The sequence below is a fragment of the Chionomys nivalis genome, chromosome 13 (assembly GCF_950005125.1).
Source record: "Chionomys nivalis chromosome 13, mChiNiv1.1, whole genome shotgun sequence".
Taxonomy (NCBI): Eukaryota; Metazoa; Chordata; class Mammalia; order Rodentia; family Cricetidae; genus Chionomys; species Chionomys nivalis.
In genome coordinates this window covers 13,111,918-13,341,926 of record NC_080098.1, presented here as the reverse complement: position 1 = coordinate 13,341,926, position 230,009 = coordinate 13,111,918, and the positions used below count along the sequence as shown (strand labels likewise).

General features: G+C 38.3%; 1 protein-coding gene and 1 pseudogene across 1 annotated transcript; one reads left to right on the top strand and one right to left on the bottom strand.

Moving 5' to 3' along the window:
* Window positions 1-17,439: 17,439 nt before the first annotated feature.
* Window positions 17,440-195,110, bottom strand: Dnajc1 (DnaJ heat shock protein family (Hsp40) member C1). The gene is made up of 12 exons (XM_057787983.1): window positions 194,593-195,110; window positions 118,192-118,293; window positions 117,676-117,722; window positions 111,072-111,237; window positions 110,143-110,240; window positions 109,068-109,161; window positions 96,988-97,078; window positions 89,861-90,024; window positions 44,650-44,769; window positions 22,918-22,966; window positions 19,975-20,423; window positions 17,440-17,659 (listed from the first exon to the last, which is right to left on the bottom strand). Exons 1-12 carry the CDS (start codon window positions 194,797-194,799, stop codon window positions 17,591-17,593), a joined length of 1,656 nt encoding a protein of 551 aa, XP_057643966.1. The 5' UTR covers window positions 194,800-195,110; the 3' UTR covers window positions 17,440-17,590.
* LOC130886081 (60S ribosomal protein L17-like) lies at window positions 145,202-145,805 on the top strand (annotated as a pseudogene).
* Window positions 195,111-230,009: the final 34,899 nt, after the last annotated feature.

Sequence of the window (230,009 nt, the reverse complement as noted above, 5' to 3'; positions counted from 1 at the left end):
CGGGTCAGTGCTTAGTCCTTGCAGACACAGGAGGCTTTGGATGTAGTCAATGCCTGTTTGCAGTCTCCCATTTGGTGTATGTGAGTCCACTGTGGGGGTTCTCCTTGGGACTAATGAGCTGGGCCGTGGAGGACAGATCACTCTGGCCTCATGGTGTGCTGTGAGAGCTTCCCCCAGTCTGCAGTGGGCAGCTCTGACATTGCAGTGGTGCACACGCCCTTGGCCTTGGGTTTTACTGTGTCCTGTCAAAGCTGCCCAGCTTGTCTTGTGAAGAGACACAAGTCATGTCCTGACCAGGCATGATCTCACAGCTCATGTGTGCAGTAGCTTATTTCATTCTCAAGTAGGTTGTATAAAATGTAATCAAAACCCAGAACCAGGGAAAAGTCAGGACAGGCTCGGGCCGCCTGAAGAAAACAGGTGCTCCCCGAGTGCCCTGCTGTCCTAGAAGAGCCTGCAGTGGCCTTGCGGAGTGGCAGCCTTGCAGGGAGAAGGAGCGGAGTGTGTCCAGAAGGCCTGGAGCGGGAGCAGGAGAGGGCTGGCCCTAGCACAATTGTGCTTTCATCACCATTCTGGGTCAAGCTGAACTCTCCAGGCCCTCAGCTCTGTGCCCACATTCCCAAAAGCCAGAGTGATGGTCCACAGCATCAGGGGCCACAGGTATGGGGTGCAGCCCTGTCCCCAACAGAACTTTGTTTCTAGAGAAGGCAGTGCACCCCAGGCTTCAGCTCTTCAGCACCACCAGAGGGTGCCCTGGCTGTATGAGGTGGGTGGCGGAGCAGGTGGGGTTGTTGGAATGGCCAGGTTCTGTTCAGAAGTGGGCAGGATTCAGTATGATGTCTGCACCCGGCTGCTGCACTCATCTGGAGACCAGGATAGTGACAGGACAGTAACTCACTGGGAGATAGTTCTCTGTCTGTCTGACATACGTCTATGGTGAAGTGCCAGCCATGGAGTCCCAGACCTCCTGCATGTTATGTCACTGAGCCAAGTCCCAGCCCAAGTCCCACTTCTAACACAATGAGACCATAGGCAAAAGTCGAATTTCCAAGAGGAATTTTGTAAGCCAAGCTCTTAAAATCAAAACAGGGTGGGGAGGGCTGAAGATGTGCTGTGGCCTTAACTGCAGTAATAGCTACGTTGTAAAACAGAAATAGAATTTGGTTTAAATAATGAGCTATGTCATCTTAAACACAATATTTCTGAGCAATGACAGAAAACGGCAAGTTTTGGTTATATTCCAGATATAGCTGTGAGATGGACAGCTAGCAGAGATTTTTCTCCCCTTTCTAGGCTGTCTCCGCACATGATTAACTGTTTTTTGCTGTGTAGACTTTGGCTTATCATGGGCCCATTTGACATTATTTCCTGAGTGACCCTTGCCTACAACTATATCTTGAGTGATATATTGATGATGTTAGCACCTTCGTGATTTACCACCCAGGGGCCAAGCCTTCAACAATGAGCCTTTTGAGGGGACATCTCATTTTAAAAACTGTAAGAATATCAGACAATGTAGATTCAAGTATTTCTCACATTGGAGGCAATTCCATTGAATGCTGGAGTAGAAGGGAGATGAAATGACCACCAAGTTTACCCACCGTTAAAGCCACGACATTTGAAACAGACTATAATTCCACAATATGGCAAGAATAGGTGATTTAGGCTAGAATCTTGGAAGCATTTGGATTACTTAGTGAATTACATAAACACCTGAAGGATATATGATGTGACATTCCCCTCTGAATGCTATTAATATGTCTTATTACCATTGGTTAATGAAGAATCTGCTTTGGCCTATGGCAGGGGAGAATATAGCTAGGCATAAAAATGAAACTGAATGCAGGGTGGCCGGGAAATGAAAGTGCAGTCTCATGTTCAGCAATGTACATCCACGTAAAGTCTAAGAAAGCTTAGACCTCTGGACGCACAAAAAACTGCTAATTGGAGCTTCTTGGTAGCCACATTTTTCAGATAGGCTGTTTGCTGGTCACAAGCAGAGGTGTGGCTTCTTTAAGACACATCTTTCTGGTTCATAAGAGCAGCAAGAAAGGCTCTGGCTCTTTCGGGAGGTCCTGCTACAGAGTACTTAAGTGGTGTGTGTGAGCTGCGTGTTACAATTTTTTAATATTTATTGAGTTCTACATTTTTCTCTCCTCCCCTCCCCCATCAACCCTCCTCTAAGGTTCCCATGCCCCCAATTTACTCAGGAGCTCTTGTCTTTTTCAACTTTCTACTTCCCATGTAGATTAGATCTATGTAAGTCTCTCTTAGTGTCTGTACTGTTGTCTAAGTTCTCTGGGATTGTGATTTGTGGGCTGGTTTTCTTTGCTTTATGTTTAAAAACCACCTATGAGTGAGTACATGTGATAATTGTCTTTCTGTGTCTGGGTTACCACACTCAAAATAATGTTTTCTAGCTCCATCCATTTTCCTGCAAAATTCAAGATGTCATTTTTTTCTGCTGTGTAGTACTCCATTGTGTAAATGTAGCACATTTTCCTTATCCATTCTTCGGTGGAGGGGCATTTAGGTTGTTTCCAGGTTCTGGCTATGACAAACAAAACTGCTATGAACATAGTTGAGCACATGTCTTTGTGGCACGATTGAGCATCCTTTGGATATATACCCAAAAGTGGTATTACTGGGTCTTGAGGAAGGTTGTTTTCTAATTTTCTGAGTAATCACCATACTGCCATCCAAAGGGGTTGAACCAGCTTGCATTCCCACCAGCAATGCAGGAGTGTTCCTTTTTCTCCACAACCTCTCCAGCATAAGTTGTCATCAGTGTTTTTGATCTTGGCCCTTCTTACAGGTGTTAGATGGAATCTCAGAGTTGTTTTGATTTGCATTTCTCTGATGACTAAGGATGTTGAACATTTCCTTATGTGTCTTTCAGCCATTTTAGATTCCTCTGTTGAGAGTTCTCTATTTAGGTCTGTACTCCTTTTTTTTTTTTTTTTAATTGGATTATGTGTTCTTTCGGTGTCCATTTTCTTGAGTTCTTTGTATATTTTGGAGATCAGACCTCTGTCTGATGTGGGTTAGTGAAGATCTTTCCCATTCTGTAGGCTGTTGTTTTGTCTTGTAGACCATGTCCTTTGCTTTACAGAAGCTTTTCAGTTTCAGGAAGTCCCATTTATTATTTGTTTCTCTTTTTTTGTTTGTTTGTTTTGTTTTGTTTTTCGAGACAGGGTTTCTCTGTGGTTTTGGAGCCTGTCCTGGAACTAGCTCTGTAGACCAGGCTGGCCTCGAACTCACAGAGATCCGCCTGCCTCTGCCTCCCGAGTGCTGGGATTAAAGGCGTGCACCACCACCACCCGGCTATTAATTGTTTCTCTCAGTGTCTGTGCTGCTGGGGTTATTTTAGGAAGTGGTTCCCTGTGCCAATGCGATCAAGTGTACTTCCCACTTTCTCTTCTATGAAGTTCAGTGTGGCTGGCTTTATGTTGAGGTCTTGATCCATTTGGACTTGAGTTTTGTGCATGGTGATAGATATGGGTCTATTTTCATTCTTTTACATGTTGATATCCAGTTATGCCAGCACCACTTGTTAAATATGCTTTCTTTTTTCCATTGGATATTTTTTGCTTCCTTGTCAAAAATCAGGTGTTCAAAGATGTGTAGATTGGTATCCGGGTCTTTTATTCGGTTCCATTGGTCCTGCTGTCTGTTCTTATGCCAGTACCAGGCTGTTTTCAGAACTGTAACTTTGTAGTAGAGTTTGAAGTCAGGGATTGTGATGCCTCCAGAAGTTCTCTTATTCTACAGGAATGTTTTGGCTATCCTGGGTTTTTTGCTTTTCCATATGAAGTTAAGTACCATTCTTTCGAGATCTTTGAAGAATTTTGCTGGGATTTGATAGACATTGTGTTTAATCTGTAGATTTCTTTTGGTAAGATTGCCATTTTTGCTATGTTAATTCTGCCTATCCAAGAGTGTGGGAGATCTTTCCACTTTCTGGTGTCTTCTTCAATTTCTTTCTTCAAAGATTTAAAGTTCTTGTCATACAAGTCTTCCACTTGTTTGGTTAGAGTTACTCTGAGATATTTTATGCTATTTGTGGCTATTGTAAAGGGTAATGTTTCTCTGATTTCTTCCCCAGCCCTTTTATCGTTTGTGTACAGGAGGGCTACTGATTTTTTTTTTGTTGTTGTTGTTGTTAATCTTGTATCCTGCTACATTACTAAAAGTGTTTATGAGTTGTAGAAGTTCCTCGGTAGAATTTTTGGGATCACTTATATAAACTATCATATCATCAGCAAACAGTGAGAGTTTGACTTCTTCTTTTCCAATTTGTATCCCCTTGATCTCCTTTTGGTGACTTATTGCTCTAACTAGAACCTCAAGAACTCTATTGAATAGATATGGAGAGAGTGGACAACCTTGTCTTGTTCCTGATTTCAGTGGGATTGCTGGGAGTTTCTCTCCATTTAGTTTGATGTTGGCTATTGGTTTGCTGTATATTGCCTTTATTATGTTTATGTATGTTCCTTGTATCCCTGCTCTCTCCAAGACCTTTATCATGAATGGATGTTGTATTTTATCAAAAGCGTTTTTGGCATCTAATGAGATGATCATGTGGTTTTTATTTTTCAGCTTGTTTATATGGTGGATTATGTTGACAGATTTTCATATGTTGAACCATCCCTGCATCTGTGGAATGAAGCCAACTTGGTCATGGTGGATGATGGTTTTGATGTGTTCTTGGATTCAATTTGCCAGTATTTTATTTAGTATTTTTGCATCAGTGTTCATGAGTGAGATTGTCCGTAATTCTCTTTCTTAGTAATGTCTTTCTGTGGCTTGGGTATCAGGGTGATTGTAGCCTCATAAAAAGAGTTTGGCAATGTTCCTTCTGTTTCTATTGTGAGGAATAATTTGAGGAGTATTGGTATTAGTTCTTTGGAAGTCTTGGAGAATTCTGAGCTGAAACCATCTGGTCCTGGGCTTTTTTTGGTTGGGAGACTTTTGATGACTGTTTCTACTTCTTTAGCAGTTATAGGTCTGTTTAATTTGCTTATCTGGTCTTGATTTAATTTTGGTAAGTGATATTTATCCAGAAAGCTGTCCATTTCCTTTAAGTTTTCCAATTTTGTGGAGTACAGGTTTTCAGAATATGACCTGATGGTTCTATTTCCTCCATGTCTGTTGTTATGTCTCCCTTTTCATTTCTGATTTTGTTAATTTGGATATTCTCTCTCTGCCTTTTGGTTAGTTTAGATAAAGGTTTGTCTATTTTGTTGATTTTCTCGAAGAACCATCTCTTTTTCTCATTGATTCTTGGTATTTTTTTTTCTACTTTGTTGATTTCAGCTCTCAGTTTGATTGTTTCCTGCTGTCTAGTTCTCTTAGGTGAATTTGCTCCTTTTTGTTCTAAAGTTTTCAAATGTTCTGTTAATTCACTAGTGTGGGATTTTTCCAGCTTCCTTATGTAGGCATTTAGTGCTATGAACTTTCCTCTTAACACCGCTTTCATTGTGTCCCATAAACTTGGGTATGTTGTGTGGTCATTGTCATTGAATTTTAAGAAGTCTTTAATTTCTTCCTTTATTTCTTCCTTGACCCATTGATGATTTGGGTGAGCATTGTTTAATTTCCATATATTTGTGGGTCTTCTGGAATTCATATTGCTGTTGACTTCTAGTTTTAAACCATGGTGATCTGATAAGGTACATTGGGGTTATTCCAATTTTTTTTTTGTATTTGCTGAGGTTTATTTTGTTACCAAGTATGTGGTAAATTTTTGAGAAGGTTCCATGAGGTGCTGAGAAGGTATATTCTTTTCTGTTTGGATGGAATAATCTGTAGATGTCTGTTAAGTCTATTTGAGTCATAGTATCTGTTAGTTCTCTTATTTATTTCTCTGTTCATTTTTTGTCTGACTGAACTGTCCAGTGGTGAGAGTGGAGTGTTGAAGTCTCCCACTATTAGTGTGTGGGGTTTAATGTGTGATTTAAGCTTTAGAAGTGTTTCTTTGACATATGAGGGCACCCTTGTATTTGGGGCATAAATGTTCAGTATTGAAATTTCCTCTTGATGCATTTTTCCTGTGACTAATATGAAATGTCCTTCTTTGTTTCTTTTGACTGATTTTAGCTTGAAGTCTATTTTGTTAGATATTAGGATAGCTACACTCGCTTGTTTCTTAGGTCCATTCGATTGGTATATTTCTTCCCATCCCTTTACTCTGAGACAATGTCTGTCTTTGAGGTTAAGATGTATTTCTTTCTTTTTTTTATATTTATTTATTTATTTATTATGTATACAATGTTCTGTCTGTGTGTATGCCTACAGGCCAGAAGAGGGCACCAGACCTCATTACAGATGGTTGTGAGCCACCATGTGGTTGCTGGGAATTGAACTCAGGACCTTTGGAAGAGCAGGCAATGCTCTTAACCGCTGAGCCATCTCTCCAGCTCCTTGAGATGTATTTCTTATATACAGAAGGATGGATACTGTTTTAGTATCCAATCTCTTAGCCTGTGCCTTTTTATAGTTTATTTACATTAAGGGATATTAGTGACCAGTGATTGTTATCTCCTGTTAATTTAGTTTTCATTGTTGGTGATGTTAATTTGTGCATTTTTTTTTCGTTTTTGGGATTTGCTGTTACAAGATCATCAATGGTTTGTGTTTTTGTTGATGTAGCCATCTTCTTTGGGTTTGAGTTTTCCTTCTAGTATTTGTGTAGGGCTGGGCTTGTGGCTAGGTATTGGTGAAATCTAGATTTGTCATGGAATATCTTGTTTTGTCCTTTTATGGTGATTGACAGTTTGGCTGGGTATAGTAGTCTGGGCTGGCATCCATGGTCTCATAATGTCTGCATAATGCTTGACCATGACCTTCTGGCTTTCATCGTCTCCAATGAGAAGTTAAGTGTAATTCTGATAGGTATACCTCTATATGTTACTTGGTCTTTTTCATTTGCAGCTCTTAATATTTTTTCTTTACTGTGTATATTTAGTGTTTTATTATGTTGTGAGAGGACTTTTTTGGGGGGATCCAGTCTATTTGGTGTTCTGTAAGCTTCTTGTATCTTCATAGGCATATCTTTATTTAGGTAGGGAAAGTTTTCTTCTATGATTTTGTTAAATTTTCTGTGCCTTTGAGTTGAACTTCTCCTTCTATACCTATTATTCTATGATTTGGCCTCTTAATGGTGTCCCATATTTCCTGGATATTTTGGGTTAAGCTTTTGTTAGATTTAATGTTTTCTTTAACTGATGAGCCTATTTCCTCTGTTGTATCATCAGCACTTGAGATTCTCTCTTCTGTCTCTTTTATTCTGCTGTTCATGCTTACGTTTGTGGTTCCTGATCGTTTTCTCATGGTTTCTGTTTCTATAATTCCTTGACTTGTGTTTTCTTTATTGTTTCTATTTCAGTTTTAAGTCCTGAATACTTTCTTTTATATGTTTGATTTCTTTTTCTTGGTTTTCTTTAAGTTATTTGCTGATATCTTCCAATTTTTGTTTGTCTTTTCCTTAATTTCTTTAAGGGAATTTCTCATTTTATCTTTACGAATTTCAAACATTCTCTTGAAGTTATTTTTTAGCTCATTTTCTTCTGGTTCATCCATATTCGGTTGTTCAGGTCTTACTGTTGTAGGGTCTTTAGGTTTTACTGGTGTTGTGTTGCTCTTTGTGGTGTAGCATGTGATCTTACCTTTTCTTTTCATCTTTTCCTCTATTAGGTGTGGTTGGGGCTGAGATTCTGTTGAATAATCTTCTCGGTGTCAGTGACTCCAAAGCTCAGATGTTTGTTCCTCATGGTACACAGTTAGTGTCACAGTTATACTTACCCCGTTGGATACTCTGTGTTCCTGGAGAGAGCTCAGTGCTCCCGTGCCTTGCTCTGCTCATTTGCAGTTTGCTGTCTCAGGCCTACTTTGGCCTGTTTCTGTAAATCCTGGTCTGGATCCCCTCCTGCTTGGAGTTGAACATGTTCTGGTGGAGATTGCTGATTTTGGATCTGGTTGCTGGCTCAATCCTGATTTGCCAGTGTCCCAGGACTGGTCGGCTCCCAGGACTGGATTTGCTCCTGGCTTCTGCTCCCAGTGGAGCTTGTTCTCTCTCTGTCCTAGGTAGCTGGTTCTGTCCCACTCCAGTTCTGGTGGAGACTGCTGACTCGCTGACTCTCAGTTATTAGGTAGCTGGCTCAATCCTGGTCAGCCAGTGTCCCGGGACTGGGTTGGCTTCTGGGACTGGATGTGCTCCTGGCTTCTGCTCCTGGTAGAGCTTCGTACTTCAATTTTTTAATGATGTCATAGACCCACTGTATCACTTGGAGCTGAGGTGGTGAGTATGGCTGGCAGAGGCAGCAAACATACCTCTGCCATGTTGGATGGGGCAGAGCCAACAGGCAAAGCCACAGTATTAGTCCTAGCCATGCCTACTTAGCATTAAAAAAAAAAAAAACTAGAAGTTTCCTCGTCAGAAAATGCAGATACACAGTAAGACAATTTTAGATAAGAAAAAGACCTCTGAATCAGTCACAGTGTTGGATAAATGTACATGGGTTTAGGAGAGAGGGAAGAAGGAGTACAGTCATAGATTAAAGGAGTAAAGATAATATTAAAAAGTAATAGAGTAAAAAAGATAAACCACATGAAGATGGAATATACACAAATGTTAATGACTTAACTGCTGAAAAACATTTGATTCTGGAGGATGCTAAGCTAAACCCACATGCATATTTTAAAGGTATTTTGACTTCAAAATTTGAGTCCAAGAGTATGTTACTTTGGAAGAGAGGTTCTGCTTTTGTTTCCACAGAAGATGAGACCTGTGGATTCCTTCTAATCTATTGTGGTTTGATGGAACAAGGTCCCCCAGAAATGCTTCCATGAACCCTAAAATACTTCACCTAATAAACAGCAGGAAGAAGTTTGGAGAAAATAATGTCCAAATTTCCGAAATGATTGTTTAAATGTTTGTTTTCATTTATAAGGGGTTGATTATAAATGGTTAATGGCCATAGGCAATCTCTTTCTTAAAAAGGGGGGGGTCTATGTCATAGAAATCAATACATTACATTGGAATGGATTTTGGTATATTGATAAAAATTTAAGGTCAATTTTGTTATATGTATATTTCTACTCCTTTTTAAGGAATTATGTTCATATAGATCATTAAATATAATGTATGATTAAAATTACAAATTCATAGTCATTTATAGTCAAACTTATAGAGATATATTTCATTTAGATAGATAATCTTTAACACTTCAAAGACCTACAGAATGTGGAATTTAAAATGTTTTAAGATTTAGACTTTTCTCAACAGTGAGACTTGTCTGTTTCTGACTGTACCAGTTACTTCAGAGAAGCTGATTGGCATTGAAGAAACTCATTATGAAATTTGCCTTCAATGTGACAAGACTAGCCATTTGGGCAAGATACCACCCTTGCCTGGACTTCTTGATGGTATGCTGTATAAACTGGACATGCAGGATCCACAGAAAAATGACGTCTGAACTTGTCAAAAGAATGGTGAGACTGTCCTTCACGGTTCCTGCTTCATGAAAGAGTCTGCCAGACATTCTGCAGGACACAGAAGGAAGTGACTGACAAACTTCCAATATAGGTTAAACAGTCTTTCAAATTTCCTGCTTCACAGAAAAGTCTGCCAGATACTATGGGCCTGTAGGCTGAAGATGGATGCCCCGATGTTACAGAACTTTGGGTGACTGTCCAGGCAGTGAGATGTCTCTGTCAATTCCAGAGTGTTGGAAATTGCTTACAATACACTTCCTGTTTACTTAGGTAATATTATATTCTTCTGGGGTCTTTGATGGAGTTGAAGACAGTTATATAGTTTTCTTTATGATAAAAGATAAATTAGATATGAAACTTTAGACTCACAAAGATAAAATAGATGATATAAGTTAAAACCTTCCTTTTTATTTAGAAAAAAAAGGGGGGGATAAGATATGGAATTCCCGTGGCTGGAGAGATGGCTCAGAGGTTAAGAGCACTGACTGCTCTTCCAGAGGTCCTGAGTTCAATTCCCAGCAACCACATGGTGGCTTACAGACATCTATAATGAGACCTGTCGCCCCCTTCTGGCTTGCAGGCACACGTGGAAGGAATGCTGTACACATAATATAATAAATATATAAATATTTAAAAGATATGGGATTCCCCTCTGCTGTGGGAACTCTTTCAGCCCATAACCTTTAAGATACCAATCCACTTTGGTCGAGGTCTCAAGTACTATAAATGCAGACAAAAAGCATACATGTGGGGCGGAGGGAGGGTTTCTTGGCTACTGGATTTGGTTCCAGTTCCCAGTGCATGCAGAGGACTGCGAATTGCTACTCTTTCTGTGAGTTTATCCCCAGATAAATAAACCTTTTCTATACTCCATTTTGGGCTATTGTGGAACTCTTTTGTATGCCAATACCCCTCTGTATGTAATGAATATGTTTTATTACTATTGGTTAATAAAGAAGCTGCTTTAGCTTTTTAAAGGGCAGACTAGAGCTAGGTGGGAAAATTAAACTGAAAGCGTGGAGAAAGAAGGTAAAGTCAGGCAGATGCCCAAGAAGCAAGATGTGGAGTAACAAACCACAAGTCCTGTGGTAAAATATAAAATAATAGAAATGGGTTAATTTAAGATGTAAGAGCAGGCTGGAGAGATGGCTCAGTGGTTAAGAGCACTGCCTGCTTGTCTAAAGGCCCTGAGTTCAATTCCCAGCAACCACATGGTGGCTCACAACCATCTGTAATGAGATCTGGTGCCCTCTTCTGGCCTGCAGGTATGCATGTAAGCAGAATACTATAAACACAATAAATAAATAAATCTTAAAAAAAAAAAAGATGTAAGAGCTAGCTAGGGCTGTGGTGTGGTGTGGTGGAACATACCTTTAATTCCAACAGAGGCAGAGGCAGGTGGATCTCTGTGAGTTCAAGGCCAGCTTGGTCTACAGAGTGAGTTCCAGAAGTTTCAAAGCTATGCAGAGAAGAAACCCTATCTTGAAAAACAAAGCAACAAACTAAAAGCTAGCTAGGAATACTACGCCTGAGCCATTGGCCAAATAGTGTTGTAATTAATACAGTTTTTGTGTGATTATTTGGGTCTGGATGGCCGGGAAATGAAAGCACAGTCTCTGTTTACAGATATGAATGAATTGAGTTTTGTTGTTAGGTTTTTGGCCTGTGCTGCTGAATAGAGAAGAGAAAGTTAAGGAAAGGAGTCTTGAGTCTGTCTTACTTACTGTTCTATGATAAGACATTATGACCAAGGCAACTTAGAGAAGAAAGAATTTATTGGGAGTTTACAGCTTCAGAGGGCTAGAGTCCAAGACCATCACAACGGGGAGCATGGCAACAGGCAGACAGGCATGGTGCTGGAGCTTACATCTCGACCCACATGTATGAGGTAGAGAGAAAGACATTGGAAATAGCCCGGGCTTTTGAAAATTCTAAGCCTGCTCCAAGGCTATTCTTCCTCTCCGCATCCTTTCCAAACAGTTCCACCAATGGGGGATCAAGCATTCAAATATATCAGCTTACGAGGACACTCTTATTTCAACCACATTGACACCTCACCCAGGTACACAGGCCAGGTTGAAGATGCCCATGCCAGTTCTGGTCCATCAGGAGTGTAACTGTAAATGCTGGCTCCAGCCCTCAGTGCTCCTTGCTGATGTGTGGTTTACCCCCTGTAGACTGTCTGCAGCCTATTTCCACCTCACTGTAGGGGAGGCTCTGATATAATTTCTTTCCTGCAGTCTAGAAGTCTCTGCTGGCCAGGTTTCAGTGTGGTTAGGCCCATGACACCTTCCCTAAGTTTTTCAAGGGAGGCTAGATAGTCTAGGCTACAAACCAGTGACTTAGCTGTTTTTTCAGAAAATGGTGCTCTTTAATGTTCTGCCCTTTTGTGAGCATGTCCCCTGCTGCTGAGGTTAAGGGCCGGACATTTCCCCAGCACCTTCCGGCCCCCCTGCTACTGCCGTCTGCAACATCGTCTCTTTGTCTCTCTCTCTCTCTCCTTCCGTTTTTCTTTCCTCCTTCCTTCCTATCTCTCTTCTTTCTTCTCTTCTCTCTCTCCCCCTCCCCGCCCCTTGCCAAGTATGACCTTGTGATGGAGGAAGGTCATTTGTCAATAAACAAACTGCCTTGGCCCATTTGATAGGCCATCCCTTAGGTGGGTGGAGTAGACAGAATAGAATGCTGGGAGGAAGAGGAAGTGAGCTCAGATGCAGGGCAGCTCCTCTGAGAGACAGACGCCATGCTCTCCTCTCCAGAGCAGATGTGATGAAGCTCTGACCCAGGATGGACGTAGGCTAGAATCTTCCAGGTAAGCGCACCTTGGGGTGCTACACAGATGATTAGAAATGGGCTAAATTAATATGTGAGAATTAGCCAAGAGGCTAGATATAATGGGCCAGGCAGTGCTTCAAAGAATACAGTTTCCGTGTAATTATTTCTGGTGTAAAGCTAGCCGTGCAGGAGCCGGGCAGGACGAAAAGCAGGCCCGCAGCTCCCTACTACAACCTTGAACTCTTAATCCATACGCCCCCATCTCCCAAGTTCTGGGATTACAGACCTGTGCTTTTCGTTGTGGCATTAAAGACAGGACTTCTTTGACATGATGGGCTTACTGCACTGAGTAGCCCACGTGGTAACCGATAAGCTGCTCAATGGGGACACTTTTTTCTGATTTTTTTTTTTGGATTTTTGAGACAAGGTTTCTCTGTAGTTTTCGGTGACACTCTTACCCTCCTACTTTGACTTGTTCATTTCAGGATCACTTCAGGTACTGGATCTTGACCACTAGGCAGTACACCATCTCAGGCAGGGCAGGAGGATGTAGGCTGCCTGCTCCCCCCTGGGCCAATACCTACAGAGTGTCCCTGGGGGAGCAGGCCAAGGCTCAGAAGCAGCTCTTCTGTGCATGGTATCTCAGAACATCGCTAGCATGCCCCCTCCTCCATCCTACATGAAGCTATTTTCTTTTCCAGTCTGTGGAAACCCTCCCTAGTGTTTTTTCATGGAACAACCCCACAGCTATCTGTGAACTAGGTCCAGGTGACCAGGTTACAGCTGACAGTAGGGTTAGCCTTAGCTATAGAAAACACTCATGGCTTTTTGTTATTTCTGAGAAGAACAGGTCCTCACAGAAACAGTCCAGGCCAGTGCTGGGACCCCTCAATTTCACAGCCCACAAAGAACTTCCAGGACCTTCAGTCTTTGGAAGCTGCCTGGGAGGGCTGTGAAGGATTCATGAAACCTGAGCGGGCTCCAGCAGATTTGGTCTATGGGGTTACCATTGAAGCTGACCCGATTTCTAATAGCACCTGCCTCATGGATGCCAACTCAGAGTGAGCTTATGATGGGAAATCAGTGCAGAAATACATATTTGGAAGTTGGCCAGTTTTAGGACCATTAATCAGGGCGAGGGGTTTTACAACTTAAGGATGAAGTAATTGAAACGTGTTCTAACTAGAAACCAGCCCCGATCGGGTGATGTTGCTGTAGAACACGAGACCGCACAGCAGCTTCCAAAGCCACCCTGCTGAGTGGAGATGCAGCCAGGCGGAGGAGCCTGACCCAGGTGGCGTCCCTCCCAGGGCGGACCTCAGCCAGGTGCAGAACTTATCAGGGCACATCCAGCCCAGGTGTCTTTGGTTCTCGGAGTTTCTGAAAGAAGCAGCTCCAAAGCTGTGGCTCAGGACATAACGCTGTCACCTCTGTCCTGGTGCTCGGAAACAGAATGAACTCTGAGATCTCTTGTGCCTGTCATACGCTGGGCGGTCAGATGGCGCACGGCTCTTGATGGGTGTAGGATGTAAGTGGGAACCCCCCGGCACCCTCTGGCCCTCACTCCTTTCCTCACTGGTCTAGATTTGGATTCAGACATGAGTCTTTGACTCAAAATCTATCCTTATTTTGACCGAGGAAGCAGTGTTGGAAACCTAAGAGGAGAGCTAGTGTGCTGGGCAAGGTCTGATGTGGTCTCATCGGATACTAGCACCCATATTTTGTAAACAGGAAACAGTCCCCCAACAGATGCTAAACCAACTTGTCCCGGTGGGAGTTAGCTGAAGCCAGCTCTGAGGTCCAGCCCCAGGCCCTCCTGCACACTGGCCTTAAAATGAATACAGCGCATGGGCTGGAAATGCTGGGGGCACCAGGAAGACTGGCCTCTCCAGACTGTGTTGATCCAAGAGGCCACCCACCCACAGATCAAGGACCACCAGACAGGGATGTCAGCGGGAGGGAGCCTATCCTGGCCTGGCAGCTTCACCAACACTGGTAAAACAGAGAGAGTCTGGGTGGCCACGCAAAGACGGTAGGTAGGTACATGGCTCTTAAGAAGCTAGGTGCCGAGTTGAAGCCATCTGCCATTCCCAGCTAACACAAGTACTACGCACAATTCTGTTTTCCAGCTGTGTTAGAACTAAAAGTGTCACAGCTCAGGAGATGTCTCTCACCTACTGCCAGGTATGGCCACACAGGGAACAGACCCAAGTGTGTGTCTGATGGTGTGGAGAGATCACAGGGAACAGACCCCAGCTGTATATGATGGTGTGTGTGGGGGTTTCACAGGGACAGACCCAGCGTGTGTATGACGGTGTGTATGGGGGTCTCACAGGGAACAGACCCCAGTGTGTGTATGACGGTGTGGAGAGATCACCAGCTGTATATGATGGTGTGTGTGTGGGGGGTCTCAGGGAACAGACCCCACCATGTATATGATGGTATGTGTGGGGGTCTCACAGGGACAGACCCCAGCGTGTGTCTGATGGTGTGGACAGGTCTCACAGGGTACAGACCCCAGCGTGTGTCTGATGGTGTGGATGGGTCTCACAGGGTACAGACCCCAGCGTGTGTCTGATGGTGTGGATGGGTCTCACAGGGTACAGACCCCAGCGTGTGTCTGATGGTGTGGACGGGTCTCACAGGGTACAGACCCCAGCGTGTGTCTGATGGTGTGGGGGTCTCACAGGGAAGAGACCCCAGCGTGTGTCTGATGGTGTGGGGGTCTCACAGGGACAGACCCCAGCGTGTGTCTGGTGGTGTGGGGGTCTCACAGAGTGTCAGGCAAAGCACAGCTGCAGCCTAGCGACTGCTCTCAGAGGGCCTGGGTGTTGTCGGGTGTGAGATTGATGCACTCGTTGTTGAAAACACAAGAACGTCTTAAAATCTAGAGGCAATGTCTAGAAATTCCACGTCCATGAAGGATGATGCTGGATCACCCTGGTGAGCATCTGTAAAAGGTTCAAGGATAGGGTCTGCAGATGAAGTTGGAAAGTTCCTCTCATGAGGACACTAGGCAGGTCTCTGTCATCTAACAAGGGCAAAAAGATTCCACACGGTAGTGGCCACAACCAACTTCTCCCTAGCCTAACAAACAAACAACACGAGGTAGGTGGAGAGGTGGGAGGAGACTTGCTGGCTCACATGCCCAGGTCAGGGAGTAGAAAGCTGAGGAGCGGTGAACGCGGAGACTGCACATCAAGAGGGCACTGGGAGGTGATAGGAACGCAAGAACTTCCAGTCCTGCTGAGCACAAGACGCTCCCAGCTGCAGATCCCAGGGTTTGCTAGGTAGGGCTAAAAAAGAGGCCACAGATGGTGTAACTGGCTGGACTGGTCCTCAGGTGTGTCCTTTGGGATGTCCCTCCTGCTCTGGACCACATCCCCATAGGGGTGCTCTCCCTGCCTCTGGGGGAGAGGAGTCTAGCACATTTTCTGCTTAGTCCTACAGCAACCCAATCCTCCAGCACTCCCCACTTCCTGTGGGGAACAGCTCTTTCTAGGAAGTCCTTGCTGGGGCCTCATGTTCTTAAGGAGTGTGAAGGAAGTAAATACCAACTGTATTTTACAAAGTGCTTCTGAGAAGGGTCTTACTATGTAGCCCCGGCTGGCCTAGAACTGACTGTATAGACCAGGCTAAGGCCAGACTCGCAGTTCCTGGGTGCTAGAGTCACAGGTGTGTATCACTATGTCCTGCTAGGACACAGATTTGGATACAGAAACCCAGGAATGTATACTAGTCATGACAGAGACACAGTTCAAAGTACTGTGACTGAGAAGGGTGCTCAGAGATGTCGCAAGCTGCACAGGAGGCAGGCCTGATGCCGGCCCTCAGCCAGGACAATCTACTGTGTTTCTCCCGCATGCTGTCTGCCTTGGATGGTGGGATGGAGCCAGCTTGGAATGTATAGTGGCCACTTCATAGGCCATCAGCTCCAGGGCAGAAGCCCTGGGGAAAAGCTACTGGCCCAAGACTGGCCGGCCCTCCTGGGTTCTCACTGTCTTATTTGCTCCACCTCTGTCAGGCAGAAGTGTCTTCTCCATGTCTCCATGGTCCCTTTTCCACAGAACGAGGGGGCGAAACTCCTGCTCCAGGACACAAGATGCTCAGTTGCTCTTTTGCAACTGAGTCTGAGATGCACTTTGCACAAGGTTAGAGCCTGGAGCTTCCCTTGTTGTCTGAGCTCAGGGAAGGGAAGGGTCTACCTAGCTCCACGTCCTCAGTGTGGACGCTTACAGGGCAGAGGTGACCTCTGCCACCACATCTCAATCCTTAGAGAAAAGGACATCTCTATAGACATCAAATCATTTCCCTCACGTGTGTCCTGGGGCCCTCCCTGCTTTCCAGGTTAGGCTGCTGCATGTCCCAGCATGCTCAGCAGATAGGACAGTTCCACGAGCAAGAAGGCTCAAGAGATAACCGGACAGCAGAGCGTAACCTATCCACTGAGAAACTGGATCCTCTTCTTGGCTCCCCGAAACCTTGTGCAAGCGCTCTAGTAATAACTCTCTGCAGACTGTCTTAGCACATGCTCTTGTTAACTCAGACATTTTTCTGAGCCAGTTAAGATGGCCTCTCACTGCTGTCTGTCAGCCAGCTTGAGGTCAGGCTGGTATAAATCTGTAAGTTACCTTGTCTCACTGCTCAGTCCTAGCAGTGAATTAATTTTGGTTTTTGAGACAGGGTCTCACTGTCTAGCTCTGGCTGTCCTGGAACTCACTATGTAGACAAAGGTGGCCTGAATTCACAGGGGTCCTCCTGCCTCTGCCTCCTGAGTGCTGGTGCACGGCACCTCAAGCAGCTGCTTCAGTTACATTATTAAGAGAACATATTAGTCTGGAATTCCTCCATGTTAGTTCATTCACAGGCTCCCTGTCTACCTGGCACTTAGAACACTTTTTTTTTTTAACATGGGAAGGAAGTTTGTTGGGGGAAGGGGAGAAAGATAGATAGATAGATAGATAGATAGATAGATAGATAGATAGACAGACAGATAGATAGATAGATAGATGATAGATAGATGATAGATAGATAGAGATAGAGATCTGCCCCCCAGAGAAACGGCAGAAGAGAGCTAGAACACTGAAATCTTCCAGAGAAGTAAACTCTGCAGTGAGAGCAAGTTAAACCTGCAGAATGACATACCCTTCCCCGAGACACAAGGCTGGAAACAGCACCACACAGCATCTAGGACTGATTGATTTTTTTTTAAACTAAGGCACATGACGTTTAGAAATACTGAGGTACAAAATGCAAATTTCTGCATGAGATTTCTGAAGTTCTCATTTGGAAAATGACGGCGAAAAATCCTCTTCCAGAAGCTTCAGCTTTTAGCTTGTTTTTTCTTTTGGACCAGTTCAACCAGCAGCTTGTATCTAGCAATACAGTCTTCCTGTAGGAAGAAAAAAAGAGGTGGTAACAGTTACTTCCATGGGTCAGAGCCTCCGGTGTGGTCAGTTCACTGTGACCTAATTGCTGGCTAGTGCCCAGTCCTAATGACGAAGTCTTGTATTCATTTCCTTTGGAACCTTCTGGGTCATCCTGGGAAAGCCTAGCTGGCCCCAGGCAGACCTGGGCTGAGAAGACCTGCTGTAAGGCTGACCAAGGTGACGGTGCTGAGCATGGGGTGACAGTTGGGCGCTGTTTCAGTGACAGCCTTCATCCCCACCTCAGCGTGGGACCTGCTCCCAGCACGGTAGCACCCACTACCTTAGCACATCCCGTTTCAGAGATAGCAAGAAACGTGGGAATTCCCTAGCACAGAAGATGACCAAGTCTTCCTCACACTCTCCCCCTTCCCACCTGTCACCCAAGCCAACAGGCTACAGATGGCAACCTCAGAACTCTCATGGCTGCCATCCCTTGCGTGGAACTAAGCACAGACAAGACGGTGGAAAGGGCCTCACTATCCTTAGGTGGGCACTGTGTGTATTTCAGAAGCCATTCTGCACGTTTCAATAATACTAATGTCATGCTATTGCAAGCATGTTAACTTGGGATCCAGGGCAAATGATGGCTGTTCTAAACAGGGTCCTTAATCTGGTGCCTGAGACAGGGGATGGGTGGCCATTCTTTTGGATTTCAGGGCAGCAGTGTTGGACTAGCCTCTTTTAGGGAGTGCTTCCCTACATCCCAACACTCCCCACCCATGCCGTCAGAGCATGAGCACAGCTGTGTCAGTCTCGGCATTCGCCCTCAACAGCACAGTGTTGGTGTCCTGAGCTCTGCATACGCAGGTGACAAAGCATCTCCTGACAGGACCTGAGCTCCCATCAAGGCAGCTGGCACAAAGTCACCTCAGTCAGGCTGGTAGCAGAGGGTCAGTGGGCAGCACCCGCACCTGCAGCATTAGACCATAAGCGACGCCTGTGGGACTCTGCGGCCCTGCTCCTCTCTCATGGAAAGAGGAAGGTTCCAATCCTCTCCTGGCGCTTTAACTTTGAGCAAAATTCAATTTATCACACATGTAAATGGCTGAGTTTGACAGAAGTTGGAGAAACTCAGCGAAATAATTATTTCTGGAAACTGACTAGAGAGACCGGAGAATTTGTGCTTCCTAAAGAGATCAACTGCTAATGGTTTATTCTCCTTCCCAGAGACCAGCTTCATCATCATAAAGTAGGTGACAGATAACTACACCTACGCACGCAGGGACATGCATGGCCATAAGCTAGGTTTTCCAACATAGAATTTCAATTAAAAAAAAATAAGTATGTAAATGAGCATCCATGTGCCCAGAGGCTACTTTTGATTTCTCTGTGCTCCCTGTGCCTCACACTTGAGCACAGCCTGCAGGGAAGCTATGCTGGGGAGAAAGGTCTAGGAGCTCCATGAATGACAAGGAAGCCAAGCGTGGACTCTTTCTGCTTGTTTTTGATAAGGGACACATTAGCAGCGCTTAGAGCGATAGCCAGTTATAGATGGTCTAAGTCCCAAGACTCAGCTGACTGTAAACGACAAGTACAGCAACCCCACTTCAACACCAGCCTTTGGGTGGTGAGGTGCCACCACAGACTCCAAATTCGTGATGCTGCAGGACTGAGAGTCACCACAACAGTGTAGGGGTTGGCCCTACTCGCCCTTTGGGTTAGACTAGTCACAGGGCCAGAGAACCCTATGCTGCCTTCTGTGCAGCGTCAATCCTTTGCCAGCTCTGTTCTACTCAGACTGTCCTTCCTGAGCAGAATCAATGTTTCAGTGGGCTAGCAGGCTACAATGGGGAGTTTATGTTTAAAAAATAAATAAGTAAAAAATCTATGTTTGTGTGTACACACATATACACACACACACATTCTATATTACATATATGTAATAGAATATACATCACACTTATTTTGTTTGTGTGTACATATATGCAGATTTGTGCACATGTGGCTAGAGCACGAATGTGGAAGTTGGGATAACTTGAGGGAGTTGGTTCTTTCCATGATGTGCATTCTAGGGACTGACCTGGTTATCAGGCTTGTAGGCAAGCGCCCTTGTCCACCGAGCCATCTGGGCAGCCTGTGATCTATTTTACAGGTGGCATTTCTTTGAGATGAAAGAATAGCACCCTGACCTCATTTCCGCCTCAGCAGTGTGCAAATTCCCAAGAACAGAGACTGAAGAACTGAAACACAAGTTCCTGCAGCCAGCGGGGCACGGAAAGGATGGGTGTAGAGCAAGCATGGGTACAGCCACTTCAGAGGGGAGTCCTTTGTTACCCACCTTACTCTTAGATGGCACACATTTGGCTATTTTGTCCCAGCGGTCAGAGGCTCCTTTTGGGTATTGCTGTAAGGCCAGTTCCAGAAGTTTCTGCTGACTCTGAGTCCATGTCTCCTCTGTAGCACGGGTTCTCTCTCTTCTCTGGTTCTCTTCATCACTGGATTCGTTTTGTTCTGATATATCAAAGTCTTTTTGCCTCTTTCCTCTCATCTTCTCCTCTGGCTCCACTCTGGTTATCACCTCAGCCATTTTGGCTGACTTCCGCCTCCGAGGCCGGACTTCTGTGGCCACTGTCTCCTGCTCACCCTCTGCAGTCTCTGGTCCCTCATCCTCCATGGCCCCTGCCGAGTCCTCCCGCTGGGTGATGATATCATCTGGCAAGGCTGTGGCTACCTTGATGGGCCTGGAATTCTGCACGTTCGACTTCAGTTCAGAGAGCCTGATCATTCCTAGGAAAGGGCCACACACAGAACACAGGAAAAACAGGCCACGGTGAACTCAGGAGACCAGCAGTGTCTACCACTTATACACCAATGTGCCCCACATTTTACACACATTGCTTTACCTTTTACACTATTCACCCCAATCTTACACATGAGGGAAGAAAGCGGCAGAGATGGGAGTTGGAACTAGTTTGATTCCTTGTCTTTGTCCTTGTCACGGCTCTGAGGAATTAAGGGTATATATATCCAGCTCTGATCAAAGAACAGGACTTTCTAGAGAAGGAAACCTGATACTCATCTCTACAGTCTAGGTTTCATTAGTTCTATTAGTGTAATTATTAGTGCTGTGCCTCCTCTGTAGGCAAGCACACAGACACAGCATTCTAGCAACTCTCACTATTTTTTATTTACTGTGTGTTGATGGAGGCCAGGAGCACACCTCGTGAGACTTGGTTCTTTCCTTCCACCTGGTGGCAAATGTCTATACCTGCTAAGCCATCACCCAGCCCAAGGTGAACTGACCTTATTTTATTTTTTGGTTTTTCGAGACAAGGTTTCTCTGTGGCTTTGGAGCCTGTCCTGGAACTAGCTCTGGTAGACCAGGCTGGTCTCGAACTCACAGAGATCCGCCTGCCTCTGCCTCCCAAGTGCTGGGATTAAAGGCGTGTGCCACCACAGCCCGGCTACCTTATTTTATTTTTGAGACATGTTTCTCTGGGTAGTCCTGACCATCCTGGAACCCAGAGGTCCACCTGCCTCTTTCTGAAGGCACGTGCTACCAGCTCTGGCTTCAAGGTGAATTTGTAAAAGCAGGGAAAGGATGTTACTAAAAGGCTAAACCTTTTACCTCACAAAGGAAGACAGCCAAATAGAAACACATAAATGGGAACAAGTTGTGAACCTCAGTGATTAAACTGGCAGGGATGAGAGGCAGAGCAACCCCACAGCAGTCTGCACTGGGACACTGGCACTGGCAACAGGGGCTCTCACATGATGTTCTGCAGTACTTGACCCACTTTGTACGTCTCTAAGAAACCATGTTTAAAATCTCATTGAATTCTACTTAATTTAAGCTTCGGTTATTTTATTTTTGTGTGTATGTGTGTGCATGTGTGTGTATGGATGCTTGCACATGTGCCTATGGATGTGGAGGCTACAGGTCATCACCAAGTGTCTTCCTCTAGAATCTCATTTTCTGAACCCGGAGCTCACCAGTTCAGCTAGAATGGCCTGTCAGCAAGCCCAGGGGTCCTCTTGTCTTCCCCTTCCTAGCAGTGGGACTACAGGCACACGATGCTGTACCCTGCTTTGTCACATGGTGCCAAGGATGGAACTCAGATCTTCATGGTTGTGAGGCAAGCACTTTACAGCTGAGCCGTCTTCCCAGCCCCAAGCTTTCATTACAAAAGTTAAATGTGGTACTGGTTACGACATTAGAGTGCGCTTAGCCTTTATGGAGGACAGTTTGTCAGATGTAGGTAAGCCTTAAAAATAAACTTAATTTAATTCATGGTCTATATCCATGTACCAATCAATAATGCCATTTAGTTATGAAACATACCAAAGGAAAAAATCAATATAAAGATAAAGGTAAAAATATTATCATATGTATGATATACATGTCTGTAGGCCAGACATATATGTGTGTGTGTGTGTGTATGTCAGTCTCCAAGCAGACAATGGCGATCAGCAGCATACTGTCTTATTGAGTGGACCAACTCTACCCAAGAACTATACAAAGGCTACTGGGATTGCAATTTTGTCCCATTTATTCACGCTCAAGGTGCTCACATGCACAAACACACACACACAAACACATTTTCTCAAACACAGGGTCTCATTTAACCCAGACAGGCTGTCAATTTGTAGTAACAGAGGCTTGTCTCCAAAGAACTGTGGTTAAAAGAACTACTTTGTATCCCTCACTCTGGAGAACAGTTTACCAATTCTTTTCAGAGGACAGCTGGGTACGGTCGTGCCTAGAGAACCATGCTCAGGAGGCAGACAGCAGCCCCAGGAAGATCACGGCAGTCTTTCTCTCCCACAGACTGCAGCAGCTCTCCCACACACAGTCTATGGAGGAAGTTGTGAAATACCACCGCCACTCTCTGTCCCTGTGCTCACACAAATCATGTGGTGAGAGAGGAAGCTGATTATAGTCTTTCCTAATGCTAGCACATCCTTTTTGAGGAGACGTGATCCCCAGGTATGCTAACACTCTAAATCTTTAAACTTATTAAATACAAATTCTCAGCATTAACTGTGTGTGCAGGACCAGACTGATTTGGTGTCTATGACTAACCACAGAAACAGGATCAGGAGAGGTCTCTGGGCAAACTATCATCATTGATATCTAAAGACATTATTATAAAAGGGATTAATTGCGAAGAAACTGTGTCAGATTAGTGATAAGGTAGATACTAACTCACTTGGGGAGAAAGTGACTTAATCTTTCAGTTGCTTGGATACATGAATGAAAATAGGTACGGTGGGGACTCACCTGGGGAGCAGGTGATTGAGTCCTTCAGTTCCTTGGCTTTGGTTGTCACCTGTTTAAAAATATAAGAAGCAAGACATCTTACTTTCCACATGTCTGGGAAACTGATTTATTTCCATGTAAGAGCCACGTGAAGGAACAAGTGTCATGGAAGTCATACACAAAAAAGACTGAGGAAGCCTTGTTGACTCCTGAGCACAAATATAGGCAGTGTGTGCAACCAGTGTACCCAAACTGTCAACCTTCTTCCTCCAGAATATTCGAAGCCAGGGAATGCTCATGTACAGAGACCTCCTATTGAGAACATCTAAATACTCATATTTAGATGGTATATATATAATAAATGTGCTGAGATCCTCCGTTGTTATGGTTGTTGGACTGTTGGGGTAGTTGGTGTGCTCTTTCGAAGCAAGCACAATGTACCTGATCCCAGCTTTTCTATGTGTGCATCTGTCTTTTAGCCATCCATCCCTTCGCAACTCCCAGGGAGGTCTAGTCCTTGCCTCACTAAATATGGCACTTTAGGCCAGTCTACTTATCAAGGAAAACAAGGCCTAAGAAATTAAATGTCTTGCTCTAAAATGTCCCTCTACAGCAGAATCAGAACCCAAATCATTTCCCTAATTTCGGTGGCAGTGTATTATACTAGGCTGCTTAAAACAGTTGTAAAATAGGTGTGCAAATGGACTAGTAGTTTCCATTTTCTGAGGCTCACACTTGTAAATCCCAGTACTTGGGAGGCCAGGACATGAGAATGACTGCACATTTCAGGCCATCCTGGGCTACAGAGTGAGGTCAAGGACAACCTGAGCTACAGTATAAGATCTTGTGTCAAAGCTATTTATATACCAAGTGAATTTAATAGGGGATCTGAAACTCTGAAATGTTAGAGGAAAGTGGGAAACCATTCAAGTACACATATTTAATAGAATTGTAATCACTCAGGAAATAATTCTGACAATTGGAAATGACATTTTGCCCAACAATGGAAACAATCAACCTAAAGGGAAAGCACACAGAATGGGAAGAAATCTTTATTAATTTCATAGCTATCAGAGGAGTAAAATCTAGGATATACAAATAACTAAACAAAAGTAACAAAAATCGGAGCTGGGGGGCTGGATTGATGGCTCAGTAATTAAAAGCACGTACTGTTTTCCAGAGGATCTGAGTTTGATTTCTAGCACCCTCATCTCAGGTGGCTCACAACATATAACTTTAGCTCCAGGATGATTTGACCCTTCTGGTTTGGGGGCACCTGCTTTTACAAGTGTGTGTGTACACACAGAGAGACATAATTAAAAATAATAAGACAAATAGAGCTGGAGAGAGCTTAGATGGGAAAAAGAACACAAATGCATTCCAAGAAAACACACACACACACAAACACACACACACACAAATGGCTGAGTGAAATAAGAAAGTCAGTTCAGGATACGAAAAGAAAAAAAACCTCAACAGAGATAGAAATATTGAGAAAAGCCCAACTGAAATGATGTTAGAAATGAAAATCTCAGTGGACAGTTTTACCAACAAAAAATACATCAGGACTTTAACACAGGGTTAGGAATTAGATCCCTCAGTCAACATCAATGATAAATTTAAAAAGAAGGATGGAACATGGGAGTGCTTTAGGACACCAGGAAAAGACCAAAACGAAGATGAATTCTATGACAAAATTACAGAAAATATTTTCAATAAAATAGAAGATAAATCCAAAATCCAGAAAAAAGACTACATGTCTTTAGATACAAGAAGCATACAAAACATCAAATAAACAGAATAAAAAAATACCCTCCCACACATCATATTACAGTTAAGGCACTAAAAATACAGAATAAAGAAACAGTATTGAAAGCTGAAAAAGAAAGGGGCCAAGTCACATATGTGGTTAATTTATACCAGAAACCTTTAAAGTAAGAAGGGCTGGGAAGGGTATATTCTGAGTTCTAAGAGACTGCAACACCAACTTGGACCCAACAAAACTACTTCTCATCATTTGAAAATAAAAATTCTCTGTGATAAAACAGACTAGTGGTGGGTAGACTCACACCCCAACCCATGAGTGCTCAGATGTACATCTTTGGCCATCTATTTAAACTCTGATCTCATTTCAAGATCCTGAAGATGGACATATTTGTCCCTCTTCCCAATGTTTCACATTAAGTAAATCTCTTTTTCTTCCCTTTATTTTTTCTTCCCACTTAACAAAGAACAGAAAAAACAGACTACAGGAACATGTAGCCACTAAGCCAGCTCTACAGAGGATACTGGTGGTTGCACACACTTTTAATCCCAGCACTCGGGAGGCAGAGGCAAGCAGATCTCTGTGAGTTCGAGGCCAGCCTGGTCTACAGAGCAAGTTCCAGGACAGGCTCCAGCAGCACACAAGAATCTTCTGCAATTTGTAGATTTTTTACACTGAAAACCTATGTGTATAATATTATGTTTAAAGTGTGAAAAGTCATTCTGTAAGCTGTTACAATACCGTGACCTGGTAAGTGCTTTTCACCTACTGCACTGGAACTGCCTTTTTGGTAAGTAGTGGTGGTTACTGGTTCTGTATTTTCTGGAGATTCTAGATGCCTTTCTTTTGTATGTGCACACACATATTTCAAATGAACACACACACACACACACACTATATATATATATATATATATATATATATATATATATATACACATTGCCAAAATTCTAAGCTATACTATCTGTTCTAAAAACACCCCTTTCCCGAGTACTAATCCTTGTCAGAAAATCCTCAATCTGCCAGGTGGTGGTGGCGCACGCCTTTAATCCCAGCACTCTGGAGGCAGAGACAGGTGGATCTCTGTGAGTTTGAGGCCAGCCTGGTCTACAAGAGCTAGTTCTAGGACAGGCTCCAAAGCCACAGAGAAACCCTGTCTTGAAAAACCAAAAAAAAAAAAAAAAAAAAAAAAAAAAAAAAAAGAAAATCCTCAATCTCTTGTTCCAACTTGCATATCCTGCTCTTGCCAGCTACACACTGCACAGTGTTGGGAGTGATGTGACCACTGTTACAGGACTTGATCTATTATTGCCTGGAGCTCATGTCCCGTTTCTGAAGGAGGATGGAAACCTCCCAGAGTTGGTCTAGTGACGTGCCGTCACTCTGACAGCCTACTGTGAAGGACTGTGCTCCATACCAAGGAGATCTTTGAGAATTCACATATTTTTTTGTGCCTGTAAATGTCCCATGACCTTCCCCACATATCCATTTAGTTTTGGAAACTCTTACAAAGTGGCCCCAGGTATTACTGCTTTGTTGTATCAAAGATCTTGCCTCTGGATTCTCTTTTACTGAGACTCAATCAGATCTGGATCAAGGGTTTAATTCTTATATTTCTTTTTCATATGTTAAAAGTTTGCCTTTTTATCAAATGGACCTAAGAAACAAGCGGGTGTCACTATCCTAATATCTAACAAAATAGACTTCAAGCTAAAATCAGTCAAAGGAGACAAAAAAGGTCATTTCATATTAGTCACAGGAAAAATCCTTCAAGAGGAAATTTCAATACTGAACATCTATGCCCCAAATACAAGGGCACCCTCAGAAGTCAAAGAAACACTTCTAGAGTTTAAATCGTACATTAAACCCCACACACTAATAGTGGGAGACTTCAACACTCCCCCTCGCCACTGGACAGGTCAATCAGACAAAAAATGAACAGAGAAATAAATAAGAAAACTAACAGATGTTATGACTCAAATGGACTTAACAGACATCTACAGAATACTCCATCCAAACAGAAAAGAATATACCTTCTCAGCACCTCATGGAACTTTCTCAAAAATTGACCACATACTAGATAACAAAATAAACCTCAGCAAATACAAAAAAATTGGAATAACCCAATGTACCTTATCAGATCATCATGGTTTAAAACTAGAAGTCAACAGCAATATGAATTCCAGAAAACCCACAAACACATGGAAATTAAACAATGCTCACCCAAATCATCAATGGGTCAAGGAAGAAATAAAAGGAGAAATTAAAAACTTCCCAAAATTCAATGACAATGACCACACAACATACCCAAATTTACGGGACACAATGAAAGCAGTGTTAAGAGGAAAGTTCATAGCACTAAATACCTACATAAGGAAGCTGGAAAAATCCTACACTAGTGAACTAACAGACCATTTGAAAACTTTAGAACAAAAAGAAGCAAACTCACCCAGGAGAACTAGACGGCAGGAAATAATCAAATTGAGAGTTGAAATCAACAAAATAGAAATAAAGAAAACAATACAAAGAATCAATGAGACAAAAGCTGGTTCTTCAAGAAAATCAACAAAATAGACAAACCTTTATCCAAACTAACCAAAAGGCAGAGAGAGAATATCCAAATTAACAAAATCAGAAATGAAAAGGGAGACATAACAACAGACATGGAGGAAATAGAGAGAACCATCAGGTCATATTCTGAAAACCTGTACTCCACAAAATTGGAAAGCTTAAAGGAAGTGGACAGCTTTCTGGATAAATATCACTTACCAAAATTAAATCAAGACCAGATAAGCAAATTAAACAGACCTATAACTGCTGAAGAAATAGAAACAGTCATCAAAAGTCTCCCAACCAAAAAAAAGCCCAGGACCAGATGGTTTCAGCTCAGAATTCTCCAAGACTTCCAAAGAACTAATACCAATACTCCTCAAATTATTCCTCACAATAGAAACAGAAGGAACATTGCCAAACTCTTTTTATGAGGCTACAATCACCCTGATACCCAAGCCACAGAAAGACATTACTAAGAAAGAGAATTACAGACAATCTCACTCATGAACATTGATCCAAAAATACTAAATAAAATACTGGCAAATTGAATCCAAGAACACATCAAAACCATCATCCACCATGACCAAGTTGGCTTCATTCCACAGATGCAGGGATGGTTCAACATATGAAAATCTGTCAACATAATCCACCATATAAACAAACTGAAAAATAAAAACCACATGATCATCTCATTAGATGCCAAAAAAGCTTTTGATAAAATACAACATCCATTCATGATAAAGGTCTTGGAGAGAGCAGGGATACAAGGAACATACCTAAACAAAATAAAGGCAATGTACAGCAAGCCAACAGCCAACATCAAACTAAATGGAGAGAAACTCCCAGCAATCCCACTGAAATCAGGAACAAGACAAGGCTGTTCACTCTCTCCATATCTATTCAACAGAGTTCTTGAGGTCCTAGCTAGAGCAATATGTCACCAAAAGGCTATCAAGGGGACACAAATTGGAAAAGAAGAAGTCAAACTCTCCCTGTTTGCTAGTGATATGATAGTTTATATAAGTGATCCCAAAAATTCTTCCAAGGAACTTCTACAACTCATAAACACTTTTAGTAATGTAGCAGGATACAAGATTAACTAAAAAAAAAATCAGTAGCCCTCCTGTACACAAATGATAAAAGGGCTAAGAAAAAAAAATCAGAGAATCAACACCCTTCACAATAGCCTCAAATAGCATAAAATATCTCAGAGTAACTCTAACCAAACAAATGAAAAACTTGTATGACAAGAACTTTAAATCTTTGAAGAAAGAAATTGAAGAAGACACCAGAAAGTGGAATGATCTCCCATACTCTCAGGTGGGTAGAATTAACATAGTAAAAATGGCAATCTTATCAAAAGCAATCTATAGATTCAATGCAATGCCCATCAAAATCCCATCCAAACTCTTCACAGACCTCGAAAGAACAGTACTCAACTTCATATGGAAAAGCAAAATGCCCAGAATAACCAAAACAATCCTATACAATAAAAGAATTTCTGGAGGCATCACAATCCCTGACTTCAAACTCTACTACAGAGCTACACTACTGAAAACAGCCTGGTATTGGGATAAGAACACATAGAAGGACCAATGGAACCAAATAGAAGACCCAGATATCAATCTACACATCTTCAAACACTTATTTTTGCCAAATGGATATCAACACGTAGAAGAATGAAAATAGACCCAATCTAGCACCATGCACAAAACTGAAGTCCAAATAAATCAAGACCTCAACATAAAGCCAGCCACACTGAACCTTATAGAAGAGAAAGTGGGAAATACACTTGAATACATTGGCACAGGGAACCACTTCCTAAATATAATCCCAGCAGCACAGACACTGAGAGAAACAATTAATAAATGGGACCTCCTAAAACTGAAAAGCTTCTGTAAAGCAAAGGACATGGTCTACAAGACAAAACGGCAGCCTACAGAATGGGAAAGATCTTCACTAATCCCACATCAGACAGAGGTATGATCTCCAAAATATACAAAGAACTCAAGAAAGTGGACAGCAAAAGAACTCATAATCCAATTTAAAATATTGGAGTATAGACCTAAACAGAGAAGTCTCAACAGAGGAATCTAAAATGGTTGAAAGATACTTAAAGAAATGTTCAACATCCTTAATCATCAGAGAAATGAAAATCAAAACAACTCTGAGATTCCATCTTACACCTGTAAGAATGGCCAAGATCAAAAACACTAATGACAACTTTTGCTGGAGAGGTTGTGGGGAAAAGGGAACACTTCTGCAATGCTGGTGGGAATGCAAGCTGGTTCAGCCCCTTTGGATGGCAGTGTGGTGATTACTCAGAAAATTAGGAAACAACCTTCCTCCAGACCAGCAATACCACTTTTGGGTATATATCCAAAGGATGCTCAATCATGCCACAAGGACATGTGCTCAACTATGTTCATAGCAGCTTTGTCATAGCCTGAACCTGGAAATAATCTAAATGCCCCTCCACCGAAGATTGGATAAGGAAAATGTGCTACATTTACACAATGGAGTACTAACACAGCAGAATAAAACAACGACATCTTGAATTTTGCAGGAAAGTGGATGAAGCTAGAAAACATTAATTTGAGTGAGGTAACGCAGATACAGAAAGACAATTATCACAACATGTACTCACTCATAGGTGGTTTTTAAACATAAAGCAAAGAAAGCCATCCTACAAACCACATTCCCAGAGAACTTAGACAACAATGTGGACACTAAGAGAGACTTACATAGATCTAATGTACATGGGAAGTAGAAAGTAGAAAAAGACAAGATCTTCTGAGTAAATTGGGAGCATGGGGACCGTGGGGGAGGGTTAAAGGGGGGAGGGAAGAGGCAGGGAAGGGAGCAGAGAAAAATGCAGAGTTAAATAAAAATCAATAGGCCGGGCAGTTGTAGGGATAAGTCCCGCCCCTTAGGGGGCGTGTTCGCCTCGGGCTAATGTTTACCTATAAATCTGGCGAGCCTGCGGGAACGGTGGTTCTGTAAGTCTATTTCCCCATTAAAGCTGTATATATTTTTACAATCTGTCTGCATTCGTTTACGCTCGGGCTATTTTGCCCCCGACTCAAGCGTGTAGGCCACTAGCTAACACAGTACGCTCTCGGGTGCCATTTTTTAGTTCATGACTCGAGCCCCAGTGCCGAGTCCGAGATACACTTGGCCACACAGGACCATTCTGCCCTGCCTGCTAGCCGGTTGTGGTGGCGCACGCCTTTAATCCTAGCACTCGGGAGACAGAGACAGGCGGATCTCTGTGAGTTCGAGACCAGCCTGGTCTACAAGAACTAGTTCCAGGACAGACTTCAAAACCACAGAGACCAACACTGGCAGGAACCGGTCATTGCAGGTAAAAAAATTTTGTAAATAAAATGTCTGAACACGTTACCATTCAAGAATTTAACAGTTTTTTTAATTGTACCATGTGGGAGATTTTATAAAAGGTGTCTATCACCCCACATCTATGGATCCTTCTGGGATTCGTAGCTTTCATTGGCACTAAATGGTTTGATAACAGAAATATGATAAAGTCTTTACAAGATGAATCCAGGATTCTTAAGGCAGAGGTTGAATGCTTAAAAACAATTGAGAATGACAACAATCTTCTCAAGAATCAGTTTGAAGTCCTCCAGGAAGAGAACAGATCTTTGTTTAACATGACTCGATCAACTGAGCAAAATTTAAAAAAGGTACAGGCTGATGTTAAGGAGAAATTCATTACTATGGAAGAGGAAACAGCTGACTTGGATCGTAAGCTTCAGTCCCTTTCTGTAGGAACTGAAACATTAGTGGCTGATATTGAGAAATTCATTACTATGGAAGACGGAACAGCTGATTTGGATTGTATGCTTCAGTCCCTTTCTGTAGGGACTGAAACATTAGTGGCTGATATTAAGGAGAAATTCATTACTATGGAAGAGGGAACAGCTGATTTGGATCGTAAGCTTCAGTCCCTTTCTGTAGGAACTGAAACATTAACAGAGAGAATCAAAATTGCTGAATGTGACAAGTGGATTTTGTCTAAAGCATATGACAGATTGGTGGAAAGATTGTCAATACAAGAAGGCACGGTTTATGCCATAAAAATTATGACCAAAGATGAGATGTTATCTCTAATGGACAAACTTCATACTTTAGAATCCTCAATGAAGGCTTTGGAACATAATTCTGGACAGGAGATTCAGACATTGCAGAAGGCAATGGTGAATAGAATTGAAAAGATTGAGGAATTTCTAAATTCTGATGAAGAAGAGCAAAGGGTAGAAAGGCAAATTTTAACTACATCTGTGGGTAAATCTCTCCGGGACAATTTCCACAAAGCTCTACCTACAGTTCTACCTGCCTTTCCAGTAATAACAACAGAGAAGGTGATTGGTTCCAGAAACCCTAGGGTCATCAAGGAAGATACATGGGAGCCTGTTCGTATGAATGATCTCAAAGAAATTAAACAGGTTGTCATGACTTTTGGGATGCACGCTTCTTTTGTTAAAGAGATGCTAAAATCTTGGGCCACGACAAGCAGAGCAACCCCCTCGGACTGGCTCCAGCTGAGCTCTGCGGTACTTGAGAGTGGACCGCAATTGAAATGGAAATGCTTATTCAGGCAAGAGGCTAGACTTTTAGAACAGCAGGAAAAAGCAAAGGGAATTGACATTCCCCTAGATAAGATTCTAGGTGAAGGGCTCTTTTCCGAACCTCAGAAACAAGCTAATTTGGATGAAAACACACTCTCCATGTGTACTACAGCAGCCTTAAGGGCTTGGGACAGGGTACAAGACCCAGGACAGAGAATAGAATCATTTGTCAGAGTTAAACAGGGTCAGAGAGAACCCTTTAGTGACTTTTTACAAAAACTAACTAAGGCTGTACAAATAGGGATATCTGACCCAGAAGCAACACGTATAATGATTGAGTCTTTGGCTTATGAAAATGCAAATGTGGAATGCAAAAGGATTTTGGGGCCTTTAAAGCTCAGATCAGCACCCTTGGAAGAATGGGTCTTGCATACACTGAATGTTGATACATTTGATTATGGCACTGAAGCATGGGTAGAAGAAGCAATTTCCAATGGTAAAAGGAGACACCAGAATACCAAATGTTTTAATTGTGGCAAAATGGGTCATATGAAAAGGAATTGTAGACAACGGATTTTCAGAAGTAATAATAATGCATCTTCTAGAAATAACAGAAATAGGAGGACTCAGCCTTCAGGTTTATGTAGAAGATGTGGAAAAGGCAGACATTGGACAAATGAATGCAGTTCTACAAGAGATAGACAAGGCAACCTGATACAGACAGGAAACGTGAGAGGCCCCCATGGCAAACATGGTTCAGTCATTTCCAGTTTCTGCAGAGAACGTGCCTCATCAGGACAATTAGGAAGCCCCATGCCTACTGTTACAAGCAATAATGATCAGAAAGATAAGTTACGTGTGTTTTGGCAAACTTCTATAAATGATCAAAGACCTAAACTGAGAGTGTGTGTAAATGGCATTTTTATTACTGGCCTGCTGGACACAGGTGCTGATGTAAGTATCATTACCCCAGAATCTTGGCATCCGTATTGGCCTCTTCAGAATGTAAATGTTCAGCTCCTGGGAATTGGAACCTTATCTTGAGTAAGGCAGAGCACGAGATGGGTTGAATGTATAGGGCCAGAGGGACAAATAGGAAAATTAAGGCCATATGTAGCCAATATTGCAATGAATTTATGGGGTCGTGACCTATTACAACAATGGAATACCCAAATTAACATTCCTGCTACTTCTAGAGCCTATATTTCTGAGAATAATATTAAAAGATATTACAAACGGAGAAAACCGGCCATTTGGGCTGTACAAGAACAAGCAATTGATGTCCCTTCAGAGATACCAACAGCCTTGCCTCTAAAATGGTTGACTGAGAAACCAATATTGACAAAGCAATGGTCTTTAGCTGAGGAAAAGTTACAGGCTTTAGAACAGCTGGTACAAAAACAATTAGATGCTGGACATATAGAAGAATCTACCAGCCCTTGGAATTCTCCTGTATTTGTGGTTAGGAAAAAAATCAGGTAAATGGAGAATGGTGACAGATCTCAGGGCCATCAACAAGGTTATTCAACCTATGGGCCCTCTGCAATCTGGAATTCTTTTGCCCTCTTTATTACCAAAAGGATGGCCTCTCATAGTTACTGATTTAAAGGATTGTTTTTTCACTATACCTTTACAAAAAGAAGATAGAGAAAAATTTGCTTCACAGTGCCTACTTATAACAATTCTCAACCTTCGAAGAGGTACCACTGGGCTGTCCTCCCACAGGGCATGTTAAATAGCCCCTCCCTGTGCCAATATTTTGTGAATCAACCATTGCAAATAATACACAAGAAATTTCCCAAATCTATAGTATACCATTACATGGATGACATTTTGTTATCCCATTCAAACATGGATACCTTGAACAGACTGTTTGAAGAAATAAAGATACTTTTACCTAAATGGGGATTGCAAATTGCTCCTGAAAAGATTCAGAAGGGATATTCTGTTAATTATTTAGGTTATAAAATAGGTTTGCAAAAAATTAAGACACAAAAGGCACAAATTAGGAGAGATTGTCTACGGACTCTCAATGGCTTTCAAAGACAGTTAGGAGACATTTCCAGTCTACGACCAGCTATTGGGATAACACCTGATCTAATAATTCATTTGAACAAAACCTTGGATGGTGATAAAGATTTAAACAGTCCCAGAGAATTAACAGCTGAAGCAGAAAAGGAACTGACAATGATTGAGGAAAAATTACAACAGGCATATGTAGACAGGGTGAATACAGAGCTCGATTGTATTCTCGTCATACTACCATCAAAAATTTCCCCTACAGGAATTTTAATGCAGAGAGATGATATTATCTTGGAATGAATCTTTTTACCACATAAACCAAGTAAGAAACTGAAAACTTGGGGGCTGGAGAGATGGCTCAGAGGTTAAGAGCATTGCCTGCTCTTCCAAAGGTCCTGAGTTCAATTCCCAGCAACCACATGGTGGCTCACAACCATCTGTAATGGTGTCTGGTGCCCTCTTCTGGCCTGCAGGCATACACACAGACAGAATATTGTATACATAATAAATAAATAAATATTTAAAAAAAAAAGAAAAAAAAAAGAAACTGAAAACTTATGTGGAAAAAGTCTCTGAGTTAATTATAAAAGGCAAGCTGAGACTTCGTCAACTAGCAGGCATAGACCCAGCAGAAATTATAGTGCCTTTCACTGCTGATGAACTAAAGAAATTATGGGAAGATAATGAACCATGGCAAAGAGCTTGTGCTAATTTTTTGGGAGACATTAATAACAACTATCCAAAAAGCAAGAGGCTTAACTTCATAAAGAGAACTTCTTGGATTCTTCCTTGAATCGTCCGTGATGCTCCAATAACTGGAGCCCGTACATTCTATACTGATGCCAATAAATCAGGGAAGGCAGGTTACAAATCAGAAGACTTGGGTAAGGTGGAACAAAGTCCTTATGATTCTGTCCAGAAGGCGGAATTATATGCCATTCTTATGGTGCTAAGGGATTTTAAAGAACCTATTAGTATAGTTACTGATTCACAATACGCAGAGTTATTTTACATATTGAAACTACTGAATTTATACCTGATGATACAGAACTAACCTCATTGTTTGTCCAGGTTCAAGATTTGATCAGGAACAGGCTTTGCCCTACGTACATAACACACATCTGATCCCATACGGGTCTGCCAGGTCCTCTAGCACAAGGGAATGCAGAAATTGATCAATTATTGATTGGTAGTGTGCTACAAGCCTCTGAATTTCATAAAAACCATCATGTTAATAGCAAAGGTTTGAAGAAAGAGTTTTCTATTACATGGCAACAAGCTAAGGAGATTGTAAAGAAATGTCCTACTTGCTCTTTCTATAACCAAATGCCACTGCCTGCAGGGGCTAATCCAAAGGGCACCCAAAGGAATGAAATCTGGCAGATGGATGTGTTCCACTTTGCAGAATTTGGCAAATTAAAATATGTTCATCACACCATTGACACTTATTCAGGCTTTCAGTGGGCAACTGCTTTAAGTTCAGAAAAAGCTGATTCAGTAATGACTCATTTATTAGAAGTCATGGCTATCATGGGTATACCTACACAAATAAAGACGGATAATGGTCCTGCTTATGTCTCTAGGAAAATGAAACTTTTTTTGATTATTACAATATCAAGCATGTTACAGGTATACCATACAATCCTACAGGTCAAGCAGTCATAGAAAGATCAAATCGAACTATAAAGGATATGTTGAACAAACAGAAAGGGGTGGAAAACACCCCCAGAAATAGGTTACATAATGCTTTGTTAACCTTGAATTTTCTCAACGCTAACAAGAAGGGAAAAACGGCTGCAGAAAGACATTGGATAATGGAAAAGTCTACTGAACTAAATCAACCAGTTTATTTCAAGGATGTGCTGACCTCACAATGGAAGCCAGGAGATGTGCTGCATTGGGGAAGGGGTTTTGCTCTTATCTCCACAGGTGAGGAAAAATTGTGGCTACCGTCAAAATTAATAAAGGTTCGGTTTGAAGAAGAGAAGCCACTTGGAAAAGATAAATAACAATTCATTCACAAGGATGGCGAGCAAACTGATGGTAAGAAATACAGAGAGGTTGGGGTCAGGGTTCTTTTCTTATCTCCACAGGAAAATACTCATCTTCAAAGAAATTACGGGACCCTGAATATTTAATTACTGATGGATGGACACATTTTGTAAGTATTAATTTTTTTATATATATACGTCTTATTAAACATTTCTTTATAAATATGTAGAGCTGGTTTTGAAGTTGGACTCAGTCCCTCTCCAATTCCAAGCCTGTTATTAAGAGAAAAACCCAGAGTTTCTGGAGTTTCTGTCTCATGTCAAGGGCCATGATATGGGACAGAAAGAAATATGAGTTTAGAAAACATCTTTGCTTTTCTTCATATCTATCATACTTTTCATTGAATATATCTATCATGCCTTTCATTGAATATATATATATGTCTATATATGTCTATATGATTAATGTTTAAGTTTTTCACAATGAACAATGAGTTTTTCCTGAAGTGACATTTGAAGTTTCCCAGAAGAAGATGGGGCCCCACAACAACAACTCTACCTGGTTGATATGACGTCATGATACTGATAGCGCTACTACAAGACCTGTTTTGGGTATCAGCTGCACAAGACGATCCCAACTTGGTTAGCCGAAATGGTGCACATCTTGTACAACATTCTGGCCAGACCTCCACAAAATACTCAAGAGACTATTGCAATTTTAAAAGACATTGATCTTGAAATTTAACCATCATTTTACTTTCACAGGATCCCCCAGAAAGAATGTCGCCCCCATGACAGCTGGAAGTAATTCTAGAGGACGACGTCCCCTCTCCCAGTAAAGTTTGCCCCTGGGTTTAGGGACATCATTTAGGGGTTGGGAGATTGGGGAGGAATTTTATAAGCTCAGGGATCATTTTGAAAAAAAAAAAAAAAAAGAAAAAAAGAAGAGGGAATGATGGGATGATAGATTTATAATTGTGAGTTACTGTTTTTAGATAAATATATTGGTATTGACTCTTGTATATTGATACAAAGTTAAATTATATTGACTATTGTATGTGTGCATGTTTCTACCTTTGTTTAAAACATTTATGTATTGACATATATTGTATTGATATATATATATATAGTATATATTTACCATATTGCAGTGTACATTTCTACCTCTGATTAAGATACTTATATAATGTTTGTATATTGATATATATTTACCATATTGCAATGTATATTTGTACAGTGTTTATATTTCGAGGTCATTATCCTCATTTGTTACACAGTTGTTTATTGTCTTAGTCTTTAAGTTAGATAGATATTGAGAATTATATAGATTAATAGTCATCTAAGTTTGTCATTTATAATTAGACTAATCAGATTCTTTAGATATATAGAGATTATACTCAGTATAGATAGATAATCTTCAACCTCTTCAAAGAGCTGTAGAAAATGGCCTTTAATCTAACTCAGAGTTTCGTGGTAGTGAGACACAATTGCTCCTGCAAACACTGCTCTATTCCCGAGAGAATGTTGAGCACCAAAGACACTCCACCCGGAGCCTTTCTTTTTGGCAGAACTGGCCTTTGGGCAAAGAGATGCCCATACCTCAACCACTGACAGAGATACAGAGCGTGCATCAATGGATAAAACAGGACTGTCATATCCTGCCAAGACAGGGTAAGATAGTTTTGAAAAGTTCCTTGCCTTTAATAATGGTATGTCAGTTATGTTAGGCCTTAGCCAAAGTTGGTTGACTCAACATTGCAAACGAGACTTTGGGTGATTGCCCAGGTAGTCTCTGTCAATTGTTGCACATTTTGGATATATCTCGTTTGTTAAGTAATATTTATTCCCTTCTCAGATCTTTGACGGAGTTGAAGATTATATAATTGTAGTTACTCTCTACGTTATTTAGATTCCTTGAGATAGAATGTTTAGCAAAACTTTTGTTCTCAATATTGCTTGTTATATTTATTATTTGTTATTATTGTATATAGTTGTATTTGATTTAGTTCTGTCTTATTTAGACAAAAGGGGGAGATGTAGGGATAAGTCCCGCCCCTTAGGGGGCGTGTTCGCCTTGGGCTAATGTTTACCTATAAATCTGGCGAGCATGCTCACAGCACTTGCTTCTGCTCTCCTGGTCTCCGCGGGAACGGTGGTTCTGTAAGTCTATTTCCCCATTAAAGCTGTATATATTTTTACAATCTGTCTGCATTCGTTTACGCCGCCGTTACAGGCAGTGGTGGCGCACGCCTTTAATCCCAGCACTCGGGAGGTAGAGGCAGGTGGATGTCTGTGAGTTCGAGACCAGCCTGGTCTACAAGAGCTAGTTCCAGGACAGGCTCCAAAACCACAGAGAAACCCTGTCTTGAAAAACCAAAAAAAAAAAAAAAATAATAATAAATAAATAAAATAAAAATAAAAAGTTTGCCTTTTTATTCTTCTTCCTAGGAGATTTCTCTAAAGATAATTTTCAACAATTCTGTTGTTTTATTTGATCCTTATTTTTGTTTTGATATTTTCTATGGTATCTTGTCCTTTAAAAATATTATTTATTTATGTAGTCATTTATTTATTGTGTATGTGTATATGTTGGCGTGCATTATCCACTTCTGTCCCTCCAACTTTTTAAAATAGTTCAGCATTTTCGATTATCTGGATACTAAAGAGCTGCTATAAGAGACTGCATCAATAGTCTTAAACAAACTCAATGAAGGCTGATATTACTGTATCAGTCTACAACGTTTTCTTTTATATATTTAACTGCAAAAGATTCATGTAAACAGTGAAGTCCAACTGTTTGAAAGGACTTTGACAATTATTTATTAAGTCATCACTGTTAAAATTTCATATCTGAAAAAAAGAATTTCACATTTGGGCTGGTAAAATGGCTCAGCTCTGTGTTTCCAAAGTCCTCAGTTTGATCTCAGACCCTCAACATGAAAGCAGAGAGAAAAACTCCTACTACACGTCCTCTGACCTCCGAACATGCCATGGCACGCATGTTCACACATATACAAAGAGTAAATAAATTCAATACAAACCTCAAAATCATTTAAAAAACTACATGATTTCTGGAAACAACTGTCTTTTTTTAAGATTGATTTATTTATTATGTGTATTCTTAGTATTCTGCCTGCATGTATGCCTGCAGGCGAGAAGAGGGCACCAGATCTCATTGCAGATGGTTGTGATCCACCATGTGGTTGCCGGGAACTGAACTCAGGAACTTTGGAAGAGCAGGCAGTGCTCTTAACCACTGAGTCATCTCTCCAACCCAAAACAATTGTCTTAAATTAGACCCAAAAAAATTAAAATGAAAAAAATTACCCCAGTATATCCCATATCAACGACTAACAGTAAATTAACAGCCAAAAGCCAGATTTACTTATTAAAAAAGAAATAAAAATCTTCTGCATTAATTACTATACAATACTCAGTGGAATTCTCATTATGCCAAAAAGAGTGATAAGTAACTGGCCTGCAATCTCATCATTCACTTGGAAGGCTGAAGCAGAATGGCTACCACAAGTTTGTGGCAAGCTTGGGATACATGATGAGTTCCAGCTCAGCCTAAGCTACACAGGAAGACCCTAGGTTAAAAAAACAAACACACATACAAAAAAACACAAATCCCAAGAAACAAAGAAAAAAGGAAAAACTTTTAACTTAAGTGTGAATGCTATCTAGTAACATTAATATTTACTTATTAATATATCATTACTGAAAGTTATTAGTCAAATGAGATAACAAAAGTGTGAATGATATCCAATAACATTACTATTTTACATATTAATATGCAATCACTGAAAGTTACAGATCAAATGAGCTAGTGACTCATCAAGCAAGGAGGATGCGACAAAGCGCTCAGGCATGCTAAGGTGAACTGGGTTTGAAGGTTGGGCGGTGGCAAAGGGCAGGACAGAGGAGCGAACAGGCTTGACACAGAGAACAGAGAAGGCAGGAGGCTAGCAGCACAGTGAAGAAATCAAAAGGTGAACCTTCATCATTTTTACAACTTCAGGTAGGACTATGCTGATGCTAAAAATAATACCAATATGTTGTTAAAATAATGTAAAACTATATTTTTAATTTACTGATAACCATAGGCTTCTTGACTTTGAAAAAGCCACCAGCATAACACTGTTTAAATTCCCCCACTAGGTATCTTCTGTGCCAGTTCTCTGTGTTAGTTTTAGTTGTGTGACAAGATGCTGGGGTCTTACTGTCTGAACTCTCTTCACTGGTGTGCCTTACACAGGTCTTACATTACTCTTTGCATTAATTACAAAAGCTAAATCTAGCCACCTGGCTTTTGTTTTGCTGCCTACCTGGACCTTTTCTAAACAAGCAGTAAATTCCACCTAGTCTATTATCATAACCAGAATGTGAGAGATTAGTGACTGGCAGAACAACAGGGTCGGCTTACAGCCTTTCAGGCAAGAGAATATTACTTCAGGAGCAAGAAATCTGAAGCTCCCTGACCTCAACTTAGAAGCCTGCAGTTAATAATCACATTAAAGGTGGTTTTACATGCCAGACAGTTTTTGTTTCCTTTGTTGTTTTTACAATTTGAGTGTCCTTTGTGGTTACTAAGATTATATGCCAAAAGCACGTAATTAACATTTAAAATATTTAAGCCCCAATAAATTGGCCTTACAGTTTACCTGAGTTAAAAAAATATGTAAAAAATTTTTAAACTAAAATACTGCTTGTACTTATCCACAGCATAATTTAATACTTTAATTATGACAAGTAATATACTGATTCTTTTTTAAACTGAGGGATAAAAATAGGACGTTTACTAGAATCTAACAATCTAAATCAAGAGCCATATAGACCCCAGCACAGCCACACTCTCACCTTTCCCTGTTAAAGGTCAATTGTTTCTGGAAGGAAAGCAGAAAGCCTGAAGCTACACTTAGAAGGGAGCCAGGTCAAACAGCAGCTGCACAGACCTGGGGCTGGCGGCCAGGTTAGGTCAGTGGATAGGGTAAGAGGAGATGGTTTATCTTCCACAATCAAATACTTAATGACAACAAATCTAATGAACATTGCAAGCCAAAAAGAAGTATAAGTGACCTTTTTAAAGTGTGATCAACTTTCACTTAACAGTCTACTAAAGGAATTGTACCAGCTGAAACCACTTCAGCTACTTTAGTCTGGCTCACAAGTCATTCTTGGGCATCACTGAAACAAGTTTGCTGGGGATCTGGAGAGACAGTTCAGCAGTTAAGAACACTGGCTGCTCTTCAGATGACTTGGGTTTAATTTCCAGCACCGACATGGCAACTCACATCTTTTTCCATCTCCAGTCCCAAGGGATCTGTTGTCCTCTTCTAGATTCCTTGGGCACCAGGCATCCATGAATCTGGTGCATAGACATATATGGGCAAAATACCCATACATATAAAATAATAAGTAAACTAAAAAAACCAATACTACAATATGACCAACACAAATTATTTGTGTATGAAATTGTCAAAGAATAAACACAAATTATTTTTTTAAAAAAGTTAGCTGTCTTCATGTTGCAGAATTGCTCACATTGCCACTCTGCTGTGCCAATAAAGTTTACCTTGAATCAGAGGGCAGAGCTAGCTTCTAGCTGACCAAATCATCTTTGGCTGCCTTGTACACACCCCTATTCCATACTTGTGTTAAAGCAGATATGTATGTTACCTTTAAAACTTGGTTATTTTTTCAGAACAAAAGAATCGGATGTTAATAAAGACAAAACAAATAGCCCAAGTAATCCAGCCTCTTAGATCTGTCGCAGTTTCCCCAAGACTCTACATCTAGAATTTCAAAGCTGCTGAGATGGCCCAGTCTCACTTCCAGCCAGGTCTTCAGATGAATCACACAGAGACTGACAACAAACGATGCAGTCAGCTCTCCCAGGACTTGTTTTCCCCAGTTTTCTCAGGGTACCTAAAGATGTCATTGCTTTCAGACAACAGGAAGCAGCTTAGAAAATATGACACCCACATTCCCAAGAGATGGGGTTCGTGGTTTTTGTCATCATTTAGTGTGGTTGGTTGCAAATTGTTGCTGGTCATGATGAGGGAGGAAACTAAGCAAGGGAGCTGGGATTCAAGGATCTCTTTCTGAAAGGGAAAAGGGGTATAGGGAAAGGATAGAATAAAGGATACACAAAAGAAGGTGACTGCCAAACTTTGCTAAGATAAGATAGGACAGTCCTTCAAAATTCCTGCTTCACAGAAGGCAGTCAGATATTCTAGGCCTGTAGGCCAAAGATGGATGCCCCAACATTGTAGAGGAACCTCAGTCCAGGTAGCCAGCTATCTCTATCATTTCTATAGTTTTGAAAGTTGTTTGCCCTGCACTTCTAGTTTACTCACATAAGAGATGTACAGTTTATAAGGTTGAGAAATGTAAAAGTATAAGTTGTTTATCTAAAAAGATATTTTTAGGATGAAAATATAAGTTATAACAAAAAGTATTTTTGGTATAAAAGTTTGGACTCACTAAGATATGATAATACAGTACTTTTTTCAAAGATGATAAATACAAATGAACTGAGAATTGTAAATGTAATTCTTACCTGATTATTGTTCTTATTGTATAGTTTTTCCTGTGTTACAGTTATACCCTTTCCTTTTTATTTAGACAAAAAGAGGAAAATGTTGTGGAATATTTGTTTACACTGTGTAGAAGAGGTGATGTTATGATTGACTTAATAAAGAGCTTCAGTGGCTATGCAAAAGAGATAGGTAGGATTTCTAGGGAGAGAGAGAGAAAGAGAAGAAATCTAGGCATGTGGATTATGTGAGGAATGCCTGGAGACTCGGAAGAAGTCATATACACAGTACAGAGCAAAGGTAACCGAGTCACGTGACAGAACATAGATTAACAAAAACAAGTTAATTTGAGTTAATCAAGCTGGCTGGGGACAAGCATATGCTAAAGAGCAGACTTTCATAATTCATAATTAATTTTTGTACCCACATTTTTTTAAAAAGAGAATGTCTCTGTCTCTCTTTGCTTACTGAAATGCACAGTGAAGCTGTGTAGTAACTTAAATAGTGTAGTAAATTAAATAGTGACACAGGAGAAAAGTTACAATGGCATGTGGGAGGCCATGGAAGTTTAGTTCTATTAACTATTTAAGGTACTTTTGATTTTGTGAAAACAGAATACATCATGCAGTGTGTACAAACACATACTCAAAAAGTCACAGTTAACCACTTCATACTAAAAAGTATTGCAGACATAAAATCAACCTCTCCAAGAAATCAGTAAAACACACAGTATAAATTTGCAAAAGTTAAAAAAAAAATGCTACTCCTATAAACTAAGAATAGAATTAATTCTGCGAGGCTCTGCTGGTGACACTCTGGAAAACTCCAGCATTTTTCAGTCTTCATTCTTTACTACATTTATTTGTTTGCTTGCTTGTTGTTGTTTTTTGAGACAGGGTTTCTCTATGTAACAGTTCTGGCTGTCCTGGAACTCACAGAGATCCACCTGCCTCTGTCTCCAGAGGACTGGATGCACAGTGCTGTCATTCTTTGCCTCTTAAGAAGATACTAATTAGCATACTGTTTTCCTTTATACAATCAAATTAAAAGTTTGGGGCTCTTTAAAATAGTATTTTTAGAATGTTTAAAAATTATTTTAGCAATTTAAAAAATGTAATGTTTAAAATATCAGTAACTTTGGAATGTTTTTAATGTGGTTAGTTATAACACTCCTTACAAAATACCTTAAAATGGGAAGATGAAATCCATATTCTAGCAGAGCTCTTAGAAGAAAAGGAATTCCTATGGTTCTCCAAGAGCTAATCACAGAAATGATATGTTACTAGATAATAGCTTTTGTCCCTTGATCACACTTATAAATATATACGTAATGGAAACTCAGTGCAAATGCTAACCAAAAGAAAAAGAGGAATACAAAAAAAATTGACAGTACTTTTAAATATATATGTTTGTTATGTTTGTTTCTAAATAAAAAAAAATAAAAAGTTTCCTCTGGATAGTAAGTTATAGCGATTATAACAAATCTCATTGCTTTGGTAGTTGTGTCTTACTACTGTGCTCATTAAAATGTGTGCTCATTGTAAAGACCTAAAGGCATGCTAAGAGAATTAAAGAGGAAATTTAAATCTTTGCTTTTAGCAACTCTAGAAGAACTTTTAATCATATAAGATGTATTTAAAAGAAATTTAGTAAAGGGTATTACCATGCTTTACACAAATATCAGTTTGATAACTGAGACAGGAGAGTTCCTTTCTCACTTCTAATTAGATGTTTGAAGACCTGGCACATGTTAGGTGCCCTATTGTAGATTCCCGAATGAAAACATCTAACTTGCTATGTCAAAAGGTCCCCGGTCAGTACTTTGTCTTCTGGGTGTTGGGTATGGTCATTCACACATATACGCCAGAATGAATGGTCAGAAACATTCCATCTGCATGAAGACTAGTGCTTAGTTCATTAACCCAAACCACCTGTCTAAATACACCAGCAATCTGTATATCACTGTTAAGACTGAAATATCACCTTTCTAATTCTGATCAGTTTGAAAACTGTTTTTGCCACAATTAAAGGGTCAATATAAACACAGAACCTAACACTGTTTCTTATGATTAGGTTTCAGTAGTTTAAGTCTCTGAATACTACAATTCTTCACACAGCTGTTATACTGCGGAGCAGGGGATGGACGCACATCTGCTTCTTGCTTATTTCATTAATGGTTTACTCCCAGGTCCTTTCTCCACAGATAACCCAGGACCCATCTAAGTCTGCCTCCTGCATAGTTGGCTTGTTCTGGTTTGTCACTCCCCATACAATGCAAATCTCAGTGAACTCACATCTGTCACAGATCGACCCAATTCATGGGCAATCTTTTCCCATCGACCTGGGGTCCCTCCTGGGAACTTAACCATACTTCTTGTCAGCTGGTTTAGGTCCTCTTCTGTCCATTCAGGTGCCTGTAAGACATTAAAGGAAAAAAATAATTGGAAAAACGCTTACTAAAACATTAACAAGCCTGTGAAACAATTATTGGCAGAACCCTTTCTACAATGACCAATAGTACTAAACATGTATTTAAGTTTAGTCTGAGGCAGCATCTTTATTGGCAGAATGGAGTCCCAGCAGTTTTTGCAAGATTTTTATATGCATATAAGAAAATGGAAGTACTACATAATGCAAAACCAAGTTTTGGAGATACTTTAAAAAAGACCAATTTTACATTAAAGTAAAAAACCATTATCAAAGCCTTTAAGAAACTCTTGCCACAAAATGGAGTACTGCTCATACAACTCACATAATATGGCTAGCAAAATTTTGAAGTAAAAAATACTATAAAAGAAAACAAAACAGCTCTTAGATGTATACATGAAAATCTGAATAGATTGAGCATTGAGAATCAGAACCGTGCAAGGATATATTTCTTGCTCATTCTATGTAACAATAGCAGCATTCATTTTAGAATTGTTGAATTTGCCAAATGCTAGCATTCTGTAAAACTTGAGAACAAGTAAAACCTTACACCAAGAAACTCTTACACCAAGATGTGAACCGTCCAGTCCATGTAAAGTTTTTAATAGTTGGAACAGTGAAAGATTATGAAACTGCACAAAAATTCTAGCAGCAACATATTCCTGAGTTTCACTACTAATGACAACCAATGGTCAAAACCTAAAACTGAGTAAAGAAACATAAATCACTATTGGATAAGAAAAAAACATAATATGACAACTATATTCTAGCCTAAGCAGAGGCAGTAGCCACTCTGGCATTAAACAATGGGAGATGAAGGAAGCCCACCTCATTTTCCTTTAATTGAAAAGAAAGAGAAGCGGGGCGGGGGTAGTGGGAGAAAAATCTTAGAAACAAATACCTTTTCTAATCACCATTTCCGATAATGAACAAGCATACATCAGGCGGTTTGCATTACAGAACCATCAGCACAGAACAACAGTTAGAGGTGAGTGACCCCAGGGACTATCTCCATAGCTCCAGCAAAGCCTCTCCCTGACACTAATCCTCCCTGTCATTCTCCCACTGTGCTCTAACCACACTGACATCCGCCTGCCTCACTGCAAGCCTAACGGGGGCCCTTCCTGACTTTTTACTGTCTTCCCCAATCAATGGTTCAAGCATGCTCTTTTCACCATGTCCAAATGGCAGCTTCACTCATAATCAAAGTGCACTGCCCCTGTTAAAGGGCTTTCCGAAAGCCTTTCCTATTTGCATTCATTTGCAAAGCAAACTACTTTTATTCACTTTGTTCTGCTATCAAGAATGTTCCCTGAAGCAGATAAATTGGCATAAATACAACCTGCCACTTAAGAGTCAGTAAATAATAGCCAATAGTGGGGAGGATTTTATCAATCATTCTATTTTGTATCCACTAAGGGCTGAGAGCCTCGAACATATTCATCAGTGCAGCCCCTACAATACATGCATAAACTCACTTAGATAAAAAGGTAGTCTACACTGGGTCTGGCTAGAATTTCTTTGATATTTAATGAAGATCAGAAATTTAACTCTCTGTATCACTTAAGCTAAAAATTACGTGGCAGGGTTTTACTTTCTTTTTGCCTTATTTAAGGAAAAATGAGTTATTTAGATATCATTTAGAGGAACAAATTAGATTTTCAAAGAAAATACTATGCTTATTATTAAAATCCAAAGCGCTAATAAGTATACAAAATGCAAAAGCTTGAGGAGAATTTAAATATAAACTGGAAGTGCAAAATCAAGTCATGAAGAACATTAAGATCCTCACTAAAACAGGACTCAGACCAAAATCAAACTAGTGAAGTGTTCTTCAGAGCACAGCAAATCACCTGATGTCTACATTAGTTTTAACAGAAATCTGTCAAAACTTCTATTTTTAATGGATTGGTTTTCTGAAAACTTACCTATATCAATGGTTGACATTAAAAACCAATTAGATTTTTTTTTTTTGCTTTTTCGAGACAGGGTTTCTCTGTGGTTTTGGAGCCCGTCCTGGAACTAGCTCTGAAGACCAGGCTGGTCTCGAACTCACAGAGATCCGCCTGCCTCTGTCTCCCAAGTGCTGGGATTAAAGGCGTGCGCCACCACCACCCGGCTCCAATCAGATTTTTCATTTCTTGTTAATGAGTCTAGCACTACTGTTTCCTTGGGAAGGTGACAGTTTATTTAAATCAAATACCTGTACTGAGAATCTGAAAAAAAAAAAAATCACTGACTGCCTCAGCAAGCTTCCTTTTAGTTTTAGTTATTTCATGGCCACGATTTTTACGATTATTGTTAAAAGATGGGTAATAATAATAACTCGTGGGCTGAAATCTGAGTGTGGCCTTTGAGCTACTCATTATCCCCCCTCCCACAGCTGCAAGGCACTTTGGCGAATGTGTAATTCCTCAGCAATAGTTAGCGGTGTTTTTAGAAGGGACAGAGCCCACTGTGATCCAGCTACTCCAGCAGTCATGAGGGTGGCCGTGGTGTGAATGTATTCTCCCTGTTCTAATACAGACCCAACTGTAGCTGTGAAAGTCAAATGAATGCATAAGCATACTGCTTTGCCACTTAAAACCATGTGTGTCCAATATTACCGAAACATCGGGCCAAAAATTCATGGCTGCAGTAAAGTAATGGAAGATACCACATGGTGAGGGACAGCTGTTGTGACTACACAAGCATTCCAATTTTGCATCAGAAAAGCCCCACTCTGGGAATAAATCTCCATATTGAATACAAAATAAAAAGTAAGTTTTCAAATTATTCAATATTTTATGTAATGACCCCCAAATATATATGCATAAGAATGAGTAGGGAAATTTAAATTGTATTATCAAAATAAGACTCCTTTGGGATGGATTTCTGTCATAAAACTGCTATGTTCAAAGACTTGTTGCCTCTGAAAATCTTTAATATTCCTGTTACAGGACTTGGAGGTGGCAAGGGAAAGCTTGTTGTTATTTTATAGAACCTACATGCAGTTTCCCCTTCCAGTTTTGGACCATAAAAACGAAATATAAAGTATTATGCAATTTATTTGGCTAAAAAATCACGACTACATTGAAAGAAAAATGTGCATTACTTGCTGCATTCCACATCTGAATAGTAAAAGGTCCTTTCCTACTTCATAGTTAAATGTTTGTATTGAACCATTTTTAGTTTGCTTAATTCAACTCAAAGTCTTACAAATTTTACTTAAGAAAATATTTTAATATTCTGTCACTTGATTAAAATATCAGTTACAGGGCTATAGTGTAGATAGTATTCCTCTAACTCTATATTTTGTACAGTTTTAGTATGCATTTGGTTTTCAGCTATATAATTTATTTTCCAATTTTAAAGTGACTTTGACAAACTTCTGTGTAAACTAATGGTATGTTAAGAGCAACAAAATGAAAACTAAAACATCTCAGATTTACTTTCACTCTTAGGAAGATAAATTCTTGAGGCCCTTCTTCCTGGCTTGTAGGTGGCTACCTCTGACCATCTACAAGGGCTCATAATGAAGCTGCTTATGGAGCCCACTGCAATCTCTGTTTCCATGAGCTGGACAAAGCAATATATGCTCCACTAAAGGCTGGGCACAGAAGAGGACTCCGCTCCTTTGTTGCTGCTTTCAGTGTTAAGCAAGTGCTCCACTACTGCGATAAATCCATCAACAAGACTAATTTCTGTGTGGCTCTTACCAAAATTTGACATAGTTACCTTGTAATGAAGGAGAATATTCTGCCTGGGACATTTCCCTGTTCACTTTTGGCAGATTTGATTTATTGTGGAGTTTAGATTTTCTCTTGGAGCCATGATGGTGTCCTGTGACTGTGAATCTTTCTCAAGTGACTACAGTTGTCATTCTCATCAGGTCAACTAAGCTGCACCACACTCCTGTAGCTCTTGAAAGTAATCTTGTCATGGTTTTAGCCTTTCAGATGGTTTGCAGTCAGCCAACAGTATACCTTTCAATGCTAAAACCACTGAACAATGAGCCAGGAGTCAAAAATATTGGATGCAATCTCCATGTTCCCTATTGTCTACAGACATCTGGGATTGCTGAACACTGAAAAGGCTTCCTCAAACATCAACTCCAAAAGTTGAATCTAGGCAATTGGAATTCTGTGTGTTTGAGGCCAACCTGATTTACATAGTAAGTTCCAGGACAACCAGAGCCACCAAAAAATAGAACAACGCTCTGTTGCATGATGAGGGTGGGTCCTTTCTCCCGGCCGCCTGGCTAGCTTACCTGAAATAATCACACACAGAAACTGCATTCATTTAAACACTGCCTGGCTCATTAGCTCTAACTACTACTACTACTAGTACTACTAGTACTACTAGTACTACTAGTACTACTACTACTACTACTACTACTACTTCTTCTTCTTCTTCTTCTTCTTCTTCTTCTTCTTCTTCTTCTTCTTCTTCTTCTTCTTCTTCTTCTTCTTCTTCTTCTTCTTCTTCCTCTTCCTCTTCCTCCTCTTCTTCTTCTTCTTGTTCTTCTCCTTCCTCTTTTTTTTTTTTTTTTTTTTTTTTTTTTTTTTTTTTTTGGTTTTTCGAGACAGGGTTTCTCTGTGGCTTTGGAGCCTGTCCTGGAACTAGCTCTTGTAGACCAGGCTGGCCTCGAACTCACAGAGATCCGCCTGCCTCTGCCTCCCGAGTGCTGGGATTAAAGGCGTGCGCCACCACCGCCTGGCTAGCTCTAACTTCTTATTGGCTAATTCTTACATCTTAATTTAATCCATTTCTGTTAATCTGTATATTACCACAAGGTTGTGGCTTACTGGGAAAGATTCAGCATGTCTGACCTGGTAGCTCCATGGCAGCTCTCTGACTCTGCTTTCTTCCTCCTAGAATTCTGTTCTGTCTTCTCCACCTACCTAAATTCTGCCCTATTAGGCCAAGCAGTTTCTTTATTGATTAACCCACAAAAGCAATACATAAACAGAAGAACCTTCTACATCAACACTCCCCCAAACAAACAAAAATTCTGAATCCCTCTCTTGTGTTTTCCTCATCTTTACCCAAGAAAGAAATCTTTTCCTTTAGTTACTTTCTACATAGCCAACGGAAGATGGTAATAGATATTTACTTAGAAAATTTAGGATTCATCCTTAATTGCCATGACCTTCATCTTTTCCTGATGGCAACCACAGGCCAGTCTGGTTAATATACTTTTTGGGTGAGATCATACCAAAGGGTGTAAGAGAATCAATCTAGTCCTGGTTCAATCACTTCAAATTTCTTGCAGGATTCACAAAGTCCTAGATCATGGCCATATGGATGAATATACTTCTTGCCAATACAGTTGTAAGTGGGGTCTGTAATTTGTATAAAACACTGTGTCTGTGCTTACTGCTGGGGCAAGGTCATCTGATATGGCCATGACGAATGAGACCAGGCCAGTTGGAGAAGTCGCAAAACTTAAGCTATGGCAATTTTATTGAGAGCAATCAGACCTTTTGTACCTTTATCAACAACAGAATATAATGGCAATTGTCAGGATCAATACAGTAGTAGTTGCCAGGACACAATGAAGTTTGAAAGCTATACAGGGTACATAAGATTAATGTCCAAGACCAATTGTTCTGTCAAACTTCATGTTTCCTTGACCACCAAGGGAACATATAGAGGAACACTAAGAGGCCTGAGACTTCACTGTCTGAGGGAGTGCCCCAATCTCTCAGGAACCGGAGGGTACAGTGCCCCAGAAGCCATGGGCTCTAACCTGAAAAACCTATGAGAAATGCCTCTCAAGGAAGCTAGGCCAGGCCAACTCCATGGTTTCCTGCAGAACAGCCTATCTTCTTGTACCTCTTGAAGAAAAGGAGGAGGCTAGATAAAAATTCAGGGATGGTTGAAAGGAAGTGTAAGTTTATAATTATGGGAATGAGAGATACTAATTTTCTTTATTAGAAAACAACAGGGGCTGGAGAGATGGCTCAGAGGTTAAGAGCACTGCCTGCTGTTCCAGAGGTCCTGAGTTCAATTCCCAGCAACCACATGGTGGCTCACAACCATACTGTAATGAGATCTGGTGCCCTCTTCTGGCCTGCAAGTATACATGCAAGCAGAACACTGTATATGTAATAAATAAATATATTAAAAAAAAGAAAACAACAGTTTCAGTTAATGTTGGAGGTCCTTCTGTCTATGTGTTGCTTTCATTGGTTAATGAATAAAGAACTGCTTTGAGCCTATGGCAAGGAAGAACAGAACTAGGCAGGGAACGCTAGGCTGTATGCTGGTAGAAAGAAGGGCAGAGTCAGAGAGAAGCCATGGAGCCACTGGAGATAGATGCTGGGAACTTTAGCTGGTAAGCCACTGCCACGTGGCAATACACAGATTAATAGATATGGGTTAAATTAATATGTAAGAGTTAGCCAATAAGAAGCTAGAGCTAATGGGCCAAGCAGTGATTTAATTAATACAGTTTCTATGTGATTGTTTTGGGTCTAAGCTAGCCGGGCATCTGGGAACCAACAAGTGGCATTTCCTCCAACATCAGTCCTGATAAGGGTCTGATATCCAGAGTGCATAAGAAATTCTCTTGAGCTGATGAGATGAACCAGCAGTAAAGGTATTTGCTGTACAAGTCTAGCCATCTGAGTTCCATCCCCAAGCCCCATGTAAAGCATAGAAGGAAAGAATGGACTCCACAAAGCTCCCCTTTGACCTCCACACATACATGCCCCAAATCCACACACGAAATTAAACCAAAACTTTAATTAGATTTATATATTTTATGTGAGAATATTTAGTCCGCACAGATCTATATATACCATGTGCATGATGTATGCCCATGAAGTTCAGAAGGGGCACTGGATACCCTGGAAATGAAGTTACAGATGGTTGCAAACCACCATGTGGGTATTGGGAATCGAACCCAGGTCCTCTGTAAGAATAAATGCTTTTAACCACTGAGCCGTCTCTCCAGCCCCTCCCTCCCCCCCAAAATTCTTACTACTAAAAAACTTTCAAAAGGGGCAAAGGCATATTTCCCTGCCGTGCCTAGAGGACACTATCTAGCAAGATGCATCCTGGGCAATTCCAATCCTTCTGGCCCCTCTTCTGCAATTTTCCCTGAGCCTTGGGTATAGGGTTGCACTGCAGATGTATCAGTTGGGATTGGGCACCATACAGTCTCTTCTTTGCATTTTGACCAGTTGTAGGTTTCTCTAATAGTCTCTACCAATTGATAAGGAGTGAGAGCTCTATTTGTCTGTTGTTATAATGATAAATATTAAGAATACAACGAGTTGATGGTGGAGTGTGTGCCTTAAATCTCAGTACTCAGGAGGCAGAGGCAGGTGGATCTCTGTGAGTCTGGTCTACAGAGCTAGATCCAGGTCAGTTACACAGAAAAATCCTGTTAAACAAACAAACAAAAAACACTCAAACCAAACCAAACCAAAAGAAACAAATACAACAATATTATTGCCCAAATAAGACCTGAACGATGACACTACTAGCTGACAAGCTAACATAGGCAGGAGAGATGCCACATGGCCCCATACTTAGATGAGAAGCTATACATTTCTGAGAGATGTAAATCAACCTCCTCCAGGAATGGGTTAGTACACAGGATGTTCAATATCTAGTTGTTAGCCAAGAATGTATGCATGTACAATGTATAAGCAACAGTAGACTCAGATTATATATACACATGTAGCACACACACACACACACACACACACATATATATATACATGTAAAAATATTAAAAGACATAAATTGGGGAGAAGGTAGGGTGGTAGAGATGTAGATACAATGTTTATGTATGAAGTTTTAAAAAAATGGGCAAAGAATCTTAACAAAAATTTCTCCAAAGATGGTATATAAATAGCCAACAGCTGGGCAGTGGTTGTGTATGCCTTTAATCCCAGCATTTGGGAGGCAAGAGGCAGGCAGACCTCTGTGAGTTGGAGGTCAGACTGGTCTACAAAGCGAGTTCTAGAATGACCAGGACTGTTAAACAGAGAAACCCTGTCTTGAAAACAAAACAAAAAAAAAAGCTGTAACTACAGAAAAATGTTTAACACTACTAAGAGATAAAAAAGCAAGAATATGCACATTATAATCACAGTAAATTTGAACTTGAGGTCTAGTGATGAGTAAGTGAGGCAGAGAAATAGGCTCTGGTGGGGTTGGATGAGAAGCCACACAGCTCTGCAGGTCTATTAGTTGATAGTCACTATGCAGAGTTCTACGCATTTCCTATGCATCCTGCTATTCAGTCCTCAAGAGAACTTTGGAAATGTGATTATCTACTGTGAAGAGGCACTGAGGTCATAGAACTTGCTCAAGATCTACAAATTTGATCACAAATTTTCCCACTACTAAAAATCCACCAATATTTCCCATTTCCTAAGGAAAAAAAATCCTAAGTTCCTCCATGGGGCATCTAAAGACTAGGTATCTGGATCTGGCCTACCTCTCTAGCTTTATCTCATCTTAACCTCTGCCTCAGATACCTTCAGCTAGCTAAAACTACTGGTGCTAAATACTCAAGCCATCTATCTCACAGTTCTGATCCTTTGGAATAGCTTCTTTCTATCTAGAATGCACAGTTCTAAGTTACCTACCCAGGAACTCCCTCCCCTCCAGAACTGCTTTCTCTGAGAAGCCTTCCTAACTCCCCAGGACACCTAAATTAATCCTGCTAAGTTACCTCCATAACATTTTAAGGTTTTATTGAAATTACTGCATTATATTTTGACAGCCCCTTCATAAACTATTTCTGAGTATAGACTGCAACCACCTTGGATTCTCATACATCCTCGATGGCAACACATTGTAAAGGCAGAACTTTGGGGGACAGAAAAGAATTCATACAAAAATAGACTGTTACTAGGTAGGAAAAAGTTGGAGACACACTAAATGCGGGCAACTCTTCTTAAGTGGGAATGGTGGGAATGACAACAACTACACCCACACCCAAGAGCAGTGATGGGGGTTCAGAGCTCTTGGTTGTGCAGTCAGAGGTCTACCAGAGAATATTTTCATGTCTCAGAGGACATTTTAATTTATAGATTTATAGCTCTTAAAATTAAATGTGATCTCAAGAGCACAACTATTCTATCTTCAGGCAGAAAATTTTCTGTATTATCCTACTGGGGAAAAAACTGAAACCAAAAGAAATTGAAGAGATTAAAAAAATCAGGACAAATGATTGATAAATGCTATAGGGAAAATTAAAAATCTGTTGTTTTTTTTCTCTTCTATTTTACAGGGGTGCATCTCAGTATTTTTCAAAGGTTACAATATTCAATAGAATGGCACTCGATTCTTAGGGCACTAGAATCTATTTAAAGCATGAAAGTTAACATTTTTAGTAATTATATTTGCTTAAAATAGACTCATTTCAATTAGAAATATTCTAGTTCTATGCCCTATTTTCCAGCAGGAAGAAATAGAAAGCTACAAAAGTCAAGAAAACCTTAAGGTCACGGGGGACCTCAGGCTCCCCAATTTTGGCTCAATAATTCATTGGCAGTTCCTGAGGTTACAAACCTAAATGTTGTGAATGTTGAAAAGAAAATCTGTGTCAAGACAAACTGTTGAAAGTGGCAATCTTTTGAATGTTTATATAAAATTAAGGTAGTGTTAGAATTTACATGATATTATTGTAAGGATAAGGTTTGCTTTTTTTTGTTTGTTTGTTTGTTTGCTTTTTTGAGACAGAGTTTCTCTGTGTAGTCCTGGCTGTTCTGGAACTTGCTTTGTGGACAAAGCTGACCTGGCCTCAAACTCTGAGATCCACCTGCCTCTTCCTCCGGAGTGCTGGAATTAAAAGCATGTGTCACCACTGCTTGGCTAAAGTTTGCAAATTCTATAAATCAAGATGAAGGATTTTTACCCTAGAAAATAATTTCCAGTTTTATTGCAGATAAAGCTCAGAGCTGCTTTGTGGTAGCATGTGGAAACAGCTAACACTGCTGCTGCTACCGAATAGAAACTACTATTCCCGTGGAGAACTAGTGAGTTCAACCTGCCATGGTTCACACAAGGGCTGTTTAGTAGCAACGTTCATCCTCTCAACTTTGTTTCTTCCACATTAGTCACTGATCATTCAACATTACTATAAGCCTGTTGTGTTTTGAGGACAATCAGAAGAAGTATTTTGGTTTGCTTTTATCTGTTGATATGCTTGTTATACTAAATTAAAACTCTCAAGTAGGGGGCTGGAGAGATGGTTCAGTGGTTAAGAGCATTGCCTGCTCTTCCAAAGGTCCTGAGTTCAATTCCCAGCAACCACATGGTAGCTCACAACCATCTGTAATGAGGTCTGGTGCCCTCTTCTGGCCTGCAGACATACAGACAGAATATTGTATACATAGTAAATAAATAAATATTTTTAAAAAAATCTCTCAAGTATTAAAACAAGTGAAAGGGCTAGAGATCGTTAATGGCACCGGCTGTTCTTCCATTCAAAACCAACAATTGGGTCCCTGGCGGGGCTACCCACCTCTCACCCAGACCCAGATTTAATTTCCAGAACCCACTTGGCAGCTCACAATCATCTGTAACTACAGTCCAGAGGATCCAACATTCTAGTCTGGCCTCTGCAAGACACTGCATGTATACTGTGCACATACATACAAGCACGCAGATCACCCATGGCCATAAAATTAAATAAATTAAAACATAAAAGAATAGTAAAGTAGGGGCTGGAGAGATGGCTCAGTGATTAAGAGCACTAGTTGTTCTTCCAGAGGACCTGCGTTCAATTCCTAGCACCCACATGGCAGCTCACAACTGTCTGTAACACCAGTTCCAGGAAGCCCAACACCCATGGCAAAACCACCAATGCATATAAAATAAAATAAATTAAAAAAGAAAAGCAAGCCGGGCGGTGGTGGCGCACGCCTTTAATCCCAGCACTCGGGAGGCAGAGGCAGGCGGATCTCTGTGAGTTCGAGGCCAGCCTGGTCTACAAAGGGAGTTCCAGGACAGGCTCCAAAACCACAGAGAAACCCTGTCTCGAAAAACCAAAAAAAAAAAAAGAAAAGCAAAGTACTTAATTTTTATTGATTAAACTAAAAAAACCACCCTATTGATTGGTGTCATTTAAATGTGAGTACAGAGCATATCGTAGGTCAGAAATTTTAATACAGGATGAATATGAAAATTTATCAGCTCTTTCTAGAGACTGGAAAACAGAAATGAATGAGAAATCACACCATGAAATTAGAGAAAACAACTGAAACTGAAATGTCTAAAAAAGGAGTTAAGTAAATGGTGGTATACAGCATGGCTGCAAAAATATGTGTTTTATCTGACCTTGTGGTACTGTTGTTATTCTTGGCATCTGTTGCCCTCGTCCTAGGACCATCTTACAGATGCAGAGGACTGGTCATGAAGTGATTGGAATAAAACAGGTAAATATCCACAGTGTAGGATGTATCACTCCTTTTCAGGGTTGAACAGTATTTTATTATATACAGATACACGCCATAGTCTGTCTATCCATTAATCTACTGACGGACATATAGGGTAGTTCCTCTTTTTTTTTTTTCTATTGTCACTGATGTTAGTATTCAGGCATCTGTACTAACCTAACCTTAGGGTCCTGACAGGATATGTCCTCAGCTGCAATCACTAAAAGCACCCCATCTGCATAGTCTCTGTGTTCCCTTATAAAAAGCAGGCCTTGCCTACCTCCTTTCTCTTTCTTTTTCTCTTTCTCTCTTATCACTCTTGTCCCCAGAGACCAATCTCTGCTCCCCTCTCTGTCCCATTTTCTGCCCCTTCTCTTTCCTCTTCCAATAAACCTCCCATGTGAGCCGTGTTGTATGGCATGACTCCTATTCAGCCGATTTTAAATAAACAACGTTGGTGCCATGAGACTTAGCAGGCCCTCTTGGAGCTGAGGCGCATCTGGATCCTAGAACCTGGTCCACATACAAAAGCCTCACTTCTCCAACTAACGAATCACTGGGTCCCCCCATCCAACACTATCATGATTGGTTGGCTGCCCTTCTTCACCTCTGGCCATTTTCCACAAGTGAGGACTTGTCTCTTGAGTATGGTTTCTCACCTTTTGGCCTCATCAAGTCCTTATACCAGGCAACCATGGCTCTCTTGGGCTCATAGCCTTCAGCCCCCATTATCTGCATCACAGGACAGGCTGTGCCTATGTAATCCGATTCCCTCTGATTTTCTGTGATCCTAAGAATTGCAGACTCTTGGATTTATTTCTCTACCTCAATGGAGGTAGAGTCATGGGAACTGTCGTCAGACCTAGTCTCAATACCCCTTAGATATCAATCCAAATGGCTGCTTCCCAGCATTTCCTGATTTTTTTTTAACGGGACCTTGGCAACATCCTGCCAGTTATCCAATAGGTGGAAGGAGGTAACACCCTTTCACTCTTCTGCTTTTCCCCTCCCCCAATACACCTCTTACACTAACTCTGTTGCTTGTGGCATGTTTACTTAGTGGCAGGACCCACTGAAAGTAACTACTTCATGCTGGGACCCTACCCATCTGCTCTACCCTCAACAGATTCGCTCTCTTCCACCTGCAACACATCACTTTCTCATTCACTGATGGCTTTGCCTTCCATTCAAAACCAACAATTGGGTTTCTGGCGGGGCTACCCACTTCTGACCATTCCCCTGGATGTGAGGCTTCCTTTCTTGAGCACAATCCTTTCCTTAGCTTCTGGCTTTTTCTGAAGTCCTGGTACCAGGAGACGGTGTCTTTCTTGGGCTCAGAGGACTTGGCCCCTGTTCTCGCATGATGTGTACTAAACAGCTTGTGCTCAATCTGATCCTCCTTGGATCTCTGGGATGCTAGCATATTCAAGCCTTTGATCTTTTTTCTCCCACTCTGCCCCATCCTTGGTGTCATACACCTCCTCACTCCCATTGGGATATCTTTTGGAGACCCAATGACCACTCCTTTCAAATCAAATCAGATCTGGCCTTAGTACCTTGTAGGAGATAGTTGGGAAACTGAGAAAGAATTCTCCATTTTCTTCCTTTTTCATTGCTCCAAAACCTGTCTGCTCTTCCTCTCTAAACGTCCTGTCTAGGTCTGCTGCAACATAGGAGTCAGAGATAGAGACAATCCTCAGGCCTGGGGCCCTGTTCCCTTAAGCTTCAGAAGACACTGAGATCAACTGCCTTGTCCCCAATTCCAGAAGAATGTGGCTTCACCTCAGAGTTCACTTCAGTGAACTCTACTGGATTGGGAACCCCATTTGGAAGTGGATGCTTTCCTTCCTGACCTGTCTCCTCCTCCTATCTTTAATAACCACACCCTACTTCATCCATTTCCCTATGAATGATACACTCAAAAATCTCTAACCATTCCTAATCAGCTATTGTTACAGAACTACCAACTGTTAGCCACAGAGCTGGAGGCACAAGACTACAGAACATGTCCAGGTGGTGAGAACCAACAGCACACTAGAGGTATTCATGACCCCCAGGTCCAGAAAAGAGTCTCACAGAACTCTTTACTATTCCTTTATTTAAAAGGTACTAACACTACAATGACTTCCCTCAGTAATCAACCTGTGTTTCTTGGTTAATTGGATAGAAAGAGGGGGTCCAGGAGATGCTGTGGTGATGAGAAATGATAAGGTGTTTTAAGGTTTGTTTATTTAAAGAAAGCTTAAGTGGTGACAAGGAAGGCTGACTTCAGATGTTTAAAAGAATGAAACATGTTCCACATTTCTCTCTCACTATGCTACGGTTATATTAAGACTCTAGAAGTTCATAGTTTTAACATTAATCAGTGGAATTCTGATAAGCTATTAATCTGGCAAGGTACTATTACTATGTGAGTATACTACTTTTTCTGTAATGTGGATTTTGGTACAGATTACAAACAGTGGGAATGCTAAATGTGTCTAAAACTTACCTTTTAATAAACTCTAGGAATTCTTGTGAGCTCCAGGGAGTCAACTTGGATCCACCTTGAACAGCATTTTGCCAAGTCCAAGTGGCGCTGGATGGTTTCATAGTGCCTGGACAGTGAAGTGAAACTGCCAGATACCCCAGGACAGTTTTCTCAGGGACCCCAAAGATGATCTACATTCCCCAGGTCAGCAGGAAGCAGTCACGAGAACACGGCGTCCTCATTCCCGCCTCATCTGCTACCCCTTTCTAACCCCTCACCTTTTTATAATAAATAAAAGGGAGAATGCTAGTATTCAGGCATCTGGACTGGCCTGCCTTTAGGGTCCTGATAGGATACATCCTTAGCTGCAGCCACTAAGAGCACCTCCTGTGCACATTTGCAACGTTCTCTTATAAAAGACAGGACTTGTCCATCTCCTGTGTCTCTTTCTCTCTTCTGCCACTCTTGTCCTCAGGAACTGGTCTCTGCCCTCCTCTTTGTCCCCTTTTCTCTCTTCTTCCAATAACCTTCCCATGTGTGCCCTGTTGTATGGTGTGACTCCTTCCAGACGACTTTCAAGATTATAACAACTGGTGCCGCTGTGAACTGGGTTTATGTGTACACGCCTGGGCCTGTTTTCAGCTCAAACTATATTCCTATGAGAGGGATGGCTGGGTTATATGGTCACAAGCTAACTTTCTGAGGAACTACCAGGTTGTTTTATATATCAGCTGAACCATTTCCCATCTTCACTACAACAAGGATTCCACTTTCTCCATATTTTCATGCTATTTTCAGTTACTACAATCATTTGAATGAGTTTATGCTGGTATCTTACTGGTTTTCATTTCCCCGATTCTGAGGAACTTAGGTAGTTTTAAAATGTGTTTATTGGATATCAGCTTATTTTCTTGGGAGAAATGTCAAATCAAGTCTATGGTCAATCTTGGTCTTAAAGTTTTTTTGTGTGGTTTTTTTTTTTTTTTTTTTTTTTGTATTTTAGTTTAGTTTTGTTCTGTTTCTCTGTGTAACAGTCCTGACTGTCCTGAAACTCTGTAGATAAGGTGGGCCTTGAACTCAGAGATCCACCTGCCTCTGCTTCCCAAGCTTTAGAATTAGAGGCATACGCCACCACTGCTTGGCGACACGTTAAGTTTTTAACTTTGTTCTTGATGCCATATTCAAGGAATCATGACCAATCTAGTGCCATAAAACTTCCCCTTTGTTTTCTTCCAGTATTTTCCTTGTTTAGCTCTTATGTTTGTCTTTGATATTTGTTTTGTGTTAATTTTTCTATATGGTATAAGGTCATCACTCCAACCTCTACTAATTTTTTTTTAATGCATGTAGGTATCTTGTTTTCTCAGCATTATTTATAGATTCCCCTAGCCCCTGCAAATGTTTCTGGGATCTTTGTAGAACATTATTTGATCATACTACAAAAGTCTGTATCTAGGATCTTTATTCAACTCATTGGTTCTTAAGTTTATGCCAATACCTCTTAGTCTGATCATATACCTTTGCAGTAAGGTTGAAGCCAGGAAGTCTGGGATCTTGCCTCTGTTCTTTTCAAGACTGCCTTGTCTGTTTGGACCCTTACGCTTCCACTTTGCTGGAGAGTCACTGAATGGAAAGGCATTTCATGTGCACTGGGTGGTGACTTTCAGTGCAGATCATTCACTTTTAAAACAAAGTTCAAAATCACTTTGTCCACTCAATTCTACTAGCTTATTAGCAGATAGTTTCCTTCTTTCCCTCTTGTTTCCCTTGGGGCTACATAAATTGCATCATGCCATAAAGTCTTTTCCGATTTGACAGCAATGTTTTTAAGATTTACTCAAATTGGTGCATATAGTTTTAATTTGTTAATTTTAACTTCTATGTAAAATTCTGTTATTCATCTGATTCCCAGTATGGCTGAAAAAATTTACCACAGAGTGCCTTGAAACCACAGAAACTTATTTTCTCACTATCAGGAGGGTAGAAGCCTCTTGATATTATTTTGGAAGTTTATGGGACAGTTCCATTCCCGCCCTCCCTCCCCGCCCCGTGCTGATTTCTAGCAATTCTTGGTGTTCCATGGACTGCAGACATCACTCCAATATCTGCTGTGTAACCCTAAGGACTCTTTTCTTGAGGTTGTTCTATATACCTATTCTTTCTTTCTAAATACTGCATATCACTGATTTTAGGGTCTGTCTTTTTAAGGTTTCTGTGCTGTGAAGAGTCATGACCGTAGCAACTCTTATAAAGGAAAACATTTAATTGGGGCTGATTTACAGTTTCAGAAGTTGTGGTAGTTTGAATAAAAATGGTCCTCATTAGTCCATAGGGAGTGGCATTATTAGAAGATGTGGCCTTGTTAAAGTTGGAGTGGCCTTGTTGGAGGAAGTGTGTTACTGGGGCGGGCTTTGAGGTTTCAGATGCTCAAACCATGCCTAGTATGGCATTCTCTTCCTGCTGCCTGCTGGTCCAGATATAGAACTCTCAGATCCTTCTCCAGCACCATGTCTACCTGCATGCTACCACCCTTCCTGCGATGATGATAATGGACTAAATCTCTGAACTGTGCACCAGCTCCAGTTAAAAGTTTTCCTTCGTAATAGTTGCTGTGGTCATGGTGTCTCATCACAGCAATAAAACCCTAACCAAGACAGAGGCTTAGTCCATTATCATCATGGCAGAAAGCACACTAGTGTACAGGCAGATATGATGCTGGGGAGATAGCTAAGTTCTACATCTGGATTGGTAGATAGCAGGATGAGAAAACCACACTGGGCCTTCCGGCTTGAGCATCTGAGACCTCAAAGCCCACCCACAGTAATATGCATTGTTTAATGAAGCCACACCACTCCAACACAGTCACACTTCCTAATATTGACACTCCCTGGTGACCAGGCACTCAAAAACATTAGTATATGGGGCCGTTTCTATTCAAACCACCACAGGGACTATTCTATTTCAATATGACATCATCATAAGTAAGACCTTACTTCCAAATATGATTAAATTCTGAGGGTCTCTATATGTTTGTGTGTGTAGTACTTAATCTATTATATACTATATAACTAATATAGACTGCTCATCCATTTATTTCCTTAACTGATAAATATCCTGGTTGTTTCATAATTTTACTTTTGTTGGGATGAATATTTTTTAAATAATTCTTATCTATGTATGTAGGTCTTCAGTCAATATATTTAAATGGGAATTTCTGATTAATATCATAAATAGTTTCAGCTTTACAATTAGATGTCAAATTACTTGCCAAAGAAGCTTTAACTGACTTTGCCATCAACAAGAATGGAAAGTTCTTGTCCCACCACCCCCAAATACCTGCCAACATCTAACTTAGATCTTGTCAGATGAATTTATCTCTTACTTTAAAAAAAACAAGCGCAACTATCAATGTATTAAACAAGCACAGACAGGGAGTACAGCTCAGTGGAAGATCACTGAGCTAGCATATGAGGCTCTGGGTTCTATTAGTTCTGCTTCGATTTTCTGTTTTAATAGTACAATAGTATAATTTCCATGTGTCCACCACCCAGCTGCAGTGATCATTCATTCATAACCAATACTGGTTCATGGCTACTACACTAAAACTCCTCCTCTCCTATGTTATATTAAAGCAAATCTAAGACACAGAAAATAACTTGAAAAAACTTATTTGCGTGTTTTTCTTGTGTGCATCCCATGGATCCATGTAGAGGTCAGAGGACAGCTTTGCTGAGATGGTTCTCTCTTTTCTCTTTTAAGTTGGTTCTGGTCATCAAACTCGGGTAATGCTTTTACTTGACGAACTGTCTCACCAGCCCCAACAGAGTCTCTTGGTCTTGGTGGGCCTTGAATTGCAGTCCTTCTGCCTCAGACTCATAAATGCTGAGATTGCAGGGCTGTGCCACCATAGTTGGTTTCAATCTTTTTGTTGAAGCATATTCATAATAAAGGTCCATTACTGGCATACTGGCATATAAATTTATTTAAATGCATGTATGTTTCATTCTTTTTCTGTAAAATGTTTGGTAGACATTCTGAAGGTATTTTCTACTTTCTAATACCTTCTATTGCACATAAGAAAGTTAATTGTTTACATATTTAGTGTTTGTTTTCTTCTTAGAGTTAGCTTTAAGGTTCTCTATTTGCTTCAATAGTTTTTCCTTGATTTGTTTCTATGTAGACAGTTTTTATTTATTCTGTTTAGGACACTGAGTACTTCTCAAAAATAAGGACTTACCTGTCATACCAATTCTAGAAAAGCCCAGCCATTATTTTAATGCCACATTTTCCAGTCTCCCCATCTGTTACTGTGACCAGGCATTCTATCTTCTCATTCTATATTTCTACTACTCTTGTAATTTTTTAATCCTCATCTTTTGTTTCTAAAGGATCAATTTCCGATCCAAAAATTATTATTTCAGGGGTCTAAAAATTTAGTGGTCTAAACAAGTCTTCAGTGAACACTTCAGTCCTACAAGTTGTATTTTTGTCTTATCCTGTTCCATTTATTCATGATGATTTGATTCTCTCTTTCCTGTAATCATTATAAAGCTAATGGTTTTATGGTCTCTTTCAGGTTTTCTTTCCCGCTGCTGACATGCCAGTTGTGCTCCTTGTTGTCTCTGCTGACCATTGGAGATTATGCTTCTTCTGATCACATCTTTACTTGAGAGGGTGTTTGTTTTTCTTCCAACAAAACTCCCCCAAATCCTGTTTGTGAAAAGCCTAGAAATTTTGGCTTTGGCTTCTTGTTACAGACCAGGAATTATAAAAATTTTCAGCTCTCCTTTCACAAAGGTGTTGGCCTTTGAGACCATGCTTTGTGCAGCAGGCTCAGTCCCAGCTACTCAGAGTACCAAAGCCGAGCCTTCTCCCAGCCCTTGATGACATATTATCTTTTTCTGGTAGCTCTGGCCTCTTGTTCTCCAGTTAGCTACTTGTTATATAGTAGCTGTAGTATAATTGGTTACTTATTATTTTTCTTGCACTCACTCTACTGCAATAACATTTGTTATTTTTTTAAAAGGTATGGTCACAATATATAGCCTGGCTGGCCTGGAACTACTGCAATAAACTTTGAACATTCCTTCTCCTCCCTTCAAACTTACATATCACTGCAGCTAAATATTTCTAAAGCACACAATAACACTACTCCACTCTTTCAAAATACCAAGTATAATGGCATACTGATATGAAGCTGCTACGATGAAACCTATTACTTTATATGCTAACTTTAAAATTTAATAAATTAAAATTATAATTTGGTTACAACCTAGTTTTATAAGTTTACTTTCTTTTTTATCATTAAAGTATTATTGATGGAGCTAAATTTTTCACTACTCTTGTTAATATACTCGGAACAATCAAGTCTCAAAAATTCAGCTCAGAAATATTTCCTACCCTTCTTCCAACTTCTTTATAAAGCCTATGTTTCTTTACTAGATGGAGGTTATCTTGCCATCTGCTGAACTTTAGATCTCTCGTGAAACTCCTAACGTATACCTTAAAATATACCAACTGAGGCTTCTGGTTCACTGTGTGAGCTAGAGAATACAGATACTAAAAAGACAAAGAACCAAGAGCATGCCTCTTGAAAACAGTAAGCTAGCTTTGAATCATGACTGTGCTGTTTAGTATTAGGTAATGGGAAAAGTTATTTTGCCTCTCTGTACCTCAGTTCTGACCTGCATGAAATACATAAAATAACAGTGCATGTCACAGAGAAATGCTTATAAAAATTAAATGGGTTATTATCTATTAGGTGCATACAACAGTGCGCCAAGTTCATAGAACCCACTTAATAACTGCTTGCTAAAATTATGAAGGATAAAGTTGGGACTATCTTATTTGTTACCATATTGCCCAATCACATCTTTTCTACACAATAGGTGGCAGTTCAATATTTTAGAAGATACAATCAAAATAGACTAGTTAATTCAAAACATTATACAACAATAAGATTAAGTGCTGGAAGAATTCATATATGAAAAGAACCTTCTTGAATGAGTTTGTAAGAAAATATTTTTATGAAAGAGGTATTCTTCAGTGAAAGACCCAATGACCTTTAGGGCAAGGTATGGACCTATAAATCCTAGCTACTAGGGAGAGGAGGAAGCAGCTCTTGAGCCCAGGAATTCGAGACCAGCAACATAGGAAAGTTCTGTTCTCAAGAAGCTAAAGACCAGATTCAGGAGTGGGGTACATGTCCATAACCACAGCACATGGATCCTAAGTGCAAAGCCCGCCTGGCTACATATACTTAAGCTGTTGTAGGCAAGCTGGGACCCAGGATGATTTCACATTTGTAAGCATAAGATATTAAACACCCACCTAGGATGACAGCAGTGAGGGATTTCAAAATGAGACAGGTGAGTAGAGCATTCCCAAATAAAAGGCATTTATAATAGGAAAAGATAAGGAATAAGCAAATACACAAACAAATAAATGAGTCTATCAAACTAGCACAGTAAGATGAATATACAGATACTTGAAAGTTGGAGAAGAGTAAATTTGGTTTTGGATATGTTGAATTTTAGTAGATCATGATAGGATTAAAAGTTATAAAAGGAAAGTAAAAGGTCTTTTTGTTTAGATTTATTCACTTTCATGTGTGTGTTTGTTTGACTGTATGCATGTATTTCACATGTGTGCAGAACCCGAAGAGGGAATTAGACCTCCCAGAACTTGAGTTAGAGATGACTATGACCCACCATATGGATACTAGGAACTGAACCTGGGTCCTCTGCAAGAACAGCAAGTGTTCTTAACCACTGAATCATCTCTCTAGTCCCAAGTTAGAAGTTTTGAAACTGGAAAGTCCTGGAAATGTAGGTGCTTTAGGGTTTCTATTGCTGAGAAGAGACACCATGACCATGGTAACTCTTATAAAGAAAAACATTTAATTGGGGTGGCTTACATTTGCAGAGGTTTAGTCTGCTGTCATCATGGTGTGACATGGTGGCAAGCAGACAGATATGGTGCTGAAGAGAAGCTGAGAGTTCTACATCTAGCAGGCAACAGAAAGCAAACTGTCTCACTGGGAGCAGCCTCTGCAGAGGATACCTCAAAGACCACTCCCACAGCGACATGCTTCCTCCAAGTCCACACCTTGTAAAGGTACCATTTCATTGGGGGTCATTTTCCATGAATCCACCTCAACAGGCATACATGAGAGTAAATATAATTTAGGATACTCTATATTAAGATTAACAGTCCAGTTACTAAATATTGCCAATGAGTATTTGGATTAAAGTTATATAAAATTTCGTAACTGGGAATACCAAGTAAAATAATTCGGCTCAGTGAAAATCTAAATTCTAGAGAGCAGAGCTGACTGAACTCTCAAATGTAAGACTATCAACATCAAATGCATGGCAGGGTGGTGTGCAATCCTGAGCAGCAATGGCCACTCAAAGTATAAAGTTCGTGCAAGTGTTATTTAATAGCAGGAACCATTGCATAAATTGAACATAATTTGGAATTAGAGGAAATAGGTATCATTATAGGAGTAAACTCAAATTTTATTTTCTGACACATGCGTGTATATTAATTAAGATCGTCTAACACATTTATTTAACTGATTTTGAAGCTCAATGGTCGTAACTCTGTGACCTTTGAGGTGAAGAGCTCAATTTCATAAATTCAAAGAAAAATTGTGCTATCTTTCAGTAACATATTACTGTACATTTTTAGGGAGAACTAGCAATGTAGTTGTGAAAGTATTGAACAGAATTCATGAACTGTTTATTGATTTTAAAAAGCTTTATATTTTCTCCATTCACATAAATTTTTCTCTGAATCACCCTTAATCATTTTTTTCCGGTCTCTTCAAAACTAATGTATTCTGTTCTCATGGTTTAGACATTATCTTTTATTGTTTCTTTTAAGGTCTTGGACCTTTAACGTGCCATTTCTGGAGATTCAATTGTTATTTCTTTGCTCTTTTGCCCTTAGGATTAGATTATGTTCATACATCCTATTCAGGAAGTGACATAAGTAGAAGCAGGAGCACAGACACAGGGAGCTTTCGTGTCTTTCTCCACAGAACTGAGAACCTAAGCATGGTTCTGAGCCATCCAAGGAAATGTTTTTGGTGGATGTGTATACACTTGTTTATCTGTGTTCTCACCAATATCATCCTTAGCCTATTTCTACCTTATTTTTGGTATTACGGTTCTCATTGACCCTGGAGTTCACCAACTGGCTGGTAGCCAACTCCAGAGATCCTCCTACACCCCCATGTCCCCAACTGCTGTGCTGGGGTTACAAATTCTATGCAGCTGGGCACCACACGTAGAGACCTTATGTAGGTGCTGTGGATCTGAACTCAGATCTTGTGTTTATGCAGCAAGCACATTTAGTGACTGGGCTATTTCCCCAGCCCCCATTTATTTAGGTGTATGTGTGTTTATTTTTATTTTTAGAATCAGAATTGATGTGGGATGTCCTTCTATATGCTGTGAATATGTTTTATTACCACTGGTTAATAAAGAAGCTGATTTGGCCAATAGCCAAGCAGAATAAAGCCAGGTGGGAAATCCAAGTAAAGATAAAGGGAAAATGAAGGCCGAGTCTGGGAGACGCCAGCAGGCACCAGAGGAGCAAGATGAGCAGTAACAAGCCGTGAGCCTCATGGTAAAATATAGAATAATAGACATGGGCTAATTTTAAGTTGTTAAAACTAGTCAATAATAAACCTGAACTAACAGACCAAACAGTTTGTAATTAATACTAACCTTCAAAGTGGTTATTCGGGAACTGGCTGGTGGGAGAGAAACCTCCAGTTACACAGGGTCTTGCAATATAGCCTAGATTGGCCTAAAACTTGTGTTCTCCAATGCTTTGATATCCTCAGTGCTGGGATTATAGGCATTAACCACCAGATCTAACTATAATTGTGTTTCTATATACTAACAAAGAACAATCTAAAAATGAAAAAAATCAAGAATACAATTTAAAATAATTATGAACAGAATAAAATACTTAGGAAAAACGTCAACAGACTTATACATAGTTATAAAATAGTGCTGAAAGAAAACAAAGGAGACTCAAATAAATACAAAAATATCCTATGACTGTGGATGAAAAACTTAATATTGCTATGGTTTGAACACTACAATATTCTTTTTTTGATTTTTATTTATTATGTATATAGATTTCTTCCTTCATGTATCCTGCAGTACAGAAGAGGACATCAGATCTTATTACAGATGGTTGTGAGCCACCACGTGGTTGCTGGGAATTGAACTCAGGACCTCTGGAAGAGCAGCCAGTGCTCTATTCCTCTGAGCCATCTCTCCAGCCACCCACTACAATATTCTTAAATTCAACTTAAGACCCATTCAAGAAGAGGGATACCATGCTGTACCAGAAATCTAGGTAGCTATTAAATGCTAGTGAAATCATGGTTAATGGAGGAGAATCTTCAACCACAAATTTACTAAACCAGCATAATCCTTAACAATAATCGATAAACATTTGTCCTTATATCCACAGAGAAGTGGAGTCTTCATCTTTCACTAAGGAAACTTCTCAACAGACAGAGACCATTAAGAAACCACAACCACCTAAAATGCAGAGTGTCAAGTCTAGTCTCAATGAATACATCTACCTACAAAACACTCTCACACATCAGTCTCAGGGAACACTGGAAGAGGAAATTTACTCTGAGATTATGTCTCCTAGCAACATCAGTAGCTAGACCTGTAAAACTTACTAAACAGGATTGCCCAAACATGAGCTAAACAAGGATACACCAACAAACATGCCAAATTGGATGGGGAAAGTCCACGAAGCCTCAACCCTACAAAAGACCTGTAGGAAATTAAATAAAGCTGGGAGTAGGAGAGATGGTGCTTTCCAGGAAAGAACACACCAGCTGCTTGTCAGTGCCAAACCGCTAGCACTGAAAACAAGTAACATTATATGGACTCAACAGGTTATATTTATGAATATATATATATATATATACACACAAATACATATATAGAGAGATGCAATAACAATTAATAAAAAAATTTTGAGGCCATAAATTTTAAAGAGAACAGGGAAGGAAATATGCAAAGGTTTGGAGGGAGGAAAGAGATGGGAGCAATGTTGTTATTGAATAACAATCTCAAAAACAAATAAATCCAATGGAATTCTAAGGAACCCCAAACAGTCAAAATAATCTTTATAAACAAGAAGAAAGCTGGAGGGCGCTGCAGAGAGGACTCAGCGGTTAAGAACACTGACTGTTCTTCCAGGGAATTGAACCCCGGCCAATTCCCAGCACCTGCTGTTTACACCTCTATAACTCCAAGAGCTTACACTCTCATACAAACACACATGCACAAACCAATGCACATAAAGTAAAAATAAATAATTTTCAAAAAGAAAGCTGGAGAACTTACACCTTTCAATTCAAAGCTCTCTACAGCGGGATCAAAATAGTGTGAGACTAGAATAAAAATAGACATTACAACCAACAGAAATATACCCCCATATGATCAAATAATTTCTGACAAAAAAGAAAAGACCGTTTATTGAGGGAAAGAGCAGTGTTTTTGGACAAATGGTGCTGACCACGCATTCAGTCAGTACTGACTATGCCTTGACCAAGTTTTATTGCAGGAGTATGCATATGGTTCAGCTCACCTAGATACTGGATATTTCCCCCAGAAACTGTAACTCCTGTTACAGTGAGCATTCCCACTGCTACACTTTGCCAGTGCTCAATATTGTGTGCAGCTTTTCCTTTTTATTCTTTTGTTAGATACCTCAATATGGTAGAGTTTTTTGTTCAGTTGGTTTGCTGGGCAAATGGATTTATTTTAGTGTTTTGAAAAAACACTAATTTTTTTTTTTTCTGATACAGGGTTTCTCTGTAGCTTTGGAGCTATCCTGGAATTAGTTCTTGTAGACCAGGCTAGCCTCAAACACAGAGATCTGCCTGCCTCTGCCCCCCAAGTGCTGTAATTAAAGGCGTGCGCCACCACGACCCAGCTAGACCTTTAATTCTTATCACACACAAACGTTAATGTAAAATAAATTAACAAGCTAGTAAAAAAAAGTCAAACTATAAGATTCATGGAGGAACTATAAAGGTTCTGTTCATGTCCTTGGTTTGGCAGTGGATTCTTGGATGTGCTGCCAGAGTATAAAAATTGAAAGGCATATAAATGAGACTTCATAAAAATTTAAACCGCATGAAAGGAAATTTGTAAGAAAATGGGTATAAAAGCTTTAGAGCTAGGAAAATATTTATATAATCATGCATCAAATAAGGGCTTATAAAATCATAACTAAAAGAAAAACTCAACCCCCAAAAACATTTCTTCCATGAAATACACCTAGCCAACATACCTATACAAAGATTCTTAACATTTTAGTCATTAGGACAATATAAATTAAAACTACAGTGAGACACCACCAATACTATAGGATGGCTGTAACAGCAAACACTGCAGAAACAATAAAACAACAAGTGTTCAGAAAGACACAAAGTAAATGGAATCTTCATATACTACGGGTGAAAATGTGAAACAGTACAGCTGCTGTGGAAAACAGACTGATGATTTTCTCCACACTAAACAGAGAATTAGCACATGGATCATCAATTCTACTTAGTTGTACACACTCAAAATAAGTAAGAACTGGAATCTACACACACACACACACACACCCATAAGAGTAGCATTCATATATTTATAACAATGTCTAAAGGCAGAAACATCCTAAATGTCCAAATAGTGCACCAATAGATAGTATTCACATATGGTAGACTATTTAATCAATAGAAACCACAATATGGATAAACAACAAAATACACTAAGTGAGAGAAGAAACATTCTCACACCCTCCCTTTTTGAAAACATTCAGAATAGGTGTATCTACAGACACAAAATACATATCGGTGGCTGCTAGGCATCAAGAAGGCAGAGAAACTGCTTGATAGGTACAGAGTTTCCCATTATGATGATTTTAAAATTTTAGAGCAACACAGAAGTGGTTATCGTCCAACATTATGATTACACTATACTACATAATACTCAACCATTCACTTTTGAAAGGTAATTTTATATTATATAAATTTCATCTCAATTTTAGAAAAATGTTAAAATAAATCCACTTACCCAACAACTAACCAAATTAAAGAAACCTATACTGAGATATCAAAAGGACAAATTGCATACACTATCAAGCGCTGGAAAAGTGGAGCAATGGGAATGCTCACAAGCTGGAAGAATAAATTGGTCACAACTATTTAAGAGAAACAGTCAGAATCTAGAAGGGCCAGCTCAGCATAGGTTGGTCAGTGTACAACAAGTACCAACAGAAAAAAGTGTCTACTGTTTGGCAGTGCACTATGCTAGTATGCATATTGCAGTGTAAAAATGAGAAGCTACAGTTCTTTAATACACAGACATAGGTGAGGAACTTTAACACAATGTAGTTCAATTCTGGGGTGGATGGGTGTTAGTTTTAGATTAACAGCTCATATGAGTCCTAGATTTAATCATTTACTAGTTAGTTACAATTTTAGGCAAATTTGAATTTTATTTCTTTATCAATTCTGAATAGTTTTTCCTTTCCACTCAAAGAATATATTTGTACTGTAGGAGGTAGATTAAAATACTGATTTTTGAGTCAGGCAACCATTTTGAGACTGAATTCCAACCATTTACCCATCATACTTTTAGGCAAATCTGAATTTTATTTCTGCATTAATTATGGAATTTCTTTCCTTTATTCTTAAGGCTACAGTTTTGATCTTTGCTTCTAATTATTTGGTCAACAACTCAATTCCATCTAAAAAATATGAAGATTCTATACTACATTAAAAAACAAAACAAAACGAAAACTAAGCTTCTTAAGCTTATGTATTTACCCACTGCCTTTCCAGCTTCAGCTCACACTGTGTCCACCATACTGCAGAAGTAGTTCTCGCCTATTACCTCATCTTAAACAGTTTGTGGCGGGTCTTGGCTCAATGTACCTTCTTTCATAGATTCACTCTTTTTTAGCATAAAAAGTGATTTTTCACAGCTTATTGACAAAAGGGTCTTACCTGTGTAATTATTTATATTCAATATACGGATTAATGATAGAGAATAAAGTTTATCTTGTTTACGAGAGTAGTTTGATGTATACAATGAATTAGTAAGTTAGCATCAAATGCATCCTTAGATTTGCTGAATATCTTATTTAAATATTTAGAAATTACAATTTCCAGGACTAGAGAGATGGCTCACTGGTTAAGAACACTGGCTGCTCTTCCGGAGGCCTTGTTTTTGATTCGAAGAATTCACACGGTAGCTTACTACTATCTGTAGTTCCAGTTTTAGGGATCCTAGTGCCTTCTTCTGTCCTCTCCTGACACCAGGCATATACATGATTCACAAACATGCAGGTAAACACTCATACACACTGCAGGCAGGCAGGCAGGCAGGCAGGCAGGAAATTGCATAAGGAAGTTACTATTTCCTCAATTCTAACCACATTGCTGTTTCAGAATATCTTAGATTTTTAAAAAAAAACTGTTCTTTTGTTTTAGTCACTTGAATCTAATTGAATGTCAAAATGTGTCACCTTTGACTAGCCTCACTAGTTGAGAATATGAAGAGATAGCCCAAGGAACTTAAAACCATGCCAAAAGATTGTCGTGTACAATTGTCTTGTACAATGGGTATTGAGTGACTGAGTGAACAAATCAGTGAGATCAACCTAATTCTATAATTTAATTCAGTTTATCCTATAGACCCCACAGTGGATATGGAGATTAAAAAAAAAAAGACATGACCTAAACCATCAGGTTATTTGTGGTGACAGAGGAGTATAAACAACTAGGATATAACAATCCAAGAATTATACCTCAGTCTCAAAAAATATATTCTCACTACTAAGAAGGCTAGATACAGCAGAAATATAAAATATAAAAACTAAACCTTATACTATAGAATGTAGGAAGGCATCTTATATCATGAAAGGGAATAAAAGATGCAAATGTGACATTGTTTTGGTCAGAAGAAAATTGGATTACAGATTAGTCTACAAGGAGCAGAGGGCTGTCCAATGACTGATAAATGCGGGCTTTGAAAGTCAAAAGAAAAGTCTCTGCTTCTCTATAGGTATATATCACTTATATTTTAAAATATGAAAATTACCCTTCTAGAAAATACTTAATACGGTATGATTTGTCTTCTATGAATTACTTCCCTTTTGCAAAAACAAAATATAATTTACTTAAGTACCTGTTTTGTTTAATATCATAATCTCACAAAAACAGAAGTGTTCATTTTAGAAATATAGAGGAAAACATAGAAAATAGCATTCACTTAATCAGTAACATCTCTGTCTAGAACAGTGGTTCTCAACCTGTAGATCGTAATTCCCTGGGGTCGCTTATCAGATATTTACAATACAATTCATAACAGTAACAAAATTACAGTTATGAAGTAGCAATGAAACAACTTTGTGGTTGGGGTCACTGCGACATGAGGAACTGTATTAAAGGATTTCAGCATTAGGGAGATTGAGAACCACTGCAGTAAAACAGGTAGCATTTACTTGTTATAAAATCGGCTGTGTTCTCAGATTTCAAAGCACACAGATGTAGTAAGATTCAAGGTAGCAGTAATTAATTATAAGCAAGCCAACATGTAGGCTTCACAAAAGACTCACTTTAAACACCTAATTATCAATATTATCCTGGCATTGTTAAAATTAATTGTAGAGTATTTCCATTATACAAAATTTCTAAGAGAAAAATAAGTTTATATTTAAAAAATTAAAGCCAATAATCACCACAAGAGAAATGGTAAAAAGAGCATCTTTGTGTTGTATGAAATAGTTTTTGTATGAGGTTATTAAATTGAATATGACATTAGGGAGGATTAAACAGTAGAATAAGATAGTGCTAAACCATTAATAATTCTATTAATCTTTGGAAATTAAATCAAAGTATCTGTCCCTTCCACCTTTATATACACATATCATTATTCTCATAGTATTTTATTAAAGTATACACAAATGTGTAAACTAGGGTGTAAGTTTTATATACATATAAATGTACACTCTGTTCTATGCTCTGAAGAAGGCATTTTCTTCTTACTCAAAGCTACTATAACAAGACGAGATAGTTAATACAGTAGAATATGAAATCCCACTGTATTCTGCATTCTTCTGTTTACAATGGAATGTCATAGTACAGAAAAATTCCTGCCTTAGTTGTAAAACATCCATTAGATTTCATTTCTATGTGAAGAAAAAAAATGTTTTCTTTTCTTTTCCTCCCTCCCTCCCTCCCTCCCTCCCTCCCTCCCTCCCTCCCTCCCTCCCTCCTTCTTCTTTTTCTTTTGGAGACAGGGTTTCTCTATGTAACAGTCCAGGCCATCCTGGAACTTGCTTTGTACACCATGCTCACCTTGAACTCAAAGAGATCTGCCTGCCTCTGCCTGGGATTAAAGGCATGTGTACTATCATGCCCAGCTGAAGAAATAAGTATTAGAAAAGAAATTGTGAATATAAATTTAGTAACAGAGAAAAATCAATGCAAAGCTTTAGAACTGGAAAGGGGTTAAGGTTTGTGCTTAGAAACCAGAACTTTAGATGGGAGTGAGTGCACATCTGGCTAGAGGGAGGTGGTGTGGGCAACGCAGAGGCCATCAACGAGGGCAATTGTCAATGGTTCTCTTGTCCTCTCAGAGACTGCAGGAGCATCCTAGATAACACAGTAATTTCTTTAGGGAAAGGGATGGTGCCCAAAGACTGGTAATGGACTTCTTACAGGTTCTGGGCAAACAAGAACTTGAAATGAAGAATTTGTTGGGAAAAACTGAGAAAACTGGCAAATTTTGTATTCTGTTATCATACTTGCTATATTCTGACAAGGTTGTGAAAATACAGGGACTTAATTTTCACAAGAAGTGATTTTAAAAGACGCACAATAGGATTTTAATGAAGCAAGATACAAAACATGTAATGAGTAAATATTCCAATTTCTTCTTAAACTCTCATAATGAATAATTTTTTCTATCCTGGTGATCCAAAGAACTACAGAGTGTATGGGTGAACTTTCTTATACCTATTCTGTAAAATGTTTCCCCCTTTTTCTAGTTCGTTACTTAAATAAAGTATCTTTGATTTAAAACACAAATACATAAAATACATGAGTTTTCTAATAAATAAAATTTAAACGTTTACTTTTTGGCAAACAACAGATATTCTGGAACTCACATTGGCACAAATTATTCTGAAGTGAAAAACTTTTTAGGAGATATATTTGATAAAAATGATTTTCTTGAAGGATTAACTAGTAAGATGTAGCATGAATTCTAATTGGTATTAATAATAAAATCCTGGAGTCAACTATTAGGGGGTGAAAGTTGAGAGATCACAGAAGCAGTGCAGCCAGCCACTAGAGAATTCTTACCTCTATAAATACTCAGACCAAAATGGGTGAGCCTGTCCTCAGACTGCTGCCTCAGTCTGCACTAAGCTCCTGTTACCTCCAGCCTTATGTCCTCTCTCCTCCAAACCACACATCTCCTCTCTTCACCTCCCTAGTGCTGGGATTAAAGGCATGTGATCCCAACTACTTGGATCACCTTTGTGTGAGCTCTGTTTCTTTTAGACTGGATCGATTTTGTATTGCCCAGGGTGGCCTTGAACTAACATAGATCCCTCTGTCTCTGTTTTCCAAATCCTGGGATTAAAGTTGTGTGCCACCATTGCTTGGCCTCTAGTGACTTAGCTTTGCACTCTGATCTTCAGCAAGCTTTATTTGTTAAAACACAAACAAAATATCACCACAACAAGTGTTAAGTAGCAAGCTGATATTTCCAAGGATGAATACAAAGAGTTGATTGTGCTGGTCCTGATGGCCCAAATCTTTAATCCTAGCACTCAGGAGGCAGAGGCATGCAGATCTCTGTGAGTTAGATGACAGCCTGGTCTACAAAGTGAGTTCCTGGACAACCAGGACTGTTACACAAAAAAATCCCATCTTGAACCCCCCCCCCAAAAAAAAGAGTTGACTGCTAAGGTAAATGCTTGAGACTGATCACTGGAGACTTCAGCTTTCATTGTCTAATTACAATGAAAATTACATTAAAAAACCTTAAGCAAAATAAAATAAAAATTTCTTAAGATCTTCAGACAAAAATGTCTCATTAATACTCCAGTGTTCTCAGGGCTTGTATCTTTTTTATTGTGTGTGTGTACATAGACATGTAAAAATGCATAAATGTGTGTGTTGTGTGCCATTCTCCAGTAGCCATTTACTGTTTTTCTATATGTGGGTATTGGAAATCAACCTCAGGCCCTCATACTTTCTTGACAAGCATTTACTAACTTGTTTCTTTTGGTTCTTTTTTAAGCATGGGAAAATGATACTCAATTTAACAAGCTTAAAAGCACTGTGCTAGTCAAATTGCACTAGTCAAATAACAGAAAGGTAAAAGAGTGGCAACTACAGAATAGCAGGTAGCAAAAAGAAGCAATAAACAGACTGGTATTTATGCCTTCTAAACAACAATAGGAAAATAATCTACATAACCACTTAATGTAGTTTTGCAGATGGCTACAGAGACTAGGGAATGACTGAATTAAACTTATCTCCCTAAAAATTACATACATCTGTTTTAACTGAGCTAAAATGTTTTTTTTTCCTCTCAAAGAGTGGTGGTGTGCTAGAGCCTAAATACATCAACTATTTTCAGAAACCTTTTGATTCTGTTAAGTATATCCAAAATTAAATGTTAAATTGCAACAACTTAAAATTAACTTATAGTAAAAGAAGTGAGTTTCAAATATCTCACCTGCAAAATGTTTGAGATCAAAATGCTTAGTTTAGAGGGTTGCACTTCGGTATATTCTCACAGAAAAGTCTCCCAGGGTTGAACAACCCCTCACCTGAGACTCTGAGCAGGATGCTCAAAACATGGCAGACTTTGGAGTTTCTCCAGTTGCAGATTAGCATGCATTCCTCTTTTACTACAGCTGACTACTGTGTATGTCTCTGAGGATGTCACATACTGTATCTGTAGGAGGGAAAGTGAGCAGTGACCATGCAGCTCTTCCCAACACTGCTTTACGCTGACAGTGGGAGAAAGCAGGCCACTGAAGCTGAACAGTGCTACAAATCAAGGTTCCTTCCCTCCAAAGAAACATTTGAAACCAATCTACCAGTACACAACTCTTACGGCATTCTAAAATGTTGATACAGAGAGTTTGTTTAAAATGTATGAGATATTTGAAAAGCTGCTTCCTGAAAACAAGTTAATGATGACATATAGTAAAATAATAATGCTAACAATATAGTAATATATGACACAGTAATAAGATACTAGTTTAAAAATTACATCTGTATTAGAATACTCCATAAAACAAACAAATAACCACTCTTATTTCATAAAGAAGACTATGCCATCCATCTTCAACCGACTGATACGATTCTTAAGAGTCTGTTATCCCGAGAAGTAAGAGGCACCACCAGTCACTGCTGAGTTCTCAGAATGGCGCTCTTATTTCTGGCACCTGGAACCAAAGCCTACACTTGAGATGAAAACTGAGGAAAACAGTCGTGTTTCCTAGAATTAGTTTTCAAGGTGTCACACTGTAGGAAGTAAGGAGGTTAGGACATTAGCATCTTATATTTTGGAATCAGTGAAGAAGTTTTGCTTTTGCAGGTAATAGGGAAAATGTCAGTTGGAAACAGTGGGAACAGTGGGAAGGAAGAAGGAAAGAGGGAGGGAAGGGGTTCAGTATGTTAGAGAACGTGTGTGTGTGTGTGTGTGTGTGTGTGTGTGTGTGTGTGTACATTATCAAAGGAGTATCCTTTGGGGGGACATACCCACATGGATGAACTTAAAATTGTTGAGATTTGAAGCTGTCTTAAATTAAACCATACAATCACAGAGTATGTACTAATATAATTTAAAAGGAAAGATAAGCTGATTATCATTTTGGATCTTTACAATTACATTATTTGTGTTCTGAAAATAATTTCACATCTTACAACATTTATAAAGTAAGGTAGAAACCATCAAACAGAAAAAACAGATATGAAGAGGTAAATCAGGAGTTTCAACAAGTACTTCTATGCAATAAAAAACACTGCGAGTTGGGATATTTTCTTCTCAAGAATACAACCAAGTATCTTTTCAACCAAAGAGGCTTATTTAAATTTGGAAAACGAAATAAAATAAGCATATTCATTCAAATGACTAAAAAACCCAATTACTTCTAAAGACCTTCCCCCCCCCCTATTCTTAGAGGAAGCGAATCAATCCAGTAGCACAGAGAAGGGTACAGTAATAATTATAAGACAGTTTCTCGGAAGATGAAATGCCAGCTGCACAGAAGATGTGATTCACTGACTCTGCTTTTTTTGAGGTCTTCCAACTCAATACTAACCAGACCCATCTAGATTAGCTTATGAAATCTGACAAGGGTGCAGCCGATGGCAATAAGGATGCAGAATAGTGATTTTATTCCTTATTTTATTCATTGCAGCCCCAGGGAAAGAGATAACGAGAACAGGAATGAAATTCAGGTCTCTAACATAAAACACTCAGAACATTACTACTAGGTCACCAGGGGGAGAAAAGACAATGCTTGATTTTAAAAGAGTTTGGTATAATAGTTATGGTAGAAAATATAGTTGTGGCTTTCCATGGACAGTAAAACCTTATTCTCATTAATCAGCAATCTGAATAATTATTCATAAATTGATTATCTTATTGGATTAAAATACTAGCTAAATCATTTTAGAAACTGAATTAAAAGATAATTACCAACTTTTTTTAAAGATTTATTTATTATGTATACAACATTCCTCCCATGTATGCTTGCATGCCAGAAGCACCAGATCTCATTATAGATGGCTGTGAGCCCCCATGTGGTTGCTGGGAATTGAACTCAGGACCTCTGGAAGACCAGTCAGTGCTCTTAACCTCTGAGGCATCTCTCCAGCTCCCGATAATTACCAACTTTTAAGATATCAGACAATTATAAAATAATCAAAAATGTTTTAAAATTTATTGAATTTATCTAACACTGCTATCATTTGGAGATTTGTCATCTTTTATTTATTGCTATAAAATGTTGTAGGTGCTGTCATTAATGAATAATCATGGTAAATTCTAGAGAAATTACCTAAGTTGAGCCTTTTAAGATCTTAAGAAGGTGGAGTAACTTATTTATTTATTTTAAGATTATTATTATTTTGGTTTATTTATTTATTTATTTATTTTTTTTTGAGACAGGGTTTCTCTGTGTAGTCCTGGCTGTCCTGAAACTTACTCTGTAGACCAGGTTGGCCTGCAACTCAAAGATCCACCTGCCTCTGCCTTTCAAGTGCTGGGATTAAAGGCGTATGCCACCACCACCCAAAGGTGAAGTTATTTGTATGGATTAGATGCAGCTTTACAATCTATTTTTGGGAAAACCTTGAAAGACAACAAAGAAAAGAAATCTTCACAATGGGCAGAACTCTGGGCAGTACACATGGTCATACATTATGTTTGGAAGGAGAAATGGACAGGTATATGATTGTTCGCTGATTCATGGGCTATAGTCAATGGATTGGCTACATGGTCAGAAACTTGGAAAGAGCATGATTGGAAAATTGGTGAGAAAGATAGCTAGGGAAGAAGTTTGTGGACAGTATCTCTGTAAGCGGGCAAAGGATGTGAAGATACTTGTGTGCCATGTAAATGCTCATCCAAATGTGGCTTCAGTAGAGGAGGAAATGAGTAATGACAGATAAGACGACCCATTCTGTGGATAGCTACCCTCTCTCCCCAGCCATCCCTGCCGTTGCCCCATGGACCCATGGACCCATGAACAAAGTGGCCATGGGGGCAGAGATAAAGGTTATACATGGGCTCAATAACATAGACCTCCACTTATCAAGGCTGACATGGCTATAGCTGCTGCTGAATGCCAGATTTGCCAACAGCAGAGACCAACTTTGAGTCGCAAATACAGCATCATTACCCAGGGTAATTAGTCAGCAAGGCTGACTACACTGAACCACTTACTTCATAGAAAGCACAACTCTTTATCCCTTACTGGAGTAGATACTTATTCTGATTATGGCTTTGCCTACCTGCACATAATGCTTCTGCCAAACTACCATCTGTAGACTTATTGAGTACTATATCCACTGTCATGGTATTCCATACACTTCATAGACACAGAAGTGGGACAGTGGACCCATTGGTCTTACCATGTTCCTCCATATCCTGAAGCAACTAGCCTGATAAAAAGATGGAATGGCCTTTTGAAGACACAGTTACACTGCCAAGTAGATGGCAGTAGTCTGGAGGACAGGGGCAGGTTTTCTAGAAGGCAATATAAGCTTTGAATCAGCTTCCAGTATATGGTAAGTCTCTCACATAGCCATGATTCATGACTACAGGATTCAAGGGGTGGAAAATGGAATAGTTCAACTCACTATCACCCTTAGTGACCCAATAGGAAATTTTTTGTTTTCTGTTCCCTTTATTTTGAATCTGCTGGCCTAGAAGTTTTGGTTTCACAGAGGAGAATGTTCCTACAAGGAGACACAACAAACATCACTTTGAACTGGAAGCTTAGGCTTCTCGTTGGCTCCTTTGGGCTTCTGACCCCCTCTTCTGGTCTCTTTGGGTATGTACACACATACAGGTAGGATAGAGATGAAGACATATAAATAAAAATAAATCTTAAAAATACTAAAATAAAATTATAGAAGAATATTAACACAAACACAAACTAAAACAAAAATTTACAAAAAATTCCATGTACATAAAATGATTATCAAGTGAAAATTTACTTTAGAATTTAAGACTGGTTTAACATTAAAAATATTAATCAATAGCATTTTCTATACTAATAGAAAAAAACTACATAATTGTATTAAATGCAGAGAAAAAAACTGACAAAAATCTAACATCTAATTCATGATTAAAACCACAAGCAAATTAGAAATAAAAGAGATTTTCCTCACTTTGATTAAGAGTATCTGATAAAAGCTTCACATTGATACCATAATTAGTGTTGTGAAGACTACCCTAACACACATGCAGGTAAAACACCCACACACATAAAATAAAGACAAATAACTTATTTTAAAAGAATGAACTGGGGCGTGGGGACATGGCTCTGTATGGAGGACCTGAGTTCAGGTTCCCCAGCACTGATATAAAATCTGGGCATGACAATGCATGCCTGTAACCCCAGTGGGGGTTGGGCTTTAAAGGGGAAAAGACATCAGATCCTGGGGGCTTGCTTCCCAGCCAGTTTAGCTGAAAGAAAACTCCAGGTTCAGGAATGATCGTGTATAAAGTAAGGTAGATGTAACATGAACGGGTCTGGCCTGCAGTACCCTACAACTGTTTAGCTCCAAAGAGAATCACACATAGGTCTCCATAAATTATAAGCTGATTGGCTCTAGCCTCTCACTGGCTAACTCTCACATCTTGATTAACCCATTTTTCTGATCTATGTTAGCCATGTGGCTCAGTACCTTTCTTCAGTGGGGCAGATCACATCCTGCTGCTTTGGTGGTCTCGGCAGGAGTGGGGGGGGAATCAACTTCCTCCTTCCCAGAATTCTCCTATTCTCATTACATCATTTCTACTTCCTGTCTGGTTTTCCTGCCTATATTTCCTGCCTGGCCAATCAGCATTTATTTATAACATGATTGACAGAATACAGACAATTCTCCCACACCAGGCAGAGAAGCAATAGAGGACAAAATCCTGATGTCAGCCTTTGGCCTCTACACATGCCTATGTAAGTGAGCACAGCACCCTCTACAACCCACCTTCCAAACCCCAAAGAATGAGCATGGTGGCTTATGTGCATTATCTGTCTCAGTTAGGGAATTCTATTGTCTAAAAGAGAAACAGAGCTCACACAAAGGTGATTCCAGCACTTGGGCTCTCACACCTTTAATTCCAGGGAGGTGGAGACAGGAGAGATACGGCTGGGTGGAGAGGGGAATATAAGGTGGAAGGAGGCAGGAGCTCAGTGCAGTCTGAGGTTTGGTGGAAACCGATGAAATCTGAAGATGCAGTCTGAGGACAGGATTGTTGTCCCTTTGGCCTGAGTATTGATAGAGAACTCTCTAGTGGATGGCCTCTCTGCTTCTCTGATCTTCAGCATTAACCTCTGTATTTGATTCTGGGTTTTATTATTAAGACCAACTAGAATTCATGCTACAAAGTGGTCTGAAATACTGGGCATGGTTTGAGCATTATGAATGTTGTGGGATAACCCTATTGTATGCTGTGAATATGTGCTGCTCTCATTGGTTGATAATAAAAGCTGAATTGGCCTATAGTCAGGCAGAATACAGCTAAGTCAGAAGGCCAAAGAGAGATACAGAGAGAAGGGTGGAGTCAGGGAGAGAGACTCAAGCCAGCTGCTGGAGAAGCAAGATGTCTAGGAAATAGGTAAAGTCACAAAGTCATGTGGCAAAATAAAGATTTATAGAAATGGGTTAATTTAAATGTAAGAGCTCAATAGGGCTAATCCTGAGTTATTGGCCAAATATTTATAATTACTATTAAGTCTCTGAGTGGTTATTTAGAAGTGGCTGTAAGATGGGGTGGGACAGAGAAATTTCCATTTATATATGGCGCTCCAGCATGTGGACGAAATGTCCACATACAATCTGACAGAGTTTAAAAAAGGTTTCTAGATACACAAGACCAGTGCCAAGCACGGCTTCCTTGTAGCTGCGTTTCCCAGGTGGGTTCTGTTTACTGGTGGCTCTTTTAAGAGGCCCTGATACCAAATACTTGTATGGTGTTTATGAGCAGTGGGTAGCATGACAGTCAGTGGCAGCATGGACCTAGAAACTCCCCATAGTTGTGGTAAACATGGCTCTCACCAGCACCTCCACAAAGAAACTAAGCTCTCAGAACCAATGAATGGCAGCGCCAGCCGCCAAAGCCACTGCTGCTTTGGTCCTAAACATGCAGCTTAGCAGTTTAAAATATCCATGTGGCCAGAAAAAGATAGAGATATGCAGTAAAAACAGATTCAGACCAAACAAACAACCCAAAATAAAACCTCTAAATGGGTTATAGTGTGTTTAAAAATACACATAGGCCTGGGAGAGGGAAGAAAAGGGGTAGAAACAGTCATTGTATAAAAAACATGATTTAAAGATAAAAAGAGTATTAAAAAGAAAATAGAATAATAAAAATATAATAAGCCACATAAAGATGGAAAATACACAGAGAGACTGGATTATGTACATTATTGTATTTTCTTTGAATCCCTCTGTTAATGAGTTAACTGAGAGACATTTAATTGTAAAAGCTACTAAATTAAACCAATCTATATATTTAAAAAATGTTATTTTGGGAAAGAGAGGTTATGCTTTTGTTTCCAACATAAAATGAGAGGCTCTGGATTCATTCTGGATTAAGAAAAATCAGGTTTGATTGAGGAAGACCTCCTGAAAAACCTGACTACAGACATGCAAAAATAAACCTGAAGTATCTACAAGACACATGATATATATTTTACCTGCCAAACATAAGACAAAAAATTATTTTGACTGGTACATGCACAGTTTATATTTGTATTAATACAGATATGCATGTTACCTTTAAAAGCTTATATAGATTCAGAGCAAGCAGACCTGACAGCAATAAAAATGTATGGCCCAAGTGATCCAGCATCTAGAACAGCTTCAAGGCTGCTGACTGAGATGATCCAGCCTCACAAAATACTACAGCCAAGACTTAAAACTTATGTTAAAATTTTTCTCAGGGTCCCTCAAAGATCACCAGCACCCACCAATCAACAGGAAGTAGTAGATAGAACTATGCTCAAATTCCCAATATATTGTTTATAAATGTTTGTTTTCATCTAACGAGGGGTGGTTATACATTGCTATTGGTCATAGTTGATCTCTTTCTAAAAGAAGAAAGGGAGTTTGTTATAGAAATAGGATAAAAAAGTTAGATTATTGAATCTACTTCAATCCAAAAAACAACTGTTATTCTTAAAATATTTTACATTGGTATAAATTTTAATTTATTAATATAAATTCAGGATTAATTTTGTTATACTATATGTATATTCCTACTCTTGTTTAATGCATTGAGTTTATACAGCTTAATTAAAAATGTAATGTATAATTAAGAAATACAGATTTGCAAAAATATAGTTACTATATAGTAAAACATATAGTCATGTTACTCAAACATATAGTCATATTAATTAGATTTTCTAGATATACAAAGATATATTTTAGATGGATATTCTTCAAACATTTCAAAGACCTACAGAATATGGCGTTTAAAAAGTTTTAATAACTTAAATTTTTCATGACAGTGAAACATGTCTGCTCCTGGAAACAACAATGTACTCCAGAAAAGATGATGGGCAAAGAAACTCTGTATGGAGTTTATTTTCTTTATGGCAAAAGCTAGCCATGTGGGCAAAGAAACTGTCCTTACCTCAATTACTGACAGTTAATGTCCAAACTGGACTGCTGAGCTTTGCCAAGGTAAGGTAGGACAGTCTTTCAGAATTCCACCCGTCACAGGATAGTCTGTCAGATATGCTAGGTCTATAGGCCAAAGATGGATGACCCAACACTGTAGAGGAACCTTGGATGACTTCCAGGCAGCCAGCTATTTCTTACATTTTTGGAAGTATCTTGCCTGTACTTCATGCTTACTCAAGTAATATTATTTCTTTCTCAGGTTTTGATGGAGTTGAAGACTAGATAGTTATAATTACAGTCTTTCTTAGTTATGATAAAAAGGTAAATTAGATATAAAACTTTATAGACTCACCAAAATAAGATAGATAATAGAGTATTTTTTTCAAATTTTGGCAAATACAAATAGGCTAGATATTGTAACTATAATTCTTACTTGATAACTGTTCTGTTGTACATAATTTTACTATGTTAAAGTTAAAAACTTTCCTTTTTGATTAGACAGAAAGGGGGAAATGCTGTGCGATAATCCATCTGTATGTTGCGAATATGCATTGTTTTCATTGGCTGGTAATAAAAATTGAATTGGTCTATAGCCAGGAAGAATACAGCTATGTGGGAAAGCCAAATGGAGATACAAGTAAGAGAAGGGTAGAGTCAGGGAGAGAGATGTGAACCAGCTGCTGGGAAAGCAAAACGTTACAGGAACAGCTAAAGCCTTGAAGTCATGTGGCAAAATGTGGACTAAAAGAAATGGGTTAATTTAAATGTAAGCGCTAGTTAGTGATAAGCCTGAGTTACCGACCAAACATTTATAATTAATATTAAGCCTCTGAGTGATTACTTAGAAGTGTCTGCAGGATGGAGTTGGACTGGGAAATCTCTGTTTACATATGAGTTCTCAAAGCCTGCCTCCACACTGACATACATCCTCCGACAAAGCCATACCTTGTGCCTCTTCCATTGGGAGCCAACACATAATCTAAGCACTTAGAAGGCTGAAGTAGGAGGAACACAATGAATTCAAAGTCAACCAACCTGAGGTATAGACTAAGGAAAAAAAAAAAAAAAGAAAGGCAGGTAGTTTTTTTTAGTCACTTCAAATAAACATTTGATTAAAGGCAACAAAAAACCATACAGGGTTTCCTGGAAAACTGGAAAATAACAGTAAAAATAAGAGCTCTATATGTAAATAATCTACAAGGGCTGTAATAGTAAAGAAAGCGGAAGGTACAATGGTCAATGAGAATCCACTACAGAAGAAGCAGTACCAGTCTTTGGTGGTTGGCTTTGACAGGAGCAAGGTTGATAACTGGAGAGGCTGAAGCTTCGGAAATTTCTTGGCTGTCACTCCTTAATTGATTGCCCCTTGTCCCAGACAGTTAATGTTTTCCAAATGTGATAGATATTCTTGGTTGTCAACTTGGCCACATCTGGAATGAGTTAAAACTAAAGTGGCTGGGTACACCTGTGAGAAATTTTCCTTAATTAAATCATTGCCAGTGGGAAGACCCACTCTAAATCTGAATCACACCTTCTATTGGCAGCCTACATAAAGGATATGGAAGAAGGAGGCCCTTGCTCTCACTGCCAAGTTTATTCCTTCACTGACTCAAGAGCCTACTTCAGGATTCCAGCATATACCGAATACCAGAGGAGAAATCCAGCCTCATGGACTGAACAACTACTGGATTCTCAGACTATCTATCTCAGTAGATACCCACTGTTGGGACTAGCTGGATCACAGCCTGTACACCACTCTAATAAATTCCCTTTATGTACATATATAGATTCATCCCATCAGTTTTGTTTCTCTAGCAAACTCTAATACACTAAGTAAGTAGAGTATTTCTAGGGTCCAATGGGACCACTTAGTCAATAAGAAGGTATTGCTGTAGTTCTGACAGGTCATGTAGACTGAAAACTTAAGGATGTGCTGTCCAAGGCTTTCCACAGTCTGTGAAAACTCCATTGGTAAGAAGGACTTGTCATAGCCCTGACAATCACATCCCTATAGGTACAAATATTAAATGCCACCAGGGATAACACAGCCTAACCATAGTCAATTGTCGCATGAATTCTAATTGGTCTTAATAAATAAAACCCAGAGTCAGTTAGGAGTGAAAGCTGAAGGATCAGAGAAGCAGTGTGACCAGCACTAGAGAGATCTTTTACCTCTACCAATGTTCAGACCAAAGGGAAGATCCTGTCCTCAGACTGCATCTCAGACTGCCTCAAACTCTACGAAACCTCAGACTACACTGATTTCCTGTCTCCTCCCACCTTATATTCCCCTCTCTACCCAGCAATATCACTCCTGTCTCCACTTCCCTAGTGCTGGGGTTAAAGGCATGGGAGCCCAAGTACTGGGAACACCTTTGTGTGAGTTCTATTTCTCTTTTAGACAGACTCAAATTTGTGTAGCCCAGTGTGGCCTTGAACTAACATCCTTAGTGTAACATCCTGTAGCTACATCTCCCACACACAGGAACTTCTCATCCCCATTATACCTTTCAATACTATGATGATATATCTCTCATTGTCTTTTATTGATTTTAAGTGTTATTATATTATTTGCCCTACACATGCAGACAAGTGCTCTCTCTACCACCAGTCTAGGCCCACCTCTAATTTTTAGATTTTTTTTTTTTTTTTTTTTGTCAAGACAGGGTCTCATTATGTAGCTCTGGCTGTGCTGGAACTCACCGATATTCTCATGCCTCTGCCTAAGTGCAGGGATTAGAGCTGTGTGCCATTATGCCCAGCTCAGCTGGAATTTTTTTTAAAAATTTCAACTGAAAAAAGTATTTTTCCTTTATAACCTTCCCCCACTTTATTTCCCTTTTTACTTCATTTTTTCTTCTTCCTCTTTCCCTTTATCTCCTTTCATCGTCCTTTTGAAATTTTATCTACTGACTGATTAAAGTGCCAGGGCCTTGTATAACCTAGACAAGCCATCTACCACTGACTATACTTTCAATTCTTCCCTTGTAAAAAGTTAGTCATACATTCATTATAACATCTAGGTTATTCTATTAATTTTGCACCCTTTTATAAGATGCTAATTTTTACTATGTTTCTTTATTTAATTTGCTTGTGTTTTCACTTATTTGTTTCTCAGTTTTTCTTTATTTCTGACTTTTGTTGTTCCTTATTTTCTTCTTCTGTAAGGTGATCAAACCTGGAATCTCAAGTACTCTGAGTGGGTGTTTTGTCACTAGCTTACACATCAATTCAGCTGAGAAATTGTGCCTTGTTCTAGCCATGGCCTTAGCTGTACTCAAACCTTGGGATACTACAACTTAGAGAACAGGGGAGGTAAAAGCCCCCAGCTGACTAACTGGATCCAACCAAGCAAAACTGATGATTGATATCCTGTTACTGTCTATTCACCCCTATAACAACTGCAAGGAGAAATAGCACCAGTGTTGTGGATCCCATACTTATGAGGAACCTTGATCTTTCAGACTCTCTCAGCACTTTAAAAGAGTGGCTTTTATGAGAATAAATGAATGCTAAAATATACAAATAAATAGCTGAATGAATTTAAAAATACAGATCAGTGAGACACTCAATAAAGAGACAGAGGCTTTGAATAAGATCAAACAGAAATCTTGGAAGCAAAAAACTCAACAGACGAGATTAACACACACACACACACACACACACACACACACTTACTTCAGAGCCTCCCTCATCAACAGACTAGATGAAACATATAAAAAAGCATCAGGCCAGGCTTAAAGACAAGGCTGATTAGTTATAATCTTCAGACAGTTAATACAAAAGTAGGAATGAATAGAACATAGCAGATCTCAGAGATTCATCAAAAGACCGATACAAGGAAGAATACAAACAATCATAAAATGTGTGAAAGAATAAATAAATGAGAAATAAGGGGGAACCAAATACTGTCAATACAGTAAGTCATAAACCATTCATTTCAACAATAATTATGTAAACAGTTTTAATTCTCCAAGTAAAAGATGCAGGGTGACTACATTTAAACAAAGATTCAACAAGGTGCTGCATTCAGGAAGCTTGCCTCACCAGTAAAAGCTGGAAGTGAAACAATGATAAATAATATTTTAGGCAAGTAGAACCCTTAAGCCAGAAGGTGTAGTTACACTCATATCTACTAGAACAGACTTTAAGCCAAAATTAAAAGAGAAAAAAGAAGGTACCACATATGTATAAAGGTAACACTCATCAGAGGATATAATGTTATAGACATACATACATTGAACTTGCAACACCCAATTTTATAAAACTCTGCTGGACATAAAGTGAGAAACAGACCAAATCAACAACAGTGGAAGTCTTTACTCTCATCAGTGACCATTCAGACAAAAACAGAACAAAGGGTTGGAGAAGTGGTTAAGATCACAGACTGCTCTTCCAGAGGACCCGAGTTCAAGTTCTACCACCCACATAGCAGCTCACAACTGTTTGTACCTCCAGTTCTAGGGGACCTGACACCCATGGCAAAACACCAATGCACATAAAATAAAATGAAATCTTAAAAATTTTAAAAACTGAATTTGTTGCATATTATCAGATTATAACGGAACTAGGTTATAAAAATCAATAGCAAGAGAACTACAAACAGGTATCATGCAAAACACATAGAGCCTGACCAATAATATACTTTGAATAAAACTAGGCCATTGAAAAAATGAAGGGGATTCCTATAATTAAATTAAAATTGAAACAATATATAAGAATGTGTGAGAAGTAGCAACTGTATAAAAACAGAATATTCTCAAACAACCTAGAGATGTGTCTCAAGTAGAATATATTAAAATCAGTCAAGGAAATTTTAAAAAAAGATCAGGGCTGAACTCAATGAAACAGACACTTAAATAATAGAAAGGATCAATGAAACAAAGTTGGCTTATGGAAAAAATGAAACTAGCAAACTTGGGCAAACTAACCAAAGGAAAAAGAGAAGACCCAAATCTGTAAAGTTAGGGAGAAACAGCAATTCTAACAGGTATCACTTAAATCCAGAGGATCATTAAGAAATATTCTACACAGTTATATTCCAATAAAATAGGAGGTTCAGAATAACTAAGACAATTTCCAGACACATCTGACCTTCTAACATTTAAAGCAAGATGTAGCCCACTTAAACAGAGAAGCAGCCAATGACACTGAGCAATGAGATCTCCTAACAGAATAAATCATCGCTGCTGAGTTTTCTAGACTTTTGAAGACAAACTAATGCTAATGCTCCCAAAATGACTCTATAGAATAGAAAACTGAAGGACAGGTTCTGAACTCACCCTACAAAGATAAAAGTTCCCTCATAGGACAAAAGACAGTTAGTGGGAATTGGTTCCTTCCTTCCACCATGTGGGTTCCAAAGATTGGACCTGGACCTCAGGCTTGGTAGCAAGTGCCTTTATCCTCTGAGTTCTCTTGCTGGCTATTATTCTAACCCTTTCTTTGCAATGGTTAACAAGTTCACTCTATAATAGTTCTCTGAACTGTGTAACGATAGTGAATGTACTTTAGGTTTCTTATTCGGTTAAAACAAATGTAAACATTTATTTACACACAGAGAAGTGGTGTTAGTCTGCAATCTCAGAATGTGGGAGGTAGAGGTAAAAGGGTAATAGATTTTGTGCTAGCCTTGGCTACACAGGCAGACCAACTTTTACAATAGCAGCAAACACACAAACCAACTATCAAACATCTGCAGGGTAGGGCTACAGCTCATGGTTGTGCTTCTTGGTTTCTGGATTTGATGTCCATCAGTTCTTCAAATCAACTTTAAAAAGTTTAATTACCTGCTTTTTCTGTGTTCTGCTCCTGTTTTCCAGCCAATCATCCATTTGCTCCTCTATTTCTTCAATAGAAGTCCCATGATCGTAAGACTGAATATATGCATTTTCTAAAGGCATATATACAGGAAATTCTGGTTTCAGTTTTTTAACTTTAACTTTCTTCTGTTCTAAAAAGAATATTTAAAAGAACCAGTTATTGAGATTTGTTCAGAATAAAAAGAAATTAAAAATATTCTAACACTGTATTCATAGAATAGATCTTTGAAGAACATGTTATTTTATCAAGACAGAATTGCTTGTTGTAAATAGCCACAAGCTCTATTGTGCATTGATCACTAAATTATTTAATAACAAACTCAGATGCTGTCAATGTGATTGCGACATGATCACACTATCTGTTTGCATCGACTTTTAGTCTTCAAAGTACCTTTCATTAAAACATTTTGTTTCGGACAATGGAAAGAGCTTTAATTTAGTGTCTTAATTTTTTTAATGATTAATTTTTATTTATGTGTATATGTATGTGTCTATGGGAATGTGTGCCACATATTTGCAGGTGCTCACAGAGGCCAGAAGAGGGTGTCAGATGCCCTGGATCTGGAGTGACAGGCAGCTGGTCAGCCAGTTGGTGACTCGTCCAACCTGGACGCTGGTAATGGAAGCTTGGGTCCTCTGGAAGAGCAGGAAACATTCTTTCGTTGTTTTTGTTGTTATTTTGTTTTATTCTTTCTTTGAGACAGGGTTTCTCTGTGTAGCTAGGGCTGTCCTAGAACTCACAATGTAGACCAGGCTGGCCTCAAGCTCAGAGATCCACCTGCCTCTATCTCTCGAGTGCTGGGATTAAAGGTGTGCGGCCCCACAGCACTCTTAGCCATTGAGCCATTTCTACTACCCTCAATTTCTTAATCATATGCTTATTTCTCATTAGTTACATATAACATTAATGATACACATTTTTTTTTTTTTTTGGTTTTTCGAGACAGGGTTTCTCTGTGGTTTTGGAGCCTGTCCTGGAACTAGCTCTTGTAGACCAGGCTGGTCTCGAACTCACAGAGATCCGCCTGCCTCTGCCTCCCGAGTGCTGGGATTAAAGGCGTGCGCCACCACTGCCCGGCACACATTTATATTTTCAATATTTTAGAAAGAAAATCTGATCTGGGAACATCAGCCAAATGTTGCATAAAAATATTTCCAAGGCTATTAATTCATGGTGACATATACCTTTAAAACCATTATTTAGGAGGCAGAGGTAGGCAGCTCTCTATACGTTCAAGCCCAGTCTGGTTTATAAGAGAGTTCAACCATAGCTACAAAGAAACCTGTTTTAAAAAGAAAAAAAAAAGTCGAGCAGTGGTGGTGCACGCCTTTAATCTCAGCACTCGGGAGACAGAGGCAGGTGGATCTCTAAGAGTTTGAGGCCAGCCTGGTCTACAGAGGTAGTTCCAGGACAGGTGCCAAAGCTACAGAGAAACCCTGTCTCAGAAAAAAAAAAAAAGTATTTCCAACAAGGCATATACTATGGCGGTTGCAGACATCAATAAGTAACAGCAACATTGTAGTGATCTCAGTTTCTCAGTTTGTGTCAGCACACCCTATGATGCTCCTATAATGATGAAACTGTCTCGTCTATCTTCAGACAACAGATGGTATTCTTCATTCCACCTTAGTGACAACACTGAAAAGCTGCTTCTCTTTCATCTGCAAACTCCCCTGGCCTTACAACCACAATTTTACCATCTGATATTTTTGTGTGCATGTGAGTATCACAATTCCACTGTGAAAAAACTCATCAAATCTCTAGAAAAAAAAATAGACAATCCATAAACCTTCCAGTTCAGAGGGAAAACGGCTTAACAATGGATGCCAACAAAACTAAATACTCATATGAAATAAAACCAGCACAATATTATAATGTTATATAAAAATAAATTCCATCTGAAAAAGAAAATAAGATTTTTAAAAATGGAATTCCAAAAATCTTACAAAGATTAACAGAAAATTAATAAAGAAATTAAAGAAGGTGATTACTTTTATAAATAAGAGGATGGGCAATCCAAGAGAAAAAGTAGTAAAAGTCATGACTAGGCAATCCAAATGAATAAATCCACAAGACCACAAAACAAGAAACCTATACTCAGGGACACCAGATCTCCCGGGGAAAGGGAAATAGCAGAGATTTCATGAGTGGACTGAGGGCAGGTGGGGATGGGAACATGAGTGATCAGGTTGGGGGAGCCGACAGAGGGGGAGATACTGAGACTACTGGGGAGAGGGGCAGCATTTCCGGGTAAGGTAAAAACCTGGCACAAGAGACTCTCCCAGGAATCTAAAAGGAAGACCTAGACTCCTGGCAATAGCAGATGCATAGCCTGAACTGACCATCTCCTGTGTCCAGATTGGTGCCTAGCCCAACTGTCATCTGAAAGGGAATTATCCAGTGAAAGACCCTAATTTCTAGGGTTCAGGGAGGGATCCCCCAGACTCAATAAGCCACGCCAATGGATGCAAACAGCAAGAGGATTCTTTAATGTCGAAGACGCCAACAGGGGACCCAATACTTCAGTGAGACTGAGCCCCCTTGGTATATTTCCAGCAAGCATTTATTTATAGGGTTTCAGGGTTACATAACAGGGAAACATAGCAACAGCAACATCATTGGTCAACTCTAACGTATGGGGGGAGATCAATATCAGGACAAATACAAGTCTAACAGGACAGAAACAAGTTTAAATTAAGCCAGCTTTAGCCAGTTTCTGCCTCCCTGGGTTTTGATACACAAAGGACTGGGTGTTTTTCTCAAGACTGCTTCTGCCGCCCACAGAGATGAAGGAGAGGGGTGCAGTGAGCACCAATACAGAGAAGCAACACCACAGTGAAAACAAGTCCATGCATGGGAAGTAGGTTCACATGTCTTATGGGAAAACTATAGACATAATGTGCAAAGCTGTACAACATACATCTATTTATAAATTCAGGCTCCTAAAACCAAAACAAAAGCTTAGTAAATATTTACTTAATTCTGCGGCTTTAAAAATAGTTCATGAGTTTGCACCATCCAACATTTTGCACTTGGCAAAATTTTATAAATTAAAAGGCAAGTATTTTCAAAACTAAATGTCCAGAAAACATGCATAAGTGGCCCAAAGATTTCTATTTGCCAAGTACTCTCAGTATCCCTCCAATAACTGTGATTCAATAAAACCTACATAGTTAGTACTGCTACAAGCACAAGAATTTTGGAGGTAATAACATCAATTATATTCTACTCAAGAGAAAAAATCTAAGATTTTTCTTTTTAGCAGCATTGTGAGGCATATTAAGAAAACTTATGAGTTAATATAAAAACACAGTATCTGGATGCTGCTTGTGTGAATATTACTCAAATTTTTATTAAAATTTGATTGTAAGGCTACAGAGATGCCTCAGCAGTTAAGAGCAACTAGTCTTCTAAAGGCCCTAGGTTTGAATCCTGTGGTGGTCACGATGCCTGTAACTGCTCCAGGGGCAATCCAGCACCTCTGGTCTCTATGCACCTGCATTCACATACACACACCTACACACTATTCAAAATAATAAAATATTTAAGAATTATCTCAAGATTTGTAGACTACTGCAAAAGAAACATAGACATCAACCCAGCCACAAAACTTTTGACCTACAATCTGTACTGCCTGCAAAATATGCTAAGACAATGGTGGTACAAAACTCGTGGGAATAGCCAACAATTGTCTGATTTGATTTAAGGCCACTAGAAGGAACACACACCAGACAGTGCTTGGGTAAGCAAGAACCAGAGACTAGACAGTCCCAAGATACAGGGTAAAACCAAACACAACTGATCATAAATCAATAACCACAACAAAAAACCCACAAACACACTCAAAAAAAAATTCCTAATGGTATCTGCTATTTTCAGAGAGGTTTCCTCTGGCAACAAATGAGAACAAATACAGAGACACACAGCCAGACACTGTGAGGAGAGAATCTAAATGAGAGCTCCCCATCAAATCCTTCCCCTCAGAGCTCATGGAATCTCAAGGAAGATGAAGCAAAAAGATTGAAGAGCCAGAGGGGATGGAGGACACCAGGAGAACAAGGTCCTCTGAATCATGTAAGCTCCCGGAGACTGGAGCAGCAAGCATAGGGCACACACGGGTCTGCACTAGGTTCTCTGTGTATATATTATAGCTATTAGCTTACTATTTTATGAGACTTCTAACAGTGAGAAAGAGTGGGCCTCTGACTCTTGCGCCTACTCTTGGGACTCTTTTCTCCTGTTGGGTTGCCATTATCCAACTTTGATACACAAGTTTTTGGTTTATTTTATTAAATTTTATTTTGTCATGATTGGTTGCTATTTCTTAGAAGTATGTTCTTTTCTAAACTGTACAATGCAGAAAACGATTAATGAAGTTGACAAAATTAAGGATTCCTTGCAGCTGGGTATGGTGGTACACATCTTTAATCCCAGCACTCGGAGGCAAAGGCAGGTTGATTTCTGTGAGTTTAAGGTCAGCCTGGTCTACAAAGCAAGTTGCGGGACTGTCAAGGCTCTGTTACACAGAGAAACCCTGTCTTGAGAAACCAAACCAACCAACTAACCAAACATAAAGATTCCTTTTATGTAACCATTAGACTATATCTTAAAATATGTGACAGTTTCTGACTCTGCTAACAGTGAGTGTAATAGCTCTTTACAGTTCTTAACACTGAAACTCCCACCTTTTCCAATAAATCACTGATATCAAAAACCAAGATGGTTTTATAACATAAACCTCATATGAACGCTAGGCTAGTTAGTGATGGACTGCTATGAGTTTTATAAGGTTGTTTATTACATCTCTTTACTAAAGAAGTAAGAAATTCCAGATGCTTGTCTATTTAAAATTTCGTATTTCTTTACATAATTTTTTCATTAAGTAGCAAAATAAGAAAACAGAATTTTTAAACCTGGAAATTTTAACTGAACAGAATCCAGTTAAACAAATTTTAAAAAATGTTTACAGACCTCCAATGTAGATTTTATATTGTGATAAACATTTCATGTTTACCTCTAATTTTCATAAGGGCAGTATATATTCTTAATCTGCTATTATTCAACAATTTCAATATATACTCTAAAATTTTACTGGTTGATTTGTTGTAAAAATTAAATGAAATTGACGAGCTAAGAAGAAAGCAATCAAATGTAGTGAACGTCTACTGCCTTAACAGGTAAATTTGGGATTACTTTTAAGACATTGTATTTTCTTACAGATTCATTTACCTTCTGACTCACTTAAAAGGTTTAAAAATGCTAACTTTATTTAAAAGTAACAATTTTATGAAAATTACATTTATAGTTTCATTTGTCTACTTTTACTGCCCAACACACACAGTTAGCAACCTTTATACACAATCCTCTATCATCTTGATTCTTCTTACAGGCATCTACTTTAAATAATTATACAGTTTTTGATGTGGGATTCCCCTCTGTATGTTGTGAATACTACTGGTTAATAAAGAAACTGCTTTGGGTCTATAGAAGAGCTATAGAGAAACAGAGTAGGTGGGGAAAACTAAGCTGAATGCTGAGAGAAAGGAGGCAGAGTAAAAGAGAAGCCATATAGCCCCGCTGGAGCCAGACGGAACTTTACCTGGTAAGCCACTGCCACATGGTGATACACAAATGAATGGAGATGGGTTAAATTAATCTGTAAGAGTTACCCAATAAGAAGCTAGAGCTAATGGGCCAAGCAGTGATTTAAATTATATAGTTTCTGTAAGATTATTTCAGGGCTGAGCAGCTGAAAACCAACAAACAGCCTCCTTTCAACAAGTTTTAAGTATCATTTTGCAGTTAGAAGTTTTTGAACTGAATTACATGCTTCTTGAGACAGGGTACTGTATAGAGATGCTCCACTGGCGTTCACTACTATTCACAGGGTTACAGACATTCATCTACTCCTCCACTCAACATTTACTGTGTGCCAGGACACTGCTCACTATTGTAGACACAAAGTGAAAAAGAAACCAGTCCTCTTCTAAAGCTGCCCAGACACAAGAACAATTGTGACAGAAAAACTTCCCCTAAAAATAACTATGTCTTGAAAACACAACAGTGAACAAAATAAAGTCCTAACATTTGTAGAGTTATATCTACTGGGAGAAACTAGATATAAACAGAATAAATTCTGCTGAGTGGAGATAACTTTTGTGAATAAAATAACCAGCATGTACAAACCATGGACATGTGGGAAAGATGGACAAAAAAAAAGTCAAGAAATGTTTTTGTGTTCCACGGAACATTCTTATATTTTCTGTTTTGTTTTTTAAAATTTGAAAACACATTTTTTTTTATTTTATGCATATAGGTACTTTCCTTGTGTGTATAGCTGTGCACCACTCGTGTGCATGGTACTCATGGATGCTAGACCAGGGTGTCAGATTCAGACTCCCTGGAATGGGTGTTACAGATGACTCTGAGCTGCCATGTGGTCCTCTGTCAGATAAGCCAGTGGTCATAACCTGAGCCATCTCTGCAGTCCTCTTTCTATTTCTTTGAGGTAGCATCTTGCTGTAGAGCTCTGGCTGGCCTGGTACTCAATATGTAGCTCATGGTCTTCAAGGAGTATGCCTTCTGTCTCAACTTTCTACTGGGGTTACAGGTAGGAGTCCCCATGCCAGCTTCTTTTCAATAGCCTTATAATTTATTTGAGGAGGTTTGTATTACACAACAATATTACAAAAGAAACAAAGGTTTTCAAAACAAAAACGATTTTTCCCAAGTTTATCCACTGCTATAGTACAATATTAACATATAGGTTATTAACATAACATAATAAAATTATTAATATATTGGTTATTCATAGCATTAAATATTAATTATAATTTTAGTACTGAAAGATAATTGGTTTTTGCAGATTTGAATGGTCTAAACTTGAGTTGTATGACCCCAGGTTAATTCACCTCTCCTGATACTGGATTTTGTGTGGCTCAATAGCAGTATTTTTCATGTGTAATATAGTAAATACAAGTGACTCCATTTGAAAATACAGAAAATTCAACGAATGTTAAATTTAAAGGAAAATTTGAATTTTGATTAGTTTTATATGAAATTGTTAATAAAGTAAACAATATTTAAAACTCACTTTGAAGTGTTTCATTGTGAATTCTAGCCAATGCATCTTCTTTTTCCTTTAATTTTGTCTCCTTGTATTTTGCATAAAACTGCCCAGCATCCTTAAAAAAGAAGTTACAAGTAAATTAATACAAAAATAATTTTGACAGTATGCTCTCTGTAACTTTCTTTTAGAACAATGCACTCATTCTCCATGAAAGCTTTCCTTCTGTTTTCTAATGACACGATGAACAGAAGAAACCAAACAAACACTTCTTTGTAATGTTTCTTGCCTGGAGAACTAAGTTCAAAAAGTGCATGGCTGTAATTTTAAGTAAACTTTTCATACATGAAAAGGAGGATTTCCCTTCCAATTCTCTTCCACTGTTTGCTGTCTCCCCAACACCATACTATTATACAGGCAGCAGAAAAGTGCACTGACTGAACCAAGCATCTGCTGTAGAATTACTCTGACCAACCAGCACTAGTACTTTGTTAGTCACAGTAAGTAATAACACGGTAATTTTTGTGTCACTACTTTAGCACCAGATCTTCAACACTACAGAGGATGAGGCAATTCAGCTCTGAATAAAAGCTGTCACTTTTTTTCTATGATTCTCAAAGAAGACTGTACCAGTTGCCATAAAAAATTGAAGATATAAACTACAGAGACACTCAGGTGTAAGCATCCAGTGGCTAAAGTCTCAATGAGTGGCACATAGCCAAGTGCTCGGCAAGGTTCTTATATAAAAGGCTAGGTGTCACATACTGACAGAGATGAACATAAACTTGTTGATTCTCTAGGCATATGACATTCCTAACAATGAAAATCAACAAAGTAGATCTTTCCACACTCCTTGATGTAAGTCTCATACATTTCAGAAATACCAGGCCACATTGTGTTTCCATGCTTCTGTATTTGCTTTACCCTCAGGTTGGACTATTTTGATCCTTGCCATTATTTTAACAAATGCCATTTTATACCAGGAAAATCATGTGCAAACACCATTGCCTTCACCTTCGCTAGCAGAGCAAGTCTCTGTACTTAACAACTCACATGCCTGTATCATGTTATATATAGTATCACCTACAAGATGGGACATTTGAGACAAAACAAAGATCTGGCACTCCGTGTTTACTGAACTGAATCAAATTGGAATACATGTGAAATCTTATAAAGAAGGAAATGAAAAGGCATGATTTGAGTGATGAAGAGTACAGAAAGATGTAGGTATCAAGGATAGGTTTAAGGTGATATTACTATATTGTAAGATTCCTAGAGAAGATAAATCACAGATCTATCTGTGACTATGCCTATATGAAATGAAGGAACATTACTACTTAGATCAAATATAGATACACAAATAACCCACCTTATTTCATTCATGATTGTAAGCAAATCAAAGGTATTTCATGGGGTCTGTTTTTTGGGATTATAATGATCTCTTCCACCAGATAATGAATTAGGGAAATTATACAGAGACTTCCTAAAACATTTGAATACATTGTGAAAATATTTCTTTTTAGCCTCTCAGTTCAACTTTTGTGTTCTTAATTTCTAGTACAAGCATTCTTATAATGCAGATACACAAATGTGTAATCAAAATAGTATAGATGGTAATTCATCCAGCTTACTCATCCTCCCATACCAATATATACATAAATTATACCTACATCTCCTCAAGGTCTGGGTTAAGGTTTTATGGCCCCTTAACATTTTCCACCCCGCTCCCCTAAAAGACTCAACCCTAAAGGAGTATTACTTTGTAACAAGTCATTTATACCTTGGTGTGAATGAATGAATGAGTTTATTAGCTTCTTTCCACAGAGTAGGTTTTAAGAGTAGGGAAGAAGAAAAGCCCAGGAAGGCATTGGCTCCTTGAGGGGAGTAGGAAATGTGGCACCATGCAAAAAAAAGAAGGGCACAGATTAGTTATTTATGAGGTGAAAGAGTATAGATTGAAATATATCATCATAGTATATTGTACAATGAGATATAGTGTTTAAGAGGACAGATTTGATTTTTGAGACAAGATCTCACTAGATAACCCAGCAGGCCTTGAACTCATGGTTTTCCTTCCTACTTTAGCTTCTCAAAGTGCTGGGTTACAGGCATAAATCAACACGGGAGAGAAGATTTTGGAGTCTGCCTATCATTTTTGAAAAAGTCAGCTCTTCTATTTTACCAGCAAGGAGACATTCAGCAAACTGTTTCTCTACAGGTCAGTTTTCTCATTCATAAACAAGAATAATAAGAGTTTCTAATTCAAAGGACTGTATAAAGATATAACATTTTACTATTTAAAAGACACTTAGGATGCCACCTGCACAGTTGGGTCTTCCATATATTAGCTTTTTTTTTTTTTAATGTTTTCTTAATCATTTGGCATCACTGTACTTTCTACTACAAAGTAAGGATGAGTTTTTATGCTTCACACCTCACCAAATGAGTCCTGTCAAACCCAGCATCTTCCTGCTTCTCTTCCTTCTCTTTTCTCACTCTCCTTGACTCAATGGAAAGACCTGTTCCTAGGCAGGAACCAATCTGTTCTGAAATAGCCACCAGCCTAAACCATACCAAGAGTTGTAAAGTATTAAACACCTAAACCTACTTTAGCTAACTTGAGGTTATTTTGCATTCTCTATCTTACTACCTGCTTGTTCAAGGCAAAGAATCTCACCTTCCATTTGCTCAAGCTTTAAGCATTTATTTAAATGTTCCCGGTGTTTTTTCTTTAGCTTACTTATACTTTTAAAATTTGCTGTTTGTTTTAGACTCACATTTTTGTTTTATTCACTAAATAATTCTATTATCTTGAATTAGCACTTACAGAGAAAAAGGAGGTTGGGGTAGTGTTAAATGTATCTTTTCAAACCCTTTGAATGCTTACATCCCTTTAGAATATATGAGTCTAAGATAAACAACAGTTTGCTAACACATGAGGTTACAGATTTTCTGTAGATATAAACACCAAATCTATTCACCTACCCTTTGTACACTGCCATGACAATGTAGATTAATAAATTAATAGAAGAACAAATAATTCTTTACTGTCTCAAACTGACTAGTTAGGGCTTCTTAGTACTGAATCATCCTCCAAACAGAGTTTGCCTTCTTAAGGAGCTTGTATTTCTCAGGGCTAGAACTCTGAACAAAAGCTTTTCCTCTAGAAACAACTTTCTTCATATTTAAATGTTCTCCAAGAGTTCAAAATCTACCTGTACAGATAACAAACAAAGGTTTGGTTTTACATTTAAGAGTGTAGTAAATCTAAAGGATTTATGTTACCAGTATTTATACATAATTATGAATCACAGGCTCCAGAACAAGAAGTCAATGGGCTGGTGTATGTATTTAAATTTACCTGATAAGTCACTGCAAAATGTGTTATGTATTTTAAAGATATGTGAGGATTGCTTATGACAAAATAACAGTTGCACTTAAGGAATATGTAGAAAAACTATATTAAATTAAATTTTAGACTACAGAATATGGATTTCATAAAAAAAGGAGTATTTCTTTTCTTTGCTTAGATGGCATGCAGGTAAAAGTATATCTTTCTGAAAGCTGATAGAAAAGATATGGAAATCTCTGACTCTTTATACTTGCCTGGGTGAACAAGGAAGCACAAGCTAGACTCAGGAGGTTTCAGGTAAGAGCTAGATGATACTGAAGGCATCACTGTTCTGAGCCTGAGTGGCATGAGACCTGAACAATGCCCCATTTCCTAACAGCCAATAGACAAGTGTTTAATCTACAAAATAATTGCAATCTATCAAAATTTTAGGGTGATCTGTGCCTTACCAAAATCTATCAGTCTAGTGTGACAATAAGTTGAATATCTCTGATATAGAAGAATGTTTGAGACCAGAAGCATTTCAGAGTTCTTGTTTTTCCAATGACTACTGCATATTCACATAATTTGTCCAGTTTTGGACTATGTGTACATATATAATAGGACCCAAATCTAAGCAGAAAATTTTTTATGTCTCACACATACTTTAAACACATAACAAGAAGGTAATTTTACAGATTATTCCTAATATGCATGAGACAAAGTCAGTGGACACTGAATCATCTGAATTATGTCATCAGGTCAGCACCCAAAAAGTTTTGGATTTTGGGACATCTTGGATTTTAGATTTTTGGATGAGGATGCTCAAACCTACAATACAATGGTGCTAGTGAGCTGTACAAAGAACATTCAATGGGAACTTGTAGTTATCCTGACAGAGATTTTATTATGAAGAGAAAAATATAGTAAGATGTAATACTCTGAGGTAGGTAGGTTGTAGTATAGAAAAAGCCCATACATCAATCTTTATTTTAACATTACCGACACAGTAATATTAAAATAACATTCCATGATGGTATTGGTTATAGTATAGTTTACTTTTATTTTTCCCTAAATACCTCAAAATAAAAAGCAATCTGATATTTTAGAAAAGATGGACACTGATCTAAAGTAGTGGGAAGATGTGGGAATGAGACATATGGAAGAGTCCTGGAGAGAGGTAGGTGGGAAAAAGATGAAGGATGTCCCATGTAATTCTGATTGTTTGGCAGCACCAATCTCTTGATTGCAGCTTACAAATAACCTTCCAACAGGAAAATAAGCACAGTCTGAAAACCTGCCTACAAAGTCTAGGTTCTACTACATTTTATTGTTTCATTCACCTAATGATACACTCTTAGACTTACAAACAATGTGTAATAAGATTACAGTGAAGAGTAGAAAGACTTTACAGTTGTACTTTGGGGAAGAGGTGAATGTTCTGCAAACAGCTGGAAACTACAGCATCCTCTGAGATGATGGTTATATTTATAGCGCTGCAAGACCTAAAGGCGCTTTTGCATTTGGGGGTGAGACAGTACAGGCGTCATCTCTTTAACCTAACCCAACACAAGAACTACTCTTCACCTTTAGAACAATGAAGAGCAATCTAAATACTCAAAGAAATTCAGATTAGATGCATACTAACTAGAAAGCTGACATTTTCTATTTTTCTTTCCTTCCTTTTTTCTTCTTTCTCTTCCTCCTTCCTTTCTTTCCTTTATTCCTTTCCTTTCTTTTCTTGAAACATAGTTTCTCTGTATAGTCCTAGGTGTCCTGGAATTCACTCTGTAGACCATGCTGGCCTTGAACTCACAGAGATCCACCTGCTTCTGCCTCCTGAGTACTACAATTAAAGGCATGTGCCACCACTGATTAGCCCTCTTTTCTATTTCTTATATGCTAATATTTATTTTGATCTATTTCAACTTCCATTTATAATGTGAACTAGTTGTAGCCTTTGGGCAAATTTCACCATTCTGAGTCATGAGTACTTTTCAACTCTAAAATATGGCATCAGTGAGACTATGCACCTTTAATATTCTAATTAACATTTTTTATGGCTATTTATGCTTTCTACATCAAGCAGTAAAACTAGAAAATTCTGTGTTGTAGTCTGTATCTTCAAGAATCTGCATCTTATTATGTACCTCCCCCACATACTTACAGAAGGTAGAAATGAGGTTTCTCAGGTTTTCCCTATATCTTTATCTAGCAGTGGAGTGTCAGACTTAGAAACTTCAAACTAGCTTTCATTTGCTTATGTAACTTCAATAGCAAAACGGTTTACAGAAGTTTTCAAAATATATTTTGGAGTTATAAAATAAGTGGTCACATACCTTGGAAAATCCATCTTTAGCTCTGAGTAGAAGGGCACCGAGTTTCTAACAAATTTTAAGGGCCTATGAGCCCTGCTCCAATTAGCGGTAAATGCTTCATTTGCTTGGATTCTGACCAGAGTCTCAGTAAGCAGAAGCAGGGAACTAGAAATGAAAGGCCCTGGTGCGAAGGGAGGGTGGCCTCCAGGTTTTATACAGTGCCAGCTCCAGCAAGAAGCTTCTGAGAAGTGAGGCTGCTTTCACACAAAGGAAATTTCACAAGCAGGTAAAGCACCAACAGATTCTACATTTTTAGATAATTTTAAAAGAAGATAGAGTAATACAGTGATGATTCCCATCTCTACTCAGCTGTTGCTTTTATGCAGCCCAGGAGTCATGATATGGGTGAAGGGTGTGCACACTGGAGCCTTCCTATGAGAATTTAGCATTCAATCGTGTTTACACTGGACGGGATTAGAACTTACTGTGAAAAATTGCAACATTAGGGAATGCACATCTAAATAAATTTCATATATTACTAAGAAATATTACATATCAGGTAGTAAGCTGCTAAAATGATGAATTCACAGAAAATCAAATTATCAATAAAACGTGGGCATTTAAGATCTATCTTGCTTCAGGCTATAAGATAACCAACTGTAGATATATAGCACTTCTTGAAATAGAGGGTCCTAACAAATTATTATGGACTCAAATATATCCAACTCCAACACACATGGTAAGGTAAAATAAACTTGGTTATAAAATTAAAATTGAAAATAGATATCAACTTCTGCTACTTTCTCAAATATATTACATGATTAATTAAAAAGCATCCCAGGTCAGGGGTATACCTCAGTAGTAAAATGTGTGCTTAGTTTGCTTAATTAGGCCATGGTTTCAAGCCATAGAACCATACATACACATGTGTGTATGTTTGTGTGTGTGTGTGCATGAGCATGTGTGCATGTGTAATCTCCAGAAGAACATTATGAACTTTAAAATATTTTTGTGGATGTTCTATGTTGACTACAATGATCATAAAAGCCCAGCTTAGCAGACTATTAACATGTACTCTGTTCAAAATTGTCATGAGAAAAAAAAACAGACTAGAAAGGTGTGGGAGGTGATGGGGCTATATGTTTAATGTTACAGTTAAATTACAGATCAAAGCATGAAAGTCTTTTGATATAGTTCAAGTTTCTTCTAATTCATATTCCATGTCCTTTGCTGATCATTTTACTGAGATTTTTACTTATCAAAACACTCTGCCAAGTCCTCCAGCTTTGCTCATAGAGTCATGTATTTTAGTTCTTCTTGTCATTTAACTTTATCCTTTTAAAACAATCTTTTTAGTCTTGTCATATAAGATTTATCTGTTAAAAATTAACTTGCTATTGGTCCTGCCTCAACAAAGTAATGGGGCAGACTTAGTTGACTTCCCAGAGGAGGCCTTAACCTTTCTGAGGAGCAGATGAGGGTTGGGTGTGGGGGAGCGGGGAGGAGCAGAAGGAGAGGAGAGAGGGAAGTAGGATTGGTATGTAAAAATAAATAAATGTAGTAGCATTTCATTTTTATTTTAATAAATAAAGCTTGCCTGAAGATCAGAAAAGTAAAACGATCACACTGGCCAGCTTCACAGACCATGCAGCAATGACACACACACACACCTTTAATCCTAGTAGTCATACGAGCTTGCCACTGAAAACAGGGAACAGTGGTGCACGCCCTTAATCCCAGAACTAGAGAGGATTATAAAATGGGAGAAGGCAGCTCTCAGTCACAGTCTCATTCTGAGGTCTCCTGGAGGCAGGATTGCCATTTTCAGACTGAGGTCGAGGTAAAATTTAGTGGCTGGCTGCTTTGCTTTCCTGGTGTTCAGGTTGAACCCCAGTGTCTGTCTCTGAACTTTTATTAATCAATCTTCAAATAAATAAATAAATAAATAAATAAATAAATAAATAAATAAATAAAACTACAAGCCATAAAAAAAACTAGTGATCCTTAAAAAAATTAACTTGCTAAATATATATGTCTAAGTCTAGAGATTTGGAATATAGTCTTTGATGGCAATATAATATCCTCTTTTTTTAAAAGTGGTTGAATCTTTTTCTCAGCTTTAATACAATATAGTTTTGTGGGAAGTGCTATATCTATGAAACTGTCTTTGGATACCATTTGTGGTACTTTTAATTTAATTGGTCCCCATAAGTTCATGGGAAGTGGCACTATTAGGAGGTGTGGCTTTTTTGGAGTAGGTATGGCATTGTTGGAGGAAGTCTGTTACTGTGGGGGTGGACTTTGTGTTCTTATATATGCTTGAGCCATGCCCAGTGTCTCAGTTCATTTCCTGTCACCTGCAGGCCAAGATGTAGAACTCTCAGCTCCTTCTCCAGCACTATGCCTGCATGCCACCATGTCACACCATGATGATAATGCACTAAACTTGTGAAAATGTAAGTCACCCCCCTTAAATGTTTTCCTTTTTAAGAGATGCCGTGGTCATGGTGTCTCTCCATAGCAGCAGAAACCACTCAGAAGACACCTAGTACAAAGTGGTCACTTACAATGGTCCATTCATCTTCCATGACTCAGTTCAAGTGGTCCCACTTGAGTTTTCCTTGTCATTCTAGAATACATACAATATGCCTTTGAACAACTTTGGGCATCACTGGATACTACATATTTGAAGATTAAATAATCATTTGATCTGGTATCTGCAGTCATGTGCTATAACTGGCTGGTAAGTCTACAATACATATTCATTTCCAGCACCCCCTGTCATGCCTTACTTTTCTATGTGTTTACTATATTTTTGTTGAATTGGCTGATTTATTTTTCAATAAATGACCAAAAAGAGATTTACATATCAAGTTTTTATGTAATTATTCTCATTTGGATTTTGGGGAGTAAGAGACAGAAAAGAATTTAGACAAAAAAGGCAATAAGAAGTCACCTTAGGAATCTAATGCTAAACAATAAAGAGAACTTAAGAGTAAAAGCTGAGCAAAATGTCACTGTTCCCAATTCTGCTGGAAAATTTCAGAAACATAAGAATTGTAGTAAAGGAATTAGTATGTAAAAGATGAATTAAAGAAGTTGGAAGAAGCATTGCTATGACAGTATGTGGGTTCAGATTCTGTGTGTGTGAAGCTCATTGACTAGAGGCCTCTAAATCTTCCATTTCCATATATTTTGCAGCTCATTTTTAATGAACTTTTCAGGAAATTCAAGAGTTTATCAACAGAAGTAAAGTTCTCTCAAATGACAACTACTTAACTAACTTACTGTACTCGTAAGGGGCTTTATAAACACTTAGATTCCTGTCAGTCAACACTGGCATTACAGTACATGATTAAAAATACTGTGTAAGAAGGATAAAATGTGAGTAGGCTACCAGCATGGTTTCTATAAAAACAAGCGCAATACATTGTGAAATTCAATGAGAGAAGCTGCATCTAAATGTGAAAGACTACAGGGAAATCATAAACGTCTATAAGGATTATACACTTACATTCCTTCACAAGGGTCTACTTTTTGGCTCTTCTTTAAAGAAATCAAGATGAAAACCTACCATCAAAGAAAGCATGATCATAGGTTTGGTTTATACAAGCAATAGGGCAACGACCATTGATGAGCCAATTCCTATGTAAATGTTAAATAACAACTCTATTACTGAGTAGTAAATAAGCATAAAGAATATGCCTAAGAATTGAGATATACATGGCATATATATCATAAACATATATTGTGATATGTCATATATATCTTAATTTTTATGTACTTTATAAAATTTTTATATGTAAGTAGGATTTTTTCTGACTACTGTACCAATTATCATCTATGCTTCTTCAAGTTAAAGTGGCTACTTCTGAATTTCACAAGTTCTTATTTAAGAACCTTTCATAGAGGTATCCCAGTGTCACTGATATGCACATGCACATGTATTCAACACCATTTAATTTTATGAATGATGAATTAATATAAAGGTCACAACAGAAAGAAAACAAAAAGGCGGATCATGACCTAATTCTAAAAGCAACTACTCAGCACTGCTTTACTGACTGCTGTCTTTAATAAGCTCATGTTTTCATGTGTGTGCGTGTATACATGCGCACATACACATATTTGGGCCACAGCCCATGTTGGAGGGCACAGGACAACTATGTGGAAGTTGGTTCTCTCCCTTCACCTTTACCTGAATTCAGGAATGGAACAGGCTTACTCAACTTTTATGAGATCCACTTTTCCAGGGAGACAGAAAGTTGTTTGTAAAACTTTACAATAAGGCGACTGCCTGCTTGGCACTAAGCGGCCCAGGAGGGCAGGTACCACTGTGATGAACAGGTATGCGGTGGAAAAATGGGAGAGAAGCAGAATGGTTCATGCACTGTGGAGAGAAGCGGGACTGAAGACATGACAGAGGTAAGGAACAGGCAGATATGGGTGGCCTATGCTGTCATCTGAGGCCGTGGTGATAACCCCGACCCTTGCCTGAGGAGGGTTATTCTGGTGGAGGCCCAGACTCTACCACTCAAGGCCCATATCTTGGGTTTTGAGCTGACCCACACTAACATCTACCCCATCTATGACCTGCTGGAGTGCGGGGTCAGTTCTGCGGAGATCCACAGTCCCAGGATCTCCATGACTTGGGGCAACACCAAGATATCTGGGAGGAGTTTCGGTGAGAATCCAGTAATGATGGTGTAGCAGGAGCCAGAAGTCAAGAACCAGACCCACAACCCCTGCAATGAGCATCTGCAAGGAAAGCTGTCTGGGCCAAAGGGTCCCGTTTGTAACACGCCGCAGCTCCCAAGGCCATGACTATAAATGAACACGTAATGGAGAGGTGGGAAAGAAGAGCAGTGAAGTGGCTTTTTTTTTTTGTTTGCTTCTTTTCTTTTTGGGGGGAAGCTACAAGGTTAAGGGTAGACATGAAAATGAGTGGGACTGGGGTGCATGGTGTGAAATTCCCAAAGAATCAATACTGTAAATTGCCTTCTGCAAAGATCCGAAACTTATTAAAATAAAAATTAGATTTTTTTAAGTCAAACATTTTCCCTGAAGACATTTTTCTATCAAATGTTCTCATAAACATAGTTTGGTATAGTTTTCCTCTCTTATTAACTTGTTACTGATATAGTATAAAAACATCTGAACACCTTCCCCAATTAACAGGTTAAATAAATAAAAATGTTTATCAAATAAAAACAAAACTAAAAATTCTATAATCAATGACTAGTAGCACTAATTATGCTCATGGAAAAACTACTAAACAATTTCTCAAAGGATAGAAAAAGGCATAGTAGGGCTGGGTGGTAGTGTCCTTTAATCCCAGCACTTGGGAGGCAGAGTCAGGTGGATCTCAGTGAGTTCAAGGTCAGCCTGGTCTATAAAGCAAGTTCCAGGACAGCCAGGAATGTTACACAGAGAAACCCTATCTTAAACAACAACAACAATAAATAAATAAAAGAAAGAAAGAAAGAAAGAAAGAAAGAAAGAAAGAAAGAAAGAAAGAAAAAAAGGCATACCAGGAACTTTTGTTTTATTTTTTCCCTTTGGACAAAAAAAAAAAAAAAAAAAAAAAAAAAAAAAAAAAAAGAAAGAAAGAAAATAAGATAAAATAAAATAAAATACAGAACAACTAATTTCTGTAAATGATTAAAAAAAACAGTCCTGTTATAGGTAGTACAGTAGGCAGAGCAGTCTCTGTCTTATAATCACTTCATTATTAAAGGAAACATTTCTCCTCCAAAATTACAATCTTAACCCCAAACTCTATTACCAAACTTCAAAATTTAATACTCAAAGTATTCTTTTGTTTTTAAATATTATGGCTACCTATTAGAAAATTTCAAGCTGTGTATAATAACTAAAATTAGCAAAGGAATAATTTCATAATATATGACTGGTATGCCAAATACAAAGAAAAAGGTGAAATATCCGCATATATTTTCCTAGTTTGATCAGGGCTAACCTGAAACAAAAATACTGATTACTGGTAGAAAACAAAATGTTCCCACTCTCATTGAAGCTGCAAATAAAATGGAAAGTAATATGTACTTTTGTGTGAATGTTTATGTGAGGTTTTCCTTTAAAATGTATTAAATGCTATTAAAATAATAGATGAGTTCACTAAATCTTGTTCCTTTTTGTTAGTTATGCCTTTAAGGATAACAACAGATTAAACTCTTATTGCTTTTATGTCTGTCATAAAGATAGTTTATCAGTTTTCTTTTTCTAGTGTCTTGAACTTCAAAATGCAAAATAAGAGATAATTATAGGGAAAGGTGCCTAAATAATCTTAGAACAATTGTACGTTAGGGTTAACATATGAAGATATATAATCATTCAATATTTTATATATATATATTCAAATAGCAGACATGGTCATAAATTATTTCATGAATAATTAAACATGAAAGCCTCTAACATTCTATGAAAGAAGCACCTTTTACCTGAATTAGATGAGGCAATGCTTTTAGTGTAAGGCAAAACCAAATTCCCAGTTTGCACGGAAGCAAATCATGCCATTGTGGTTTTACTAGCAATCTAAAAGAGGAGAGAAATCCAAGTAACAAATAAGAAAAACAGACAAAATTGAGAAGCAAAATATTTTAAGCAATTATGAAATCTTTTGCAAATGTCAACTTAATTAAAAAATAAAGCTTTCAATAACATATTTATGACAGTCATCACTTAATCTGACCTATCCTATTATGAAAGGCAGTAGTTGCAAACATGATATATATAAATGTACAAGAATCCAAACTATAAAATTTTGGGGAAAAATTTCTAATCAAGTTACAAAAATTAAAAAAAAAAAAACTAATTGGAGGGGAGGGGTTGGGGGGAGATCCGCTCAAAACACATTATATGAATGTGTGAAATTCTCGATTAAAAAACACAAAATAACCCCAAATTCCTTCCCCATTTAGCGCATCCACAAAATGAATTCTTAGACCTTATGATTCCTTAAGTTTTAAGAGACTAGTCATTGCCAAAGTGCTCCCAAGTACTGACAGTAGCTACCAATATGGCAGCGTAAACCAACCACGGCATAAAAATTAATGACATCTGCAGTGTGCCCAAGCATTACTCACTGGTGGAAGATGAGCAGAAATCTCTCTCATCTCCATCCTACACTGATCCAATTCCTCCCTTGCTGTGTGAACTTGTTTAAACTCTTATACAAATATTTCCGTTATGAACCAAGGAGATGTGGTATCTTTTTGAGTGTTCGGCATATCACTTTCTGTTTATCGTCAACTCTGAACAGAGAAAGATTTTTCTAGCAGCATTCTGTTTCTAGAGTTCAGTAGAAAAATTTCAAACTACAAGACTTTGAGAGGTTAGTTAATACTATTTAGATGTATGTGAACACTTTATAAGAAAAGAAAATTTATAAGAATTTGTCTTGTAAATTATGGCATACTCATGTTTACACCTAAGACAGATGTGACACATATCTGAAGCGGATATACACATGAAGTAGAACGACATAAAATTACATACTATTTTGTGCATTCCTACCTTTCATTCTTTTCAGAAGCACCAAGTTTCGCTGCATCCATACTCTTGCTTCCTGTCTTCTTCTTCTTTTCTCTCTTTTTTCTACCAAGCAGCTCATCCTAACCATTAAACGAATGACAGTACTTGATTGTCTGTAAAATGTGTACCTCATGCGCTATCAAAATTCTTTAGTAAAGAAAAAAACACTAGAACATTTATGCAAATATATGTAGAATCCAACATGATCAAGTAAAATCATCAATCTTTCACAATAACTGTTGCCATGGTATCTGGCCTTACAGACACATGAAATTTAGCACTGTTAGTCATGTGCATCCCCATAGCAACCAAAGTTTTCTAGGAAGTGAAAACATTCAACATACACTTTATTATTAAATACCTTTAACAGTGTTACTTTTAAAAGAATGAGTAAATAAAAGATAATTCATAAATGTTTATAAATGTTTATTTATAGCATATAAAAGTCCATAGTGTAATAAAATATAGTGCATATTAGAATGAGGAAGTTTAATAAATTCTTTAACAAACTGATCACTGAAGTTATAATATATCCACTTTAAATATTATTTTATGATTTTAAAGTAAACAAATTACACAAGAAGTCTGTGACAAAAACTTCTCAATTACATTAAAAAATTCTACTTAGGTGATAATTAGAAGAATATGGTTCTACTTTACAAAGTTTTATTATAAACTCAAATACAATATATTTTTTAAAAAAAGATTTAAAAATATTCATGTGTTTTTCATATATAAAATATTAATTTTCCTTGGCATAAAAGTAAATCAAGCAGTAACTAGTGACAGTACAACTATTAGAATACAGAGAACATGTAGAAAAAAAGAAACTTCCATGACTTGAGAAATAAATGCCTAGATTTCTATATAAAATGAGAGGCTAGGCTATTTGATTTATCACCAATACTCACCAGTTGTTTCTCCAGGTAGATTGACCAAACCACAGCATAATGCCCCACTGTGAGAATAATGAACAAGAGTAATGCCAGCTCAGCATTGCTCATTTTTCTTACTCGTCTGTAGTAGAATACTGGCTGTCGCCAATCTGGAAGTCCATTGATCAGAATATCATTGTACCTGCGGTAGCAAATATAACAGTTTTTTTTTTATGAAGAGTTTAAAATAAAGCAAAACCAAAGCAAAGCTAAAGAAAAACTTCATTTGCTCCTATATTTAAAAAGAAAAAAATTCTCTCTGAGAGGAACAACTATAGTGCTCCAGCATCACAGTACCTAGTAAATTCAAAGCGTAGTTACATGGCTTCAGTAACAAACAGCATTAGTACACTGGAGAGCAGATCGCATGATTACAGCACACAGTTATACGGCTACTAAAGTGACATGCATGCCTTCCTGTAGAAAATTCTCTACCACAGAATCAGTATCAAAAGTTAGGTTCTCACAAAGGAAATAAAGTAAAATAAAACCAGAGCTATTTGAATTACATATTATTTGAATAAATTATACATCAACTGAATCAAGCTTAGTATACATTTTTTTTACTCAACACTTTTATTTCTACCTTCATGATAACAGTGGTTGAATGATGAATATCTACACACATTATTTTATTAAAGCTTCTTAATGACATAAATAAAATGAGTGTCTGTGATTTTGCAGAGCTCATGTTCCTTTAAGAACAAAAAGATTTCAAATTAGAGAAGGACATGAAAATAGCAAATGTAAGTCAGAGTTCACAATAAAACTGCTTATTTGTAAACCCTTAAGTAGCAATTTCCTCATTTGTGGCTTTTGCTGAAAGGGAAGAACATTAATACATAACAGCTTTCCTTATAGACTTAAATAATCATTCTTATTACCACCAGGCTAAAAAAGAAATAAAAATTCAACTGAATTTAAATTTGTCAGTTATTGAGCAAATATTTTTAAGATTAAAATAAGGAGTAACATTTATGATTGTGAACTCAAAATGATCACATACACTGTATGCTCAATAACACAACCTGTTAATCTTAATTGAACACAACTCATTAAATATTCTAATCACACTATTTCTAGAATTAAACCTCCACTGAAAGGCCTAATTTGGTGCAACACATTGACCAAAATATTTTAATTAAAAATATTCTGAGTTAGTCGCAGGCCTAATTACAGGAATAAAAATTGGACCTATATTGTCAGGCAGGTCAGTGGAGCTCAGTAGTAGGTTTTTCTCAAGTAAATTGACCGATCTAGGAATAATAGCGCAGCTGCTAAACTGCCAGTCTTGACATGTAAATCAATTTAAATGCAACAACTGCAGTAGCTACTTTGATAGTTATTAAATTGATACCTTGGAGATATGCTAAAAATATAAAGCAGAGGGTTTATTACAGAAAACTTCTTTTTTTTCAGCAGAAAAACATTGGTTATTAATACAAAATGTAATTTATGAGTCAATCTTTTAAAACCTGACTTTTAGATCAACTTTAATTATTAATACTACTAGATCAGAGTATCTAAGTAGTAAAAGAAAAAGACATTTACAAAGTCAAATCACAATATGGCCTGTGGACAGGGCCAGGCAGAATCTGGTGTGAAATACTCTCCTTTCCAGCATGTGTACCATTCCTTCAACATCAGCTTCATGGTATAGCATTATGGTGTCCTAGAAAATGTATTCTGTCTTCAGAATTTCATGTTTAAACCCATCTTTTCCAGATCAACTAATTTAGACACAGGTAAAAGGGTTTCAGTTAGTACATCATAAGATCATAAAACTCAAATGAAGTCCAGGGACCATTAGGCCCCACACTGATTCTGAATTCTGTCTTATATCAGATTTCTTGAGGAGAAATAAAGGTGAATGAAAAAAATCATTATTTTCAGAAATATCTCAACTAAAGGTATGATAACCATACCTTCTAAAAGATATGGGTATAGGTAAAAAGTATTTGAGAATGTGGAGTTGATTCCTTATTAGCATTAATACAAATATTAAATCTGCTTTGGACCTAAACTGTAAGGGAAGAAAATACAGCTGCACTCACAGCTAAGACTCTTCTATCACATATTTCATCACCATCACTGGGAAAAGCTACCTTTTTCCTATCACATATGTAAGTTGTATTTAGTGCACAATCAAATCCAAACACGAAGCAGCAGATATTTACTCGGCTATGCCTGCCACTCTGAAAAACAGCATCCAAGGATTAGGCGTCCAGTCAATGCTCTACTGATTTTACTCTACTGAACATTATGGCTCACACAACCAGCCATTTGAAAGGAAGATAGCGTCTATTATAGTTCACTTTTTAGAATATAAGTTGTTAAGAGATAAATTACTACCTTCCTGATGGGACATTGAAAAAACAATATACTTCTTAAAATATACACAGACACCCATAAGTTATTTAAGGAAAAAATGTGTTGACAACACAAAATTTACAACCCTTTATTATGTTTTTCCATATTTAAACATAATGTCTAAATGCTCTGTAATTGAGATGGATACAAAGTATTCTTAAGTCTGCATTTAAACCAGATTAAGAATGCACAAATAAATAAATAAACATATTACAATTTAGACAGAAGCAAATCTTTACCATAAAGAATCACTAACACACACACAAATAAAAGCTGACATGGCATCTTCTTGAAATTTAAAGCACTAATTGATCAGTTCCACATATACAACATAGGGCCTAATGCACATTTGCTTCATTTGATTTCCTTAAACACACATGATAAACATAAAATAACAGTTGCAAAATCATTAGTAAGTTATATACTAGAATCGCAATTCATCACACACCTACCCGCTAGAATTATAGAAAAACAAATTTAAAATAATCTTAAACTACCAGCAAAAAATATTTATTTAAGACAGAAACAAAATCATAAAATAGAAACAAAATCAAAATGAAAATCTGAATAGTAAAACATGAATAAATAATTCTAGCACTTGTCAAAATTGAGTTTCCTATTATACAGTATGTGATTTTTTTAGCTTAAAAATAACATAATTTCCATTTTAAATCAGATTTTAAACTTTCCGGCAAAACTCAGTTGTATAGAGATTATAAACAAGAAATAATATTAAATTAACTAATTTAGTATCTTAACTAATTTGAACTAATCTTGTGTGTGTGTGTGTGTATTTGGCAAATCTATTGTGGTACATGGCATTTTACATAATGTTTATGTGTCTTACAGTTTTAATTTAGGGAAAGTCAAATTAGATTTCTTATTCTCAGATTTGAACAGATCTGTAATGAAATTAACAGTAGCTTTGTAATCATTTATGAAAGTTTTAGCAGATTCAAAGTTAATGCCACATTTTAAGCTGCATTTGTACATGAGACATTTTTTCTTTGGTAAATTAAAAAAATGTTTTAAGTTTTACTAACATAGTAATAAAATAAAGGAAAATTTAAATTGCATAATTGGATTAACAGAAATCCTAGTTTGCCAGGTCTGGAGGCACATGCCTTTCTTTAATCACTGCACTCCAGAGGCAGCCAGATCTCTGTCAGTTCAAGGCCAGCTTGGACTATATAGCAAGTTCCATGGCTACATTGAGAGACCCTGTCTAAAAAAATAATAATAATAATAAAATAAAAATAATAAAAAAAAACCAAAACCAAACAACCAACAAAACAGAAAGAGAAAAGAGAAAGGAAAAAGGAAAGGAAGAAAGGAAAGAAGGAGGGAGGGAAAGAGGAAGGGACGGAGGAAAAGAAAAAAAGAAAGGAGAGAGAGAGGAGAGAGAGACAGAGAGAGAGAGACAGAGACAGAGAGAGAGAAAGAGAGAGAGAGACAGAGAGAGAGAGGCAGAGAGAGAAGGGTACAAGTAATAAGTAGTTTTCAGAAATTTAGATAAAAACTTTGGGAACCTGTGTAGAAATTTGTGTTAGTTCATAAGCTGCAGATTCTTCAAATGAGGAAATTTGCTATGGAGTTCAGGGAGAAATTCTGTGCCAGAAAATCTATTCACTTCATGCTATAATTTATGCCTTTGACTAACAGGGAAGTTAAAGTTTTCAGATGTTCTTCTAGTAATCTATCTAAAAAAATGAAATTCATGTCGGTACAAGGACTTTTATGACAACGTTCATAGCATCTTCAACACAAAATGTTAAAAGTCATAATGAGTGCATCAAATGGTGAGCAGATAAACAAAATTATTCACACAATGAATAGTATTCAGTAATAAACAAGACTAAAGAATTAGAATAGTACAGTATGAATACAATTTAAAGACACTATACATTGTATATTTCTGTCACTATGAAATGAACAGAAGATACAAATTGATAAATTCACGGAACAATTGTGACTGCACATTTTTTGAGGATGAAAATATTTAAAGAGTGGGTTATGGAGAGAGTATGTCCAACTCGGTACAGTTTCTACACATCATTGGATTTTACACTTACAGAAGGCTATTTTCATGATGAGAAATTTATACCTAAATGAAACCATTATGAAAGAAAATAAAATTTGTCTTTTTCTGAAGAAAAAAAAGCTGTTATCATTTGTTAACGTATTTGCTGCATTTCTATTCCATTTCCTACCAAATTCAAACGATGTATCTAATTTCAATGAAAACATAGTTATATTACATATCTGGAGAATTCTAAACAGCAAATACGTGTGTGTGTGTGTGTGTGTTACCACTAAAGATCTTTATTCTCTGTCACGCACAGAATCATCTCAGAAGGATAACACAGCAAACACTTCTATGATAACTTTCCAAACTGTTCATGCCTAGGTTATAATCTGAAAAAACTTGCTCAATGAATATTTATAATAAACAATTGTGTCGGCAAAGTTGACTTTGTGAGAGTGAAATGAGAAGGTCTTTCAGAGGCAGCTGATCAGTCTTTCCTTTTTAAGGAATTAGGAGTCTTACTGAAAAGATCTGCACACTCCTTTTTCCTAAATCTAAACACTCACAGGTCACCTAGCCTCAGGCGCAAGCTTTAGAGGAGTGATTCTCAGCTTGATTAGTTAAGACTTTTGCCTCAAGGAAAACCAGTTACCAAAGAGTTACTTGTGCCTCAAGGGGAAATACTAGAAATGTTTGTATAACTGTCAGGTCCATTTTTTCCCCACTAACAGTAAAGTCAAAGCAGAGGGAGCTATTCCTAAAGAGACTGTATTAGATGAGTCTATGTGAACAAAGAAACAATGGATAGGTAAGGAGTTATTTGCTGTAAAAAGACAGAAATGATTTTAGTAATTAAAAGAAGTTATCACAACGTTTACTGACTTTTAAGAGAACAATCAGCCAAAAGACAAAGTTTGAAGGCAAAGATATTGGAAGAATAAAGCAAGCTATCTTCACAACACATTCTTGATATGTGAAACAAAACTAGTGGTTCACTAAAGAAAATCTACTAAGGTAAGTGCAGAATGACAAAGATAGATAGATTACAACCTGATCAACTGTGGCTAAGAACCAGGAAGGGCAAATAACATTTTAGAATGTTGAAGAAAAGTTCACAATGCCACATAATGTGATTCTGGGGTTTGTGTATAAGATGTGTTACCACATAAACAAATCAGGTATTTATGCCTGCTTTAGCTTAAATCTCAAAAATGAGGGTATTTTCTTTAAGACAACACTGTCAAATTTCCAATGCTGTCCACTACTATCTCATGAAGTCAACTTATTGGGCTATAATCAGCATTATTATTGTTTATTTTTAAAGATTAACAAGTCCAGAATAAAACAAACAAACAAAAAAAACAGTTTATTTTACCTGCAATATTTTTTTTCCTGAGACACTTTTGTTGTTTGTGTTCAAAGGGATAATTTAAAATGTGTTTCTTACTCTGGCTCTGATTCTAAGATCTCCAAAGACTTCACACTGGATCCACATTCCACACATTCTACAGCAGAGGGAAACCCTATGATCACTGCTCTTCTGAGGGGGCAGAGACAGGTCTGTGTGAGGGACTGCCTCTACCCTAAGGTTACCAGATACAGCATCACTGGAGCAAACGTAGGGAAGAGGGCAAAACCAATGAGAAAAGAGGAATGTTTGTTTGTTTATTGTTTTAATCATATTTTCCACAGTTCATGTAAGTCTATCAACTTACAACCGGGGCTATATGGGGTGAAGAAACACTAGGTAAGTACATTTACATGCTTACTAAGTGATAATCTCAAATGCTTAACAAGTGGCCATGAGGGTAGCGGGTCTACCGAATACAGAGAGGAGCTATTTATGATAGAGCGAAAAGAATGGGCATTTGGTTGAAATCAAGTACTTCTGATTGTTTCCCAGGGCATAAACACCCGCATTAAAGTCTGTTCTAATGAAGCAAAACTTGCTATCTTTATGTCTCGTGATCATAGTTTGTAAGTAGTGAATCAGCCTAGGAAATAGATTCAAAAGAAATGAGCTTTGCTCTACACAAGACTGTAAAACAATGCATTTCTTGGAAGAAGCAAAACAAACAAATAAACAAAACCCACCAAAACAAAAAAACCTAACCTAAGTAGGACTTTTCAAAGCTGTAGCATGAAACTTGCCCATCCAAACCAGAAGCACAAACGAGCACTCACCTCTGCCTTCTTTCATCATCCTTTAAAACTTCATAAATGGCCACCAACTAAAACAGAAGCATTACTTTAAAATAAAAATATTTTCAACTGTAAGAAATCACATAGGAGGATGAACACTCTAAAACACACATGCAGAAAACCCCATGTGTCCATCTATGCAATAAATAGCAAAAATCCAAAAATAAGTAACAGTTTATGCTTTTGAAAGCAATTTTAAAAACGGATATCAAAATGAACTTTCGTGAAAGGTATAAAAGTAACAGTTTACCTTAAAAATATTAAGAGCAAGAGCATAATTTAGATAAGAAACTTACGACAACCATGACCCTGTAACAACTAAAAAAACTCTAAATGACACAAAATGTTCATGAAAAAAGTATTCCATTAAAAAACAAAAATCTAAATGTTATATATTTAAGTTTCATGTTCAAATGAAAATATGCTACATCTAAGTTAAATTTCTAGCATAAGTATATTACTACAACTGTCACTATAATAAAATTACATTGCACTTACTTGTCTAAACTGAGTTTCTGCATTTTCATCTTTATTCTTGTCTGGATGTAAGGTTAGTGAGAGCTTACGATATGCTTTTCTGATGTCTGCAGATGAAGCATCCTGGGTTGGTAGGGGGAGGGGAAAATACAAAGCAAACTTTGTCAGAAAGAGAAATTCCCAGAACCTTGTTAAGATCTGAGAAGACAGCCAACCAAGTGCAGGACCCCAGGCAATGTAATTTGAGCAATCAGTCTAACAACCATGCTATGCAGCTAGCCTGACCCACATGACTGAACAATTATTCAATCTAAATTGGCTCTCCTCTTAACTTTCATTACCATACAGTCATTTAAAGAAGATGATATTTGACAAAACTTTTCAAACACTTGCCTCCCTACAATTAACCAATAAATCTCTTTCAGTAATCAAGATACAAAAAAGAGACAAATTAAAAATTAATATCTGTGTGCTATAAACAACTTTATTATTTACTTGAGAATTTTAAAATCAGTTTAAGAAGCCCAAGCTTATATATACATAAATTTTTAATTATTATTCATACTGAAATTAACATTCAGCAACAACTTATGAAAATCCGATTTCATGTCAAAAAATGTTGACTTGAGGGGAGTTAAAGTTGCGTTTTCCATAAGTTGTAATTAAACAGTTATATGCTTTAAAGAGTATGCCCACAATTCTACAATCTCCCTAGTCCGGTTTGTAGAAAAAAAAAATGCCCATTATTCATGTATGACTAATATAGTTTAAAATATACTCAAGGTCACAGCAGTTAGTAATCTTATTTGTGCAGATAAAATAAGAAAACACCATTTACGTGGCTAAAATAAACAGAGTTCAAAACATTTCTACTATGTATAAAAACAGATTCTTGAGGCAAGTGATAGTAAAGCAACTTATAAAACTTTGTCTGATAGCTATTTGTCTAATTAATTACTAAAATGCTCAAATAACTGAAAACTCAAACCAACACAAAAATCTATATACCAGGGGCCAAAAAATAAATTTGGAGGAAAAAAAGAAAAGAAAAAAAAAAAGACTACAATTAGTCTGTGAAAGCTTTCCTTTATAAGCCACTATTTTCACTGTCAGTGTGTGTGTGTGCATTTTCATGTGGGGAGGGGACTTATTGCTTCAGGCTAGTAAGCTACCCTAGCTGTGAATACTTCTGACTTATGGAGGGCCATGGAGCTGTAAAACCAACAAAGTAAACCTTGCAGATAATATGTTTGTATTGTTTCATTTTAAGTTTGCTGAAGGAAAGGATGTGCTTCCCACATTAGATGACAGGTAATACATGAAAGAAAGGAGCTGTTTAATGGAAATGTGTGATGAGTCCTTTTGTCATGCAAAGAGGCCATGTGTCAAATGAATAAACAGCCTCTAATTAGAAATTTAAATACAATTTTATTAAATACTGTATGAGAGAAAATTCAGAAGATTTTTAAAATAAAGTATGAGTTTATATATTTTTCATTATAAAATAATACATAACATATAATATCTATGACTTAAAAATAAAAATGACTACTGGTCAACAAAGGCATTTCCTTGCTTTGGCATTGTCTGCAAGAATTTTCTGCCGCAGCATGCATCCCAAATATAAAAACAGTCAGTTCTGCTTCTACACCTCCAAGAGTTTAATTACCTTTATCACCTGTGTTCCCATCTCTAGCTTTGTCTTCCAGCTGTGCTGGCCTCCCACATAATTACACTTCAAGGTGCAGTTCACCTTCCTCCTCATTTTCTTTTTTACTGGGCTACAAAGGCGGCCCACCCTCTACTAAGAACCTGGCCTCTCAGACTCCACGCAAACACAGAAGACTTCCCTCTTGAGAACTGGTATCTCACCAATAAGGTCCATGGTAAGTGGGAGTGGGCTTTTCCTATCTAAAGAGACATCCTCTGGACAACCTTCCCAGAGGGTAGATTATGTATTTATTTAATGTGAGGCCTTTTATCAGTCTTAATTTTAGCCACATACAAACTCACAAACATACCGTGTAAGCATAGTTGTTATTGAGCCCATTTTACAAGTAAGTAAGGTAGGGAAAAGCTAAGTAACATGTTCAAATTTATACTCTCTACAAAAAGATTAAGACAGAATTCAATGCAAAAAAAAAAAACTTTCATCTCTAAGCTATGTTGGCTGTTTTACTTAAGATTCAATTTGTAAATTTATAATTTTTAAGTTTCAATTTGTAAAGAGAGGAAGCTTTGGGGAGGCAGTGGAAGTAATCATTACCATCTTATGAATTTGATAAACACTGGGAGCATATCATCCACCAAACCATAAGGTGAGTATGTCCCATAAAGTTCTGTTTCTTCCTCCTACGGTTGCTGGTGTTTGAAATGAGGTCTCACTATGTTGTCCAGTCTGTCTTCAACCTCCTGGGCTCAAGTAATCACCCTGCCTTGGTCTCCTGAGCTGGGAATAGAGGTACACATCAACCAACACCAAACTACTCTATGAGATTTTAAAGATACACCCTCTGATGTGTGCTGGCTTCTCCAAAGCACTTTATATCACATTTCTATTAAAAACTCGAATTTTGAACATTCATCTATTAAATTCAGCAAAACAGACCATTTAAAACTTCTTTGGCTTATATGGAAAAAATCTTGACAGGGCAATGGGTAAGCTGACCACTGCTGATATCAAAAGATGTACTACATCAATTTGCCATGATTCTATTCCTTCTAAATGTGATGCAGCTTGCTAGCAGGCAAAATACGAATTATCTTAACACTTGGATAACCTCCGTAATGAAGAGACATATTGTCACTCTTAATGTCTTTTAGTGTAATATATGCTAGTCAGAATGGAACTTCATGATGAGACATGAGTGAAAAGGCAGAGAGAGAACTCCAAGGGCTGCCCCACCACAGAAAGTGACTAACCTGGCAAAACTGTCAGAATCAACTTTATCTGAACCCTGGAAACTAGTCAAAGCTCATGGCAATCAGGCAAGCACTTAAGATCACATGAAGCTGAGTCTCAGTAAGGGTTCTGAAGACACCAACCCCCATAAAGGATGCAAATTCCCAGTGCAGGAAAAACACAGCTTATCTTTTTCTCAAAGAATTATGGGTGTTTTGATCTGTCTGTCTACTCTGATATTTAAAGACTTTTTCCTTTTTCCTTTTTTTGAATCAAGTTTAGAATTATGAAAGTATACAGACAGGAGTTATCAAGAACATTTAAAGTTGACCAATGAAGCGTTCTGTAGTTAAAGGCCCTTACGACCAAATCTGATAAACCTGAGTTTGATTCCTGGAACCCACATGATAAAAGGAAAGAACAAACTACCTTAAATTTTTCCCTGACAATTAATACTTAAGTTTCTGAGTGATTATTTGGGAATAGCTGCCAACACAGAAAAACTCCGCTTAGAAATCAGTCAAAGGGTAACAGTTGGGAAGAAAGTCTTCTGGGAAGTGTCTTTGAAATGTTTCCTAAATTCCTTGGAAACTAGAAGACCGAGTGTGGTGCTTTTTTGTGCTCTAACAAATAAAGCTTGCTGAAGATCAGAAGGTGGAGTTAGGCCACTAGTTAACCATAAAGGTCTGGAGGTCTGTATAGACAGACAGGAAGTAAAATAGCTGGGCAGAAAGAAGAATATAAGGAGGGAGGAGATAAGAGCTCACCCCATTTTTAGCTGAGGAGTTAGCAAGATCAGAGCTAGCTGTGGCTTGCTCCTTTCTTTATCTGATCTTTCGGCATCTGCAGTGCTATCTGGCTTTGGGTTTTTTTTTTTGTTTTGTTTTTTGTTTTTTTGAGACAGGGTTTCTCTGTGGTTTTGGAGCCTGTCCTGGAACTAGCTCTTGTAGACCAGGCTGGTCTCGAACTCACAGAGATCCGCCTGCCTCTGCCTCCCGAGTGCTGGGATTAAAGGCGTGCGCCACCAACCGCCCGGCTGGCTTTGGGTTTTTAATAAGACCAATTAGAACTGGTTCGAAGCATGTGCATGCCCAAGGACGAGCATGTGCTCAGAAAGATTAGAGAAGGTGTTGAAGTTCTCACCACTGTACATCTTCAAGCTTTGTGTAAGGAGCAAGCACAGAGTTGTTGAAAGAGTTGCCAGTACCAAACTGAGCACTGAAAGCATGCTCCAAGAGTTCAACTGGCCGTGGTGGTTTGAATAAGAATGGCCTCCATAGGCTCATATATCTGTATGCTTAGTCCCCATTTGATGAACTGTTTGGAAAGATTAGGAGGTGTAGTCTTATTGGAGTGAATGTGTCATTATTAGAAGAGGTGTGTTGTTGGGGGTGGGCTTTGGGATTTCAAAAGTTCAGTGTATGTCTGTCTTCCCACTACCAACCCCCTCTCTCTGCCTGCTGTCTGTGGATAAGAATGTAAATCTCTCAGCTACTGCTCCACAAGCTTCCTGCCATGATGATAATGGACTAGCCCTCTGAAACTGTAAGCAAGTCCCCAATTAAATGCTTCCATTTATAGGAGTTGCCTTGGTCAGGGTTTCTTTATAGCAATACAACAGTGACTAAGATATTGGCCAAGACTGGGACAGTCTCATCTGTCTGCAGCTCACTTCTGTCTCTTTCTCCTCCTCCCCTCTTCCATGTGCCTTAGGGATCTCTGCACAAACATTGGATGACTATAAATTTAAGCAGAGTCCAATGGCCAAACAGCCAATTATGGATATTTTATACACTTAGTTTAGAATAGTCAGTAGACAAATAGCACAAACTCTGGGGATGTAGGAAATATAATTGTCATATTATATACTTAAAATGTCTAGTTATACATATATTTAAAAAACCAGCCAGGCAGTGGTGGCGCATGCCTTTAATCCCAGCACTCGGGAGGCAGAGACAGGCGGATCTCTGTGAGTTCGAGGCCAGCCTGGTCTACAAGAGCTAGTTCCAGGACAGGAACCAAAAGCTACGGAGAAACCCTGTCTCAAAAAAATCAAAAAAAAAAAAAAAAAAAAAAACATACAAAGAAAGAGATAAACTGGTTAATACACAGAGAAAAAAATTAATAGCAGTTGTCTGACAAGTGTAAACATTAGATCCACTAGACAAAGGCTTTTAACTCTTAATGTGGTCAAGAACATGTACATGAAATATGGGAATATTCTCTTTCCAAATCAGACTATCAGCAAAAAGAAAGAAAAACTTTAAAAAGTTCAAAACAAAACTACTTCCAGACTTAAAAATACAATAAGTAAAAAGGAAATATCAGTAGGTTAAGCTCAATATCAGATCTTCATGGATAGAAGGACTCAATGAATGTGAGGATAAGTCAGAAGGATGAAAGAAAAAACAGATCCCAGAGACCTTTAGGACCTATAGAGAATTCCAACATGTGTGTAATGAGTTCAGAAAGGAGAAAGGAAGGAAAAAGTATGCACTTAGAAAATATTTGAAGAAAAAAAGAAATTGAAAACTTGAAAAATTTGGAAGATGTGAATCTACACATCTAAGATTCAAGAAACTTTAAGTGGTGTTAAAAAAAATTCAACACAGAAATATTATCAGCAAAAATAGAAAAATCAAGAACAGGTGTGGTGGTGCACATATTTACTTCCAGCACTTGGGAAGAAGAGGCAGGAGGATCTGAGTTAAAGGCCATTACAAAAGGAAGCACTAACAGAAGAACTGGGAAACAAACAAGTTAAAAGGCATACCCAACACATCACACAAGAAGAAGGGAAGGAAGAAAGGAAGGGAGGGGGGAGGAAGAGAGAGAGACAAAGGGAGGAATAGACAAGATACATTAAAATAAATTTTAAAAAATAATGAGTAATAGAAGACTAACCTCAGAAACAGATCATAAAATTGTATTCTAGAATAAACAGAAAAACTTCAAAGAAACATTTTTTCCATTATGTTTAGAATGCTTAAGACTGAAACAAGAAAATCCAAAAAATACCACTTGCGGGACTTTGTACTGATGATTGAAGAAGATTTTCATTCACTAAAAATTGATGACAGGCTGGGCACGGTGAGCACACCTTTATTTTCACCACTCGGGAGGCAAAGGCAGGTGTATCTCATCTACAGAGGGTGTTCTAGGGCAGCCTGGGCTACAAAGAGAAAAGTCATCTCAAAAATGTTGGTTATGATTATTTTTCTCATTTTCTCTCTCTCTCTCTCTCTCTCTCTCTGTGTGTGTGTGTGTAGGGGGTTGCTTATTTGTTTATTTAATTTGTTTTGGACCCTTGGCCAACACTGAATTTGATAAATAGCTGAAAATGATGCATTCATGCTGCTGGGATTACAGGCACATGACATACATCTGTGGTGATATCTTGTTTGTGAAATAAAGCATGCCTTAAGATCAGAGGGCGGGCTAGCCACTAGCTAACTAACCATCAAGGTCTGGAGGTCTGTACAGACAGACTAGAAGTGATGTGGCAGGGCAGAGAGAGAAAGTGATAAGGCAGGAGGAGACAGGAAATCACTCTCTTTTGGACTGGGAAGTTGAGTAGGTAAGGTGGTTGTGTTTTTTGCCCCTTCATCTCTCTGATTCTCAGAATTTTCCCCTATGTCTGAATCTGGGCTTTTATTAAGATCTATTAGAACTCATGCTATACATTGGCACCCAACTTAAAGGCAGGAATTCATGAAAAAGCCACTTGCCAGTGGTGATAAAGCCACAGGCTAGAGCTGCAAATGGGGCTCCTGCCCTGCCCAGCTCGGCTCCCCCCCCACCCCTCCCCCTCTGAGTGAGTTTGGGATTTTCCTACTGTGCCACCCAACTCCAGAAGCACCTGGGCTCCAAACACCACACGACTTGCCCGCCCTAGACTGGCTGGCTCTGGTTTCAGGCAGCCCCTGCCACACATGCTCCCTCCCCATCAATCCCCTGTGCATTTTCAGACAGTTGGCTCTCCCCACCATGGGCGGGATAGGCTTTCCTACACCCTCTCCTTGAGCTACCACTTGCAGCTCATGGCTACATCTAGCAGTCACAGCTGTCCTTAGCCAAACTGTCCACTGCCTGTGTTCTCTGCTCAAGACATGCTATGCCTCACAGTTCACTGACATTGTCAGCAGGTTTGGCAAGACAATTGGAATAATCTAAAAGGTGGAATTAGTTAAAAGAGAGAGGTTTTTTTCCCTCACATTAAAAAAGGGGAAACACTATTACTATGGAGGGATTTATGTCTCTGTATGACATAAATGGAACAATTAAATGAAAGGAAAACTAATTTAGATGGGACTTCTGTAATGTCAATTATAAACATTATCAGTTTTATCATTTTTCTTTTTCACTAAAAAAGTTGGTTAATATGAGTGCTAAGATACAAGTTTTAGAAAAACTTAATTAGATCACAGAGATATTTAGATTCAGACAGAAAAAAAATAATGTAGAACCAATTTCAGCATTGCACTGTAAGGTTAGAGAGGAAATGCTTAAGGTATTCAGACAACCAATTTGAATTTATCCAGTCACCTTACAAGAACTGTCAAACGACAGATATTCCCAAGGCTGTGTTAGATTTAAGGACATTCAAAGAAGTAATAGTCTCATAAGGCATGCATTCACCTTTTGTGAAGTAGATGTTAAACTTGTGGTCAATGTATAACAGACTGGAGGGACTTGGTTAAAGCGGTTAAGTCTCAATTACACTGAACAACCTGGTGGAAAGAAGAGGCTAAGACCATTGAACAACAAAGTAGAGCTAGAGGTATGGAAATCTCCAAGACCAACTACTTGGAAGAGAGAGATTACGCTGATGTACAAAGAAAATCTCTATATGATGACCATGTTCTATATTTGTGCCACATAGCAGTTTTGAATGCTTGGGACAGAATTGGAGAAGTAGGAAATTAAAACTGAGTCATTTACTAAAGCTATACAGGGCGCAAAGGAAGCCTTCACGGATTTTCTTACCAAGACTGAATTCAGCAGTAAATAGAATGATACCAGATTCAGATGCTAGATAAATAAGAATTCAATCTCTGGCTTTTGAAAATGCTAGCACAGAATGCAAAAGGGTAATTCAGCCATTAAAGGCAAGATCAGCATCCTTGGAAGAATGGATCCAAGATACAATCAATATTGAATCTCATGACCATGATGACACATGGATAGGAGGGTGATTTCCAGAGACCTGAAGAAAAATCGAAATGTCAAGTGTTTCAATTGTGGCAAACAAAGTCACCTAAAAAGGTACTGTAAACAGGTTCCTAGAAACAGTATTTTTTCTAAGCATAATTCAAATAGAACATCTCTCCCTTCTGGATTATTCAGAAGGTGTGGCAAAGGCGAATATTGGACCAATGAATATAGATCATAAGGGACAGTCAAGGTAACCCCTTGCAGTCGGGAAACTCCTTCTTGAGGAGCCTCCCACAGGTCCCCACGCCAAATTTGGTTCAGTCATTAACTGTGGAGGAAATGCCTTCCGAGAACAATTAAAGGACCTAATGCCTATAATAAGAAACCACACTGCTCTGGATGATAGAAAGACTATAGAGGAGAGAATGAAAGTTCAGGAGAAACCATAAAGTGAGTATTTTGCAAACTTCTATTGATGAACAAAGACCAAAATTAAAAATATGAGTAAATGACGTCATTAAAGGCCTTGAAGAAACAGGTACAGATGTCACAATAATTGCACCAATCAATACTTTACCATCCATTACATGGATGACAACTTACTAGTTGATTCAAATACAGATACTACAAAAAACATGTTTGAATATGTAAAGAAAATTTTGCCGTGTTGAGGATTATAAATTGCTCCTGAAAAAAAATACAAAGATGATATTCTGTTAATTATTTAGACTATAAAATAGGTTTACAAAAAGTTAGACCCCAAATTATCACCTGAAGTTAAGAGAGTATTGGTTTTGATGAAAGAGAAATTATAGATTGCATATGTGGATCATATGGATTTGAAGCTTAATTGCACTCTGGTCTTATTATCCTCCAAATATTACCCTATAAGAATTTTAATGTAGAGGGAAGATATTATCTTAGAATGGATCTTTTTACCACATAAACTTAGTAAAATTAAAGATTTAAGCAGAGAAGGTCTGAATTAGTTCTAAAGGAAAATTGAGACTTCATCAATTACCAGGAACAGACCCAGCAGAAATTATAGTACCTTTTTAATAATGATGAAATTGACAAATTATGGGCACAAATTGAACCCTGGCAGAGAACTTGTAGTAATTTTTTGGGAGAGATTAACAACAATTATCCCAAAAGCCAGAGAATTCAATTTATAAAGAGAACTAACTTGATCCATCCTCACATTGTATGGAAAAACACCAATAACTGGAGCCTCTTCATTCTATACTGATGCAATAAATCAGGAAAGGCAGGGTACAAATCAGAAAATTTAAGTAAAATGGATGAGAGCCCATATAATTTGTCCAAAAGTCAGAATTATATGCTAGTCTCATGGTACTAAGGTATTTTATGGAACCTCTTAACATAGTTACCAATTCTCAATATGAAGAGTTGTTTTGCATATCAAAACCACTGAATATAAATATACCAGATGATACAGAATCAACTTCATTATTTATTCAGGTACAAGAAATAACCAGGAATAGGAATCATCCCAATAGATAACACACATCCGATCCCATATGGGTCTGCCAGGACCTCTAGCAGAAGATAATGCAGAAATTGATCAAATGCCATATTCTGTAGATCTCTGAAGTATTTAAAGATGACCTGTTTATCTAAAATATATCTGTTTGACTTTGAAAACATACCTAATATTATTACAAGTTGATGTAAAATGTTTTAATGGCATAGGTTCTTTTCTTTCTTTTTTCTTTTCTTTTTTTTTCTTTCTTTCTTCTTTTAATGACAATGAGACATGTCTGCTCCTGGCAGCACCAATCTACTTTAGAGATGATGGGTATCAAAGAAACTCCACATCATATTTACTTTCTTTATGGCAAAGGTTAGCCTCAGGGTAAGAAAGTGCTCTTGCCTGGACTGCTGACAGAATGCTGTACAAATTGGACAAGTGGGCACAAAAAAAGGACTGCCAAACTTTGTCAAGACAAATAGTATAGCCCTTCAGAATATCCTGCTTCACAAAACAGTTTGTCAGATGTGCTAGGCCTGTAGGTTGAAGATGGATGCCTCAACATTGCAGAGGAACCTTCCAGCTGCTTCTGCCATTTTCACATTTTTTAGAAGTCGCTTGCTTGCACTTCCTGCTTACTCAGATAATATTATTTCCTTCTTGGGTCTCTGATAGAGTTAAAGATTTTATAGTTTTTCTTGTTACCATGTTCAGAAAATAAATTCACTACAGAAATGTAAAATGTATAAGGTTGAGAGACATAGATAGTTTTGGTAATGCAAGTTAGATTAGAAAGTGAATTAGGTACAACTTTTGGACTCACCAAGATAGGCTAGACATAAAGTATTTTCTCTGAATTTGTCAATTATTAGTGGATTAGACATTGTTGATGTATTTATTGCTTGTATATATTATTGTATATAGCTATTGTACTTATTGTATAGTTTTTTTCTTACATTAACCTTTTTAATTTTTTTAACAAAAAAATGGGAAATGTGTTATCTTTTTTGTACAAATAAAGCTTGCCTGAAGATCAGAAGGTAGAGCTAGCCATTAGCTAACCATAGAGGACAGGAAGTGATATGGCTGGGCTGAGAGAGAAAGTGATAAAGCAGGAGCTGGGAACTCACTCTCTTTTTGACTGGGAAGTTGAGAAGGTAAGGTGGCTGTGGTTTTGTTTCTTCATCTCTCTGATCTCTCAGCATTTTCCCTTATGTCTGATTCTGGGCTTTTATTAAGACCTATTAGAACTCCTGCTACATGTAACTTATGCAGTGCTAAGGCTCAAACCCTGGGCTTACTGTAGGCCAGGCAAGATCCAACTAAGCTACAAACCCTAGTCTAATTTTTGAGACATGTCTCATTTAGTGAAGGATGAACTTAGATGTAGCAAGCTGGCTGGTCTTGAACACCTGGTCTTCCTGTCTCCCCCTCTCCTGTGATGGGATTATAGGCATGTATCACCACATACAGCTATAATTACTTTTTTTTAAAAAAAACTTAAAACTACTTGGTATTAAGCAAAGATAAAATTATTTAATAGCGACTTTTTTTCTGAGATAAAAGAAATCACTAGAAAAGTTTGGAAGTATTTTGGCACAAATGAAAACAAATCATAGCAAAACTTACAATGCTAAAAGCATTGTTTACAAGAAAGTTTACTATTAGATACACATTTTTGAAAGAAAGAAAGGAAGGAAGGAAGGAAGGAAGGAAGGAAGGAAGGAAGGAAGGAAGAAAGAAAGAAAGAAAGAAAGAAAGAAAGAAAGAAAGAAAGAAAGGCTGGAGAGATGGCTCAGCAATTAAAAGCACTTGCTCCTCTTGCAGGGGACCTGAGTTTGATTCCAGCACCCAAATCTTTCAATGATTCATTGCTTTCTTCTAGCTTCCAAGGCACTGCACAGATGATCCACAAACATATGGTCTTCACACAGAGAAACACAAGGTCCTTATAATGAGAGGCAAACAAAAAGTGAAAACTGAAAGGGAGGGAGGGCAAGAGCTTAACCTACTTTATAGAACTAGAAAAAAAAAGCAAAGTAAATCCAAAGCAAACATAGCAAAAGATATAAAAGTGTACACAGCAACAAACTAAAGAATATATATATAAAACAAGCCAGGCAGTGATGGAGTACACCTTTAATTCTAGCACTCAGGAGGCAGAGTTGGAAGTCAATCATTGGAGTAGGTATAGCCTTGTGGGAGGAAGTGTGTCAATGTCTCTTCCTGCTGCCTGTGGATCCAGATGTAGAATTGTCAGTACCTCTCCAGCATGCTACCATGCTCTCCCATGATGATAATGGTAGATAAAAATCGATGCTCACTTCATCTCCCTTCTACCCCAGCATTATCAAAGGAACCTCCTACAATGTGGGAAATACTTTTATCTACATTGTCTAATATTCTTACGGTTTGGATGAGATGTCCCCTCAAAAGGCTCATATATTGAAGGCTTGGCCCTTAGCTGGTAAATTGTGAAGGTGACTTCATCAATATATTAACCCATTGATGAGTTCACAGCTGAATGGTTATTAGAAGCTGGAACATTATTTGGAGGAAGTATGTCAGTGGGGGTACATTTTCTGGTCTCTTTCTCTATCTCTGCTTCCTACCCTACATGGGTTTTGCACTATCACATGCTCCCTGTCATGAAAGTCTCCCTCATTATATCCTACCAGCAAGGGAGCTGGATCCATTTAAAAGGAGAGGAAGGTTTTTTTTTTTTTTTTAGCTCAAATTCAGAGGTTCCTTTTCAATTGTTCCTCAAAAATACTTTGTCACAACACAAAGCTGATTAGTCTAAAAGGCCACTGAGGGCCGGGCGATGGTGGCACATGCCTTTAATCTCAGCATTCGGGAGGCAGAGGCAGGAGGATCTCTGTGAGTTCGAGACCAGCCTGGTCTACAGAGCTAGTTCCAGGACAGGCTCCAAAGTCACAGAGAAACCCTGTCTCGAAAAACCAAAAATAAATAAATAAATAAATAAATAAATAAATAAATGGCCACTGAGTACTTGAGGTAACGGGCAGCACTTACAGAATGAAACTTCAAATTTTATTTGACTTGAGTTTAAATACTTACACATTGTTAGTGGCTACTACTATAATTAGTATATTTCTAGAGTGCCTTCTCTTGTTATAGAAGAAAAACTACATGTGGGGTAGGTCTGGCCAATCACATGCACTTTGGTATAGAATGAACACATGTGGCAAAAAAACCAGCTATTTATTTATTTATTTACTTATTTAGTACATGGGACTTAATGTAGCTATATCATTAGCTGCATTCCTAGCCCAAAGATCACTTCAGACAGCAACGAAGTTGCTGGCTTTCCTGTAACAATGTTAGCAAAGGTCCTACTACTCAACCTGGGTGTTGGCCATACCCTTGAATGGGGGCAAGTTTGGTTCTAGAACTGGCAAATGCCACAGTGCTAGCCACACAATTTTCTTCTTACAGAATGCATAGCTTAACACAAGTGAGAGACACTGAGTAAATCTAGGGTAATCACAGAGGAGACAAACTTGCACTATTGCAGGAATAGCAATGAACCTGTGTTGGAAGTCTCTAGAAAGAAAAACTACATGCAATTTAGAGTTTGAAAATTCAGTGTGAACTTTACATACATTTTTTTTTTGTCAAATGCACTCAGTGATATAGGAACAAAATAAAACAAAAAAATCTTGTAACTTGTTGGTTTCAAACATGCACACATGTTGATACTGGTAACAACATAAAAAGAAAGAAAAATAAAGATATGCTGGTATCATTTAGAGATGGGAAATACTAAAAGAATGTTAGAAGGGTAAAGAAGGCCAAGAATTTGCCAAAAAGGAGGTGTTCTGGAAATAGTCAAGTGGAAATGTGACTTTAACATCTGGATACCAAAACCTTGAACTGAAAGTAATTGTCTGTAGTATACATAAATTTAGAAGCCATTAATATGTTAAGAAAAGTCAAATGTCAGGTATGATCAATATACCTTAAGCAAAGTATAGAGCATAGCCTGGTACATGCCTTTAATTCCAGCACTCAGGAGGCGGAGGTAGGTGGATCTCTGAGTTAGAGGCCATACTGGTCTGGGCAGGTTAAATGAACATTGAAACCTATCACCCATTGACATGACTGTGGCAGGAGCTATCTAATAGAGGAGTGGATACAAAAGTCAACAGGTTGCGGTAAGGAATGAAATGGAAAATAAAGAGGGTTTTTCAAGAAAACTGGCTACTTCATGAAATGAGATGTGTGGCTAATAGAGGCTTTCTTTCCTTTCTAAACAAGCCTATCATTATAATAGCAATAGTGAGGATCCAGTTGAGAGAATAATTGAATCACGGGGGATGGATAGGGTAACAACACACTACTATGGCAGGGAGTGCAGAGAGAAGAAGAGAAACCAGAAAAGAAAAGCTGGCCTTCAAAGGGGATATTTTGGTAGGAGGACACCTAATCCTTATGAAGCTATCAGTTTATGCAGCTTAGTTAGAGGAAGCTGGAAATAGGCTGAGAACACATGTTATAAGTCTCAGGACATACAAACGTTATGACCAATAGAGGCCGAAATGGAAATCTTTTAGGAGAACGGTAGCAGAGGTTGGAGTTGGTAGAGGAGTTCTCTCTTATTTATCCATGTGGAGTATGTGGACATGAGGAGAGGTCCCTGGAAAGGTCAGAAGAGGGTGCTGAATTCCTTGGAGATGGACTTACAAGAGGTAGTGAGCCACCCAATGTGGGTGCTAGGAATTGAACCTAGGGAACTCTGGAAGAGTAAATGCTATTAATTGATGAGCATTAACCATAATCTCTGGTGACTATGGAGTTCTTTTATATCTTTTATCAGAGGGGGTATAACTGCAAAAAAAAAAGTCTTAGAACTGTAAAAAAAAGACATGTCCTAGGAAAGGCGACAAATTGGTAAACTAGTTTTGTTTAGCTGTTTTGTTTTTAAAGAAAATCTAATACTATCTTGATGAATTCAGTCCCTAGCTCCTACATCAGGTGGCTCACACCACCCTTAACTACAGCTCTGTGTGTATCTGCACTCACATACACAGGCACACATATATAACTAAAACTACTAAAAAATTTAAAATTAGACAAAATAATAAAAATTACACTGATAATTCCTAAAATGAGGAAATTCAACCCCCATGATTTTATATGTAGGAATATTCCCTAAGAATATATAACACTTTATAGTCTATATATAATATATAGTTAAATAGCCAATAAATATGAAAAAATAATCACTGTGGAAAAGCAAGTCAAAGTTGCAATGAGACACCACTAAATATCTCCCAGAAATGTAGGACTTTATCAAACTTTTCTCTGATTTTCTGTATAAATTAGAAAATAGCAAGTGTGGAGCTTGAATATAATCACAGGAAGTGGCACTACTGGGAAGTATGGCCTTGTTGAAGGAAGTGTGTCACTGTGGGCACAGGCTTTGAGGTCTCCTCTGCTGAAGCTTCGCTCACTATCACAGTCAATTTCCTGTTGCCTTCTGATTAAGATGTAGCCATGTCTGCCTGCTTACTGCCATGCTCCCCATGAAGAAAAGGGACTCAACCCCTGAAACTATAAGTAAACACCACAATTAAATGTTTTTTTCTTATAAGAGTTGCTGTGGTCACGGTGTCTCTTCACAGCAATAGAAACCCTAACTAAGGCACCAAGAATTAACAAGGACACAGAGCAACAGGAACATGGATGTATTGCTGTAGGGAATATAAACTATTCAGCCATTAGAAAACTGTTCAGTGGTATCCACTAAAGCTGAACATAAAAAAGCCTCTGAGCTAGCAACCTGATTCCTAGGCATCAAATACACATACACTCATAAAAAGATGCATGAGTGACAGAAGCATTGTTCATTAACATCTCCAGTTTAGAAACAATTATTTATGAACTGTGAGATAGATAAATTTGGGTCTATCCAAGCAATGTAATACATAGCTACCAATGAAGATGAACACTAGTTCTACACACAATCGACAGATTTTATAAGGTTACTCTTAGGCAACAATTCACACCTACAAAATAGGACATAAAGTAGGAGAGGGGCTTGATGGGAAGTAGGATCACCAAAGGAGGGATACAAGATTAGTGATGGTAATGGGTAAGAATGTTCTTTCTCTATGTGTGTGTGTCTGTACACAACTAATTATTATTTACATGTATGGACATATCAAAACGAAAAAAAAAATTTAAAGGGAAAGATATTTAGTCAAATTTGTAGTAATTTGTAACCCCACTTTTGCAAAGACCGTAGAGGAGGCCAAATAAAGGTCACTGAATTTTAAATTCTGATTAATTTGTTTTAAAGAATGAGTACAAAACCTAGCTGAGTTGAGGCAATTACAATAACAGGTAAAACAGAGAATTATGAGAAAATTAACTGTTTTAATGATAATTTGACAAATAAAGAGTTTGGCGAGAAGTCTGACATGATCTAAGGAACAAGGAGACAACGCAGGTGTTGGGAACTGAAGATGTAAGCAATGCTGGTTCCTGTGGGGGAGAGGACATGGTAATGAAAAGCCTATTGCACAGAACAAAGGAGGAAAAGTTGGTATTTCAAACTTTATGGAAAGGATTTAATACAATATTCTCCAAATAAGCAACAGACTGCATTCAATATTCTGAAGTAAAAACAATTAGAGTAAGGCACATGCAAAAAAAGATCAAGTGCAAAGTTCTTCTAAAATTATTCTTAGCCGGGCGATGGTGGCGCACGCCTTTAATCCCAGCACTCGGGAGGCAGAGGCAGGCGGATCTCTGTGAGTTCGAGACCAGCCTGGTCTACAGAGCTAGTTCCAGGACAGGCTCCAAAGCCACAGAGAAACCCTGTCTCGAAAAACCAAAAAAAAAATAAATAAATAAAAAATAAAATAAAATAAAATAATTCTTGTAAATCAATGTATATATTTTCCTTTGTATATTGTCATAGGATAAAGTTATATCACATTTTAAGCTAAGCTAAGAACATGGATAGAAGGAGGCTGAAGAGATAGCTCAGAGGTTAAGAGTACTGGTTCTTCTTTCAGAGGACCTGGGTTCAATTCCCAGAACCCAAATGGTAGCTGTCTGTATCTCCAGTTCTAGGGGATCTGACATTTTCCACATCAATGTACATAAAGTTAAATAAATTATGTTTTAAAAAGAATGTGGGAGTTCCCTGTGTGCTGTGATTACCATTAATGAATAAAGAAACTGCCTTGGCCTGTTGATAGGGCAGAAATTAGGTAGGCAGGGAGGACTAGACCGAATGCTGGGAGAAAGAAGGATGGAGTCAGAAAGAAATGCTATGGATCCGCTACCTGAGACAGACATGCTGAAACTTTGCTGGTAGGCCACGACCTCGTGGTGATATATAGATTAATAGAAATGGGTTAAACTAAGATGTAAAAGCTAGCCAATAAAAAGTGAGAGCTAATGGGCCAAGCAGTATTTTAATTAATATAGTTTCTGTGTGGTTATTTCAGTTATGGGTGGCCGGAACAAACAAGCATCAATGTGTAGAAATTATCAAATTATCACTTATCTAAGCTAAAGCTAAAGACATTTGAATAAAACAAACCTGTTCTACAATGTTTCATCAAGCTAAATAAAACACACTTGCGGCTAGATTATAAGAATGCTATTTATATGTTGCATAAAACCTCATTTCTCTTTAATCATTCTAATTATCAAAGTAACCACCCGAATTTATAGGACTAATTTACTTAATTTGGCACTAGATGGCAATCATTTTATTAAAACAAAGAGAATTCAAAATACAAAAGGACATAGTTCACTAAATCTGAAAATGATTTAACAATTCAGTGAAAAGCAGAGAAGGAAAAAGAAACTACATTCAATACATCCAGAATTTTTTTTCAACAATCTATTCCTGGTCTAACATATATGGACATTAAAGGAGGGGGAATGAACCATCAATCTTAAACTAGTTAAATATCTACCAATTCTTTTTCTGTGATCTGCTTTGTGTTTGTTTTAATAGACAAAAAACTTCAATGAAAATACATTTCCAAAATTTAAAATATTTAACAACTGTAGGTAAAACCAACAAAAAGGCACCCCCCAAGCATGCCAGTATGTGATCTCCTAACATACATGATAGAAATAGAACTGACTTCTGTAAGTTGTCCTCTGAATTCCACTTGCATGTATGGCACATGTAACACATGCATGTGTGTGCACACACACAAAAGTAATTAAATTTCCTCTAATATAACCGAGGGCTGATATCCTGCTGGAACAAATAGGATTTCTCTGAGCTACTCTCTTTCTACAGTCTCCAGTTAGTAGTGTAGAAAAATGAAGCTGATGGTAGTGGCACACATTTTAAAGAAGGGACTTGTCTTTAACTTCCCACGAATGCTATCTGTATACTACAGGTCACCATCAGAGTCTGAAGTTATATTTTTCCAAATCAGTTCCAACAATACTGACTTGAAAAGCATTGTAACACTGCACCTACATGTGTCAGATGTAACACTTTGTCATTTACTTTGTTCCTAGGATTACTCTGTGCAATGGTTTCTGGCCATTCTTCAAAAGTGGCAAATATGCAAGTTCAAACACACATAACTCACAGATAATTTGAACACTAATGATTATAAGTTGGTAAGGAAATGACTGTTTAGTATTAGTATTTTTTGTTTTGTTTTATTTATGTATTTTATGCCCATGAGTGATCTGCATGTATGCCTTTATGGTGGAAGAGGGCATTTTAGATGCCACTGCAGATGACTGTGAGCCACCATGTGGGTGCTGAGAATTGAACCCAGGTCCTCTGGAAGAGCAGCCAGTGCTCTTAACTGCTGAGCCATCTCTCCAGCCCTAGTACTAGTATTTTTTATTATAACCTACTTAGTTGAAGCATGATATTAGATATCTCAGAAATTAAACTATTCTTCAAAAGTAAAACATCTTTCCATCTTAATCAATAAAAGACTATTGCCAAACTTGCCAATAAAGCAAACCTTTGGATATATCTGATTAACAATCATTACTTAGAAAACAACTTTCTTGATAAATTCAGCTACGAGTGAATGCTTTATAAAAATGGCATCACCAGTTCCTTATCTGAGTAGCTCAGGATTACTCTGCTGACTGAAACATATATAGTTCTGTGCAACTACATGGTTTTGGAGGAAATTATGTTATGACAATATGCCAAAAAGGTTTTAATAAAACCAAATTAATTTAAGGTTCAATGGCATATTACATTGACAAAGGTTTTCTTAAAGACTTCACTATAATATATATACACATATATTTGTATATATACATGTGTAACAATCATTTGTACATAAAAAGTCAGAGAGCACGGCACAAATAATACCTACGGCCAGGAAGTTAGGATTTAAACTAGGCTCCTTCAATCCTTTCCTTTACAAGCCCTAACAAAATTATGACTATGACTACTTTAATGGCAAAGAGCACATCAGACAACCTGCATCTTTTTTCTCCTTTAAAAAAGGTATATTGTGTATAGACATGAAACACCTATATGAATATACAAGTTAAAAATTTAGCTAATGGGTGATATTAAATGCTAGAATATCTAAATTTAAATGTCTCTGTACAAACTTAAAGCGTCTGAATAAACACGATCATGATTTATAAACAAAGTACCCAATTCTTGGGTTCATTTGCTGGTCGATTGAAATTCCACTATGTGTGTAAATCCTTATTATCCCAAACCATATAATTCTATGGGTTGTTATGAAGTTACTAAAGTAATTTTACCTGATTACTTAATAAAAAAACATTTTGTCATGTATAATTTTTAGTGTAAAAGGGTTTAAGCTATGGCTTTTCATGCCAAAACATCACATCTAGTAAATTAAAATTTAATAATATTTAAATATAATATTTATGCCATTTTATAAGAAAATAACTGAATATTTATAGTTTGTATTAATTTTTACTTACACATTACTCATCTTCATATTTTTAGAAATGTTTAGAATGTTCTAACATTACAAGTATGGGTTTTAAAAGACGTTTAAATTCTAGAATAGATGACATTTTCAAAATGAGCATGCAAATTCATTTTTACATTCAAGCCTACATATTAAATACACACAATCTACACAATATTTAATCTACATAAACGTACACGTCTCCATAATATAAAAACAAAAGAATATAAAGTGACTGGAAAAGGTACATGAAAGTCTAGAATGCTTAAAATATTTAATAAAAAAGGCCTGGTGGTGGAGGTGCATTCCTTTAATCCCAGCACTTGGGAGGCAGAGGCTAGCAGATTTCTGGGTGTTTGAGGCCAGCGTGGTCTAGAGAGTTCCAGGACAGCCAGGGTTACACAAAGAAACCCTGTCTTGAAAAACTAGGGAAAAAAAAAAAAAAAACTTAAGGTAAGTTCTTAAACCACTTCTAGTCGTATTTCAACACTGTGTTAAACTATATCAGTTCTGAGAGGAAAAGATGACTATAGGATATAGGCTGAGGGGCTGGAGGATGACTCAGTGGTTAGAGCACTGGCTGCTGTTTATGAGGACCCAAGTTTGAACCCACTACCCACATGGTGGCACAAAGAGTCTGTAACTCCAGTCCTAGGGTTTCCAACAACCTCTTCTGGGCCTCAGGTACAAAGCATATGCACATAAGGCACAGATACATATACAGGTAAAACACTCTTTAATGATATACACATTAAAAAAAGAAAAAGAATTTCAAAAGATACAGGTTAAAATAGGTTGATTTAAGTCATGTACATATGTTTTCAGAATACAAAAGTTTAACACATATATAGCAATGTATCTATTAAAATTTTCAGTGTGCAGAACATCTTAGGTTTCAAAAATTTATTTTTTTCCTGGTCAACTGGTCCATTAATAAACAAACTAAGCCAAAACAGATATCAAAGTAGTATGCAAATTTTAAACAGTGAAAAATGTAGTTGACATTTTTAGAATATAGGAGTAGAAGAGATACATTTTTTCTATAGTTCCTAATATTTACATTACTATTATTTCTTATTGGCAAACAATTATTTTATTACTTTTAATGTCTCAAAATAAAGACTACACATATTATAATTGTATTTGCATCATATATGTTCTCCTTTCATACTTTGTACCCACTTGCTTCCCATGACATGACTCTATTATTCTTTATTAATATAGCAGTAATTAATATAGAAAATTCTCTTTTGGGTATCAGCTTTGATGAATTTGGAAATGTATAATACAATGTGAACTACCACAGCTTCATCTGGAGCAACAGAAGTTTATTCCCTAAGTCATGGCTATTTCACTTAAAAGGTACTAACAATATTTAAAAGCAATTTAAATAATATCTTTCTATGAAAAACGCACCTGCATTTTACTACAGTCACGTGGCCTTTCTCATAGCTACTGGAGCTCTATAAAACTAAAAGGCTCAGAAGACAAAGCCAGAGGTTATTCAACAATATAGCTGTAGTTTAAGTCATGGTGTTACTGGAGAAACATTAGTAATTTTTATCTGCTTAGTCACAAAAGTTTTAGCGAAAAAGAATGGGATATTTAAAAGGAGGGCCAGACTAAGAAATAGTTATGAAGTACAGTTTCACAGTTAGCTTTTTCTCTTTGACACCAATATCATTTTTATAGTATTAAACCAAAAACGAATGCTCTGAATTGAACAGGAAATGTTTGTCAATAAGAATGCTTCTTTGCAGATGAACCTAAACAACCTTTAAATACAGGAAGAGATACTATATAATACAAATATACAGGGTAAAAAGCAGAAAATGTAACCGAGCAACATAAATGACAGCAAAACAACTTTTCCTCCAGCAAATTAAAAACACTAAATGTATGTGACTGTAGCAAACTACTACATACTTTGTTCTTTTTCCCTTAGAAACTTAATATGTACAATTAACATAGGTGCCCTTCCATAGAAATGAAAATGTCAGTTTCCTTAGGAAAGTGAGATTCTTCAAGTTACAATATAAGATGAAACTTATTAATGATAATTACTTTATATGGGTTTATTTTATTAATAACATTAATTATTGGCTACCATTTATAGATAATAACAATAGCCCTTGAAGATTTCCTACCCCTGAGAAATTGAACATTACCTTTACAAGTTCACTTCATCAAACCATTAAAGGCTAATTTAATGCAACTATCTTAAGCGCAATGGTACTAATAATTTGAAAAAAAAAAAACGTATTTTTAGATGTTTCTGAAATGTTTCCAAAATGTATCTGAAAGACTAGACAAGGACAGTAAACCAACAGCTGCATTCCGCGTCACCTCACAACAACGAACAACCAAATGATGCAATCTCTGAGAGGAAGCTGTGATATCTGATTGCAAAAGAGAAAAATCAATTGTTCTGACACTATTTATAAAATGCAATTAAAAGTTATTGTAAACTACTATTTTAGTAAGCTTTTAGTCTCAAATATTTTTATTCACGAAAATAAAATATTTAAAACCACTGCATACCATTTATCATGCGTTTACTATGAATTCCCAGTTATATATTCTCATTCAACATAAAACAAATAACCTACCTAAAGTCAACTCTAAACCAAGTATTATCTGAGACTTTCCTTAATATTTTAATTTCTAAAAATACCAATAGTAAAGCCATGGGATGTATTCACTAAAATGTACAGTGATACACAAAAGAAAGGTCTTGTTTCATCTTAAAAGAAGTAGACACTAAATCAACAGGAACTGAAAACATAAGCATCATTGTAAAAATGATGAACACCTTCAATATGTAGTGAGAATGCACTTACATTATAAAAAAACATTTCTGCTAAGAAAAAAGTGTTTACTAATAAAAAACAATTTATACAAAAATTCTTAAAGCTTTTAATGTTTTTAAAATGGAGAAAAAATTAAAAAAATATATTTTAATGACTCAAATGCTAAGTGGTAACAGTCAAGTTGACAACACAGGTAATCATTTTCGTTATGGTTACAATGCTGTTTTTAAAAATCTAAGGTCCTATTACTAGAGAATCTTTTACTAACTTGCTATATATGTAAGCTAATTTCAAACATTATAAACATACTAATATTATTATTTCCTAGTCTAAAGCTTGCAATATAGAGTAAGAGTATAATGAGTTATTTATTGATGAGCCAACTTGTTCAATATTTACATATTTTCTATGCACAAAGAAATACCTACTAATTTGATGGCAACAATCGTGTCATTAATAAAAGTAGCAGCATTAAGATTTCCAAAACTACATCTTAATACATATACAGTATAAATGTGAAAAATAATCACATTTTTATTTCCGTTATAATTATCATCTCTTAAAACCTAAATTAAAGTCAAACTAAACCTAAATGAAAGAGATACTCAACTATTTTTAATTAAGATGTTCTTCCTTGTTGATAAAAAAACTCAGTAAAAGTAAAGCTAAATAAAAAACAGTACTATGCAAATTTATTATTTTAAACTAGATTCTAGTCTAACAAAACATATACTATGCAATCAAACCATATATATAATTATAACTCATAAAATGAGCTTGTATATGAAGATAGTAAGTCATGTTATTAAGGTAACAAATGTTTAAAATAGATATTATTTCATAAACAAAACCATTTATATTTTTAGTTGCTATTGATCAGATGTTTTTAATTATAGGATAATATAAAATTATATATACATATATATAGCCAGTATTTTGCCAAAATTGAAATGCAATGCTCTTAACTTACATATGAAAAGATAATAGCCATATCCATTAAAGACACTAATTTCATTTAATAATAAAATAATAGCAATTTGAAACACTTGATTTCTTATTAAAATCTTTTACTAGCTTATTGGATATGCAAGGTAGCTTTACTATTAAATAGAAACATATTACTAACTCTTTAACACACTTTTTCAACAAATATTAATGAGAATGATACAGAAATTTAAGGCATTTAAATAGCCAGTTTTTCAAATTACTGATGAGTTTGGCGAACTAATTTCTCTGATTACAAGTGACATGAATTCATTCTAAAACATTATTTTTCAGAAGTCTGTTCTAGTTTCCCTGCTATGTAAGACAATGTAAAGCACACACTTGGAAAGGAAGCACTCTCCTAGGAAGTACTGAAGCTCCATCTAGAGGCTTTCCCTCCTGCCACTGTCACTTGCAATGTAAGTAATATCACCTAGAAATGTGAATAATATTGAAATGTCAGAGATTTCCTTTGTACAGACCCTTTTGTTATTCATAATGAGTTCTTGCCCTAACCTTTTCTGGGAGGCTCTAGCTCCATCACTGCCATCAAGTGGTAAAAAACTAAAACTGAACCTAAAAGCAGATGGAAAAAAAAAGCCAAGAGACAGGAAAAGAATTGTGTGTACTCGTTATCACTTATGCCCTCTCTGTAGTACAAAAGTTTGTTTTTTTTCCCATGTCATTTGCTATCTTAATCAAATTTTGGGTAAAAAAACCAGTAGTACTGTTTTCTTGAAAAAAGTATCATTATACCTGGCCATATATATCATTATACCTGGTCATTTTCTTTTCTTCTCCTATCTCTGTCTCTCTTTCTTCCTGTGTATGTGATTTTCAATACAGTGTTTCTTTCTCTGTGTAGTCCAGGAACTTGCTTTGTAGATCAAGCTGACCTCAACTCCCCCCCCCCCCGCCGAGATCTGCCTGCCTCTGCCTCCAGAGCACTGAGATTCAAGAAATGCACCACCACACCCAGCTTACACCTGGCCCTTAAATCTAAAGCTTGCTTAAGTTGCAGATTTTTAAGTTTGCAAATATATAAAACGTACCTTGGATTAAATTTATAATGTTTCCTGAATTACCTAGCTAACAGACATAATAGAAAGAATTGTTTAAGATTAATAAATTTATGCAACAGCAGTGGTAAATATTTATCTATTACCTATACAAAATAACCTAGGGTTTAATAAAGCAGATACTATCCAATTTAATAAATTGTACCCCCGGACTGTGGTTTCAACAATAATTCCCAAAAATGTTATCAAAAGCCTGTGAAGGAGGAAAAAAAGGAATAGAAATTTCCTGTAATGAGCTTTTAATTTTTCCTAAGAAGCCTATTTTTAAATTTCAGAGATATTGAAAACTCTGTAGCTTTCATTATAAGTATAGATTTACATATTAACAGCTTAACAAGAGCAGTCAGTCTCCCTAGCAGAGGTTAAGCACTATTCTACATGTTTCATATGTAGAATTTCAAATAAACCCCTCAACAACTCTATACAACGAGCATAACTATCATTGCATTGATAAACAAAAAACAACAGAGGCACAAAAGGGTTAGGTAATGTCCAGAGTCACAGAGTTACTGGGGTTCTGATACTTAGGCAGCCAGCCAGGCCATCCACACTAGTAATAACTTTTACACAAGGCCAGTTTTCTCCATTCACGCACTACTGACACTGTAGATCAGATAATTCTGTGTAGAAGTTGTTCTGTGCACTGTAAGATGTTTACCAGCATTCCTAATCTCTAACAACAGATGCCCAGAGTGTGGTTTCAGTGCACCCTCCTTTTAGCTGGAATAATAAAAATGTCTCCACAACAGTGTCTCCATTTTTAAATGTCCCAGCTAGAGGAACTGAGAAGTATTAACAGACCTTCAATTTATAACACTGAAGATAAATTGATGAAAAATGAAGTTGTTTTCTTAATTTTAGTTACTGAAACAAAGAACATTATAATCTACAAATTCTTTAGAAAGGTAATAGTTAAGACTTATCATTTAAAACTATTCAATGAGGAACAAATTTGATAATGCAAGGCTTATATAGACAAATATGAAAACATTTAGAAATAGCTATTTCTGGCAAATATAACTGAGGAATAAAGTAGGATGAAAGACTGTTAACTTCTATTTTACATTTTTTATTATACTAACTTCTTTTTCTGAGACATGGTCTCATAAGTAATCTTAGGTTGCCCTATCAGGATCCTTCTAAGCCCTGTGTACTGAGACTACAAGACTACAAACATGTTCCATTACATCAGGCTTATTTTTCTCTTTAATGTTTTCAATGAACAAAAGCATATAAATTAATCATATACAATATGGGTGTGGTTGTTTGTTTGTTGAGACAGTGTTTCTTTGTGTAGCCCTGGTTGTCATGGAACTAATGTTGTAGACCAGGCTGGCCTCCAACTCAAGAGAGGCCTGCCTCTGCCTTCCAAGAGCTCGAATAAAGGCGTGTGCCACCACACCCAGCTTCAATGTGTTTTAAAATATGTGTATATTACAGAATGGCTAAATTGAACTAATTAACTTAAATATATATCACCTTACCATCTTTTGTGGTGAGAACACTTAACATGTACTATACCTTACTGAATTCTTATCAAACTATGTAATTTTTATTATGGCTACTGAAAATTAAAAAAAAAAAAAGCTATTCTCAGTTGCATTTGCTTACTTAGTGAACTGTTTCTCATGTATTTCTCCACTATATTCATCTCACATGCTGCCACAGAACATATAACACATTCATGACTGTGTCTGATTAAACAAGAATTAGTTAACCATAAGTTGGAAAGTTGGCAAACTGAACATCAATTAAAATAACACTGAGAGGTATTGACTTTCAATAATGACACTTAAAGATCCACAAAGGTAGGTAGACATTCTTCTCATTAAATAATTCTTACATATTTTAAAGAGAATTTGCAATGCATTTTGTTAGTTCTGACTATAGAAAAATTTCTTCTCATATTATTTTCAAGTTACTTTATAATTATATATCCTTTAAAGCAAGCAGAATAATGAGGGCATCTCTCTTCATTGGACTTTATCATTAACATTCTCTTCATCTTTTCTTGTTTTTACTGATACAAACTAAGTTATTTATATATATATTACATCATATTTTCTGCTTTTTAGTAACCTGTCCATCTTGCTTTATAAATTTAATGTTTGTTCAAGTGAGGTTTACATTTCAAACTAAACTTAATTTAAATGAAATCTATTTAAAATGTCATCTTTTAAAAAATTGTTTTTATTAAGCTATGTATTTTTTTACTGCTCCCTTGCCTTCCTTCCCCCTCCCCTTCTATCCTCTCCCATGATCCCCATGCTCCCAATTTACTCAGGAGATCTTGTCTTTTCCTACTTCCCGAAGATTAGATCCATGTATATCTCTCTTACTGACCTCTTTGTTGTCTAGGTTCTCTGGGATTGTGAATTGTAAGCTGGTTTTTCTTTGCTTTATGTCTAAAAGCCAATTATGAGTGAGTACATGTTATATTTGTCTTTCTGGATCTGGGTTACCTCACTCAATATGATGTTTCCAATAAAAAAAAAAATGGGGTAAAGACCTAAGCAGAGAACTCTCAACAGATGAATCTCAAATGGTTGAAAGACACTTAAGGAAATGTTCAACATCCTTAGTTATCATAGAAGTGCAAATCAAAACATCTCTGGCATTCCATCTTACAACTATAAGAATGGCCAAGATTAAAAACACTGATGAGCTCTTCCTGTAAGCGGCCAGAGGTGACCCGTGAAGATGGTTCGCTACTCTCTTGACCCAGAAAACCCTACAAAATCATGCAAATCGAGAGGATCAAACCTTCGGGTTCACTTTAAGAACACCCGTGAAACGGTCCAGGCCATCAAGGGTATGCATATCCGAAAAGCCACCAAGTATCTGAAAGATGTCACTTTGAAGAAGCAGTGTGTGCCATTCTGACGGTACAATGGTGGAGTCGGTAGGTGCGCCCAGGCCAAACAGTGGGGCTGGACACAGGGTCGGTGGCCAAAAAAGAGTGCGGAATTTTTGCTGCACATGCTGAAAAATGCAGAGAGCAATGCTGAACTGAAGGGTTTAGATGTGGACTCTCTGGTCATTGAGCACATCCAAGTGAACAAAGCACCTAAGATGCGCCGACGAACTTACAGAGCTCATGGCCGGATTAACCCATACATGAGCTCCCCCTGCCACATCGAGATGATCCTCACTGAAAAGGAACAGATAGTTCCAAAGCCAGAAGAGGAGGTTGCACAGAAGAAAAAGATATCCCAGAAGAAACTGAAGAAACAAAAACTTATGGCACGGGAATAAATTCAGCATGAAATAAATGCAGATAAAAGTAAAAAAAATAAATAAATAAAAAATAAAAACACTGATGACAGCTTATGCTAGAGAGGATGTAGGGTAAAGGGAACACTCCTGCATTGTGGGAGTGAAAACTGGTACAGCCCCTTTGGCTATCACTAAGGTGACTTCTCAGAAAATTAGGAAACAACCTACCTCAAGACCCAGTAATACCACCTTTGGGTATATACCCAAAGGATGCTCAATTGTACCACAAGGACATGTGCTCAACTATGTTCACAGCAGCACTGTTTGTCATATCCAGAACCTGGAAACAATCTAAATGCCCCTTGACCGAAAAATGGATACAGAAAATGTGGTGCATTTACACAATGGAGTACTACACAGCAGAAAAAAATGACATCTTGAAATTTGTGGGCAAATGGATGGATCTAGAAAAGATCATATTGAGTGAGGTAACCCAGATCCAGAAAGATAAATATCATATATACTCACTCATAAATGGCTTTTAGACATAAAGCAAAGAAAAACCAGCTTACAATTCACAATCCCAGAGAACCTAGACAACAAGGAGGACCCTAAGAGAGACATACATGGATCTAATCTACATGGGAAGTAGAAAAAGACAAGATCTGAGTAAAGATGGAGCATGGGGACCATGGGAAAGGGTAAAAGAGGTAGGGAGGAGAGTGGAATAAAATATACAGCCCAATAAAAACAATAAAAAATAATTTTATACATGAAAAAATTCTATTCCTCTAAAACTGCTTACTTTCATGTATGTTTACATGCAGAAATGTTCTTTGTATTATACCATCATTAAGCAAAGTATTTTCCTTTGTGAAGCTGCTAAAATTTATATAAATGTATCAGAAAGGAAAAAAAAATCATCCTTAGTCATTAATCATTCTGACTAATATTTTATACTTATGTGAAATTGTATTTAAGTTTAAAAATCTCACTGTAGTTTTACTTTCATACCCATCTTTGAGTACTCACACCCACACAAATATGTACATATATTTATACACACATTGCATACTCAAAATATGAATGAAAACAAAACTCATAAAGTCTATTCTGTCTCTTCACTAATTTGTTTATTGCACTCACTATAATATTTATCATTTTCATACAAACTATACTACTTAACAGTAACTTTTAAAGATTTGGCTATTTTTAGAAACATAACTGAGAATTCCTCTTGTGTAAATCATATGCTATTTTAACATAAAATTATAGAGAAATGAAACTACAATGAGATTTTAAAACTTAAAATTCTATGTAAGTATAAAAATATTAATGAGAGCCGAGTGGCGGTGGTGCATTCCTTTAATTCCAGTACTCAGAGGCAGGCAGATCTCTGTAAGTTCGGCTAGTGTGGTCTACAGCATGAGTTCCAGGAATGCCAGGGCTACATATTTTTCCTTTTCTGATGCACTTATATACATTTTAGCAGCGTCACAAAAGACATCGCTATTTATTTGTCTGTCTGTGTCTGTCTGTCTATTCATTCGTTTGGCCTGCCCATCCATCCATCCATCCATCCATCCATCCATCCATCCATCCATCCGTTTGGTTGGTGGGTTGTGGGTGGGTGGGTCTGTCTGTCTGTCTGTCTGTCTGTCTGTCTGTCTGCCTGCCTACCTACCTACCTACCTACCTACCTATCTATCCATTCATTTGGTTTGTGGGTCCCTCATGCACTCTAGAGCATACATACGGGGACCAGAGGAAGACTTGTGAGAGTTAGATCTCCCCTCATCCTGCACCATCTTTTGTGAATTTAAAGTAGAAACTGTACATTTAAACAGATGTTTGGGTCAGCAAAAATGGCTCGCTTGCCACTAAGCTTGAGAGAGTTCAATCCTTGAGAATCATGTTGGGGAAGGAGAGAACCAACCAAGGAGAGAAGCAAGTTAGCTTCTGACTTCCACATACATGCCATGACACATGTGCCCTGCTCTCTTAGGTCAATAAAGATACTAAATGTAATTTTAAAAATTTGGTGTTTTTAACAAAATCCCTAAAATCCAGTTTCAGAGTACTTCTGTCAGTCCCAAAGTTCCTTATGTCTCAGTATATAGATTCATATTTTCTGGGCAGTTCAGATAACAGAGAAGATAAGATTTTTCAGATCTAATTAAGTATTAGATTTAACAACAAAGATCATTTTTCTCTTTTTGGCAGTGTTTTCCTGTGATAATTCTTACTAAAATGTATCAGCATGCTTAACTCACTTGGGAAGGGAATTAGAGACACAATCATTTTTTTCCTTTCCCTTTTTTTTTTCTCACAAATTTGTACTTGCAATATCTGGGTATAGTACACATGGGCAATACAAACAGTAAGCCTTAAAAAAAAAAAACTCCACTATGATATAACCTTGAGATGTTTCTCCTAAACAAGGAGTGCACCTCTTAAATTATTTGGTAACAACCCATTTAACACACGGCCTCTAAACTTGAAATTCTATGTCTAAGTGGAATTTCATCATCTAAAACTTTTGAGGTCATTCTTGACTCATTTCTCCCTCACAGTCTACACCCAATTCATTAGCAAATCCTATTGATTCATACATCCAAAATATATTCAGGAAGATTGGAGAGATGCCTCTGTTGGTAAAGTGCTTGCCATACAAGCATGAAGACCTGGATTCAGACCCCCAGTACCCATAAGTCAGCTTAGTGAATGGGTGAGGTCTAGGTTCATTGAGAAATCTAGGTAGGCACCAACCTGTCTTCTCCATATTCAGCAAGTTATGTTGGTGTGCCTGCAGCAAGAGGACCTTACAATCAGTTTTTGAAGAGCACCAGTAGCCTGAGCAATAATTTGGGTTATTTGAGGATTTCGATGTGCCTCTTTGGCTAACAACTCAATCAAATGTAACTCATTTCTAGCACTGGAGGTTTAATTTGATGGAATGAGAGATGTCCAGTGGAGGCTTTGTCGTCTCTGTTATTTGTAATTCCAATTTAGATTTCTTTCAGATGTGTACATATTTCAAAAGTTTCTACTGCATTAGGTTTCCATATTACTCCTTAAATGGCCCTTAGTTTTCACTGGCCCTTACCATAATCCACCCCTTACCTCCTCTTACCCACCTCCCCATTTGATTCTCCTGTTTCAGTTACTCTGGCCCTGTCCATAGATAACTATCCTTCTATTACTCCTTCTCAGGGAGAGCTTCCCTCCCCCACAGTCCATTACTCTATACCCAACCTCTGTGATTATACAGATTAAGGCCTGTTTATCAAAGATTTAACAGCTAACATTCATATATAAGCAAATACATATTTTTTAATGTATTTGTCTTTTGGGGTCTGGGTTACCTCACTCAGGATGTTTGTTGTTGTTGTTGTTGTTTTCCTAGCTTAAGATGACTATAATTTTAAAGTGGAAAATAACCAATGTTTGCAAAGATGTAGAGAAACTAGAGCCCTGATATTCACTAGTGGGGATGTAAAATGGTACAACTACTGCAGAAAACATCATGCACATCCTTATTAAAAGGACCTTAAAACACTAACTATCTAATTATCCTATGCTCCATCAATTCCACTTCTAGGTATATACATCAAAGAATTGAAAGCAAAGATGCAAGCTGATATTTAGACATCAGTGTTCTTAGCAGTGATGTTCACAATACCTGCTAAAGATGGAAAACAATCCAAATATTCAATAGGTAAGTAGTCAAACTTAAATGGCGTATGCCTACAATGCATATTACATGACCATAAAAAGACTGCAATACTAATAAATTCAACAACAGGGATGAAGCTTGAATATATTATATTGAATGAAATATTAGGTAAAAATATTACATGACTGTGTTTACACGAAATACATAGAAAAGGCAAATTCATAGAAACAGAAAACAAAGTAGAAGTTACCAGGGACCGGGAAAGGAATTGTTGCCTAATAGGTAAAGACTCAGTCTGAAGGTCTATATTTTAAAAAAACAAAACAAAAAAACTTAAAAAAGGAATGAATTTACAAAAGGAATGTTGTAGAACATTGTGAATGTACTTAATGCCAACAAATTTTACTTTTAACTACAGCTTAATGCCAATGTTCTTACTATACTCACTTTACCATAATTTCTTTTTTAAAAGCCTAAATCCTAACTGGGCCTCATACTACAGGCACATAATCCCACCTACGTGAGAAGCTGAGGCAAAAGGATTGCAGGTTCAAGACCTGCCTGAGCAACTTGGTGAGCCCTGGCTCAAAACAAAACACAAGGACTAGAAAATGGCTCAGCAGTTAAGAGAACTTGCTGCTCTTGCAGAGGACCTGAGTTCAATTCCCAGAAACCACACGGTAGTTCACAACTGTCTGTAATTTCAGCCCAAGGGGATCTGACCTCTTCTTCTAGCCTCCATGGTACCGCATTCAGGTGGCACACAGACACACACGACAGAAAACACAAATACACATGAATTAAATTGAAAAAGAAATAGAACACCTGCCCGGTATGTGTGAGATACTACATGCGCGCGCGCACACACACGCACACACGCCCTCTGGAAACAATGTATCCTTACAATCACATCAAAATGCCCTACAAAGTTGTAAGGGCCAGAAGATGTCTCATTATCCGTACCTAACCTGCAACTGTTCCCCCCAACCTCTCTCTTTTTCCCCACATATGCCTCTTCCTCAATGTCCCTTGAGTGCACTCACAGATCCTCCCACCGGAAATGGTCTTCCCTCTTACTGTCATTGCTCACATTTTCTGGATTTCATGATTTTGCTCAGTGAGCATTCCCACATATGCTCTATCTGAAACTACAATTGTCCACCTACCACTATATCCCTCTTCTCTGTTTTATTTTTCTCCACAGGATTTTAAGAATATAGTTTAATACATATTTCACTTATTCATGGTGATTTTCTTTTGCTAAGATGTAAATAAGTGCTGAATTCAGATTTGTTCAATGCTTTTCAGTGTTCACTGCAAACTATATAATAAGAAAGTTTAACGAGTAGTAAATTATTCTAAAAACCAATATATTCTTTCTTTTCTTTTTTTTTCTTTTGGTTTTGGTTTTTCGAGACAGGGTTTTGCTGTAGCACTGGAGTCTGTCCTGGCACTAGCTCTTGTAGAGCAGGCTGGCCTGGAACTCACAGAGATCCTCCTACCTCTGTCTCCTGAGTACTGGGCTTAAAGGCATGTGCCACCACTGCCCAGCTATGCCACCCCCCCAGCTTCTTATCATTTCTTCAACTTTCTTCAAAATTAGATAAAATTCTATTTTTACACTAAAGTCAATTGTATTAATCTAGGCTGGAACTAAAGTCCTTTATCCTGGACTCTCCTACCCATTCCATTGTTATGTTTTATTTGAAAATCATCCCTACTGTCCCCATACATTTTAAGTTATCTCAAAATTCCCTATTCATTGAAACAGATGAAAATAATAATATGCTGAAAGATTGCATAATTAGTGGGCACTAAAAACAGTTGCCAATGTAATTTTCTCTCTAGGAACTTGTAAGTTTTTCTTTCTTCTTTATGTGTCTGGTGTATATGTGCATGTTTGTGTATGCATGCACACGTGCATGGAAATGGATGTGAGTATTCATGAGCTTTGTAGAGAATGGGTCGGTCTATCACTATGTGGATATGTGAGTGTCACATTGGAAATTACATTTACTAACTTTCTTTGAAGGTTGTTTGGAACGCCAACGAGGTGCTAAAAATGGACTATGAACAGTCATGTGTGATGCTGTGTTTTACCTCAAGAAAAATGCTTGTGTTTCCCTACCCTCTTTAGTTCCCTGTATTGTGTAGTGATGGTTGATAAAACTTGAATCAGAAGCGTTTGCAAAGTATATGTTGATCCTCCTCTCTAGTTTTGCACTATTACTAGACTATGATATGAGAAGGGAACAATCTTCTGTCCTATCTTAGCCTACATATTTCAGGTCCTCTTTGTTACAGGGACTGAGCCTTTATTCTAACTAATGCCTTTGAAGAAGTCAAACAGACCTGGGAAAGAACCAATGCACTCTAGTTATGAGAAAGAAAACTGAAAGAAAAGTAAACAAAAAGAACCAGGGCTACCTGAAAAAAAAAAAAAGCTGATTTCAGGGCTGAGTAGGAGAAATAGAAGGTACACCTGGAATATTGTGGTACAAGAAACCAAACATATACTTAAAATATGGCTGGACCAGAGTACTGTTAAGGGAGGGAAAGAGGGATTCAGGCAGGCAGGCAGGCAGGAAACACAGATGAACAACAAACATTATACTAGGTAAAAGAAGTCAGACCCACATTTTTTAAAGTTCTAAGCAAGGAATGCATAGAAAATTTCAATGCTGGCTGGGGTTAGATATTAAAGTAGAAATTGACTGAAATGAAAGACTTTAAAATAATAGAAATATCCTAAAATTGGGTATTGAGGAGGAATAGAAATTCTTACTTTTTCCCCCACTTGTGACCCCTTTTGGCCAAGAAAAAAAATTCATGTGTACGTGTTTTGCCTACAGGCACGTCAGTGTACCATACGCATGCTGTGTCTGTGGAAGCCAGAGGTGTCAGATTCCTGGGACTGGAGTTATTGGCAATTGTGGGTTGTCTTGAGGGCACCTAAGAATTCAAACCTGGGTCATCTGAAAGAATACTTGACCACTGATTCATGTCTCCAGCTCCTATTATTAATTTCTTTTTGTCCAAGAAATTTTAGGTACCCTAAGAATATAGGTGCAAAAATTAGAAATACAAACCAAGTATTAACAATAAATTATAACATTTATTTTAAAATAATTTTTATATGCCTGTAATTCTACCAATTAAAGATTAAAGCGAATATGCATAGTAATGAAATAGATGTGCTTGTTTACTTTTACATAAAGAATTGAATCTTAGCTGAACATTTACTACTACAAGACACAGATTTTGATTTGATAATTATTGATGCTGAGAATACCATTTTACATAAACATGGAGTACAGAATATCAGAAGTGTTTAGGATCATTTCAGAAACTACTAGAAATTCTGCTTCAATCCCAAGGCAAAAGTCATTTAATCATTTTTCTTAATGAAACTCACAATAAACAGTGATTTAAAAAAATCTAATAGTCTATCCCAGTACATTCTAAAGATACACTAATTGATACATGCTGAGGAACAGTAGTTGGAAATACTCAAAATCTTTGTTTTCCTTAATTAGCTCACTCTGTTTCTGTAAGAGGAGAAGAGTTTGTATGCACAGTAAAAAACACTGCACTCCACAATATGTCACTATCTGGAGTCTTAGCTGAGGAGTTCCAGGTAGCATTGACTAGCACTGCAATCATGTGGGAATGACCACAGGCCTTGTGTGAAGTGCACATGGCTGTGCATTCAGAACCAAGGCTGCAGTGAAGTCACTCAATGTAACACAGACAGGAACTGCCAAAACACCTTGCAGTCAGTTCGCATTTGAGATTTAATTAATTTTTGGTCACTATACTTTTAGAAACATTTGCTATTGCCAAAATTTCCATGCCTCCTACATTTAAATACTTAACCACTTGGAATTTTCACTTTTCCTGGGTAGTGCTCATGCTAAGACAGTTCCTGAAGACACTGTACACAGGCAACTGCAGCTCCCAGGCAGCCATAAGACTGCAGAGTAAGCAACTGACACTTCACTTTAGGATGTTCCCAAGTTATGTTTGGGAGAGGAGCTGTATTAAATACAGTTTGGACTTACAAAGGGTTTATGAGAAGTAATCTCATAGCAAATCAAGGAGCTGTTCTAACTGTAAAGCTAGACTAAAAACTCGGGACCTGGATCATTTCCAAACAGAGAAAGACTTACTAAAAAACCGAATACCAATGACTAAACTAGATAAAAAACAATTCAATTGAATTGGATAAAGAGGATGTCTACAATTCCTCAACTAATTTACTTTGCATGGTTTCATTGTTAGGTATGTTCAAAAGTTATAAATAATATTACCTGTATCTTGTAACAGAGTTTTCTAAAACATTAAAACTAAATGGTAAAAGGCTTGACAGCATTTTCCTTTAAAACCATCTGTAACATGGTATGATACAAAGTTTACAAATAATTCACTATAAAACACTATAAAATACTACTGAATTCAGCCATCGTATTCCCTTCTCCAGTTCCACTTCTGACCAGGAGCTTATTTATTACATAGGATCCATGATTATGATTCCAGTTAACATGTATTACAGTCTTGGCATTTCTCAGATTTTTTTCAGTGTAGTGGCATTTCATTTGTATTTTAATAAATAAAGCTTGCTTGAAGATCAGAAAAGTAAAATAATCACATTGGCCAGCTTTACAGACCCGGCGGCAATGAGACATACCTTTAATCCCAGCAGCCACACTAGCTTGCCATAAAAACCAGGTGGTAGTGATGCATGCCCTAGAACTAGAGAGTATTATAAAATGGGAAGAGACAGCTCTCAGTCTCAATCTCATTCTGAGGTCTCCTGGGGGGCAGGATCACCATTTTCAGACTGAAGTCACGGTTAAGAGCCAGTAACTGACTGCTTTGCTTTTCTCATCTTCAGGCTGAACCCCAATTTCTGTCTCTGAGTTTTTATTAATTGTGTAATATTTTACTTAGCTCCTGATTTTTGTATCTGAAACTTTATCCAATTTATAAAGGTGAAGATGATGGGTAAAATTACTGCACATGTTTAAGAGATTATTATAATTGTAATTTTAGCAAATTCATTTATTTTCTATTAGCATTTCTTGTATCTAATTATTTTGGTCTTTCTAAATTTCATAAACTGAACTTTTTATTATATACAAAAAGTAATAGTAAAAATAATCCAAAGTTACATTAATATAATTTTATACTAGCAAACAAAAATGTAGTTTACCATGGATTAGCTAAATTTTTTTTTATTGCCTTTCAAATATCATTCTAAAAGCTAAAATTACTACTACATTCATAGTTTCTTTTATCCCTTTACTAGGTTGTTTAAAGGAAGCCACAGAAAATAAAGTCATAGATATGAGATCTTAAAAAGAAAATGTAGAGATGGCATTAGAACTAAGAGAGATTAACAGACATTTTAAAAATGAAATACTTGAAACTTATGGGGGACACAAAGTACTCGCAACCCTGTTAAATATTTGTTCTTGTACTTTCATAATAAACTGTTAATCCTGACATCCTTCCTTATCAGAATCTCTATCTAAAGTTGGCACACCAAAGATTTATTTTCAAAAATGGATCACAGTGGAATATGGAATTATAATATTTTAGAGGGCCCCATATCATACTCTAATTTGTCTTTTCTACATTTTTATATCATACTAAACTCCCTTCCAAATTTATTAAAATACATTTGATAGTATAAAATTGTAATGCTGTAATATTTACATTATAAAACTTGATAATTTGATTTTGATTCTGTATGGTCCAGCTGGTGCAATAAAGACTGTCTATCAATGGAAAGTACAAGAATCCAGTAATTGTTCAGTCCATAAAGCTAGCTGTCTCAGCTGGCCTTCAGTACACACTGGAATCCCAAAGAAGTAGGCTCTAGTATCAGTGAAGGAATAGATTTGGCAGTGAAGATGAGAACAGGCAGGCAATGACAGCACGCTTCCCTCTTCTTCCATGTCCTTTCTAGAGGCTGCCAACAGAAGGTGCATCCCAGATTAAAGATGGATTTTACCACCTCATAAGATCTAGAATAAAGGTGCATCTTCCAACTCAAAAGATCTAGATTAAAAGTGGATCTTCCCAGCTAGGCAGGATGACACACACCTTTAGTCCCAGCACTCAGGAAGCAGAGAGAGGTGGATCTCTATGAGTTCTAGGTCAGCCCACTCTATAGGACTTACAAGACAGCCATGACTGTTGTACAGAGGAACCCTCTCTTGAAAAAACAAAAAACAAAACAGCAAAAAAGTGTGTAGTGATATTTCATTTGTATTTTAATAAATAAAGCTTCCCTGAAGATCAGAATGCAAAACAGCCACATTAGTCAGTCATACAGGTCAGGCAGTAACCACAGTTGTGAGACAGAGAGGCCAGGTGGTGGTGGTGGTGCACGCCTTTAATCCCAGCACTTGAGAGGAATATAAAGTAGAATGAGACAGGAACTTGCTCTCCTTCAATGTGAAGATTTCATAAAGGTAGGAGCTCTCTAGTGGCTTGACTGTTTTGCTTTTCTGATCTGCAGATTAAACCCCAATATCAGTCTCTTGGTTTTTATTACTCATGCTACAATTGGTACCCAAAGTTTGGGGTATGAATTCACAAAAAAAGCCATTTGCCTGTGGCTTTTTAGCCACCGGCATAGGCTGGAGCTACATGTGAGGCTCTAGTCCCACACAGCTAGGCTTTCTTTTCTTTTACCCCAATCCTCTGGGTTTGGGACTTTCCTATTGTAACCTCTCTGGAATAGTCTCCAGCTGTCACCCAAACACCAGAAGCACCTGGGCTCTCCAAATGCCGTACGACTCACCCGCCCTAGACTGGTTGGCTCTACCTTCAGGCAGCCATATGCCACACATGCTTTTTCCAAACAATCCCATGTGCATTTTCAGACAGTTGGCTCTCTCTCTCTTTCTCCACTATAAGTTGCAGGCTCTCCCTGAAACCTCTTCTTGGGCTGCTGCCAAACTAGGTAGCTTGCCTTGAAATTCAGTAAAATCTTTTACTCTTCTACACAGCAGCATTAAGCCTTCCATCTTCATCAATATTCTCTGTAGATTTGGTAAGACAATTGGGGATTCTTAAATGGAGGAATTAGTTAAAAGAGAGAATTTTTTCCCACATTAAAAAGAATGGGAAAACCCATTACAATGGAGGGATTTGGGTCTCTGTAAGAAAATATGCTAGACACCTTGAAAATGGAACAATTAGCCAATAAGAAGCTAGAGCTAATAGGCCAAGCAGTGATTTAATTAAGACAGTTTCTGTGTGATTATTTCAGGTATGGGAAGCCGAGAACGAACAAGCAGCCTCTTCCAACAGGGACTGGAACTTTATCTCAGGTAAAGCAGAGCATGAGATGGGTCGAATGTATGGGGCTAGTAAAAGAAAGAGGAATATTAAAACCATATGTGGCTAACATAGCAATGAATTTGTGGGGATGTGATTTGTTACAGCAATGGAATATTCAGATTAACATTCTTCCAATCTTAGAAACAAGCCATAATTAATGTATGTTTCTGAAAAAATATTACATGATATTATAAAGAACAGTAACTGACCATTCAGGTTGTACAAGAACAGGGCACAACAGCTGCTGATATTTCAAAGGCATCAACAGTTCTACCTTTAAAATGGTTGACAAATAAAACTGTGTGGTTGTGCAGTGGTCTTTAACAACAGAGAAACTGCAGGCTTTAGAAGACCTGGTACAGGAGCTACTAGATGCTCAGCATATTGAAGAATCAGCCAGCCCTAAGAATTCTCCTGTAGTTGTTGTTAAAAAGAAATGTGGAAAATGGAGAATGGTAAAAGATATAAGAGCTGTTAATAAGGTAACTCAGTCAATGGGCTCTCTACAGTTTGGGATTCCTTTATCTTCTCTATTACCTAAAGGATGGTCTCTTATAGTTATTTTACTGATTTAAAAGATTGTTTCTTCACTATGTCTTTACAAGAAAAAGACAGAAAAATTTTCCTTCACAATGACTACTTATAGTAATTCTCAGTCTGCTTATATCAATAGAAGATTTCTGTCACAGGGAATGATAAATAGTCCCACCCTGTGCCAATATTTTGTATGGCAGCTGTTGGAAATGATACATAAGCAATTTCTTTAATCTATACTTTACCATTACATGGATGACATCTTACTAGGTGATTCAAATGTAGATACTTTAAAAAGAATGTTTGAAAAAGTAAAGAAAAATTTTTCCTTGTTGGGGATTACAAATCGCAAAGCATAGATTCTATTAATTATTTAGGCTATAAGTTCCAAAAAATTAGACCCCAAAAGGTGCAAATTAGGAGAGGGCAATTGCAGACTCTTAATGACTTCCAAAGATTGTTAGGAGACATTTCCCATCTACAGCACACTATTGGGATAGGCCCTGATGATCTGATTAATGTAAACAAAACCTTAAATGGTAACAAGGACTTAAATAGTCTCAGGGAATTCTCACCTGAAGCTGAGAGAGAATTGGCTGCGGTGAAAGAAAAATTACAGAAGGCACATGTGGATCATGTCAATCCAAGGCTTAACTGCATTTCTGGTCATATTAGCCTTTAAACATTCCCCTACAGGAATTTTAATGCAGAGAGAAGATATTATCTTAGAATGGATCTTTTTACCACATTAACCAAATTTTAAAAAAAATAAAAACTTATGTGGAAAAGATCTGAATTAATTTTAAAAGGAAAACTGAGGCTTCATTAATTAGCAGGAATAGGATCCAGCAGAAATTGTAGAACCATTCACTAAAGACAAAATTTACAAATTATGGGCAAAGAGCTCATAGTAACTTTTTGGGAAAGATTAACAACAAATATTCCAAAAGCAAGAGAAATCAATTTATAAAGAGAACTAGCTGGATCCTCCCTCGCATTGTAGAGGAAATACCAATAACTGGAGCCCCTACATTCTATACTGATGCAAATAAATCAGGAAAGGCAGGTTACAAATTAAAAAATTTAAGTAAAGTGGATGAAAGCCCTTAGGATTCTGTCCAAAAGTCAGAATTATATGCTAGTCTCATGGTACTAAAGGATTTTAAAGAACCTCTCAACATAGTTACTGATTAGCACTATGAAGAAAAGAGTTGTTTTGCATATTGAAACTGCTGAATTTATACCAGATGATACAGAATTGATTTTATTATTTATTCAGTTACAAGATATAATCAGGAATAAGAATCATCATATATATATATATATATATATATATATATATATATATATCTCACATCCAATCTCATATGGGTCTGCCAGGTCCTCCAGCACAAGGTAATGTAAACTGATCAGTTATTGATTGGAAATATGCTGAAAGCCTCAGAATTCCATAAAAACATCATGTCAATAGCAAAGGTTTAAAAAAGAACTTTTCCATTACAAGTCAACAAGCCAAGGAGATAAGGAAATGTTCTACTTGTTTTTTATACAACCAAACATCACTTCCTGTAGGAAGTAACCAAAAAGGTACTCAAAGGAATAAAATCTGGCAGATGGATGTGTTCCATTTTGTAGAGTTTGGAAAAATATGTTCACCACATCATTGATACCTATTCAGGTTTTCACTGGGCAACTGCTTTGAGTTTGGAAAAGGCTGATTTGGTTATTATACATTTTCTAGAGGTTATGGTCATCATGGATATACCTGTATAAAGAGAGAGACAATATTCCAGTATATGTCTCTAAGAAAAGTTTTTGCTTATTATAATATAAAGCATATTACAGGTATACCATACAATCCTACAAACCAGGCACTTATAGAAAGATCAAATCAAACTCTAAAGAATGTTAAATAAACAGAAAGGGATGATAAATGTCCCCCAGAAATAGATTATATCATATTTTATTAACTTTGAATTTTCTAAATGCTAATGAGAAATAAACAACAGCTGTAGAGAGACATTGGATAGTAAAAAAAACTACAGAATTAAATCAGCCAATATACCTTAAAAATGTACTGATCTCAGAATGGGAACCAGGACATGAGTTACGTTGGGGAAAGGGTTTTATTTTCGTTTCCAGGGTGTGTGTGTGTGTGTGTGTGTGTGTGCGTGTGTGTGCGTGCTATGGATACCATTAAAATTGCTAAAAATTTGATTTGAACAAGAGATACTTCTTAATTAGAAGAGATGATAGTTCATCAAACAGCATGGCTGTTTAATCTAAACTACCTATAAAACTAACAAATGCTTTTCATTTGATCAGATATAACTGGCCATAAGAGAATCCCCCAAAATATGGGTTGGAAAAGGGTTTTCTTTCTGTCTTTTCAGGAGAATAAAAGTATCCAGCTAAGGAATCTGAAGACCACTGGACAAATGAGACATATGAAGAAAAAGGACAAATCATCCAGAAAAAAATGTCTCAAGAAAAGGAATAAATTGGCCTATTGATATGTCATATTTCCAACAGGATAAAATTTCATAAATCTTCCAGATTTTTGTTTCTGCTATCTCAACAGGCATATAAGACAAATGGTCTTTTTGTACTTCCAGTCTAATTAAAGATTTATGGTGGCTTTGGAGTTGGAGTGTGGCTCTCTTCTCTAAGCCCAAGCATGCTTATTAAAGTGAAATCCAAAATCTCTTGTCTTATGTCAGAAGAGCCACCTGATATGGCACAGAAGAAAAACAAAATTAAAGGACTATTTTATTGGCACTAACCTCAAAACTCTTTGGCTTTATAGTAACTCTTTAAAAGTTTTTCTATATTTTAGACTTTTTTGTCATGAAATTAATGGTCATATTGAGTAACTAATTCTAGAAAAAGGTTTCATCTATCTTCCTGTACATGATTTCAGGTTTGAACCTCTATCAGTTTCCTGCAGTGAATCATGGGCATGCCTAACAGCAACCTTTAAAGTCTTTGAAAGGAGGATGGGGCTCCACAACAATTCCTCCAGGACTAGGATAACACCTCTAAGCTGAAAAACACCACCTAAAGATTGGCTTTTGGACTACAAACTGCTCAGAACAATTTCTAGGTGGCTAGTTGAGATGATCCAGCTCACAGACTGCTCCAGCCTGGACCTGAGACAAGCCCTGCACTTTCCCATTAAGCAGAGACTGGACAGCAAATGATACAGTAACCTCTCCCAGGTTAACCTAAATTTTTCTTTTCTTTTCTTTCTTTTTTTTGTATTTATTTGTTTATTATGTATACAATATTCTGTCTGTGTCTATGCCTGCAAGCCAGAAGAGGGCACCAGACCCCATTACAGATGGTTGTGAGCCACCATGTGGTTGCTGGGAATTGAACTCAGGACCTTCGGTAGAGCAGGCGAAGCTCTTAACCTCTGAGCCATCTCTCCAGCCCCCAAACTAAATTTTCTTTTCAGGATCCTCTAAAGATGCTGTTGGCACCATACAGCAGGAAGTAAATTTAAAAATATGATGCCCACATTCCCAAGAGGTGGGGTGGGTGGGTTTTGGTTGTTTCAATGGGTTATGGATATTTGTCATTGTTTACGGGGGGGGGGGGTTGTTGTTACAAGTTGTCATGGTAATGATCAGAAAAAAAAGCTAAACAAAGAAAATTAGATTCATGGTTCTTATTTTGAAAAAAGAAGGGAATACATATATGATAGGATAAAAGGGTAGATTACTGAAACTACTCTGAAAAAAACTGGAGGATATAGATATAAGATAAAAAGTAGATTATTGAATCTACTTTTTAAAAAGCAACTATTAGTTTTAAATTAGTTTATGCTTGATTGGATTTTTGTATATTGACACTAATTTCAGATTAATTTTGTTAGAACATACTGTATATACATTTCTACTCTTGTTCAAAGTATTGTACCTATACAATGTGATGAGCCCACAAGTATTATATATAGTAATTGCACAGGTGACTGATCTATTGGACTATCCATGGGAAGTGTATATGCACACTCCACCTGGAGTAACCCATTTTTGCAGGGGACATCTGTCCTTGGGATAAGTCACTGTCAATTCTGTAAAAGTCTTGTGAAACCATGGCATGTCTCCCTTCTACAGCATCCCAGCAGTGTACCAGTGTATAAACCTGACTTTTCCTGTAGGAAACTGGATCCCAACCCTACCACCACACACACCATGAAGTCATAGTGTGAAAAGGATTCAGTCAAGTCTTTGTTCTCATATCCAAAATCTACATAAAAATAGTCCCCCACACAATTTCTTTATTGACAGGAGTCACTGATAAGAAAGGAACCTCATACAGGAGGCAGTATGTCTGCTCTAACAGCAGACTCGGGACGATGCAATCTATGGTCTTCTGCTCTGACTTAACAGGCTACTAACATTCTGTCTTTACCCTTTACCTTGGTTTCAACTAACATAAGATCATAGCCTATTAAAATTAACTGTTTATACAGGAAAAAAGACCTGAGCCGCTAAAACTAGCTTCAGAGAGAAAAATTCTCACCTGGGAACGCTGCTGGAGTCAAAAGCAGGGTTCCCGGAAGAAATTCCTTTTAATTCAATCAGCTAGATGCTAATACAAATCAAGCCTGCAGGTTAGTATAGCTATCAAGGCTGAGTTCCCAGACAAAGGGAAACCTCACAGTCAAGCCCCTTCTGAGATGTAAAGTGCCTTCTTGTCAGATCCACTTTGTGTGTGTGTGACTCTGTGAAAATGCATTCTTGATACTACTGTTACTGCCTATGGGATTGTTAACTTGTCTGTATGCCTATATAAACTGAAGGCTTTGTGAAGATCACCCCTTACCCTTTTTACCCTGATGCCTCATGCCTTTGCCCTTATGCCTTATGTCTGATGCTTTGCCATTATACCTTATGCCCCTATGCTTCATCTTCTTTTCCCTTCTTTGATCTTCCCCCAAGAAATAAAGATACATGCAGGAAAAATATGCCCGAGTCAGTCAGTTAGTTCTACCTCTCAGATCCCATTCTCAAGCCATTTTTCACTTGTCATAGAAGTCCTATTCTAAACTCTGTGACCGTGCTGAGGCTGGTACTCAGTAACCCCCCATAAAACAACTCATTTAACAATGTAATGCAAATTTTTAGTCCCTGAAAATTATTATTACTAATTGTTAAAGGTGTGGGGGCCAGCCATGAAAGCTAAGTCTGGGCAGGTCATCCAAAGGAAGTTCTTTACTTCCAACCATTATCACCTGGGACTCTGGCCATTGATAAATTTAAATGGAGGGGCTGGGGAGATGGCTCAGAAGTTAAGAGGACTGGCTGCTCTCCCAGAGGTACTGAGTTCAATTCCCAGCAACCACATGGTGGCTCACAACCATCTGTACTAAGATCTGGCGCCCTCCTCTGGCGTGTGGGCATACATCAAGGCAGAATGTTGTATACATAATAAATAAATAAATCTTTAAAAATAAATAAATAAATAAATTTAAATGGAGTCCGGAGTCTCCACAGTTTTCCCTGAGACAATGCCTGGCAGGCATTGAGATTACCCAACCCCCACCCAAGAGCAGACCATTCAAAGGAAATTCCTGGCATTCCAAGCACTGTAGAAAGAAACACCTGCTAGTACTTCACCAGGACACCCCCTAGACAAATGTCAGCCAATCAGGGGTCCTGAACCTCAGAGACCCCTCACCCCCACCTTTACTACTATAAAAACCCACTTCTAATTGAGCTAGGGGCTCTCTGGATATTCCAATATCATGCCAAGAGACTGAGTTTGCAAACTTGATTAAAATAAAGGCTCTTTGCTTTTACAGATGGGACTTGGTCTCCTTTGTTGGCTTTTGTGGGGACCCAGGAATTTGGACATAACAAAGGGTAATAAAAAAATGTAGGTTAGTAGTTAATCACATATAATTGAACTTGTAGTCACATTAGGTATGTTTTCAAGGTCAAACAAAGATACATTTAGATAGGCAGGTCATCTTCAAACACTTAAATCTACAGAATAGGCATTTAAGATGCTCTAATAACATAGGTTCCTTTTTTTTTTTAAACACCCATCTACTTCTAGGTAGATAATGAGCAACAAAGACACTCCATAGAGTTTACTTTCTTTGTGGCAAAAGTAAGCCACTGGGCAAGAAAATGCCCTTGTCTCGATTGCTGACAGTATGCTGTCCTAAATGGACAAGCAGGACACAAAATAAAGTGACTGCCAAACATTGTCAAGACAAGGCAGGACAGACCTTCAGAATATCCTGCTTCACAAAAAAGTCTGACGAATATGCTGGGCCTGTAGGCCAAAGATAGATGCCCCACCCAACAATACAGAGGAGCCTTGGGTGACTGTCCAGGCAGTCAGCTGTTTCTGTCATTTCTCACATTTTTTTGGAAGTCGCCTGCTCACACTTGCTGCTTACTCAGTTAATATTATTTCCTTCTTGGGTCTCTGAGGGACTTGAAGACTAGATAGTTATAGTTTTCCTTGTTTACCAGACTTAGAAAGCAAGTTATGATAGAAAGTAAATTAGGTACAAGACTTTGGACTTACCAAGATAGGATAGATATGGAGTATTTTCTCTGAATTAGTCAAATGCAAATGGACTAGACATTGTTGATGTATTTATTGACTGTATATATTTGTATACAGTTACTGTATATAGTTCTTCTTATATTAGTTATAGTCTTCTTTTTTATTTTAGACCAAAAAGGAGAAATGTAGTATTATTTTATTTGTATTTTAATAAATAAAGATTTCCTAAAGGTCAGAACACAAAACAGCGACACTAGTCGGCCATACAGGCCAGGCAGAAATGGTACACACCTTTAATCCCAGGAGCCATACTAATTAGCCATAGAGGCTGGGTAGTGGTGGTATATACCTTTAATCCCAGTATTAGAGAGGAATATAAGGTGGGATGAGAGAGAAACTCACTCTCTTTCAATCTGAAGATTTCCTAGAGGAAAGGGCTCTCTAGTGGCTAGGCTGCTTTGCTTTTCTGAGCTTCAGGTTGAACCCCAACTTCTGTCTTTTGGTTTTTATTATTCATGCTACAAAAGTGGTTCTTCCCACTTTAAATAATTTAATTAAGAAAAAACTCACAGGTGTAACTGACTGCTTGGTTTCTAGTGAATTCCAGATGTAGTCAAGTTTGGCAATCAAGAATATCCATCACAGACATATACATACATACATATATATATATATATATATACACACACACACATACATCACAACCTAACAAATCAATGTATTTATCATTCTCACATAGTTGCTTTTCTATACAATGTATTTCTAAACTTTTACTTCATACTAAACAGGGTGACAATTTTAGTTTATAATAACATAATTCTAGCCTCCGAAGTACACAAATATCTGTCTAATTATATGTGTGACATATACCTTTGAGTTAAGAAACCTTAGACCTGACTGAATTCAATAACAGGAGCATAAATATCTGGATGCCCTTTACTTATGACAAACAATTAACTGTATATCTTATCAACATAATTCATCCTCATAGGGCATACACTCCCTGGGGATAGGTAATGATCCAGAGCCTTGCACATGCTAGGTAAGCAATCTACCAATAAGCTACATCCTTGGCTCTGAGGGGCTAAACTTATTTTAAGAAATCATATTTTATCATTTTTCTTTGCTTATATATTTATCAAGACTAAATTACTTAGAAGGTTTTAGGCCTATGAGAAATTAAAAAACACAATATATGAAAATAGAATTTGAAGAATCTTTGAAATAAATATTAGTATAAAACTGACATAAAAAAACACAATTTTTAAGTATCTTAATTTGAGAAACACTAGATTTTTGTCCTTTAACATAATTTTTCATATTAAACTTGTTTCATGGTAGAAACACTTCTAAAATTTATTTTCTTTCTTTCTTTCTCCCCCTCACCCCGATATGATTTCTCTATGTAGTCCTGGCTGTCCTGAAACTGACTATGTAGACCAAGATGGCCTTGAACTTAGAAATTTACCTGTCTCTGTCTCCCACATGCTGGGATTAAAGGATGTGTCACCACACCCAGCTGAAATTTATTTTCTAAAAATAATAAAACAAAAGTTTGATGTCATAATCCAAATTGTTTCTATGGAAATTGTCATTAACAATGAATATGAAACTCTGCACAGGTCTTTTGGCAGTACTTAAAAAAACATTTAGAAATTAGAATCTACAATACGAGCTCACTCTCTCATTTTTTTTTATATTTTTATTTTATGCCCAACAGTGTAACATTAAGAACTGCATTCTGCTGTAATTGTCCACTGATATGAAGTATGATCTAGCTTATTTTGTTTGTAAGAATTTTTTTAAAAAATATAAGTGAATTCTATACAACTGAAATTTTAAATTAAAGACAAATAAAATATAACTTCTAACTTTATTATTATTAAATTCAATAATGATAAAATCATTCTGCCAAACTGGAATAAAATTTTCTAAATGGTTATTCTTAATTACTGTATTTATCTCATTGCAAGCAATTAACAAACAATTTTGAAATCATGCCAGCTTTTAGACTACACTTTGAGCCCTCTTTTCTCAGAGACCCAAAGAACAAAACAAAACAACTTTTCCCACAAAAAAAAAAAAAACAAAAAAAAATATACTAATCAGGAATGAGCTGCTAAAGCTTTATTAAATATTACTCTGAATTTTCTATTAAAGAGTAAGTATTTAAATATAAGAAAAATGCATTAATTTAACTTTACTCTTAAAATTAAGCAGTGCCTTTAAACATATTTGAAAGGATGTGCAGAACTGAATGAAGTTTGAGCATGCAATCAATTTAAGTGAGAAAAACTGGGTCTTTAAAATAAGTCCTACAAATGATTATTTTATCTAATCTACTGACCTGTTTTCCCCAAAGAGGAACTGCTATTAAATCATTCTTATAAATAATCCCTGCTTGTCAAACATACGTGGTTACATGTTCCAAGTGATCAGAAGACCAAAGCCATAGTCTGTATAGAATGAACTGATCACCCATTGTTTTAACCTAAAACTACTTCTTTTCTAACTACTGCTGGAGAATAGCTGCTCATATATTTCATATATTTTACCAAGAAACTCAAAATCGGTAGTTTTCAGTTGAAACCAGAAAACAGCTAGAATACTAAATGCCATGATAGAGTCCAGTAAAAAAAAAAAAAAGTCCTACTTGAAGCTGCTGAAGGAGAAGGGCCTGGAACCTTTCCAGTAAGCCACAGCCTCATGACAATACACAGATCAATAGAAATGGATTAATTCAAGATATAAGAGCTAGCTAGAAATATGCCTGAGTCACTGGCCGAACAGTGTTACAATTAAAAGAAAGGAAGGAAAGAAGGAGGGAGGGAGGGAGGGAGGGAGGGAGGGAGGGAGGGAGGGAGGGAGGGAAGGAAGGAAGGAAGGAAGGAAGGAAGGAAGGAAGGAAGGAAGGAAGGAAGGAAGGAAGGCGGGAGGGAGGGAGGAAGGGAGGAAGGGAGGAAGGAAGGAGGGAAGGCGGGAGGGAGGGAGGGAGGGAGGGAGGAAGGGAGAAAGGGAGGAAGGGAGAAAGGGAGGAAGGAAGGAAGGAAGAAGGTGATAGGCTTTTAACTAACACCATTTTTCAAGTCAGCTTCCAACTTTGTTTCCTTTTTTTTTTTTCAAGACAGGGTTTTCTGTGTAGCTTTGGTGCCTCTCCTGAAACTAGCTATTGTAGACCAGGCTGGTCTCAAACTCTCCGCCTGCCTCTGCCTCCCGAGTGCTGGGACTAAAGGGGAGCACCATCACTGCCTGGTTGTTTACAATTTTATAAACTAAGGTTAACTAAAAATATTAAAACTGTCAATTTACCAAATAATAAGTAAGTCCTCCAAATGAAATTAGTATGTTTAGCATCTATAGGGCACATTTGTACCCAATTACCTCATTAACAGGGCTACTTGTTATTGGATACTCTTAGTCTTGTAAACAAAAATCAAATTTCTTCCAATCAAAGAAGAAATCATATGCTTTTAGTAGTTGAACCATCATCACTCAGGAAGTTAACTTTCTATGAGATTCCAAAGGCAAATGTAGCACACTGAATGAAGCTTGCAGGGTTTGATTTTCTAGTAACCAACACTAACACTGAAAGTGACTACCTGAAACGAGAGTTGCTGTGGGACAATGGTCTCTTATCCTGTCACTTGTATTATTTTGGCAGGAAGTATAGGTGGGCAACCAGGCAGGAAGTAGAGGCAGGGCGATGAGAACAGGAGAATTCTGGGAAGAGGAAAGAGTTAGTATGCAGTTGTCACCCAGCTGCAGAGGTTTACATTAATTATAAACTGGTTGGCCTATTAACTCAGGCTTCTTATAGCTCTTATAACTTATATTAGCCTATAATTCTTTTTTATTTATTTATTTTTTTATTATGTATACAATGTTCTGTCTGTATGCCTGCAGGCCAGAAGAGGGCACCAAACCTCATTGCAGATGGTTGTGAGCCACCATGTGGTTGCTGGGAATTGAACTCAGGACCTTTGGAAGAGCAGGCAGTGCTCTTAACCGCTGAGCCATATCTCCAGCCCTAGCCTATAATTCTTGTCTGTGTTAGCCACGTGGCTTAGTACCTTGTTCAGTGAGGCATTCCCATCTTGTTTCTTCTGTGGCTGGGTGAGGATTGCAGACTGAGCTTTCCTCTTCCCAGAGTTCTCTTCTTCTCATTGCCCTACCTCTACTTCCTACCTGGTTGCCCCACCTATACTTCCTGCCTAGCTACTGGCTAATCAGCATTTTATTAAACAAGTACAAGAAACAAATCTTTACAGGGCAAAACCATTGTCCCACAGCAGAGAGTGACCATATCTCCACTACCAGAAAAAAAAATACAAAAGTAACATTAAACAAAAATTATTTTAGAATATTCTATTCAATAATGGGGTTCTATCATTCTATTTTGGTCTTAACAAAGGAAAGATATATTTCCAATCACTTAGCTTGAACCCATCTTCTCTTCTTAATGAAGCAGACATAATGGAATTTAGCTATTAATAAATTCTTATATTGAAAGATATCAATTCTTCAAATATGTATATATCCAAGTTTATTCACAGTAAGTGAATGAATTGTGTTTCAAAGTAAATATGAGATAAGCCTGATTTAATACAATGTGGTACTGTTAACAAAATTGTCTTTAGCAATCACTTATCAAGCTCAGTTTTAAGCTTACTCTTAAAAACGCAAGGAAAGTGTTAGAAAAGATTATAGAGATGAAGGTTTCTCTAGTTTCAATATGACTGTCAAGAATAATAGCCTATAAACCAAGTTGTAATTAATACCTTTCTATGAGAACTAAGTTATGCTTAACCTCATGAGTTAAAAATGAAATAAGATGGGACTTTTTTAACTCAGAAATACAAAGAAGTAAAAATATGACTATAGTATTAAATTCTAATTAGAGTATTGGGTGTATAAACTACTATAGCCATTTTGAAAGTTGGCTCTAACAAGATTAATACTATGCAGCCTATCCCCAGATAATCCACATAAAACCCACAGCACAAAATATACTTGATATTACAGCATAAGCTTTTTGCTTGATACCTATAGCTGCAGATAAATTTAATAACACAACTCAGAACTTAATACATCTATTTCACAAAAAAGTAATACCCTTAACACTAATATTTCCTATTGCTTTATACTTTTTCATAATGTAGATTCAAACCTACTAAGCTGGTTTCATTATTTGCTGTTTGAAAAACACTGCCTTCCCTCCCTACACCCCCCCCCCAAAAAAAACACCAAAAGCATATAAGAAACATCTATAAGGTTGTTTACTATGGTACTGTTTAAAATAGAGAAAATAATAATTATAACTTAAACATCTATTAATAGATAACCAAAATGCCACATACAAAGTAATATGAAGCAATTAAGTTTTAACTAGAAATTGCTATATAGTATGCATATATTCTCCTGTGTATGTATAATATATATGAAAAATAAACATATCTCAAAACTAACACATATAAATTTCCAGTAATGCTACAGTTAGGAGTATATACATAGAGTTGGTATTAAGAAAATAGCCTGGAAGTATATATTTCAACATATTAACTTATAATTAGGGTGGGGTACTCACAATTAAACGCTGGTTAAATAGAACTTTTAGCTATAGATGTTATGCTTTAATTTTTAAATAGTTTTTTAAATGTGATTTTAGAGAAGCATTGAAAGGTCGAACTAAATTTTGAGGTATAATTTAGTAGAAGAGGAGCAGAGAGAAGGAAATACAGAGTAGGTGAACCAAGTATGCATGTCCATATGCTCAAATCAACTAGTAATAGTAAGGGAGACACTTTAAAAAGGAAAGCCACGGGACTAAGGAAAGATGAGGGAGGTGCATGGCGACAGCTGGAGTAAAGAAGCATGAAGTGGTCTGAAAGGGCAGGAATTAAAGGCCTGACAACTGGTAAACTGACCCATTCCTCATTGGTGACTCAACTGTATAAATAGAGTGGCAGCTTAGTGGGAAAGCACTTAGCAACTCTGTTGACACAGACAACAGAAAGGGCCACTAGAGTGGCAAATTGAACTGTGCAAGGTCAATTAACCCTTTCACCTTAGTTTTTTATTCTAGCTCTCTTACTTACTGTGCCTGTGAGAGCCACACTGTATGTGTTAAGACCAAACACAATGATAAATCATGGCTACACGTATTGACAAATTCTGCCAAATTTCATGAGGCACATCCGTTTTTAGTGTCTTTAATGCCTCCTTGGCTACTCTCATCTGGTTTTAATTAGGAATCATTTTCAAAGAAGAGAAAAAAACTCAAATACACATGTCCATTATCAAATTATGAATTGATATTGATAACTAGTAAAGTTTTTTGGTGTGAAGGGTTTTTTTTTTTTTTTAATGTTAGATTCACCTCAATTTTATCCTAGGAAAATCAGATTGAAGAGTAACTTCAGATGGACAATACTACTTGAGAAAGTGTACACTATGCTAAAGGGATTTATAAATCACAGGCCTTATAGCTGTTGCATGAAGTTTTATCTGTGACTACACTTTATTACTTTTAAGAAAAATGTTGCATCTTGAAGTACAATGTATTTTTTTTTGTTTTGTTTTGTTTGTTTTTTTGTTTTTCGAGACAGGGTTTCTCTGTGGCTGTGGAGCCTGTCCTGGAACTAGCTCTGTAGACCAGCTGGTCTCGAACTCACAGAGATCCGCCTGCCTCTGCCTCCCAAGTGCTGGGATTAAAGGCGTGCGCCACCACCGCCCGGCTACAATGTATTTTTTAAAGACAGTAATAGACTTCTTTTAAATACGTGGATTTGAGAGCAAGGATCCTATTACTACACACTCTAAAAACTAGAAAAACCACATAGCAGCAAGGTGTTCAAATATTTGGTAATGAACACCTTATGTGAAAAGCCTTATTTCTATGAAGTATGTGAGACTGCAAAAAGATGCAGTTGTTCAGTGATAAACTAAGGCCATCTACATAAACGCAGTGTCTTTTATTGCATTTTTGTTTTTACGACAAGGTCTCATGTAGACTAGTTTGGCCTCAAAATCCCTTTGTACTCAAAGCTGCCTCAAACTCCTGATCCTGAGGTCTCCCAAATGCCAGGATTACAGAAGTATTAACACCACACTTAGCTCTATATTCTTCCACTACTCACGCCCTCTAAGACATCAGCATTACTTTATTACAGTTAAAATGTCAAGCCAAGTTTTTCCAACCATACTAGTTATATAACACTGAATCTTAATAATAACTTAAAAATTACTAGTTAAAGGCAGGCATGGTGATGCATGCCTTTAATCCCATTACTTGGGAGGCAAAGACAATGGATCTCTGTGGGTTCAAGGCTAGCCTAGTATATACAATGAGTTTCCAGCAAGCCAGGGTCTCATAGTGAGATTTTGTCTCAAGCAAATGAGCAAACAAAATCATCTACTCAAATGCTAACAGGTTGAGGACAAGTCTGAAGGAATCCAGATCCAATGAAGATTAACAGCAGCTTGAAACCTTTCAGGAGCAAGGGGTGTTCTCAGCTCTGGTTTTGCTCAACTTTTCTGAGTCAGAAAATGCAAAGAGCAGAAGAATTCTACCTTCTTGGAACAGAGGCTATATTTATTGACTCCTATGGCCATATTTAGATCAGTGAAGGAAGAGACCAGCCTTGTGGGCTGGCTTTCCTCTTAGTCTTTTCATAATGCAGGCTAGCCACAAGGCTCTCTCCCATGTCTCTCTCTATTCTTTCATAACACCAGTACAACCACAGTCAAAGGAACTCATTAAAAGAACTGAAATTGGCAAGGAGCAGCAAGGCTAATGGTAAGCAACAACAACAACAACAACAACAAAAAGCAGCAAAGAACCCTACACCTGCTCTAGAACAAGCTAGAACACACTGCTGCTTTCTCAGAGTAGGCAGAGACTAGAGCAGACATTTAGTACACAGCTGCTCCCCTCCTTCCTGGAATATTCTCCCGAATCAGAAGCAGAATCCTAGGACTCAGTATTCAAATACCTGACAAAATTCAAGAATTTATCTTAGCTATCATCAGACTTTAAGAGAAATAAAAACAAAATGATACACTGTGCCAAGTAAACACACAATTTAGCTAAAAGAGATAAGTTTAATTAAGACACAGTACACAGTTTCTGTAAAGCAAGTATTACCAGATTCCTCTCAGGAATTCACTTCTTTCTTTTCTAGATAGCCACATAAAGTAAACTATGAATCAAAGTTCTACTTCCCAAAGTAGTAATTATTAAACCCCCCAAAAAAATCATTTGGCATATTATACAGCTATGTCTAGATGGGTTCTGAATAATTGCAGAATCAGTTTGGGATGTGAGTTTAGACCTAACTCCTAGGCAGGTAACCAAAATATAAACACCTAGAAGCTAACAGTCAAGTACTAAGTTTTTCTCTTATTAAATAAAGCAAAAAAACCGCTTTAACATAGCATCTGAGTCAAGAAGCTGTTATTCCTGAGCAACTGTGCCAGCGAGGATATCTATAAAACATTCTATTGGGATCAATTTTCAATTTTTATTCAAATAAACAAAGAAACAACAACAAATATAGATCTCTCCTATGAAGAAGTACAATCAGGAGGGTTTAGAGGATTTTAAGAATTAGCTACGATGGAGATGAAAATGCTGGTGGAGGTTTAATTTTTAAGGTCTTATTACTTTCATTAACATTCCATTTCATTCCATACTTTTTGAGGACACCACACCAATCCATTTTTTACCTAAAATTTCTGTAGTTTGGGGGGTTATGATCTTAAAACATGTGAACCCATATAAAGGGTCATAACAGAAACGTCTGGCACTTGAAAAAAGTTCATCTTAAGGAGGAATGATGAAAACCAAATTAAAGACAGAATCCCAGTAAAAGAGATACCCTTGTTTGCTTTTTTCCCCTTTGATAGCTTTACTGATGAAGTCCTCTGCAATTCAGTTAGACGGCAGTACAACAGATAAAGGACTATCAATCTCTTTACCTTTTTGCAAGAAAGCCTGATATAGATCCTCAACTGGGAAATATTTTTTGTAACAGTCTTCTAACTTTCCCTGTTTCCTTACCAGTTTAGTTTTTGTTTAGTTTCCTACTTCTCTTTCTCAGAACTAGAAGGTAAATCTTTACACTACCTTAAGTTATACTAAGAAGCTCTTCTTTATTTGGTAGAAACTGTGTGTGCGCTAGATAGTTAGGAAATAGCAGAAAACAAAACTAGAAACTGATCAAATAATCTCTCTCTCTCTCTCTCTCTCTCTCTCACACACACACACACACACACACACACACACATGCGCACGCATAATTTTTTGACTCTATCCATTGAGAAAAATCTTCCCTGAGAAATACTGAACTCTTTAGTGAGAAAAAAAAATGTTATTTCGAGACAAGGTCTCATTATGTAGCTCTGACTGACCAGGACTCACTATGCAGACCAGGCTAGTCTTGAACTCACAAAGAGCCACCTGCCTCTGCCTCCTAAGTGCTGAGCACTAGATTACAGGTACATGCCACCATGAAGATCAACTTTTTAGAAATTTAACAGGCCTGTTTAGTAATTATATTTTTGCATCAAAGTAACTATTTTTTTCAATTAAAAATGGGCCATATCTCTTTCAAAATACCTGATTTTAGGACTGGGGCAATGGAAATACAAGGTGTCTTTTATTATGGTACACTGAAAGGGCACACCAATTCTGTGCTGTTTATAATGAGTATGTACAGTGTAAATTTCATCATAAAGAAAATTCATTTTCTTTTCCTTTCCCTCTTTATAGTCCATCTGTTCTCTTTATTTCTAAATGGTCTTGCTATTCAGCCATATTGGCCTCAAATTTCTCAGTTCAAGTGATCCTCCTGTCTCAGTCTTTCAATTAAGTGGAACTATAGGTATGTGCCACTATGCGTGGCCCATCAGAAAATTTTAGAGAAACTCCAACTAAAAGCGCTTCAATATTCCCCAAAAGTATAAAAGTCAAAAAAGGAAGCTCATGCTTGAGTAGAAGACCATGAAGAGACAACTAACTGTGACTCTGGATCACAAAAAGGAAGTCAGCAGGACCACCACCAAACCGTAAGCAGATGCATGGGTAAGCTGGGGCTCCAGAGAGGACTCTGGTGAGCATGCGTACTATTCCTGCTGCCATACTGGTGGACTCCCAAACACCTGCAACTCCAACTCAGGGGGATAAGAAGTCTCTGGCCTCCACAGGCACTGGGACTTACATGCAATGTACCCCCTCCCCACCATACACAAAATTAAAAATAAAATAAATTTTAATTTGGAAAAAAAATTACAGGTAAGCTAACAAGTTATATCAATGTAAATTTCTTGGTTTTAAAAAGTTTACTAAGGTTAAAAAGACATTTGAGAAAGCTGGATGAAAAATACGGAAGTATATTATCATTTTTATCTTTTAGTGTATGCATGCATCTATGTATGAGTGCAGGAGCACATGCACCAAAGTGTCAGAAGATATCATAGGTGTCAGTTCTTGACTTTTAACTTGTTTGAGACAGGATCCCTTTGTTGTTAACTATAACATACATCAGACCTATAAGTTTCTGGGGGATCCTCCTGTCTCCACCTCCCGTCTCAACTTAAGAGAGAACTGTGACTAGGGCAGTGTACTTAGATTTTGAACTCAGGTCCTCTCATATTTGTGTTTTAAGCACTTTACCCCCTGAGCCATCTCTGTCATTCAAAAAATGTTATTATTTTTTGTTGCAGTTTTAAAGACTGAAAAATTGTTTGAGAATGGAAGTCTAAACAAAAATGTATTGGATTACATTTTAAAAATAATTGGGAGGGGTGTGTTAGTTTCAAACGGGCTCACTACATAGTTCCAGCTGACCGCCATTTCACAGAATTCTCCTTCCCCAGACTGGGTGCAAGAATTACAAGTGTGAACCACCACACCCAGCTTCAAAGTAACATTTGAACTCAGTGATCATAAATCTCCTTTATCTTTTATTTTCACACTAAATACGATCCTCCTGAAAACTGTCCCAGAATCTCTATTTTGTTTGTAGCTCCCCTCCTAAAATTCAGTTTGTCAGTGTCCCTCTTAAAATATGCCACCAAGATTGTTTTTAACATACTAATAGAGTGTTACATTTCTTTTTTTATGCTTATCTTGCTATATGTTTATTAACACAAGTTATGGTTGGAATTTAAAAACAGCAAAGCCAAATAGTTGGCCTAATTCAACATGCAATCAAATGAAATGAGCATTTATTTCTATTAAGATCAAACTAAATCTTTCCATTTTATACTTAAGCATTGATTTTTCTTAAGCAAACTACAGAATCACATTTTTCTTTAATTAGTCTTATCTTTTCAATTTCTGGTATGCAAACTAGACAGCTTATTCTGAAACATAATTCCATCTTTTATTTACTTGCAACATACTAACTACATACCATCTGGAGTGAACTACAAAAATAAGAATCTGTTGTGGCTGGAGAGATGGCTCAGCAGTTAAGAGTTCTTGCTCTTAACTAAACCCAGGTTCAGGTCCCAGCATCCACATGGTGGCTCAAAACAGTTTATAACTTCAGTTCCTAGAAATCTGATGCCCTTTTCTGGCCTCTTTAGGAGCCAGGTGTCGTATATATACACATGCAGCTAAATACTCATACAGATAAACCTGTAAAGTATTTGCCACTGGGACTGAGATGTATGTACCTCAGTGGCAGAGCATGAGATCAGCATATCTAAAACCCTGGGTTTCATTCCCAGCATCTTTACCCCACCCACCAAAAAAATTGCCATGGAGAGTGGTCATAACTGATTAGAAGAATAGGTAATAGAGCCAGGCAGTGGTGGCACACGCCTTTAATCCCAGCACCTGGGAGTCAGAGGCAGGCAGATCACAGTGATTTTGAGGCCAGTCTGGTCTACAGAGTGAGTCCCAGGACAGCCAGAGATACACAGAGAAACCCTATCTCAAAAAATAAACAAACAAACAAATGACTTCTCCCCCAAAGAAGAATAGGCAATAGAGAAAATCCTATAATGGGATTAAGTTTGGAGTGAGATTTTAAGAATAAATAGCATTTATTTTCTGTTTGTTTTTGTAATATAGGGCCTAAACCACATGAGGAAAATGTTCTATCTCTCAGCTACATCCTCAGCCTTCTTTTTATTTCTTGAGATAGATCGCATTAAGTTACCAACGTTGGTCCTGAATTCACTCTACGATCTAGGCAGGACTTTTTTTTTTTTTTTTTTTTTTTTTTTTTGGTTTTTCGAGACAGGGTTTCTCTGTGGTTTTGGAGCCTGTCCTGGAACTAGCTCTTGTAGACCAGGCTGGTCTCGAACTCACAGAGATCCGCCTGCCTCTGCCTCCCAAGTGCTGGGATTAAAGGCGTGCACCACCACCGCCCGGCCTAGGCAGGACTTTTAATTTGCTGTAGCCTCCCAAGTAGCTGGGATTACAGGCTCTGCCACTGAGTCTGGCTACCATTTTAAAAATGATTTTAGCACATTTTTAATTGACAGGTTATAACTGTAGTTATGTATAGAACTCAGCAGGGGATTTCAATATATATGTGTGGTAATATGGATCAAGGCCTACCACTTAATTCATAGGCTATCTCCATGTGCTATGAATATTCAAATTCCTTCCTATTAGCTATTTTGAAATCAATTATTGTTGGCTATACTTATAATACTATGCTATAGAACATGAGAAATTATTATACCTATCCAACTGCATCCTATGCTTGTTATCTATTGCTTCTCCATCTCTTTTCTCCTATTTTGTCTCTGGACTCTGGATCCATCATTCTATTCTTTATTTTGAGATTAGTCTGTAGTTTCCAAACACATTTCTGTGTTTCTGTGGCTGGTTTACTTAACATAATGTCCTACAACAGTTCTGTCTAGATTGTTGCAAATGACAGAATTTCTTTGTTGTTGTTGCTGAAAAATATTTTATTCTGCATTGGCTTCATCTACTTATCCAATATAGACCGCTTCCATATCTCGGGCATTGTGAACAATGTTGCAATGGAAACACAGGTCTCTTTTGGACATACTAATTTAGCTGTCTTGTGGCTGTGTACTCAATGGTGGGAGTGCCAGCTGATACTGCAGTTCTGTTCCTGAGTAAGTAGCATTTGAAAAGTAGGTAAGAATACAGTGTAATGATTGTGATTTTCTGATGGAGGAGGGTCTATGTGTTACTTTAATTGGTTAATAAAGAAACTGCTTGGCCTTTGATAGGACAGCAGCTTAGATAGGCGGAGTAGACAGAACAGAATGCTAGGAAGAAGCAAATTCAGGCAGACGTTATAGCTCTCCTCTTTAAGATGGACGCAGATTAAGATCCTTCCCGGTAAGACACCACCTCGTGGTGCTACACAGATTATTAGAAATGGATTAAGATGTGAGAATTAGCCAGAAGAGGCCAGAGCTAATGGGCCAAGCAGTGTTTAAAAGAATACAATTTGTGTGTTGTTATTTTGGGGCATAAACTAGCAGGCGGCTGGGCGGCAGGAACACAGCCAGCCTTTCCTTTCTACAATTTTCATATTTGACTTTTGAATACCTATTTGCTCATTAATTTATAGTTTATTTTATACTAAGATGTGACATATTAGAAAACATAAAGCAAGTCATGATGGTATATACCTATGACGTCAGAAATTAGGAAGTAGAGGATGAGTGCCAAACCACATAGCAAGACTGTAGACAAAACAGAAGGAAGAAAAGAGGGAAAGGGAGAGAATTTATAAAAGTTATAAAAGATAATCGAACAAAAGTCCTATAATTTTCTTCTTTAATTAAGTATTTTTTGTAACCAGGGTCACTTTGGGAAACGACTCCCCTACTTTAGAGTCTAATGTTCCAAACTAGGTCTAAAATGAGCATGCCATAATTTATCCATTACTGCAATAAACCAATCAAAATACAATGCAAGCACATGTGTAACTTTATATTTTTTAATTGAGACAAGGTCTCATCATATAGTACTGTACCAAGGGGCCTACAGGTTTGGTGTTTGGATGTACAGAGGTCTTAATATAAGCTCAGGAGGGAGCCCTAAGCTGCTTACATATGAACTATTTCTTCTCTTAGTGTCTTAGGAAAAGAAGTAAAAGCAATATAAAGCCACATGGAAGTAAACAGACAGGAAACTTCCACTCAAGATGAGCCTGAGAATGAAAAGTCTGCCAATTAAAATTCTACCTACTTAATTATTACATTTTACTTATCAATAGGAAATTACTCATTTCACAGTCTAAACTTATGTTCAGATCTGCACAGCAACCCCAAAGTCTCTAACTGTCGACAGCACGGCAGTCTGTTTGGAGCAGGTGCACAACCTACACATCTGTACATCGGAGCTCTACCTCAAAAGCCTCCAACAGTTTCTCAGATTATTTCTAATTAAGTTCCTTCCATGATCCATATTATCAAAAGTAGTAAAATTGAAATCATCTTATTTTTCTAACTTCCAGAAATTTCCTATTGTTGACGAGTCCCAGGAATTACAGTAATCCCAAACTATGCCTAGTATAGTAGTTGGGGTCTAGAAAAGACTAGAGGTGATGAAAACAAGTAACCTCTCACAACTGCTTATATTCGTATTCTTTTTTCTTTAATGACATTATCTACTATGTAGAAAAATCAAAGTTTTCCTATGTATTTTATAACGTATTACAGAAAAACTGATATTCATCAGTGCACCAAAAGAAGGTGGTGAATGAAGTTTTAAGTACAATAAAAATTATTCTTTGACCTTTGCATAAGAATAAATGTATGGGCCCAAGCCAGAGACCTCTGTAGGACCGGGCTCAAGTCAGGGACCTCTGAGGGAACAGTTCCGAGCCAGAGACCTCTGAAGGACAGCGTCCAAGCAAGGGACCTCCACAGGAGCAGGCCTGAGGATACCCGAGGCAGCAACCTCCACAGGAGCAGGTACAAGGGACTGACCAGCAAGGGAGCAGGCCCGAGCCAGAGACCTCTGTTGGAGAAGGAGGCTGCTTGTTGGTTCCTGGCCACTGAGTCCAGAAATAACCACACAGAAACTGTAGGCAGGCGGATCTCTGTGAGTTTGAGACCAGCCTGGTCTACAAGAGCTAGTTCCAGGACAGGCTCCAAAACCACAGAGAAACCCTGTCTCGAAAAACAAAACAAAACAAAACAAAACAAAACAAAAAAATCACTGCTTGGCCCATTAGCTCTAGCTTCTTACTGGCTAACTCTTACATATTAATTTAACCCATTTCTATTGATCTGTGTATCACCACGTGGCTAAAGTTCCGTCTGGCTCCAGCAGGGCTTACATGACTTCTCTCTGACTCTACCTCCTTTCTTACAGCATTTTGTTTAGTTTTCCTCACCTAGCTCTGTTCCCCTACAGCTCTGCTACAGACCCAAAGCAGTTCTTTATTCATTAATGGTAATTACAGTATACAGAGAGAAATCCCACATCAGACCTCTGCAGGACCTCCAAGGGAGCAGGTCTAAACCAGGGACATCTATGTGAACAGGCCTGAGCCAGAGACCTCTGCTAGAGCAGGCCTGAGCCAGCCAACTCCACTGGATCAGGTCCAAGGCAACCTCCACAGGAGCAGGTATAAGGGTGTCACTGCTGAGGAAGCAGGCCTGAGCCAGAGACCTTTACAGGACTGGAAGCAAATCAGTGAACTCCAAAGGAGCAGGCCCAAGCCAGACCTCAAAAAACAATACTCAACTTCATATGGAAAAGCTAGAAACTCAGGATAGCCAAAACAATCATGTACAATAAAGAAACTTCTGGAGGTAGCATGATCCCTGACTTCAAACTCTACTACAGAGCTACAGTACTGAAAACAACCCGGTATTGGCATAAAAACAGACAAGAGGAACAATGGAACCAAATCAAAGATCCAGATATCAATCTAAACACCTACAAACACCCGATTTTTGACAAAGAAGAAAAAATATCAAATGGAAAAAAGAAAGCATATTCAATAAGTAGTGCTGGCATAACTGTGTATCAACATTTAGAAGAATGAAAATAGATCCATATCTATTGCCATGCACAAAATTCAAGTCCAAATGGATCAAAGACCTCAACATAAAACCAACCACACTGAACCTCATAGAAGAGAAAGTGGGAAGTACACTTGAACACATCAGCACAGGAGACCACTTCCTAAATATAACCCCAGTAGCACAGACACTGAGAGAAACAATTAATAAACGGAACCTCCTGAAACTGAGAAGCTTCTGTAAAGCAAAAGACACGGTCAACAAGACAAAACAGCAGCCTACAGAATGGGAAAAGATCTTCACCAACCCCACATTGGACATTGGAGGGTTGATCTCCAAAACACACAAAGAACTTGGGAAATTGGTCATCAAAAGAATAAATAATCCAATAAAAAATGGGGTACAGAACTCTCAACAGGGGAATCTAAACGGTTGAAAAACACTTAAGAAAGTGCTCAACATCCTTAGACATGAGAGAAATGCAAATCAAAACAACTCTGAGATTCCATCTTACACCAGTAAGAATGGCCAAGATCAAAAACACTGATGACAACTTATGCAGGAGAGGATGTGGGGTAAAGGGAACTTCCACTCCTCCATTGCTGGTGGGAGTGCAAACTGGTATAGCCACTTTGGATATCATTATGGTAATTTCTCAGAAAATCAGGAAACAACCTACCTCAAGACCCAGCAATACCACTTTTGGATATATACCCAAAGGATGCTTAATCATACCACAAGGACATGTGCTCAACTATGTTCATAGCAGCATTGTTTGTCATAGGCAGAACCTGGAAACAATCTAAATGTCCCTCAACCAAAGAATGAATAAGGAAAATGTGGTACATTTACACAATGGAGTACTACACAGAAGAAAAAAATAACATCTTGAAATTTGCATGCAAATGGATGGATCTAGAAAACCTCATATTAAGTGAGGTAACCCTGACCCAGAAAGACAAATATCATGTGTACTCACTCATAAGTGGCTTTTAGACATAAAGCAAAGAAAAACTAGCCTACAGTTCACAATCCCAGAGAACCTAGACAATGAGGACCCTAAGAGAGACATACATGGATCTAATCTAAATGGAAAGCAGAGAAAGATAAGATCTCCTCAGTAAATTGGGAGCATGGGGACCATGGGAGAGGGCAGAAAGGTAGGAAAGAGAAAAGCAGGGGAGTGGAGAAATATATAGCTCAATAAAAACAATTTTAAAAAGAATAAACGTATGGAGCATTATTATGCAAATTGTCTCCTAATCCTTTTAGACGTAATCAAGCAGGCTGTATAACCATCCATCTTGGGTGTGCTACAGAAGATTCCTCTACAACGGTATAGATACTGGTGAGGTCTTTTCCAACTTCAGAATTCTAGTGTCAGATCCTTAAATTGGTTTTGTCCTTGGTTTTCCCCCAAACTGAAGTATTTTAACATAATTTTTGAGAATGCATTAATTATTTGAGAATTTCATACATACATACGATATATTTTAATCATATTTATCCCTATTATTTCCCCTAACTCTCTAGATCCAGTCCCTATGCCCCCTCCCAAATATCTAGCTAGCTAGCTAGCTGCCACCGAGTCCAATTTGTGCTGTCCCTATACCGATGAGTGTACAGCCCTTCACTAAAGCACCTTTAACATCTCAGACTCTTGTGTAAGTTCTTTCTTGTATGAGGTTTTGAAACAACAGTAGCTAGGTAGATGTAAAAAGTGTCTAATTAAGATATGCTTCTTTTCATTGGCTGCTTATGAAATTATAAAAGGTAAGGAAAGAATGAGTGATTACTAATGTAGAGCAGAGGAAAGCAGTACTCATTGGGAGATACAAAGAGATGGCACAGGCAACCACTACATCAGAATGGCCACAGAACTGCTCATTGATATTGCAAAGAGCTAAAAGACTGGCACAAAACTAACTACATCCAGACATCTCCTTCGAAAAACATACAATTAAGGACATTTTAATAATCAAAATAAGTAACAACAGGGAATATAGTGCATATTTAATAGCTACCAATGTGTAAGATTGGTTGAGTGATAAAATAAATAAGTTAAAATTTCAAAGTATAAACCCTGGTAATTCTTGGTACACAGAATGAGGGCTGGGAGATGCTCAAGGGGTAAAGCATGTGCCACATGGGTATGAGGACTACAGTTTGCATTCCTTACACCTGTGTAAATGCCAGGGCAGATGTGGCTGCCTGCTTGTAATCCCAGCACTTGGGAGGGAGACACAGGGGATCCCTACAGCAAGCTGGCTAGCTAGACTGGTCAAGTCTGCAAACTCTTAAGTTCAACTGAAGGGCTCTGCTTCTGTGGATAGGCTAGACAGTACGTCTTGTGGAAGACGCTCTACACCAACCTCTTCCCTCCATATGCACATGCACCCTACACACAGTCACGAACGTTTCCCCCACCACACACACACAATCACACACATACTCAAAGAATACAAAAAAAAATTACAGAATCATAAAATATAACAGGTGAGAAAGCAAAAGCAAACGATCAATTTAAATCAAACATTACTTAATATCACCCTAATCAAACAGGTCTGTTCATAGAAGTTCAGATAACCATTGTTCCTAGAAGAACAGCATGAATTATACCACCCAAACTTTTAGAGAACAAACAAAGCATGCACAAAAATGTACAAATAACTAAATTAGGAAGATGATGTCAAGCATAAATGGAACAATCCTAAAACAAGCAAACAAAACTCCCTTACACTAGGGCTGGTGAGATGCCTCAGCAGGTAAAAGGCACCTGCTCAAGCCTGACAACTTGTGTTCAATCCCTAGAACCACATGGTGGAAGGAGAGAACCCATTCCTCAACATTCCTCAAAGCTGTCCTCTGACTTCCAAGCACATGGTTGCCAGACAGATAGACACACGCGCGCACGCGCACACACACACACAGAGTAAAAAAAAAAAAAAAAAGGAAGCTACAAACTTGTTAATTAGTAATCTACCCAAAATGTTTAACTATATCTAAACACACAGATATTGCAATTCTCAAAGGCTATGTTATCTAGCATGTGTTATCCACTATCCACAGATGAGCACTTGAAATGTGCTAGAACTGAGAAACTAAAATTTTAGTTTTAATTTGTACTTAAATTTAACAACATTCTACTCAAACTTCAAATATGCTTAGAACAATTTGAGTTTGCAATTTGCATTATCACCTGTACATTTTAAGAAATCACAACACAGATAAAGTATTTTCAATAAAATTTAGTATCAGAAAGGAAGTGTGCTGGAAGTATAAATGTAAAATATACATCATATTTTAAAATCTAATAGAAAATGCTAACCTCTGAAATATCTTGTAAATAAAGCTGTGTGTGTGTGTGTGTGTGTGTGTGTGTGTTGCTACAGTTAGAACCATGGTGGCTCATACCTATAATCTCAGGACTCAGGATCACCAGTTCAAAGTTAGCATGACTTCAATGGTAAGATAAAGGCCAGCCTGAGCTGCACAGCAAAACTCTATTTCAAAAGATGTGTGTTTATGAAGGGAGGTTGTCTGAGTAGTAGAACACTTACCTAGCATGTGCAAGAGATCGGATTTAATCCATAGAGCTACAAATAAAACCCAAAATGTTGAATATTTTTGATAGATTTAAATTAAATACACTACTAAAGTTAATTTCATGTTTATATCTTTTATTCTTTTCTAAATTATATCTGTTGCTGGTATCTGTCACAAAGTACTGTTCTCTACCATTTGTCAGAAATCAGGAGGGTCCACTATGCAAGATTTGGAAGTAGAATATTTCTTCTCTCCTAGTGCATAAAACATTACTTTAGGTTACTCAAAACCTGTATATTTTATATGCCACAAACTCATTTGTCTATTCATAAAGTAAATGAAAATGGATCAGAAGAACACAAAGAGTTTTTCATATTGGTTCCAGGACCCCTGGAGATCTCAGAATCTAGGGGTGCTCAAGTACTTTACATGAAATGAAGTGGTATTTACACACAACATGCTTTTTTCCCCATATACTTCAACCCTTCTCTAGCACTCAGCTCTGAAGAGCACTTACTGCTCTCACAGAAGACCTGGGTTTTGTTCTCAGCATCCACATAGCAATTCACAACCAGTTATAACTCTTCGTTCCAGAGGATCTCACACCCTCTTCTGGTCTCCACAGATACCAAGCACACATGCAATACCCAGACATACAAGCCTAAAAACACTCATTACACATAGAATACAAACAAATCTTAAAAAAAAGTTAAATCATTTTGAAACGAATTATAATACTGTACACAATGCAAATGCCATATACTTGTTATATTGTATCACTTAAGAAATGACAAAGCCTGTACATACTCAGTATACACACAATTTTTTTTCCAAAAATTAAGTGCATAAATTCCTTATCTGTGGCTGAATTGTATTCCACTGAGTTACTGAAGATTGATAACATTTAGTCAGCATTCTGCTAAGATAAATAATCAAGAAACTGAATAACAGAGCTGGAGAGATGGCTCAGCCATTAAAGGCTGGGCTCACAACCAAAAATATAAGAAACCGAATAACATTGACGTAAAATCTTTGGCTCTTCTTTTGGCTCGATTCCCAGGCTCATGTTAATGCTTTTTATTTTTAGGACAGTCAAATGAGGCCTTTTAGCTTACAAAAAGTTTTGATAAGCCTAATTTGAAGGAGACTTTTATGCTGCCAGAACTATACATATACCAAGGTGTTCCCAGCAGGCTTATGTGTAATGTAAGACACACTGAAGTAAACATGTAGGGCAGCCTGAGGGCGGATAGCACTCACTACCTCAATACAAGCACTATCTCAGTACCCTCATATTCAGTGAATTCATGGGAAGCCCAGTTTAAGGTTCCTGCAGAATATGCAGGAAATCCCTGACTCTTATTTTTACCTGTCTTACACTGTATTCTTACTTATGCCTACAGTTGTGAAAATACAACCCCACAACATTTTTAATGGCAATATCCAAAAAAGACCACAAGATGGAGATATTACTCCATTATTTTTAATATTTGTATTTTACATTTTTTTCATACTTTCCCCCAAAGGTTAGTTATTCCAATACATTCTTTTGCCTTATAAGGTCTTGCACTTGCTAGACAAGTACTCTACCACTGGGTGCAGCTAATTATTTCTCTTTTTTGAGATGAAGTTTTGGTTCAGCTCAAGATGGCCTTGACCTTTCCAGGTAAGGCAGGCTGGTTTTAAACTGACGATCGTAACTGCTGGAATTACAGGTGTGGTCTACCACACCTGCCTTGAAAATAAATTGACAAGGGGCTGAGGATACACCTTGCCGGTAGAGTGCTTGTTCTACATTCAGATCTCTTCATCAACATAAACTATTTGTTCAGAGCTTGCCAACATAAGTTCATAACCAAATTTAACTCCAAATGACTATTAACTATTGTAAAAAGTCAAATCAACTTAAAGATAATGTGAAGAATTCTGTACTATAGGCTTTAAAGACAATTCAAAATCATAAGTTTTGCTAATTATTTTTAAATGTCAGCACTGTTGAAAGCTGAAGCTTTTCACAAGATCAACCTAAATTAAAGGTAAAATACATCTAACAATGTGATACCAAAAGACACATTAATTCCCCAGAATTACTATGAAAATTACATCATAGTCGCATGCACATCATCAAATCTTTAAAGTAATACGCTTTACTTAAACCAGGAAGACTACTTCCATGTGGTTAAAAGAGCCATAAAAAAATAAGATATAACCAGCTGCAAATAAAATCACAATCTCAAGCCTTAGTGTAGCTGAAAGGTCCATACAAAAATAATGTAGATATAATTAACTACAAGCAAAGCCGCAATTCCTGACTTTCCTACATTAGTCTTACTGTCCCTTAACTTCCATAAATCAACTCAAGCCACCAACTATTGACACAAACACCACTTAAAAGCCAAAAAATATAAGTATAAATAAATAGTAATCTCTTTTCTTTCAGAAACAGGGTTTTCTATGCAGTCTTAGACAGCTAGGAACAGTGTAGACCATGTCGGTCCTAAATTTGAAAGAATTCTCGAATTTCTGTTTCCCAAGTACTGGAATTACAGTTATGTGTCACCATACCCCAAATAAATAGTAATATTGATTTGTTTAGTTTTTCGAGGCAGAGCTTCTCTGTGTAGTCCTGGCTGTCCTAGAACTCTCCTTGTAGACTAGGCACCTCTGGAACTCACAGAGATCTGCCTGTCTCTGCCTCCTGGTGCTGGGATTAAAGGCATGTACCACCACAGCCCCATTAATACTAATCTTTTCAATAAAAGTGTGATCACTGAAAATAACTGCTGATAAAATTGGCAACTTCTAAATTTCTAAAATTCAGAGGTTTCTTGGTAATATACAAATGCAAATAATCATGGAATGCCCTCTCAAACCTTACTTTTTTCAGTGGTATTAATCAAGTTCTAAAGCACTGGCTAAAAATAAGAAGTTTCTATCTTTCTTAGCCGGCATACCTTTAAACCCTCATACTTCTCTCTGGTCCAGTAAATGGCAATGGTGATGTTCTTCCTTCTGGTCTCAACTTAATTAATGTTCATAATACACCTCACAGATAATACCACATAGCTTTTTAAAATTCTTGTGCTTTTTATAATCAGGAGTTATATGTATTCCTGAATTTGTTTAACTAAAGAAATTACTACCTTGTAGAATTTTTTTGTTCTCAGTCGCATTTGAGTACTGTATGCCCTTGATTTTATTCTTCATCTTAGACTCAGTTTAAAATTAAATAACTCAAATTCTATTCCTGACTGCACACAGCCTAATGGCTACTGCTGTACTAGCAACTATTAGAATAGGCACCCTTTAATAATGAAGCATACTGTTTTATGCACATTTTATAAGCAAAGTGCAGAATGCAGCTTGCCCTTGCTTTTGCAATAATCTGATCACATATGAGATCCCACTTATTGGTTGGTGGTAAACAGGAATACTTATTGAAAAAGTAAATGGATGCTAACTTTACTTAATTTAGTATCCAATAAGATAAAGAAGAAAACACAAATTCTAGATTAAATTTCTAATTTAAGTCCTCATGGTCAGATCCCCATCTCCACCAGAAAGTGTAAGTAATACCATAAAACACGGATATTCTGCTCTTAAAGTGAGATATAATGTTATTCAAAAAACAGTGAAAATATTTTACATTCATTTGTATAGGACTCACCTTTCACAATTAAATCTTTACTGACAATACTGATTTCTGCAAGGTACACTGACTACAGCGTTGTTACAACAGGGTCCAAGGCCCCACTTTCCACAACTAGAAGTCTCCCTTCACTCTAACTCCGTTCCTTTATTTCTTCACACGATTCAAGAAAGGCTTTAGAGTAGCTTTAATTGTACAGAAAATTCACTGGTATCATCACCACGCAAATATGCCCAATAATACGTGTTTTAAAAACTTATAAAGTATTATACTAATGACTCACACAATGATTCCTTCACGGATAGAAAATCTAACAAATCTGGGAACCCACTTTAAGATTGGTAACAGGCATCTTATAAAAGTACTTGTAACTTTTAACTGCCACAAATACTCTCCTCTCACTAACCGTCAAACCAAATATCTACTCTTACTTCCATCCTATAATCTACTTTACTCTGAACCATGACAAAAGTACGATTTTAAAAGAGGTCACACTAGTCACTAGGTAAGGTCAGAACAGACCTCTGTCGGTAATTGGGCCCAGAGATGCCAATTCTACTTTCCCAATTCAATGTAAAATATTGTCTATGGAAGCTGAGTGTTCTACTGATTGGCACTGAAAAGATTCCAAACACCAGAAGTTTCTGTTCTATCAGCTCTAGATTTTTATGTGGTAAAATTTTCACAACAAACTTGCCTTTCTCTATAAAATGTGCTTAAGCAATTCTCACTAAGCTACATTAAACCTTTTGTACACAAGAAAAATAAACTAACTCTAATAATCAAATCTTATTCAAAGCTGTATATAATTGGACAGGTATTTATTCATCTCTAAGTCTATACACAATATGCCAACATGAGAAATATGGTTGGAGGGTGATCTTCCATATTAGAATTTGCATATCTCCCTTTCTCCAAATTAAGAAATAATTTAAGATCATAATAAAAAGGAGGAGACTAATTACACAACAAATTTAAAAGGAAATAAATGCTTAAAGATTGAACTATATACTGGCATCACAAGAGCACTGGATTTCACAAAACAAATAATTAGATATAACTGAGAACTGCAATGCAGATTCACCAGTAAATTAGAAAAGGCACCTTCATCTTTTAAAAAAGGGCCATGTTAGGGTTTAAGAAGGCCAATTAATGATTCTTCTTTCCCATCCAGAAAATAGAGGATACAAGCTAGGCACAAAGAGAATATATGGCACACTTATTACTAATGAAGCTATTAGAGAATATTTGCAGATTTTTAAAGTAAAAACTATTTATTCTTAGCTGGAATACTCTACAAAAATGTCGTATAAGGGAAAATGAAAGGAAGGGAAAAACTAGATCTGTCACTGATTCCATGATAAATAAGGGAGTCCAAGGAGCTGTCCAATGAAATACAAATATTATGTAAAGATCTAGAATTTAAGCTAGACTTAAGATTTTCAACAGCATGTTCTCCTCCCTGCACTGTGTTCAACTTTCGGGCCCTGACTCTTCTCTGGAAAGATGCAATAGTCATATCAGAGTGCCCTATGAACAATTAAAAAGCATTCTAAGAACAAGCTAAACTACTGATATGCCATCTAAACTCACCCTCTCCCAAAGACGTCTGAAGTCCCTTCCTAAATTTCTGGAACATCTTGAAATACATAGATAGTCCTTTGCTCTATTAGGGCCTTAAAAAGCCATTATATAAGTGTAACCTATTGTTGAGTAAAAACTATCAAGAAAACACTTGTTTGGGGAATTGTAATTTACTTTTTGTTGTAATATCTATATGATTATTTCATTCAGTATATACTGAAGTGTCTAACAGGTATCTAAACAATCTACCTTTCTAAAAAAAAAATAAGGTAACTCTTAAAGCTGCCTAAAAAGCCATGTAATTGCAACTATACAGCTTAGGAAAGACCTGAAAAGACAAAAGGTGTGATCTAATTTCTGTTGCCCAATTTTTTTTCTGTCTTCTCTCCTGAACCCACCAGTTCACTGAAATAAGTCTTATTGAGGTAACCAATGACCTAAAGTGTTAAGTCCAGCCAATTTCAGAGCCCGTCTTATTTAATCTTCATCATTTTGCTCATCTGATCATTTCTTCCTCTCTGAGATATTTCCTCTACTTGACTTGGAAGACATCACCTTTCTTTGGCTGGTACTTTCCTATCTACCTCACTAGTTCTGCATCTCTCTGATCACCATCTTTCTGGCTTAGTTCCCAGACCTCTTTCTTTATCTTCTAGATTCATTCTTTTGGGTGAACTCATCCAGTTATGTGGTTTCAAGTTACCTTCTAAGTACCAAAAGCTAGTTCATATCTAGATCAAAATTTTCTGTCTAAACTCCAGATTAAATGCCTTCATGCCAGCCCTACTGTGTTTAACAGAAATGGCAAATTTAATGTGACCAAAAACCAACCAGAGTCCTCATTCAGGCTTCTACAATTGTTAACTGCCTCCTTAATCTTTAGAACTGTCTTCAATCTCTCTTCTGTTAAACCATCTGTTGTAGTTTGCTTTCCTATTGTTGTGATAAAGACCATGACCAAAAGCAACTTAGGGAGGAAAGTGTGTGTTTACAGCTTATATTCCATTATGAAGAGAAGTTAGAATTGAACTCAAGGCAGGAACTGAAGCAGAAGCTGTGGAGGAACACTGCTTACTGGCTTTCTTCCTATGGCTTACTCAGCCTGCTTCCTTATACATCCCCACACCACCTGCCCAGGAGTGGCAGCACCCACAGTAGGCTGAGCCCTCTTGTGTTAATCACTTATCAAGAAAATGTACCAAAGACTTGCATACAGGCTAGTTTGGTAGATGCATTTTCTCAAATGAAGGTCCTTCTTTTCAGATGACTTAAGTCTATGTCAAGTTTAGAAAAACAAACAAACAATTAGCTAGCATAGCATCTGAGTGAAACATTGTCAGTTTATGATCAAATTAAATCCAGAATCTAATCACTTTATACTAATCTCACTGCTATCACCCAGGCCTATGCTTCATTCTACATTACCATTATTTCTCTAAGTAACTAATGCCTTATAAACTATTCTTAACACAAAGACACGACAATGTTTAGTTTACATCTAGTCAATACCCACTCCCTAACGTAATTATAAATAAAAGTCAAAGTCCTTACAATGGCCTGTAAGTCCCTGTATGATCTGTCCTTACCACTTACGACTTGGATCGTGTCCCCTATTACTAATCTCCATCACTCTGCTCCAGCCATACTGGCTGCTTTGTTACTCCTTCAAACACTCAACAAACTCCTGCCGAGGCCTGTGTACTTACTTTCTTCCTTGACTGCGTGCCCACCATGCTTGCTTGTCAACCAAGCTGAATGTTCCTCCATTACGCTATAATCTGAGTTAGATATATCATCATATATTAATCGTATATCATATTAATATACATTGTATATTACTGATATATCAATGCAATTATTATTAATTTTAATACATCAATATATTTCATAATATAATATTATATGAAATTTAATTATTTATATATTAATACAATAATATAATAAAATATAATTGAGTCCTTCTAAAATTAGTATGTTGGAAACCAATCCCAACAGTGGTAAGTACTAAGATGTAGAATATCTGACAATTGATAGGTTATAAGGGCAGAGTCCTTATGAATGGAATCAATGCTTTATGTCTTCTAATTTCTCTGTCCATCTGCTACCTTTTGCTATTTGTGTACTTACCCCACTAAACTATTAATCTAAACGAGGCTAAAAGTTTTATGTTTAAGAGCCAGTAAACACCAAATAAATCTCCACTGAATGAACAGTAGTCTTTCTACTGTTCTGTTCCCAGCATCTATGAGTCAACAAAAGATTGTTTGGCTCTTGCTTGAATTAAACTTTAAACTTTAAACAGGTTAAGTTTATATCTACCAACTATCTGACCCCAAGAAAGTCTTCCAAGAAAGTTAAGATTCAGAGCAAAGAATTGTCCGATCTATTTTTCTGTGTCAATAGAATAAAGTTTCTTTTAGCTTTCTTTCTTTTCTACTTTGAGAGCTAAACACAGAAATACAGATTAAAACAATTTTCTGGATTCTTTCCAAATTTTACCAAATTTTCTCAATTATCTATACATATTATCCCATCTTTCTTTACAAAGTTAAGGTGTCTAGTTGTTCATACTAATTCACAGCATGAGATCACAAACCACAACAGTGCACAGATAATGCTAGATTAGATAATCTAACCTTTTTAAAATATGTGTATATGTGTATAGATTTGTACATATGATTACAGTACCCACAGAGGCCATATCAGACTGTCAGATCCCCTACAACTGAATTGCAGGCAGTTGTGAGCTAAAAAACACAGGTACTAGGAACAGAACTCCATTCCTTTGCAAAAACAGGAAGTAATCTTAACCTCTCCAGCCAACAGATAATTCAAGTTTGAAATCACTACTGCTGAAGTCTCGGTATTCTTTCTCTTCTCTCTCTCTCTCTCTCTCTCTCTCTCTCTCTCTCTCTCTCTCTCTCTGTTTTTTGATTTTTGTGGGTTTTGGTTTTTGGGGTTTTTTGTTGTTGTTTTGTTTTGGGACAGGGTTTCTCTGTGTAATGGCTCTGGCTGTTCAGGAACTCACTTTGTAGACCAGGCTGGCCTCAAACTCTGAGATCCGCCTGCTTCTGCCTCCCTAGTACTGGGACTAAAGGTGTGTGCCACCACTGCCTGCCTCTGTATTCTCTTAAGGAAGCTTAATTTTTATAAACAATTCAAAAGTACCGCCAAGATTTTCTTTATTGGCTATTGACCTACTTTGCTTTCTGTTGCCGTGGTAGAACCCTGGTAAAATAAATTTAAGGAAGAAAAGGGTTTATTTTGGCTTATATTTCCAAGCCACAGTCCATCTTTAAAAGAAGTCAAGGCAGGAAATGAAGCAGAGACTATGCAGGCATGCTGCTTACTGGCTTGCTCGCCTTGCTTTTTATATAACTCAGGACCACCTGCCCAAGAGTGGTACCATATACAGTGTGCTGGGCCCTCCCATATCAATCGTTTAGTCAGGAACATTCTCCCAAAGACTTGCCAACAGACCTGCCCACAGACCAAACTGATCCAGGCATTTTCTCAATTGAGATTCTCTCTTTACAGAGGGCTCTAGCTTGTGTCAAGTTGAAAAAAATACTAGCCAGAACAGCTATATATAAAACTCTTCATTAGCTGCAGAATTTAACCAATCTTAATGAATACTCAAACAAGTATTCTCAATATTAAAATGAGTCTTAAGCTAGCAAGATGTCTCAGTAGCTAAAAATATCTGCTGTCAAACTTGACTAAATTTAATCCCTGGGACCCTCATGGAAAGAGAACACCAACTCCCAAGAGCTGTCCTCTGATTTCCATGTTTGCCATGCATGCATGCACACATACATACATAAATGTGCTTTGATTATTCCTGGTGTTAGAGAGACTGCTCAGTGGTTAAGAGCACTAGCTGCTCTTACAAAGGCCCCATGTTTGGCTCCCAACAGCCACAGGGCATCCCACAATTGTCTGTAATTCCAGTCCCAGGGATCAGATGCCCTATTCTGGCCTCTGTGGGCACCAGGCACAAATGTGGTACACAGACACACATGCAGGCAAAACACTCATAAACATTAAAACAAACAAAAAACCTAGAGCAGCATTGTGATGTGATACTATAAAAAAAAAAAAAGGTGTAAGCACATTAACAGAGATAGGCACACACACTGAAATGAAAGGGAATAGGCCAGATGGAGTGGCACGTGCATTCAATTCCAGTAGTCCTCGAGGCAGGTGGATGAGTATCTGTGAGTTTGAGGCTAGCCCAGCCTAACTCCTAAGTTCCAGGCAAGCCAGTACAGCACAGTGAGAAACCTTGCAGGTGGGGATAAGGAGCTAAGTAACCTAAATAAGTAAATAAAATAAAAAACAAACAAATAAATGGAAAATGTATAAAAGGAATTATTTCCTGTTATACCTAAATTATTTTTTTAAAAAATTAAAAAGTAAAATGAATCTTCTGGCTTGATGTGGTGAGAAAAGCCTATAATCTCAACACTCAAGAGAAGCCTGAGGCTGGAGAATAAAGGTTTAGAGGATAGCCTGAGCTACATGATCCTGTCTCAAAAGCCAAAACCCAGAAACCCAGGCACAGCAGATACGAACAGATTAAGCAGCAATTAAGCAGAGGAGGCAGAGGCAGGCGGATCTCTGAGTTCTAGGACAGCCAGGACTACACAGAGAAAACCTGTCTGGAAAAACAAAAACAAAGCAAAACAAAAAATAAAACTAAAAACAAAGTCTTCAAACTTACATTTTCACTAATTACTGTTACATACACTATATTATCATTTACTTTAGAAATGAGGCATATTTTTTCTCTGTGAGCAGGAAGTGGCACCGGGTAACTTTAGTTACCACAAAACCATTTGTGTTTAAGAATTTGAGATGTTGGCTGGGGGCCCTTGGGATGAAAAAACAGGTGAATCTCTGAGTTCAAGGCCAGCATGGTCTACAGCTGAGTTCCAGGACAGCCTGGCTGTTACACAGGGAAACTGTGGGGGGGGGGGAGAATCTGCGATGTGAAATATTTAGAACTCATACAAAAAAATGAGAACTGTTAAGTTCGGTTCCATGGCAATTTTATACTCAATAATTTTATATACAATCATGAAATCAAAATGCAATGATTGAAAGTTAAATTTCTATTAAATAGCTCATTTTAATTTCCTTTGAAAGCTTACTATCTCATAGCCTGTAGGAAAAGGTCCGTTTCATAGCTAATCCTGTTGTGTGCCTTTTCTTTTTTTAAAGTTCCACAAGTTATGTTTTGTGTGAAGAACTTCACACAATCAGCTCTTGGGAAATTCTGTCTTTCATTCCATAACCATGAAGTGGCATGTCTATTTTTTCTGTTCACTGTTTCAGGTAGATCCTGGATAACCCACTCAATCGCAAGGTAAAGATCCAAGCTAAAACCAGAACAGCTAGGCATAGAGAGGCAAAGACGAATACACAGACTATCCTGGGCTCCTCTCCCAACAGCACCCCAAATACCTCAAGCCCTGAAGGCTTCACAGATTCTCCTCTGAGGAGAGGAGGCTACAGATTCTTCCAGATTTCTAAAAGGAACACGAATACTAAGTAGCAGAGTATAACGATTACGAAATACAGTGCAAAAAAAAAAAGGCAAAACTGCTAACAGACGCTGGGCAAAACGCATTCTCTCTTCCCAGAAAAAAAAAAAAAAAAACAACGAGGGAGGGAGGCAGATGAAATAAAAATACGTTTTAGTGGGAAGATGACAATTTGGGGTGACACATAGTTACTGTGTCACACTTGAGAGGGAGTCAGTGTAAAAATGGTCTACCCACACCTCTCTTCTACCTCCAGCACAGTCTTTGGGGGTGGGGAAAGGATGGTCTCCAGGAAGCGAAAGCCAAGGTATCGGCACTCCCAGGCTGGTGGCACCGTCCAGTCTGGTACTGGGACCAGAAGTTCCGAAGTTGGCGCGATGGTGAGGGACTGGGAAAGCGCTGGCTGTCAAGTGGACCGGGCTGAGCGACGAGGTCCGGCCCGGCGGCCCGCGCGCTTACCTGCTGCACCCCGAGGAACTCGTAGAAGTTGAGCTGCACCTCCTCCACCAAGTCGAACAACTCCAGGTCTCCGCTCTCCCAGGCGCGCACCGGCCCCACGGCCGCCAGCAACAAGAGCAGCAGCGGCCACAGCGGCGAAACGGACGACAGCGGCCCGGGACGCCGACGCTGGGGAAGCCGCGCGGGGCCGAAGTCTGGAACCCACATCGCGCAGGGCTCTGAGGTCGGGGACAGCCACGCCGTGCGCCGGCCGAGAATGGGGACGTGGCGGGGGGCGCGGGCTGCGGGGACGGCGCCTGTCAGTCAGGAGCGCGGGCAGCCGCCCGGAAGCTGCTAGCCAGGCTGCCCGCCCGACGGGAGCAGCAGTAGATGCAGAGAGGACGACAGGCCGGGCCTGCCCGAGCGGTGACCGGTCGCACCCCCGGCTCCCTCCCCAGGTCCTTGCCCCGGGCCTAGGAACAGCTGGCGAGCAAGCGCCGGCACCCAGACTCCCGTGTGGGAGAGGCTTCCCCAGGCCTCAGCCTATCCCAGGCCTCGCTTCCGGTGACATCACGTCTCCTAGCAACTGTGGGGCGGGGCCGGGGCCGGAAGTAGGAACGCCGGCAATCTGGATCTCTGCCCTGAAGATCAGCCTTTTCGTGGCTGGCGCCTGTAGTAACTGCACGTGTTTCTGGTCTAGCTAAGAGACTGGACAATTACAGACCGGAATGGCTACTCTTAGGTTTTCCTCCCGGTGCTTTCCATCTTGCCCTCCTAAGTATTGACCATTAAATGCATATTTCAAGATCGATGTATTGATTAGGGCTTCTGCTCCCGTGCATTTTATTATTTGATCAGTAAAGATGGGATGAATTGAACCATTGACTAAAACACACAGATCCATTCCAGTGTATTTGGTGGGAAAAAAAAAAGGAATTTAGCCAAGAAAAAAAATTGTACTTCTGCTCACCAACCCTGCAACTGACAAAGGTCTGATCTCCAAAATACATAAAGAAATCAAGAAAGTAGACCGTAAAAAGCTAATCAACCCAATTATAAAATGGGGCACTGAGCTGAACAGAGAATTCTCAACAGAAGAAGTTCAAATGGCCAAAAGACACTTAAGGTCATGCTCAACCTCCTTAGCGATCAGGGAAATGCTAATCAAGACAACTTTAAGATACCATCTTACACCTGTCAGAATGTCTAAAATAAAAAACACCAATGATAGCCTTTGCTGGAGAGGTTGTGGAGAAAGGGGTACACTCATCCATTGCTGGTGGGAATGCAAACTTGTGCAACTACTTTGGAAAGCAGTGTGGCGATTTCTCAGGAAATTCAGGATCAACCTACCCCTGGACCCAGCAATACCACTCTTGGGAATTTACCCAATTTACCCAAGAGATGCCCTATCATACAACAAAAGTATATGCTCAACTATGTTCATAGCAGCAGTGTTTGTAATAGCCAAAACCTGGAAACAACCTAGATGCCCTTCAATGGAAGAATGGATGAAGAAAGTATGGAATATATATATATATATATATATATATATATATATATATATATTAGAGTACTACTCAGCAGTAAAAAACAATGACTTCTTGAATATTGCATGCAAATGAACGGAAATAGAAAACACTATCCTGAGTGGGGTAAGCCAGACCCAAAGAGAGGAACATGGGATGTACTCACTCATATTTGGTTTCTAGCCATAAATAAAGGACATTGAGACTATAATTCGTGATCCTAGAGAAGCTAAATAAGAAGGTGAACCCAAAGAAAAACATATAGGCATCCTCCTGGATATTAACCTTCATCAGGTGAAGAAAGGAGACAGAGACAGAGACCCACATTGGAGCACCGGACTGAAATCTCAAGGTCCAAATCAGGAGCAGAAGGAGAGAGAGCACTAGCAAGGAACTCAGGACTGCGAGGGGTGCACCCACACACTGATACAATGGGGATGTTCTATCGGGAACTCACCAAGGCCAGCTGGCCTGGCTCTGAAAAAGCATGGGATAAAACCGGATTCGCTGAACATAGTGGACAATGAGTACTGCTGAGAAGTCAAGAACAATGGCACTGGGTTTTGAACCTACTGCACGTACTGGCTTTGTGGGAGCCTAGGCTGTTTGGATGCTCACCTTACTAGACCTGGATTGAGGTGGGAGGTCCTTGGTCTTCGCACAGGGCAGGGAACCCTGATTGCTCTTCGGGCTGACAAGGGAGGGGGACTTAATTGGGGGAGGGGGAGGGAAATGGGAGGTGGTGGCGGGGAGGAGGCAGAAATCTTTAATAAAGAAATAAATAAATTTAAAAAAAAATTAAAAAAAGAAAAGGGAACAAAAAAAATTTGTACTTCTGATTATGAGTTAAAATTGGCGGTTATGCCAGGCGGTGGTAGCACACGCCTTTAATCCCAGCACTCAGGAGGCAGAGACAGGCGGATCTCTGTGAGTTCGAGGCCAGCCTGGTTTACAAGAACCAAAAAGCTACTGAAAAACCCTGTCTCGAAAAATCAAAAAAAAAATCCAAAAAAAAAAAAAAAGATTGGCGGTTATATGTCATGTAAATAAATCAGGAGAACTGGGCGGTGGTGGCGCACGCCTTTAATCCCAGCACTCGGGAGGCAGAGGCAGGTGGATCTCTGTGAGTTCGAGGCCAGCCTGGACTACAAGAGCTAGTTCCAGGACAGGAACCAAAAAAGAAAAAAAAAAAAAAAAAAAAAAAAACCTATGGAGAAACCCTGTCTTGAAAATCAAAAAATAAATAAATAAATAAATAAATAAATAAATAAATAAATAAATAAAAATCAGGAGATCTGTAGCCCTCTTCTGGCCTTTGCAGGGTCCCGCACACACATATACATAAATTCAAGCAAGCAAACACATAAATAAAACACATAAATAAAATTTAAGATATTTTTTTAAATCTTAAGTTTGTATACCTCCTTTTAGTAAAACTAATTTTGGGACTAAAGTTGACTCAGTCACGCTAACCTGCTTCTTGATCTTGCAAAGGACCTGAGTTCTGTTCCCAGTCAGTACCTGTGTTGGGGTGGCTCACAACCACCTGTAACTTCAGCTCCAGGGAACCCAGCACCCTCTTTTGGATTCCACAGGCACCTGTGTGCATTGTGCATGTGTACATTAAGAAATGAGGTTTTTTTTTTTTTTTTTTTTTTTTTTTTTTTTTTTTTTTTTTTTTTTTTATAAAAAGACCCTCATCTTAGCCGGGCATTGGTGGCATATGCTTTTAATCCCAGCACTCAAGACCCTCATATTTACCAAGTCCATAAATTAAAGCTAACGTTTGCTTATTCAGTATGTGTAGTGTCAAAATAATATGGCAACAACAAAATGTATTACCAAACATCCATCTTTTTTTTTATTTCTATATGGACACTATGCAGCACACTCACGACGTTCACAATTACTGCTGAAATCATTTGAATCCTTATTCACATCAAGGCCAAGGAGGTGGGTACCTTTCTGGTTCTTGATCAAAAGTTCAGAGGAATCATGAACAGAAAGAAACTAGAAGTTGACTGAGTCTTAATAACTGCATCCCAACCACAACCTAGCTTCTCTAGGACTGTGTGGATGATATTAGACCCCCTACTTGTCTAATTTCCATTTTAGTTGAAACTAAGCATCTGTATTGTCTATGGGAATTTTGTGTAAAACTCTGGGATATGTGGTTGATTTTAAGTGTAAGACATGACAAAACCAGGAAGTTTTGGCCAATGATAAAGAGGAGGGGAAAGGATAATAGAAAACTCACAGATAAACCAGATGTTAAAGTTTAGAGAAGAGTTTTGAAATGACTATTACAAAATAAAGCAGTAGATCATAAAAATGGAGGAGGGGATGATGGGTAAAAATATGTTGTTACAGAATTTTAATAGAATCAGTGGGAGAATCTTGAAAAAATATAATATATGAAGCCAAGAACTCAGGAAATGAGTTAAACTGAAGACTAGATGTAGCAGGACAGAGATTAGTAGGCTTGGGGGAAAATCAAGAAAAGAAAAAACACTCCAGTTGGAGCACAAAGAGGAAGCAGTGAAGGAACAGCAGAACTTGAAAGCCGGTGTGCAATGAATAAATCCAGCATAAGTATAACAAACTCAAAACAGGGAAGAGAGAGGATTGGGCAGAAGTAGTATTTAAAGGGATAGTAGTCAGTTTTACAGAAGTAATGACAGACAAAGCCACAGATGCAAAAAAAAAAAAAAAAAAAAACACTCAAAATGAATAATAGACCTAAACGTTAATGTTAAAAATTTAAAACTCTTATAAGCAAAAACAGGAAAAAATATTAGTGACCTTTAGGGAACCAATGATTCCTTAGATATGACACCAAGTACATGAATGCTAAAAGAAATAAAAAGATAAATTAGGTTACACAAAAATAAATACTTTTATGTTGCAAACAGTATCTAGGATAATCCCTACCTAAATTCTAAATACTTGTCTTTAGACCAACAGATACCTCTAGTTCTCACCCCTCCTCAAAGGAACTTCTTGTCCAAGAGACCATCGTAGAAAACCACAGCCATCAAAGTGTAGGGATCTGGTGTCCAGTCCCAACTTGCCCATCTTCAACACAACTTCTGCACCTAAGGCTCAGGGATCTGTGGGGAAGCGGGTGGACAGAAGTTCCATGTGAAATTGTCCACTAGAAATGTCAGGATGGACACTCGTGCATTCTCACTAAGAGGACTCTCTAACCATGACCTGACCGAGGATGGCACCAATAGACAAGTTAATGTGGAAGGGGGAAGTTCACAAGGCCTCAACCCTAGACAAATGAGTACAGGCAACTAAGGAATCTGAGAACAGGAGAAACAACAATGCCCATCAACTAGTGAACGAGTTTTTCTTAGATGTGGTATAGCTAAATGAGAGTGTCAAGATTGTGCCTGATGGTATTATTTTTTTCATAAGTAAAAAGCAATGAAGTGAACTGGAGAGATGGCTCAGGGGTTTGGAGCGCTGCCTGCTCTTCCAGAGGACCCAGTTCAAATCACAACCATCTATAATGAGATTTAATGCCCTTTTTTGGCGTGTAGGCATACATACATGCAGAACACTATATATGTGACAAATAGATAAATCTTAAAAAAAAAAAAAACCCCAAAGCAGTGAAGTATGGATACTTACCACAAGACAGATGAACTTTGAAAACATGCCTAGTGAAAAGACTAGTCACAAAAGAGCATCTTATATGATTCTGCTCATGCAAATGCCCAGAATAAGCAAACTTAGAAAGTAGGTTAGTGTTTCTTAGGGCTGATAGTAAGGGAGTGTTAGAGATTCCACTACAAGTGGGTGCTGGCTTTCTTTTATGGAGTAAATTTAAAATTAGCTGTGGTGACAGTTTCAAAACTTTGTCAATACGTGAAAACCGTTGACTTGTACTCTTTAAATGGAATACTTGTATGGATGGCAATTACATCTCGCTAAAACTGTTTCTAAAAAGCCAAAGAAAGGGACTGGAGAGATGGGGAAGAACATGCACTGCCCTTGCAGAGGACCCAAGTTTGGTTCCCAACACCCATGCTGGGTGGCTCACTACAACATGGATGGTATGAGTCTTTTTAAACCTCAGATCCCACCCTGAGTGATACACCTCCTCCAAGGTGATGTCCTAATCCTTCCCAAACAGTTCCACCAATTGGGGACCAAGTATTCAAACATATGAGCCTAAGGAGGCCATTCTCATCCAAACCACCACTCTCAAAACCACCTTACACTGGCTGCCACATACACTTAACACTCAAATGCACATACACCTCACACACATTCACAATTAAAAATAAAATAAGTCTTTTTTTAAAGAGGGGGGAAGAACACAGAAAAAGCAAGCTCAATAACCTTAAGAATCGTAAGTACAATAAAACAAAATTATATTAGAGTTAAAGTGAAGAATAGCTTGTGAGTGTAGAGAAGGCAATCACTTCAGAGAGTATTCGTAGCCGTAAGCATATTACAGGAAGAGCTGAGCTGATCCGAGGAGTTACATGTGCCAGCATAAGGACTTTCATATAACTGTGGAATAAACCAGGGTGAAGTTTTCAGTAAGGACATTTAGTTGTGTCCAGTATGACATTTATGCAAGTGAGCCAGGGACATGGCAGTCCATAATATGACTAAAGAGTCTTCTTTTTAACTCAAATTGTGTAGGTTCTGCTAATGACAGGGCTTAAGGTATGATGACAACAGTATATGGCTAAGATATTAAAATACACTACTGGCAATGAAGAAAAGAGGGGAAACCTGGGGTGTTGCAGGGTCATCCACACAGAGGTTGCTAAGAGGAGTTCAGGTGTCATTACATGTGAATGGGGGCCTTTGCTTCCTATGGGGAAATGAGAAAGGTGGTTTTTTTTTTTTTTTTTTAATCTTGTTGCCATAACAAAATGCCAAGTAAAGGCATCTTAAGGATGGAAAGGCCTATTCTGGCTCATAGTTTTAGAGTACATCCCTCTATGGTGGACTGTAGCTCAAATTCTAATTAACAAAACCCAGAGTCGGATATTAGGGGGTGAAAGCTGAGAGATCAGAGAAGCAGAGCCACCAATCACTAGAGAGATCTTTTACCTCCACCAAATCCTCAGACCAAAAAGGTGATCCTTTTCTCAGACTGCATGCTCAGACTGCATGCTCAGACTGCATCCTCAGACTGCAACTGTCTCCACCAGACCTCAGACTGCATCTGCTCTGCTGGCTCCTCCTGCCTTATATTCCTCTCTCCACCCAGCCACATCATTCCTGTCTCCACCTCCCCAGTGCTGGGATTAAAGGCAAGGGATCCCAACTACTGGAATCACCTTTGTGTGAGCTCTGTTCCTCTTTTAGACAGATTCAAACTTGAGTAGCTCCGGGTGTCCTTGAACTAACAGAGATTCCTCTGCCTCTGTCCTGGGATTAAAGGTGTGTGCCACCACTCCCTGTCCTCTAGTGGCTTAGCTCTGTACTCTGATCTTCAGGCCAGCTTTATTTGTTAAAAGGCAAATAAAATATCACTACAGTGCACAAATCAAGGCAGTACAAGCATGAGGAAGCTTGTTGTGTTGCATTTACAGGTGTAGAAATTAAGAGGGATGGATGGATGCTGGTGCTCAGCTCACTTTTCCCTTTTTATTTCACCTGGGACCCCACCCACCACATGCAACAGTGCCACCCACATTTGGGATGGGGCTTCTTACCACAATTGGCCCGTTATAGAAATTCCCTCACAAGTGTATCCAGGTTTGCATCTTAAATGATTCCAGATTCTCTCAAATTGACACTCAATATTTGTTGTAATATGAGCGGCGGGGCTGCGTCCCCTGCACCCGGCCGCCTGCATGGCTTTACCTGAAATAATTACACAGAAACTGTATTCTTTTAAACACTGCTTGGCCCATAAGTTCTAGCCTCTTATTGGCTAACTCTTACACATTGATCTAACCCATTTCTAATACTCTGTGTAGCACCATGAGCTGGCTTACCAGGAAAGATCTTAACCTGCGTCTGTCTGGAATGGGAAAATCATGGCGACTCACTGACTCAGCTTCTTTCTCCCAGCATTCTGTTCTGTTTACTCCGCCTATCTAAATTCTACCCTATCAGAGGCCAAGCAGTTTCTTTATTAATTAACCAATGAAAGCAACAGATAGAAAGATGACCCTCCTCCATCAAATATTAACTATCACAGATACAGAACTCAAAAATACTTAAATAAGCTATCTGATAGTATAGCTTTCACTTGGGGTAAAATCAAATTTAACTAGACCACACAGAATTGAGTATAATACCTGTTATAGCTAAAACCTTAAGAATCTTTTGAAAAAAAACAAACAACCCCCCCCAAAAAAAAACCATTATTGCCCTACTCATTCCATGATTTAGAAATACCTGGCTCCCAGCCAGGCGACGGTAGTGCACGTCTTTAATCCCAGTACCCGGGAGGTAGAGGCAGGTGGATCTTTGTGAGTTCAAGGCCAGCCTGGTCTACAGTGTGAGTTCCAGGTCAGGTTCCAAAGCTACACAGAGAAACTCTATCTTGAAAAACCAAAACAAAAGACAAACAAACAAACAAAAAAAAACAAAAAAAAAGAAAGAAAAAAGAAAAAGAAGAAGAAGAAGAAAGAAATACCTGGCTCCCATTAAATCCTGAAATGTTCTCATTAGCCTCTCTGAGGCTGTACCTCAAATACAGGGATATATAGTTCTAAGATAGCATTGTTCTTTAATGGAACATTAAACATTATCATCACTCAATAGTTTATTTGTCCAAATACCATTCACAAATTTATATTGAGTTGACAAAGGCTAGAAAAATATTGTTTGGGGGAAGCACCTCCTTTGGGAAATAAGCCCTTTTATACTGCAGTATTGAATTTGAATTGTTTCGAAGGTCCTCATAAACAAATACAGATATTCCTTGTGTTATAAATAATAAATACATTTCTAATGTGTTAACACTACGGTTCCCACTTTGGAGAATAATATGCTACTGACTCAACCTCACAGTTAATAGGAGTATGGATTCTAGAACGAAACTAGTTAAATTTGAATTTTGACTCTACTCCTTACTAACTAGGTGATCTCTGTACCTGTTTCCACACCTGTAAATTTTGGTAACTACTAGGTTATTAAATTGTAAGGGTATTTGGCAATTAAGAAAAGCAGTACCAAGTCTTCGGTCATTGTTATTTAAATGTCACTATCTTTTTCTGAAACTTATCTGCCCTTATAACTTTAAGATTTCTGCAAGAAAGTCTTATCCATTGGCAAATATTTAGCTGCAGTCTTTAAAGGCATTTATTATCAAACCTAAGTTGTGATTGCCTAGGAATTTATTGAATCCACCCAACCCTTTGATTGTTCAGAATGGTAGGAGATAAGATTCTCTTTACAAAATAGTACCTTGGTATGAGAGCCAATTTAATATTTTCCAATTTTGTAAAAACAGTATTCATGATTTTTCATGCTAAGTAGATACTGAATTAAGAGCATATGGCCAGTTGAACAAAATGAAGGAAAAATATGTATATTCAGTGATGGGGTCACAGAAAAGTCAATGGTCATTATCATCTTATGTTAAGTAGCTCCAAGTGTTCAGATGGCGATGTTTCCCAATTATTGTGGACTTCATAATATAACATAGTGAGATCCATGTTAAGATGTCTTAACAAAATGACAAAACGACAGCCTACAGAATGGGAAAAGATCTTCACTAACCCCACATCAGACAGAGGTCTGATCTCCAAAATATACAAAGAACTCAAGAAATTGGTCACCAAAAACCACATAATCCAATAAAAAAAAAAATGGAGCACAGGCCTAAACAGAGAACTCTCAACAGAGGAATCTAAAATGGCTGAAAGACACATAAGGAAATGTTCAACATCCTGAGTCATCAGAGAAATGCAAATCAAAACAACTCTGAAATTTCATCTTACACCTATAAGAATGGCCAAGATCAAAAACACTGATGACAACTTATGCTGGAGAGGTTGTGGGGAAAAGGGAACACTTCTGCATTGCTGGTGGGAATGCAAACTGGTACAACCTGTTTGGATGTCAGTGTGGCGATTTCTCAGAAAATTAGGAGACAACCTTCCCCAAGACCCAGTAATACCACTTTTGGGTAAATAGCCAAAGGATGCTCAATTGTGCCACAAGGACATGTGCTCAACTATGTTCATAGCAGCTTTGTTTGTCATAGCCAGAAACTGGAAACAACCTAAATGCCCCTTGACCAAAGAATGGATAAGGAAAATGTGGTACATTTACACAATGGAGTACTACACAGCAGAAAAAAATAATGACAGCTTGAATTTTGCAGGAAAATGGATGGAGCTAGAAACATTATTTTGAGTGAGGTAACCCAGACACAGAAAGACAATTATCACATGTACTCACTTATAGGTGGTTTTTAAACATAAAGTAAAGAAAACCAGCCTACAAAACACAATCCCAGAGAACTTAGACAACAGTGAGGACACTAAGAGAGACTTACATAGATCTAATCTACATGGGAAGTAGAAAGTAGAAAAAGACAAGATCTCCTGAGTAAATTGGAAGCATGGGGACCTTGGGGGAGGGTTCAAGGGGGGAGGGGAGAGGCAGGGAGGGGAGCAGAGAAAAATGTAGAGCTCAATAAAAATCAATAAAAAAAGAATAAATAACCCCAGAACAGTGAACCAAAAGGAGGAGGACCCACACCATAATAATATAACAGGAATCAATAAACACTTCTCATTGGTAACTCAAAAAAAAAAAAAAGATGTCTTTTTTTTCCTATCACATGACTCCGGTACTATCATTTTATTTATAAAGGTTTGTAGCTACTTACTCAAATCACTCTGTGATTTGAACCTTAGTTCCCCCCTTTGAGCAACTTATTTTCCTCTCCCTGGTCCTCAGTTCAGCCTGGGTGCAGCGGTTGTTGTATTTCCCTCACATACAAAGGCTCCAATTAGTCTTCAAAGGAAATCTTAGCAGACCTCTTCATCGTCCATTCTGTCAGGCTGAACAGCTTGGGTTTGGCATTCTGCCGTTGGCCTCTGATGTTGTTTGTGATGCCAAATCGGAGCACAAAGAACAGAACAACATTACCGTTCGCCTCAATCAACAGGCCCCGGCTAAGACTTTAGAGGATGTTTAGAGATCCCATGTCTCATAAATGCTTATTAGTAAATCCACTAAAGGGAGGCGTCATTCTTTACAATACTAAATTAGCAACATGGCTAACATGGAAGCAAAGAAAAATAGTCTAAGGAACACTGAGTTCAAGTAAAATCAGGCACATTTTACCTCGCTGCCCCAAACATGACTGCTCTGGTTCACCCAGGTTTCCAAGCCGCAGAGCACAGCTTCAACTCCCTACCTCCAGTCTAAGATATTTCATTACTTTTGATTACCACAGAAAGCACTTTAGTGCCAAGATTCTGGAGGTCTTTTAACATAAAATAATAATAAAAATAACTTCACCACCAGGGGGCAAACATTTCTATAGGCAAAGGATTTTGTTTTGTTTGTTTTGCCCAAGCACACATATAGAGATCACAAGACAACTTGTGGGATTTTGTTCTTTCCTTCCTTGGTGTGGGTCTCAGAGATCCAATTCAGGTCTTCGGGTTTGGTGGTGAAGGCTTTTAAGCACTGAGCCATCTATCTCTCTGGCCAAGATGATAATAATTTAAACCTTTACATTTGAGAAAAAGCATCTTTATGAGGGATAAAATTCTACAAGTTATTATGAACCACATGCACTTCTGTTTACTATAGTTTATAAATGCTTAAAAGGGAAATGTCCACGGGGAATGGTGGCCCAACCCGTAACCCCAGCACTGGGGAAATGGAGGCAGCAAGATTGTGAGTTCAAAGATAGCCTGGCTATATAGGAAGACCCTGTCTCAAAGCCCAAAAAGCAAAACCAGGAAAATCTCTTTCTCTTCTTCCCTTTGTCTTTCATAAATTTGCACATGATGAGGAAATAGAACTGAACTTTTAAATGCTGATTCTAGTCCTTATCTACAGTGGGTGTTACGTTGGTTTTAGGAGAGGCTGTCACTGGTTTTCTGAGCATGTCTTTCTGTTCAACCTGTTTTAAGTTAACGTAATTCGTTCATGCCCTCAGCCTTTACCTCAATCTAAAGTCGGACTCACTGACTCTTGACTCTTGCTTTGATTCATGCTTTACCATTAGCTAATTTTGTAACTGTGAGATGAAAATAACTGATAACTATAACAAATGAAATATTAACCATTTTGATCGCTTGATACCACTAAATCAGAGTCCTACGAGATAATAAGTAAAACTCTCATTAGAGTAAATTATTAGTAGGAGTCAGTGATAAGAATCTCTTTCATGAGAGCTAGGGAGATGGGTTGATGGGTAAAGGGCACACACATCCAAAGTTGGGTGTGGTGGCTTGCCCCTATAATCCTAGTGCTGGGTAAGCAAAGACAGGGGACCCCTGGAGCTTACTGGCTAGCTAGTTTAGCCAAATTGGTGAGCTCTAGGTTTGGTGAGAGACCTGTCTCAAAATATAAGGTAGAGAGTTATAGAGGAAGACACCCAACAAGAACCTCTGTCCTCTACACACACATGCAAAACATATAAACACGTACACACATACACACACACACTCACACAGAGTTATTTTAATGAAAAATTTGTTTTAATATACATAAATTCTGTCAATATACAATATATGTAATTGGTGACATTTCAGGAAGTTTATTATTTCTGACTTGTAAGTTGGCAAAAAAAATAGAGTAAAAAAATCAGAGTTTTTAAATTAAGGAATCTGTGGTGTACATTTTATTCCTCTTGGAATATATTTTATTCCTCCTCCCTGTTTCCTGCACCTAAGTAGCTGCTAAGACCATTTGCCCTGAATTGAGTGTAACAATGCCCTGATCCCAAATGACAGATGGAAAAGGATGAAAATGCCACCTTAACTGGCAAGGTGTGCTGTTTGTTCTTTTCCTGGACTGTGCGTCCTAACTTGGTCATTGTCTCTAATGTTAGTCTCTAGCACCAGAGCTGTCATCAGGCCAGGTACACCGAGTGTTTATCAGTAAGGATATTTTTATCCAGAAGAAATCATATTGGAATAAACATAAGGTAAAAAGTTATAAAAGGTATTTAGTAGCACACTAATGAACACTCTATGATCTGTCTTCTCCCCAATTAGTGATACAAAGAGAGGTGAAGATAAAGGATTATTTTTCTGCTATTTATTTTATTTTTATAATTTTTATTCACACATACTGAATTTTTATTATGTCTACTCACTCTATGTGGTGGCTTGAATAAGAATGGTCCCCATAGACTTCAGTGTTTGAATACTTGGCCCATATCGAGTGGCACTATTAAGAGGAGTGCCCTTGTTGGAGTAGGTGTGGCCTTATTTGAGGAAATGTGTCACTGTGGAGGTGGGCTTTGAGGTTTTCCATGCTAAAGCTAGTCCTAGTATGACAGACAATTTCCTTCTGCTGTCTGCAGATCAAGATGTGGAACTCTCTGCTCCTTCACCAGCACCACGTCTGCCTGCACGCCTCCATCATGCTTCCTATTGTGATGATAATGAACTACACCTCTGAAACTGTTAGCCACCCAAACGTTTTCCTTTATAAAAGTTGCTGTGCCATGCATGGCCTGTCTTCACAGCAATAGAAACCCTAATTAAGACCCCCTATCATCTACCCTTTCCTCTCCTCTTTCTTTTGTAGGGACCTTTCTTCTTCCCAGCCAACTCTTTTCTACTTTGATGTCTTTTTCTTTTTTGTGTGGGAAGAATCCTCTGAATTTAATTATGAATGCTTGCAGGAGCATGAGTCTGGAGTTATTGACTGGAATAAGGTCAATTTGTCAATGGCTACACCACTGAAAACTAAAGTGGTACCCCTTCCCCAGCATTATCAGCTTTCCATAGTCCCTCAGTGAGGGGTGGGGCCTCATGAGCCCCTCCCCCACAAATGGTGAAATAGTGATGGGTCCAGTCTTGTGCAGATCTTCTGCAGGAAACTCACAGATGCCCTGAGCTCATAAGTGCAATGGCCAGTTCACATCCATGAGATGCTGTTTCTCAACAGCCTTCCCCAACATCTGACTCTTAGATTCTTTCTGCTCCTCTTCTAGATGTTTCCTGAATCTTAGAGGGGTGATTGGTTGACTTTTTCAAACTTATTTTAGAAGCAGGTAGGTCTCTTTGAATTCAAAGCATAGTCCACATAGAGAGTTCCATAGGCCAAACAGGGCTACACAGTGTGTGTGTGTGTGTGTGTGTGTGTGTGTGTGTGTGTGCTTATTTTAGGGGCTGTGAAGATGACTTAGTGGGTAAAGGTGCTTGCTGTCAAACCCAACAACCTGAGTTTGATGCCCAGAACTCATGGTGGAAGGACAGACTTGGGTCCCACATGTTGTCCACACACTAAATAAATGAATGCTATTGTTTTAGTGAAAATGGGCAGATTAACATGTGATTTTGGCTGACTGCTTCTCAGACACCAAATTCTCAAAAACCTACAGTTTTTAGCTCTGGTATTACCAGTCCACACTGGCTTCAGCTAGTCTTCTACAGGTGGACTATGACAACTTTCCTGTATGTTGATAACTGCCAGTAAAACTGTCAGTAAGATATCAGTAAAAAGCAGTATCTGGTGCTTTTCTCAAACACTTCCCAGCTCTTAAGGGTAAGCTCACACAACAAGACGGCCACTCATGGAAATGGATGTTAGGAAAGCTATGACACAGCTCTTTTTCTCTTCTCAGAAATGACATAAGTCAGTAATGAAATCTCTATGCCTGAACCTTTAAAAATATGTCTAGAATCTTTCAAATAATCTAAAATGTATTAGAAATATTTTAACACCCCACTTTGAAATTAGTTTTCAAGAACCTATGTAAGACAAGCAGGATAGGAAATTACTAAGCGAAAGTTAACAGAAACTCTTGCGGGATTCCCCAGGGGAACGGAAGAAAGAGCCTCTGGCTAAATGGCAGCCCCAACTACAGAGTTTTCCTTATCGCTGACAGCCATTAAAATTACGGTTCCCTGCTGGGTGTGGTGGCTCATACCTCAAATCACAGCAGGCAGGAGGAGGTTGAAACAGAAAAAACCTTGAGTTCAAGCACACTGTTACCTTATCTGAGAATCTGTGTGGGTGAAGTGGTGTGCGCAGGTAGTCTCAGCTTCCTCAGTGCTAGGATTATAGGTGTGCATACTCAGTCATAGTTCGGTATTTTAGCACAGCTACTCAGCACCCCTACTTCATTTCTGAGAAGAGACAATGGTACATCTGATCAGGATAATTGAGCAGTTCCTCAAACACAACTATAGATTTGACCGTGAGGTCTACCAAAGCTTTCAGTTGTCTCTATGTCTATGCCTGGCAATTTCTTGTTCAGGCAATAGGAAGGTAGGATTCAGATTACATAATATCAATAATCAATACAAAAATAAATAATTCTTAGGAATACTTATGACCTAAACATCATAATAGATAACCTTGGTAAGAAGTATATATTGAATATTGACTGTAACAAGTACATACATAAAAACTGACTATATGTTGAATACTAAAAAAGTACTAACATGTGTTATGGCATTGCAATAATAAAATCATCTTTACCAACATGCTATTCACAATACCCCTTTGGAGGTGGTGGCATACATGTGTAATGGCAGCACTAGGGAGGCCGAGGTAGGATAATTGCAAGTTTGAGGACAGTCTGAGCTACATGGCACACAAGGAGCTCAGGCTCCCCACCCCTGACATTAAGAAGCCTTGAACATGCTTAAAATGTAACTAAACATATAACTGAATAATTTGCATGGGGAAGTCGTTTTAGAATTATATAATTTGAGCTAGATAATAACAGAAAGACTGTATATCAAATTATAAAATTCAGTTAAAGGCATAGTTAAACAAAAATTATCGTCTTATAAACATCTTAGAAAAGGTTTAAATGTTAGTAAGCTAAGAACACTCTTCATGATTACAAAAGAAGAATGGCAAAACAAACACAAAGAAGTAGAAGAAAAGATGTGGTTAAAAACAAAACTGGAGCTCCAGGACTGGAACCAAAAAGCTACGGAGAAACCCTGTCTCAAAAATCCAAAGAAAAATAAAAACAAAAAAAAAACAAAAACAAAACTGGAAGCCAACAAAACATAAAACATGGAGATTCAATAAAGCCAAAGACCAATTATTTGTATTTATTTATTTAGGTTTTATTTGAGACAGTTTTTCTCTGTGTAATTTTCCAGCTGTCTTGTCACTACTTTGTAGACCAGGCTGGCTTCAGACTCGAGTTCTGCCTGCCTCTGCCTCCCAAGCACTGTGATTAAAGGTGTGAGCTGCCACCACCCAGTCAAAGACCAATTCTTAAAGAAACTTAATAAAGTCAATGTATTCATAGGGAGACAAAAAGGTGGCAATTCAGATACACAGGTAATAAATATCCAAAAAGAAAAAGGCAGGCTAGTGAGATGACTCAGCTGGTGAAACCACTTGCCACTGACCCTGATCCACCTGTGCTGGATCCTGGAACCCACAGGATGGAAGGGGAGAACTCACACCTGCAAGCTGTCAAGGACCTTTATGGTATGTCTGCACCTCTACCCACATGTGCACACAACATACATAAATACATTTAATTTTGAAAATAACAAGGAAAATATTATTATGAAAGCTGGAAATACTAAGCAAATAAAAACAGCTATTCTTGATAGTTCACAGCTATAACCCCGTGACCTGGGAGACTGAGGCAGGAGGGTTGCTATGAGTTTGAGGCAGCCTGAGTGGTGGAGTGAGATGCTGTCTCAAAAAACAAAAACAAAAACAGAAGAAAACCTTGAGTAAATAAATAAGTAAAAAAGAGTAGTCATGAATAATGCTTTTTCGATGAATCTGAAAACGTGGATGACATGAACATCAACTAGCAAAGTACAATTTACGCAAAATGTCACAAGCAAACGAGGAGAAGAAATAGTCTTAAACCTGAGTGATCTTTAAATGCAGCTGCAGAAATAGACTGAGAGCTTGTATGGTTTTCTACTAAATCCTAATAGCTAAAGAATTATGAATTTTAGTGTATTCTTTTATTTTTCAGAGATCGTAAAAGAGAGCAAAGTTGTGTTAGGCTTCTTCATCACAGAGACAAATGCTGGTGCAAAACAAAGAAAGGTTCATTTTGTCTGACAGCTTCAAGTCCATAGTTACAGGACTGATGCCATTGTTTCTGGGCAAAATAATATGGCAGAGAACCTGTGACAGAGAAAAGCTGCTCCTCTCACGCAGGTAGGAGAGAGAGACAGAGACAGAAGGGCCAGAAACAGCATAACCCTTCACAGTTACACCTCTGGTTCCTACTTCCACTAAACACACTCCATCTCTTTGTTCCCATCAGCTGCTATAAAGCCATTAAATTATGAATTTATCTACAATCTTGATCAACTGGCTTGATGGTGTGGGAAGTCCTTCAGTATATATGTTTCTTTTATTGGTTAATGAATAAAGAAGCTGCTTTGGGCCAATGGCTTAACAGAGTGTAGCCAGGCAGAAAAAAGATAGAGTAGGCAGAGTCAGGGAAAAGCCGTGTAGCCCACACAGAAACAGACGCCAGAAGGAAAGTTGTCAGTAAGCCAGTCTTGTGTCGATACATAGATTATTAGAAATGGGTTAATTCAAGATGTAAGAGCTAGCTAGAGATATGCTTGAGTCATTAGCCAAACAATATTGTAATTAATATAGTTTCTTTGTGATTATTTGGGTCTGAGCAGCCAGGAAATGAACAAGCAGTCTCCATTTAGACAACTGACTTCTCACTGGAGAATAAAATCCAGAAGGACCTGGATAGATACAAACTCTAGGAGACCACAGATGCTAGTCCAGACTATTATATCCAGCAAAACTTTCAATCACCATGGATGGAGAAAATTAAAATATTCTACAAAAAAAGCCAAATTTAAGCAATATTTATACACAAATACAGCCCTACAGAAGGTGTTAGGAGAAAATTCCAACCTAAGTAGGTTAACTACAACCATGAAGACACAGAGAATAAAATCTCAGACCAGCACACACATATGCACACTGCCATAGTCACCACCACGAACACATTCATCGCAATAGACACAACAAATGCATTCAGTATACTGACCTATGTATTAGAGTTCAAGTCAGCTTTCATGGAGGAAGAAAACTGCCAAGGATATCTTTGCATAGTAGAGTAGTAGACAAAATCTTGGGAAGGAATTCTCCTTCGTCTCCTGTTGTTCTATACTACAAGTGAGAAGAAAGCATGCTTAATTATGAAAATTAAAATTATCCTGTGGCTAATTAATGTCCTTATGCCATTTATGTTTCTGGTGTTGCAACTGATGGCATGATAGGATAATTTGAATAAATTTAAATAATTTCTTTAACAATCATAACATTTCTTCATCTTTCTTGTACCCAAATCCCCTTCTCTCTTTTTTAAGCCTTTGCCATTGTTTTGCCCATCTCTTGGTTTATGTTCTGTGTAATATTTTATATTCCTTTGTACCAGAGGTTACACATAAGTTTCTCCAGGTAAGAAAAAGTTCTCGAGGGGAAAGTTTAGATGCTCCAGTCTAGTTCACAGTAAGCCTGAAACCAATGCAACCTATGTTTGAGATAGGAACGTGAGGTGTGGTGGGGATAGGAGGGTGGGGTGGGGAACTGAGGTGAGTTGTGGGTAGGGGAGTTGAGCCCTGGGCCACCTTCATATGAGGCAAGTATTCTGCCAGAGAAACTACCTCTCTGTTGTTTTAATTGGTTATATTGACAGAAGCCAACTAAAACTCACCTCTCTTGGAGGAGGTGGCCAACAACCTCTAAAATCACTTTCTGGAATACACCCCCTGGCCCTCCCCACCTTCTGGTAGAGTCTATGGCCTTCCCTTTCAATGCCTTGTGCCCAGTGGCTTCTAACAAAATACTGCAACAGTATTGAAATCTTATTTTATTTTATTTTTTTTTTAAAAAAAGGCAAGAAGAAAAAGAAAGAGTGAATAAAATCCAGTGTGTGTCTTTGAGAGTTTGGGGGGTAGTGTTGTTTGGGTTTGGTTTTGGTTTTAGTTAGTGACCAGTAATGACAAAAACATTCCTGGGGCTGGGGAGAGTGCTCTTGATAGCAAGCCTGAGGCTCTGACTCCAGGACAAGCTACAGTGGCTCAGCATGCCCTGTAATCCCAGCGGGAACCACAGACTGGCAGATCCAGGAGTTCGCTGGAGTCAGCTTAACCAAGACAGTCAAATTCAGACTCAGTGAGACCTTATCTCAGGAGACTGAAACAGAGAACAGTACTTCTTATCATGGGCATTAAACTTCCACACATTAAAAACAATAGTACCTGGAGGCTAAATTCAAAGGCATGAATACAGCAAATACTAAAAATGACAGGTTAACAACCCTTTTAGACATTAAACACACACTGAGATTTGCCCTGCTTGATAAATGAAGTAAGCCTAACCTCCTCCAGAGCATGAAACCCACAGGTATCCTAAACACAGCCGCTAAAATTAACTGATGAAAGAACTAATTTTTAAGATGAGAGATTTATATAGTTTGTAGTTTAACCAAGCTTTTGAAGTTAAACTTCAGTATACCTTTTGTTTGCCAATGAACGCTGTGCACTTACCGTCAATGAACACTGTGCACTCACTCTATGCTAGGTACTGTTTTCAGACGATGTGCACAAGCTGCAAACAAGATACACACCGTGCCCTGCAATCGTCAGCGAGGTCTCTCATAAGAATTCCAAGATCATGTGAGCCCCTCTAGAGTCAAGTCTCTTGCCAACCCTAAGATGGCTCCCTTAATTAGGATATATATTTCTCTACTCCCGTATCCACCCTTCCTATATCCCAACCATCCCATTCCCCCAAGCTCCCCCCATCCTCCCCTTCTCACGTTTCTCACCCCATTTCCCCTTAGCCCCATGCCACCTCACCCGCAAGTTCCCAGTTTTTGCCCAGCAATCTTGTTTACTTCCCCTATCCAGGCGGATGACTATACGTTTTTCTTTGGGTTCACCTTCTTATTTAGCTTCTCTATAATCACAAATTATTTGCTCAATGTCCTTTATTTATGGCTAGAAGCCAATTATGAGTGAGTACATCCCATGTTCATCTTTTTGGGTCTGGGCTACCTCACTCAGGATAGTGTTTTCTATTTCCATCCATTTGCATGCAAAATTCATGATGTCATTTTTTTTTTACCACTGAGTAGTACTCTAATATGTATATATTCCACACTTTCTTCATCCATTCTTCCATTGAAGGGCATCTAGGTTGTTTCCAGGTTCTGGCTATTACAAACAATGCTGCTATGAACATAGTTGAACAAATGCTTTTGTCATATGATAGGGCATCTCTTGGGTATATTCCCAAGAGTGGTATTACTGGATCTTGGGGTAGGTTGATCCCAAATTTCCTGAGAAATCGCCACACTGATTTCCAAAGTGGTTGCACAAGTTTGCATTCCCACCAGCAATGGATGAGTGTGCCCCTTCCTTCGCAACCTCTCCAGCAAAGGCTATCATTGGTGTTTTTGATTTTAGCCATTCTGACAGGTGTAAGATGGTATCTCAAAGTTGTTTTAATTTGCATTTCCCTTATATCTAAGGAGGTTGAGCATGACCTTAAGTGTCTTTTGGCCATTTGAATTTCTTCTGTTGATAATTCTCTGTTCAGTTCAGTGCCCCAGGGAGATGTCCCCAGCTAGTACCTTGGGCAACTGAGGAGAGGGAACCTGAAATGACCTATCCTGTAGCCATACTGATGAATATCTTGCATATCACCTTAGAACCTTCATCTGGCGATGGATCGAGATAGAGACAGAGACCCAATTTGGAGCAACGGACTGAGCTCTTAAGGTCCAAATGAGGAGCAGAAGGAGGGAGAACATGAGCAAGGAAGTCAGGACCACGAGGGGTGCCCCCACCCACTGTGACAGTGGAACTGATCTATTGGGAGCTCACCAAGGCCAGCTGGACTGGGACTAAATAAGCATGGGAAGAAACTGGACTCTCTGAACATGGCGGACAATGAATGCTGATGAAAAGCCAAGGACCATGGCACTAGGTTTCGATCCTAATACATGAACTGGCTTTGTGGGAGCCTAGCCTGTTTGGATGCTCACCTTCCTGGACCTAGATAGAAGTGGGAGGACCTTGGACTTCCCACAGGGCAGGGAATTTGGACTGTTCTTCAGTATCGAGAGGGAGGGGGAATGGACTGGGGGGAGGGGGAGAGGAGTGCTTTCTCTCATCAAAGGGATGTTGTTCAAAGCTCTAACATTTTGTATTTTTTGTTAAGACGCAGCTTTGACCCTACTTCTGCTCTTGTGATAGCCCAACACTGCTCCATGTCCTGGCTTTGTGCCTGTGATTCTGATTGTGTCTGTGAACCATGAGCCATCATCTTTCACTGTCTCCCCTCCCTCACTCTCCCTACCCGTCCCGTCCCCCCCCTCCTTCTTTCTGTGTTGTCACTGCAAGCTGAAAAGCTCCTTATCTGTGTCAGGAATCTGTCTTTATTGCTCATTTCTTCTGTTTACTTCCAGATTTATTATCTAACTCTCAAGAACAAACAGATTCTAAAGGCCTCCCAGTGCTCCTTGCCTCCTCGTAGGTGGTCACTAAGAGGATGTGAGATCAAATTTTTCATACAATTATCAAATGAATGGACAAAAGATACAAGACATCTGGACACTTCGGCGAGCATTTGTGGCATATGCATTAGAGGAATGGAAATTAATTCCTTTGGTCACTGATACCATGAAACAGATCTTAGATAGGGCCATAAACAGCAGGCAGCCTAACACGGAGCAGTGTGGGGGCCGGACGATCTTGGTTTAGATTAGCAGACCCCATAGGGTTTAAGGTCAAAGCCAGTTTTGTTTAACATCTTCATAAATAACCTAGATGACAGATTTTTAAAAAGCCTTTTAATTACATATTGAGTGACTTCAAGCTGAGAGATGCAAAACACAATATGAAGCCAAGAACTAGAAGGAGTGAAGAGGAAAAGCAGGATTTTTTTTTCTTTTTTGTCATTAATCAGAAAAAGCATGATAGGCTAGTAGGAGAACACTTCAAGTCATATTACTAAAAGGGGAAAAATTAAAACGCGAGTAAGGAAAGAACAACGCTAAAAGAGGCCACGAAAGCCGTTTGCGCCGTGGCACAGATACCCAAAGGGCCATTGTTACGCAGAGTTCCCTCTTCCTCTCCGTCCTTCCTTCTCCCGCACCACTTCTTTTTTGGAGGTGCTTGAGGAAGGACCCAGGGCCCTGCATGTGTTAAGCAGGCACCAAGCTTTAACCCCCCACACACTCCCATACCAGCTCAATGAAGGACTGCATTGAGTTCTCTCCCGGACACATGTAAATCACACATTTCAACGCCAGCATGACTCAGTCATTAATAATTTTACACTAGTCATAAAATGCTATACATAATTTCTTGCTTTTTTTCTACTTAGCCTTTATTTATTTCAATCTTAAAATGAACACATATTAAAGACCGATGAGGCTGATGGGTGCATGGTTAGAGTCAGAAGCCACCATCACACTCCTGTATTTGGTGTGTGTGTGTGTGCGTGTGTATGTGTGTACCCATTCACTCACCTTAACTTCAGGGATCTCTTCCCGAGCCTGGAACTCACTGATTCACCTAGGCTGGCTGGTCAGTGAGCCCCAAGGATCTTCCTGGCTCCATCCCCCCAGCATGGGCATGGCATGACCTGTGGCTGAGCTCAGCACCTACGCGGGTACTGGAGAGCCCAGGTTCTCACGTATGTATGGTATGCACTTTACTGACTAAGCCATAGCCCCAGCCCTGGCAAACACTATAGACTCACGTGATCCAATTCCAAGCCTCAAGCAACCACTTGTTTTTGTTATTACAGCCCCACTTTTTTGAGGATATGTCACATAAATGGGATCAAGCATCATATATCTTACAGAAGGGTTGTTTTATGATCCTAAATTATAAATAACCCTCATTACATAAAACTAGCCATCATAATTATTTTGTAAAAATCTGTGTAATAATGGAGGGCCCAGGAAGGGGAAATAGTTAAGATCTCCAGGGTAAACTGGGGCGGGGGTAGAAAGGAGGGAATGGAGGATGGGAACATGAGGGGTTGAGATGGCCGAGTTGGGGGAGGGACAGAGAGGGAGAGCAACTCCCAGGAATCCCCAAAGATAACCCCAGCTAAGACTGACCTGACCTTCAGTGACTACCCTAATTGTCATACTAGAACCTACATCCAGTAGCTGATGGAAGCAGATGCAGCAATCCACAGCCAAGCACTGGGCTGAGCTCCTGGAGTTAATGTGAAGAAAGGGAGGAGGGATCATATGAGCAAGGGGGGGTCAAGATCATGATGGAGAAATCCACAGACACAGCTGACCCAAGCTAGTCGGAGCTCACAGACTCTGGACTGACAGCTGGGGAACCTGAATGGTATCCAACTAGGCCCTCTGAATGTGGGTGACAGTTATGTGGCTTGATCTGCTGGGGGTGCCCCTGGCAATGGGACCAGGAATTACCCCAGGTGCACGAATTGACTTTTTGGAGCCCATTTCTTTTTTTTTTTTTAGATTTATTTATTTATTATGTATACAACATTCTGCCTCGATGTATGCCCGCATGCCAGAAGAGGGCGCCAGATCTCATTACAGATGGTTGTGAGCCACCATGTGGTTGCTGGTAATTGAACTCAGGACCTCTGGAAGAGCAGCCAGTGCTCTTAACCTCTGAGCCATCTCTCCAGCCCCTTGGAGCCCATTTCTTATAGCAGGATACCTTGCTCAGTCTTAATGCAGTGGGTTTGTTCCTGCCTCAACGTGGTATGCCAGACTTTGTTGACTCCCCAAGGGAGGCCTTACCCTTCCTGAGGAGTGGGTGGGAGTGTAATGGGGGAGGGTTGGGAGGAGGAACTAGAGTTGATACATAAAATGAAAAAAAAATTAAATAGAAAAAAAGGAAAAACACTGTGCAATATCATAATGAACATGTGCATCTGCTATACCAAATTTCTGGAAAGTTTTCATCTTATAAACTGAAGCTCTCTGTCTACGGAACAATTTCTTTGCTACCTACAGTTCCTGGCAACCACTATTCAAATTTTTGTTTTTAAGAGTTTCATTCTCTACATAGACAATAAATAGACTAACGCAGTACTGATCTTTTTGTGTCTAGCCTACTTAGTTTAATAAAGTGTTCAGAAGGTTCATCTGCACACTAACCCCTAATGGATTTCCCGGGCTATGGTGTAATAATATCCTATTGTATTTCATATTTTCCTTATCCATTCATCTCTTGATAGACATTTAGGTGGCTTCTAGCCCCTGGCTATTGTGAATAACGCTTCAGTGAGCTATTCAGGGTGTGCAAATATCTCCGAGATCTTATTTTCAATTCTTTTGGATACATGCCTAGAATGGAATGGCTTAATTATGTGGTAATTCTCCTTTGAATTTTTTGAGGAACCTCTGTAAAGGATGGGACTATTTGACATGTCTACCAACGTATACTTGAGTTCAAATTCTCCACGTCTTCACCAGCATCTGGTTTCTTTTGACTCTTCTTCCTTCCTTCCTTCCTTCCTTCCTTCCTTCCTTCCTTCCTTCCTTCCTTCCTTCCTTCCTTCCTCTCTCTCTCTCTCTTTCTTTCCTCCTTCCTTTTTTCCTTTCTTTTCTTCCTCCTCCTCCTTCTCTTCCTCCTCTTCCCCCTCCTCCTCCACTTCTTCTAACAATGACCACCCTAATGGGTATAAGGTTTCATTTGCATTTCCTGGTTATTAGTATCTACGTCCATTTTGTGCTGTTGTTACAATAGGTTATTTATAAAGAACAGAAACCCATGCCTTACAGTTGTGTGAGCTGGCTGGCAGTCCTTCACCTAAGTCTGGAAGGCATGTTGTTTGTTGTGGCCTCATTCTCTACCTTCCAAATGGCGACTTGAATGCTCAGTACCCCAGAGTGGAGGAACACTGTGTCATCTCTTGGCGGAGGTGGATGGTAAGAAGGGATAAGTCTTTCCATCAAGCCCTTTTGTGTGTATTTCTGAGCACACGTGCATGGGAGCATGTGCCCCAGGCTGGCTGGCCAGCAAGACCCAGGCACCCAGTTCTGTCTGCTTTCCCATCACTGGAATTACAAACATTTGCCACTTCACGTGGCATTGTACATTTGGTGCTGGGAATCCAACTCAGTCTTCATCCTTTCACGACAACCCTTTACCTATTGAGCTATTCCCCCACCCCCATGAAGTTCCTATTAACAACCAGCTTAGTCTCATTGACAAGGGGAGTCCTCATGGCCCAGTCACCTTGTAAAGGCCTTGATTAATATTGTCAAATTGGCAATAGCCAATTTTAGTTCACATGAACACAGAACAGGGAGCAAGCTCAATAGCAAGAGGGGAGCAGATCCTGAGGTGAGCAGCTCAGTGTCATGAAGTGCTAGAGAAGACACTGTGTGAGGCAGCAGGGAACCACCCATTGTTGAAGGAGCTGCGGGCTGTGTTCCTGCCGCCCCAGCTCATGGCCTCCTGGCTAGCTTATGCCCCAAAATAACAACACACAAACTCTATTCATTTAAACACTGCTTGGCCCATTTCTGTTCATGTGTGTAGCACCCCAAGGTGCGCTTACTGGGAAGATTCTAGCCTACGTCCATCCTGGGTCAGAGCTTCATCGTGTCTGCTCTGGAGAGGAGAGCATGGCGTCTGCTCCAGAGAGCAGAGCTGTCGAGTCTGAGCTCACTTCCTCTTCCTCCCAGCATTCTGTTCTGTTTACTCCACCCACCTATGTTTTAACCTATGAGGGCCAAGCAGTTTCTTTATTACTTAACCAATGAAATCAACAGATTGATATATGACACTCCCACATCAACCCACCTCCATGGTTAATTAAATGATGTGGATAGGAGGAGCAAGAGGAAGTAAAAGAAATAATCTCAGGCCCATAGGGTGCATACCTTATTCCCAGTACCTGGGAGTCAGAGGCAGTCAGATCTCTGAGTTCAAAGCCAGCCTGGTCTACAGAGTGAGTTTCAGGGCAGACAGAGCTACACAGTGCAACTCTGTCTTGAAAAAATAAACAAATAAAAAATCTCAGGCTTTGGTGGCAATTTGAGTAATTTGTAAGAAATGTCATCAGAGGAACGAGAGAATGGGAAGGGGAAGAGAAATGGGCAGACTGAAGAGCTTAGCTGTGGAAATGTGTACTGGAAATAGGAGATCTGCAGGGAGCGGAGGAGTCTAAGAAGGTTGGAGATGTCTCCAGGAAGCTACGGTTTCTCTTTTGTGAAGATGAGGAGTGAAGAGGCAAGAAGAGGAGCGGCCACTGTGCTCGAAACATCTGTGAGAAGCACCCTCCCTGAACAGTGAAACCCTCTCCTCAGATCCCGTATCCTCGGCCCTTCAGGCTTAACTGTAGTGTTCGGGAACCATTACCCATGCTCTTCCTTCAGCAGTTTTCCCAGAAAGGAGGTTTGGTCTGTGTCTTCCTGAGCTCTTCACAAACTGCAGATGCTGCTTCTTCTGCCATTGCTCTGCCTTGTGGCCAATTCTTGGATGCCCCGCCACTCTCAATGTGTTCTTAGTCTTTCCTAACTTCCTGCGTTGCAGATGAAAAGGCTGATGCTTGTTTTGCTCCATTTCCTTTAAGGTCATCAGTTCACTCTTACTGAAAGACTGTACGCCTCTCTGCTTGTGACACAAGAGTTTCAGTCGGCTATGTACCCTTGTCTTTGTTCCAGCCCACATAGCTTGTGGACTGCCATCTCCTACAGACCCAAGTCTTTCTTCGTTCTCTTCCTTCTTGGTCTTCCATCTTGTTGCAGTTTTTCTCTATGGCTCACGAATTTGCCCCATGGGGTGGTATATGTTCTTCATTCAATCTAAAATTGATAGCATGTTCAAAAGCAGCGATTTATCTTGTTTTCAACCGATCTATTGAATTTGAGGATGCATGATCAAGTCCTATTCTTTCTGAAAACCACATTCTTCAGCATCTATTACATTATTACTTAAATTCTTCTTTTTTTCCAGATGACACCTCAGAACTCTGTTAAACAAGTTCTCTACCCCTGAGTCACATCCTCAGCCCTGTCCCAACCCCTAATTTTTTATAATTTTGTTTTGTCTTAGATGATGCCTTTCTCTCTCTCTCTCTCTCTCTCTCTCTCTCTCTCTCTCTCTCTCTCTCTCTCTCCTAGGCGTGACTCAAACTTACTATGTAGCTCAGACTGTCCTTGAGCTTGTGGCAATCCTCCTGCCTTAACCTTCAAGCCTCCAAGTGCTGGAATTACAGACGTGCTCCACCAGTCCCCACTCTAAAATTCTCTCCTAGTCTTTCAAGGAAGTCTGCTTCTCACTGCCAACTGCACTGGTTTTATGAGAACATGCTTCCTTCAAGCTAAATGTTTCTTCCTGAAGAGAAGCCTTCTCGACTGATTCTTATCCTTCAGTATAAAAATCCCAGAATAGGTCAAGAAGTTACGGCAGAGGCGTCTTCTGAGGACAATTGATGTTCTTCACTGGAAAAACAATGGGACGCACCCCTGGTCCCCCATAAAGATCATCCTCTTTCACCAACGCCGAGCCTCACTTCAACACGGATAGTCTGGACCCAAGCTCTGTCCCAGAGCTGCAGAGGGATTTGGATGTCCCCAGGCTTCAGTAAAAGGGACAGTTATCAAGTGGCTCTGAAATCAAAAGGAAATGGAGAGAAGAGTTTGAACTCAAGATACCCTTCAATTTGATTTGATTTTTAAATCTTTAATTCTTACAACTACCCCAGTACACAAACACAAAATGTTATCATTATCTTTACTGCACTGTGACATAAAGTTATAATAGTAATGATTGTTGATCTAACTAGTAAATATATATAATTTGCAATGTTTTGTGGAAATTGAAATACGGTTTCATGACATAGTCCATACTGGCCTCCAGCTCAGGATCCTCCTGCCTCAGCCTCCCAAGTGCTGGGATTACAGTCATTGACTACCAAACCCAGCTCTAAACTAATAAATTGAACTGTGTAATTATTTGAAGAACCATAATGAAAACAAATTATTGATTTAAATAAGTTGAGTCTTAAATTATTTTTGTTGAATCAAAAAATAAAAACATTTATATAAGACCTATACCACCAAATACCACATATATTGTCAATGTTCTGTTAGAGATTAAAGCCTATTTATAACCCAGGGCAGGGTTTGTGGTTTAAAGTTACCACATGAAAGCCCATCTATATTGGTTTCTCAATAATTTTTATCTAAATTTATCAAAGTTCATCAACAAGCTAATGTGGAAAGTAGAAATTTAACAGAGTCACAAACTCCAACATGAGGACATGAAGGAAAGGTGCAGAGATGTTGAGTTACCCATCCTAAACTCTGTTAATTGCAAAAGGTTTAATGATTCTCATTCAGTTCAGTTAATGTCTCTAAATAAATTATACGTTAACAAAATGTTTGTCAGGGCAAACCTTGATTCAGGCTTGTCTCCATGGGAGGCAAACAGAGGCCACTGGCCAAGGACAGTGCAAACTCTCCAGCTGAAATCTGAGCCGGCTCCTGGGAGACCAGAGAAGCCTAAACAAACACCTGGGCCCTTCAAGCCGCTTGCTATTTCCAGTTTTTAGAACAGTATTCTCTGGATGTCTTTATAAAACCAAAATACACTGTATGCTTCTGCACAGGAGAGGCAGAATTCTCAGGTTGCAGGTTGCCACTACAGTTTGGTTTTGATCAGCAATGATGCTTTCTTTAAAATAAATGGATAAATAGATAGGTAGATAGATAGATAGATAGATAGATAGATAGATAGATAGATAGACAGACAGATAGACAGATAGATAGATAATTGTTGTCCTCTACAATCTTGCATTTGCATGATCTCACCTCTTTTGTGTTATTTTTCCCATTCTACATTTCGGTCTTTCATTGTATTTGTAAAGGTATTTATTTACTTTATATGGGCTAGTGGCAAATCTGTTAGTGGAATAGGCAAAACCATCTGCCACAGTAGTACTTGATGTGCTTAAATAACCATCAATTAAAGATGAAAAATGGATCGCAGCCAGTTGCTGGCAGCCCCACAATGACCGCAGAAGAGGGGCTGCAGGTAGGTGCACAGTTTGTTCAGTGCAGTACTCTGTGAAATGCTGAATACAAGTAACAGTGGATGGAATGCATCTTTCCAGTTGACCCCCAGACAAATAACCTTAAACTCTCCATTACATTTAGCCTGCATGAATGGCTGCTGAGTCACCCAAGTTTGTACCTTGCTAGAATTTTCCAGAAGAAAGATTCCCTCAGCAGCATTACTGAAACATGCGTCAGTTTTCAAATGCAGCCAAGATCCGGCTTGGTTAAGGGACTCTTAGGTGACTTGGGATAACTGGGTGGCACCTGAAACTATCAACCAAAAGTTTTTCCACACACACACACGGTCATGCTTGTGTGTGGGTGTAAAGAGTGAGTGTGCAACCCAGAGCATTGCATGCTATAGGTAAGCACTAAACTACACCCCCAGCCCTTGTTTTAAGGTAATCTCACCAAGTTGCTCAAGCCAGCATTGAACTCTCTCAGCAGCCCAATCAGGCTTTGAACTTTTAATTCTTATGCTTCAACAGGCTTGTGCCATCAGGGCTATCTTTTCTTAATTTGTGCTGTGTGACAAAACGTCAAATTGCATAAAAACAATTTCCATGGTAGTACAGCAGAGTGTTAACCAAGTAGACTAGTGAACAAAAGTGATGTGCCGCCTTAGTTCGCTGGTTCTCCTGTAAGTGCACTAAAGCTTTCATGAAAGAAAATAGAAACCAAATATTTTTAAATGAATAAAATTAAAATTCTGGGTTTAGTATTATGACCTTAACACATTTATCTGGCCAACCAAACCATGCTTCACAAAACAAGGGGGACAGCTCCTGACGACTGATACCATGAATATTCTCTCTCTCTCTCTCTCTCTCTCTCTCTCTCTCTCTCACACACACACACACACACACACACAGACACACACAGTGAGTATTTTCATTCATTATTCCTAACAATTTAGGTGTATGATATGCCCACCTAAGATTATATATGTAACTATATATATAATACATATATAATAACTACAGCTCTAAAGACATTTTGTATAAATCTACAGCCAGGCAACTGCTAACTGCTGCAAGTCAAGCTATGGGATGAGACTAGCTACAAGGACTCTTTGCTACCCCTGTCTAGTCAGTACTAGTCTCCTAAAGATAATTGCTTTTTTCACCTTTATCAAACAGATATATTTTCCAAGTGTTTCATATTTATTTAAATATTATAGAAGCATTAAAACAGTACATACTTTTTCAGTTTGATTAGTATTGTTATATATGTGTCATTTACCTATGATTTAGTGTCAGAGACTAGCTTTGACAACTATATCACTTACCAGGGTAGGGGCGTGGGGAGTAGAACAATAAGTAAGGAGAACAAAGATGCAATAACAATAAAGGAGAACAATAACGAAACAAAAGCATAGGATAGTACCGGGAGGGGTCCAGTGAGTACTGAAGTTTACTTGTGTTTAATTTCCATTTTCTTAAAATACCCTGACCCCCAAAGGTAGGAGTAATATTTTTTTTTAAAAAAATCTGCATTAACATGATACAAAGAAACGAACAGACCAGTTGAAGATTGTGGGCTACATTCTTAGTTAAACATTCTGTTGCTAGAACAAGACAAGTAACGTTCATACCCTAGACCAAAACATTCTGTATGCAAACCACTCCTTGGGTGGAATCCATTGTTTTCTCCCAAAAGGAGTAGGAATTTAGTTGGATCCTGATGTGGGATTTCCCTCTATATGCTGTGAATACCATTAGTTGATAAACTGTCTTAGACCTGCACAGGGTAGAATATAGGTAGGTGGGGGAAACCAAACTGAATGCTGGGAGAAAGAAGGCAGAATCAGAGAGAAGCCATGTAACTCCACCGGAGACAGATGCTGAAACTTTACCTGGTAAACCACAGCCTTGTGGTGATACACATATGAATAGAAATGGGTTAAATTAAGACGTAAGAGTTAGTCAATAAGAAGCTAGAGCTAATGGACCAAGCAGTGATTTAATTGATATAGTTTCTGTGTGGTTATTTTGGGTCTGAGCGGCCAGAACCACCAAGCGGTCTTCTTACAACAGGATCCTTAGACTTTTATTTGAGGTAGAAACAGATCTACTTCTCAGTAACTGAAATACAAGGTCTGGATATTAGCAACACCTGTTGACAATAACCTTGAGAGAGCAGAACTCTCTGATCTAAATCAAGGTGGAACCTTTGAAGTAGAAACAGACAATAACTCTGAAGGAACAGAAGTAAGTTCCAACTCTCTGACTTTTAGATAAGGTGGAAATAGGCTCACATTTTTGGATCGCCATAATATACCAATGGTTTTATTTTTCACTTCTGCATAGAATTTTATGATAAATGAATATGACTATCTAAAATATTGTTGATAAGCATATGACAGTTTGTAGCTTCTCACTGACAGGACCATGATTGCTATGTCTGTTCTTGAACATATTTTTTTATAAACATATGTACTCATCCTTTAAGCATGCAACAAGGAAATCCATTTTTCTCTTTAAAAAGGAATTATTTTATTTTTTGAGAATTTCATATGTAAGTATGGTATTTGTATCATTTTCTCCCATCCCTCTTCCCACTCCAACTCATCCCATGTTCTCCCCACTTCTTAAATGCATGACCTCTCCTTTTAAAATTATTGTTATGCATACATATGTGAGTGCAATGTATGTATGTAACATATGTGTTTCATACACACATACACATGTTATATATAATATATATATTATGTGTATATAACATACATATAAAACAACATATATTTATTTAAATAATATATTTAATGTATGGCCTATATTAAATTTATAATATATTTATATGTATAATGACATTCATAATATTAATATAATATATAATTAAATATAATAAAATACAATATTATATATTATATAATAAAATAAATATATAAACTTACATGTAAATAGCATAATACAATATATATTTGACCTTCTGGGTCCATTTAGTATTGTTGGTACGTATGCATGTTTAGTGATGGCTACTTGGGACTGGATAACCTTTTTCTTTCTCACAGATAATAATTTTTTCCTTTAAAGTCATGGAAAGACTCTCCTGTATTTTCTAATAGACTTGTATTACTTTTTGCCTTTTGTTTTAAGATCCATCTGAATTAATTTTTGTAACCTGTGTGACATGCAGGTCGGGCTTCTCTTCTTTTCCCAAGTGTATGTCTGCTTGATCAAGCAGTATTTATTGAAGGAAACCACTCTTTGCCCTGCTGAGTTGTAGCATCACCTGTCATAGATGGGGTAATCATAGTAACACCTTCTTTTCCTGGGGATCTTAGCGCTTCATACAGCCAACCATTTGTAAATAATCACTAATTAATAATGTAATCTAAATTTGTAACTATTGACATCTGGGAGCCAGAAATCTTCCAGGTTAGTTCTCCACGATTGCCTTGGCCATTGGGTCTTCTGCATTTCTTTCTTACTTTAATTTGATTTGTACAATGGCAGTAATGGAGACCAGGGTCCAAAATATACCATTGAACCATATCCTCAGCCCATCTACATAAATTTTAGAATCACCTTGTTCATTTTGATAAGTAGCCTGCCAGAACTGTGATTGGGAATGAGCTGAATTTAGAGTCTAGGTTTGGCAGAATTAGCATCTAAATATGATACAAACCTCTTTTTATACATAATATTACCTATAATATAATTTCCACTTAATCACTTCCAAAATTCCGGTGTAAATGCCTTATAATTCTTACATTATATGTGTTCTATTGATCTAATTTTGTGTTATTTTATATGATGTTTTTGAAATCTTTTTCTCTTTGTTCTTATAGAGTTTTTTTTTTCTTTTGTATACTGTTGTGGGATTTCAATCCCTTTAGCCTATGACTTTTGGGGGTTACCAGTCCTAAGGCATGGTGTGACAGGGGTGGGGGCCGTGTGACAGGGGTGGACGTTGTGTGACAGGGGTGGACGCCGTATGACAGGGGTGGGGGCCGTGTGACAGGAGTGGACGCTGTGTGACAGGAGTGGACGCCGTATGACGGGGTGGACGCTGTGTGACAGGGGTGGGGGCTGTGTGACGGGGTGGACAACGTATGACAGGAGTGGACGCTGTGTGACAGGGGTGGACGCCGTGTGACAGAGGTGGACGCTGTGTGACAGGGGTGGACAACGTATGACAGGAGTGGACGCTGTGTGACAGGGGTGGACGCTGTGTGACAGGGGTGGGGGCTGTGTGACAGGGGTGGGGGCTGTGTGACAGGGGTGGACGCTGTGTGACAGGGGTGGACGCTGTGTGACAGGGGTGGGGGCTGTGTGACAGGGGTGGGGGCTGTGTGACAGGGGTGGGGGCTGTGTGACAGGGGTGGACGCTGTGTGATGGGGTGGACGCTGTGTGACATGGTGGCACAGACGGCGTTGGTCAAGGCAGGAGTCCGGATTCTACAGGACGCTCTAACAAGGATCCAGGAGGAGAGGGCAGACTCTACACTTTACTGTTTTTGACTCTGTTAGTGTTCCACATGGAAAAGGCAGACAAGGCAAACAAACAAAATTGATATACTAAAGAAATATAACCAACATTTGACCCTTCTGTAAAAAAATAAAATAAAGTCACATAGTTATTGGATGCCTTTGAGTGCCAGCCTCAGTGCCCTTTTCAAGAAGACTCACAGCAAGCGTGGGACTTAGATCTGAGGGTGACATGAACTCTCCACTGCGTATTTTCTGCATCGGTTTCTTTATTCTTCCCCCGCTGCTGTTCTTCTGTTCTGTAAAGTTCCCAGTTTACACACACACAAACAAAGGCAATGCCCTGAGCTTGGACGTCCCTTTATCTTTGAAGGTCCCAAATGTGATCTACATGAAAGACTCCTTTCCTGACTGGGTGTCCTGCCAAAGGTAAGGGAGGTGGCTTCTAATGTGTCTCACGGAACAAAACGGAGATTAGACTGTGGGAAGCAGGGTTATTGACTGCGTGACTAAATTTCCAACTGGAGGTCCCACAGAGTGGAGGAGATGACCCAATATACCAGTGCATGGGAAAGAGTTGTGCCCAATAATCCACACTCTACTGAATCTTGTACCAAGAGAGAGTGCTTAAGGCTTCACAAGAGAGCCACTGTGAGAATCAGCCAATATGCAAAAGGTGGTGGGCCCAGCGCCTTGCAAACTGGGTTTCTCTCCATCAGAACACATTTGTTTTGGTGGGTCAGCCTTCTGCTATACCAGCTGAGATGTCACTGCATGATTCCTGCAGATCGCAGCACATAGTCAGCGTATGGAAGGCATTGCTGTTGACTGTTTTTACTCTTTTGGCTTTTAGGTTTTTTGGGGGCCTGCCACCCAGCTCCTAAATAAATCCATTTGAGGAAGGGCGGGGCTTGTTCTGGACCACTGTTTGAGAGAACAGTCCATTGTGGCAGGGAAGGCTTGATGGCAGGAACAAGGAAGCCGACCTCCTTCACGGTCAGGAAAGAGGGGAAGATGAATGTTGAGGCCACACTTACTTCTCCTGTTTCATCTAGTCCAGGACCCTGGCCAGTTGGAAGGTACTGCGTACATTAAGTGTGGGTCTTCCCACCACAAACAGCTTTGGAAACATGTCAGAGGCACTCAGTCCTTTGTTGCCTAGGTAACTCTAAATCCTACCAAAGTGGCAAGCTTATCTATCACACTTTTCTATCACACTGCCTTTCCATTCTTTATTTGCTTGGTGTGCTCTTTCCTCATCTAAATCTCTCCCCCCACACAATTAGGAAAGATAGCAAAGCAGGTAAAGGAGCAAGGAGAGTTCTCCAAACGTAAAGAAAATGAAGAAGAAAGATTACGATTTTTTTAAAAATCAGTATTACTAGGGATGATGGATGACTAACAAAAAGATATGTAATAATCAATAACTTTTAAAAGATTTATTTACTTTATTTTATATGTTTGGATGTTCTGTTCCTGAATGTATGTATATGTGCCACATGTGTCTGGGGCCTGCGGAGGTCAGAAGCAGGCTTTGGAGCTTGTGGAACTGGAGTTAGGATTGTTACGAACCACCATGTTGGTGCTGGGATTTGAATCAGAGTCCAAAGCAAGAGCAATAACTACTTGATCTGCTTAGTCATCCTCTAGCCCAGTATCTTTTTTACTATAACGAAAAGAGTTAGAAAAACTAATTAAAGTATTATATTTGTAGTGGCAGTGTTAAAAAAAAAGCAAGTATAGGAATACATTAAAAAAAACTTTAAAAAAATTCTCTAGAGGAGAGTTCACAGCAGACAATGTTCAAAAAAATCTGTGAGTTTAATATCAGTGGTCAACCAACCTCAGATTTTAAAAAAGCTCAGAAAACAATGATGTCTATACTGGAAGGACACAGGCTTTGTCCTTAGTTGCTGGGGATACTTTGGGAGGTTCTGGAAAGTTTTATAGGTGAAACCTAGCCAGAAAAAATAGGTCATTATTGTACTTTTCTAGCTATGGTTCTGTGTAATGTTAGGGGTTTTGGTTTGTTTTATTTTGTTTGTTTTTTTGTTTTTGAGACAAGGTTTCATTACTGTTGAGATTCTCTGCTCAGTTTCACTCCTCCCATTCCAGACCTGCCCCTCAGAAAGCCCACCAAGGGTCAGCTTCTACCCTGGAGCTGATCAAGACCGTGCCTACAGGGTATTTAAGACCTGGCTGTAGATCTGCCCTGTGTTCTCTCTCCTGCCTTCCGTACAGTCACCTGGAGGGCTCTGCTTTCTCTGTTTATTAAGTCTGGTCAATAATTCAGTC

Excerpts from the sequence above, each read along its gene's own strand:
- Dnajc1 (XM_057787983.1), bottom strand. The coding sequence starts at position 194,799 with ATGTGGGTTCCAGACTTCGGCCCCGCGCGGCTTCCCCAGCGTCGGCGT. Across the intron at positions 22,967-44,649 it reads TGGGTCGATCTGTGACAGAT|GTGACAACCAAAGCCAAGGA; the intron begins GTGAGTTCACTG and ends ATTTTTAAACAG. Across the intron at positions 17,660-19,974 it reads GTGTGCCATCTAAGAGTAAG|GAAGACTGTATTGCTAGATA; the intron begins GTGGGTAACAAA and ends TTCTTCCTACAG.